Here is a 279967-nt window from a genome sequence, read left to right as displayed (position 1 = left end):
TGGCCCTTTGAGTACATCAACATTTGCCAGTGGATTCAGCACCCTGCTGCTCACAGACTTGATCAGGCTAACCAAGCTGTCAAGTAGCTTAAGAGGATCTACTTGCTCTCCCTCAAAAGCCTTGATGGCCAACTGTACCTCACCCAGCACTGACTTCACAAAAGTCAGATAAAATATGTTTTGAGGATCACTGTACATGGAGTATAAAACCTCAGCCATGTAGCAGTGTTCAATGGACATGGTGACTGCGAAATGCAGCCATAGCTCCTCCCACTGGTCCAAAATGCGTGAAACCGCGGGTTCAATGGAGAGCCAACGTGTGGCACACACCTTGGTTATCTGTAAAGGTTTCTCCCCACAGTTGATGGTCTCATATATGGCCTTGTAGGCCTCCCTGTGATTTGGAGACACTGATAACCAGTTATAAGTCTCTCGTACCAAGTACTCCACACTACGGGGGATGGTGTCATTGGAAGCATGACTTACAGCAAGCTGCAGAGAGTGGCACACACAGCAAATAAGAACCAGATATTTGAGGTCATGCTCCTCTGAACTGTTTCGGCTACAAATGAATGGGAACGGGGAAATTCTCACGAACATGATGGTGTTCTCTGTTTTGCTCATGGGACTCGTCTGAAGGTAACCAGCACTGGTTTAAAAAGTGAATGGCAGTATGAAGGTAGTTTTGTGCCTACCCCAAAAAAAGGGGTCAAATATTTGTTTAAAAAATAAATTTAAAAAACACACACGCACACATATATATGTAACCGATGTGAAATGGCTAGCTAGTTAGCAGGGTGCGCGCTATTAGTGTTTCAATCGGTGATGTCACTCGTTCTGAGACCTTGAAGTAGTTGTTCCCCTTGCTCTGCAAGGGCCGCGGCTTTTGTGGCGCGATGGGTAACGATGCTTTGAGGGTGACTGTTGTCGATGTGTACAGAGGGTCCCTGGTTTGAGTCCAGGTAGGGGTGAGGAGAGGGACGGACGGAAGCTACACTGTTACATGCATATATATATATACACACAGTTGAAGTCGGAAGTTAACATACACCTTAGCCAAATGCATTTAAACTCAGTTTTTCACAATTCCTGACATTTAATCCTAGTAAAAATACCCTGTTTTAGGTCAGTTAGGATCACCACTATATTTTAAGAATGTGAAATGTCAGAATAATATTAGAGAGAATGATTTATTTCAGCTTTTATTTCTTTCACATTCCCAGTGGGTCAGGACTTTACATACACTCAATTAGTATTTGGCAGCATTGCCTTTAAATTGTTTAACTTGGGTCAAACGTTTTGGGTAGCCTTCTACAAGCTTCCCACAAAAAGTTGGGTGAATTTTGGCCCATTCCTCCTGACAGAGCTGGTGTAACCGAGTCAGGTTTGTAGGCCTCCTTGCTCACACACACTTTTTCAGTTCTGCCCACAAATGTTCTATAGGATTGAGGTCAGGGCTCTGTGATGGCCACTCCAATACCTTGACTTTGTTGTTCTTAAGCCATTTTTCCATAACTTTGGAAGTATGCTTGGGGTCATTGTCCATTTGGAAGACCCATTTGCGACCAAGCTTCCTGACTGATGTCTTGAGAAGTTGCTTCAATATATCCACATCATTTTCTTCCTCATGATGCCATCTATTTTGTGAAGTGTACCAGTCCCTCCTGCAGCAAAGCACCCCAACAACATGATGCTGCCACCCCCGTGCTTCACGGTTGGGATGGTGTTCTTCGGCTTGCAAGCTTCCCCCTTTTTCCTCCAAGCATAACGATGGTCATTATGGCCAAACAGTTCTATTTTTGTTTCATCAGACCAGAGGACATTTCTCCAAAAAGTACGATCTTTGTCCCCATGTGCAGTTGCAAACCGTAGTCTGGCTTTTTTATGCAGGTTTTGGAACAGTGGCTTCTTCTTTGCTGAGCGGCCTTTCAGGTTATGTTTATATAGGACTCGTTTTACTGTGGTTATAGATACTTTCGTACCTGTTTCCTCCAGCATCTTCACAAGGTCCTTTGCTGTTGTTCTGGGATTGATTTGAACTTTTCGCACCAAAGTATGTTAATCTCTAGGAGACAGAACTTGTCTCCTTCCTGAGCGGTATGATGGCTGCGTGTTCCGATGGTGTTTATATTTGCGTACTATTGTTTGTACAGATGAACGTGGTACCTTCAGGCGTTTGGAAATTGCTCCCAAGGATGAACCAGACTTGTGGAGGTCTACAAAAAAATTATTGAGTTGAAAGTCTGTGTTGCCCAGCAACAGCCCCAAAACATCACTGCTCTAGAGGAGATCTGCATATTTTTAAGTGGGAGAACTTGCACAATTGGTGGCTGACTAAATACTTTTTTGCCCCACTGTATATATATATACACACGCATACAAATAATATATGTACAGTACCAGTCAAAAGCTTGGGCACACCTTCTCTTTTAAGGGTTTTTCTGTGTTTTTACTATTTTCTGCATTGTAGAATAATATTGAAGACATCAAAACTATGAAATAACACATATTGAATCATGTAGTAACCCAAAAAAGTGTTAAACAAATCAAAATATATTTTAGATTCTTCAAAGTAGCCACCCTTTGCCGTGATGACAGCTTTGCACACTCTTGGCATTCTCTACCAGCTTTACCTGGAATGCTTTTCCAACGGTCTTGAAGGACTTCCCACATATGCTGAGCACTTGTTGCCTGCTTTTCCTTCACTCTGCAGTCCAACTCATCCCAAACCATCTCAATTGGGTTGAGATGGGGTGATTGTGGAGGCCAGCTCATCTGATGTAGCACTCCATCACTCTCCATCTTGGTCAAATAGCCTTTACACAGCCTGGAAGTGTGTTGGGTCATTGTCCTGTTGAAAAACAAATTATAGTCCCACTAAGCGCAAACCACATGGTTTGCAGAATGTTGTGGTAGACACGCTGATTAAGTGTGCCTTGAATTCTAAATGAATCACAGACAGTGTCACCAGAAAGGCAACCCCACACCATCACACATCCTCCTCCATGCTTCATGGTGGGAACCACATGCAGAGATCATCCATTCACCTACTCTGCGTCTCACAAAGACACGGCAGTTGGAACCAAAAATCGAACATTGGGACTCATCATACCAAAGGACACATTTCCCCGTCTAATGTCCATTGGCCGTATTTCTTGGCCCAAGCAAGTCTCTTCTTATTATTGGTGTCCTTTAGTAGTGGTTTCGTTGCAGAAATTGGACCATGAAGGCCTGATTCACAGTCTCCTCTGAACAGTTGATGTTGAGATGTGTCTGTTACTTGAACTCTGTGAAGCATATTTTTGGGCTGCAATCTGAGGTTGGTAACTCTAATGAACTTATCCTCTGCAGCAGAGTTAACTCTGGGTCTTCCTTTCCTGTGGTGGTCCTCATGAGAGCCAGTTTCATCATAGCTCATGATGATTTTTGTTACAGCACTTGGAGAAACTTTAAAAGTTCTTGACATTTTCCGGATTCACTGACCTTCATGTCTTAACGTAACAATGGACTGTCGTTTCTCTTTGCTTATTTGACCTGTTCTTGCCATAATATGGACTTGGTCTTTCACCAAATAGGGGTATCTGTATACCACCCCCTACCTTGTCACAACACAACTGATTGGCTCAAACTCATTAAGAAATTCAACAAATTAACAAGGCACACCTGTTAATTGAAATTCATTCCAGGTACTACCTCATGAAGTTGGTTGAGAGAATGCCAAGAGTGTGCAAAGCTGTCATCAAGGAAAAGGGTGGCTACTTTGAAGATGCTCAAATATAAAATATATTTTGATTTGTTTAACACTTTTTTGGTTACTACATGATTCTATATGTGTTATTTCACAGTGTTGACGTCTTCACTATTGTTCTACAATGTAGAAAATAGTACAAATAAAGAAAAACCCTTGAATGAGTTGGTGTCCCCCCCCCAGGTCCCCACAGTCTTAGACGCTAAATATTTAAGTGGCATAGTGGCCTTCAGATGCAACAATATACAAATCACACCATACATTATTGTTTGAAGGTTTATTAAATGGTACATCTATCATCTTATGCTAATGATCCATGCACAATGTTTACAATAGTTCAATTTTTTTTATTAACTGCTATGCCGCTTTAGTTAGAAATAAGACAGACACACTACAGTAGGTTTGAACTGTTAAAATGTGTTCTCTATAAACCTGATTTTCTAAATCCCTGGTTGCTTAGTCTTCCAAGTAAAAATCTTGCCTTCTTTTGGTGCATTATTTATCAAAACACAATACAGTTCAAGTGGAACCAGTGACTGACCACTCACATCTGTGCATATACACACACCGAAATAAACTTAATTTGGACAACACAGCATCCTGCAAGTCATGATAGGTTTTGTCCTTGACTTGTAGCAATCAAAGTCACCAATCTAAGATACAAATGATACCAGCTCAGAGGTTTCAGACTTTTGAGGGATCATGCATAGCTCATTACTTTGTAGATCAAGGAAGAAAAGATACCACAAAAAACTTGCAATGCATGGGTTAATGGCAATCTGGATTATAATGAGGAACGTTATTGTACATATTCTTTATGTTGACTTTTGAGTTGCAGTACTATTTGACCTGTGTTCAAGTATTATGGCACACATGCTACAAACCCAATCACACAGCATGTTGGAAACATACACTGTGACAACAAGCTTGAGTCTCTTGGGAGTTAATCATGTCCAGGGAGATACGAGCTAGCCTATGGCATCCACAGCCAGAATTGAAAACTGTAGACTTTTCAGTGGAACAATCTAATTGAATGATCAGTACATACTAAACTACATTAGGTGGATTCAGAGCAATATGAAACTTTCAATCATTAGAGGAACAATACTGCATAGCAAAGGCAACTTACTGATATGATATTCTACATCTGTATATGTGGGGTCTTTCACTATAAAACAAATATTTAAGGAGAGGATATCACCAGTCTGTGCTTCTACCCAACTACAGAATAAAAGCTTTTGTTTTCAAATAAGATTTAACTAGCTTAGCTGACTGCTTTAGATCATAACAGGCAGTCAAGAGTCCAATTACTTCATGGGCACTTCCTTTCATTGAGACGTACACACATACACCCACGTTTCAGACACCACACTAACAACTGCTCTAAGCGATACATGGCATGACACAGATATCTATGACTATCATTACGATATTATTTGACAAGTATAGCAAATCTATTAATATTACTGTCACTTAAGTTCCATTGTCCAAGGCTATGAGGACAGATGTAGGAGGTTGAAGGTTAATGGACATTCAAGGTTGGAGGCCAACAAAGAAGGGTCAAAACTACATTCAGAGTGCCTTCTCTCTCTCATCTCGAGAGGTGCAGAGACTTCCATCCTCAATAACATCAGACAACGCAGATCATTTCCCTCTGCTCCTTCCATCATGGCTTGCCAGTCCAGGGTTCTGAAATGAAAAAAGTCATCATAAGATTCTCATGTGTTTGAGAGAAGCTACCCACTGGGCACAAACTGGTTGAATAAACGTTGTTTGAACAAAATTTGTCATCGGACTCCACGTGGAAAATACATTGGATTGGAAAAAAGTCCTTAACTGTTGTTTTGAGGGTGAAATTTCAACCACAGGATATCATCATGGTAACCAAATTTCAATGTAGACAAACCATGTATAAAATATGATGCATTTGTACCGTTAAAACAATGTCAGATCTCCAACGTTATATCCACTATCCGAATATAAACTATAGGCTGGGCAGCACCTCCTACCAGAGAATTGATCTACCTACAGCTACCCTTTGTTCTCCCACCCAGGGCCTATATAGCGTTTGCAAAGTCATCAAAAGCTATGGTCTCAATTCAACCCAGAATTCAACTAAAAATAGACAATATAATAGGCCCAGGGTTTCAAGCTCTGGTTGATTTCAAATGTAATGATATTGAATTGTTTGGTTGACAACACAACCAAATATCAACTTTTAAGGAGAGGTACATTATCTTCTGCTTGGATAGTTCCATCTGCCACTGACTTAGTCTGGCTTCAATTCAATTTTGTCTCCATCACAACCAAAACTAAAAGTTAAAGAATACGTTTTTTTCTATAATTTGTAGACAAATTGGAATTAAAGCAAGACTAAGTGAGTGGCCGATGGAAGTATCCAAGCAGAAGATAAATCGCCTTCAAATGTTGATATTTGGTTGCATTGACAACCAAACACATTATAACTTTTGAAATACAATAAATAGCCTATTAGCTTGCCTACAAGGTAGCAAATGATATGTTGGATTCACACCTCTAACGCAACCAAAAATAAAGTTATAGAATGGGATTAAGCCGATGTACCTATGGATAGTTCTATCTCCTTTAAAATGTTGATATTTGGTTGCATTGTCAAGCAAACACAATCCAACTATTACTTTTATAATACAGTAAATAGTCTAGAGTAAATGCTCTTCTACAAACTAATGTAAAATTCAACCATTAAACAAGTAACAGATCCATGGCCACATTGAGTTTACTGTAACTATAGATGTATTCGTATGTAATCATATAAAGTGTGCTAGTTCAATACAGCATGTATAGGTCATAGCAGGTCTGTGGATATGTTCATAATTGCTGTAACAATCTGCGCAGAATCTCAAACGCCATTGATCACTTGCACGATGTACTTTTAATGTAATCTCAACTGCAATCCAGGTCATTTGGTTCTGCTATTAGATGAAGCACAGTGATAACACAATCTGTTGCATAAATAAACAAAATATCTGACATTGTATTCCCAGTAGAACTTTGCTGTGCTTTTAAATGGTTGAAAGCTTAGTGGTGACACATTGGAAATTCAACTAACTTTTGGCAGTCTTTTTGAGTGGGTGAATATAGGTTGTAATCTCATTGATCAACGTCTCAACCAAATATTACCCAATTATCCACGTTGAAATGACGTGATGTGCCCAGCGTGTAGTGCGAGCACTTGAGATGCTAGCGTGAGAGAGGTATTGTGGCAACTTGAGCGGTGTGTATTTTAACATGTGAGCGTAAGATATTATTCTCATTCTCATATGCATTTTTATGTACCTGGCGACTTTTATGTACCTGGCGACTTGTTGTGCTTGTGTGAGGGTGGAGGATGAGCTTGGAATCGGCGCCGGGACTGCAGAGCCCGTCGATCAGGTTCTTGTTGCAGTCTCCTAGGCTGTCCATGTGGGAGAGTTTGGGGTAGGCCACATGGCCCGTCAGGTCCAGCAGATCTTCCAGGGCTCGGGCATTACTCATGGCGTTTTCCTGGACCTCATTGACTGGGGAGAACTCTGGGATGGAGATAAGTTCCTCCTTGGAAACTGGGCTGAGAGGGGAAGAGGGAGCAACATTTGTGAATATCATAATGGTTATTCCATCGATCGAATACTACTATGACCATGTCTGTACATCTATGGGGCATGCTGTCCTTGGGTAATCAAGGGCGGATATGAGGGGAATCATTTATTATGCAAATTGTTAAACGCGAAGCCATTTTTACTATCAATATTCCTCAGGGTATGAGGGAAAAGCTGTGGTAAAGCTAAGGGTCCAAATAGGATTCTGATGAGACAATATCACTAATACTCTAAGAATAACAAACATAGATGCGGTAAAGAGGTCATTGGAACTCGACCAAAGCAATGGAAATGCCATGGAAACGCGTGGGGGAAAGATCCCGAACGTCCTCATTGCCCCCCAGCTATTGTTTATGTGTATTTCACACTAAATTGAGGTAAAAATCTGAGTATAATTCTTGTATGGATGTCAACCCCAATACATATTCATGTCATCATCACCAATCAACTCCGTTATGCTTAAAAAACAACCTACTACCACCACTGATTTCTGTATGCTAGCACTCCTAGCAGCTTATACGAACATGTGTTTGCATTTATCAATCACTTCTTCTAAACCTGAAAAGGGACAACTTACAAATGCTTTGCAGCAAAAACAAACGTGTATCCAAATCTGACTTTAGTAACCCCATTGTGGGCCTGTTACAATACATCAATCGTGACGGATTTTACAAATATCCACTTTGTTAGATCAGTTTTGTTGACCGTGTGCCAATCCGGCATCCTTCTTCTATCACCCACGGTCTGCTTTCCATTGACCTCTTTCTCACATTTATAGCTAGGTTTCTGGCATGGTGGGCAAGTGTATGCAAATGTTCATACTAACCAGTATCTCTAGAATTTACTGGTTCCACATCATGCATTCCTGTAGATAGAAATGGCCTTGCTCTGATGGCTTACCTGACCTCCATGGACTGCACCTCATCATACGCCCCACTGCTCTTCACATCCAGAAGCTCCAGGTTGATGAGTGGAGGTGGGGGTTGGCCCACTGGTAGGAGTGCCAGGGACAGTTTGTTGGGCTGCACCCCTTGTCCGATAGTCTGTGTGGTCAACGTCACGTTTACTTGAGTACTCTCCTCGGTTTTGAGCTGAGCAGTGGCTTGGCTGCTCACCTTGGTACCCTCCTGTTTCTTCACCTGTACATTCACTTGTGCATTCTCCTGCTTGATCACGTGGGAAGTGACCTTTCCCTTCACTAAGACATTCTCCTGCTTGATCACGTGGGAAGTGACCTTTCCCTTCACTAAGACATTCTCCTGCTTGATCACGTGGGAAGTGACCTTTCCCTTCACTAAGACACTCTCTTGCTTGAGAGCCTGGGCTGCACCCTGTACATTTACTTGTTGAGCGTCCTGCCCCTTTTCCAAAACATTCTTCAGTGGGGTCACCTGATCAGTGGCTTGCCCCTTCACCAGGGCAGTGTCCTGCTTGTTGACACAGGCAGCGACCTGCCCATTAACCTGAGACTCAACCTTTGGGTTTTCGTGCACATTCACCTGAGCATTAGCTCCAATGTTCATCTTTGAGTTCATCTGCATTTCCCCTGTAGAGAACAGAAATATCACATTGCACAGGACTATTCCCTGAGAAAGAGCACCACATGACCTGGCCAGGGATGGCTTAAATTAAAGAGATGCTAATTATACACAAATCCCATGCCTCCTCTAAAATCATGTCAGCCTATTTAAGCGACCTACTGTATCTTACTGCGACAAAAGCATTGTCACATTAGTTAAGTCCATGGCCCTAACCCTAACCTATATGCACCACTTTGGGAACATTTCATGGGCTACCTTTGCGAGCCAGAGGGGCTTCCAATATCTTGTAGACAGGCAGATTTGCAAATGTCCTCTGTTCTACATCAGCTAACAAAATAAAGAAATGCATATTGGTCCTTCTCTTTAATTGCATTACATTTTCTAAATATATAAAGTTACATGCTGAGGGCTGCATTGTGGCAGGGACAGAGGAGTTATAAATAGCCAAAGACCTTGAATGGATGGCCTTGAATACAATCTAGGATGCAGAGTGAATCTGATCCTCTCCTGAGGACAGGTATTGGAAAAACACTGCTACATCACAGCCATGCAGGAGTCTCCTATATTGATGGAAAAGTACTGGGATCTCTCACCCACCAGGCTACCCACTGCTGCCACTGGGTGGGACTCCTACATTTATACATTCATAGTGTCTTTCCTGCTGGGGTGAGCAGGCAGGCAGAGTATCAGTGGATGAATGGAGTGGGTCACCTACCTGGTGGTGAGACAGGTTGAGTCTCCACCTGCCCCTCCTCCTGCGTCAATATGGAACACAGATGGAGGCAACATCTATTATTCCACAGCAAATAAGAGGACAATTATGTATAGTATTGTGTGATTAAGACCTGTGGTAATCAGGACGCATAAACCAATGTATCAACAATGATACAATTTAATCATGATAATGATCACAACATAGATATAAAAACAAAAGCTCTTGGGTGGGGGGTGGGGGGGTACAAGCCGCAAAGCGTATCCTGTATTGGTATGCAATACCTGACAAGATCACAAAACATCACGTGGGTATTATAGGAGTCAGCAGGTCTCTTTGCTTGAGGCGTGCAGAGCTATGAGAACGGCAGGCATCTCTACAGTACCTTCATCTCTTCCTGGTTCTCATCACTCTTCCTGGTTCTCTTCATTATCTCCTCAATTCTCTGTGGAGATGTAGCAACATACAGACTTTGATATGTACTGAGTGCTGCAGACTGGGTATCAGATATACTGATTAATTCAATAATAATTGAATTTGGAGTCATAAAAACCTTCTTCCTCAGCTGTCTCTCCTCCTCCTCTTGCAGCTTCAGTATCTCTCTCTCCTGATGCTGACGCTCTGCATCCTTCTGAGCCTGAAACTCACCCTCTTCCTTCTGTATTGATAAAGACGCAGGATTTATGCTTGGAATAATGTAAGACATGTACTGTGCATATACACAACGTTACACACAAACATGCACATACACCAGAGAAACATATCACCATACATAAAGTGACCCCCCCACTGTGACCCCTGACCTCTCTGTCCATCTGGACCTGTAGCTCCTTCTCCCGGACCTCCCTCTGCCGTTTCTCCTCTTCCGCTCTCCTCCTGCGGAGGTCCTCCTGTCTGCTCTTCTCCTCCTCCTGCCGTGCCCGCTCCTCTGCCTTTCTCCTCCTCAGCTGCTCCGCCTTCAGACTGAGTGACACAGACAGACATGGTGACTTACAGTATACCCTCCCAGTCACAGACACGGACAAGCAGACACCATCTATGCATCATGTACAGGCACACAGAGAGACACGGTGACACACAGTCTCCTTACCGTTCCTCCTCCTCCTGCTCACAACGTTGTTTCTCCTCCAACTCCTTCTGCACCCTGGCCAGACGCCTACGCTCCGCTAGCAGTCTGGATGCTTCCTCTGCGTTTGTCGTCCCGGCAACTCCTTTCCCTGTTGTTGTCACTGGCGATGGCTCTGTCACAAAGACAACGGCAGACATCAGTGTGCATTGAAACAGGTGCCCTTTTTGACAATGCACTGATAGGTGTACTTAAAATTTGACATACACAAAAAGATAAACAGTAGAGTTTCACCTGTGCTCTTATCTGCGTTCAGTTCACTGCTGGTGGACTTTGGCATCTTCTTATCTGGGGTGTCTATTTTGGAGGCTTTCTTATCAGAAGTGTCAGTCATAGAGTCCTTTCTTTCAGAAATCTCACCTTTTAAGTTCTTACCGGGGGTCTCAGTTTTGGGAAATCTCTTTTCTGGGGTCTCACTTTTGGGAAATCTCTTTTCTGGGGTCTCAGTTTTGGCCAGTTTTTTTTCAGGGGTGTCTGCTTGAGAAGACTTCTCAGGGCTCTGGATATCAGACATACTTTTCACAGGGGTTTCTGGCTTGGAGACATTTCTGTCATTGATGTTGTTGTGACTTTTGGCTTCTTCAACATGTCCATCCTCCTTGTTGCCGTTGGTAACCGGGGTGGTGGGTCTGTGCCTGATGGGAGAGGGGTGGTACTGGCGCACAGTGCAGGGAGACTGAGTACGGCTCTTAGGCAGCAACCTACAACCAGAAGGACATTATTATCCTCTGTCATAGTAACTAGGACATACCACACGGATACAGCAGCAGGACAGTGAGTCTTACTTGGGGGTGGCGGGGGAGGCTGCGCGTCTGGTGAACATGGCTGGGGATTCTGCTCTTCTCACGGAGGAGCCTGTCGCTGGGGAGCCAGTCCTTCTCTCTCTGCGTAACCTTTCTTTCTGAAAGCACACACAAGATAATGTGTGTGTTTCCGGATGTAATCATGCCAACATGGCCCTACCAACTGCTAGCAGGGTTCTGCACTGGTTTCTCTCTATTCTATAACCAAGTGGGTAGGTAAGACCAGTCTGACCTTGGGGGTTTGAGGGGTTGAGCGAGATCCTCCTGGTGACTCCTCTGGAGAGCCCTGGAGCCTCCGTCGATCAACCCGGCTTGGCGAGCCCCGGTAGGGTGACCTGTGGGGGCTGCAGGGAGCTGCACAACGACAGGCATCAGAGGTCAAAATAATAATAATCAAGTGAAGAAGTATTGTAGTCAAAGGAGATACAAAGTAGTAATTCTATGTTTTTGTATCAATACCCACAGTATAGGTATGGAGGACATTAACAATACTATAAATGGTTTAAATCAAATCATACAAACTATTTTGTCTTTCACATGTTTATCTGTGGCAAGTTGGAGTGATGTGCGGCATGGACACACATTTTATTTAACTAGGCAAGCCAGTGAATAACAAATTCTTATTTTACAATGACGGCCTACCCCGGCCAAAACCTCCCCTAACCCGGACCATGCTGGGCATTGTGCACCGCCCTATGGGACTCCCGTTCACAGCCGGTTGTGATACAGCCCGGGATCGAACCAGGGTCTGTAGTGACGCCTCTAGCACTGAGACGCAGTGCATTAGACCGCTGCGCCACTCGGGAGCCTAAAATAAATCACAAATATTAAATAAAATTGCATGTGGAAAAGAAAAACATCCACACACGCTGTTGATGCCCAAAACGTTTATGCTAACGCAACATTTCCTCTGCCATATTATCAGAGGTGTTGTAGCGGGTACTTGCACGTAAACTTTGTTTATTTATCTTTTTTATTTTACTCAGGCATTTACCCACCGGAAAAACGGATTGAAAGTATAGGGAGCGTTACTTTACTCCTTGCAGACGGCGATCTGTGTTTATCCACCTATTTTTTTTTACCACTACATATAAGGCATGCCCAACGAAGCATCACTTTTGCAAGTATCTTAGCAGGTAGGTATTTCTTCTCCTTGTCACACCAAAACATTGTAGACAGCAGTCCCACCAGGAAACACGCATATCTACACCCTCAGACACACGTTCACAAAAGCCAGACCTTGACATAAATAAAGTGGATAAACAAGTGTCTATCTGCAGAACTGCAAACGCTGTCATGCATTCCCTAGTCTCTGCATCACCAATGATGCAAAGTTTCTAGGGGGTATTACCTATCTGGAAATATTTACTGCCAATGTGCAAAAAAATGATCAGTCCAGATGTATTCTCTAGGTGTTACCTGTGTATCGGTGGCAGGGCAGATGGAGGTCTGCTGCACTGTGGCACCTGGCCATAGAGGAGTGAGTGTGGGTAAGGAGGCGGTGGACCATCAGGTTCTCCACAGAGTTCAGGTGACAGCGCTGGGCTGATGGAGGGGTCAGGGGTCAATGGAGGTGTTGGGAGGAGGGGACGGAGATGAGGATGACAAACAAAACAACGTATGACCATGAGGGACATGAGACAGATAAATGAAAGTGCAAGAATCACACGGGGAGGAGGAGCGGGCTAAGAATACTAGTTCTAGATTAGTGAGTACAACCGGAGAATGGAAAGGATGTAGGGTGGGTCTGCCTCAAAAATATTTTGACACTGACAATGATAGCTATTAGCAGTGGTGGTGATGAGTAGCAGATGCAGAAGTCGTAGTGTATAGGGTAGAAGTAGTAGTGCTAGTGGTGATATAACGAGGAGGAGTAGTAGTAGTAGTAGTAGTAGAAGTGGTGATACTACCGAGGAGGAGTAGTAGTAGTAGTACTAGTGGTGATACTAACGAGGAGTGGTAGTAGTAGTAGTACTAGTGGTGATACTAGTGGAAGGAGCAGTAGTAGTAGTAGTAGTAGTGGTGATATAACGAGGAGTAGTAGTAGTAGTAGTGGTGATATAACGAGGAGTAGTAGTAGTAGTGGTGATACTAGTGAGGAGGAGCAGTAGTAGTAGTGGTGATACTACCGAGGAGTAGTAGTAGTAGTAGTGGTGATATAACGAGGAGTAGTAGTAGTAGTAGTAGTGGTGATATAACGAGGAGTAGTAGTAGTAGTGGTGATACTACCGAGGAGGAGTAGTAGTAGTACTAGTGGTGATACTACCGAGGAGGAGTAGTAGTAGTACTAGTAGTGGTGATATAACGAGGAGTAGTAGTAGTAGTGGTGATACTAGTGAGGAGGAGCAGTAGTAGTAGTAGTAGTAGTGGTGATATAACGAGGAGTAGTAGTAGTAGTGGTGATACTACCGAGGAGGAGTAGTAGTAGTAGTAGTACTAGTGGTGATACTAACGAGGAGTGGTAGTAGTAGTAGTACTAGTGGTGATACTAACGAGGAGTAGTAGTAGTAGTACTAGTGGTGATACTAACGAGGAGTGGTAGTAGTAGTAGTACTAGTGGTGATACTAACGAGGAGTGGTAGTAGTAGTAGTACTAGTGGTGATACTAACGAGGAGTGGTAGTAGTAGTAGTACTAGTGGTGATACTAACGAGGAGTAGTAGTAGTAGTACTAGTGGTGATACTAACGAGGAGGAGTAGTAGTAGTAGTACTAGCGGTGATACTACGAGGAGTAGTAGTAGTTCTAGCGGTGATACTAACGAGGAGTAGTAGTAGTAGTAGTGGTGATACTACGAGGAGTAGTAGTAGTACTAGTGGTGATACTACGAGGAGTAGTAGTAGTACTAGTGGTGATACTAACGAGGAGTAGTAGTAGTAGTACTAGTGGTGATACTAACGAGGAGTAGTAGTAGTAGTACTAGTGGTGATACTACGAGGAGTAGTAGTAGTAGTACTAGTGGTGATACTACAAGGAGTAGTAGTAGTACTAGTGGTGATACTAACGAGGAGGAGTAGTAGTAGTAGTAGTACTAGTGGTGATACTAGCGAGGAGTAGTAGTAGTAGTAGTAGTACTAGTGGTGATACTACGAGGAGTAGTAGTAGTACTAGTGGTGATACTACGAGGAGTAGTAGTAGTACTAGTGGTGATACTACGAGGAGTAGTAGTACTAGTGGTGATAATACGAGGAGTAGTAGTACTAGTGGTGATAATACAAGGAGTAGTAGTAGTTGTAGCAGTACTAGTGGTGATACTACAGAGGAGTAGTAGTACTAGTGGTAATAATATGATGAGTAGTAGTAGTACTAGTGGTGATACTAACGAGGAGTAGTAGTAGTACTAGTGGTGATACTAACGAGGAGTAGTAGTAGTACTAGTGGTGATACTAACGAGGAGAAGTAGTAGTACTAGTGGTGATACTAACGAGGAGTAGTAGTAGTACTAGTGGTGATACTAACGAGGAGTAGTAGTAGTAGTACTAGTGGTGATACTAACGAGGAGTAGTAGTAGTAGTACTAGTGGTGATACTAGCGAGGAGTAGTAGTAGTAGTAGTAGTAGTACTAGTGGTGATACTAGCGAGGAGTAGTAGTAGTACTAGTGGTGATACTAGCGAGGAGTAGTAGTAGTACTAGTGGTGATACTACGAGGAGTAGTAGTAGTACTAGTGGTGATACTACGAGGAGTAGTAGTAGTACTAGTGGTGATACTAACGAGGAGTAGTAGTAGTACTAGTGGTGATACTACGAGGAGTAGTAGTAGTACTAGTGGTGATAATACGAGGAGTAGTAGTACTAGTGGTGATAATACAAGGAGTAGTAGTAGTTGTAGCAGTACTAGTGGTGATACTACAGAGGAGTAGTAGTACTAGTGGTAATAATATGATGAGTAGTAGTAGTACTAGTGGTGATACTAACGAGTAGTAGTAGTACTAGTGGTGATACTAACGAGGAGTAGTAGTAGTACTAGTGGTGATACCAACGAGGAGTAGTAGTAGTAGTACTAGTGGTGATACTAACGAGGAGGAGTAGTAGTAGTAGTAGTACTAGTGGTGATACTAGAGAGGAGTAGTAGTAGTACTAGTGGTGATACTACAGAGGAGTAGTAGCAGTAGTAGTACTAGTGGTGATACTACAGAGTAGTAGTAATAGTAGTAGCGGTGATACTAACGAGGAGTAGCAGTAGTAGTAGTACTAGTGGTGATACTACGAGGAGTAGTAGTAGTTCTAGCGGTGATACTAACGAGGAGTAGTAGTAGTAGTAGTGGTGATACTAACGAGGAGTAGTAGTAGTAGTACTAGTGGTGATACTAACAAGGAGTAGTAGTAGTAGTAGTACTAGTGGTGATACTAGCGAGGAGTATTAGTAGTACTAGTGGTGATATAACGAGGAGGAGTAGTAGTAGTAGTAGTAGTAGAAGTGGTGATACTACCGAGGAGGAGTAGTAGTAGTAGTACTAGTGGTGATACTAACGAGGAGTGGTAGTAGTAGTAGTACTAGTGGTGATACTAGTGGAAGGAGCAGTAGTAGTAGTAGTAGTAGTGGTGATATAACGAGGAGTAGTAGTAGTAGTAGTGGTGATATAACGAGGAGTAGTAGTAGTAGTGGTGATACTAGTGAGGAGGAGCAGTAGTAGTAGTGGTGATACTACCGAGGAGTAGTAGTAGTAGTAGTGGTGATATAACGAGGAGTAGTAGTAGTAGTAGTAGTGGTGATATAACGAGGAGTAGTAGTAGTAGTGGTGATACTACCGAGGAGGAGTAGTAGTAGTACTAGTGGTGATACTACCGAGGAGGAGTAGTAGTAGTACTAGTAGTGGTGATATAACGAGGAGTAGTAGTAGTAGTGGTGATACTAGTGAGGAGGAGCAGTAGTAGTAGTAGTAGTAGTGGTGATATAACGAGGAGTAGTAGTAGTAGTGGTGATACTACCGAGGAGGAGTAGTAGTAGTAGTAGTACTAGTGGTGATACTAACGAGGAGTGGTAGTAGTAGTAGTACTAGTGGTGATACTAACGAGGAGTAGTAGTAGTAGTACTAGTGGTGATACTAACGAGGAGTGGTAGTAGTAGTAGTACTAGTGGTGATACTAACGAGGAGTGGTAGTAGTAGTAGTACTAGTGGTGATACTAACGAGGAGTGGTAGTAGTAGTAGTACTAGTGGTGATACTAACGAGGAGTAGTAGTAGTAGTACTAGTGGTGATACTAACGAGGAGGAGTAGTAGTAGTAGTACTAGCGGTGATACTACGAGGAGTAGTAGTAGTTCTAGCGGTGATACTAACGAGGAGTAGTAGTAGTAGTAGTGGTGATACTACGAGGAGTAGTAGTAGTACTAGTGGTGATACTACGAGGAGTAGTAGTAGTACTAGTGGTGATACTAACGAGGAGTAGTAGTAGTAGTACTAGTGGTGATACTAACGAGGAGTAGTAGTAGTAGTACTAGTGGTGATACTACGAGGAGTAGTAGTAGTAGTACTAGTGGTGATACTACAAGGAGTAGTAGTAGTACTAGTGGTGATACTAACGAGGAGGAGTAGTAGTAGTAGTAGTACTAGTGGTGATACTAGCGAGGAGTAGTAGTAGTAGTAGTAGTACTAGTGGTGATACTACGAGGAGTAGTAGTAGTACTAGTGGTGATACTACGAGGAGTAGTAGTAGTACTAGTGGTGATACTACGAGGAGTAGTAGTACTAGTGGTGATAATACGAGGAGTAGTAGTACTAGTGGTGATAATACAAGGAGTAGTAGTAGTTGTAGCAGTACTAGTGGTGATACTACAGAGGAGTAGTAGTACTAGTGGTAATAATATGATGAGTAGTAGTAGTACTAGTGGTGATACTAACGAGGAGTAGTAGTAGTACTAGTGGTGATACTAACGAGGAGTAGTAGTAGTACTAGTGGTGATACTAACGAGGAGAAGTAGTAGTACTAGTGGTGATACTAACGAGGAGTAGTAGTAGTACTAGTGGTGATACTAACGAGGAGTAGTAGTAGTAGTACTAGTGGTGATACTAACGAGGAGGAGTAGTAGTAGTAGTAGTACTAATGGTGATACTAGCGAGGAGTAGTAGTAGTAGTAGTAGTAGTACTAGTGGTGATACTAGCGAGGAGTAGTAGTAGTACTAGTGGTGATACTACGAGGAGTAGTAGTAGTACTAGTGGTGATACTACGAGGAGTAGTAGTAGTACTAGTGGTGATACTACGAGGAGTAGTAGTAGTACTAGTGGTGATACTACGAGGAGTAGTAGTAGTACTAGTGGTGATACTACGAGGAGTAGTAGTACTAGTGGTGATAATACGAGGAGTAGTAGTACTAGTGGTGATAATACAAGGAGTAGTAGTAGTTGTAGCAGTACTAGTGGTGATACTACAGAGGAGTAGTAGTACTAGTGGTAATAATATGATGAGTAGTAGTAGTACTAGTGGTGATACTAACGAGTAGTAGTAGTACTAGTGGTGATACTAACGAGGAGTAGTAGTAGTACTAGTGGTGATACCAACGAGGAGTAGTAGTAGTAGTACTAGTGGTGATACTAACGAGGAGGAGTAGTAGTAGTAGTAGTACTAGTGGTGATACTAGAGAGGAGTAGTAGTAGTACTAGTGGTGATACTACAGAGGAGTAGTAGCAGTAGTAGTACTAGTGGTGATACTACAGAGTAGTAGTAATAGTAGTAGCGGTGATACTAACGAGTAGTAGTAGTACTAATGGTGATACTAACGAGGAGTAGTAGTAGTAGTTCTAGTGGTGATACTAACGAGGAGTAGCAGTAGTAGTAGTACTAGTGGTGATACTACGAGGAGTAGTAGTAGTTCTAGCGGTGATACTAACGAGGAGTAGTAGTAGTAGTAGTGGTGATACTAACGAGGAGTAGTAGTAGTAGTACTAGTGGTGATACTAACAAGGAGTAGTAGTAGTAGTAGTACTAGTGGTGATACTAGCGAGGAGTATTAGTAGTACTAGTGGTGATACTACGAGGAGTAGTAGTAGTTCTAGCGGTGATACTAACGAGGAGTAGTAGTAGTACTAGTGGTGATACTAACAAGGAGTAGTAGTAGTAGTAGTGGTGATACTACGAGGAGTAGTAGTAGTACTAGTGGTGATACTACGAGGAGTAGTAGTAGTTCTAGCGGTGATACTAACGAGGAGTAGTAGTAGTACTAGTGGTGATACTAACGAGGAGTAGTAGTAGTAGTAGTACTAGTGGTGATACTAGCGAGGAGTAGTAGTAGTAGTAGTAGTAGTACTAGTGGTGATACTACGAGGAGTAGTAGTAGTACTAGTGGTGATACTACGAGGAGTAGTAGTAGTACTACTGGTGATACTACGAGGAGTAGTAGTACTAGTGGTGATAATACGAGGAGTAGTAGTAGTAGTAGTAGTAGTAGTAGTACTAGTGGTGATACTACAAAGGAGTAGTAGCAGTACTAGTGGTGATACTACAGAGAAGTAGTAGTACTAGTGGTGATAATACGAGGAGTAGTAGTAGTACTAGTGGTGATACTAACGAGGAGTAGTAGTAGTAGTACTAGTGGTGATACTAGTGGAAGGAGTAGTAGTACTTTATCAAATTGGAGGGCTACCTGTTCCTGTGCATATTGAATGCAAATACTGCTCATCACTTCATTATTATTGCGTTGTTTTCACTCATGGGGATGGGATGGGCTCTCTGAAATAAAAAAAATAACACTAAGTATTTGGATGGGTGATATAGAGGTTGGTAAGATGTATGAAAGCACTGAGAATGTCCAACCTCAACCAGAGTGTTTTGACTGAGTGACATATGCCTTCAACAAGGAGGGAGAGGAGGTTTCAAACAATGAAAAGGAGGAAGTGAAGTGGTGTACATGTCCCCTGTTCCTTGGTTCTTTGTGTACTGTCAATTCCCCAGTGCCTGTCATTTCCTAATGGATATCTTCTTCCCTCTGTATCCCAAAACCCTACATCTCTATTGTCATCCCAATGCTTGCTCTTGTTCTCGAACCGGGATCAACTTGGAAGTACCAAAATAGAACTAAGACATCAAGATACCCAAGCTGAGCGCACGCACACACACACACACACACACACACACACACACACACACACACACACACACACACACACACACACACACACACACACACACACACACACACACACACACACACACACACACACACACACACACACACACACACACACACACACACACACACACACACACACACACACACAGATGTCAAAAATGTATAAAAAGCCGCAATTACACAATGTCAATGTGCACTTTGTACAATAGTACTTGTACAAGGTACATAATTGACTTTTCACACATCCTCATGCTTTCTGATTCAGCTGTTGCACATGCATTCTGGGAAATATACATAAAACCTTTGAGTTGGCATGACATTTCCCCTCAAGCCAAACTGCCATGAGAGCAGTGGTCATTGTGGGGTGGAGAGAAGGAGGGGGCAGGGGATTGGTGGACCGAACAGGAGGGGTTCATAACATTACCGGATTCGCTGGCAGCAGGAAGGGGGGCGGCGAGTTCATGGGGAAAGGTGGAGGCAAGGAGAGGGGCATTCTCACAGTCACCTATAGGCAGCAGGCGGAGCAGAGCAGAGAGAGCATAGCGTTATGATCAGAGCAGCCACTTGTGTCTTTACCTGATGACCCCCTGATACACCTCTGCACCCAGCAGGGCGCTCCTGTAGACAACTGGGGAGGTAAACCCATGCAGCAAGGCTGGAGGCAATGAGCAGGCCAGGGAGAAAGGCTCTCTCTCTCACATACACACCTTTGTCCTCCATATATCCCTCTATGACCCAATCCAAATCACACATACAGTACAGAAGTCATAAACATATTCAGAAAACTGTATGAAAATCAGCGTCTAAGTTTTGAACATGTTTTTGTATCTCAGTCCTCCATCCCCCACATCCATCATAATCCTGAAAATGCAACAAACTCCCAGTGCCCCAGGATAGAAGCCATCAATAATGCCACGAAGCAGTAACCAGTATGTTGTCAATTTTAAAACTGTCTGGTTTGCTCCCCTCAGGGTTGACTGGACTGATGACTATTTCCATGGTTTACGACAAGTCTGGGACAGGCTGACAAAGACACCACTGTCTGACCTTGAGTCTCGATTAGAAGGGTAGAGAAGCCATCAGCTAGCAGCAGCTTCCCCCCAAAATACCTATCATGTGTTAGTATATCTGATGGACTACTTGTGTGATTTGTATCTGACAGAGAGCAACACCAAATTTGTATCCCATGGGTTAATTTGTATCCCATGCCAAATTGAATTGGCCTAGAACATGTATTGCTGTCCCTTCCAAAAGTCCCTCCCTCCATGCCTCGCACCATTCCTCCTTCCAGTCACAGCTTCATCATTCACACCTCATTGCACCCTCATCTCCAGCTCCCTGTTGTGGACTCACCCTGTGCTCCTCCAGGTCCGCCCCATGTCCAGCGTTTGGGCCTCTGCTCCAGCTGCAGGCTGCGTTCCAGGGAGCGTTTCATCAGAGCCTCCAGCCGCTCCTGCTTGTGCCGTTCCAGGACCGGGAAGACAAGGGACTCTGTCACTGAGCTGCTCCCCTGGCCACACAAGGACCAGGCTAGTCGCTCCATAACCACAACCTCTCCTCTGACACAGCACAGTACAGTCTTAACAGAGCAGGCAGATACAGACCGCAGCTGCTTGGGACTCCACCCCTCCGATCATACACCCAAGCAGACACAAAGAGACACTCTGACACATTCACTCTCGCGGCAGCAACAGTATTGACAGGTTGGAGAATAGCTCCCCTTTCCTTTATCTGATATCCCCCCCCCCTTTATTTTTCTGGTTGCCTGTTCTACTCAGACTTCCCAGAGTAAAATATCTTCCTTCCAAGCTAGTTAACCCTTCCCCACCCACAGTGTTGCCATGGTACACAGCCCAACAGAGCAGGACACAAAGCCATCTGGTGGGTGATCAACCATTGCCAACATCTCTCCATTTAAATGTGCTCCATCTTTTCCTCCTATCTATATCCCTGCTCTTCCTTTTTATTTATTCCTATCAAACACATAAAGGATGTGGACATGTATCGGCAAATGGAACTACACACACAGATGGAGCCAGCACAATAACAAAATGTATTAATCCGAATGACCAAGCACGGGTGAAAAAGTTTTTTACAAATAAATCTTAAATGAGTACCACAGAAAATAAAATATGACATTAGCCACACCACACAGGCTCCTCCTGCATTTCTATTGGTCTAAAATTACATCGTCCAGAGGATATAATCCACTTAACGAGAACACACACACACGCATAGATAATCAATCTGTGTGAGATTGATGGCCAAGACAAATGCTGTGTCATCCAAAACATGTCACAAAAATCCTCATCGTGCATACATTTACGAGAGCAGACAAAAATGACAAATCATGTTATTTCACGTCACCTTTTTAGACCAAATTAAGTCTTTCTTGAAAGGGTAAACGGTGAGATCAATGTAGGCTACAAATCCTAACAATAAATGGCCTTAGAAAGTGGCAGTGTGTGACATGGTTTAAAAAGATAGATCTGTGGATAACTTTGTGCTCAGCAGATAGCTTGGGACCCATCGAGGAATTGAGGGCAATGACAAAGCAGGATTAGGATCCGATTAAGCAAATGGAATGACATAGATATTCATTAAAGAGTCTGATGAGGTTCCTAAGATTTACATATAGACCAACACCAGCATTCCCAGAAGCCAGTGTTGACTGGTGTGCAGGGTGGGAAAGACTAATCTAGAAGGGGAGGGTCAGGTTGCAAATCCTATCTAATATCTGCAACGTTAAGTACAGAGCATATTGTAATTAATGATCCACAGGATTTTAGTAAATTAAAGAGCATATGTCCCTGCTTATCTTTTAGAATAGGCTGTTGCTGTACTTGCCCACACACAATCAAAAACAGTACATCCAAACGGTACAATAAACATACAAACTTTTTACTGAAACTGAACTGGAGGTGAAAAAGCTGTCTGAGTGTGAGGACAGAGGGTGACTACATCATGCACTGGAGACAAAGGAATCTGAATATAGATCTAGTGCAGGGTTCCCCAACTGGCGGCCCGCGGGATGAATTTGGCCCATGGGTGATCTTATTTGGCCCCCCAAGTTTACTGAGGAAAAAATATAGAATAATATTTATATATATATATATATATATAGTAAATCTGTTCCCAGAGACCTGATCGTATACAAATGCATGCAAATTTTGAAATTATTCTATTTTTGGTCAAATATTATATCGGTTTGGGCATCTTGCGGTCAATTTGCAGTCTACAAATTATTTGTAATAATGTTCCAGCCCCCTGACTGTCCACTTAAGATATATTTTTTTCTGCATCTGACTCTAGTTGATGATCCCTAATGTAGTGGCTAAGTGATGAGTCTGACCTTCTCCTCCTCCAGCCTCTGCCTCCTCTTTTCCTCCACAGCAGCTCTGCGGAGCTCCTCTCTCTGTCTCTGCTCCTCCAGCTTCCTCCAGCGCTCCTCCACCGTACGCTCATACTGCAGCTGAGCCCTCCGCTCTTTCTCCCTGATCGCCTGCTCTCGCACCGCTGGAAACACCAACCAACACATTCAGATTACCACCCTCTAAAACACCATTAGAACAACCCACAACAATTCCAGAGCTTTGCTTCCTTAAACTGCACATTTACTGGCTGCCCGTTCTATAGGGAAAAATTATAGAGCATTTTTGCTAACCTGCTACAATACAAATATTGGTTTCAATAAGAAGTGATTTCCATCAGTCTCAATACTTGAAAGAAAATGTCAGGAACATCACTTACCTAGACCTTTATCTCTCTCCTCACGTCTCTCTTTGGCTAAACGCATCCTGTCATCTGTCCTCAGATACCCTTCTACGTCTGAGAGAATGGGATATAAAGATCAACACAGATAGAGAAACAGACAAGCTAGACAGAAAGAGCAAGGAGAGACATTCCAAAGAGATAGTGAGGGAGAGATGTGTTTATAGAGAGGACCCAGTGAGGGAGAGATGTGTTTATAGAGAGCCCAGGACGCAGTGAGCCCAGGACCCAGAGAGGGGGAGATATGTTTATAGAGAGGACCCAGTGAGGGAGAGATGTGTTTATAGAGAGGACCCAGTGAGGGAGAGATGTGTTTATAGAGAGGACCAAGTGAGGGAGGGATGTGTAGGGGAGCTAACAACCACAGTGGGGGTGGGACTTACACTGTTTACCTGCATGATTGTTAGTGTTGTTGCCTGGCAGAAGTAAAGTGGAGGGGAGCCCATTGAGCTGGGGCCTCTTCTCTGTGACCGAGGGTGGGCTCACCACCTCATCTGATATAGGAGAGACAACAGTCCCCACAGTTTATCAGCAGAGGAAGGCAGTGCTGTACATAGCACTGAACTGCAGTACTACTTTGAGACTGCAGAGGGAGACAGTGACATGCTTTTTGTTCAGTGAAAGTAATGTTCAGAGGGTAAAATGATCAGCCAGGGCAGTAGATAATGTAAAAGGTTGGATTGCCAAGCAATCCAAGGATGGACTGTGTATGTGCTATGTTTTACGGTGTCCCAGCAAAAAATCTATTTAAAATGCAATCAGTTGTTAATCAGTTGTATGATAATTACTAAAGCAAAAAGATCTTGCCTTTGCCAGAAATGGCACTCTAAAATATGATTTTAGGCCAGTTCATATTATAAACATCTAATTGTCTAATCTAATATGAAGTACCTTTCCAATTCAGATAAGCGCCAAAGAAAATCCTTTTAAAATGTTAAGAGTGTGGGTGAGCCAACGGCATCTTACTGTGTTTCGCAGCTAGGCTCCCTGGATAAAGTGCCACACGGGCTGGGGAGCTATGGCCATTGCTTTGGGATCTCTTCTCTGCAACTGATTGTTGAGTCAATCCTTCGGCGGGAGAAAGAAGCAAACACATGAAGAAGAAGAAAATAGAAGACAGGTAAATAAGTCTAGGATAGATGGCAGCCAGGCCATTGATTTACTCTGGACTAGATTAAACACAGCAGCCATAATCTGGCCCTGTTACTTCTGCATCACTCACCAAAATCTAATACAGCTCCCAGTCAAGGAGCGACCCATCAAATCACAACATTGGGTTGCACACTGCATATGTTAATATAATTTATTCTTGGAAACTAGGAACTAGCCTAGGAAGTGAGGGGTCCTTTCCCAGACCCAGAGTAAGCCTATTAATTAAAAAGCACTTTTGATTGGGACTCTCCATATCCTGCTTTTAGAGTAGGCTATAGACTTATACGGCCAGGACCGGCCGTACAGGTAGGCTACTAACAACTGTCACATGTCTTTAACCATTGATGAAAGGTCTGTGATGTTGTGTGCTGGTGAGAATCCATGTTTAATGCCCCTCTTTATGCAGATGCAGCTATATGCTTTTGATCATCCCTAAATTCAAGGCTACATTCTGGGCTTTTTGAGTACAAATCACACTTTTTTGCTCACATTGGTACCAACCAAGTTTATTACAGTTGTGTTCTTATTTCTATTCGTTTGTTCCATTTTTTATTTTAAATTCAGTTTAGTTTCAGACCTGATATGCTAGTTTTTTATTTAGTTTGAGTTTTTTGGGATGTCACTTCTTGCAACTGTGGAGCAGTAATACTTAAGCGATGAATAATGTGATGGGTCAGGTCATAGGTCAGGTTTAAATGATAAAGTAAATCTCAATGTGACTTGGATTTAAAGGGAATAGCGTCGAGACTGGTGCCCAAAAAAATAGGGTGGAAACTCTCACCCATGTTAAAATCGATCTACTGCTTTTTAACCTTAGTAGTACATGTAAGAAGAATCAAATAAGATCTAAACGATTTACCGAGACAATTTACTGTTAATTTTTTTTTTTTTTACTGTAATCGTAATGAATGCATAAACGAATGGATGCATAAAATTCATTGAGGGGAGATGGGATTTGTATTTCACAGTATGCAATGACATGGGATTGGTGCAAGTAGGTTGGCTACTATAGGTAATGTTACAGAATATCAATGAATATTGTGTTTTATATCACATACACTTCCAGAGGTCTTAACAAAGGCTTCCAAACTGGCAGCACCGGAAGGGCAAAATAATAACTTTATTTTATCTTCATTTAACTAGGCAAGTCAGTTAAAAACAAATTCTTATTTACAATGACGGCCTACTCCGGCCAAACCCCGATGACGCTGGGCCAATTGTGCGCCACCCTACCACATACCAGTTAAATTGGTATGGTTTAAAAAGTTTAAGGTTTTCGGCACTCCAAGAATCAGGTATTCTACTGTATTCTGTGGGATGGAATAACGGTACCATTCAAAATACAGCAATTACTTCCCCGTTCACCATTACTTCCCAAAATGTACCATCATTTACAGTATGCTGCGATAAAACTTTTCACAGTATTTTACTGTTGATAATACTCGAAAATACAATATGAATTACAGTTGTTACAGTGTAGTGATAGTGACGCACAAGCCAGATCTATTTGAAACATCGCCATCTCCTGGCCGCATTTACCCACCAGATTCAGTAGCTTGAACCCCCCTCCCCCAAAATAGATAAACAACAGCTAAAAAAATAAAACCAAAACATTTTCATTATGGTGTTTATTTTAGTTCGTTTTGGAGTTAAAGATACGTTTTAGTATAGGTTTAGTTTTTCAAACGGGTTTATTAATTATTTTATTTCAGTTTACTAAATCGTTTTTTCATGATTGGTTTTCGTTTTAGTTTCCATTTTAGTTTACTATAATAACTTTGGTACCAGCGACAGAAAAACATCCTTGGACACCGACATCTAGGTTATGCGGGTTAATATAGATCAAAACATATAAATACGCGTAATGTAGCCTGTGACAGAGCCAATCAATTTGGCAATTAAAAAGGTGCGTGTTGTCCTTTTGCATCTTGATGATTTAACAACTAGGCTATTCAGCTTTTATTTAGACAGCTGGCCATAAAAGCAAACGATACAAATTGCCTCGGCTAGGCTTGGTTATAGCCTATGCTAGAGGATGAAGTGAAATGCACAATTTGAGGATGCAGAAATGTCATAGCAAAAAATATGAAGAGAAACATTGGATATTGTTAACAATAGACCTTTCGTCTTTTACCCAGCTTACCTGTTAAGGCACCACTGGATGCTGCATTGACTGCCGTCTCCGCCATCTTCGTAGTCACCGGCGGATGCCACCAAACGTATGTATGAAATGTCGTAAACACCCCGCAGCGAAAGGCTCCAAATCAAGTCTAGGGAAACAGCATCGCCAGCTTCTACCTTCAGGCGCAGGAGGAGAACATAGGCTAATCTATCAGGGGATGTAGGCCTATCCGTTTTCCACTGCCTCAGCAATCAATATGTATGCTCGCCCGGAATGCTAACGGTGCACAGGCGGTCAGGAGAGCAGGAGGGTATTCGGATGAATGCGGTTACTGAATGAGACCATAGGCTACTATTAAGTTAGCTATTTTGAAGGTAACGTGTGATCGTAGCTGGTATCCTTGGTTAACTGTAGGCAGACGGAGAGAAAATGATGCGCTCCAGTTCAGGGCGTACTGGATGGAAATTATGAATATTCGACAGCGCAGCAGTGCTTCGCCCGCGGGTGTTGTGCCGAAAATCTCTTCCCTGCCAGAATTCCCCCCCCTTCTAATTTCCTTAATTTTGTGACAAACATCAGATTCAAGTACCTTCTATAGAACAAACTTCACGTCAGGATAGCCAACCGAAATTAACAAAGAATGTATGTGTGTTATGTTAAACAGAGGGAATAAAATGTTGGCAAGCAATAAACAATTCAGAACAACTATGGCTGAATTATTATCCTTACACTTTCAAAAATACTAATAGAATAAGACATGGGAGAGATGACGAATTTTGGCAAAGATATTTATTTATAGACTAATACAAATCAGTAGCGGATTTAGGTACGGGCGACATGGGCAGCATCTTGCGGGCGGGCGCTGAGGGGGGGTTCGCCATACAAGCTACAAACGCCACATACACTTGAAACAAATAGCTAAACCGAAAACTGCAGACAAAAATGTTTTCTGCTACTAAGATCAGTGAAATGTAGGCTAAACTGACAGAGTGCAGAGTAGAAATCTCAACTAGCAAGCAAGTCGCAGCAATGAAGAACGCGAAGGGGGGATTTTCGGCACAACACCGGATCCCCATTACATCATTGATGGAAGGACCAACTGTAGCCCAATTAAAGGCATGAAGTCAAAACTAAGTATTTAATTGCGTTCAATAGCTTTAAACGTTGCCATTAAATAACTATACTGAGCAAAAATAAACATGTAAAGTGTTGGTCCCATGTTTCATGAGCTGAAATGAAATATCCCAGAAATGTTCCATATGCACAAAAAGCTTATTTCTCTAGAATGTTGTGTGCAAATTAGTTTACAACCCTGTTAGTGAACATTTCTCCTTTGCCAAGATAATCCATCCACCTGACAGGTGTGGCATATCAAGAAACTGATTAAACATAATGATCATACTACAGGTGCACCTTGTGCTGGGGACAATAAAAGGCCACTCTAAAATGTGCAACACAATCCCACAGATGTCTCAAGTTTTGAGGGAGTGTACAGTTGGCATGCTGACTGCAGGAATGTCCACACGAGCAGTTGCCAGAGAATTGAATGTTAATTTCTCTACCATAAGCTGCCTCCAACGTTGTTTTACAGAATTTGGCAGTACGTCCAACAGGCCTCACAACTGCAGACCAAGTACATGCATGGCACGTACATGTGTGGGTGAGCAGTCTGCTGATGTCAACGTTGTGAACAGAGTGCCCCATGGTAGTGGTGGGGTTATGCTATTGGCAGGCATAAGTTTCGGACAACAAACACTATTGCATTTTATCTATGGCAATTTGAATGCACAGAGATACCATGACGAGACCTGAAGCTCATTGTTGTGCCATTCATCCGCCACCATCACCTCATGTTTCAGCATGATAATCCACGGCCCAGTGTTGCAAGGATCTGTACACAATTCCTGGAAGCTGAAAATGTCCCAGTATGCAGGCATACTCACCAGACATGTCACCCATTGAGCATGTGTATCCGATGTGAAATGGCTAGCTAGTTAGCAGTGGTGCGCACTAATAGCATTCAATTGGTGATGTCACTTGCTCTGAGACCTTGTAGTTGTTCCCCTTTCACTGCAAGGGCCGTGGCTTTTGTGGCACGATGGGTAACGATGCTTCAAGGGTGGCTGTTGATGTGTGCAGAGGGTTCCTGGTTCAAGCCCAGGTAGGGGCGAGGAGAGGGATGGAAGCAATACTGTTACACATGTTTGGGATGCTCTGGATCAATGTGTACCATAGTATGTTCCATTTGGACAATCTAACTGCACTGTTCAATTTACAGTAGCTATTACAGTGAAATAATATCATGCTATTGTTTGAGGAGAGTGCACAGTTATTAACTTAAATTTATCAATTGGGCGGCAGGTAACCTAGTGGTTAGAGCATTGGACTAGTAACCGAAAGGTTGCAAGTTCCAATCCCCGAGCTGACAAGGTAAAAAAAAAAATCTGTCGTTTTGCTCCTGAACAAGGCAGTTAACCCACTGTTCCTAGGTCGTCATTGAAAATAAGAATTTGTTCTTAACTGACTTGCCTAGTTAAAGGTAAAATAAAAAAATCAATTAGGCACATTTGATACATTTTTTACAGAAATGCAATGGTTCATTGGATCAGTCTAAAACGTTGCACATACACTGCTGCCATCTAGCGGCCAAAATCTAAATTGCACCTAACCTGGAATAATACACTGACCTTTCTCTTGCATTTCAAAGATGGGGGGGGAAGTTTCTTTGTATTGTCTTTTACCAGATCTAATGTGTTATATTCTCCTACATTCATTTCAAGAATATGCATATCCTTGATTCAGGTCCTGAGCTACAGGCAGTTAGATTTGAGTATGTCATTTTAGGCTAATATTGAAAAAAAGGGTCCAATCCTTAAGAGGTTTAACACAATTAAGACTATTAACTAGAAGGGAAGAAGAGAACACAGCATCAAACTTTAGGCTAATATTGGAAAAAAAGGGTCCAATCCTTAAGAGGTTTAACACAATTAAGACTATTAACTAGAAGGGAAGAAGAGAACACAGCATCAAACTTTATAGTAGATGCGCCTTTCAACCCCTCTGCACAGAAATGAAATGTAAGCATGGATAACGTGGTGACAGCATCCGAGCGAGACTGGGTATTCTGCGGAGGTCGCTTTGTGGTAGGTAGGCTTACCTACTGTCAGTCTGACTAAATAGCAAAGCCAGCCAAGTTCTGGGCGTTCCGCAAAGAAATCAAAAGCTTAGAGAATGGCAATGTTCGACAGGATCTAAACCGTAACGTATCATGGGTAAATTGACTGATCCACAAATAATCATGTAGTTATTTATGATGCAAGGTTCTTTGTAGATCAATCAGTTGGCAGTTGCCTTTACTGTCGGCTGAAATGTCAAAGAAGCCCAATATTTCTCCAGCGTTGCGCAAATCCTGACTAGGCTAAAAGGTTTACCAGCATGTCAGGAACATGAGTTATACCTGCTTTCACCATTTTTACAAAGTGAGACTTCTGTTGCCAGACCCAATGTTCTTGGATTAAAAAAATTAAAAAGCATAGAAATTATCACAAATAAGATACTTATTTTTTATTGATATTCAAAATCAAGAAAACAAACATTGGTAAAAATAAAATTAAGAAAGGGGGAGGGATCCTCTGTTTGACAAAAAATCTCCAGACCAAACATAAAATGATTCAAGTTTTTATTGTAAACTCTGTAGTTTGAGGGTATATTCCACATGATGGAATAAAAATGCATTACAACTAACAAAAATATGAAGTGTGTGAACTAAAGTAGGTGTGCTGATGTTCTCAGTGACAGATTCCAGGCTTAAAGCAGTCTCAAGAGAAGGGAAATGAGCTGCCTCAGACTTGAGGAAGCAGGGAGTTGTTGGCAAGGTTGCACTGCCTCTGCCAGCATAGAAATGTCCACTTTCCTCTGCATAAACGACTTGGCACACAATAGTTCTGATTCAGATCTGAGTGGAAGGGGAGAGACATATGTTACCAAGTTACCTGACCCAAAAGCAGACAAAGAATTCAAGCAAAATGGACAGAGCAAAAAGCATTTCACTCAATTGTATGTGATTTTAGTGATTGACTGCATCACACCAATTATTACCTATGGATAGCTTTCCTTGTAACTAGCAAGAGGAATCCTCTACTTACATCATCAATGTCCTCGTCGTCATCTCCAATGTCATCAAACTGAATATCCTCATCGTCGCCAGGTCCAAATGTGTCAGTCTCATTGATTTTAGCTAGGGTGTTAGAAGATAGTCACAATTAATAAACTAGCCTACTTTTTTTTTTTTTAAGTAAAAGAGTGAACATGTGCCTATAATTTGAAGCAAGATAATTCTCCATTCCTGGCTTTATTTCATTTTAGTCTTAGGTTAGAGGTTATTAACCTCCCTTATTCCCTCTCTTTTTTAGTGGCCCAAGATACTTACCATGTTCAGGAAGCTCCCCATAGGCCTTCAAACTCCTGGCCTCGTCTGCATTGTACTTAAGGATAACATCGGCTTTTTGGTCCTTCAGGGAAGAATGTAACCATTAGGACATATTCTTCGAACTTTGGGCCTCCTAGTGCCTTGGGTTGTATTATCATAAATAAAAAAATACACTGCACATGTTTTATTAATATTACCTGGTAATCTCGAAGTCCCACAAGGATGATGTCTGAAGTATTGATCCAAACCTGCCCAGGAGCGAAGAACAAGATGTCAGCAAGGACAGCTTGGAGTATGGAAACTGTAATATTTCCAGCATAGAGACAAACTAATCAGGTAGAAGAGTCTGTCAACCCTCATGTCAAACCCAAAGCATTGTGGAAGTGGAGTGTAAAGGATAATGGCATTGGATTGCATTTATACAGTACACGTAAGATCTCAATTATCTTCAGTCTACAGCTATTTGCCAAAACACGTGGTGGATATTGTGGCTAATGGCACTACTATATAGGCTACTGTGTACACCATTACCTTTTTCCGTAGCTTTCCTCGGATGTGGCATAGTCGCTTGACTCCATCAAAACACATAGCTTCCAGTCGTCCATTACCCAACATCTTAATCACCTGTGCATATTCTAGATTAGAACAGAAGTTCAGCCAGTTAGTCAATTCATATGGAGGGGGTCACGAGGTGGCTCAAATGTAAGAGCTGAACTGTTAACAGCCCTACTCCCTGGTTACGGTGACCGTATTACCGCCACACAGGCAGTTACCAGTCATGACCGAAGTCAAATTCCACATGACCGCTGAGTCACGGTAACTAGGCTACTCAAACTGCGCTCTGATGCCGCTGATAGTCATTAGTAGCCTTTATTTATTTCACCTTTATTAAGCTAGGTAGGCCAGTTGAGAACAAGTTCTCATTTACAACTGCGACCTGGCCAAGATAAAGCACAGCAGTGTGACAAAAACAACAGAGTTACACATGAGATAAACAAACACACAGTCAATAACACAATAGAACATCTGTATACGGTGTGTGCAAATTAAGTAAGGAGGTAAGGCAATAAATAGGCCGTAGTGGAAGTAATTAAAATTGAGCAATTAACACTGGAGTGATAGATGTGCAGATGAGGATGTGCAAGTAGAAATACTGGTGTGCAAAAGAGCAGAAAAACAAACTAATATGGGGATGAGGTAGGTAGTAGGTTGGCTGGGCTATTTAGATGGGCTGTGTACAGCTGCAGCGATCGGTAAGCTGCTCTGACAGCCGATGCTTGAAGTTAGTGAGGGAGATAAGTCGCCAACTTCAGTGATTTTTTTCAATTCGTTCCAGTCATTGGCAGCAGAGAACTGGAAGGAAAGGCGGCCAAAGGAGGTGTTGGCTTTGGGGATGACCAGTGAGATATACCTGCTGGAGCACGTGCTACGGGTGGGTGTTGCTATGGTGACCAGTGAGCTGAGAAGGCAGAGCTTTACCTAGCAAAGACTTCTAGATGACCTGGAGCCAGTGGGTTTGGCGGCGAATATGTAGCGAGGACCAGCCAACGAGAGCATACATGTCGCAATGGTGGGTAGACTGCATCCACTGTGATAGACTGCATCCAATTTGCTGAGTAGTGTTGGAGGCCATTTTGTAAATGACATCGCTGAAGTCAAGGGTCGGTAGGATAGTCAGTTTTACGAGGGTATGTTTAGCAGCATGAGTGAAGGAGGTTTTGTTGCGAAATAGGAAGCCGAATCTAGATTACATTTTGAATTGGAGATGCTTAATGAGTCTGGAAAGATAGCTCACAGTCTAGCCAGACATCTAGGTATTTATAGTTGTCCACATATTCTAAGTCAGAACCGTCCAGAGTAGTGATGCTAGGCGAGCGGGTGCGGGCACCTATTGGTTGAAGAGCATGCATTTAGTTTTACTAGCGTTTAAGAGTTGTTGGAGGCCACGGAAGGAGTGTTGTATAGCATTGAAGCTTGTTTGAAGTTTAGTTAACACAGTGTCCAAAGAAGGACCAGAGGTATAGAGAACGGTGTTGTCTGCGTAGTGGTGGATCAGAGAATCACCCGCAGCAAGAGCGACATCATTGATATATACTGAGAAAAGAGTCGGCCCGAGAATTGAACCCTGTGGCACACCCATAGAGACTCCCAGAGGTCCGGACAACAGGCCCTCCGATTTGACACACTGAACTCTATCTGAGAAGTAGTTGGTGAACCAGGCGAGGCAGTCATTTGAGAAACCAAGCCTGTTGAGTCTGCCGTTAAGAATACGGTGATTGACAGTCGAAAGCAGTGGCCAGGTCGATGAATAAGGCTGCACAGTAATGTCTCTTATCGATGGCGGTTATGATATCGTTTAGGACCTTGAGCGTGGCTGAGGTGCACCCGTGACCATCTCGGAAACCGGATTGCATAGCGGAGAAGGTACGGTGGATTTCGAGATGGTCGGTGATCCGTTTGTTCACTTGGGTTTCGAAGACTTTAGAAAGGCAGGGCAGGATGGATATAGGTCTGTAACAGTTTGGGTTAGAGTTTCCCCCTTTGAAGAGGGGCATGACCGCGGCCGCTTTCCAATCTTTAGGAATCTCAGACTATACGAAAGAGGTTGAACAGACTAGTAATAGGAGTTGCGACAATGGCGGCAGATGATTTTAGGAAGAGAGGGTCCAGATTGTCTAGCCCAGCTGATTGGTAGGGATCCAGATTCTGCAGTTCTTTCAGGACATCGGCTGTCTGGATTTGGGTGAAGGGGGGGGGGGGGGCTTGGGCCAGTTGCTGCGGGGGGGTGCAGAGCTGTTGGCCGGAGTTGGGGTAGCCAGGTGGAAAGTGTGGCCAGCCGTAGAGAAATGCTTATTGAAATTCTCGATTATCGTGGATTTATCGGTGGTGACCATGTTTCCTAGCCTCAGTGCAGTGGGCAGCTGAGAGGTGCTGCTCTTATTCTCCATGGACTTTAGTGTCCTAAAACTTTTTGTAATTAGTGCTGCAGGATGCAAATTTGTGTTTGAAAAAGCTAGCCTTTGCTTTCCTGACTGACTGTGTATATTGATTCCTGACTTCCCAAAAAAGTTGCATATCGCGGGGACTTTTCGAAGCTAGTGCAGTGCGCCAGAGGATGTTGTTGTGCTGGTCAGGGGCAGTCAAGTCTGGACTATATCTGTTCTTAGTTCTACATTTTTTAAGGGGCATGCTTATTTAAGATGGCGAGGAAGGCACTTTAAGAACAACCAGGCATCCTCTGACAGGTTGAGGTCAATATCCTTCCAGGATACCCGGGCAAGGTCGATTAAGAAGGCCTGCTCGCAGAAGTGTTTTAGGGAGCGTTTGACAGTGATGAGGGGTGGTTGTTTGAGATCCTGGTTGAAAACAGCAGAGGTGTATTTAGAGGGCAAGTTGGTCAGGATGATATCTATGAGGGTGCCCATGTTTACGGATTTGGGCTTGTACCTGGTAGGTTCCTTGATCATTTGTGTGAGATTGAGGGCCTACCAAACTTGCTAATGGCTCGGTACTCAGCGCTCCATTGTCCCTCCATCAGGTCCTAACTTCCTGGTACTCAGCGCACTATTGTCCCTCTAATCATTCTGACATCAATGCAATCTAACATCTAATCAAACACTTCATGAGAGCCCTGGCATTCATTCAGAGTCTGAGCGGAATAGGATCACCTGTTGTGCAGGGAGAGCCAGCTTCTCATAGCTGGTTGATGCATGGAGTTAAATAAGGGTTCTTATAATGAGCCCATGTTAAACAACATTTCTGTAGGCTATGCAATTGTGTGAGAAAACAGAGTTTTGATGGCCTCTATTAAAAACACGATCCCATCAGCTTTCTATAGACTAGGCCTACTATATTTATTTCTCAACTTTCCTAATATTAAGCACATTGCTTCTCTTTCCAACCGGAGTAGCATACCTGGCTGGCATAAAAATTAACCGCAGGAAAAGCGTCCTCCATTCGCTATTCAAGTGCATACAGATGACGTCTTTCCCCCCCCTGTTCCAATATGTGCATGACAGCCACGTATGCTAAATCAAAACTAAAATCGCACATACAATACTATTCAAAAGTTTGGACACACCTGCTCATAGAATAATAGCGACGTAAGCAGAAGTGTTCAAATCAAAATATATTTGATATGAGATTGCCTTCACAGCTTTGCACACTTGGCGTTCTCTTAACCAGCTTCACAAGGTAGTCACCTGGAATGCATTTCAATTAAAAGGTGTGCCTTGTTAAAAGTTAATTTGTGGAATTTCTTCCCTTTATGGGTTTGAGCCAATCAGTTATGACAAGATAGGGTTGTCTTCTCTATACCACCCCTATTTGTAAAAAGACCAAGTCCATATTATGGCAAGAACAGTTCAAATAAGCAAAGAGAGACGACAGTCCATCATTACTTTAAGACGAAGGTCAAACATTTCAAAAACTTTGAAAGTTTTTTCAAGTGCAGTCGCAAAAACTATCAAGTGCTATGACGAAACTGGCTCATGAGTACCGCCACAGGAAAGGAAGACCCAGAGTTACCTCTGCTGCAGAGGATAAGTTCATTAAAATTAACTACACCTCAGAATGCAGCCCAAATAAATCCTTCAGAGTTCAAGTAACAGACACATCTCAACATCAACTGTTCAGAGGAGACTGTAGGGCCCTCATGGTCGATTTGCTGCAAAGAAACCACTACTAAAGGACACCAATAATAAGAAGAGACTTGCTTGGGCCAAGAAACACGAGCATTGGACATTAGACCAGTGGAAATCTGTCCTTTAGTCTGAGTTCAAATTTGAGATGTTTGGTTCCAACCGCAGTGTCCGAGACGCAAAGTAGGTGAACGGATGATCGCCACATGCTTGGTTCCCACCGCGAAGCATGGAGGAGGTGGTGTGATGGTGCATTGCTGGTGACATCGTCTGATTTATTTAGAATTCAAGGCACACTTAATCAGCATGGCTACCAGAGCATTCTTCAGCGATACGCCATCCCATCAGGGTGGCTACTTTGCCTTTTAGGTTACTAAACTCAGCAAAAAAAGGGACGTTTTCTGGACCCCGTCTTTCAAAGAGAATTCGTAAAAATCAAAATAACTTCACAGATCTTCATTGTAAAGGGTTTAAACACTGTTTCCCATGCTTGTTCAATGAACCATAAACAATTAATGAACATGCACCTGTGGAACGGTCGTTAAGACACTAACAGCTTACAGACGGTAGGCAATTAAGGTCACAGTTATGAAAACTTAGGACACTAAAGAGGCCTTTCTACTGACTCTGAAAAACACCAAAAGAAAGATGCCCAGTGTCCCTGCTCATCTGCGTGAACGTGCCTTAGGCATGCTGCAAGGAGGCATGAGGACTGCAGATGTGGCCAGGGCAATAAATTGCAATGTCCGTATTGTGAGACACCTAAGACAGCGCTACAGTGAGACAGGACAGACAGCTGATTGTCCTCGCAGTGGCAGACCACGTGTAACAACACCTGCACAGGATCGGTACATCCGAACATCACACCTGCGGTACAGGATGGCAACAACTGCCCGAGTTACACCAGGAACGCACAATCCCTCCATCAGTGCTCAGACTGTCCGCAATAGGCTGGACTGACGGCTTGTAGGCCTGTTGTAAGGCAGGTCCTCACCAGACATCACCGGCAACAACGTCGCCTATGGGCACAAACCCACCGTCGCTGGACCAGACAGGACTGGCAAAAAGTGCTCTTCACTGACGAGTCGCGGTTTTGTCTCACCAGGGGTGATGGTTGAGCACGATTGAGCATGATCTGTTGGATCGGAGGGTAAGGGCTAGGGCCATTCCCCCCAGAAATGTCAGGGAACTTGCAGGTGCCTTGGTGGAAGAGTGGGGTAACATCTCACAGCAAGAATGGGCAAATCTGGTGCAGTCCATGAGGAGGAGATGCACTGCAGTACATAATGCAGCTGGTGGCCACACCAGATACCGACTGTTACTTTTGATTTTGAACCCCCCCTTTGTTCAGGGACACATTATTCAATTTCTGTTAGTCACATGTCTGTGGAACTTGTTCAGTTTATGTCTGTTGTTGAATCTTGTTATGTTCATACAAATATTTACACAAGTTTGCTGAAAATAAACGCAGTTGACAAGTGAGAAGACGTTTCTTTTTTTGCCGAGTTCACATGATTCCATGTGTGTTATTTCATAGTTTTGATGTCGTCACTATTATTCTACAATGTAGAAAATAGTAAAAATAAAGAAAAACCCTTGAATGAGTAGGTGTGTCTAAACTTTTGACTGGTACTGTATTATTTAGTATATGTAAAGAGAAGATTAAATTGAGAATAGTCTGATGGTTGAGAATATTATCATTTGTGAATGATGCCCACCGTGTGCGGTATAAGGCAAGAAACAGAGCATGCATTTTGTGTGTGCCTTTTTCACATCATAGTTGCATGCACCATGTAACCTAGCCTATAGGCCTATATGTTTTGATAAGGTTTATATCACAACTAAAGTAGCCAAATAACCTATAGGTGTAGGACCCCTGGAACATGGTTGGAGAGCCCATAGCCTACAGAGCCCAGTGAAACGTGTTCTTATAAAGCCCAGTCATTGAGCAATCACGTGTGAAAACAGAGATCTGACAGGCCACCATTTAAAAGAGGATCCCGGCTTTCGTGGTGCTATATTTATGGCTAAATTCGTAAAAGTAAGCACATTAATCCGCTTTACAACCAGTGTAGCCTACCTGGCATATTAAAAAAGTACAACAAAAATTTGTGGGGGGGGGGGGGGGGGCGCTTGGCAGCATAATTTCTGCTGGGCTTGACAACGACCTTGGTGGTTTCATTTATGATATCCATCGTGGCAGTGGCAGATTAGCTAGTTAGAGCTAACTCTGTATTGGTGGGGCAGAGTTGAGGGAAGCAGCTTTAACTGTAAACTTGACCCCGTCCTTATGAATAAAAATATTACAGGTGGAGGCATATCTCGTTATTCACTTAGCCTACCACAGATGAGCAGCATTTTTTCCAAACTCAAAAGGAGTCATACTTAACTTTGCATTAACTTTCCATAGCGGCCCTACACACAACCCACTCTGCGGCACGTTCTGTCCATGGTGCGGATACAGATTTCGTGCCAACATGTCACTCAATCATTTGAACTTCGGTATTTTTATTCGAGGTCCACCGATTAATCGGAATGGCCGATTTCCAGTTTTCATAACAATCTGTATTTTTTTTTTCTTCTCCAACACTTTGTTTTTGCATTATTTAAACCAAATTGAACATGTTTCATTATTTGAGGCTAAATTGATTTTGATGTATTATATTAAGTTAAAATAAGTGTTTATTGAGTATTGTTGTAATTGTCATTATTACAAAAAAATTTAAAATCTTTAAAATCTGATTAATTGGTATCGGCTTTTTTGGTCCTCCAATAATCGGTATCGGCGTTGAAAAATCATAATCAGTCGACCTCTAATTTTTATATAGGGACATAAAACTAAAACTGTGGGGGCACACGTTTCAATTGAGTGGGTTAATTAAGCCCCCTTTTGCCCCCTCGTGGAGCACGCCAGATTGACAGCGAGGTCAAAACCTGTTTGCTAAATTTACAGGTTAAATCAGGTTGAAGGGGGTCCATGCACTCACCTTGGCCATCCTCTTTAAATACCAGCTCTCTCTTTTCTGATTCATTCTCGTTCTTACCACGTCGCCGATTCTTTCCTCCCTTACCTGTAATGAGAAGATGAGAGATAGTAAACATGTGGCACTGGTAACTGTAATTCCAGTTCCACCTTTCATTGGCATAAAAAGCACAATCAACACAGATAAATAAACCAACCACATGCCTGTAACCTAGCTACAAAGATTTTAACTAACCCCTTTTATATGTGGTAGCTAACTAGTTAGCTAGTGAATGTGACAGCGATTAAGGCAGAGGCTCAAGATGATGGAAACCGCTGGACAGGGATATTGTTGGCCTACCACTAGTTGATGGTAGTCATTCTGCGGCGCAACAGAATGTGACAAAAGCAAGCAAGGCAGTTCATTTAGCTGGATAATCGCCATTTGAATCCCTTATTTTTTTAATAGTCAAATTACGCTTAAATAAACGACGATGGTTGTAACTACGGTTAACGTTTCCACGCTTTCAATACTTGTTCAATGCCATACCGTGCCTTCCTCCGGTTACGTTGCTAAGCATGGGCCGGGAAGCTAGCTAGCATAAACTTCCCCCCTGAAATGGAATAACAACCAAAGACAACATATTTGCTGCGTACCTTTATTCTTCGGCATATTCCCAAACGAACAGACTTTTTTTTAAACGAGTCCTGTTTTTTTCCGTAACAAATGAACCAGCTAGTTTTATTAAAATGGAATGGAAACCAATCCTTGACGATGTCACACACTCTTCACAAAGTTAGCTAGCTAAGCCAGAGATATTAGAGAAAGGAGATGGGAATCTCATTGAGCAATGGATAGAGAAACGTATAACCCTCCACCAGCAGACTGTCGACCAATCGTGTTCACGTTGTACTGCTACGTCACGAGGTTGCTAAAGTCATCGTCACTTAATCCCTTCTAAAAATCAGGTTAAATCAAGAAATCTATATGATATTACATATATTACAATCTATATGATATTCCAAATCTATATGATATTACAGAAAACAAGTTAATTATCTCGGAAAATATTTAATGGTCTACTTCTTTTTCACGAAATTCATGCTGTTGTTTTTTTTGGAGCAAGCGCCCAATTGACTCCCATTCTCTCCTTGAAGGAGATCTCTCCCTGTAGCCCAGAATGCATCGTTCGTCCTATTGACGACGTATGAGCAAACTACACAATGGGCGTTAATAAAACCTTTCCAATTGAGTTTCCCATCTCCTTAACTAAGTTCAGCCAGATATACTTTTTTCTTGCGAAACCTCTGCCTCTTGTGACACCGTACTGCGCTTGCGTGAAGCAGCATTCGTTTCTAAAAAAGTGGTTCTGGTCTCCTACATTGTGGCTTTTCAGTGGAGGAAAGAATAAAATACGGATACATTATTTGATTGTATATTTATTTAATCGTGATTTTTATTTTTTTAAGTTACAAAATAAGCTGCAGACACTTGCCTGGACCACACCTGAGAATGTTTTTTTCATCTGTTAAACATGGATAGACAGATGCCAAAGCAGAGGGGAAATACAGTGTCTATTCTCACCTCCATCTAGCGTGTTACATTTCACAGCAGCTTCTTGGAAAGCCCTTCCCTTTAAAACAAAGCTGTCCTGTGGCCTCAATCATGCACACCAAGTAGAAAATGTTTCATTCATCCACATACAAAAATACATTCTTAATAGGCTCTTAAAATTAGACTTTAAAAGTAATCCTAATTGCTATAAGTATATCCCTTGTTCACGTGTTTCCCTTTATAATCATGAGAAGGACAAAAAAATTTAAAGACTGAGTAAAGCAAAAAAACTTTTGACCCCTGCCCCAACACAAAGGTCTGAGAGAAAGTGCAGCAGCAGAGTTGAGCACATTTTCTCCCCCCAGGTTTGAAAGGGTCTTGGTAAACTGATTGTTGTAGAATTAAGGAGTTTGCCCAATAGATGGGTATAAGCAATAGCCCATATTGAGTACCTATCTTATCTTCTCAGATTTACACAAGTGCATAGGTAGTGGGGGGGACTGGCTTTTGCCATCTTGTGCTCCATGCAATTGGAGGAAACATCCTTGTCATCCTCTCTAAACCCCTTCATCCCGCAGTGCTTAACTCAATCTCTGTTTAAACAGACCTATAGGAAACCGTACAGTTAATTATATTTTTCTAGTAAATATATCTAATTTTCATAAAATAATATATACAGTCTTGTAACTCTTGATCTGTGGGCAGTGAAGATTGTACACGCAAATACATTGTCAAGTTCCTTTTTGGTCTTACACACTGTTCTAACACAGCGGGAGTCAAAACTCACTAATGCACTGGTGCAGTAGCATTAAACAGGTGAGATTGATACTAGTGGCAGGTGGATCACAGGGCTGTGGAAGTCAACTTCTTCACTCCTCTTCGTTGAGCTAATGAGGAGTGTCCTACAGGGTCCAGCACAGGGGGAACATGCATGTTCAGAGCAGAGTAAGTGGCTGCCATCGCACCCTGTAGGAGGAAAGAGTGAACAGTCTTGGAGTCTTAAATTTATCAATACCCAGCAGACTTTCTTTCAGAGTGGCAGAAAAGAGAGACTTTAGTGCATTGAATAAAGTTTTATTGTTACCTTGACCAAATGAGGGGTATCATGTCTATTGAGCTGGTACTTGGGCAACCGGTCCTTGTGTACTATCCAGGAGTGTCGCAGCACCTGAGCAGCAGTTAGCCTCTGGTGGGGGTCCACATGCAGCATCTTCGACACTAGGTCCTAAAGAAAGCAATTCCAAAGTTCAGTTTGTGCATTAACTGCCATTACTACAACATCAAGTACATTGTGCTAGGAACAAAGTATTTACTTTGGAAACTACTATCATAGAGTAATTGGATACTATGGAATGCACAGTGCTGTCATCCAACCGATGTTCCAGACATACCTTGGCCTCTGCTGAGACAGAGTTCCAGTAGCCGCCCGTCAGAGAAAACTTTCCACTGCCAATCCGAGCTAAGACCTCTTCAGGAGTATCTTCTGGTCCATTGGCAAAAGGAGTGAACCTGAAACATCAAGAAAAACACATACATATGAAAGTACTTTATTGGTCCTCTTAAATTGTATTGCATTTCTGTGTTAATATTATATTTGTATGCACATCATTGACTATTGCCTGCATTACAGTTGATAGAGCACACATACCCAGTAAGCATTGTGTAGAGCAGTACTCCCAGACTCCAGATATCACACGCTGCATCATAGCCCTGTTTCTTCAGCACCTAACAACAACATTAAGTATTGCACACTGCATTAGAATACAGAAAGCAAAGAACATTGTGTCACATACTAGACAAACATATTGAAAACTGAAAACACAGACTAGTTATACAGCAGACAAACATTAGCTGAGGATGCAGGTACTAGTCACAGAAACATGTAGAAGAAGAGACACCTCGGGGGCGACAAAGTTGGCCGTGTAGCACGGCGTCATCAGGAGCCCGTTTTCAGCTCTCAGCTGTTTGGCGAAGCCAAAGTCACAGATCCGGATGGACTCTGGGTTTCCAGACTCATCCACATACAGGATGTTACTGGGCTTCAGGTCTCTGTGGACAACCTGAGCAGGGGGACAGATATTTCATCAGTGACATCCTAAGTCAGTGAGTCAAATTTCATAGATGGCCAACTCATATTTCTTATATAGTGTGAGGTTGACCATGCGGTAGGATTTTAACAGCTATGAAATGAATGGATTTTTTCTTGCACAGAGTGAGGCTTTTTACTTGCAAGTGAAGATAATAATAGCCAGCAAAATGTACAAGTATTTAGAAAAATAATAAACTGGATCAAATAAAGCTACTCAAACAAAACCGAGCGGTTGGCCAAACTGTTCCCTGTCCTGTCCCTCAAACAATGAGAACAGGCTTCTTATAGCAATACCCATGGGAAACCCTTACACATACTATATCTGGTAAATTATCATTCAAAGCACATGATATACCACACAGAAATGTTCAGCTAAATATATGTACCTATACCAACACACATGTCAATAAAGGTGCTAGCCTGCTTTAAGCGTCAATAACCTGGGATATAAACATGTACGTCCCCCAGAATAAGCTACTACCACATTACTCGTACCCGAAATAACCATGCGCTCAGACGCGCCCCCATTTCCCCATTAATTCTCTGAACATAAATTAACAGAACTCAACAACGAGAAAAACAGGTACATTTGCGAACAATTCTTTACCTTCAATCTAGCCATTACATTACCAGAGCACGTGCACTTGAATGTTAATTTAGCTCAGAAAAAGCATGCCCAGCACTACAAACAAATGGTTGGCACGCCCCTAAACCAAAATGACTGTCGGCGTAAACTCTAAGATGCATTTCTCTCGTTACAGGCGAACGGTCGGCCGCACCGAAGGACATAGGTAAACACATTCAATTCAATAAATATATGTGCATTCTTATAAACCCATAAAGCGTTATTGATATAAGGTATGTCTTTAAAATTATGTGACAAGATCATAAGTGGATCGTCACATACAGGAAAAGGTCCATATGTTGCTTTGAAAGTACCGAAGTGCTCTAGGTAAAAAATATATAATACATACATGGAATGCATAGTATATTAGTGTAATGTATCATAGTGATGGTGATTGCTTACCCCCTGTACATGCAGGTACTCCACAGTTTTGGTGATGGTGTGGAGAACCGCACTGGCCTCCCTCTCAGAGAAGAACTTCTGTCGGAGGATCTTATCCAGCAGCTCCCCTCCTTTCATCAGCTCTGTCACCAGGTACACGGAGCGCCCATCGTCATACACCTACAGTCAACAGAGCACAACCTCACACTGTTACCTAGAGAGATACTCACAAATAACATGAGTCATTATAGAAGAGTATTCAGCGCAATCACAAAAACAAAACGGAGACAGGAGGCGTAATTAGTCAGAGAAAATATGCCCATAACTCACTCAGAACATAGACATACTAGCCAAACAATGAAACAACAAAACACATGTGAATCTAGAATAATAGCACCATCTTGCTGTAAATTTCAACTGTGGCTCAAAAGCAAAACAGTGGCTCTTGCTTCATGAGCATACTGCGGACGTAATGACTCACATCTTTGAGAGTGATGATGTTGGGGTGCTGTCCGTAACGCAGAATAATCTCCACCTCTTCTGTGGGGTCCCTCTTGGCCTTACTGATGATCTAAGATAATAACATCAGTAATGACCGTTAATCATACCATTCTAACATGGGCAGCCCCAGAGGGAGATATTGACAGTGTTTAAGGACAGTGTTTCAACTCACCTTTACAGCATACTCCATACTGTTGCTCTTCTGAACGCAGCGTTTGCATATGGAGTAAGAGCCCACGCCGATGTCCTCCTTCACATCGTATACATCATTGAACGGTGCTGCGTTTCTGTGGAGTTGCTGAAAAGACAAAGATTCAGATACATAGACCAGTTCTGTTATTTCCACACACAACCATATAATAACAGCAGATCATACCCCATAATGTATGTGTATGTGTTGGTACCTGTATTGAGGTCATGTTCATGCTGGTGGTCTGTGGTGGTTGTCTCTCCTCCTCCGAGATGGCCACGAAGCTGAAGCCTCTGAAAAGCTGGTGGGCGTTGGCACTCGGGGGACAGCCAGGAGAGTCTGTAGGGACAATCCTCACGTCAATCCGCTCGCTACTTTTCATTCACACAATTCATAATAATAATAATAATAATAATAATAATAATAATAATAGTGGGCGCTTATTTTTCTGGCTATTGTTAAGTTCCAATTCGCCACTTGATGCACAAGTGATATACTGTTGGGCGATGTTCCCATTTAATTAATAAAATAATACGATGACAGATTAAACTTGATGCCGATGGTTTGTGGTCAAGTAATCCGGGTTGACTAGCAGTAAAAACCATGTGAATCTCCCAATTCACCCATGCAGCCCTACTATGTTTGCCTGTGACCCTATACGCCAAACCCACCACCTGACCTATAACCCAAGTGATACAAGCTCTCTAGTGGTGAGAAGACTAAACAGCCACAACACACATCAAAATGGTTCTTACACTTATATTTGTCCTATTTCACGTGTGAATTGGAAATTAGTTTTTTGCATATCCCAATTCCCCGAGACACCCTGGGAGAGTGGGGTCACAGGCAGGGTCAGCCACCATCAACGGCATGGGCACAGACGGATTTTTCATCTTGTCGGCTCTGGGATTCAAACTAGCAACCTTTCAGTTACTGGCCCAACACTCTAACGGCTAGGCTACCTGCCGACCAATAACACTGTTCAGATTTTGAAACTGTGTATTGTAAAAGCGCCAAACAAGAACATTTTATTTACCTCGTGGAGTTTTTGCAGTGAATTCAGAGTCAAAGTAGACAGTGTCATCAGGTCTGCCACTCGCAGGTTTAAAGGGGGGATGGATTTCTCTCCTGAATAATTTCTACAGGCATACCAAGAAAAAGGGATGCTAAATGGAATAAACCTAAACATGTATGTTAAAAACACAAAAAAATACATGTATAATACATAAGGACAGAGCAGTAGGCAGATGGTACACATCTGAATAGCCAAAAACGTACATTCCAGTCAATAGTGGAAAAGAAGAAATGTCTCTTGATCTCTTCCACTCCGTCTGGACCAGCACCTGTGAACAACAAAAACCACACACATTACATCAGGATAGCTGGGGTAATAGGATTGCAGTTGTTAAAACATTCGGTGATGCTTCGGTACAGTCGGACTAGAGTTTTTCCATTTGAGTGTGATTTATTTGAGCCACCCATTAGTTACAAGACACAGCAGAAAATACAATTTTAGTGATGAGATTGATTACCTAGTCTGTTGCCTGGGTTGCGTTTGAACAGGTTACGTAGGAGAGACTGGGCCTCTTGACTCAAGGACTGTGGCATTCCCAGCTTGGCCCTGCAGTGCAAACAAAAAAAGTACTATGGTAGATGAAGAACAAATTATGGCTAACTATTTTAACAGCCTGGTAAAACTGGTACTAGAGAATGGGACATGTTGAGAGAGGATGCACTTCAGTATCATGGTCATGGTTTCCTTCCGATCCTTCCCTTGGAAAGGCAGTGTTCCAGTCAGCATCTCAAACTGGGGAAGATGAAAACAGTGGTCCTGTCAGCCATTGGACACATTGGCCCATACAGGCAGATATGAAGGCACACTTGATACCAGTCAGATATTTGAACACATCCCAGAGTAATAAAAGGTAAAAGAGCTACGCATTCACCATGAGCACGCCGTAGGACCACCAGTCGGCGCTAAGGGTGTGTCCTCGGCGGTTCACGACCTCTGGTGCCATGTACTCCACTGTTCCGCAGAAAGAGTAGGCCTTGTTCTCATGATCAATGGACTCTTTACTCAGGCCGAAGTCTGGAACAAACAAAGGGCAGCAAAATGAGCTTGTGCTGAAATTCTATTCATAATCAAGCAGAAATTTGTACATAGGCAAACTGAGGGCTCCTAAAATGACATACAAAGGTATTAATATGACTAGCAGTGCTTTCCTATTGTGCTTGGTGGCTGAGTCAGGCTAAGTGTGAATATGAAGCATGAATATTTAATAGAAGCAGAGCATTACTCACCAGTGAGTTTGATATGTCCCTGCTCATCTAACAGGATGCTGAAAGGACAGAGTGATCTCAGTCAGAGAGGAAAACAACATCCACCAGCAGAAACTCATACAGTAAATAGACAGTATATAACATTGTCCCTTCTACGCTCAAAATTGATTTGACTCAAAATAACGTTTGGCTTAAATATGAATAATACACATGTATTTTCCAGGTTGCTGATTGGAAGAGAAACAAGTACCTAATGTGCATAAGCAATGTTTATAGCATTAGTGTGATAGGTACTTCTCAGGTTTAAGGTCTCTGTAGATGATTCCCAGGCCATGCAGATGGTCCAGGGCCAGAGCCAGCTCTGCCAGGTAGAACTTCACATCCTCCTCTGTGAACATCACCTGGGAGTATGGAGACAGACTGATAACATACCTACTGATACACAAAACACACAGAAATTATTCAAAATGTGTCCTTTTTCTAAATATACTGAACAAAAATAACAATTTAAAAGATTTTACTGAGCTACATTTCATATAAGAAAATCAGGCAATTGCAATAAATTCATTAGGCCCTAATCTATGGATTTCACATGACTGAGCAAGGGCACTGTCATCAGTGGGCCTGGGAGGGCATAGGCCCACTCTCTGGGGAGCCAGGCCCAGTCAATCAGAATGAGATTTTTACCACAAAAGGGCCTTATTACAGATAGAAATACTCCTCAGCCCCCCCCCCCCCCAGACAATCCAGCAGGTGAAGAAGCCGGATGTGGAGGTCCTGGGTTGGCATGGTTACACGTGGTCTGTGGTTGTGAGGCCGGTTGGACGTACTGCCAAATTCTCTAAAATGACGTTGGAGGCGGCTTATGGTAGAGAAATTAAATTAAATTCTCTGGCAACAGCTCTGGTGGACATTCCTGCAGTCAGCATGCCAGTTGCACGCTCCCTCAAAACTTGAGACATCTCTGGCATTGTGTTTTGTGAATTTTTGTTGTTGTTGAGAAATAAGCTTTTTGTGCTTATGAACATTATCTGGGATCTTATACTTCAGCTCATGAAACATAGGACCAACACTTTACATGTTGCGTTTATATTTGTGTTTAGTGTAAAACAATTATATTTAGAAATAAATCGTAGAAAACCCCCTTCAGGATTAGAATTTGGTTTACCTCTTTGGACAGCCGTGTGAATAAATCTCCACCCCTGAGGAAGTCCAGAATCAGGTACAGCTTCCCTTCTGTCTGGAATGCTGTGAAGAATCATGTGTACATGTTCAACTCAAAACTCATCTGTAAATTTTGATAATCTCTCTTTACATCAGACGTTGAAAAAAAAAAAAAATTATGGCAGGTCAGTGAGATGTCTGATAACTCACCGTAATGTAGTCGGACGATAAAAGGATGGTTCACCTCCACCAAAATATCCCGTTCCATCTTGGTCCGGACCCTATCCCGCACTGGTGATACGTGATAAGAATAATAAGTGAAACCCGACTGTATAGAATTCAACAAGAAAGATTGATAATGTAGTTCTAAACCCAGAAAGATTGACACTGTAGTTGTAAAGTAGTTCTTTATATTCAATATAAACAAATTCACAAAAAAGTTTATTCTGTGCACTAGTGTACCTTTCAATGTGGCCTTTTTCAGCACCTTCATAGCATAGAGCTGTCCAGCATCAGGCCCTGTTATTTTCTTCACAAGGAACACCTGAACATCAATAGACAGAGACACAAATCAGTTCAGTTGTTAATCACAACATCTTCCATCAATTTGTCAGTCTCATTTACGCAAATGTTCAGAGATATGATCATACTTCCAACCATAATTCATACAGTTGAAGTCAGAAGTTTACATAAACTGAGTTTAAATGTAGTTGGATAAGGTGTTTCACAATTCCTGACATTTAATCCTAGTAAAAAGTCCCTGTCTTATGTCAGTTAGGATCACCACTTTATTTGAAGAATGTGAAATGTCAGAATAATAGCAGAGAGAATTATTTACTTCAGCTTTTATTTCTTTCATCACATTCCCAGTGGGTCAGAAGTTTACATACACTCAATTAGTATTCGGTAGTAATGCCTTTAAAAATTGTTTAACTTGGGTCAAGCGTTTCAGGTAGCCTTCCACAAGATTCCCACAATAAGTTGAGTAAATTTTGACCCATTCCTCCTGACAGAGCTGGTGTAACTCAGGTTTGTAGGCCTCCTTGCTTGCACACGCTTTTTCAGTTCTGCCCACAAATTTCCTATAGGATTGAAGTCAGGGCTTTGTGATGGCCACTCCAATACCTTGACTTTGTTGTCCTTAAGCTATTTTGCCATAATTTTGCAAGTATGCTTGGGGTCATTGTCCATTTGGAAGACCCATTTGCAACCAAGCTTCAACTTCCTGACTGATGTCTTGAGATGTTGCTTCAATATATCCACATAATTTCCTTCCCTCATGATGCCATCTATTTTGTGAAGTGCACCAGTCCCTCCTGCAGCAAAGCACCCTCACAACATGATGCTGCTCCCCTGTACTTCATGGTTGGGATGGTGTTCTTCGGCTTGCAAGCCTCCCCTTTTTCCTCCAAACATAACGATGGTCAATATGGCCAAACAGTTCTAGAAGACATTTCTCCAAAAAGTACGATCTTTGTCCCCATGTGCAGTTGCAAACCGTAGTCTGGCTTTTTTATGGTTGTTTTGGAGCAGTGGCTTCTTCCTTGCTGAGCGGCCTTTCAGGTTATGTCAATATAGGACTCGTTTTACTGTGGATATAGATACTTTTGTACCTGTTTCCTCCAGCATCTTCACAAGGTCCTTTGCTGTTGTTCTGGGATTGATTTGCACTTTTCGCACCAAAGTACATTAATCTCTAGGAGACATAACGGGTCTCCATCCAGAGCGGTATGATGGCTGCGTGGTCCCATGGTGTTTATTCTTGCGTAATATTGTTTGTACAGATGAACGTGGTACCTTCAGGCGTTTTCTGAGGTCTTGCCTGATTTCTTTTGATTTTCCCATGATGTCAAGCAAAGAGCCACTGAGTTTGAAGGAGGGCCTTGAAATACATCCACAGGTACACCTCCAATTGACTCAAATTATGTCAATTAGCCTATCAGAAGCTTCTAAAGCCATGCCATAATTTTCTGGAATTTTCCAAGCTGTTTAAAAGGCACAGTCAACTTAGTGTATGTAAACCTCTGACCCACTGGAATTGTGATACAGTGAATTATAATTGAAATAATCTGTCTGTAAACAATTGTTGGAAAAATTAATTGTATCATGCACAAAGTAGATGTCTTAACCGACTTACCAAACTATAGTTTGTTAACAAGAAATTTGTGGAGTGGTTGAAAAACAAGTTAATGTTTCCAACCTAAGTGTATGTACACTTCCGACTTCAACTGTATATGAATAATATTATCATTAAGAACAAATAAACATTACAACCACGTCTACAAATGTCAACCTCACACAATTTACCTTCCCAAAGGATCCCTGTCCCAGGACCTTGCGCAGCTCAAACTGCCGCGGATCAGCCTTTTCAGAGCCCTCTTTAACATGGTGTGTGATACTGATCTCATTCACAAAGCTCTCATCCTGTGAAAGAAAAGAGACACAGTCATACCAAAGCCAGACGCGACCCAAATGCACAGCACAGTAGTGTGGAAAAAGTCCAACAATACACAGCACAGCAGTATGGAAAAAGACAACAATACACAGCAATTCTATAAACAAACGCAGATGTGGGTACGAAAACAAACACACGAGACATGCAAAGAATAAGCAAATATACAAGGCAATAGAATGAATCAAATCAAATACATTCACAACCTTTGATTTAAAACCCCACTAAGAAAGAGACTGCATACTCAGCGCCTTTTCTCTGCACTAAAGCAGAGAGTCATACTGTGAGAGGATGGAGAAATAAACTCCCATGCTTTCCCACCAAAACACAACACCAATCCCAATCCAGACCAATCCAGACCCACGTACAGCACACCAGCTTACAGTGAAGTCCTTCTTTGGCCCGTGTTCTGCCCAAGCAGAGGCCAAATCCCCCATGCCGGTGCTGGGCCAACAGAGCCCCTCTCCCTGTGTCAGTGTTGCCGAGAGGCTGCGGTGGGGGAGACTGCGCTGCACTCGGATCAGCCGGGACTGACAGCTTGCAACTGGTTGCCATGCCACCAACACCCCCTCCCATTGCATCAGAGGTGGTGTGGAGGAGGATGACTAAAGACACAGTATGCTCCCTCTCTCTTTCACAGTCACTCTCAGGCTCTTTCGCTACCCCCTCATCTTCGCTAACCATTTTCCTCTCCTTTTACTCAGACGACCCCACCACTACGCCACTTTAATACATAGTACTCAGCATTATTGTGGAGTGCCTGAATGTAGGTGTTTGAGCAAGTGAGTAAGAGAGAGAGGGGAAGAAAACAAAACATAAACACATACACACACACCAACTGTGGAAATTAGACAGTCAGGGAGAAGACAGAAGGTGAGATTATATTTATAAAATGTTTAAACTTACACTGCATGCAGTATCATCATCATCCCCCATGGAGTCATCCATGACCTGTGCAACACATAAAACATTATATCATCTCTCTCTATCCCTTAAGGTCCTTGTGTAATGTGTTATTGTACCCCTTAGCCACGCCCCTAGCCCTACTGTCATTTGTATACTATTTATGTGTACTTGTGGTCCCCATCTACCTTTGTATTGATTTATTATTGTTAATAATTTTTTTTAATTAAAAACTCACAATTGCGGTATTTTTTGACACTGTCTAAATATGCTTCAGGGCCAATTGTTCAGTTGATTATAAAACATGTATAAATAAAACTGTATTTATTAATAAGCCTAGTTTACATGTTAAAACCTGTCCAATAACATTGCATGTTCCCTGTAGTGAGTGAATTACCCAAAGGTCAGCCAGCCCAGCAGCGAGTGAGTGAGTAGCTCATACACTGAGTGAAACAAAACATTAGGAACAAGAACACCTGCCTAATTGCGCTGCACCCCCTTTCCCCTCAGAACAGCCTCAACTCATCGGGCATGGACCACATGGTGTTGAAAGTGTTCCACAGGGATGCTGGCCCATGTTGACTCTAATGCTTCCCACAGTTGTGTCAAGCTGGCTGGATGTCCTTTGGGTGGTGGACCATTCTGAAACTGTTGAGTGTGAAAAAACCAGCAGCGTTGCAGTTCTTGACACACTCAAACCGGTGTGCCTGGCATCTACTACCATAACCCCATTCAAAGGCACTTAAGTATTTTGTCTTGCATTCACCCTCTGAATGGCACACATACACCATTCATGTATCAATTGTCTCAAGGCTTAAAAATCCTTCTTTAACCCGTTGCCTCCTGTTCTCCTACTCTGGTTGAAGTCGATTTAACAAGTGACATCAATAAGGGGTCGTAGCATTCACCTTGTCAGTCTCATAGAAAGAGCAGGTGTTCCTAATGTTTTGTGCACTGTGTATATTGCGATTAGTTTTTTCCCCACAACAGCTTCCTTCCGGCCACAAATGTCGGTTGTTACAATGTAGCAACCTGCACTTGAGAAAATTTGATAACTTAAGATCACAATGCTGTCCTTTTGTTAATCGTTTAAGTTTTAAAATCCGTTTGTGTGAAACTAAAACGAAGTTGCTGTCCCACAAACTCTAGGGAGGACGTCAATTCACAAGAGACCGCGGCAATCATTGACGACAAATGACAGCTACGGTGGCCATAGGTCATTCATTTGCATGCCTATTTACCTCGGTTTCAGAATTGCCCAAAGCCATTTTCTGCCAAGGGTCTGCTCCAAACTGTGCCAAGGGCATCTTCGACAAGAGTTCAGTCGCGAGCTTCCAGTGACTTGAAGCTTTCAAGGTTGAGATAAGTAAAAATATTTCTTGAGGTGGGGGGGTGTCTGTTCAACGAGAAAAACAAAATCGTAAGAGGGTTTCAAAGTAAACGTAACTGTAAGTATAACCTACTTTTATCACTATTCCTAAGGTTTTCTTGAAACTACATAGCTTACACTTTTTCCACAACAAAATCACTCACTTCCGTTCTCAATATGGCGCCGTGGCTCGGTGTACCTGTCTGTCAGAACAGGCTGAGGAATGCGTCACCCATATGCCATTGGTTGGCAGGAACAAGATACCGTCCTCGAGACAGGTAATGATAAGCAATAAACTAAAATGTATCAAATATGCCTTGAGATGAGATGACAAATGTCACCTAGGACTTATATTACAGTGGGGTCCTATTAGTCAAAAAGCCATGTCGTGTAACATTTTATTTTATTTAACCTTTATTTAACTAGGCAAGTCAGTTAAGAACAAATTCTTATTTACTATGACGGCCTACCAAAAGGCCTCCTGCGGGGAAGGGGGCTGGGATTAAAAATACAGGACAAAACACACATCACGACAAGAGATAACATAACACTACATACAGAGAGACCCAAGACAACAACATAGCATGGTAGCAACACAACATGGCAGCAGCACAAAACAGGGTACAAACATTATTGGGCAACATTGAGCCTCCCATCCATGCCATTTAAGAGCAAGGGATAAAAAAAAGTGTCTGTATATATATATATATATATATATAAAAGTTTGGACACACCTACTCATTCAAGGGTTTTTCTATTTTCTGTAGAATAGTAGTGAAGACATCAAAACTATGAAATAACACATATGGAATCATGTAGTAACCCAAAAAGTGTTAAACAAACAAAAACAAATTATATTTTAGATTATTCAAAGTAGCCACCCTTTGCCTTGATGACAACTTTGCACACTCTTGGCATTCTCTCAACCAGCTTCACCTGGAATGCTTTTCCAACAGTCTTGCAGGAGTTCCCACATATGCTGAGCACTTGTTGGCTGCTTTTCCTTCACGCTGCGGTCCAACTCATACCAAACCATCTCAATTGGGTTGAGGTCAGGTGATTGTGGAGGCCAGGTCATCTGATGCAGCACTCCATCACTCTCCTTCTGGGTCAAATAGCCCTTACACAGCCTGGAGGTAAGTTGGGTCATTGTCCTGTTGAAAAGCAAATGTCCCACTAAGCGCAAACCAGATGGGATGGCGTATCGCTGCCGAATGCTGTGGTAGCAATGCTGGTTAAGTGTGCCTTGAATTCTAAATAAATCACTGACAGTCTCACCAGCAAAGCAACCCCACACCATCACACCTCCTCCTCCATGCTTCACGGTGGGAACCACACATGCGGAGATCATCCGTTCACCTACTATGCGTCTCACAAGGACACAGCAGTTGGACTCATCAGACCAATTTGGACTCATCAGACCAAAGGACAGATTACCACCGCTCTAATGTCCATTGCTCGTGTTTCTTGGCCTAAGCAAGTCTCTTCTTTTTCTTGGTGTCCTTTTAATAGTGGTTTCTTTGCAACAACTTGACCATAAAGGCCTGACTCACACAGTCTCCTCTGAACAGTTGATGTTGAGATGTGTCTGTTACTTGAACTCTGTGAAGCATTAATTTGGGCTGCAATTTCTGAGGCACTCTAATGAACTTATCCTTAGAGGTAACTCTGGGTCTTCCTTTGCTGTGGCGGTCCTCATGAGAGCCAGTTTCGTCATAGTGCTTGATGGCTTAAAGTAATGCTGGACTGTCGTTTCTCTTTGCTTATTTTATCTGTTCTTGCCAAAATAATTGCTTCCTGTAGCACTAATTCCAAAAAGTTTCGGGACACTGTAAAGTCATGGAGAATAAGAGCACCTCCTCCCAGCTGCCCACTGCACAGAGGATAGGAAACACTGTCACCATCGATAAATCTATGATAATCGATCATTTCAATAAGCATTTTTCTACGGCTAGCCATGCTTTCCACCTGGCTACCCCTACCCCGGCCAACATCTCAGCACCCCCTGCAGCAACTTGCCCAAGCCCCCCCCTTCTCCGTCACCCAAATCCAGACAGCTGATGTTCTGAAAGAGCTGCAAAATCTGGATCCCTACACATCAGCTGGGCTAGACAATCTGGACCCTCTCTTTCTAAAATTATCTGCTGCCATTGTTGCAACCCCTATTACTAGCCTATTCAACCTCTCTTTCGTATCGTCTGAGATCCCCAAAGATTGGAAAGCTGCCACGGTCATCCCCCTCTTCAAAGGGGAGACACTCTAGACCCAAACTGTTATAGACCTATATCCATCCTGCACTGCCTTTCTAAAATCTTCGAAAGCCAAGTTAACAGATCACCGACCATTTGGAATCCCACCGTACCTTCTCCGCTATGCAATCTGGTTTCCGAGCTGGTCATGGGTGCACCTCAGCCACGCTTAAGGTCCTAAAAGATATCATAACCGCCATCGATAAAAGATAGTACTGTGCAGCCATCTTCATCGACCTGGCCAAGGCTTTCGACTCAGTCAATCACCATATTCTTATCGGCAGACTCAATAGCCTTGGCTTCTCAAATGACTGCCTCGCCTGGTTCACCAACTACTTCTCAGATAGAGTTCAGTGTGTCAAATCGGAGGGCCTGTCGTCTGGACCTCTGGCAGTCTATGGGGGTGCCACAGGGTTAAATTCTCGGGCCGACTCTCTTCTCTGTATATATCAATGATGTCGCTCTTGCTGCTGGTGATTCTCTGATCCACCATTCTGTATACATCTGGCCCTTCTTTGGACACTGTGCTAACAAACCTCCAAACGAGCTTCAACGCCATACAACACTCCTTCCGTGGCCTCCAACTGCTTTTAAATGCTAGTAAAACTAAGTGCATGCTCTTCAACCGATTGCTGCCCGCACCCTCCCGCCCGACTAGCATCACTACTCTGGACGGTTCTGACCTAGAATATGTGGACAACTACAAATACCTAGGTGTCTGGTTAGACTGTAAACTCTCCATCCAGACTCACATTCAGCATCTCCAATCCAAAATTATATCTAGAATCACCAAACATACCCTCGTAAAACTGACTATCCTATCGATCCTTGACTTCGGCGATGTCATTTACAAAATAGCCTCCAACACTCTACTCAGCAAACTGGATGCAGTCTATCACAGCGCCATCTGTTTTGACACCAAAGCCCCATATTCTACCCACCACTGTGACCTGTATGCTCTCGTTGGCTGGCCCTCACTACATATTCGTCGCCAAACCCACTGGCTCCAGGTCATCTAGAAGTCTTTGCTAGGTAAAGCCATGCCTTATCTCAGCTCACTGGTCCCCATAGCAACACCCACCCGTAGCATGCGCTCCAGCAGGTATATTTCACTGGTCATCCCCAAAGCCAACACTTCCTTTGGACGCCTTTCCTTCCAGTTCTCTGCTGCCAATGACTGGAACGGATTGCAAAAATCACTAAAGCTGGAGTCTTATTTCTTCCTCTCTAACTTTAAGCATCAGCTGTCAGAGCAGCTTACCGATCACTGTACACAGCCAATCTGTAAATAGCACACCCAACTACCTCATCCCCATATTATTACTTACCCTCTTGCTCTTTTGCACCCCAGTATCTCTACTTGCACATCTATCACTCCAGTATTAATGCTAAATTTGAATTATTTCACCTCTATGGCCTATTTATTGCCCACCTCCCTACTCTTCTACATTTGCACACACATTTGTTTGTGTGTAATTGTGTTTTTGTCGCACTGCTTTGCTTTATATTGGCCAGGTTGTATTTGTAAATGACAACTTGTTCTCATCTGGCCTACCTGGTTAAATAAAGGTGAAATGAAATTTAAAAAAATATGGACTTTGTATTTTACCAAATAGGGCTCTTCTGTATACCACCCATACCTTGTCACAAACCCATTAAGGAAAGATATTCCACAAATGATATTAAGGCACACCTGTTAATTGAAATGCATTCCAGTTGGCTACCTCATGAAGCTGACTGGGGCAGCAGGTAGCCTAGTGGTTAGAGCGTTGGACTAGTAACCGAAATGTTGCAAGATCGAATCGCCGAGCTGACATGGTACAAATCTGTCGTTCTGCCCCTGAACAAGGCAGTTAACCCACTGTTCCTAGGCCATCATTGAAAATAAGAATTTGTTCTTAACTGACTTGACTTTAGTTAAATAAAGGTAAAATAAAAAAAATTGAGAATACCAAGAGTGTGTAAAGCTGTCAAGGCAAAGGGTGGCTACTTTGAGTAATCTCAAATATATTTTGGATTTGTTTAACACTTTTGATTAGTACATGATTCCATGTGTGTCATTTCAGTTGACTTCTTCACTATTATTCTACAATGTAAAAAATAAAGAAACCCTTGAATGAGTAGGTGTCAACTTTTGACTGGTACTATATATATATATACACATTTATTACATTTAACCTTTAACTATATACACATACATACTTTATCCCTTGCTCTTAAAGGCATATGCCATTTAGCAGACTTATCAAAAGCAACATTTATGCATGCATTTTTGTATGGGTGGTCCCAGTGGGAATCAAACACACAATCACGCCGTTGTAAGCGCTGTGCTCTACCAACTGAGCCAGGGGACCACACATTCACACAAAGCCCAAAACAAGTTAATTAGTTTCTTTCATAGTTTATTTGTTTTGATAGACTATACAAAGACAATAACAGAGCACATACACTTCCTGATCTCGTCACCTCTGGGGGGAAAACCAGGACAGATCCCTGTGTAGTGCCCCACTGTTTTGTAGTCTGACCATTGTTGATCACCAAGACTCCCAAGAGAGGCATTTCCTATTCCTGCTTGAAGCAGTTCTAGTTTGAGTACTGGTACGTTAGATACAAAACACATTTGGCAATAAATATGAGGCTGATTAGAACAAAACATTTTAGGGAACTAGAGAGCATTATGATTTAGAAGGAGAGCGTCTACAAAAATGGTGTATGACTGACAACACAGTGAAGGCATGAAGTCAGCAGTATTCAATAATCTATCTGAAGCATCACACCACAATGTACAGACTCAGCCTCTGTTCATGTGGATCTGCAGTGTTTGTGCTCGGCTACGAGTGACACGCAGCCTAAAGACATCTTCCAAACACAGACAAGATCCCACAAGCACAGGTTTGATTTGGCAAAATAAATAAAAATGTTAACATCCCAACATAAATCTCTTTATTTAATCTTATATTTGGATAGGGAAGAAGAAAACACTAATCAAATAGGGATAATTATGCCAGTAATGTTAAGGACAATTGGTCCATGTCACCAGACTCAGAACAACATTTGGAGTAGGATAATGAAAGGCTCTTCTTACTTCTCTGCTGTGTTTTAAGTGGCCTTTCAACAGAAAAGACAAGAGCCAATAGTGTGGCATGAGCACTGCAAGTAGGAATGAATCAGAGTTAGTCAATGAGGTATGACACCAGTCGGCACTCTTTTTGGGTGTGGAGTGTTTGGATTAGGGCTCTGGCAGAGGGTCAATGGAAAATAAATGTGTGGCATAAGTTGTTCTTGACACGGGATGAGGATGTGTGTGTGGGGAGGTAGGCAAAGAAGATTAGAATCCATGAAGGCCGTTGGCTGAGATGAGGAATGTGATGTGTGAAAAGATAAGTGCATTGATGGAGCACAGGGGAAGGGCCTAGGAGACAAAGGGGTGGGGCACAAGAGCCTTTAGCTGGTCGACGTCAGCTTGGTCCATGGGGTGGCCCCACGCACTTCAAAGGGCTGATCATTGGCGAAGATGTGGCTACACAGGTCATCCAGAGGGGGCTCGGGGTCTGTGGTGGCAAATTGTGCAGCATCTTCAATCTCTTTCCTCACCGCAATATCAATCTCCTGCACACATACGGGACAAGTGAAGTTTGGTCATTACATCCTCCAAGACATGCTTTTGTCAGCTGTAACTATTTACAATGCGTCAATCATGCATTTTTCAAACTTAGTCAAAGATCTGAATCTTTGACTATGTATATACTGCGTCGAATGGCCAGTATATTAGTGAATATTTGAGAATCACCTTGAGCTCCTCTATGCTAGCCATGTTGTTGCTGAGCATACGGTCCTTCAGCATGGAGATGGGGTCGCTCTTACTACGGACCTCCTGGATCTCCTCACGTGTGCGGTAGCTAAGGAAAGAGCGGGGTAGGGGTATGCAGTGTCACTATGGCAGCTATGATAATGCAGGGAGGAGGCTACTGGGGGACAGAGTGCAGGGGTAGCAATATATTAGAGCACTGAAAGACTAGCTGTTGAATCCCTGGTAGGTCAGCACTAGGTTTCCATCCAATTGGTTTCAGATTTCTATGCAAATATTTGGAGATTATTATTATTTTTTTAATTCTGCATAAAATCAATATGCACATTTTCCCACCAGAGGTGTTTCCATCAAACTGATTTGTTGTGAAGAAAAGGCTGTGTGTGATGACGTGCACATAAAGCATTTTTGCGGTTATGTTCCCAAAAAAGGCCATGGCTGCAGATCTGTATGTAACCCCCCAGTTCTACCCCCCTCCCCCCTTACAGTAACATATCACTGAAGCCTCATCTCCCTCACTAACTTTAAGCATCAGCTGTCAAGAGCAGCTTACCGATCATTGCACCTGTACACAGCCCACCCAACTACCTCATCCCATGTTATTTATTTTTTTGCTCCTTAGCACCCCAGTATCTTTACTTGCACATTCATCTTCTGCACATCACTCTAGTGTTTAATTACTCAATTGTAATTATTTCGCCACTATGGCCTATTTGCCTTACCTCCCTAATCTTATTACATTTGCACACACCGTATACAGATTTTATTTATGTGTAACTCTGTTGTTGTTTTTGTCACACTGCTTTGTTTTCTTGGCCAGGTCGCAGTTGTGAATGAGAACTTGTTCTCAACTGGCCTACTTGGTTACATAAAGGTTAAATAAAAGCATACTATGCCAGACACTCAAATGTCCAGATGATCAAATACTTTCCCATGTTCGCTAGATAGCTGGTTAGTCTAACTTATCTAAATCTTATCATGGCCGGATTACGTGGCCAGTGGGCTTGACCCCCCCCCCCATTGAGTTTGTTGAGTCACTCCGGTATCATATGAACACACAAGACATGGCAAAATGTGTAGAATTGCAATAAGTTATCTTTAAAATGGCAAATCTCTCCCCACCACAAGAGGGGTCTGAACAGTTGAGGTCGCGAGGTGGGGGTTGGTTACTATGCCGATAAATGACAATATCCACCCAGACCTTTGTGGTTCAGTTCCCATGTGCCAAATATTAGTCATCTTTTTTTTTTATGGCCATGGCTGCGGAACTGTAGGTAATCGCCCAGTTCTGACGGATCCCATGGAAAGATCAGTATCACGTTCTGCGTTTCTTTACCTCTAATTTAACCACATTTTTTGTAGTAACCCTCCCTTCACATTTCTCACTGTCAATTGTGAATGATAATTCGTCAGGTTTTACCAGTGAAGCGTCCATGCAGCATATGCATGCCGACCATTTGATCTCAGTCAGCTACATGGGAATAGGCGTGTAGATCTTCTTAGTTATGTACAGTGTTGTTTCAAATTATGTACAGTGCATTAAAAAAGCAGATGGTGTTACCACGTTAACAAACTGTAGCATGCCTGTATTTTGTTTCAATCAAAGCACATATTTTGCCCTGCTGGTGCACACTGGAGGTTGGCCGCATGAGAAATGCGACCGTTCGCACAATCATCCTAATCTCAGAAATGAGGTGGTTTTTGTCTTACAGTAACGTTATACTATGCCAGCCATACTAAACTGACGGACCACAGACCCAAAACGGGGTAATTAAAATAAATAAATGTAGGAACTCAATAGGGCTTTCAATTTATTGATGTTGAGAGTTATACTAGTAGAATGAACACGGTGCAATTTCTACATTTATATGGGCAGTTTCCCCACTGTCATTCACCGACAGACCAGAGAGAGTAATTAATAAACTGTCAGAAATCTTCAGTTGATCAACTACTAGCCCATGTTAGCTAGATAGACTAACCTATCTTGTTATCATGGCCAGATTACGTTCCCAAGGGCCTTAACCCCCAAAACTGTTAAACAGAAAACTTGCCCAATCTTGTTTTGGCGCATGCTTCCTAGACAAGTTTGCTGATAAAGTGGACAGGTTATATGATGAGATATGGATAAGAACAAGACCAATTTATTTGATAAATTGGCAGCAAGCAGCAATAATCATGTCACCAGCAATCAAATAGTCTACCCTTGATATTTAGCCATTTGGATTTGCTTGATCATTGCACTTAACCACCATGTGAAGTTCATATTAATTTATTTCATCTACCTATAAACTGTCATGCTTTTCCGCGTGGTGGTGGTAGGCCTATAACGTAACATATCATTGTGTGACTTGTGGCCATTATCAATATTTGTGCATAAAGGCGCTTCCACCTCCATTTCTCACGTAACTAATTTTACCGACAAAAAGATCCCACCATGTCGAACAAACAAATTGTCGACATTTATGAATTTTAACCGACATTTCCTGTTTCCATTAGTCCTGTCGTGGCTGTTTTTATGCGCCAGGTAAATCATCCGCATTAAATGGTTGGATGGAAACCTGTTTACTGATGGGAGTTCAAATAACTTCTCCAGAGAAAATAACAGATAGGTAGGTAATAATCTACAATAGTAATCTACTAATCCAATAAGAACAATAGAGTATACAAAACATTAAGAACACCTGCTGTTCCCATTACATAGACTGACCAGGTGAAAGAAATGATCCCTTATTGATGTCACTTGTTAAATCCACTTCAGTCAGTGGAAATCCACTTCATGTCAAACCTGAAGGGGAGGAGACCGGTTAAAGAAGGATTTTCAAGCCTCAAGACAACTGAGACATGGATTGTGTATGTGTGCCATTCAGAGGGTGAACGGGCAAGTCTAAATATAAGTGCCTTTGAACGGGGTATGGTAGTAGGTGCCCGGCGCACCAGTTTGTGTCAAGAACTGCAATGCTGCTGGGTTTTTCACACTCAACAGTTTCCCGTGTGTATACAGAATGGTCCTCCACCCAAAGGACATCCAGCCAACTTGGCACTGTGGGAAGCACTTGAGTCATTGGTATACTCAGTGGAGCTGTGGACTTTTACCTGACGCCAGGATCGCTCATGCTGTGTCCATGGTAACGGTAGGTCTGGAGCTCCATGAGGATAGGGCCCTGAACACAGGTGGAGCAGAGAAACAGACTTAACACACAAACCTGTACACAGTACACACAGACACAAAATTAACAACCCTACATACTGTAAGGTTGATGCTCACCTTTCCAGATCGGCAGTGATCAGCTGCAAACTTGGTGGCCTCTCTAACACACAGGACATCCATCCCATCCACCTGGATACAGATACAAAATGTCATTCTTAAACTCAAGAAATGTAAGTTGTACAGAAGCGTGAATGTATTAGTTAGCTGTCTACCCTGAGGCCAGGAATGTAGTCTCCTCTCTTGTAGTATTCGGTGCTGGCAGAAGAGCGCTCTACTGATGTGCCCATGCCATATTGGTTGTTCTCACAGATGAAGATGATGGGCAACTTCCAAAGAGACGACATGTTATAGGTCTCAAATATCTGACCCTGTGGATTAATACAAATTCAGTCAACAGTTGGGCTCAGATCTAAACTTGAAGTGATTGTCCTTCATATGTTCAATGCATGCAGGTTTCAAGAAGCATGTCAAACCTGGTTGGCTGCTCCATCACCATAGAGACTGACACACAGCTGGTCATTGCCCAGATACTTACAGGCCAGGGCTACACCGGCTCCCAGCGGTACCTGAGGGGGGATTAGGCAGGTGTTATATTTGAGAAGGAGAATCCACCATCTTTGAATGGGATATACAGCTTAGACAAATTATGAGGTTTAAAAAGGAAATAAAATGGGATTCTTTCAAATCTAAGATAAATGAATAATGCTAGGCCTTTGTGAATTACCTGAGCTCCCACAATGCCATTGCCTCCATAGAAGTTTTTAGTGTACATGTGCATAGAGCCTCCTTTACCCTTAGCAATGCCTCCTCTACGACCTTAGTGAGACAGCAAGGGAAGAAATGAGGGAAGAAAACAATGAGTGAAAAAGGTGTTTGAATGGTTTGGAAGACAAAATCAGAGGTGCAAAGTACAATGATTAGCTCTTGGTGCTAAGCGATTATTTATTTAACTAGGCAAGTCAGTTAAGAACAAATTCTTATTTACAATGACGGCCTACCCCGGATGACGCTGGGCCAATTGTGAGCCGCCCTATGGGACTCCCAAGCATGGGCGGATGTGATACAGCATGGAATCGAACCAGGGACTATAGTGACACCTCTTGCACCGAGAAGTAGTGCATTAGACCGCTGCGCCACTCGGGAGCCCAAATGTTTGTTTTTTGGGGGGGTTATTAATCAAATAATTGACTGACAGTTTCAATTACTTTAATTCCATTTAGTTATTGGGGTTGAGCCCAATGCTCTGTTTCTATACAGATAATTCAAATAAGTGACGAGAAAAATGAAGTAAAGATCTAAAATGGGATGCTGGGCTGAAGGGAGTTGTTTTTATGACCCAAATATTCAACCTAGTTCAGCACAGAACCGTGGTAATTAACTACAATGACCATAATCCATTGAGCCTGTTCTTTTCCGGCTCGGACACAGATGGATACACTTTTACGCCTCCTATGTTAGATTAGATACACACAGATAGCATACGCCGCTGCATGAGAGAGTAATGTACGCAACGAGAGAGGGATAGAAAGTTTGAAAGTATGCCTCATCTACTTTGAAGAACTAGTAAAATTATTTAATCAGACAACTATGCAGCATACTTAGGCAGGCTAGCCTAGCTAAATAGGATGACTAAAGACAGCACAGTATGAGCAGAACACAGAATGTTAAATGGTTGTCTGGCTGGCTGCTACTGTCTGAGCAGATGAGATGATTTAGGAATGAGAAATTATGAAGTCATAAAACTAAGTCATACACAGAACTGATATTTTATTATTTAATAGTAATTTCCTCCTCCCCCTATATGGACCTGACTAAGACAATGGAATTTGTGGCAATTTAATGTTCACCATTTCTAGCTTTGGCATTTCCCTAAAAAATCTCTAATCATTGTTTAATAATGCATTTAATGTAAATGTAAAAAAATGTATATTTGGTTTTAAATCGAAACCCGTTATTCCCTAATAATCAAACAGACCTCAAAAAGCAGTAATCGTTCAGCACTATTAGAGTTATCGATTGGATTGAGTCAAGTCCACTCACCAGTGAGCTCAGCCATGATCTCCCTGACGGTCCCGCCCCTGGTGAGGGTGTAGCCATGGGCGCGGTATGCAGTAATCAGGTGATCTGACAGGGTGATACCCCCCTCAATGCCAACCGCACAGGCTTCCTATCATAGAATGACAAACAGAATCTCAGAGCGTTTATATTTGAATGAAGTGCGTCTGCGTGTTCATGCGAGACGGTACGTTTGCTTATACAATACATGAGTGATTGTGTGCAATCTAACCTGGCCATCATACAGGTGACAAAAGCCTCTGATGATCTTCTGCTTGTACAGCTGATCTGCCTTCAGCTCCATGCGTCTTATTGTCTGCATGGTGCGGTAGTACTTCAGCCCCTCCTCCCGGGTCAGAGTGGCCGTCAGGGGTGGGCCCTCCTCCAGACGATGAAGGTCAACTTTCTATAGGAGGGAGCACACAATGAGATCAAGGCGAAAAGTGACTATCAGCTAAAAAAATTAAAATAATTTAAAGACTTTTTATTTGTCTTACCTTTATGTCGAAGGTGGCCTCAGGAGTGAAATCAGCATATGAACGTGACGACGCCACCATGCTGGCGGCCTAAAATAAAAACAGAGGACATTGAGAGGTTGCACTCCACGCGTACCTTTTACCAGACATCACAAATATACTTTGCAAGATCTGCAGTTGGGCAAGCCAGGAGGACAGACCCAAACAGTGAGAAACGGTGGAGTGAACAACCTTGAGACAAAACATAGCTACACTTCCCGAGGTTGATCCACACACCACAACTAGCGTGAATAAACACTCCCTTGTCACCGAGATCGCCAGTGAAAAGTCACTGTCTCAAACACTGAACCAATCAACTAACAAGAATGCCTCGCCGGCTGAAAACGGACATATCCAGAACACTGTATTCACCTTGGGAAAATCTAATGTGTGTTCAAATGTGAATGTTTAATGGAGAAAGAGAACATAGTGTTGTAGACCAAATATGAATAGAGATCATTTTGGGGTGAGCAGGTTCGCACAGTCAGTCAATTCAAGCACTCTAGGGAAACAGTGATCACCACACCATGTGCTTAGCCTTCGTGTGAGAAAACAGGTGGATCGCTGCACCTGTGCATAAGGGCATGCAGTGTACTGTAAAAGCATGAGTAGTGGTGAGGGGAGGAGTGTAAGAGACAGGGGGGCTGCCAGTACTCACAGCAAGCTGTGGCTCTGGTAAAGGAGCGTCTTCAGTCAGGCTGAGGGCGATCTCAGGGCGTGAAAGCAACATTATGTCTGTATTCTGGCTCCTCTCTGCCAGCTGAGGCTCAGATATGGAAGTGTGGCTGTTTGTACTGTTGTCAGGTTCGGGTGGGTTTAATTCCTGAGTCGTTTGGTCTGTGTTTAGAGGTCGTTCTGGTGATGATATTTCTAGCGTTAGTTGGTCAAAGTCCATTTCTGCTTGTGTTGAAGAGTGGGCTATGATAGGTGCATCAGAGGTTAATGGAGGCTCTGGTAAAGTCAATTCTGATACTTGAGAGGCCATAGCAGCTGACCGTTCAGATGAGTTTGATTCTGGAATAAATGGGTTTGTACTCACAAATGGTTCGGATAAAGGTAATTCTGAAACAGTCAAGGCGGTATCTGCCAAGGGTTCTGCTTCTGAAACAGTCAGGCCAGTTGCGAAGAGTTCTGGTGAGATTAGATTTGGTTGCTCTGATACGGATAACTCAGAGACTGGCGGTTCCGTATTTATCACGTGGTGAAGTGATAGATCTGCAAATGGTTTGTCAGTGTCAAATAACTCCTCTTCAGGTTTACTGTTAAAGACAGGGGACGGATCGACTAGAGTGACTTCTAGGGGTTCTTCTTCAGGTATTAGTCTGCTGTCAAATGTACGTTCTGTGGTCAGTACAGCACTGGGGTCTATTTCAGTAAATGTTAGATCAGTCTTTGGTCTTTTGAAATTGTCTGCTGGAGGACTGTGTGAGATGGAGTATAAATCTGTGTCTGGCTTGTAGGGTCGTAGTGCTGGATCTGGTGGAGAGGTTATGTCAGCATACTGCCCCTGGACTGCCAGCAGCTGCAAAACAGCCCTGCGCATGGAGGACTGGGGAGAGAAGAGCCAGGCAGATAAGTCACTGCAGAGTCAACACCCACTGAGAGGTCTGAAAGCAGCAGCAGTTAACTATTCCAGCTCAAACAGCTAAAGGTATTTTGGTTGTTCTGAAGGTGTTGATCCAGTTCAACACTAAAAAAAGCTATTCAACACTTAAAAAGTGCATCATCTGAGTTCTTTGTTTCATCAGGAATACGATTAAAAAAATATATATGTTATTCCACATAACTACTGCACCAATTAAAGCCCTTTAAAAAAGACTCAGACCTAAAGAAAAATTGGCTAGTTCTACACCACATTCTCTGCACTAAACTTACTAACCAAACAACTTTCCACTCACAACATAAAATAAGCAGTACCTACCAATCAGACCACATTTGGCTTAGCCAAAGCATCTGCGCTAGCCTGTTAGCTCTGACACCACTATCCAATGTGAAATAAGTAGGTCTAGCTAGAAGCTATATGAGATAGGTCTGTGTGCATGTGAGAATTAATAGCTTTTAATTTTCAAAAAGCAACAAGATGAGGGATTAGAAGATGGTAAAGCATGATTGCTTAAAAAGAAAATTAAATAAACTGTTTTTCTAGTGGTGGGTTGGGTAAATACAATGTTGAAGGATGCTGGAAATGGACAAAAAAAAAAAAGTATTCACCAGTGGTCACAAACTAAAATCATTGAGTGAAAGTATGGCACATACCATGTGAAAGGGAAATAAATCATTTGAAATAAAGCTGGAGTGCAAAACAGAGTCATGCGTCACAGGGTTTTGTATCACCCTTACAGGGATTGTATCACCCTTACAGGGATTGTATCACCCTTACGTCAGTAAAACCACATCTTACCTCTGACACAACCTGGGCTCCCTATAAGGCAGCCAATAGGAGAGAGAACCAGAGGGGAAAAGTGAGAGAACACAAGGAGAAAAACATCAATGGATAAAAAGATCAATTAGAGAATCACATGGTTATATTGTCAGACATGAAAAGAGAAAATTCAGACAATCATGTGCCACATCAAATGTTTGAGTTGTGTTATCCATGGTAGCCAGGCCAGCCAAGCACACATTTTTAGTTCCCTGTGATTACCTTCATAACACTGATCCTCTCTCATCATACTGACACTTCCGTCAGAAGCTTTTTCACGTCATTAAGACCTTACCATTGGGTATCTTGATTAATAGCGGACATTGTGGCACAGAAACAAAAACAACCAATGATGTGATATGAGGAGACGCTCTCGCATCTAACGTTATTAGACTGCCTTTGATGATGATGCTGCTGGAGGTAAGGAGCTCCAGCTAGGTAAACGATTGGCTAGTTAGCTAACTAGATAAAGTACCGGTAACGTAGGCCTTTAATGTGATTCCCTAGGATCTTAGTTAGCAGGTTAACTTAACTACAGCTAGACCACAGTCCTATGTGTATCTAAAGCCAGGCAAGCTAACGTTACCCCGGTACGCGTACGAATTGGGGCCTTGCTGTCTAGCAAGGTCAGGACAGCAGCCGGTCTTGTTTAAGAAAAGGGCATGCAGTCCTTTGTATCCTATACTAAAGTACTATACAGAAACAATACTTACATTTCTGCTTGCACTACCCCTCAGCACGTTGGAGATTATTGTCAGCATCTTTTGCATACTATCGTGCTGCCACCGACCTGCAGTTCCAGAACGTTTCTCCCCTCCGCTGCCTGTCTTCTTCGATGAGGTTAAACGGCGATGGCATCCAATAAATGTTGCATTACTGCCACCTAGTAGACTGGAGTATAACTCCCTTATACTTTGCTGGAAAAAAAATATTCAAACTTTGATCATTTGAATCTGCTGTGTGGTGTTAGGGCGAAACCCAAAACGTGCACCAATTGGGTTCCCGGGGACACGCTAGGTTTGCGGCAGGGACGTTCCACGGATTCAGGATAACACCGACCCTTCTAAATGCACAGTTTAGAGATAGGGCAAGAGCATAGGGGTAGCTATAGCTAGGTAAAATAAAGCAGATTTCCTCTTCAAGCATTAGATTGCAAAATGAATTACTGCATACGAAGCAAGTACTTATAGTCAAAAGGACGATACATAAACTGGTTTAGACTGTTTAAACAAGGACCTTCAGAGGATTCAATTGGATAAGTAAGTGTATTTCAAATACTTACAATACATCCTTCACATCCCTCTTAAGCATTAGTAACACAATATACATTTTATTGTAGGGACCCTTTAGAATTATAATAATATATGCCATTTAACAGACACCTTTTTCCAAATGCAACTTTATACATATGTTTTTTATTTTTTTTATTTACATATGGGTGGCCCCAGCGGGAATTGAACCCACATCCCTTGGCTTTGTAAGCACCATGCTCTGCCGACTGAGCCACAACAAAATAGGAAATAGCTTAATGCTTTCATCACATTGTTTTTATATAGTTTTATATAGCCAAATCAATCCTTATCACACACTAGAGAAAGGGCAAGTACCCCTGGAAAGGGTTCAATCGAGGTCAAAACCACGTGTGCTCATGGAATAAGAGCACCCCCAGCATGCATTTGTAGTTCTTGGAGAGAAAGAGGGTGGAAACGGATGTTCTGTTTGAAACCAATGGCGCATCGGGTAAAGATGAGAGCACAGAGAGTCTGAATGAGTGGGTTACAGTGATAAAAAATAAAGGAAACAATATAAGTAAAGTTGTGGGGAAATCCAAGCCTACTCTAGACTCGTTTTTTGTCAAAGTTAGGGTTTTGGATCAATGCTACCTGTGGTATCCGTTTGACGTCTCAAGGAAAATCTGGGATGCGTTGGAGGATAATGTGTTATGGATGAGAGTCACAAGAAGTGGTCTTATGCTTTTTGTGTGTCTGCGGAGCAGAAAAAGCATGCTTTGCACCTCAAAAACACATCAGGGGTGGAATATTTCATGTATGGATTTTTGAATCAGGGCGCCTATCCAGGAGGTTATCTCTGGGGTGGCGCATGAAGTGAATGCAGATTATATACCAATCATCACAGGAGCCTGCTGAGAGGAGAATGACTCATAATAAATGGACGGAGCGGAGCAAATGGAATGGCATCAAACACCTGGAAACCCGCGTGTTTGATGTATTTGATACCATTCCACCTATTCTGCTGCAGTCATTACCACAAGCCTGTTGTCCCCAATTAAGGTGCGACCAACCTCCTGTTCCAATCATACTCATCTGTCGGAGCAGACAGGTCGAGTGGCGAATGAGGGAGTCCCTCCCCTCATACTAAAGAGACACCCACCCACCTGCCCTCTGATCATTCTCGCCTCTGTTCCTTACAGAAGAGTTCTACTTAGCTCTTCTCAGCACGACTTGATCTGTTTTCCTGTTCACAGGTGTGCCGTGAAGGTTATGCTGGGTTATCATCGCTCGTCTTTTGTGTTGGGTGACATGAGTGAAAGGAAAGTTTTCGCTTCGGGTAAGAATTTGCTTCACCACTTTTTTTCTTTGTAGCTAGCGTCACACGGCTAGCTGCGTAGACTTGGCTAGCTTAGCTAGGCAGACCCATGCCTATGCAAGGCAACCATTTCGGGCAAGGACACGAACTCCCTCTGTGTCGTCTTCCTGGGTGTCGAACACGTGGAAGCAGCATTCGACCGACCCCTGGTCATGCATCCATTGAAGGGTTTTTGCTACTGAACAAGTCTACTAAATTAACATTCTTTCTACCGTTTATCAGCATACACCCAATATGTTCCCTTTGATGATGATGCTTATTATGCATTATGATTGAACCAAAAGATTACATTTAAGGCACAGATCTGGGGAAGGGTACCGAAACATTTCTGCAGCATTGAAGGTCCCAAAGAACACAGTGGCCTCCATTTATTCTTAAATGGAAGAAGTTTGGAGCCACCAAGACTCTTCCTAGAGCTGGCCACCCATCCAAACTGAGCAATCTGGGGATAAGAGCCTTGGTCAGGGAGGTGACCAAGAACCCGATGGTCTCTCTGACAGGACAACCATCTCTACAGCACTCCACCAATCAGGCTTTATGGTAGAATGGCCAGACAGAAGCCACTCCTCACTAAAATGCACATGACAGCCCGCTCGGAGTTTGCCAAAAGGCACGTAAAGACTCTCAGACTATGAGAAACAAGATTGTCTGGTGTGATGAAACCAAGATTTGGCCTGAATGCCAAGCATCACGTCTTGAGGAAACTTGGCACCATCCCTACGGTGAAGCATGTTGGTGACAGCATTATGCTGCAGGGATGTTTTTCAGCGGCAGGCCACACAGCCAAGACAACGCAGGAGTGGCTTCGGAACAAGTCTCTGGATGTCCTTGAGTGGCCTGGTCAGAGCCCGGACTTGAACCTGATCGAACATCTCTGGAGAGACCTGAAAATAGCTGTGCAGTGACACTCCCCATCCAACCTGACAGATCTTGAGAGGATCTGCAGAGAAGAATGATGTAGCGTCATACCCAAGAAGACTCGAGGCTGTAATTGCTGTCAAGGTGCTTCAACAAAGTACTGAGTAAAGGGTCTGAATACTTATGTAAATGTAGTTTTTTCCCCATTTTTTTTCTTCTCATTTTTATGAATCGGCAAACATTTCTAAACTGTTTTTGCTTTGTCATAATGGGGTATTGTGTGTAGATTGACGAGGGGGGAAAACGATTTAATACATTTTAGACGTAACGTAACAAAATGTTCTGAATACTTCCTGAATGCACTGTAATATGACTAATAGTGGTGGTGAGGGTTTTGCTTTATGCAGGTTTGTATCTTGTAGGCCTATGCAACTTTAATTAAAAATGTAACTCAGTCTGTCATCACTGTTGTGTTTGATTACATCCAGGTAGGCTAATAATTTGTGATTGAAAAGGCCAAAGTAGCCTAGCCAGGCAAGTTTAAATATAAACAAAATGTGATCACATTCACATTTACAGAAAATATTGGGTGTATTTATAGCCTATTTAGACAAATAAATGGGCTATAAATACATAACATTACCACTTCGTTTACGCTGCCCTGGGTGACGGGGAGCATTGGCTGTAATGCAGCTGCTGTTGTAATCCGTAGCCTACACTTGATCACACTGAAAAATCGTCTAGTTTTCATCCCAAACATCATGGCAAATCAATAATGTTTAGGTGTAGGCTGTTGCAACATTTCTTTTAAGAGTTTTTGCTTGTGTCTGTTTTTTTTTTGTTTTTTTTCTTGTTTTCAATTTAAAGTTTTCTTGTTTTTCAAGAAATGTTCTCACTCACCTACTATAGGTGAGTGAGAACATATTTGGGAGGAAATGCCCAGGTATTTCTTACAGTCCCTCCACGCTAGTAGGGTGCTGTAAATCAAAGATTTTGGCTATGTTGCCCACTTCACTAAAGTTATTAATTAATATAATTGAGCTTAGATCCCAATCCTGTTGTTCATTGCCACTATCTGAATCCACGTTGACTCTTGTCTGTTCGTGATCCATGTTAGCATGTTGCGGATTTGGGCAGACCAGTAGTACAATTGAAGGGAGGGAAGGGCAAGACCACCCTTAGATTCAGGTTTCGATAGAGTGGAGAACTTGATCGTAGTTTTTTTTTTAATGCCCCTTATAAATTTGGTGATGCTTTGGTTAGTTGTTTTGAAAAAGGAAGGTGGGAGATGGCATGGGAGCATCTGAAATAAATAGTTCAGTCTAGGGAGGATGTTCATACGGATTACATTAATTCTTCCTACTAAGCTAATTGGGAGGGAGATCCAGGTTTGGAGATCGTTCTTGATTCGATCCAGGAGTGGAAGATAATTCTCCTTGAAAAGGCTATTCAGATCTGGTGTTATGAAGATCCCAAGGTATTGAAATCCCCAGGCCGCCTGCAGAAACACCCATAATACTTGAATTGCTCCTTATCAACTCTGCCAGAGGCTCCGCCCCCAACAAGTAGAGCAGGGGGGACAGCGAGCACCCTTGTCTTGTGCCCCGTCCCAAAGGGAATCTGTCAGAGTTCAGTCTGTTAGAAGTCACCATGGCATTTGGATGAGAGTATAGTGATTTGATCCATTTAATAAAGTTTGGGCCCATATTGAACTTTTCTAAGACTGAGAACAGAAAGCTCCACTCGAACGCCTTGTCAGCATCCAGTGAAGCCAGCAGGACAGGGGTCTTCTGTGCGTTTACTTGATCAATAATATCAAAAAGACGGCGAATGTTATCAGAAGAGTATCTGTCTCTAATAAATCCAGTTTGGTCCGCTTTTATTATTTTGGGAAGAAGAGTGTTTAGTCTTTTGGCGAGTAATTTGGTAATTATTTTGTAGTCGAAATCCAACAAGCTTATGGGCTGGAAGGACGAGCAGGATAAAGGGTCCTTGTCTTTTTTGAGCAACACTGTAATGCGAGCTGTGTGCATTGAGTCTGGGAGAACTCCGTTTTTGCAAAATCCCTCCAGCATTGGCATGAAAATAGGGCTAAGCTGGGGCCAAAAAGCTTTGTAGAACTCTCTGGGGAATCCATCTGGGACTGGGGACTTATTAGGTGGCATGGAGGTAATTGCCTCCAGGGCCTCTTCAGGAGTGAAGAGGGAGTTGAGATCTTCTTGGTCGGTCTCTGATAGTTTAGGTAGCGAGATTCCCTCTAGGAAGGAGTGTTCTGCCTCCGTGTGTTTTCTCTCTGAGGTATATAGTTTGCAGTAAAAATCATGAAAAGTTAAATTGATCTTTTTTGGGTCATATGTGACCTCGTCCTCTGCTGTTCGGATAGCCATGATTGTACGCTCTGACTGCTCTTTTTTTAAATTGGTAAGCAAGCAATCTACTCTGCCTATTGCTATACTCATGGTATTTCTGTTTAGTAAAAATAACTTTTTTTTTAACCTCCCGAGTATCGTCCAAATTCAGTTTGGCTTTGGCTGCTTTAAGTTGACTCCAGGAGGTGCTGTCTGGGGATTGTTTATGTACTTTTTCACAGCATTCCAGCTCCCTCAAGATCTAGCCTGTGTGCTTCCATTTTTACATTTACTATTGATATTTAAGTATATTTAAAATCAAAAACTTTAAGACTTTTACTCAAGTAGACCTTTACTGGGTGACTCAACTTTTACTTGAGACATTTTCTATTAAGTTATCAACAAGGACAAAAATGCATACGTCCTGGAGATCGTCGTCCCCCCCCCGAGATGGTTTATGACGTGTTCCTATCCTAAGGCAAAACGTTTTTGAATTACAGGAAATTAGCTGTAAAACTGCAAAATGTTATCTCAGTCTCATGGCAAAAATGTGTAGAATAGCATGAGATTAGCTATCAAACTGTACATTTTTCTCTCTGCTCCATGGCAATAGAACCCCACAGTGGAGGTGTCTTTCAGGTAGGTTTATTTTGATAACCATGTATATCTCTCTCGGACAAGGTTTTATCAATATATTCGGCTCTATTTACTATCAGATTCGGAAATGCTAATTAGCATCAAAGTAGACATCGTGACAAACTACAAATCACTGCACGCTCCTATATGTCATCTCTAGCTGACTGTCACACCCTGATCCATTTCACCTGTCCTCGTTATTGTCTCCACCCCCTCCAGGTGTCGCTTGTTTTCCCCAGTGTATTTATCCCTGTGTTTCCTGTCTCTCTGTTCCTTGTTCATCTTGTATGCCCAAGCCTACCTGCGGTTTTCCTGTTCCTCCTGGTTCTGACCCTTGCCTGTTTTGGGCTCTGTACCTGCCTGCCTGACCACTCTGTACCTCCTGGACTCTGATCTGGTTATGACCTTTAGCCTGTCCACTACCATTCTCTTGCCTATTCCCTTTGGATGTATTAAACATCTTAAACTCCAACCATCTGCCTCCTGTGTCTGCATTTGGGTCTTGCATAGTGTCATGATAGCTGACACCTTTGCTAACAGGTATTGTGTCAATTTAAAACATGCACAAGGAAGTTAACAGAATTGTCCATTTAAAGAAATGAAGTCAATTTTATTAATTCCTACATTTAGTTAACATTAGCTAGTTAATCCAGAGATGCTTACCTTTGCCTTGATTAGGCAGTCTCGTCCAGATCATGGCATTTGTAGTTATAAAGTAATAGTCACAATAGCAGCTAATTAGCATTTCATTTGTTGGGGGTAAATACAGGCGATTATATTGCTTAGTCACCTTGTCCTAGAGAGATTTACAGTTATTAAAACGTAACGCCATGGCACAGCCCTTTTAAGTTTTTCTATAATCCCCTATGGAACATTTTCTGTTAAACGCTCTACAACAAAGCTTTCTTAGTGTCCAACAATCTTTCTCTGCCCTTGACCTTTGTTTTGGAGGTGTTCAGAACAAGGTTATGTGGTTTGTTAAGAATGCCACTCTCCCCACAGGTGTGACTACTATCAAATCAAATGTATTTATATAGGCCTTCGTACATCAGCTGATATCTCAAAGTGCTGTACAGAAACCCAGCCTAAAACCGCAAGCAATGCAGGTATAGAAGCACAGGGCTAGGAGAAAGGCCGAAACCCAGAGAGGAACCAGGCTATGAGGGGTGGCCAGTCCTCTTCTGGCTGTGCCGGGTGGAGATTATAACAGAACATGACCATAGCTCTAAACCCTACCTCTGAGGATTTAGAGCTTGAGGTAGTCACCTCATACATGTACTTGGGAGTATGGCTAGATGGTGCACTGTCCTTTTCTCAGCACATCAAAGCTGCAGGCTAAAGTTGAATCTAAATCTAGACTTGGTTTTCTATATTGTAATCGCTCCTCTTTCACCCCAGCTGCCAAACTAACCCTGATTCAGATGACCATCCTACCCATGCTAGATTACGGAGATGTAATTTATAGATAAGGGTGCTCTCGAGCAGCTAGATGTTCACCATTCGGCCATCAGATTTGCCACCAATGCTCCTTATAGGACACATCACTGCACTCTATACTCCTCTGTAAACTGGTCATCTCTGTATACCCGTCGCAAGACCCACTGGTTGATGCTTATTTCTAAAACCCTCTTAGGCCTCACTCCCCCCTATCTGAGATCTACCGCAGCCCTCATCCATACAACACTCGCTCTGCCAGTAACATTCTGTTAAAGGTCCCCAAAGCACACACATCCCTGGGTTGCTTGTCTTTTCAGTTCGCTGCAGCTAGCGACTGGAACGAGCTGCAACAAACACTCAAACTGGACAGTTTTATCTCAATCTCTTCATTCAGACTCAATCACGGACACTCGTACTGACAGTTGTGGCTGCTTTGCATAATGTATTGTTGTCTCTACCTTCTTGCCCTTTGTGCTGTTGTCTGTGCCCAATGTTTGTAACCTGTGCTGCTGCCATCTTGTGTTGTTACCATGTCATGTGTTGCTACCCTGCTGTGTTGTCTTAGGTCCCTCTTTATGTAGTGTTCTCTCTTGTCGTGATGTCGGTGTTTGTTATATATTTTTAATCCCCCGTCCCCGCAGGAGACCTTTTGGTAGGCAGTTATTGTAAATAAGAATATGTTCATAACTGACTTGCCTGGTTAAATAAAAATTTAAAATGTATTAAAAAAAAAAAAAATGTATGGTGGAAAAAGGATTGGAACCATTTCCCTGTTTGACCGCTAGGTTTTATGGGTATTATACTGTTGTACTCTGTGTAGAATTTATTGGAGGCTCGATCTAATTCTCAAGTCTTAAATATGCCCCATAACTACTTCTAGTCTTTTCCTGCCCTTGAACGGTCTAAGTATTTAGAAAAGTTTATTGTTGGCTTGCCTGTATACTTTCAACTTGCCGGAAACCAGTTGTGTAGACAATCCTGCCAAAGTAGCCTATGGTGATATCAACACCTACTTCGTGTAATCTCCAGGTTTACACAGGCAATACATATAGCTAGTTAGATACAAACAAGTGTTAGCTAGTGATTTACTGTGAATGAAGTGCTCCGAACACACAAATGTATCGAGTAACAGATTTCCATTATCTTTGCAGGGTATAGCCTGAAACCATGAGGTTCGTCTAACCTGGTCCTTGGGAAGTTGATAACTTGATTTAGTGGTCTTTTCTTTGACTATTATTCAAACAAAACGGTACACAACAGCTTTTTAGCATCTTAGCTTTAAAAGAGTTAGTTATCTAACGTTAGCTAGCTGAAGAAAGTCCATTGGAACCGTTAATTTGGCTGATGGTGACATGGAAGTATGTTAAACAACCAACCAAGCATATTCAAAATGTTTTATAGAATGATACAAAAAAGAATACAACCATTGTCGGGTTATGAGTAGGCAAAAAAAGTTGGCAATTTAACATGTGAGTCCAGGGAATACCCTACTCAGGAGCATGGTCATGTTTAGCCACACCTCGCCATGTGTATCTATGGCATCAAACCATGTGACATTTCAGTTACTGGACCAATGCTCTTAACCACTAGGATACGCGCCGCCCTTCTACACGCTCACTGTATGGAAACAAGTGGTGTAATTTTGAGAAGTGTTGCTACTGAAAACAGATGCTCTGAATCTGAGGTGTTATGCTTCTTGCAGGACCTTTTGGACAGAGGGAAGGTTTTCTCCGATGGTAAGGTCTATCTCGATATGTTATATAGGCTTCCACAAGAACAAGGTGGGAAAACACCCCCTGTTATGTTGTTTCATGAAGGGGGCATGTCCAATGATGTGTATGAACCCAGGATGACTGACAGGGGGCGCTGTATTGAAGTCACCACGCAGCCATCTTGGTAGATTTTGGAAGATATAGAAATGCGTTTATTCATGTCTATTCGCTTTTGACACGTTTATTCTATTACAGACACCTTAATGCACACTTTTAAATTATATTAAATATACAAATAATAAATGTGAAAAAATATAAAAACATTTTCCTTTAAAGTATTTTTTTAGAGTGCTAATGTTACTGTCCCCACTACAACAAAAAAATACTTAAATACATGGAAATAATTCCATTAATTCCTATGGAGTACTGCTCCTACTGGGGAGTGCCAATATGGCCGACTAGTGGCTTCAAAGCCTCTCAATGGCCAATACATAGCGCCAGCAATCCAGGGTTTATATACATCATTCGCCGCGTACGTCCAGTTCCCAAGCCCTTAGCCCCATCATGGGATTAGTCTAATGTGCCTGAGGTTATTTCACAGCAGCCTTTTGAGCCGCTGGAACTATGGAGATGAAATATCCCTCCTTTAAGACAACTTTACTGCAAAAGGAGTGAATGAGCTGCATGTACTGTCAGTCACCATTCGTGCCTGCAGTTTGCCCATGGCTTTTCCAAGTTCACCTTGTTGCCCATGTAACAGGTTTGCTTCATTCCCTCTCTTCGCCCCTACCTGGGCTCGAACCAGGGACCCTCTGCACACATTGACAACAGTCACCCTCGAAGCATCGCTCCACAAAAGCCACGGCCATTGCAGAGCAACAACTACTTCAAGGTCTCAGAGCGAGTGACATCACCGATTGAAATGCTATTAGCGCGCACCCTGCTAACTAGCTATCCATTTCACACCGGTTACACACAATTTAGCTCATGAGTCGGTCATGGTCACATGATGAGGAAGCCTTGCGAACTTCAAACCCAGTGTCTGCCCGCAGCCTAAGGGGTGAATTTCCTCTTGGTTTAAGACGTTGGATGCTCTGGGTTCATGCCCCATGTCATACAATGCTGCCCAACGTGGGGTGGTCTCATGAGTGAGGAGGTCAAAGGGGGGTGAATGTAGTGGTTATGGTCACGTGATGAGGTAGCCCTGCCTGTGAACTTCAAAACAGGTGTCTACCCAAGGGGGGAATTTCCTCTTGGTCTAAGACATTGGCTGCTCCTGTGGAAGCTCTGGGTCCCGTATGTTACGCCCAATCCCGCCTTTATGCCTGAGGTAAGCGCAATTACAATTGTCTGGTCTTGGAGCTTGTGGCTTTCCACCCTCCGCCTTTCTTTTCAATTGAAGAGGAGCGGCTACACCGTTTTGTCCAGTACGTGTGTTGCGCATATACTTGGATAGGAAGAGTTTTGTACAAGAGTGACCAACTCTTTGTGTCCTTGGTGCCTCCCTGCAAGGGGAGCCCCCTCTCTTGTTAACGGTTGTCTCATTGGATTGTGGAAGCAATTGTATTGGCCTATAATAACGAGGGGTTACAGCCTCCGGAGGGCCTAAGGGCTCACTCCACCAGAGGTATAGCTACCTCTTGGGCTCTGTTCAAGGGAATCTCCTTGCAGGAAATTTGCAGTGCAGCTTGTTTGGCATCCCTCATACTTTTATGAGGTTCTTCCGACTAAACGCCACTGCTCCGTTATTGGCACATAATGTCCTCCGTATCAGGGCCTCTGTGGGTTGACATTGAAACTGCCTGGCTTCGGAGAGCATGTGGGATACTTGAGGTGGTCATATCCCACTAGTGAGATGTCGAAACAACAAATAATTGAAAGATAATTTAAGGTTACTTGTGTAACCCCTCTTCTCTGAGATTATGAGTGCGACATCTCACCACGTTCCCCTACTCACAAGAGTGTGAGGAAGTTTGGCACGCTCAAAAATGATCGGAGGGCAGGCGGGTGGCTCTTTATTATGAGGGGAGGGGCTCCCTCATTCGCCACTCAACCTGTCTGTCTCTGAGACGTGTATGATTGGTTCTTTGAGCTACTTAGAAGATTCTGGTGAATTCCACTAGTATAGTGAAATGTGTCACCCATAATATCAGAAAACCGGGGTTATGCAAGTAACCTGAAGTTTCTCGGCAACCGAGGTATCCTGATATATTGTATGTGAAAAAGGTGTGTCATTTATTACAATGGTCATAAACTGCACAGCACAAACAGATAAGAAATCAGAGAAAAGTGGCATCATTGTGAGGGCAGGATGAAGACCTACCTGTGGCAGCAGGTGTGGGGGTAGAGATTTCCAACATTTGCCCTGAAGAGACGTTTTTGAAAAAAGGGGATCCCTGCTTTTTGGCTGACCCATATATTGTTTCAAGCTTAGTAAAGGACGAACGGGTAACTGTTACATCTGTCAATGTTTTGAGAAGAGGAATTGTTTAGATTTCTGTGTATCTTCCACCCCAGAGGCAGCAGGCGCTGTGCATCACACTTCTCAGGGTTTGGCCTGTGTTGGTCTTTGCTCTCCAGAGCAGGGTGCTGCTGAAAGGAGTGATCAGTGATGAGAAAGATGAGCGAGAATATTCCTGGCGTTTGTGATGCCTGCCGTTTGGTAAGATGCAGACCCGGTGGAAATGGTTAGATGGAGGATACCCTGTCTTGTTGAGCTTCGACATGGAGTTTCTACCTGATAAGGTCAGGCTAGGGTACATTAACTATTCGTTGAGGGCAATTGTTCCGAACCTGCTACAGTGCATCAGACGCCAAGGATTCAGACATGTGATAGCAATATGTAGAAGGGATATCCTCCAGTGTGCAGGAGGGCATAGTCAGAGGGAGTGTGAAGTGGAGGTTGAGAAACCACTGTGTATAGTTTGCCAAAGTTTGAGTCAGGAAGACGGTTTGAGGGATGAGGGTTTCGACTGAGTTTAGTAAGGTTGGATTTCTTGAATTTATAGCCATCGTGATCAACTGCACTGCACTGATGGAGCGGTTATCACAGAAGATAGATGTGGTAGTTGCAGCAGTTGAGAAATATTTGGGTTTGAGAGATTTCAGTGCAGAAGATCTAAGGGAGTTTTGAGATAAGGGGTTCCCCCCGGCCAACAGCCTGGTGTAGGATTGTTTAGGGCCAAAGTGGTGGGATGGGGTGCCAAGGGTAGCCAGGCTTCCCCAAAAAATTTACCAAGAGAAAAACATAAAATAACTAATATTTCATCTCTTTCATAATTTAGGCCATCTACCTGATGCTGTCAGGTCAAAAAGAGTGACATTGTTGCCGCCCATAGCATTGAATGCAAGGGAAGGAAGCTAGCGAGCATTTGGCCTCCCTTGATTAAAAAAGTATAAAATAATAGCAAATCAGCGTTGAGCTAAATTGAGTGAGTGCAACTGTGAATAGTCCTGGCACACCCCAAATTTTTTTTCAAGGGAAGTCAGTTTTGATTTGGCTTCTCTCCGATCACATCACATGGAGAGCAATACGTCATTGACAGAAACAACTTGAACTGTTGCATCTAGTTGTGTTGTTGTCCAGTGGCTGGCTAGCTAGCTAAAATTGACCCTTTCCTTAAATTAGCCATGGATGGAGAAAGGGATTTGGACTTGTGGTTTTACTTAATTCTCCGTAATGGACAATAATTATAACGGTGATTCTAATCCAACCATAAATTCATACATTGTGCCCCTGGCCTGAGAGGATGGAAGTTCGGTATGTAGCTAGATGTAGGCTAACGTTGGCCATAAAAAGGAAGTTAGGCTAGTGAGAACATTTTATCCAGGTAGCCTAGGACAACAACAAATTAAAGTGTTTACTGTATGACAGAGTCGTGGACCGTTTCATCAATATGAAAGAGAGAAGGATGGCATTGGTGTCTCTCTACAAGTAGGATGAGTCAACATGTTTTTTCTACTTGCACGAACGCGCGCACATACACAAATCAGAACCCTGGACAGCCACATCATATTTAGCTTACATTGATTGGACTAAATAGTTTTTGGTATCTATTAGTTGTCACTGTATTAGACTAAGCATATGTGATTTGATGATTTTGAAATGGTGCTAGGGTAGTGGAGGCATTTTCTGTTTTCTTTGCAACTTACGGTAACTCTCCAAGTGATTCTTAATAAATAGTTGTTTAGTAGTCTGAAAAAGTCAAACATTAACTTGCTTGACAATGCTGTTTGTTACATGCAATATGCTTTGTGGACTTCATCGGACAGAGGTTGCTCTCCGGTTTTGTGATGAAACGAAGGTGTAGTTGAATTTATTCTGCCTTATTGTCTCTGCCTTAGGCCTATATATCACGGTCTCAAGGCATATTAACTAACAGGCTAGAGCAAACAATTCAATTATCACAACTCATAGGTTGTAATATGGCTTTTTTTCTGGCTTGGCTTCCCCAGTGATTTTACCGACGCACCGCTACTATGTATAGATAAGTTGCAAGGTTAGAAGGTGGTGCAATTTTAAAATGTCCACATGCCCCTTTTTTTGTGACAAATGTGCAATCCGCATTCCGACCTGCGAAAGGCAGCAATACGCAACACAGCGTCTAGTCTGCCGAAAATTCACACGAAGAAGTGGATTTGTAGTTCTTCCTGTACAGTACTTTCTTAGCAGCTAGCTACGTGGTTTTAGCAAGACAGTGGAATGGACGTTATGCTTCATATGAAAATGATAAAGGACATTTTAAGTGTGTTTTGCACAATTTGTGTTGTCACCAAGTTTACCACTGCAGCCCAAGACGGCTCTGATGGGAAAAAGGACCAAGAGTGTTACAACTACGCTGGAGGACACGTCTACCCTGGAGAGGCTTTCCGTGTGCCCGTCTCTGATCATTCCTTGCACCTCAGCAAGGCAAAAAGTGGGTATTGTCCCCCTGCACGGTACTGTAGTTGTACTTGGCAATCATATTGACTTAAATTATTTTAATAACGGGAGGATGTTTTACTCCACAATACAATGGTAACTACATAGCTAGCTAACTAGTTTGCCTGCAGCCAATTAGATAGCTAGCCACCGTTCCAGTTATGCTGCACATTTTCACAACTGAAGTTTGCATCAAATCGGTATTCGCGTTATTGTAATATGCCAGATTTTACTTGTCGACCCAAATTCATAAGTTGTAGCTAGTAGTACATTTGGACACGTCATGCCAAAACTTGGCTCCAACTGTAGCCTGCAGTGTTCCCGACCCTACGATTACGCTTGTTTACACTAAGCTGCACTGGGGTCAGAACGCCTTCATGGTTAGATTAAAGGCCCTGCTACACTATAGCCATTGGTGTGGCATTGTCATCAGTGGTTGAAGAAATGCTTCCTTTGAAATCAATGAAAGTTGCTTCTGCCAATGTTGAGCTTGTGTTGTCACGTCCAAGCTCAAGAATCAAGGTTCAATTCTCGATTGCTGACAAGTTCATTCTATCTTGTGAATTTAAATTATGATAAATAAATTTGATTTTGTTTGCATATGGCCTTGACTATACACCACTGGTTATTTTACTAAGATCAGGGTGTCTGCTATGTCTTTAAAGTCTTACATTCATTTATCTGATTTAAAGGCCTTGAGTATTAAAATGTCTTTAAATTAGGTTTTCAATGTCTTAAAAAATGTGACGGAGATGACTATAGTGTTAACGTTATATTGTGCCGCTGCTTAATTGTTTCCACCACGGAAAAAGATTGAACATCAAATAATTCTTCAGGTACACTTTTTTTAAGATGTTAGAGAGCTATCCACATGTGTGCCTCTGTGTGTGCACATCAAGTGAGTTTGAGAGTCGGCCATTGCCAGAGGAGAGAGCAAGGAAGCCTATACAACTTGATTAACAACACTTAACTAGAGCTGGGACGATACACCAAAAGTTACCGACATTGCCCTCCTCTGACTAATTTTGTTTATGTCGGTAAATTCAGTGATTAGGCTACACAACGTTGCTGCTGATTTTTCTTTTTGGTTCTAAAACCATTATTTGGTCAACACTAATATGCATTAACCTGCTTCCTGCAATAAAAACATCTGCACTGTCCCCGTTTTGCTGGCTCTAATTACTCCCAGTCCCCCCTTTGCACACGGAGTGAAGCGCAAACATACTGACAGTTGAGTAACATTTCAGAGTATAATTGCGGGTCTCAGCTTTATGAGTATAACAATTTATTTCTGAACTTTCAATATAGAGGAAATAAAATCACTTTACAAACGCAGTATGTAGTTGAGATGATGCGTCAACGGAGCAGAATGCGCCATTTGCAGTGGTAACCTACGGTGCCTTCAGAAAGTATTCATGCTCTGCTCTGTCAAGTTGATTATTGCTAGATCAAGTCTTGCCATTGATTTTCAAGCAGATTTAAGTCAAAACTGTAACTCGGCCACTCCGGAACATTCTCTGTCTTCTTGGTAAGCAACTCCAGAGTAGATTTGGTCTTGTGTTTTCGGTTATTGCCCTGCCGAAAGGTGAATTCATCTCCCAGTGGTGGAAAGCAGACTGAACCAAGTTTTCCTCTAGGATTTTGCCTGTGCTTGGCTCCATTCTGGGGTTTTTTTATCCTGAAAAACTCCCCAGTCCATAACGAGTACAAGCATACCAATAACGTGATGCAGCCACCACTATGCTTGAAAATATGATGATTGGTACTCAGTAATGTATTGGATTTGCCTCAAATATAAAACTTTGTATTCGGGACAAAAAGTTAATTGTTTTGACATATTTTCTTGCAGTATTACTTTCGTGCCTTGTTGCAAACAGCATGCATGTTTTGGAATATTTTGTACAGACTTCCTCCTTTTCACTCTGTCAATTAGGTTAGTATTGTGGAGTAACTACAATGTTGTTGATCCATCCTTAGTTTTCTCCTATCACAGCCATTAAACTCTGTAACTGTTCTAAAGTCACCATTGGCCTCATGGTGAAATCCCTGAGCAGTTTCCTTCTTCTCCGGCAACTGATTTAGGAAGGATGCCTGTGTCTTTGTAGTGACTGGTGTATTGATACAACATCCAAAGTGTAATGAATAACTTCACCATGCTCAAAGGGATATTCAATGTCTGCTTTATTTTATCTACCAATAGGTGCCCTTTGAGTTAATTACCTGTATATGTGGGATACAGAGATGAGGTAGTCATTCAAAAATAATTTTAAACACTATTGCACACTGTGTCCATGCAACTTATTATGTGACTGGTTAAGCATATTTTTACTCCTGAACTTATTTAGGCTTTCCATTACTTCTTTCATGTCTTATTTGTAAGTCTAGAGCCCTACTCAACCGCTTAGCTACCTTGCTTCGAAGTATAGCCATTTGATACCTTTTTTGGTTTTAGGCTAATGTTCAAATGGTACAGCATAATAGGTCCAGGAGAGCTGCAGGGTGGGTTCACTTTTTTTGTTCGAGCCCCAATCTTAACACACCAGATTTGACAAATCAACTACTTAACAGGACCTTGTTAAGCTGAGTCCGGTGTGTTTGAGCAGTGCTGGATCAAAAGCCTGCACACCCATTGGCCTAGCAGTCCAGATGGCGAGTTGACGATGTGTTTCATACAATAACAGTGCTGTATATTTGACTAAGTTATTTTTTCACAGTGGTATCGCTATGGTGTTGATTATCATTATACTAAGCTGGTATTGATATCGAAGCCTAAATTCTGAAAACGTAGTTTGATCTGGCGCTGCAGTGTCTTAATCTAACCATGATTGTGTTTCGACCCCAGTGCAGCTCAGTATAAACAAGCGTAACGGTAGGGTCAGAATATGCTGGCTACTCCAACTACTGTCTCAAGGACCCAGACAGGAGGACCCTAGCAATAACAGCTGCTGCACCATACAATCCCAATGGATGCATCTCAGTCAGTGTTATGTTAAGTGGCTTCCTCTCATCGAGTCTGCGCTTTCTTTATCTGCATTCATTTAAAAAGGCAGGTGAAATTAAATTCCCGGCTGGTACCTTCCCTATCGCTTTCACATTTGTTCTCTGTTTTCCAACCAGCAGTGGAGAGAGTATAAGGAGGCCACTTCCAGGATGCACCCCATGAGGTAGCCAGTTGTGCCCTATCCCAAGAAGTACTGTTAAGATGTGTAGGTGTAACAGTATTGCTTCTGTCCCTCTCCTTTGCCGGAACCTCGAACCAGACCCTCTGAACACATCAACAAGTCACCCACAAAGCATCGTTACCTATCGCTCCACAAAAGCCGCAGTCCTTGCAGAGCAAGGGAAACAACTACTTCAAGGTTTCAGAGTGTATGACGTCACGAAATAAACACTACTACTAGCGCGTACCGCTAACTAGCTAGCCATTTCACATTGGTTACATGGGTAACCTACTCCTTTAACGTCCAAGGACCATATATGTTCAGAGGTAAACTGACTCTGGCAGCCAAAACCGCCAAATACGGTTATAGAAACATTAAAAGCCCTCTACTTTCATATCACATTAAAATAATTTTACTAATGCAAAATATACACTCACTGTTTTAACCTTTCAGTAATACCCATCCCGGATCCGGGAGCATCCTCATCAAAAAAGCTGACTAGCATAGCCTAGCCTAACGGGACAGGGATATCATATAATATAATTTTCATGAAATCACAAGTCCAATACAGCAAATGAAAGAAACATCTTGTGAATCCAGCCATTTCCGATTTTTAAAATGTTTTACAGCGAAAACACTATGCATTTCTATTAGCTAACCACAATAGCCAAAGACTCAACCGCATATTTTCAATATGTTTCTACCGCATAGGTAGCTATCACAAAACCGACCAAATAGAGATATAATTAGTCACTAACCAAGAAACAACTTCATCAGATGACAGTCTTATAACATGTTATACAATAAATGTATGTTTTGTTCGAAAATGTGCATATTTGAGGTATAAATCATAGTTTTACATTGCAGCTACCATCAAAAAATCACCAAAGCAGCCAGAATAATTACAGAGAGCAACGTGAAATACCTAAATACTCATCATAAAACATTTATGGAAAATACATGGTGTACAGCAAATGAAAGATAGACATCTTGTGAATCCAGCCAATATTTCCGATTTTTAAGTGTTTTACAGCAAACACAATATAGCATTATATTAGCTTACCACAATAGCCAAACACACAACCGCATTTATTCACCGCATAGATGGCATTCGCAAAAACCAGCAAAAGATATACAATTAATCACTAACCTTGAACAACTTCATCAGATGACAGTCTTATAACATCAGGTTATACAATACACTTATGTTTTGTTCGAAAATGTGCATATTTAGAGCTGCAAACCGTGGTTATACATTGTGAAAATGTAGCAACATTTCCCCAGAATGTCAGGAGCTATTTTGGACACTCACCTAATCTGACCAAAGAACTCATCATAAACTTTACTAAAAAATACTTGTTGTATGGCAAATGAAAGATACACTGGTTCTTAATGCAACCGCCATGTTAGATTTAAAAAAATAACTTTACCATAACAAACAGCTTGCGAGACAGCGCCCGCCAAAACGGCGGAGAATAGAAATAACATTTTCCACAGAAATACGAAAGAACATATTGTTCTTTCTTTTGCTGAGCTTCCATCAGAATCTTGTACAAGGAGTCCTATTTCCAGAATAAATCGTTGTTTGGTTTTAGAATGTCCTTTTCTCCTGTCGAATTCGCGCCACAATGCTAGCCAATGTTGATGACGTTCCCAGTTTCTCTCGACGCAAAGAACGGAAAACTCCAAGTCCCAATAAACGTTGAATAATCTGATAAACTCGGTTGAAAAAACATACTTTACGAAGTTATTATCACGTCTCAAATAAAATCAGAGCCGGAGATATTAGCCGTGTATACCGAACGCTTATCAGAAGACAATATGGAGGTGCTTCGCGCACCTAGGTAGAGAAAGGAAATTCCTGACCTGCCTCTCCAAAAGCTCTTGTTCGACCTCAGATCAAGCTAGACACCCCATTCCACCTTCCACTGCCTGTTGACATCTAGTGGAAGGCGTATGAAGTGCATGTATATCGATAAATATAAGCCAGTTGAATAGGCAGGCCCTGGAACAGAGCCTCGTTTTCAGATTTTTCACTTCCTGGATGGAAGTTTGCTGCAAAATGAGTTCTGTTTTACTCACAGATATAATTCAAACAGTTTTAGAAACTTGAGTGTTTTCTATCCAATAGTAATAATAATATGCATATTGTATGATCTAGAATAGAGTACGAGGCAGTTTAATTTGGGCACGATTTTTTCCAAAGTGAAAATAGCGCCCCCCTATTGACAAGAAGTTTTAACAGTTGCAGCCGACAGTACTTCTCAGTTACAACACTTTTCTGGCGTTCGGGTAGCTAGGCTAATTAGAACAAGTGGTCGCCTCTCTTCCGTCTACAGTCCGTAACATGGAAATATGGCCGTGTGGGGGTTGTAGTAATTTTACCTTTTTGTTTTATGTCTCAATTAGCCGATATGGAAGTAAACTTCCAAAGGTTTCCAAAACCGTATTGCAAGCAAGGATCATTGACGTAGAGGGAGCCCTCTTTGTTGAACGAAAGCTATGTGTGCTCCAAGCCTGCCCTGAGCCATAGGCCTACCTGCACACTGCTCACCAACTATGAACAAATACTATTCATTGTTGACCAAGCACACTAAATAATGGTGTGTTGGTAACAACATTGGGGATACACCGCAGGAAGTCTATTCTGATGGGTTTTTCCCTAAAATGTGATCAGCAAATAACTTGCTTGCTCGTGCTTTGAACTGTCATCAAATGTGTTTTTGTTATTTGTTCTTTTTGCAGTTTCAAAGCCTGCACCTTACTTTGAGGGATCAGCTGTCATCGATGGCGAGTTTAAAGAGCTCAAACTGTCGGACTACAAAGGGAAATACCTAGTCTTCTTCTTCTACCCCCTGGACTTGTGAGTACTATCTCTTACTGACCTTCATCCTAAAACAATCCTCTTTATAGTGTTCTTTGCTACTGTCATAAAATGTGTTTGTTTGTTTATTTTACTTTGTTACACGTATTTCAGACATCATTAAAAAAAAAAAATGTTTTATATGACCCCCCCCTTTCAAACAGTCCCATTTTTACCACTTGTCGGTATACGCATTTTACAGGCTACATCCCGTTGCGCAGCCGGCGGATGTGTCTATTTGAATAAATCCATTGACTATATACCATCACAAAGAAATCCATTATTAATAAGTTTAGGCAGATCTTAAGAAACATTATAATACTAAGAAAATGTATTTCAATAGAATAGCATATTTTGAGTTTTATGTTACTCGTCTATGCAGCCTAGGCTATAGGCTGTGGCTGCACCATGCAAATGAAATCAATAGTTCATTAAACAAACAAGACACAATTACATTCCCCTGCCCAGATCAGTCAACACAACATTTTATAGTAAGAATAAAATATAAATATTTTTTCCCAAACAACTTGAGTGTTGCGGGAACGTGTGGACCCGCTGTTAATCTATAAAAAAAGTGATATTTTGAAACCGAGCCCATGCCCTCGTCGCTTTTAGGTGCTTTAGAAACCTTCGAATTTGCTCTTTCCGATCGTGTATTGAAATCAAATGTCTGACCTGGATGAATGTGATTTGAAAAAAAAAAAATGAATGGCTTTTTTGCTTAAAAAAGATTGCAGATCCACATTTAATCTTTTTTTCGTACCCTCTCCATATTATGCACATTGATAGCTTGCTAGCAAATGTACTCTCTAACTGCCTAGTGCTACTATTTAAAAAATAAGTTATCTAAATAATTGGAGCTAAACGTGCAAGGAGAAATGACTGGTGAAATTAATCAAGCAACAAAAATGTAAATTATTTATTAGAATCCCCATTAGCTGTTGCTCACGCAGCAGCTACTCTTCCTTGGGTTCACACACATGACAGACAGAACATTAATGTACAAGAACAGCTTAAGGACCGAACTACATGCATTTAAATGAAAAGAATACAAGAATTAAAAGCATTGTCCCAATGCCTGAAATTTTTTACTGCTGGGTTTTCCAAGCCATTGGCAGAGCTTAATAGTGCAATCGTGCTTAGGTCTGTCTTCTGAATTTATTGTACTGGGTTTGTTATTGGCTTCCCCTTTCAGATATAAAGAATAGGCAGTATAAAGACGGTATGGTAAAGATTGCATGATTTTGTCTGGGTATTAAAGTGATTTTAGTAACGTGCCAGGATGAAGAAATATAAAATAGCAATCCAAATCATCAGATTTTTATATGGAGATTCAGGGAGAGAGAAAAAAATCTTAGTAGTGTAAAATCTAAACTGTAGTAACTGTTATACAGATTTTTGCTGTATTTTAGAACCAGTGACTTAATTAAAATCCAGTATGCTTTGGTAAAGTAATAATGTTGTTGGCTATGTGTTATTCTGATGACACCAACTCTGTGTACCTGCAGCACGTTTGTCTGCCCGACTGAGATTATTGCGTTCAGTGATCGTGTGCACGAGTTCCGTGCCATCAATGCTGAGGTTGTTGCCTGCTCTGTCGACTCACAATTCACGCATCTGGCATGGTAAGATTACAAGCATCACACCCCTCTTCAGAGGTGCTTGGACTTTAATTTCAGAGTTTTTTTTCTCCCCCCGGCTTTGTTAACAGGATCAACACACCCAGGAAGCAGGGTGGACTTGGACCAATGAAAATCCCTCTGCTGTCTGACCTCACACACCAGATTTCCAAAGACTATGGAGTCTTCCTGGAGGACGCAGGACACGCACTCAGGTACAGTATACACTTGCTCACGGGGGTAGAAGCTACTTCAAAAGAAGATTACTAGTACTACTATCATAAAAAAAGTTCATGAAGTTTAAAGTCATGCTGTTTGAAACTGAACCGAACTTCTCATTGTTTTCATTGTCTGCCTCAGGGGCCTGTTCATCATCGATGACAAGGGCGTCCTGAGGCAGATCACCATGAATGACCTCCCCGTGGGGCGCTCTGTAGACGAGACTCTGCGGCTTGTCCAAGCCTTCCAGTATACTGACAAACACGGCGAAGGTACGGTTCACTCCTCAGCCTCCAAATTCAGTCTCACCACATAACAGTCTCAGATAATACCGATAAACACGTCATTATCTGTGGTTGCGATGTCATTATCTGTGGTTGTCTTTTTACATTTTTTACAGCTTGTGTGAATTAAAAAATATTTCTTTTTTTTGCAGTGTGCCCAGCAGGATGGAAGCCCGGCAGTGACACAGTGAGTTTCATACTGTGTGTGGTTAAAGGGGCAATCAGCAGTTGCTGTATCAATTTGTACCCATTGATTCTTGAGGAATAACTAAATGCCTCATGAGCTTAGTTAAACTGCCATACCCCATCAGAACCTGAAAATATAAGCTTCTTTTATTCCAATGTTTGGTAACAAACACTATATAGCCTCAACATGGTTAAAACTATAAACATGGATGGTCAATCCTTGCATCCCCATAGGTCTGTCTATGAATTTGAGTGGTTACATTTCTCCACCCTCATCTTTTTCCCGAAACGGGGTCGGGGAATACGCTTTATTGTTTCAACTGCTGACTGCCGCTTTAAGTGAGTGCATGCATGAGATTATATTTATAATCTCCGCCCGGCACAGCCAGAAGAGGACTGGCCACCCCTCAGAGCCTGGTTCCTCTCTAGGTTTCTTCCTAGGTCCCTGCCTCTCTAGGGAGTTTTTCCTAGCCACCGTGATTCTGCATTACTTGCTGTTTGGGGTTTTAGGCCGGGTTTCTGTATAAGCACTTTGTGACACCTGCTGACGTAAAAAGGGCTTTTAAAATACATTTGATTTGATAGGATATTCTTAGACAATTGCTTGTGCACTAATTCAATGTATTACTCTTCACAGATAATCCCAGACCCAGCGGGCAAACTCAAGTACTTTGACAAGCTGAACTGAACCTCTAACACTTTGGTTAAAGCTCAGAATAAAAACAGTTTTGATAATCTGGTGTCTGTTTATGTTTTTAGCAATGTCGAGCCATATTTGGCTAATCTAATTCAATCTCATCTAGCGATCTGAGTAAAACTGGTGACCTTTGAGATGAGAAACAGGCCAGGAACTACGACGAAGTCTCTTAGAAATGGCAGTCACACTCTCCTAAATGGGAGGCACTAGATGGTGCTTGTATTGAAATACCTTTTAAGTGCTTTGAGCATCCCAAATTTGCCCCACTCCAGTGGACTGACACACCAGAACAGAGAAGTCTATAAACTTGTCGCTTGGCTCATTGAAAGTTTACGCACATTCCTATGGAAGGGTCTAGAATATTTAATTTTTATTTTACCTTTACCTTTATTTAACTAGCCAAGTCAGTTAAGAACAAATTCTTATTTTCAATGACGGCCTAGGAACAGTGGGTTAACTGCCTTGTTCAGGGGGCAGAACGACAGATTTTGTACCTTGTCAACTCACAGGGATTCGAACTTGCAACCTTTCGGTTACTCACCCAACGCTCTAACCACTAGACTACCCTGCTACCCTCCTCAATATGATGGACGTGCACTGAAGGAAAGGACTAGGGTGGACCGTAAGCTAGGTTCAGGACTGTTGCTGCCACCATGGCGCATCAGTCAGAATGCAATGATGAGATGGGGAATACAGGTTTAGGGGTAGGTTTGGATGGAGGTTAGGATTTGGGCTTGTAAGGCCTCTAGGTTGGATAGGAAGGATGTGGCTTATAAGGCCTTGGAGATAGGATTGGCTGTGGATAACAAGGATGAGGCGGTCTGGAAGGGAGATACAAAAGGGGAAACATTAGGAACACATAACATAAAAGGTGCAGGCATGACAAAGTACAGTGCCTTCAGAAAGTGTTCACACCCCTTGACCTTTTCCACATTGTTGTTACAGCCTGAATTTAAAATGGATTAAATAGCTTTTTTTTTTGGCACTTGCCTACACACAATACCCCATAATGTAGAAGTGGAACGTTTTTGTAAATTTGCATAACAAGTCACATAAGTTGCATGGACTTACTGTGTAATAAGTGTTTAACATGACTTAATGACAACCTCTTCCCTGTACCCCGCACATACAATTATCTGTAAGGTCCCTCAGTCGAGCAGTGAATTTCAAACACAGATTCAACCACAAAGACCAGGGAGATTTTCCAATGCCTCACCAATGGCACCTATTGGAAGACGGGGAACAATAAAAGCAGACATTGAATATCCCTTTGAGCATGGTGAAGTTATTACAAAGATACAGGTGTTCTTCCTAACTGTTGCCGGAGAGGAAGAAAACCGCTCGGGTATACACCATGAGGCCACTATGAGGCCAATGGTGACTTTAAAACAGATATGGAGTTGAAAGGCTGTGATAGAAAACTGAGGCTGGATCAACAACATTGGAGTTACAATAATAACCTAATTGACAGAGTGGAAAGAAGGAAGCCTGTACGAACACAAAATATTCCAAAACGAGCATGCTGTTTGCAAAAAGGTAATACTGCAAAAATGTGGCAAAGCAATTCACTTTTAGTCCTGAATGCAACGTGTTATGTTTAAGGCAAATCCAATACAACACATTACTGAGTACCACTGTCCATATTGTCAAGAATAGTGGTGTCTGAATCATGTTATGGGTATGCTTGTAATTGTTAAGAACTGGGGAGTTTTCAGGATAAAAAAAGAAACGGAATGGAGCTAAGCACAGGCAAAATCCTAGAGGAAAACCTGGTTCAGTCTGCTTTCCACCAGACACTGGGGGATGAATTCACCTTTCAGCAGGACAAAAACCTAAAACACAAGGCCAACTATACACTGGAGTTGCTTACCAAGAAGACAGTGAATGGCCGGATTACAGTTTTGACTTATCTACTTGAAAATCTATGGCAAGATCTGAAAATGATTCTAGCAATGATCAACAACCAATTTGACAGAGCTTGAAGCATTTTTTAAAGAATAATGGGCAAATGTTGGACAATCCAGGTGTGTAAAGCTCTTAGAGACTTACCCAGAAAGCCTCTGTAGTCGCTGCCAAAGGTGCTTCAACAAAGTATTGACTCGGGTGTGAATACTTATGTACACTGAACAAAAATATAAATGCAACATGTAAAGTGCTGGTCCCATATTTCATGAGCGTCTGCTAAATGACTTAAATGTAAATGTAAATGTAATGAGTTGAAATAAAATATTTCTCTCAAATGCATTTGTGCACAAATTTGTTTACGTCCCTGTTAGTGAGCATTTTATCCTTTGTCAAGATAATCCATCCACCTGACAAGTGTGGCATATCAAGAAGCTGATTAAACAGCATGATCATTACACAGGTGCACCTTGCGCTGGAGACAATAAAAGGCCACTAAAATGTGCCGTTTTGTCACACAACACAATGCCACAGATGTCTCAAGTATTGAGGGAGCGTGCAATTGGCATGCTGACTGCAGGAATGTCCACCAGAGCTGTTGCCAGAGAATTGAATGTTCATAAGCCGCCTCCAACGTCATTTTAGATAATTTGGCAGTACGTCCAACCGGCCGCACAACCGCAGACCACGTGTAACCACGCCAGCCCATGACATCCATGGCTTCTTCACCTGTGGGATTGTCCTGCGGAGGGGTATTTCTGTCTGTAATAAAACCCTTTTGTGGGGAAAAACTCATTCTGATTGCCTGGGCCTGGCTCCCCAGTTGGTGGGCCTATGCCCTCGCAGGCCCACCCATGGCTGCGCCCCTGCCCAGTCATGTGAAATCCATAGATTAGGTCCTAGTGAATTTATTTCAATTGACTGATTTCCTTTTATGAACTGTATATCTTTGAAATTGTTGCATGTTGCGTTTGTTTTTGTTCAGTATAAATTTGATATTTCTTTATTTAATTTTCAATACATTTGCTAAAATGTTTTCACTTTGTCATGATGGGGTATTTTCTTCTTGATAGGTGAGAGAATTTCTTGTCTGCTAAATGACTTAAATGTAAATGTAATCCATTATGAATTCAGGCTGTAACAACAATATGTGGAATGAGTCAAGGGTATGAATACTTTCTGAAAGCGCTCTAGTCCCAGGTGACTATTGGGAATATGGGTTTAACACTAATAAACTGAGGAGACTGCCAACACAAAACTAGAACAAAGGAGCCATAGCATTGGGAATTATCATTAGCAAACTGAGGGCACGGTCATGGATATACAAAGTGATATAACGTAGGGCAACAAGGATATAATATTTAGGACATTCTCTATACAGCAAAATAACTGTTTGTACTTATTTCATAACACACCCACAGTGGTAGGAGGAAGGCTAGGGCCACATGTGGAATCACCAAGCATGAATACCGATAAATCCACAATAATTGAGAATTTCAATAAGCATTGTTCTCCGGCTGGCCATGCTTTCCACTTGGCTACCCCTACCCCGGTCAACAGCCCTGCGCTCCCCACAGCAACTCGCCCAAACCTCCCCCACTTCTCCTTCACCCAAATCCAGATAGCTGATGTTCTGAAAGAGCCTCAAAATCTGGACCCCTACAAATCAGCCGGGCTAGACAATTTGGACCCTCTCTTTCTAAAATTATCTGCCGAAATTATTGCAACCCCTGTTACTAGCCTGTTCAACCTCTCTTTCGTATCGTCTGAGATTCCCATAGATTGGAAAGCTGCCGCGGTCATCCCCCTCTTCAAAGGGGGAGACACTCTAGACCTAAACTGCTACAGACCTATATCTATTCTACCCTGCCTTTCTAAGGTCTTTGAAAGCCAAGTTAACAAACAGATTACCGACCATTTCGAATCTCACCGTACCTTCTCCGCTACGCAATCTGGTTTCAGAGCTGGTCATGGGTGCACCTCAGCCACGCTCAAGGTCCTAAATGATATCATAACCGCCATCGATAAGAGACATTACTGTGCAGCCATATTCATCGACCTGGCTAAGGCTTTCGACTCTGTCAATCACAACATTCTTATTGGCAGACAACAACCTTAGTTTCTCAAATGATTGCCTCGCCTGGGTCACCAACTACTTCTCAGATAGAGTTCAGTGTGTCAAATCGGAGGGCCTATTGTCCGGACCTCTGGCAGTCTCTATGGGGGTGCCACAGGTTTAAATTCTCGGGCCGACTCTCTTCTCTGTATACATCAATGATGTCGCTCTCGCTGCTGGTGATTCTTTGATCCACCTCTACGCAGACGACACCATTCTGTATACTTCTGGCCCTTCGTTGGACACTGTGTTAACTAACCTCCAGACGAGCTTCAATGCCATACAACTCTCCTTCTGTGGCCTCCAACTGCTTTTAAATGCAAGTAAAACTAAATGCATGCTCTTCAACCGATCACTGCCCGCACCTGCCCGCCCGTCCAGCATCACTACTCTGGACGGTTCTGACTTAGAATATGTGGACAACTACAAATACCTAGGTGTCTGGTTAGACTGTAAACTCTCCTTCCAGACTCACATTAAACATCTCCAATCCAAAATTAAATCTAGAATCGGCTCCCTATTTCGCAACAAAGCATCCTTCACTCATGCTGCCAAACATACCCTTGTAAAACTGACCATCCTACCGATCCTCGACTTCGGTGATGTCATTTACAAAATAGCCTCCAACACTCTACTCAAGAAATTGGATGCAGTCTATCACAGTGCCATCCGTTTTGTTACCAAAGCCACATATACTACCCACCACTGCGACCTGTATGATCTCGTTGGCTGGCCCTCGCTTCATACTCGCCGCCAAACCCACTGGCTCCAGGTCATCTACAAGTCTCTGCTAGGTAAAGCCCCGCCTTATCTCAGCTCACTGGTCACCATAGCAGCACCCACCCGTAGCACGCGCTCCAGCAGGTATATCTCACTGGTCACCCCCAAAGCCAATTCTTCCTTTGGCCGCCTCTCCTTCCAGTTCTCTGCTGCCAATGACTGGAACAAACTGCAAAAATCTCTGAAGCTGGAGACTCTTACCTCCCTTATTAGCTTTAAGCACCAGCTGTCAGAGCAGCTCACAGATCACTGCACCTGTACATACAGTGAGGGAAAAAAGTATTTGATCCCCTGCTGATTTTGTACGTTTGCCCACTGACAAAGATATTATCAGTCTATAATTTTAATGGTAGATTTATTTGAACAGTGAGAGACAGAATAACAACAAAAATATCCAGAAAAATGCATGTCAAAAATGTTATAAATTGATTTGCATTTTAATGAGGGAAATAAGTATTTGACCCCTTCTCAATCAAAAAGATTTCTGGCTCCCAGGTGTCTTTCATACAGGTAACGAACGGAGATTAGGAGCACACTCTTAAAGGGAGTGCTCCTAATCTCAGTTTCTTACCTGTATAAAAGATACCTGTCCACAGAAGCAATCAATCAATCAGATTCCAAACTCTCCACCATGGCCAAGACCAAAGAGCTCTCCAAGGATGTCAGGGACAAGATTGTAGACCTACACAAGGCTGGAATGGGCTACAAGACCATCGCCAAGCAGCTTGGTGAGAAGGTGACAACAGTTTCTGTGATTATTCGCAAATGGAAGAAACACAAAAGACCTGTCAATCTCCCTCAGCCTGGGGCTCCATGCAAGATCTCACCTCGTGAAGTTGCAATGATCATGAGAACGGTGAGGAATCAGCCCAGAACTACACAGGAGGATCTTGTCAATGATCTCAAGGCAGCTGGGACCATAGTCATCAAGAAAACAATTGGTAACACACTATGCCGTGAAGGACTGAAATCCTGCAGCGCCCGCAAGGTCCCCCTGCTCAAGAAAGCACATATACATGCCCGTCTGAAGTTTGCCAATGAACATCTGAATGATTCAGAGGACAACTGGGTGAACGTGTTGTGGTCAGATGAGACCAAAATGGAGTTCTTTGGCATCAACCCAACTTGCCGTGTTTGGAGGAGGAGGAATAATGCCTATGACCCCAAGAAACCATCCCCACCGTCAAACATGGAGGTGGAAACATTATGCTTTGGGGGTGTTTTTCTGCTAAAGGGACAGGACAACTTCACCGCATCAAAGGGACAATGGACGGGGCCATGTACCGTCAAATCTTGGGTGAAAACCTCCTTCCCTCAGCCAGGGTATTGAAAATGGGTCGTGGATGGGTATTCCAGCATGACAATGACCGAAAACACACGGCCAAGGCAACAAAGGAGTGGCTCAAGAAGAAGCACATTAAGGTCCTGGAGTGGCCTAGCCAGTATCCAGACCTTAATCCCATAGAAAATCTGTGGAGGGAGCTGAAGGTTCGAGTTGCCAAACGTCAGCCTCAAAACCTTAATGACTTGAAGAAGATCTGCAAAGAGGAGTGGGACAAAATCCCTCCTGAGATGTGTGCAAACCTGGTGGCCAACTACAAGAAACGTCTGACCTCTGTGATTGCCAACAAGGGTTTTGCCACCAAGTACTAAGTCATGTTTTGCAGAGGGGTCAAATACTTATTTCCCTCATTAAAATGCAAATCAATTCATAACATTTTTGACATGCGTTTTTCTGGATTTTTTTGTTGATATTCTGTCTCTCACTGTTCAAATAAACCTACCATTAAAATTATAGACTGATCATTTCTTTTTCAGTGGGCAAACGTACAAAATCAGCAGGGGATCAAATACTTTTTTCCCTCACTGTAGCTCATCTGTAAATAGCCCATCCAATCTACCTCATCCCCATACTATATTTATTTATCTTGCTCCTTTGCACCCCAGTATCTCAACTTGCACATTCATCTTCTGCACATTTTTCTGCTGTATTATTGATTGTATGTTTGTTTATTCCATGTCATGTATGTGTCGAACTGCTTTGCTTTATCTTGGCCAGGTCGCAGATGAGAACTTGTTCTCAACTGGCCTACCTGGTTAATTAAAGGTGATTCTTTTTTTTTGAACTGGTAGGTAGGAAGGAGCAAGCAGCTTATATGGGGAAACAGGTGTGAGAAAGTCAGCAGAGAGGTGATTAAGGGAGTGGGAACAGGTGTGGAGGGAAGGGGCATGGCTTAGGTCCTAGGGTAATTGAAAACATTTGGAGCTCTTTGGGGGTGCCATGACACTTCACAACATGCACACTTAAAATAATTTGTACAACTTTTTCAATGTAAATGTATCTACAGTGCATCTTGGCACACACAATACAACCTACCCATTTACAAAACATGTAAGTCTGCATGGTCACATGTATTCTGTTGATATTTCATTATAGCACTAACCGAAAGAGAAACCAAACAGGAAGAAAGTTCAGTGGCAGTTTGTGGGGTCACAGGTTCATGGATCATCCCTGTTTAAGTGGAGTTAGTGTCTGCCTCCCTGAAGATTGGATAGTATATCTGGGTCACTACTGTGAAGCTTTGCAGAGCAATGCTACGGGCTGAGTCGTCGTAAGATAAATACTGTCTCTTTGATCAAGTTGAAATCACTTAAGGGCTTTTATAACTTGACACTTAAATCCTGGGATTTAAAATAACTCATAGACCGGCAGTAGAATACTGCTGTCAAGGGCCAATGGGTTTGGACAAGACTGCAGGCCTAATCGACAATAACAGTTGATGTTTTTAATGAATATGCATATTGGAGATGTTTTTGTTGACATGGAGGAAAATTAAAGATGAAGGGCCCACAACCCCAGTGATTTACATCTAAGTGGCCTAAAGCCTATGTATTTACAATGTAGTTACATAGGCAGCAGGTACTGTGTAATTACATTGTAGGTATAGTTATGGTACTTACAACTGTGATGTATTTGTGGTTTGTGCAATTTGGTGAAATTTACATTGCCATTACATGCATAAGATTTTGTAACAAACACAAATTATTGTGGCTAAACCTCTCCTCACCCTGTTTTAGATCACCTGGTTGTATCGTTAGTTTATTATCTTTACATTTAAATTATGCTATGCAAAAACAGGTGTAGGCTAGTAGTTATACGACGTAATGTGTATGTAGCGTGGTTCATTCTGCGTTGTGTATTTTTAATTAGGACGCTGCCACAACTGATGGTCTGCTCGTTGAAATCTTTTTATTTGCCCTGCACACGAAGAGACAACACACACGTTACCCTTGGTGCAGTCACAGCTCTCCGGCACCTTGCTAGCCGAGGGTCAGGCAAAAGAGAACGATAAAGTGGTATGGGAATACAGATAACCCGCGATGGGCCAAACCAAAATATACAAAACTTTTACAATCACTTGTATGTACAATATTGGTATGAAAAAGTGTTTGTACACCAAATAAAAACATTAGCTATGCAGCTGTAATTAAATAAAAAAATACACTGAATTATTATTATTATTATCAAATTATTAACATCCCCTCTTGACCTGGCCTATTTGAATTGGTCCTTGTGTGCAATTTGGTGCGTAATCTAGGGGAACAACATCACACTGCTACATTCACCCCCACTGTTTTACACTAGATTATAGGCCCAAAACAAAACACATTACCTCAAAGGCAACAAAGCAAAGAAAGAAAAAAAAATTCACACCCACAGGGCGACAGAGTAACCCAGTGTAGTCCCTTAATTCTAGACCCACAAATGGTCGATCAGCTGAAAAGCTATCCCGCGAAGGATTAGGAAAAATAAGGGGTAGCTAATCCCTTATTCAACCGTATACGAAAAATGCCATATACATTTTATGCCGATGGACTACACACAAAGTTACATGAATTGTCAAATATATTAGACAAACCCACAAATCATTCTAAGACATGCTTAGATTCCTACATTCCTACAAAAGAAAAGGTAGGCAATATCCTACCGTCACTGAGAAACCAAGAACTGTTTCATTTCCTGTGTAGACATAGTTTGGATTAGCCTATCCACTGGCTTAATAAGTCTACCTAGTCTAGTCCGAACACCCTCACCCACAAACCTAGCAGGAATGTCACAGACAGCACTAACCCTGCTCAGAGGTCTAACCTCAGGATGGGGAGTACTACAGATCCGCATCTCCGGAGCCAGCACACTTTCAGTTACCGACTCAACACTAGTAGTGTCAGACGACTGATCAGAATCCTGGTAGATTGTCACAGACCACACTGACGAAGCATCTTCAACCAAGGTAACATCATCCACACTGAATGGAGTTTCGCAATCAGAACTCTTGTAGGCTTCGGGGATATCTCTCTGGTCCACTTCTGCTGAGCACACTTCACTTAAGGGGACTTCATACGGTTGTTCCACCTCACTTCCATCAGCCGGGACTTCACCATCCTCTTAGAGTATCCTCCCAGAAGACTCAGGAAGGCCTGCTACCCAGTGGACAGTCCTGGCGTCACTCCCATCCATTTGGCTGGACTTTGCAGACATCTCAGAGATCACGTCACCACTCGATAGAGATTCGTGACCCTCAGGTTCCTCCCACGAAGGTAAAGGCAGAAAGTTGACTGGCATAATCAGGTTCCTATGCACAGTTTTGATGCGTCCAGTGGTAGGGTGTTGGATACGATATGTGTTCAGTGAGCTGTTCTTTGCAACCACTATGTACACCACACTCTCCCAGCGATCAGCCAGTTTCTTCTTGCCCCTCTCACCCTTGTTAGCAAGTAGAACTCTATCTCCCTTCTGCACCGAGTGACCCTTAGACCGTCTGTTGTAGACCTCGGCTTGTCTCTTTTGTTGCTTACTGGCATGCTGCTGGGCCAATGTCATGGCCTCTCTCAGATCCTCACCCAGAGACTGGACATACTTATCCACATCTACTGTGTCCCCATCCAACAGCACACTTTCAAACATAACATCTACCGGCAACCTAGGGGTGCGTCCGAACATCAAGAAGAAGGGTGGAAACCCAGTAGTCTCATGAACAGTGCAGTTATAGGAGAATGTCAATGTGTTCAACATCTGAGGCCATTTAGCCTTAGACCTAGCTGGCAGAGCTCTAATCATCCCACCCAGTGTGCGATTCAGACGTTCTGTTTGACCGTTACCCATGGGATGATAAGGTGTGGTGTGGGACTTTTCAACACCAGATAACTGAAGTAATTCTGCAATAAGTAAACTCTCAAAGTTAGCACCCCTGTCAGAATGGATGCAATCAGCGAACCCATAAATGCAGAAGAAATTATTCCAGAGAACACGAGCAACAGTCTTAGCAGACTGGTTTGGACATGGATACGCACAGGCCAGCTTAGTAAAGTGATCAGTCACTACTAACACATCAATAGACTTGTTGTTTGAATCTTCAGCAGTCCAGAAATCAATACACACAAGTTCTAAAGGTGCCGTTGTCACAATGGAGACAAGTGGAGCTCTTGCTTCAGGCTCAGGTGCTTTACTCAACACACATCTCTTACAGTGGGCCACGTATTCCTTGACATCCTTCTCCATAGATTCCCAGTAAAACCGCTGTCTCGTGAGCCACAATGTGCGCTGCTGACCCTGATGACCAGCATCATCATGAACTCCCTTCAACACAAGGCCTCTCAAAGACACAGGTACGACATACTGAAATATTTTCTTCTTACTCACTGGGTGTTTTGAGACACGATACAGAATCCCTAACCGCGTGGTGAGTTTCCCCCACTGTCTTAGAGTATAAACTGTTTCTTTAGCTTCAAAGACTCGCTCTCTCCTAGATGGGCGCCGGCCTCTATCTACAAAGAACATGACTCTGCTGATGATAGGATCCAGTGACTGGTTGTCATACAGCTCCTTGTGTGTAAGGACAGGTAAAGGGCTCTGACCCATGGACATCAACTTCTCAAGGTGCTGCACATGTGAAACGGCCCTCACTGTGGCACCATCATCCCATCGGCGATGGGCCTGGAGGACAGCAGACACCTCTTCACAGGAAACCAACCCACTGACATTGTCTCCAGCTCTACTCAACTCACTCCCAGGAGCCATAGACGTTCCACAGCCAGCCTCGGGCTGCTCACAGGAGAGACGGAACATGTCTTGTACATCATCCAGTCGAAGACCTCTGGCTTCCTCCAGCAGGACATCATATGGAATTCTTGTCAGTCGGTGCAGAACTTTGGAGCGGACAAATGGCTCTGCTCAAAGCATCAGCAACGACATTCTTGGGCCCTGGTATGTACTGGATATCAAAATCAAAAGGTGCCAGCTTTGCAACCCATCTCTGCTCACATGCATCAAGTCTCGGCTTTGTAAGAATATATTTGAGTGGATTGTTGTCGGTCCACACCGTAAACTTATGCCCTCGCAGCCAATGGCTGAACTTATCATGAATGGCCCATTTCATGGCTAGAAATTCCAGCCTGTGAGCAGGATACTTGGATTGTGCATGATTAAGAGATTTACTAGCAAAAGCTATTGGCCTGGCTATGGCCTTCCCATCTTGCACTTGGGATAGTACAGCTCCCAAACCACTAGTAGATGCATCAACAGAAAGCAAAAATGGCTGAGAAAAATCTGGATGAGCCAGCAGTGCCTGGTCAACTAGTGCTGCTTTCAAAGCTTCAAAAGCGAGTTGACATTCAGCAGTCCAGTCTGCAGCAGTGAGCCTGCGAGAGGGACCAGGCCTCTTTCTGCCCTTGCCTCTCCTAGGCTTCTTCTGACCTGTAGTCAGCTGAAACAATGGCCTAGCAACCATGGAACAATTCTCAATGTAGTGTTGATAGTATACTACCATACCAAGGAAAGAACGGATTTTGCTAGGAGACGGAGTGACACCATCAGCTTCCATCATCTCACTCTCAGTCACATTCAAAATGGTTTGAACCTTAGCAGGGTCAGTGGCTACACCCTCCTGAGAAATGATGTGGCCCAAAAACTTAACAGACCTCCTCAAAAACTTGCACTTAGACGGAGACAGTTTAAGATTGTGCTCCTGCAACCGCTGGAAAACCATCTCAAGTCTCTGCAGACTCTCTTCCTCCGTCTTAGCAAAAACCATCAGATCATCCAAATAGCAAAGGAGACTTAGAAAGTTTTGGTCCCCAAAGATGGTCAGCATCATTCTCATAAAAGTAGCTGGGCTGTTGCAAAGGCCCTGAGGCAAACGATTGTACTCGTGCAGACCTAAAGGAGAGGAAAAGGCTGTGTATTTCTTATCCTCTTCATGCAGTGGCACATTGTAGTACCCAGATGTCAAGTCCATTGTGCTGAAGAAGGCATTACCTCCCAGCGCCGCCAATACATCAGCCTGATGAGGCAGGGGATGAGCATCCTTCACTGTGCGGGCGTTTAACCACCTAAAGTCAGTACATAGACGCAAGTCCCCATTCTTTTTCCATACCAGCACCAATGGTGAGGCATACTCGCTGCTGGATTTTCTGACAATTTCCTTTTCCTCCATATCATCCAGTGTTTCCCTGAGTTTTTGGTAATCAGCTGGAGAAAGCCTACGATAAGGTAATCGAAATGGGCGGTCATCAGTCAGCCGTATGCGATGGCAGAACTCTTTTGCCTCTCCACAATCCAGGCTATGTCTAGAGAACACCGTGTCATACTTCTCAATTAAACCGACAAGTTTGTCTTTCCAGAACTGTGAAACTGGACACTCCTCAACAGACAGGCCTTGAAGTCCAAGATTGCTCAGTGTACTGTTGTCATTAACTACACTGCCACCAACTGAACTCTTAGCTGTAAGACTGCCATGTGAGCTGTCACATTGTACTTTTGCCACGTTCTGGTAAGCAGCTTGCTGCTTGACATCATCAAAATCCTCCAATGCAATACAAGGGTACACATCTGCCACTTTAGCATTTCGTCTCAGGGTAACTGGCGAAGTTGTTGGATTCATAATCTTCACAGGGAGCCATCCATCACCCCACAGAGGCGTAACTACTCTCCCTACTAGTATGTGTCGATTCACACAACGAGACGTGCTGGGCTCGACAACAACAGTACTGCCCACAGAGAGTTTTGTCTTTGGGGGTAAGCGGCCCCACACCAGATGCTCACTCATGGGTTGGAGCGTTACTGCCCTCTTCAACTTAATGGTGCCCACTTTATCTGGGATGGAGTCTCCTCTCCATCTCTCCAGATTTGATAGGAGACGCAGGAACTGGCTGTCCTCACACTGGCCAGAGGGACCTGGCGTACCCACCACCCGCCAGTAGCTGTCATTTGATTTGAACTGTCTAATCAGAGACTTCAACACGTTAGTGCCAACAATGAGTTCATCAACCTGCCCATCTACAATAAGCACTGGGACTACATAACTGAAGCCATAAAGCTGTAGTTTCAAGTCACACATGCCCACTGGGCTAGTTTGCGTCCCACCACAACCCACCAGTATGATGTCTGAAGGAGCTAGAAAGTTCCCCTCTACCACTTCTGCCTCCCTCAACCGAGGTACAATATCTGCGCGCAGAGTAGTAGCCATGGACCCACTATCTAACATCCCCTTCAGCTCAACTTTATCCTGTACTAGCACGGTGGTGTAAAACAAACTGTCATTCTGAGAAATTCTCATTGTGTTCTGAAAAATTACTGTGTTGTTCTTGGGTACTGACTCACAAAAATAAGAATAAACAGATTGGATATCATCATCATCAGTGGAGGAAAAATTAGCCTGCCCCACATTGCCCTCCTCAGAATGGAGGCTTTCTAGTTTTCCAGACCTGCCAGTCTGTCCACATCCAGGGCTCTTTCGCTTCCCAGTCTCACCACAGTCAAAGCTCATGTGGCCAGGAGAGAAGCACTTGAAACACAGCTGGTGCATCTGACAGTGAGCTTTGGTCCAGTGATTAGTGCTTCCACAGACAGCGCACTCACGCTCACGTTTGGGGAACTGTTTACGGGGCCCTCTGTTCACAGACTGAGTATTGCTGACAAGAGCCTTCTCTAGCATACTCAAAACTTTCTCTAATGTCCCACCCTCAGATACAGATTGGGCCTGTTCTGGTTCACGGCCACATCGAGAAAAAGATGACACATTAGGTCTGCTCTCAGGATCCACTTCCTCCTGGGGGGAGTCGAAGACAGTAGCCACCTGCTGTGAAAGTTGTATTCTACATGCTTTACGCTCCCTTAACAGTTCATCCAAACGGTCCTGTACCTCACTGGCTGTCCAGTCACGAAGGGGTTTGCATTTGAACACTTGGGCCAACTCTTTATCAGGACAGTTGCGTACAAACATGACTGCCAACTCTGAGCGCTGATTGGGCAAAGTTCTACCCTCACCTACAAGATACTGTTCAGCTGCGTCTGCAGCTTTGTTAAGCCTAATCCAGAAATCTAGTGGACCCTCATTAGCATATGGTTTCATTGAATAGAAATCAGCTAATGGCATACCTGAGTAGACAGTATCCCCAAAGTGTTGCTTGAGAACACTGAACACTGCCTTAACATCTGTGACAACAGGGTTGTTACGCATCCAGACTTTGGTCACATCCATGAGCCTAGACATCACCTCCCCAACATTCTCAGACCCAGTGTAACCCCTCTTCTCTAGGTAGACTCCCATTAGCTCCTCCCACTCCAGGACAGAGTACTCATCTGAGCCATCACCCCTGAAGAAAGGTGGAGCACTAACCTCTGACTTCACAACCAGATTCAGCTTGGACGCATCAATAAAAGTTGACCCACATTGTTCAGGCAGGGGAAACTGCTGGGATTGGTCAGGGGAATGGGCAGGAAAAAGACTTGAAGCCCCAGGCTGCAGTAAACTCGCCCTGATAGATTCTCCTATCTCTGAACCAATCTGCTTTATAAGGTCACTAAGCTGACTCGGTGTCCCATTATTACTGAGGACTGGGGACGATGGTACATCAAGAGACAGAGGTGGGATACCCTGGTCAGGTGGAGTAAACAGCCTACCCCTCCCAGTGCTTGTAAACTCAGGACTAGCAAACACTCTACTCCCAGGAGCTGACTGTACAAATGGTGTAAATGCATGGACACCCCTCCCTCTACCCACACCAAAATCCCCAGCATAACTCATCTTATGGACTTGAGAGTCTTCCATGGCTCAATAGAGAACTAAACTACAATGTAATTTACTGCATACAAATACAAAAAAAATGCAATAAACAAATTCTGTCAAAACATGCAAATAAACACCAATACAATTATCTAGTGAATATGCTACATTCACCTTCACTATTTACAGTATACATTCACTTATAGCAAACCATCAACACGTGCGCATGCGCGGATCGCGCATCTCCTCCACATGCACAGCTCCGGTGGTCAGCTTGAGCTAACCAGCGGCAGGTCGCGGCACCAGTTTGTAGCGTGGTTCATTCTGCGTTGTGTATTTTTAATTAGGACGCTGCCACAACTGATGGTCTGCTCGTTGAAATCTTTTTATTTGCCCTGCACACGAAGAGACAACACACACGTTACCCTTGGTGCAGTCACAGCTCTCCGGCACCTTGCTAGCCGAGAGTCAGGCAAAAGAGAACGATAAAGTGGTATGGGAATACAGATAACCCGCGATGGGCCAAAGCAAAATATACAAAACTTTTACAATCACTTGTATGTACAATATTGGTATGAAAAAGTGTTTGTACACCAAATAAAAACATTAGCTATGGAGCTGTAATTAAATAAAAAAATACACTGAATTATTATTATTATTATCAAATTATTAACATCCCCTCTTGACCTGGCCTATTTGAATTGGTCCTTGTGTGCAATTTGGTGCGTAATCTAGGGGAACAACATCACACTGCTACATGTACACTGTAATTACTCTGTAGGCTACATATGTTATATACGGTGCATTCGTTAAGTATTCAGACCCCTTGACTTTTTCCACATTTTGTGACGTTACAGCCGTATTCTAAAATTGATTAAATAGTTTTTCCTCTCATAAATCTACATAAATCCCCATAATGACAAAGCAAAAGTTTTTTTATTTTCAATTTTAGCAAAAAAAAAAAGTTACACAGAAATATCACATTTACATAAGTAGTCAGACCTTTTACTCAGTACTTTGTTGAAGCATCTTTGGCAGTGATTACAGCCTTGAGTCTTCTTGGGTATGACGCTACAAGCTTGGTACACCTGTATTGGGGGACTTTCTCCCATTCTTCTCTGCAGTTCCTCTCAAGCTCTGTCAGGTTGGATGGGGAGCGTCGCTGCACAGCTATTTTCAGGTCTCTCCAGAGATGTTCAAGTCCGGGCTCTGGCTGGGCCTCTCAAGGACATTCAGAGACTTGTCCTGAAGCCACTCCTGCGTTGTCTTGGCTGTGTGCTTTGGGTCGTTGTCTTGTTGGAAGGTGAACCTTTGCCCCAGTCTGAGGTCTTGAGCACTCTGGAGCAGGTTTTCATCAAGGATCTCTCTGTACTTTCCTCCCTTCATCTTTCTCTCGATCCTGACTAGTCTCCCAGTGCCTGCCGCTGAAAAATAACCCCACAGCATGATGCTCCCACCACCATGCTTCACCATAAGTATGGTGCCAGGTTTCCTCCAGACGTGACGCTTGGCATTCAGGCCAAAGACTTCAATCTTGGTTTAATCAGAACAGAGAATATTGTTTCTCATGGTTTGAGTCTTTAGGTACCTTTTGGCAAACTCCAAGCGGACTGTCATGTGCCTTTTCCTGAGGAGTGGCTTCCGTCTGGCCACTACCACAAAGGCCTGATTGGTGGAGTGCTGCAGAGATGGTTTTCCTTCTGGAAGGTTCTCCCATCTCCACAGAGGAACTCTGGATCTCTGTCAGAGTGACCATTGGGTTCTTGGTCACCTCGCTGACCAAGGCTCTTCTCCCCCGATTGCTCAGTTTGGCCGGGCGGCCAGCTCTAGGAAGAGTCTTGGTGGTTCCAAACTTCTTCCATTTAAGAATGATGGAGGCCACTGTGTTCTTGGGGATCTACAATGCTGCAGAAATGTTTTGGTACCCTTCCCCAGATCTGTGCCTCAACACAATCCTGTCTCGGGGGTCTACGGACAATTCCTTCGACCTCAATGCTTGGTTTTTGCTCTGATATGCACTGTCAACTGATTGACCTTATATAGACAGGTGTGTGCCTTTCAAAAGCATGTCCAATCAATTGAATTTACCACAGGAGGACTCCAATCAAGTTGTAGAAACATCCCAAGGATGATCAATGGAAACAGGATGCACCTTAGCTCAATTTCGAGTCTCATAGCAAAGAGTCTGAATACTTATGTAAATAAGATATGTTTTTTATTTTGAATAAATAAAAAACATACAAAAAAATGTTAATCCTGCTTTTCCTTTGTTATTATGGGGTATTGTGTTTAGATCGATGAGAGGAAAAAGATATTTGATCAATTTTAGAATCAGGCTGTAAGTAACAAAATGTGGAAAAAGTCAAGGGGTCTGAATACTTTCTGAAGGCACTGTACATAAGTTTTAGGTCATTTGATTGACCCTTCTCAGCATTCTCTTGTGACACATCCTAAACACGTCATATGTGTTTCTGATGGTACAGTGAAACAGATGTGTATGCATATAGGATAACATTGTAAGACCTTGGGTTGTAAGACCTTGGGTGTATTCACTAGGAACCAAACACCTCACTTGTACAGGTTACCCACTTGACATGCACTGAAAAAGGACAAATATAAGCACCCCCCCATTTGACATTTTTAATTTGTCCAATATAAACTTGTTTTCTTGCTTAATGTTTTCTGTTTGGAGTAAACGTTTCTGTTGCAAAACGAATGAATACACCCCGTTTTACAATGGAGGTGTCACGCAAATACTGTAGCCTACACCATGTGACAAGGACATGTTACATAAATGCATGACATGGCCATCACCTACTTTGTGTGTGTGTGAGTGACAGAGGTAATTTAATCATTGTGTACTGATTTAATAACATTTTTTTTTTTATTGGAACCATCATATAAAATCAAGTACGTTATCTAGGGCTAGGCGAACAGGACTTCATTAAAGTTACACTATAGTTCAGTGTTTCCCAACCAGGGGTACTTGGCCTATCTACAGGGGGTACTTGAGGAGACTCATGAGACCATAGGCTTACTGGACAAATTTACATGAGGGGGTACTTCAGGCAGAGCAAAATATACTTGGTGGTACAATAACCGAAAAAGGTTGGGAACCACTGCCCTATTTAAACCTATTTTAGAGACTCTTTAGAATGCATGTACGCCTACATTCATTGTCATCAAGAGCAGCCTTGTCAAAGTCCGACATACAGGAAACGATGCTGCATTCAAAACAACTGGGAACTGCGAAATCTCTGACTTCCAACCTCAGTGTGTTCAAGACAACTGGGAACTCAGGAAAAAAAACTAACTTCTATTGGGTAAAATCGTTTTGAATCGTCATCAAACTCGGAATTATTAGTTGGAAACTCTGGCATATTTTTAGAGCGCTTACTTTTCCGATCTTTCAGCGTTCCCAGTTGTCCTGAAAGTACCATAAACCCTAACCTTAACCCTTACCCTAATCATTTGAAATGTCAACGTCAATAGGGTAGGGATGTCCTAAGGATGCCGGACAGCAGGGATCATTTATATATATATATATATATATATATATATATATATATATATATATATATATATATATATATATATATATATTTTGTTGTTGTTGGTCTTTGTATTTTTTGTTTTTCAAGTCTATACAGAAAGTACATGGGGGAACACAAGTATATATAAATAATATACAAAGGACAATTGGGCTAGGGGGTACAATATCACATTACACAAGGACCTTAAGGGACAGACATACACTTATTATTCTAACAGCTTTTTTGTTAGTAGAGTATTTCATTGTCTTAAAATACAGTTCAATTTCTTTTTGTAAGGTAAGAAAATGTGATGTTTTGTTTGTAAATTTACATTTGTGAATATGAAATTTGGCCAAAAGTATAATAAAATTAATTCCATTAAATTGTTTCAACTTATTTCTATCGTAGGTAAAGAATCCAAGCAGTACATCTCTCCACAATAGTGTAAGATCTTCATAAATGTGTACAATTATAAATCTACTGATGTCTTGCCACAGTTGCCTTACATGAATACAATGCCAAAGATGCATCACCGTTTCTGGGTGGTCATTACAAAAGGTACAATTTGAGTTGATGTTTTTCTTAAACTTCTTCGTATAGTGGTTGGCAGGATAATATTTATGAATAATTTTAAAGGAAACTTCCTTAATTTTGTTAACAAGTAGGTATGTGGCAACATCCAAACTTTTTTCCAACAGATATTATCAATTAAACCGTTTCAATAAGGCAGGACATAAGGTATAATAGATACAACATCCTGCTGAAACAAGGTTCGTATCGCTCTGTTGTTGAATGGACCAAAAGAGAAACAAATCTTTCCTAATGATGAGTCAACAGGGTTAATAGAAGGTAGGTCCTGAATGTCAGGTCTTGACACGTTCCTGAATAATAAAGCAACACCTGAGGGAATGGCGTCTAAAACAATCGCAAAATCTTTTAGCGTTACAGGAATCTTATAAAGTGATAAGAATCTCTTATAACTAAGTAAAAAGTTGGCTCACCAATAGGATATTATTTCGGCACCAATATTCTAAAAACAAATGAGTATTTTTATACAATATATCCCGATTATTCTGTATATAATATCTGTGTGGATAACATTTTTGCTTATAAATTAAGGTCCATGACAAGAAAAACTGCCGATGAAAAGCAGAGTTTCACTGGAACTTTGTCAATATTATAATTGCAAACCAACATGAAGTTAAGGCCACCAGAAGTAGAGAAGACCGACATGATGAGGAATAAAATTCCATATAGAAGTTGGTCTTCTTAGGAATTGTTTTATCCAATTGATCCTAAAGGTATTATTTAAGGTAGTAAAGTCCAGAAAATTCATCCCACCATACTCATGTGTTCATTACAACAGTCTTCCTAATGTAATGGGTACGGTTTCTCCACAGAAAGTTGAAAAGCATCAGGTCTTACTCCTTGCTTATTTAACCGTCAAAAAATAAATTGAGCGCCATATGTTAGCCTAGAGATACCCTCAGCCATGGTTATTAGGACTCTTCCTTTAAAAGATAAGTTCCGCTGTAGCTATTGATTTAGCTTCTTTGTTTTAAAAAAAATAAGAGGGTTAAAATTTAGTAAGCCTCTAGACTTCTGATCCTTAGTAATGGTTATGCCTAAATAAGTAAGTTCTTCTTTCACTGGAATATCATAATATGAAGGTGTCGCACAATCTTTGACAGCCATGAGTTCACATTTATTAATGTTAAGATATAGACCAGATGCTTTGGAAAAGGATTGTATCACATTGATCGATATGTGAATTTGGTTAGCGTCTTTCAGAAAGTATAGTATCGTCAGCCAGCTGGCATATAATTAGCACGGCTCATGAGTCATGGGAAGTAGAGACCCGATGACGTCAACCGTTATTTGTTAAGCTATTTTCCCGTTTAGTCTTCCGGGATGTGATTGTGACGCGTTTACAGAATATGTTTAAAAGAGAGTGAAGCGCTCAATAAAGTCACTAGCTGCCAGCGACCAAAGCGAATGTAATTCCGCTCGTATTGGAATCCTAAACGTATTGCAGGGGGGTCAACTCCTAAGAAGCGGATGAAGAAACAGGTTTTGCTTATTTTCACATTCAGAGGACTTGTTAGAAAAGGAAAGAAGAGTAAAAAAAGAAAATGTCAAATTTCATATTACGGAAAGCCGAGCCCAAGGACGTGCCAGACATATTGCGACTCATAAAGGTAAAAGGATGCGTGTATTCAACGATGTATGTATGTATGTATATGTTTAAATCTCTGTAGTTTAAGTTATAATCACAGACAGCCTAAGCATATTTGTCAATATTATGACATTTGACTAACAACAATACATTTTTTTCTCTCCCCTATTATTTCAGGAACTTGCGAAATTTGAAAAAATGGAAGAGCAGGTCATCTTGACCGAGAAAGGTAACGTTAAGTCTACTTGTATGTGTGTGATGGATGATTATTGTAAACATATCAAATGTTTCCCCAACAAATCAGAAGTCCCTGACTTTACAATTTACTTTCAGAATTACTAGAGGACGGCTTTGGGGATCATCCGTTCTACCATTGCGTCGTTGCAGAAGTTCCTGAGGATAAGCAGAGCTCAGACGGTAAGCCATGTTGTAATTCTGTTTCACAGAATGTCAGTTCGTAAGGAAATAGTGCAAAGGTTTGACAATCAAGATTTCAAACATTTATGGCTAGTAAAAAAAATTACGGAAGCGCTGCTAAGGTACACAATAGTACGTGTTGGTAGACACAACACAAGGTATGGTTAGTGTTGGTGGGCGTAACTCAAAGTGAATCATGATCTGGAGTTTGGAATTTAATGTTCTCAATTCTCGGAGAAACCCCTTTTAAATCCTCAGTGATATCATAACTAGGGCTCAAGTTTTTTCTGACCATGAAAATCCCCTTCATCATCATAACATAAAAATATCATACTCAATAAGCCAAGTTGGATTTTGTCAGATCCTAGTAGTTTTACACAAACACTTACCTGCCGGTTTTGATGTGGATGTTTTCACTGTGTTTTAGGATACACTGTCGTTGGGTTTGCCATGTACTACTTCACCTATGACCCCTGGATTGGGAAGCTTCTCTACTTAGAGGACTTCTATGTGATGAAGGAGTTCAGAGGTAAGTCTATGATGGTGTGTTACATTAAAGAAATAGGATTGGTTATATTTGTCCTGTTTCACACATGTTTTTTTGCCCTAGCTGAATCAGCTGTGTAGTTAGGTCAAAATCCAAAACGTGCACCCCTTGGGGTCCCGAGGACCGAGTTTGGGAAACACTGGGTTAAGATTAAGTGTCTTGCTCAAGGGCAGATCGTTTGGTGTTTCACCTAGTCGGCTTGGGGAGTCGAACTAGCAATTACTGGCCCAACGCTGGCAACTGAATCAGGGTCCTTGGATCCAGGGCTTAACTGCCAATCTTTGATCCTGTTTTCTCAGGTTATGGTATTGGGTCCGATATCCTGAAGGTTCTGAGTGAGGTAAGTCTATAGGACTTTTTTGCAATCAATTTACTGAACGCATAGATCAGCCCAGCCTATGGAAAACTCCCATCCTATAGTCAAGGATATATGATGACCCTGTCTAACTTTGTTTAATGTCCTCCCTTCCTCAGACGGCAGTTAAGACTCGCTGCAGTAGCATGCATTTCATCGTAGCAGAATGGAACAAGTCGTCCATAGAGTTCTACAAGCGTCGTGGAGCCTCAGACCTGTCCGATGAGGAGGGCTGGCGACTCTATGCGATTGATAAGGATGACCTGCTGAAGATTTCTGCAAAGAAACGATAAATTCAGCAAATGACCACTGATTACTAACGGCAATGCCTTCCCCTTCGTTTGTTGATGTCAATGTATTTTAAAAGAAATATGTATTTCAATGAATAAATACAAAAACAGTTTGTTCAACTTCTTCCTGCAAGACCTGTTATACATCTGGGTGGTTTTGAAACTCGAAGTCAGTACGTTTCATTTACTCATGTCTGATAATGGTTGTGATTGACCTTCCATAAGCAAAAAGGAGAACTATCTTAGTCATGTGACCTTGTACTGGAACATAGATTTCAACATGAATCAGCATGTATAGATAGTTTATAACGGGCCTGATGATAACGTCTGGCTCAGAAGGAGAAGTGGGTGCTTGTTTGTGGAAGGACAGACTTCTTAACTGTTGTCAAACAATGTTTTTCTTCACGTAGTTGTTCTCACACGTAGTTGTTCTTAGGGTGCCTTTGTACAATACCTCTACAGTTTTCGGTGGCCTTTTATTTTAAAATCCACGCTGTCAATATAGATCGTACAATATAGATTTTATTCCGGTCTACATAAATACATTCAAATCACAAAGCTGAACCTTCAATACATAAAGTTTAAACCTTCGTGATAGGTCCTACCCCCTCCTGGGTAAATGCCAGAGAGGAAGGCTAGTGCAAAAGCTGGTCATTAGAGTCGCAAATGGGAGCGAGCCTAACCATGACTTATGGTAGCATACATTGGGAGGACCTGGGAAGACTGCTAATCTTGTTTTGTTGTCACGATCCTAGTGTCACAACGTATCTGAAAAGAGAGAACTCATCGTTAGCCTTTATCTACAAGACTTTACTAGCATTAGCACCTGATATGTAAAGTACACTGGTTTGTTCTCTGACTTCTCCCCCAAATATCTTAAAGTTGGCATAAATGTTACTATAAAGGATTTATAATGAATTGGCCACATTTTGTGCCAAGTTATTGGGGTGTTACATAAGCCTGCAGGTTGACCACTAGGGCAATGATTAAAGTGTTGGGTGCTGGCAGGCTGTTATTGTGCGAAAATGTTCAGGTTTGTTGTACCTGCTGCGATCAGGGTTTGGCCTCTGCAGCTCTTCTCATCTCGTTTCTTCTGGCTTATTTTCCTGTGGTTTCTCTTTTTTCACTGGCTGTGGAAAGATTCATGGTAGGATGTGAAAATTCAGACTTGTCAACCCATTACAAATAATCTGTAATGATCTGCACAGTAATTCTGTACCATCTCTATCCTCAGGATCAAACTAGTTTTTGACCTGACAGGATGAGCTCACCTTCCCCTCCACTGACTTGAAAACCTTCTCTACGTTAACGTAGCCCTGCAGGGCAAAATCGTACAACGAGTCTCCTGTGTTCTGTGGGAAGGAGGGGGACCGAAAAATCGGTTTAAGCAAAATAGTATACATTAAGAGTCAAACATCACAGGTTTTAGAATGACCCTACAACAGTCTTATGTCTTGGTATTGAACAATATGCATTATCTCCCACACAAGTAGGTTAAAAAAAAACACAACATCTGACATACAATATTGACACGCTAACTCACCTTGGCGATTGATGCGGCTTGCTGGGGGTAGTACATAGTGTAGCCCACAGCCATCAGTCCTGTAGGATAGATCAGCTTCTTCACCCTGGAGCCTAGAAGACAGAGGACAGAGGGCCACATAGACTATTTTTTATTCAAGGAGATTAGAAACAAGAAAAGGAAGCCGGAGAGGGCAACAGGAAGCAGCAGTAGGTTTGAGATTTGTACCCCGGCCTTGTATGGTCTGGAGGCTACAGCTCTACCTCTAGATCAGCCTCTGGCACAGAGACTCACAGAGTGCTTTCTTAGCACAAGGACAAGTGGATAAAACCCCAAAACAATAGAGATCAAAAACAGGGTACTCTTCATCCAAACCCAAAACTTACACCCACTATTTACCTCTTGCAAGAAAGAGTCCAAGGATACCAGCAAATCCAATGACCCCAGCCCGGGGGTAGAATTCAGCAGGAGGGTTTTGCAGGAAAGTGAAAGTCTCTGAAACAACAGAAAGTAACTCTGTTACCAACCTGAAACTGACATTCTATTTGTACAAATGGGTGTACATTACAGTGTATGAGTAATGCGTTCACTTTATGTGTATCATGGGGTGTGTGTTCTCTTACCATTTCCTAATTGGATGGCACTTTCAACCTTGGGCATCACTTTTCCAACGGCACCCTGAATCCCACAGGAGAAGAGGACAGTACAGTGAACACGTAACGTACATCAGCTCATGTCACCCAATCTCTGCACCTTCAGAGCCATTCAATAATGGATAAGTGCTTATTTTTCATTGTTACAGAACAAGTTGACATTTAATAACATGATAATACGTTATTTCACAGTAAATATGCTCTTGCGCAGTAATCTTCAATTCAAGTTAACTGTGTACTTGTGATGCTTTATATTGTTTGTACTGTGATTGTTATAGTGGTAGAATAACTAGTGGTAGTGTAACAGGTGTAAAATATACTTGATGTATTTGACTGAAAATCTCTCATATTTATTTTCATTTATTATTTGAAGGTTCTTTTGAGATGTATTACACTACTTTCAAGGATTAATTATTTTATTTATTTTCTAAATTGTGTTGATGTTGATGTCATCAACGGGAGCCTTGCTTTTACTCCTCAGTTTGCTCAAAGCGTGATGAGAGGCAAATATACTTGTGCATGTTAGTCCAGACGGCAGCATTAAAGTTTGCCTTGCATTTGTATCCATTCCATGCAGCCATTAAAAGAGAGACAACCGGCAGAATTGTGTCCAGAGCCTTCCCTTCCACGTACACCTCACCAGAACACAACACAGAAAGGTACCGGTACAGAACCGGTTACAGTAGGACTACCACGCCCTTAGAACCCTCATACAGTTCTGTTTGCCTACGAAGAGACCTGTCTTTATTTACCCTGCAATAGAGTCAGAATTACCTACAATACAAAGGTTTATTTGACTGTTTACAATCACTATTTGTAAATTGGGTTTTACAGCCTAAAGCACAGGTCAATCTGTCACCCAGTAGGGAGCTCTAGTTGAAACATCAACCAACAGCACTTTGTGTACCCTTGAAACATTGTAAAGACATTCTGCACTGTAAAAGAGCAACTACCAATAAAGTTCCAACCACTGCACTTTACTGACAAACATGTGCCGTATGTTAGTGAGCTGCTTATCTCCTAACTGAAGGAGCCAATAGGGCAGAGGTCAGATGGGTGACTTAGAAGCAGTGATCACAGCCTCAAACAGAAGCTTCTAGAGCAGAAATGGAACAGCCTGGCCGAGCAGAAATGGAGAGGCTGAATGGGTTTAAAATAATTATTTACAGAGTACTTTACCAGTCTTTTAGACATAACAACTAATCAGCTGAATCTCAATCCCTCTCTGTGAGTTTATGATGATCATGTGTGTCATCAAAGCGCACAACAGAACGGTATACTCGATTTGTTATTTTTATGAAAGTTTTAAATCAGAGGTAAAGTTTGTATTGCTACAGATTCCGCGACCCGGTCAGACGCAAGTTTGTGTCCCGGATTCCTGTTAAGTAGCAGTTAGATGCAAGCCATCATGAAAACGGAGCAGGCTAACGGCTAATGCTAACAGAGCTAGCCCACCAGTGTTTTTATCCAACCCTGGGCACAAATCAAAGAGCAGCAGTAAAATAACAATAGCGTGGCCATATACCTGGGGCACCGGTACAGAGTCAATGTGCGGAGGCACCGGTTAGTCGACGTAATTGAGGTAATATGTACATGTAGGTAGAGTCATCAAAGTGACTATGCATATATAATAACAGAGAGTAGCAACAGCGTAAAAGGGGGGCAATGCAAATAGTCTGGGTAGCCATTTGATTAGATGTTCAGGAGTCTTATGGCTTGGGGGTAGAAGCTGTTTAGAAGCCTCTTGGACCTAGACTTGGCACTCCGGTACCGCTTGCCATGCGGTAGCAGAGATAATAGTATGACTAAGGTGGCTGGAGTCTTTGACAATTTTTAGGGCCTTCCTTCCCCCAACAGACAGATGTTAAGCTCAACTCTGCGGCCCATGGGAGACGACACTCGCAAGGCGTAGGAGATCGGGGAAGCAGTCTGGCCACCCTTCATCTATTCGAGAAGATGTGATCCAGCTATCAAACAGCTTTGCCTCTCTTGAGACGGACCTACCAGCCTCGGGAATCTGCACGGATCCTGGGTGTATAGCAACAGCCGGCGCCCGCCCAGTGACCCCCCCCCCCCCTCCCCCACAGCCACCGCAGTTCAGCAGGTCGCTTCCTTATCGGATTCCATCACGACCACCATTATTGTGGGCAGCTCAATGGTGAGAGATTTTGGCCTGCCCTAGATCTGTGGACCGACCTAGGTCCACTTTCACCCAGGAGTTCGTGTCCATGACATCAACTCCCTCCTGCCCATTGTTCTGGCCAACTACTCCAATATTGACACCATCATCACATGTAGGTTTTAATGACCTTCGTTTTAGGCGATTTGAGGATCTGAGGGAGAACTACAAACATTTTTTAAACACCCTCGCTAGCACAGGGAAGATAATAATTATCTCTGGCCACCTCCCTGCTACCGAAGGGGTTTACTAATGCTTTCAGCTGTAAGGACATTTCGTTTGGCGACTTTGGGTCTTTTGAGCATCGTGCTATACTGTTTAAATGGCAGCCACCAGTGCTGGCCATAACGCTCTATTGGCCACCAAAGCACTGCCCCACTTTCTTTACTGATTTATCTTAACTATTGTCTATTGTCCTTGAGAACTGTGACAAAATCATTGTATTGGGCGATTTTAATATTCATGTTGACAAAGAGACTATGGACTTTATCCAACATGTTACTGGGCCCACCGATAACCGTGTCCATACTCTGGCCCTGGTTATTACCTACTCTGGCCCTGGTTATTACCAAGGGGCTTTCTATTGACATATCCTCTATTGTTGATGTTGCTTTATCTGATCACCACAGTGGATTTTTTACTACCTTGTTGCCCATAGCACAGGGTAATACTGAACGGACTATTAAGAAATGCTATCTTACCACTGAAGTTGCTCCAGATTTTATTGAGTGTATGAACAATACTCCACCACCTATTCTGTCTTCCTATTGTGATGATTAAGTTGAAAACTTTAATAGCAAATTAAGGACAACCATTGATGCCATAGCTCCAGTAAAGTTGAAAAAGGCCACATTCAAACGGAGATTCCCTTGGATGAGTGAGGAAACTAATCAATTAAGGAGTACAGGCAGACAGGCAGAGCGGAAGTGGAGAAAGTCAAAGTTGCACGTCCATTATGATATTCTGAGAGAGCAACTTGGCATTTATAACAAGGCAATTAGAAATGACAGACAGGCTCATTTTTATAACTTGATCACTATTAAATCACAATAATTTGAGAGTGCTCTTCTTGACCATTAATGGCCTGATAAATCCTACCCCCGCAAACCTATGTGAACTTTCCTCATCTAAATGTGATGAGTTTGCGGCATATTTCAAAGATAAGATAATCAATATTAGGCTGGGTATCAGTCAAGCAAGACCTAAGGCTGTCTGAGAAGTTTGATATGTGCCCTAGCCTACCACACAAAGGCACTATGGATTTATTTTCCCTGGTTGACACAGACATGCTCAGGAAAGTGATATCACAACTTAAGCCTTCTACCTGCCTTCTCAACGTATCCCCACCACCTTCTTCAAAACAGTTTTTAAATGCATATCTGAAGTGCCAACTGAAAGATTCCAATCTGGTTTTCGTGCCCACCACGGCACAGAGACAGCCTTATTTAAAGTGGTAAATGAGCTTAGAGCCAGCACAGATACCAAACAGCTCTGTTCTTGTACTCTTATATTTAAATTTAAGTGCTGCATTCAACACTGTTGACCATGATAGCCTTCTGGACAGAATGGAGATGGGTCAATAGTTTTTTGTCACCCTTGGTGAACATAACTCAGAGAAAATGCATTTCACATGTGGCGTTCGACAATGTTTGATTATGGGTCCGGTACTGTTCAGTTAATATATGTTACCCCATGGCAACGTTAGCTGGGCTTTGTGATAAAGCTGGGGGGGGGGGGTGCAAAACTGTGGACATATATTTATTGAACCCTTATTTAACTAGGCAAGTCAGTTAAGAACAAATTCTTATTTACAATGACTGCCTACCCCAGTCAAACCCGGATGACGCTGGGACAATTGTGCGCCGCCCTATGGGACTCCCAATCATGGTCGGTTGTGATACAGCCTTGAATCAAACCAGGGTCTGTAGTGACGCCTCTAGCACTGAGATGCAGCGCCTTTGAACAAAGCGCCACTCAGGAGCCCAAAAGAGATATTAAAACATATTTTTAGCGTTGCTTTTCCTTAGGGTCTTTTTTAATTGTTCAGTTTGTCATTCATTTGTTTTTTTAATCTTATATTTGTAGTGTAGTAAATAATTCAGCTTTTATTTTCATTGTATTTTAGTAGTTTTTTCCTGCAAAGCACATTATGTTGCATTCCATGTCTGAAATGCACTGTATAAATAAAGCTTGATTTGATTTGAATTATGTGTGAGTGGCTATGGGGGAGTACCTGAACATTTTCCACTGCTGAATGGCTTGTTTGCTGAAAGGGGAGCAGATCATTGGTGTGATCACAGGGGTAGAAGCAGAGCAGCACAATCATGACTAACACTTCATTGGAGATGGACAAAATCATTTCAACAAGTGCAATGATTATTGATTGCAGCATCGAATCAACAATAAATGTTTACTGGCCATGATGAAACACAGTATAGATTTACTGGCCATGGTGAAACACAGTACAGATTTACTGGCCATGGTGAAACAGGATGTATAATAGCTCTAGACACATAGGAATACCAGTAAATATTAACTGGTCTCTGGGAAAATAAGTACAGTTCATACTCAAAGAGAAATCAAAGATGAATTGATATTAGTGAGACCTACTGTAGTTAATATTTACCAGTCACAGCTAATCACAGTACATCTTTGCAGGGGCGCATTGTAAAATACGCAAAAGCAACTGGGATGATAATGTAAAGCAGGGCAAAAACATTTCACATTTCAGTGCCCATGTGAAGTTATTTTGGAGTGAGGATGGGGGTATCAGACATTGTGAATCTTGCCTGGGGTTGCATATCTACACAAACACCCAACAACTGTCCTTATTTTTAGATAGTAATTCTTTCCTCTGTTAGGAACAGTCTTTTCTATCACCCAGTAGCTCACAGGTGAGTAGGGTTATCAATGTACCTGACACCAGGTAGTGTAGGGCTCTGCCAGTTTCCTTAGAGTGGTAACACCTTGCTCCAAGTGCCCTATCTCCGGCTCCACATAGCGGAACTTCTGCTGTGGTATAGTGTAGAGGGAGAGCTGTAACAAACAATATGGGTCAGTTACCGCATCCAAATGTGGGCTTGCCTCAGATTGGATGTATGCTGAAAGACTTCAGAAAGTGTGATTGTGCGCACAATGCGGTACCTCATCTGTATTTAAGGTGACATTTGGATTGTCCTTGGTGGCAGCAAACACAGTCCCTGAAAGCAGCCATAGAGTTCCAGGCACAGCAGCCACACCTGCTACCTTGGAAGACACAGAATGACTGGGACATCAATGGGGCATTTCCATCTGAGACTTACCCCACACCAGTGTGTTGCCAGCGTTTATGTTAACGTAAGCTCAAGTGTTATTTTTCAGGAACTGCGTTTGACACAAGACTTGGGGCGAGTGGAATCAACAACCTCTGCATCATCAAGACAGTTGCTTTGTGAGAAGGTGTTAACAGTGGAATGTGTTAACCCATGTTCACAGTTAGCCATTGTTATTTAAATGCAAGCTGAAAAGTACCAGCAGTCAAAGCAGTTCCACTGAGGCCATGGCCCAGTGAGAAACGAGCCGGGCCGTGGAGGTGGATACAAAAGTTTGAGCCTTTTTGGTAAAAAAACGGGGTAAGTCTCAGGTGTAAATTCGCAGTTCGTGAATTGAGTCAGCCAGGCTATTACCTAGTGAGGCCATCACAATGTTGCAAATTTCACCTGTCAAGCAGAACATTCAGACCTGGAAACACCAAAGGAGTAGAAGCTAGAAGTTGTAATGGAATTGAGAATTGTGGCCCTCAAAGTGTTACAGAAGATCAATGTCGCCATCTAGTGTAAAAAAAGAAGTATATTGTTCATCCCATTAAGTAGGCATGTGACAATACCGGTATATCGAGTGTCTGTCTAGTTCATGAACTTCTAGCCTAAAGCAGTGGTTCCCAAACGTTTACGGTTACTGTACCACCAACTGAATTTTGTTCTGCCCAGAGTACCCATAAAGTACCCCTTCATATGCTCTCATGAGTCTCCTCAAGTACCCCGTGGATAGACCAAGTAAAGACTGAATTTTGTTCTGCCCAGAGTACCCATGAAGTACACCTTCATATGCTCCCATGAGTCTCAAGTACCCCGTGGATAGACCAAGTAAGGACCTACAGAGTGTGGTAAACTCAGCCCGAACGCGTGTGAAAAACTAGCTGCGTTTTTTTACTTTCGACTTTAGTTGGCTATGCATGAGTGACAAGAGACAGCTACCTCAGAGCGCCAGAAACTCTAAGTATCAGTATGAATGACTCCGACATAATGAAGAAAATATATACTGTGTTATGCATTTAATGCAATGCCCTTGATAATCATGGTGTCTTGCTCGCTGTCCTTACGCCCTCTGTGCTTCACCGGGGGATCGAGTCCCCTTAATGTTATTGAAACAGATCGCTATTCAACTAAAACAGTAAATTAACAAAACACATAATAAACCAGTGTGGACTGAATCGGAAATAAATTAATTTCCAAATATTAAGTTATTACGTAGTACATAAAGTTTATATTCTCACCTTGTACATGATCCTTTTTTACCGTGCCAAGCTTCGAGTACTTACGGTGTCCGAAAGAGAACATGCTGCTCCTCAGGTCGCATTCCAATCCGAAACTCGCTAACTTCCCTCGGCTCTTGTTCATCTCATAGGCCGGTGTTCTCATAATAAGGCCAATGACTAACCAGATAATTACTTGATAATAAACGCTTTGTTAATAAACACGTTATTAACACATAAGAATGCAAAGGTCGACAATCCGTTTGTACATGTTTTTGCGGGATTTTTCCAATGCTATCTGGGATCCTTGGGACGGCCCTATCCTCATTGAAGTTGACATTGAACATGATGAAGGTAGGGAAGGGTCCCTAACCGATTTAAAATGGTTAGGGTTAGGAAAGGATTAAGGTTAAAATTAGGCTAAGGGTAGGAGTTAGGGTATGGGCGTCGCAACGATTCCGTATAGCACCAACGCTCTGATTAGCTCAGGAAATGTGTCTTTACTTTGGCTCGTGAAGTTAGTATTCTAATCGTCCCTTAGCAACTCGTCTCTAACAAGATACAACACAGGCAGAGGCAACAGCATTGCAGGAGTGGAAAATGGAATATGGGTAAGGGTCCGGTCCGTAGATTAATTGTACAAGACGAGGCCTCGCACATGATAAAGTCTGCTTCTGTTGTTAAATGTCTGAACTTGATATATTCTGAGTCTCTGATTATGAATTTACATCATGCAGATTCAATCAAGAGGAGCGTGTATTTGCCGCGATGAAGATCCAGACATACTGGAGGTCTCACCAAGACAAAATACTTTTCCAGCTGATGTCGCTCACTGTTCGTGCTGCTGTGAGTGCTAGAGTTGCAGCCTGGCAGCCTTACTGATCAACACAACATTGCAATTCAGATTTAAATTGATCATAGGCTAAATAGCCTTAATATGAACTCAATTATATAGGCCTATTGGTGGGGAGCTGTGTGAAAATCTGATATAATCATTATATCAGATGTTAACTTATGTACAGTGGCTTGCGAAAGTATTCACCCCCTTGGAATTTTTCCTGTTTTGTTGCCTTACAACCTAGAAGTAAAATATATTTTTTTGGGGGGGTTGTATAATTTTATTTACACAACATGCCTACCACTTAGAAGATCCAAATATTTTTTGTGTGTGAAACAAACAAGAAATAAGACAAAAAAACTCAAAACTTGAGTAGGGGTGAGGAAAGGGAAGGAAGCTATACTGTTACACATAACTATTCACCCCCCCAAAGTCAATACTTTGTAGAGCCACCTTTTGCAGTAATTACAGCTGCAAGTCTCTTGGGGTATGTCTCTGTAAGCTTGGCACATCTAGCCACTGGGATTTTTGCCCATTCTTCATGGCAAAACTGCTCCAGCTCCTCAAGTTGGATGGGTTCCACTGGTGTACAGCAATCTTTACGTTATACCACACATTCTCAATTGGATTGAGGTCTGGGCTTTGACTAGGCCATTCCAAGACATTTAAATGTTTCCTCTTTAACCACTTGAGTGTTGCTTTAGTAGTATGCTTAGGGTCATTGTCCTGCTGGAAGGTGAACCTCAAATCTCTGGATGACTGAAACAGGTTTCCAACAAGAATTTCCCTGTATTTAGCGCCATCCATCATTCCTTCAATTCTGACCAGTTTCCCAGTCTCTGCCAATTAAAAACATCCCCACAGTATGATGCTGCCACCACCATGCTTCACTGTGGGGATGGTATTCTCGGGGTGATGAGAGGTGTTGGGTTTGTGCCAGACATAGTGTTTTCCTTGATGGCCAAAAGCTCAATTTTAATCTCATCTGACCAGAGTACCTTCTCCCATATGTTTGGGGAGTCTCTCACATGACTTTTGGCGAACACCAAACATGTTTGCTTATTTTTTAATTAAAATTAAGCAATGGCTTTTTTTCTGGCCACTCTTCCGTAAAGCCCAGCTCTATGGAGTGTACGGCTTAAAGTGGTCCTATGGACAGATACTCCAATCTCCGCAGTGGAGCTTTGCAGCTCCTTCAGGGATATCTTTGGTCTCTCTGTTGCCTCTCTGATTAATGCCCTCCTTACCTGGTCCGTGAGTTTTGGTGGGTGGCCCTCTCTTGGCAGGTTTGTTGTGGTGCCATATTCTTTCCATTTTTTATAATGGATTTAACAGTGCTCCGTGGAATGTTCAAAGTTTCGGATATTTTTTTATAACCCAACCCAGATCTGTACTTCTCCACAACTTCGTCCCTGACCTGTTTGGAGAGCTCCTTGGTCTTCATGGTGCCGCTTGCTTGGTGGTGCCCCTTGCTTACACGGAACCCAAACCGGCTGCGCTCGTTCGACATCGTGCGCTATCGTGCATAAATTAATTTTGTCCCCCTACACCAAACGCGATCACGACACGCAGGTTAAAATATCAAAACAAACTCTGAACCAATTACATTAATTTGGGGACAGGTCGAAAAGTATTAAACATACATGGCAATTTAGCTAGTTAGCTTGCACTTCCTAGCTAATTTGTCCTATTTAGCTAGCTTGCTGTTGCTAGCTAATTTGTCCTGGGATATAAACATTGAGTTGTTATTTTACCTGAAATGCACAAGGTCCTCTACTCCGACAATTAATCCACTGTAACGTTCGGATCGGACCAATATGCAGCGAGGTATGAAGACATAATGATTTATTTAAAGAAAGACGAACACGAAGCACACTTGATGAATTACAAAACAACAAACGACGTAAACAGACCTGAACATGAGAACTTACAGACAACAAAGAACGCACGAACCGGAACAAACTAACAAACGAAACAGTCCCGTGTGGTACAAACACTGACACAGAAACAATCACCCACAAACAAACGGTGTGAACAGCCTACCTTAATATGGTTCTCAATCAGAGGAAACGTAAAACACCTGCCCCTGATTGAGAACCATATCAGGCTAATTAACAATGAACCTAAACATAGAAACACATAACATAGAATGCCCACCCAGCTCACGTCCTGTCCATACTAAACAAAGACAAAATAAAGGAAATACGGTCAGGAACGTGACAGTACCTCCGCCCCCCCAAGGTGCGGACTCCGGCCGCAAAACCTGAACCTATAGGGGAGGGTCTGGGTGGGCATCTGTCCACGGTGGCGGCTCTGGCTCTGGACGTTGTCCCCACCCCACCATAGTCAATCCCCGCTTCCGTGGCCTCCTCCTAACAACCACCCTCCATATTAACCCCACTGGATTAAGGGGCAGCACCGGACTAAGGGGCAACACCGGACTGAGGGGCAGCACCGGACTGAGGGGCAGCACCGGACTGAGGGGCAGCACCGGACTGAGGGGCAGCACCGGACTGAGGGGCAGCACCGGACTGAGGGGCAGCACCGGACTGAGGGGCAGCACCGGACTGAGGGGCAGCTCTGTACTGAGGGGCAGCTCCGGACTGAGGGGCAGCTCCGGACTGGCTGACGGCTCTGGCTGGTCATGGCTGGCTGACGGCTCTGGCTGGTCATGGCTGGCTGACGGCTCTGGCTGGTCATGGCTGGCTGACGGCTCTGGCTGGTCATGGCTGGCTGACGGCTCTGGCTGGTCATGGCTGGCGGGCGGCTCTGGCTGCTCCTGTCTGGCGGGCGGCTCTGGCTGCTCCTGTCTGGCGGGCGGCTCTGGCTGCTCCTGTCTGGCGGGCGGCTCTGGCTGCTCCTGTCTGGCGGGCGGCTCTGGCTGCTCCTGTCTGGCGGGCGGCTCTGGCTGCTCCTGTCTGGCGGGCGGCTCTGGCTGCTCCTGTCTGGCGGGCGGCTCTGGCTGCTCCTGTCTGGGGGACGGCTCTAGCGGCTCCTGTCTGGCGGACGGCTCTAGCGGCTCCTGACTGACGGACGGCTCTAGCGGCTCAGGTCAGACGGGCGGCTTTGAAGGCTCAGGACAGACGGGCGGCTTTGAAGGCTCAGGACAGACGGGCAGTGCAGGCGGCTCTGGGCAGACGGGCAGTGCAGGCGGCTCTGGGCAGACGGGCAGTGCAGGCGGCTCTGGGCAGACGGGCAGTGCAGGCGGCTCTGGGCAGACGGGCACACCTGTAGGGAGGAGACGGAGAGACAGCCTGGTGCGTGGGGCTGCCACAGAACCCACCAGGCTGGAGAGACCTACAGGAGGCTTGATGTTAAGAGGAGGCACCTGAAGGACCGGGCTGTGGGGGAGCACTGGAGCTCTGGTGCGCAGCCTTGGCACCACTCCCCCAGGCTGGAATACTACTCCAGCCCGGACCCTCCAGAGTGCAGGCACAGGTTGAACCGGGCTGTGGATGAGCACTGGAGATCTAGTGCCTACTACGCGCACCTCTCCCTTAGGCTCCACTCCCACATTTGCCCGGTACGAGCGGAGCGTAGGCATAGGACGCACTGCACCCTCCCAGCGCCCCGGAGACACAGCACACAGAGCCGGCGCAGGATACCCTGGACCGAAACTGCGTACCGGAGACCAGACGCGCTGAGCAGGCATACGCCCCGGCTGGATGCCCACACTCACATGACACTTTCGGGGGGCTGCCCTATAGCGCACCGGGCTATGGGCACGCACTGGCGACAACGTGCGCTTAACCGCATAACACGGTGCCTGACCAGTAACGCGTTGCTTATGATAAGCACGAGGAGTGCGCTCAGGTCTGCTACCTGGCTTAGCCACACTCCTCTCTAGCCCCCCCCCAAAAAAATCTGGGGCTGCCTCTCGTACCTGTCGCGCTGCCGTGCTGCCTCCTCATATCGCCGCCGCTCAGCTTTCGCTTCCTCCAGCTCAGCTTTGGGGCGGCGATATTCCCCAGCCTGTACCCAGGGTCCTTCTCCGTTCAAAATCTCCTCCCATGTCCAGGAGTCCTGAGATTTCTGCCGCTGCTTTCTCCCACGCTGCTTGGTCCTTGGTTGGTGGGTTATTCTGTAATGTTCGTTATCCTCCTCGTCTGAGGAGGAGCATGGATCGGACCAATATGCAGCGAGGTATGAAGACATAATGATTTATTTAAAGAAAGACGAACACGAAGCACACTTGATGAATTACAAAACAACAAACGACGTAAACAGACCTGAACATGAGAACTTACAGACAACAAAGAACGCACGATCCGGAACAAACTAACAAACGAAACAGTCCCGTGTGGTACAAACACTGACACAGGAACAATCACCCACAAACAAACGGTGTGAACAGCCTACCTTAATATGGTTCTCAATCAGAGGAAACGTAAAACACCTGCCCCTGATTGAGAACCATATCAGGCTAATTAACAATGAACCTAAACATAGAAACACATAACATAGAATGCCCACCCAGCTCACGTCCTGACCATACTAAACAAAGACAAAATAAAGGAAATAAGGTCAGGAACGTGACATCCACACATAAAACGGCCAACCGAATCGTTTCTAGTCATCTCTCCTCCTTCCAGGCTTTTTCATCTTTGAATTTATATGGTGATCGCATCTAAACCTCTATAGTATTAACACGACGACCGGCAAAACAGTTCGTCTTTCAATCACCCACATGGGTATAACCAATAAGTTGATGGCACGTGGGTACCTGCTTCTATAAACCAATGAGGAGATGGGAGAGGCAGGACTTTCAGCGCGATCTGCGTCAGAAATAGAAACGAGTTCTATTTTAGACCTTGGCATCGCAGACACTCGTTGGCGCGCGCGAGCAGTGTGGGTGCAATAATTGAATAACATGGATTTCTACATTTATTTTGCGACCCTCGCGCACGCGACGTGTCCGGTCTGGTCAGCATGTTAGTGGTGTTGCAGACTCTGGGGCTTTTCAGAACAGGTGTATATATACTGCGATCATGTGACAGATCATGTGACACTTAGATTGCACACAGGTGGACTTTATGTGACTTCTGAAGGTAATTAGTTGCACCAGATCTTATTTAGGGGCTTCATAGCAAATTGGGTGAGTACATATGCACGCACCACTTTTCCGTTTTACATTTTTTTAAACAAGTTATTTTTTTCATTTCACTTCACCAATTTGTGAAACACTAAGGGGGATGAATACTTTTGCAAGGCACTGTAAGTGGGCCAAAAAGTGAGTTGTTTGTTTTTGTCATGGCACTGTTCAGGAGCACTGTCTTGCACCTGCTATTCTTCGCCAACTCAGCCCTAGAGAAGCTGATCTGGTCAGAGATCCAAGCATGCACTGCAAGGTCAGATTCAGGTACCCCATCTGTAAACCTAATACCCATTTTGCTGCTATGGTCTCAACAAGTGTAAAGATTGTCTGGTAAATCCAAATTAAAATGCTGACAGTAAAAATCATGTGGATGTAATTATTTTCAAAGAGACCAAACTGCATGCTAAACTTCACTAGCACAGTAATGGGCCTGTTTTTGTTCTTTGGCTGATAGATTTTCAGGTTCCCAGTTCCCTCCAGTGATTGTCTTCAAGATCTTCCACCTTGGAGGAGGAAGACAATATATTTCTGGAAAAAGAGTGTTCCTACCATCTAATCAGGTAAGCCTGAGAGAGACATCTCACCTTTCATAATATACTGTATGGGTTATTCTACAGAAGTGGTTTAAATTGGGGGTTGAAAAAAAAATTCACATTTGTAACCTATTCCTCCCAAACAAGTCTTCCAACAAATGCCATATAATACACACACATTTGTATTGCATATTTGACATTTTACCTGAATTCCTTACCACCCCACTAAATGTGTCACTACTGAAACTGTGACAAAGTTGCAGTAAAGAGAGAATCATGCACAGTAGTGATCATTCTGTAGTGCCTTGCGGTCGGTGGCCGAGCAGTTGCCATACCAGGCAGTGATGCAACCCGTCAGGATGCTCTCGATGGTGCAGCTGTAAAACCTTTTTAGGATCTGAGGACCCATGCCAAATCGTTTCAGTCTCCTGGCGGGGAATAGGTTTTGTCGTGCCCTCTTCACGACTGTCTTGGTGTGCTTGGACCATATTAGTTTGTTGGTGATGTGGACGCCAAGGAACTTGAAGCTCTCAACCTGCTCCACTACAGCCCCGTCGATGAGAATGGGGGCGTGCTCGGTCCTCCTTTTCCTGTCGTCCACAATGTACAGCAAAGTACATTAGCGTACACTACAGTATAGCACATTATAGACGTCTATGGTGTTGTCTAATAGATGTCAGTGTTTGTGCTCTTGGGGGGGTTGAAGCTCCCCTGCTGTCAATGAATCTCAATACTTTATACTTTTTCCTGAAGTATGCACTTGTCCACTACCCACATAGTGGTCCTCTGTAGCTCAGTTGGTAGAACATGGCGCATGACACTTTAGATTAAAGATGGCCTCAATGGCGCTGCCCGTGCTGTCACAAACTATATACAGTTGAAGTCTGAACTTTACATACACTTAGGTTGGAGTCATTAAAACTAGTTTTTCAACCACTCCACACATTTTTTGTTAACAAACTCTAGTTTTGGCAAGTCGGTTAGCACATCTACTTTGTGCATGACACAAGTATTTTTTCCAACAATTGTTTACAGACAGATTATTTCACTTATAATTCACTGTATCACAATTCCAGTGGGTCAGAAGTTTACATACACTAAGTTGCCTGTGCCTTTAAACAGCTTGAAAAATTCCAGAAAATGATGTCATATCTTTAGAAGCTTCTGATAGGCTAATTGACATAATTTGAGTCAATTGGAGGTGTACCTGTGGATGTATTTGAAGGCCTACCTTCAAACTCAGTGCCTCTTTGCTTGACATCATGGGAAAATCTAAAGAAATCAGCTAAGACCTCAGAAAAAAACATTGTAGACCTTCACAAGTCTGGTTCATCCTTGGGAGCAATTTCCAAATGGCTGAAGGTACCACGTTCATCTGTACAAACAATAGTACGCAAGTATAAACACCATGGGACCACGCAGCCGTCATACCTCTCAGGAAGAAGATGCGTTCTGTCTCCAAGAGATGAACGTACTTTGGTGTGCGAAAAGTGCAAATCAATCCCAGAACAACAGTGAAGGACCTTGTGAAGATGCTGGAGGAAACAGGTACAAAGTATATATCCACAGTAAAACAAGTCCTATATCGACATAACCTGAAAGGCCGCTCAGCAAGGAAGAAGCCACTGCTCCAAAACCGCCATAAAAAAGCCAGACTAAGGTTTGCAACTGCACATGGGGACAAAGATCGTACTTTTTGGAGAAATGTCCTCTGGTCTGATGAAACAAAAAGAGAACTGTTTGGCCATAATGACCATCGTTATGTTTGGAGGAAAAAGGGTGAGGCTTGCAAGCCGAAGAACACCATCCAAACCGTGAAGCACGGGGGAGGCAGCATCATGTTGTGGTGGTGCTTTGCTGCAGGAGGGACTGGTGCACTTCACAAAATAGATTACATCATGAGGGAGGAAAATTATGTAGATATATTGAAGCAACATCTCAAGACATCAGTCAGGAAGTTAAAGCTTGGTCGCAAATGGGTCTTCCAAATGGACAATGACCCCAAGCATACTTCCAAAGTTGTGGCAAAATGGCTTAAGGACAACAAAGTCAAGGTATTGGATTTGTCATCACAAAGCCCTGACCTCAATCCTATAGAATATTTGTGGGCAGAACTGAAAAAGCGTGTGCGAGCAAGGAGGCCTACAAACCTGACTCAGTTACACCAGTTCTGTCAGGAGGAATGGGCCAAATTTCACACAATTTATTGAGGGGAGCTTGTGGAAGGCTACCCGAAACGTTTGACCCAAGTAAAAAAAATTAAAGGCAATCCTACGAAATACTAATTGAGTGTATGTAAACTTCTGACCCATTGGGAATGTGATGATAGAAATAAAACCTGAAATAAATCATTCTCTCTACTACTATTCTAACATTTCACATTCTTAAAATAAAGTGGTGATCCTAACTGACATAAAACAGTGAATTTTTACTAGGATTAAATTTCAGGAATTGTGAGAAACTGAGTTTAAATGTATTTGGCTAAGGTGTATGTAAACTTCCGACTTCAACTGTATATAGTATATAGTATAATTTTATTTATTAGTATCCCCAATTAGCGTCTGCCGAGGCAGCGGCTACTCTTCTTGGGGTCCAAACAAGGAAACAACACAACAAATAAAATACATAATATACTTAAATATACAAACATACATATCACTACATTTACATTACAATTTAGCCATTCAGCAGACGCTCCCATCCAGAGCAACCCACAGCTTGTGTATTCATCTTAAGATAGCCAGGCGAGACAACCACATATCACAGTCATATCCCAACCACGTATCACTTACATACAGTGCACTCAGAAATTATTCAGACCCCTTGACTTTTTCCACATTTTGTTACATTACAGCCTTATTATAAAATGTATAAAATAGTTTTTTTCACCCTCATCAATCTACACACAATACCCCATAATGACAACGCAAAATAGGTTTTTTAAAATTTTGCTAATAAAAAACTGAAATATCACATTTACATAAGTATTCAGACCCTGTACTCAGTACTTTGTTGAAGCACCTTTGGCAGTGATTACAGCATCGAGTCTTCTTGGGTATGACGCTACAAGCTTGGCACACCTGTATTTGGGGAGTTTCTCCCATTCTTCTCTGCAGATCCTCTCAACCTCTGTCAGGTGGATGGGGAGCGTCGCTGCACAGCTATTTTCAGGTCTCTCCAGAGATGTCTCATTGGGTTCAAGTCTGGGCTCTGGCTGGGCCACTCAAGGACATTCAGAGACTTGTCCCGAAACCACTCCTGCATTGTCTTCGCTGTGTGCTTAGGGTCATTGTCCTGTTGGAAGGTGAACCTCTCTGGAGCAGGTTTTCATCAAGGATCTTTCTGTACTTTGTTATTTTCATCTTTCCCTCGATCCTGACCGGTCTCCCAGTCCGTGCCGCTGAAAAATATCCCCATAGCATGATGCTGCCACCATCATGCTTCACCGTAGGGATTGTGCCAGGTTTCCTCCAGACGTGATGGTTGGAATTCAGTCCAAATAGTTCAATCTTGGTTTCATCAGACCAGAAAATCTTGTTTCTCATGGTCTGAGTGTCCTTTAGGTGCCTTTTGGCAACTCCAAGCGGGCTGTCATGTGACCACTCTACCAAAAGGCCTGATTGGTGGTGTGCTGCAGAGATGGTTGTCCTTCTGGAAGGTTTACCCATCTCCACAGAGGAACTCTGGAGCTCTGTCACAGTAACCATCGTGTTCTTGGTCACCTCCCTAACCAAGGTCCTTCTCCCCCAATTGCTCAGTTTGGCCGAGCGGCCAGCTCTAGGGAGAGTCTTGGTAGTTCCAAACTTCTTCCATTTAAGAATGATGGAGGCCACTGTGTTCTTGGGGACCTTCAATGCTGCAGAAATTTGTTGGTACCTTTCCCCAGATCTGTGCCTTGACACAATCCTGTCTAGGAGCTCTATGGACAATTTCTTCAACCTCATTGCTTGGTTTTTGCTCTGACTTGCACTGTCAAATGTGGGACCTTATATAGACAGGTGTGTGCCTTTCCAAATCATGTCCAATAAATTAAATTAACCACAGGTGGACTCCAATCAAGTTTTAGAAACATCAAGGATGATCAATGGAAACAGGATGCATCTGAGCTCAATTTTGATTCTCAGAGCAAAGGGTCTGAATACTTACAGTACGTAAATGTTTTTATTTTTTATATTTTAGACAATAAAAAAAAAAACTTTGTCATTATGGAGTATTTTGTGTAGATTGATGAGGATTTTCTTTTTATTTAATACATTTTAGAATAACGCTGTAACGTAACAAAATGTGGAAAAAGTCAAGGGGTCTGAATCTTTCCCGAATGCACTGTAATACAATACATAATACAATGCAAAATACAATACAAATATATATATTTTTTTGTGTGTCTCTTCACAGTCCCCGTCGTGCCGTAAGGTGTCCTTTTATCTCTTTTTTTATTCTGGTTTTATTGCTAGTTTGAGTTACCTGCAGTGACAAAGTGTTCCATTTAGTCATGGCTCTATTTAATACCATGTGTTTTCCAGCCTCTGTTCTGGACCCGGGGACTGTGAAGAGACCTCTGGTTGCATGTCTTGTGTGATACCGATGAGTGTCCGAACTGTGTGCCAACAGCTTGAACAGAGAGTTCGGTACCTTCAACACATCACCGCCTCAAACAAAGACCAATAGTGATGCAGTCAATCTCTCCTCAACTTTGAGTCAGGAGAGATCCATGTCATTGACATTCTCCCTTCGTGTACATCTAAGTACAATACGTGATGCTCTGTTTTGGACCAACTGCAATTTGCCTTCTTTGCCGCAACTGACCACAGAACTGGACAGTGGTCCAGGTGCGACAAAACTAGGGCATGTAGGACCTGTCTGGTTGTCTGACATATCAAGAAAGCAGAGCAACGCCTTATCATGGACAGACCTCTTTCCATTTTAGTAACCATTGAGTCTATATGTTTTGACCATGATAGATTCCTAGCTACGGTGCCACCCAGCAGTCAGGTCTCTTCAACTTACTCAATAGCCACATTATTCAATAATAGATCCAGATGAGGTTCGTTTTGAGATATTTAGCTCCAGCCTATTGCTTGTTACCCATTCTAAAACTGACTGGATCTCTATGTTAAGTTATTTATTTCACTGTTGCAGCCGACGTGTATACTATTGAGTTGTCAGCGTACATGTACACACAGGCTTTATTCAAGGTCAGTGGAAGGTCATTAGTAAACACAAAAACCAATAATGGTCCAAGCCGGCTGCCCTGCGGTACACCACAGTCAACCAAATTTGCATTAGAGAGTCTTCCATTAAATAAAACCCTCTGTGTTCTATTCGATAGGTAACTGTCCATCCATGATAAAGGCAGAGGAAGTTAATCCATAACACCAACGTTTGATCAGAAATATGTTATGATCAATGATATCAAAGGCTGCACTGAAGTCTAACAAAACAGCTTCCACAATCTTATTATTGTCAATTTCTTTGAGTGCCCTTCCCTATAAGCATGCTGAAAGTCTGTTGTTAATTTGTTTTCTGTAAAATAACATTGTATTTTTTTCCAAAAGTTTGCTAAGCATCGTTAACGGGCTGATTGGTCTGCTGATTGAACCATTAAAGGGTGCTTTGCTATTTTTGGGCAGCGGAATGACCTTTGCCTCCCTCCAGGCATGAGGGCACACTCCGCCTTCTAGGCTTAGATTGAAGATGTGGCAAATAGGAGTTGTAATGTATTCCGCTACCAACCTCAGTAATTTACCATCCTGGTTGTTGGTTCCATGTGGTTTGTCCTTATTTATAGATAGCAATTATTTTTTCACCTCTTCCACACTAACTAACTTTGCGGAATTCAAAGCTACAGGGCTCGTCTTTCATTATTTGGTCCGTTATGCATGAATATTAAGGCTCAGCATTTGTTGTTTGCATGTCATGCCTAAGCTTACTAATCTTGTCAACAAAAAAGTTATTAAAGTGATTGACAATATCAAAGGGAATGATCCATCAGCCTGGAGCTGAGTTAGCTTTTCTGCCTAGAATTTAATGTACTCCAAAGCTTTTTAGAATTGAATTTACTTAAGAGCTTTTTGCTATCATTCTTTATATAATTTATCTTTGTTCTATAGTATGCTGTAAAACTTCAATTAAACACTGAGTCTCAAATAGCCGCCTGTCCCTTTTGATAGCCGGGCAATGGCACACAATTCAGCAAATAAACGCCTGTTTCAAATAAGCGATGGGTCTAAATGAATTGTTTACGAGGTTACCATGAATTACCATGAATTGTTTGCAAGGTTAAATGTTTGATTTGTTATATTAAATAATTCAGTAATAACAAACAAAATTATGTCAATCATCCATTTTTATCGGCAATAAGAAACTGCTAGCCGTTGGCTGCTAACAGCTGAGAACTACTAGCTAACTGTGAAGCACAAAAAGTCAACTTCAGGAGTAGACCCCCAGAAATCAGCCTAGTGGCGAAAGTAAGAACTGACGAAAATGCACAGTCAAAGCAAGAATCATTATTCTTATTTTTTTGTCATAGTAAGACAAAAGAAACGTGACACAGTGTGTAAATGATAACACGTTAGTGCAACAAATTAAGAAATGCATTACATTGCTGGAAGTGAATGCTGGAATTAAACAATGAACTATGCAAATGAGCAAAAGCTGTGTGCATTAAGGAAATAGACACCTGGCTCAAATAGAAGCCAGCCTCTAATAAGCACCTGTTGTGTTCTGTGATTTAAGAAAATAAACATCTGGGCTATTAATTGAAGTTTTACGGTAGTTTCTTCTTCTTTTTATTTAGTTTAGTTACGTGATTACTCAATTTATTGTATTTTTGCCAATCTGCTGTATTGCTAGACTTATTTGCCATTCTCTTAGCCTCATCCCTCTCAGCCATACAGTTTTTCAAACATCATCTATCCATGGGGATTTGGCAGTTTTATCAGTCAGTTTCTTTATGGGCGCATGCCTGTCAGTAACCAGAAGAAGCAATTTCATAAATGTTTCAAGTGCAGCGTCAGGATGTTCCTCATTACACACATCAGACCAACAAATATTTTTCATATCTTCAACATAGGAATCATTGCAAATCCTGATCGCTTATGCACTATTTTAGGTCCAGTCTTTGGAACTGGTTTTCCTAGATATGATCACTACATCTGATGGGTATGGATACTGCTTTTGAGTAGATTTCTGCAGCATTAGCAGAGATGTGGTCAATACAAGTGGATGATTTAGTTGGTTCGACATGTCTCATATCTTCTAAACCTATTTGTACTTCCATGTAGGCCACAACAGACACCTGCAGGATGATGGGAAATAGGATATTCATCAATCACATTATTGCTGATGAGATCCAGAGGCAAGGGAGGATGATTTCTGACACGTCTTATATTACCTGTATGAGGGACTTTATGCAGGTGAGATTAAGAACATTTTTGATAAGAGTAGTTTTCACATTCAGAGCATTTTGGAGCAATACTTTTACATCATACATGAAACAATTGTACCATATGCAATGGACATGATTTCCAGACAAATCTGACAGCACTAGTATGTACCATAATTTTAGTTCTCAAGTCACCTTGACGAGCTGCCTGCATACCTTGGAGGGCGAGAGAACACTTGGAGGTCTCTCTCTCTTCAAGGACTGTCACGAAACATCCTACAGTGGGATAGCTTGGAGGTGGGCGGGAAGGACACTGTGGCAGACAGGCTAAGGCAAGAGATGCTGCTGTTAGCGCCTCAAATTCCTTGCCCTCTGATTGGAGGAGCAATCCCACCTCGGATGCTCAGGTAAGCATAAAGACAAGCTCAGGGGGGCACTATGAGTGAGATTCCCTGCTGTATTAAGTCATTAATGTGTTTTCTTGCATTTACAATAGGCCAATATACTATATACACTGTATAAAAAACATTAAGAACACCTTCTTAATATTGAGTTACATCCCGTTTTGCCCTCAGAACAACCTCAATTTGTCGGGGCATGGACTCTACAAGGTGTCAAAAGCGCTCCACATGGATGCTGGCCCATGTCGACTCCAATGCTTCCCACAGTGTCAAGTTGGCTGGTTGTCCTTTGGTGGACCATTCTTGATACACACGGGAAACTGTTGAGTGTGAAAAACCTAGTTCTTGACACAAATCGGTGCGCCTGGCAACTACTATCATACCCCATTCAAAAACACTTAAATCTTTTGACTTGCCGATTCACTCTCTGAATGACACACATACACAATCAATGTCTCAACTGGTCTCAAGGCTTAAAAATATTTGTTTTACCTGTCTCCTCCCCTTCATCTACACTGATTGAAGTGGATTTAACAAGTGACATTTTTTTATTTAACTAGGCAAGTCAGTTAAGAACAAATTCTTATTTACAATGACGGCCTCAATATGGGATCATAGCTTTCACCTGGTCAGTCTGTCATGGAAAGAGCAGGTGTTCATAATGTTTTCTACACTCAGTGTATATACACATTACTTGAGTAACTGTGGGTTTACTATTCATGACAGATGGCATCATGATGGCAATAGTCTTCACTTGATCCTAGGTCTCCTGCTGCTCCCCCCTCTTCTGTGGTTTCTACAGCACGCCATGCCTCACAACCTGCCACTAGCTCCACCTCCCTCCCCTCAACTCGCCGCTCTGCCCGTGCACGCACCACAGCTGCCCGCATGAGACATCTGTATATCCTTGGGGGTACACTGAAGGTGAGTTTATATGAAACATATACTGAACAAAAATATTAATGCACATTAAACAATTTCAAAGATTTCACTGAGTTACAGTTCATATGAGAAAATCTGTCAATTGAAATAAATTCATTAGGCCCTAATCTATAGATTTCACATGACTGGGAATACAGATATGCATCTGTTGGTCACAGATAGCTTTAAAGAAAATGGGCCTCACAAGGGCCTCAGGATCAAGTCACAGTATTCAAATTGCCAATCGATAAAATGCAATTGTGTTCGTTGTCCGTACCTTATGCCTGCCCATACCATAACCTTATTGCCGCCATTGGGCACTCTGTTCACAATGTTGACATCAGCAAACCATTCACCCACACGACTCTATACACGTGGTCTGCGGTTGTGGGGCCTGTTGGACGTACTGCCAAATTCTCTAAAATGACATTGGAGGCGGTTTATGGTAGAGAACTGAACATCCAGTTCTCTGGCAACAGCTCTGTTGGACATTCCTTCAGTCAGCATGCCAATTGCACGCCACCCCTAAAAACTTGAGACATCTGTGGCACTGTGTTGTGTGACAAAGCTGCACATTTTAGAGTGGCCTTTTATTGTTCCCAGCACAAGGAGTACCTGTGTAATGATCATGCTGTTTAATCAGCTTCTTGATATGCCACACCTGTCAGGTGGATGAACTTTCTTGGCAAAGGACAAGTGCTCACTAACAGCGCTGTAAACAAATTTGTGCACAAAATGAGAGAAATAAGTTTTTTTTCTTTCTCGTATTGAACATTTCTGGGATCTTTTATTTAAGCTCTTGAAACATGGGACCAACACTTTACATGTTGCGTTAATATTTTTGCTCAGTTTATATACACACCATAAATTCTACTTGCTCAGATGTTTTTTTGGGGGGGGATCAATCAGCGCTGTGCAGTAGATAACAGGACATAGCAGAGGTAGCCTCAATTTCTGATCAGTTTATTTCTACATCGTTCTACAGGATGAGAATAATGAAATAACAGAGAAAAACCACAACCCAGAGAGAGGAGAGCAAGAGAAAGACATGGAAGGAAGTGTTGTAAAGCCTGAAGCACCCCAGATAGTTTTGCCATTGGGATTGGAGGAAGACTCCAGTGAGGATTCCCTCTCAGATTCTGAGTGGGAAGAGGAAGCAGAGAAACTCTGCTTGTGGACAAGGCAGCTTGCTCTGGATGATATGGACAATGTGCAATCCACCTGAACTAGAACTTCAACTTGAGCAAGACTAATGAATAGCAAAAACCCTTTTCCACTCCTATGGCTGTTCATTTTCTCTTCTCTTGCTTTGCACACAAATCTAATAAAAATGCTTGTGTAAATTACAGTGTATTAGCCTACAGCTGTGACTGGGTATTCTACTGCCTCAATCTAAGGCCTGGGCTTTCGTGTTACAGGTGGTAGAGCAGTAGTCTCCATAAGACTGGAAGACTGCGCCATAAAACTAAGATCAAGCCTGTCAGCTGTTCTCTCTCCCGCTACATTTGTGGCAGTGGTGGGATTATTATGGTGGCGTCACAGGTGCTGGAGAAGTACGTGTGACCTGCTAGCAGGTGGGGCTTTGTGCATGTGTAACCGGTTCTGTACCGGTACCTTTCTGCATTGTGTTCTGGTGAGGTGTAGGGGGAAGGGAAGAGAAAGCTCTGGACATAATTCTGCCGGTTGTCTCTCTTTTAATGACTGCATGGAATGGATACAAATACAAGGCAAACGTTTATGCTGCCGTCTGGACTTAGGCTGGACAATAGAACGAGTCAAAATTCACCCAAGGCTGAAAAATTGAAAAATAATATTGGCTAAACTGGAACACTAGCGCAAGCCCATAGCAAATGAATGGAATCGAATGTTCGCAGAGCCTCTGACTGGAGTGACGCTTAGAATTCCATTTCGCCTAAATGGCACCAAAAAATGTATCCCTTTTTATTTTACCACTACAATCTGTTCTTAGGACGAAACTGAAAAATAACAACTCATGTAGAAAGTAAATATCCGCACCTCGATGGTACCAAGTCAGGGATGCAAACTGGTGAGGGCCCAAAAAGGTGACACATGCTAAAAAAAATCCCTGCTAGGGGGAAATGCAGATTTTAACTAATTAAACAACAAAGAATATGATCTACATGATCAGTCTCTTGTGTAATATAAAAAGTGGTTAATGTGAACCTAACTCACAGCTAAAAAATGTAAAGAAAGCAACCCGATGTTATTTGTTTCCTAGTAGAAATAGAATGAAACAAACAGGCATTCTATTTTTGCTCTATTATAGCGGCCACTATAGTAGACATCGAGCAAGTGCACAAGGCTACATGTGCGTGTCAAAGTATTTTTTAAATTTAGATTTTACATCAACTTCGCGCGCAATGTAGATATCAAAGAACGCCGCAGTTTGCGGGTAGAGTATTGTGTCACACCATTCACTTCAGGAAAATGTGTGATATAAATAAAGTTTCCTTTCATTGTGTGTTGTTGAATTCATAATAATATTTGCTGCCATAGTAGTGAGGTTGGCAAACGAGAGATCTTCGGACTTATTTTCTTTGAAAGAACAACTAGTGGGTTTTGAGTGCTTCTCCCCTATTTGGGAAGTTGGTCTGCCTGCTCCTCAGTCAAGATATTCTGAGAGCACGTTCGTGTCTTTTTCCTCTGTAATATAAAAAAACTGTTTAAAACTGTATAACACAATAGTGTCTTTGGAAAACGGGGTCATATATCCCAAAGTAAATAGCGAATGTGACTATGTATATATTTATCTTGCCGTTAATGTATTTAAGACCTATTTCGGCAAGTTAACCAAGTTGTTGCTGGCTTAGCTAGCCATGTTAATAACGAGCTAAGTTAACTAGCACCGTGGGTCACGGCACTGCAATGTCACGCTAGCTATTGCTAGCAGGTGATTTGCTAGCAGGCGATTTATTGAAATATTAATTTAATGTTTATTTACTTACTACCTTAAAAAGGTTTATTTAAAAAGGGTTGTACTTGTGCTCTGTATTTTCACATTGAGGGCATGTATCATTACAGTTGCTCCTATCTAAAATATATATAGTGTCCTACCTAACCAGTGAACGTGTGGCTGTGACCATCCTGTCAATGCCTGTCATTTCCGTTTGACATCTTTTACTGCAGATAAAAACTGAGTCAACCTGAAGTGTGGGTGTCCGTGTACCTTTCTTCTGGGGGGTTATGTGAAGTTGGTTACATGTGCAAAAATAACATTCATGGAGTAAAACATTGAATTATCCCCCCTCACTCACACACAAGTGTTACTGTCAAATTCAACACAACAAAAGCAATATCTTTGGGCTACACGGCACATTATTACATTGTACACTTTCTGCCTGTGGACATCTGTTCTACAATGTGCCAACAGAGCATGATACCCATTGTTGGCATAATTGATCTCCTTCAGGCATACCCCTTTTTATCCACTGTATTGAAAAAGTGAGAGGGAAAGTGTGTGGTGTTCCATAAGCCATGCCCAGCTTCAGCTACACTTGATCCCTGAATCGACTTGTTTCACCTAATTCTCTCATTCTGAAAATTTACCAGAATGTAGTTAGTTCGTTAGCTAGTTAACATTTCACACAGATTGCCAGGGTCCAGTAAGCAACTAACGTGTTATAACTTGAGGAACGGCAAGGAGTCATACCAGTAAATACTATAGCGAATTGGTTAGGTTACTAACGTTAACTCATCTAAGTTAGCTGTCTGACTTTATTAGCCAGCTAATTTTCACACCATAAACTCAATTATTTTATCAGTTGAATTGGCTAATGTTGCTCAACATTTCTCTGGCTAGCTAACTGTTAGGCGGAGCAGCACAGTGGAACCCAAGAGCAGACTCAGACCAAGAAACAGGGATGAATGAATCATGGTATTTATTGTAACACAGGGAGATATGGAGTGCAGATCCAGGGAAGCTTGGATGAGTGGTAGGATATTAGATGTGTCATCTTTATCCTGACCCTCGGTGCAAGCCTCAGGCTCAGAGAACTTCACCACACCTACCACACTTTGCCCTCATTCACTTCCATTTATCCTCCTGTCTTCAACTCACTCTGCTTACACTTTCTACCATTCTTCTTTAACAAACCATCTCCCTTTTTTCCACCATTTTAACCTACTCAAGCTCACCATCTTCCTCCCTCTCTCTCTCTTTTCCCCTCCATTCCTCCTCCGTATTCCAAGTGTCTCCTTATGATAATACTGCCCTTCTCCTGACATACATCTTGTTCTTGCCTTGTCAAGGGACACCATTTAACCAGCTGTCACAATCTCCATACAATCAGCTCAAACCCCTCGTGCTTTCTGGTGTTGGTAACTGGTTCGCCATGTTTTGAACATGTGGGCACAGAGCTCTCATCACGCTTTGAGCAAACAGAAGTAAAAGCATGGCTCCCGCTGATGACATCACAACATCAACACAATTTAGAAAATACAATAAAATAGTTCACTCTTGAAAGTAGTGTAATACATATTAAAATAACCTTAAAATAATACATGAAAATAAATATGAGAGATTTTCAGTCAAATACATAAAGTATATTTTACTTTCTAAAGCAATAGGCTACCGTTTGTGTAAGTGTTCTACTGCTTCCAGCTGAGGCCTGGGCAATAACGGTGGTGGAGCATTTACTTCTGCTGCTGAAGACACTAAGATCGAGCACCCTGACAGCTGGTCTCTCTCCTGCTACATTCAAACAATGTGCTGATATTGATCATCTTTGAAGGTATACTCAAATTGCAGGCATGAGAGAAGATCATCAATGGATAACAACTTTAAGAATAAAGAATGCCATGTGTCAAATGATTTTGATCAAGAAGTAGAAGTGGTCAATCACTGGCAAATCTGTAGCTGTCAAATTAACCTGTAAAGCGGGTAGTAACATGATTAACCAATAGGATTAGATAATTGCATCTGGCTAATGGTAGTAGGAGTAAATGTCGAACATCATCGCAGTTTGTTCATGATTTTTAGCGACATACATGAATAAACAAAGCTCACTATACCAGGCTTTCAAAGGGTATGCAAAGAAAACAGCCGCGATGTAAAATCTTCATAGTGGAGCACAATTGCTGTGCCCCTGATCGTGGCCTGTCTATAACTACCAGCAGTTGGGTGTCCAGACTTCTTCCGCATTTTCCTACGACTTTCGGGCTGTGACGTGAGTGCTGACGGCGGCCTTGGTGCTGGCGGAGCTGGGGGCTGTAGCGATTATCAGTGGAGCTTCGAAAATCTCGGCCCCTCCCTCCCTGCGCCTCAGCGGCCCGCCCAGCTAGCACAAACTCCCGATTGAATCCTGCCCGAGTCTGGGGAAACCGGACGGCCTGGAAATCGAGAGAGGCCAACCTGTACTACACAATCTGGTAAGCAGGTTATCTTGCGCTTTTTTTTTTATGTGCACGGAGCATAGGCAATGCTTTACATTTGTGATTGCATGTGCATTATTCTATGTTTCTATCTGAAAAGTGGAGAAGCGTACGAGGGGTTGGGCCTTTGCTTATTTGGGCCCCGGCCACAATAGGCCATAATTACGGCCTAGAAAATCCGCGAGTGGATTTTCCATAACATCGGTAACATTATAGTCTGCTATTAGCCAGATACCCCCCACAAAGTTTAACAGTATAGTTACCATGTTCAAATATGATATTGTAGAGATTATTTTTGTTCTGCATTAATAACGCCAGTGGGTAAAATGTTTGTCCAGGGATCTCCAACAAAATGGCGCACATCTGTTTTTGAAAACACTGAAGGAAATATGCTTTAGCTAGGCAGGCTAGCCGCCATACTTAGCAATAAACCTTTCAAGTGGCTCGCGAACTTGCTAACCTAGCTATGCACTTATGTTTACTATCGCACGGATGTGTGGGTTGGGTCAGCTGTCATGTTTCCATTGACGTTAGCTAGCTCAAAGCTGCCTTTCACTTTTTTTTTTAAAGAACTTAAACGACCACATTTAGCTAGAGTCTAATCTTTGATGTTATGTAACCATTTTACTACGACCGCCAGATACTTTTGTGAAATTCTAATTTTGTTTGCTTGTAGATCTTTTGTCTTTAAATGTTGTCTTTTTGCGTAAATACCTAGGTAATTTACAGCAAGCGCCATTTTTGTAGTGAATTTGTTCCCATTTAGGCTATAGTTAAAGGTTTGAGTCTGTTGATCTAATTGTGCGTGTCCTCCGGTAAGTATCATGAAGCATCACTGCTTGTCTCGCGCTCCCACACTGTTGTGTGCCAGACCACTGCTGTCAGATTTGACCGCGGGGGAATTGGATGACAACTGTGCTGCGTCGCTCAAACCTTTTGTTTATGTCTCGGTGCATTTCGGCGAGTAACCGCATATATTTTTTCACTTTGCATGACTAGGAGGATGAAGATCGATAGATAGTATTTGCATGGCTGAAAACATCTCTCGTGACGTCAAAGCACATTACAACAAAATAATGATTTTATCATTACTATCATAGCTTAAATAAACCTAATCACATAGCTGCCTATACCCTTCCTATTTTTGGTTTAGGCAGTTGGCCAAGTAATATAGCTAAAATAGTTTTGAAGATTACCACCAAATAAAATGCAGACCAATATAATTGATATCCAGAAAGATTAGGACATGACTACATTTCACAGGAGGGGAAACACATGGGCATAATGATAACTGTTACATTGTAATGAGATGTATTTCTTGTTTGAGTGAGATTTAGGATTTGAATATGGTAGACTAATATTTTGGGTTGGCCATTAGGCCTATGTGACTGTGATTTGACTGGTCAATTCTTGCCTCCAGTGCTGCAGTGACAAATGAGGTGTAAGGACAATGGATGAGGATGAGACAAGGCTTGCACTCCATTCCCAGGATCCTAAAATCATTCTCCATGGATCAGGTAATAGCTACGTTTCACTGAGCATTCAAGTATTTCCCTGTACTGTTCTTTGTTCTGCACAAAAGTAAAGCTTTTCTTAAAAGCTTTTTAAAGCTATTTTCTTTGTAAGAGTGCATGCATACAGTGCCTTATGAAAGTATTCATACCTCTTGACTCATTCCACATTTTGTTGTTACAACCTGAATTCAAAATGGATGAAATATATATATTTTTTCTCCCATCTACACACAATACCCCATAATGACACAGTGAAACATGTTTTTATAAATTTCTGCACATTTCTTGAAAAGGAAATACAGAAATAATCTAATTTACATAAGTATTCACACCCCTGAGTCAAAACATGATAGAACCACCTTTGGCGGTGATTACAGCTGTGGGTCTATCTGGTTAAGTCTCAAAGAGCTTTGCACAACTGGATTGTACAATATTTGCCCATTATTCTCTTCAATTTTTTTCCAGCTCTGTCAAATTGGTGGATGATCATTGCTAGACAACCATTTTCAAGTCTTGCCATAGATTTTCAAGCAGATTTAAGTCAAAACTGTAGTTCGGCCACTCCGGAACATTCACTGTCTTCTTAGTAAGCAACTCCAGTGTAGATTTGGCCTTGTGTTTTAGGTTATTGTCTTGCTGAAAGGTGAATTAATCTCCCAGTGTCTGGTGGAAAGCAGACTGAACCAAGTTTTCCTCTAGGATTTTGCCTGTGCTTAGCTCCATTCAGTTTATTTTTTTATCCTGGAAAAACTCCCCAGTCCTTAACGACTACAAGCATACCCATAACATAATGCAGCCACCACTATATGAAGAGTGGTACTCAGTACTGTGTTGTATTGTTTTTTCCCCAAACACAACACTTTGTATTCAGGACAGAAAGTAAATTGCTTTGCCACTTTTTTGCAGTATTAATATTTTCCTTCTTTTCACTGTGTCAGTTAGGGTAGTATTGTGGAGTAACTGCAATGTTGTTGATCCAGCCTCAGTTTTCTCCTATCACAGCCATTAAACTCTGTAACTATTTTAAAGTCACCGTTGCCTCATAGTGAAATCCCTGAGTGGTTTCCTTCCTCTCCAGCAACTGATTTAGGAAGGATGCCTGTGTTTTTGTGGTGACTGGGTGTTGATACACCATCCAAAGTGTAATTAATAACTTCACCATGCTCAAAGGGATATTCAATGTCTGCTTTTATTTTTACCCATCTACCAATAGGTGCCCTTTGTGAGGCATTGGAAAATCTCCCTGGTCTTTGTGGTTGAATCTGTGTTTGAAATTCACTGCTCGACCAAAGACTGTAAAAATGCGACCTGATGCGTCTCTGCTTGGCACTCAGCATTAAGGAGATAGATTGGGGTAAGGTCCTGCAATAGACTCACGTCCAGTCCAGGGGGTACATCAAGCTACATCAACCTGCCCTATGAGCTGTTCCGGCTTGCACAAACCATGGCATAATTCCACTTTGACATTATGGGGTGGGTAGGCCAGTGACAAAAAAATCTAAATTGAATCCATTTTAAATTTGAGCTGTAACACAACAAAATGTTGGAACAAGTCAATGGGTGTGAATACTTTCTGAAAGCACTGTATGTCTTCTGCAATATGTTTATGTAGGCCAACACTGAAGATATCCACCTGTTCCTGTGTTGATGTGTTCCAGATGAGGGTGGTGCTGAAGGGGAGGAGTTTGTGGTGGAGCTGCAGGAGACGGTCCTGGTGTCGGAGGGGGAGGGGGAGGGAATGGCGGTGCATGGATTCTCTTCAGAGGAGCTGGTGATCCAGGATGCTGTTGAGGATGTGGTGTCTGAGTATGTGCACTGTGATGAGGACGAGGAGGTTGCTGTGGAGACATGTGTGATGTCGCTGGAGGGGGAGGACGAAGGCGTTGCCATGGGGGACATGCCTGAGGATGAGATGGTGGCAGACGGGCATGCCCAGGATGAACTGGACCCAGAGCAAGACACAGACGGCTGTGGGGACTACCTCATGATCTCCTGTGAGTACCATCCTGCTTCACTTCTCCAGTTCTACATCAATAGCACTCACTCAGTCACCTGGCCTCTTATAAAGAAAACATTACAGTTAGACTAATGATCAGTAGTGAATGGCTCTCTTAACTCGCTCTCTTTTCATCTCCCTCCAGTGGATGAGGCAGGCAAGATGGTGTCAGACGACGGTACAGAGGTGACTGTGGAGGGAGCCGTGGAGGACCAGGTGGAGAAGGACGAGGATGGCCAGGAGGTGATCAAGGTGTATATCTTCAAGGCAGACTCTGGGGAGGATGACCTGGGTAAGGAGACATTTGAATCATGTTCAATGCACTTAGAAAGAGGTATTCTATAACCCACGTTAGTTGATCACTAAGGAGTATTAAGTCATTGTGTGGTTGTCTGCGTAGGAGAAACAGAGGACGTGGCACTGACGGACTCTACAGGCCGAGCGCTCCGAGAGAAGATGGTGTACATGTCCCAAGGGGACCATGGTAAGAAATAAATTCTGTGTGTGTGTGTGAGAGTGTGTGTGTTTTACGATTGTGTTAAAACTAGTGTGTTTTCCTGCAGGTGCATCAAAGATATCTGATGAGGTTTACATGGAGGTGGTGGTGGGGGGTGAGGAGCCAGTGACCCATGAGCGGTCTTACGACGGCACGGCTCTCAGTAAGGACTTCATGCCTGTGGCTTGGGCAGCCGCTTATGGTCAGTGACACACACTATTATATAAGAATGTATCGTTTAACAGGGCAGAGAATGTCTTGTTGCTCTTCTGTACTCTGTAGTAATAAGTACAGTGCATTTGGAAAGTATTCAGACCACTTCCCGTTTTGTTACGTTACAGCCTTATTGTAAAATGGATTAAATATTTTTTGTAAATTCTCAATCTACACACAATACCCGATAATGACAAAGCGAAAACAGGTTTTTAGAACATTTTACAAATGTGTGTAAAAAATAAAATAAATGAAATACCTTATTTACATAAGTATTCAGGCCCTTTGCTATGAGACTCGAAATTGAGCTCATGTATCCTGTTTCCATTGATCATCCTTGAGATGTTTCTACAACTTCATTGGAGTACACCTGTGGTAAATTCATTTGATTGGACATGATTTGGAAATGCACACTCCTGTCTATGTAAGGTCCCACAGTTGACAGTGTATGTCAGAGCAAAAACAAAGCCATGATATCAAAGGAATTGTCCGTAGAGCTCCAAGACAGGATTGTGTTGAGGCACAGATCTGGGGAAAGGTACCAAAAAATATCTGCAGCATTGAAGGTCCCCAAGAACACAGTGGCCTCCATCATTCTTAAATGGAAGAAGTTTGGAACCACCAAGACTATTTCTAGAGCTGGTTGCCCAGCCAAACTGAGCAATCAGGGGAGAAGGGCCACTCCACCAATCAGGCCTTTATGGTAGAGTAGCCAGATAGAAACCACTCCTCAGTAAAATGCACATGACAGCCAGCTTGGAATTTGCAAAAAGACACCTAAAGGACTATGTCCATGAGACACATGATTCTCTGGTCTGATGAAGCCAAGATTGAACTATTTAACCTGAATGCCAAGCGTCAAATCTGGAGGAAACCTGGCACCATCCCTACGGTGAAGCATGGTGGTGGCAGCATCATGCTAGGGGGATGTTTTTCAGAGGCAGGGACTGGGAGACTAGTTAGGATCGAGGGAAAGATGAACGGAGCGAAGTACAGAGATATTTGATAAAACCTGTTCCAGAGTGCTCAGGACCTCAGACTGGGGTGAAGTTTCACCTTCCAACAGGACAACAACCCTAAGTACACAGCTAAGACAATGCAGGAGTGGCATCAGGACAAGTCTCTGAATGTCCTTGAGTGGCCCAGCCAGAGCCCAGACTTGAACCCAATGAAACATCTCTGGAGAGACCTGAAAATAGCTGTGCAGCGACGCTCCCCATCCAACCTGACAGAGCTTGAGGATCTGCAGAGAAGAATGGGAGAAACTCCCCACATACAGATGTGCCAAGCTTGTAGCGTCATACCCAAGAAGACTCGAGGCTGTAATTGCTACCAAAGGTGTTTCAACAAAGTACTGAGTAAAGTGTCTGAATATGTACAGTACTGTGAAAGTATTTGCCCCCTTCCTGATTTCTTATTTTTTTGCACATTTGTCACACTTAAATGTTTCAGATCAAACAAATTTAAATATTACACAAAGATAACCCAAGTAAACACAAAATGCAGTTTTTAAGTGATGATTTTATTTATTAAGGGAAAAAAGCTATCCGAACCTTCATGGCCATATGTGAAAAAGTAATTGCCCCCTAAACCTAATAACTGGTTGTACCACCCTTAGCAGCAACAACTGCAATCAAGCGTTTGCGATAACTGGCAATGAGTCTTTCACATCGCTGTGGAGGAATTTTGGCCCACTCTTCTTTGCAGAATTGTTTTAATTCAGCAACATGGGAGGGTTTGAGCATGAACCGCCACAGCATCTCAATCGGATTCAAGTCTGGACTTTGACTAGGCCACTCCAAAACCTTAATTTTGTTTTTTTAAGCCGTTCAGAGGTGGACTGGTGTGTTTTGGATCATTGTCCTGCTGCAGAACCCAAGTGCGCTTCAGCTTGAGGTTACGAACTGATGGCCGGACATTCTCCTTCAGGATTTTTTGGTAGATAGCAGAATTCATGGTTCTATCAATCACAGCAAGTCGTCCAGGTCCTAAAGCAGCCCCAGACCATTACACTACCACCACCATATTTGACTGTTGGTATAATGATCTTTTTCTGAAATGCTGTGTTACTTTTACGCCAGATGTAACGGGACGCACACCTTCCAAAAAGTTCAACTTTTCTCTCGTCAGTCCACAGAATATTTCCCAAAAAGTCTTGGGGATCATCAAGATGTTTTTGCCAAATGTGAGACGAGCCTTTGTTGTTTTTGGTCAGCAGTGGTTTTCGCCTTGGAACTCTGCCATGGATGCCATTTTTGGCCAGTCTCTTTCTTATGGTTGAGTCATGAACACTGACCTTAACTGAGGCAAGTGAGGCCTGCAGTTCTTTAGATGTTGTTGTAGGTTCTTTTGTGACCTCTTGGATGAGTCGTCGCTGCGTTCTTGGGGTAATTTTGGTAGGCCGGCCACTCCTGGGAAGGTTCACCACTGTTCCAAATTTTCTCAATTTGTGGATAATGGCTCTCACCGTGGTTCGCTGGAGTCACAAAGCTTTAGAAATGGCTTTGTAACCCTTTCTAGACTGATAGATGTCAATTACTTTGTTTCTCATCTGTTCCTGAATTTCTTTGGATCGCGGCATGATGTCTTGCTTTTTGAGATATTTTGGCCTACTTCACTTTGTCAGACAGGTTCTATTTTCTTGATTCAACAGGTCTGGCAGTAATCAAGCCTGGGTGTGGCTAGTGAAATTGAACTCAGCTTTCAAAAAATGTGATTAACCACAGTAAATTCATGATTTAACAAGGGGGGGGGGGGCAAATACTTTGTCACATAGGGCCATGAAGGTTCGGTTAGCTTTTTTCCCTTAATAAATAAAATGATCATTTAAACTGCATTTGGCGTTTACTTGGGTTATCTTTGTAATATTACAATTTGTTTGATCTGAAACATTTAAGTGTGACAAATGTGCAAAAAAATAAGAAATCAGGAAGGGGGCAAATACTTTTTCACAGCGCTGTATGTAAATGTGATATTTCAGTGTTTTATTTTTAAAACATTTGCAAAAAATTCTAACCATGTTTTTGCTTTGGTATTGTGTGTAGATTGATGGGGTGGGGGGGAATTTAATACATTTTAGAATAAGGTTGTAATGTAACAAAATGTTAAAAAAGTCTGCGCCGTATCGCTGCTCTAGCAGTGTTGAGAGGTGTGCATTTGCATTCAACGTTTACGATGTGATTCCAGGTTCTGAGGACAGTGAAAGCTGTGAGAACAGGAACGGTGCCGCCAGTGCTCTGCTGCACATTGACGAGTCAGACGGAGTGGACAAGGTCAACAGGCAACGGAACAAGAATAAGAGAACAAGGGCTGAGCCTCGCCAGGTCCAGACAGGTATTTAGCTGTCAGATGGGACTGAACTACAGTCAGGTCCCAAATTGATTGGCACCCATGATAAAAATGAGCAAATAACACTGTCAAATAATTAATACAAATAGTGAGCTACACTACATGGCCAAAAGTATGTGGACATCCCTTCAAATTAGTGGATTCGGCTATTTCAGCCATACCCGTTGCTGATGGGTATATAAAATCGAGCACACAGCCATGCAATCTCCATAGTTTTAACATTTGCAGTAGAATGGCCTTACTGAAGACCATGGTGACTTTCAACATGGCACCGTCATAGGATGCAACCGTTCCAACAAGTCAGTGTGTCAAATTACTGCCCTGCTAGAGCTGCCTCAGTCAACTGTAAGTTCTGTTATTGTGAAGTGGGAACGTCTAGGAACAACAACGGCTCAGCCGCGAAGTGATAGGCCACACAACTTCACAGAACGGGACCGCCGAGTGCTGAAGTGTGTAAAAATCTTCTGTCCTCGGTTGCAACACTTACTACCGAGTTCCAAACTGCCTCTGGAAGGAATGTCAGCACAATACCTGTTCATCGGGAGCTTCATGAAATGGGTTTCCATGGCCGAGCAGCCACACACAAGCCCAAGATCACCGTGCGCAATGCCAAGCGTCAGCTGGAGTGGTGTAAAGCTCGCCGACCATTGGACTCTCTGGAGGAGTGGAAACGCGTTGTCTGGAGTGATGAATCACGCTTCACCATGCCCGAATCGCATAGTGCCAACTGTAAAGGTTGGTGGAGAAGGAATAATGGTCTGAGGCTGTTTTTTATGGTTCGGGCTAGGCCCCTTAGTTCTAGTGAGGGGAAATCTTAAAGCTACAGCATACAATGACATTCTAGACGATTCTGTGCTTCCAACTTTGTGGCAACAGTTTGGGGAAGGCCCTTTCCTGTGTCAGCGTGACAATGCCCCCGTGCACAAAGCGGAAATGGTTTGTGTGGAAGAACTTGACTGGCTTGCATAGAGCCCTGACCTCAACTCCATCGAACACCTTTGGGATGAATTGGAAAGCTGTCTGCGAGCCGGGCCTAATCGCCCAAGATCCGTGCCCGACCTCACTAATGCTCAATGGAATCAAGTCTCCGCAGCAATGTTCCAACATCTAGTGGAAAGCCTTCCCAGAAGAGTGGAGGCTGTTATAGCAGCATAGGGGGGACCAACTCCATATTAATGCCTATGATTTTGGAATGAGATGTTCGACGAGCAGGTGTCCACATACTTCTGGTCGTGTAGTGTATGTGCCGATACAAAAGTATGTGGACAGAATGTAATGAATATTGTGTGCTACCGGTAATTATTTTTGTTGAAATTGCTCAGAGAAAGAGATTTTGCTTAATAAACAAAATGCATCTAAAAGATAGGGGTCAAAAATATTGCCACCCCTGTATTCAATATACCAGCACCCTTCCCTTGTGAGGATAATGACACTGAGCCTTTTTCTAAAATGTTTTATGAGATAGGTGAACACATTGGGATGGGTCTTAGACAATTCCTCCATACAGAATCTCTCCAGATTCTCCAATGGGAGGGTGCTGGAGTATTGCATTGTAGTTTTGAGATTAATTTGTTAAACAAATTCTTTCTCTAAGCAATTGTATTAGTATAAAATAACATAATTTTTAAGCATACAATATAGCTCAGTATTTGTATTGTTATTTTATACAGTCGTCTTTGCTCTTCTTTATCAAGGGTGCCAATCATTTTGCATTTTGATTCTATGGGCTGGGCAACTGCGGGTCATTTATAAAGTCAGCTGATTGCCAAACTCACTCTGCACAGGTTTTCACACGTTTCATTTCTGAATATAGATCATGTGATATCTGGGAGTCATGAGTTTGTATCTGTTTCCCATTCCAGCCATCATTATTGGTCCATATGGCCAGCCTCTGACCGTATACCCCTGCATGCTCTGTGGCAAGAAGTTCAAGTCGCGAGGCTTCCTGAAGCGCCACACCAAAAACCACCACCAAGATGTCCTGACCAGGAAAAAGTACCAGTGCACGGACTGTGACTTTACCACCAACAAGAAGGCAAGCCTTCATAACCACATGGAGGGGCACACACTGAGCAGCAAGGGTCTGTTTGAGTGTGAGGTGTGTGGCAAGGAGTTCCACCAGCAGGCGGCGCTCTTCTCACATCGACTGCAGCACCACCACCGTGAGCCCAAGAGTCCGGTGCCTTCACAGGCCAACAAGATGCACAAGTGTAAGTTCTGTGACTACGAGACGGCTGAACAAGGTCTGCTCAACCGCCACTTGCTGGCTGTCCATAGTAAGAGCTTCCCTCACATCTGTGTGGAATGTGGCAAGGGCTTCCGGCACCCCTCCGAGCTGAAGAAACACATGCGCACACACACCGGCGAGAAGCCTTACTCTTGCCTCTACTGCGACTACAAGTCGGCTGATTCCTCCAACCTGAAGACTCATGTCAAGACCAAACACAGCAAAGAGATGCCCTTCAAGTGTGAGCGCTGCTTCCAGACATTTGCTGAGGAGGAGGAGTTGCTGCAGCACGGGCTGACGCACGAGGAGGCCAAAACCCACCTGTGTGCCCATTGTGAACACAAGAGCTCCAACTCCAGTGACCTGAAGCGCCACATCATATCGGTGCACACCAAGGACTACCCCCACAAATGTGCCGTCTGCGATAAAGGCTTCCACCGGCCGTCTGAACTGAAGAAGCACTCGGCGTCGCACCGTGCCAAGAAACTGCACCAGTGCCGGCACTGCAACTTCAAGATCGCGGACCCCTTTGTGCTCAGTCGCCATATCCTGTCAGTTCACACCAAGGAGCAACAGGCCTCTCCTGAAAAGAACGGGGCCAAAAGGACCTTATTGGGGCCTTCCCCTGCCAGTGCACCGATGGCAAGGAAGCAGGTTTTGGTACCTGGTGCTAGTTCTAGTGCTGCGGGCATGGCCAAGGGGCCCAGGGAGAGGAGGGTGTACCAGTGTCAGTACTGTGACTACAGCTCTGGGGATGCCTCGGGCTTCAAGCGCCATGTGATCTCCATCCACACAAAAGACTACCCCCACCGCTGTGAGATCTGCTCTAAAGGCTTCCGCAGGCCCTCGGAGAAGAGCCAGCATATCGCACGCCACCACAAGGACTTAGTGCAGGCAGAGTGACCCTGGCACAACCTACCCCTCATACCACAACAAAAACACAAATGGAACCACTACCACACCGTAATAAATTGTATGTATGTATACTGAACAAAAAATATAAATGCAACAATTTCAAACATTTTACTGAGTAAAGTTTATATAAGGAAATCAGTCAATTGAAATAAATTCTTTAGGCCCTAATCTATGTATTTCACATGACTGGGAATACAAATATGCATCTGTTGGTGACAGATACCTTAAGGGTAGGGGCATGGATCAAGTAACCAGTCAGTATCTGGTGTGAGACCACCATTTTGTCTCATGCAGCGCGACACATCACCTTCGGATCTCGTCATGGTATCTCTGTGCATTCAAATTGCAATCGATAAAGTGCAATTTGGTGTTCGTTGTCTGTAGCTTATGTCTGCCCATACCATTACCATGGGGCACTGTTCAATGTTGACATCTGCAAACCACCCGCCCACACGACGCCATTCACATGGTCTACGGTTGTGAGGCCAGTTGGACATACTGCCAAATTCTTTAAAACAACGTTGGAGACAGCTAATGGTAGAGAATTGAACATTCTTTTCTGGCAACAGCTCTGGTGGACATTCCTGCAGTCAGCATGCCAATTGCACGCTCCCTCGAAACTTGAGACATCTGTTGTGTGACAAAACTTCACATTTTAGAGTGGCCTTTTATTGTCCCCAGCACAAGGGGCACCTGTGTAATGATCATGCTGTTTAATCAGCTTCTTGATATGCCACAACTGGCAGGTGGATGGATTATCTTTGCAAATGAGAAATGCTCACGAACAAGGATGTTGACAAATTTGTGCACAAAATTTGAGAGAAATAAGCTTTTTGTGCGTATGGAACATTTCTTTTGATCTTTTATTTCAGCTCATGAAACATGGGACCAACACTTTTCATGTTGTTTATATTTTTGTTCAGGGTGTGTATGTGTGTCTGTCTGTTAGCTGCATTAACATGGGACATCTTCTGTTATTATTACCCCAGAGACTCTCAAGCTAACTTTTCTGCAACTGAAAATTAATATAAGTGTACATATACCTGGGTAAGGCCTATGGAATCATGTGACAAAGCCCTGTACAGACTTGCACTTTGTCTGCATATCCCCCTGCTGGTGAAAGTGTGCATTGTAGGATGTGCAAGAGTCTGAGGTCTTTGTAGATTCATACGTTAGTTTTTACTCCACAGCCAACAGTCCAGTTACTAAAGTAGCAACTTTTAATCCTACTTTTACTTGTTGACACACAACTAAGACAAAATGTTATCTACAAGCTGTTTGTATTCACACAATGAAATGGACATTCACCTGCTGCGAAAAAGCAGGTCCACTGAGCAGAGTGGTCGAGATGAACTCTTATTCGAATAGCACTTGCCAATATATTTAATGAACTATGAATGCAGTAATCATGAACTCATGAATTATACCTGATGCTTTGAATGCTGAGACACTGAGAGAATGTGTTTTGTATGGGGTTGAGTGCCAGTTGTGAGGGATGTGTCAGTTAAGACATTACAGAAATGTATCTATACCCTATGAAAGTCCTGCCTACTTCCTGGTTCAAGTCCCATACTGTTTTTGAATGGGCGTCAAGCTTATATCATCAAATTCATGAAAATGTGGTTATTTAAATAAAAAAATGATGTCACATATTTGTATCCGTGGATTAATTCACCTTTATCCAATGGGTTTTATGAACGTTTTTGATTATGGAATATTAAAATGCAATTGGAAACCCTATTAAAGGCATCAGGTATAAGTAAATTAATCCATGAGTACAAATATAATTTGACATATCTTAAATACATTTTCATTTATTTGATTATGTAAGCTTGATGCCCATTCAAAAAACAGGACTTGAACTAGGAAGTAGGCGGGACTTTCATAGCGTGTTGTGCTTCCTGGTGCTCTGACCCCACATCTCCATGTCATCATATCTTTGTTGTTTTGAGGAGAACTGTCTGTCTGGTCATGGACAATGCCTGGAGAAGGAGTTGACTGCATCATAGCAAATAGCCATGTCCATTGTAAAAGCTGTGGTTTCTTTTAGTTAATTCACTTCTTTACACAAAATGAGATACTAGATGTGGTTGTTTATCCCATGGGGGTGGGGGGATCTAACAGGTATGCAGTATCATTTAGAACCAACCCATAAACCCATCTTCATACAGATTATTTAACCCCTAATAAACTTGATTATCAGACACCTGAAATATGATGCAGTGCCAGCAAGGCCTTCAGAGTTAGATTGCACTAGATCTGGTACCACAGACTCATGACCACAACATACTTCCTTTACCCAAACACACATCTACTTATGCCAGTGGCCAGGGAGAGGCATTAGTCCCCTGAGGAGAAATACAACTTGTAAAGACTGGTGGTATATTTGTACTCTGGCTTTGACAGTTCCTTCCCCTGTGATCATTTTTGTTTTTGTATTTATTTAATCATGAACTTTGTTGTAATATTCAGTGTAACTAGAATTCTATAGGAGGTAAATTATTGTTTTGTACACATTTTTAAATAAAGTGTGTAGATGTAAACATATAACAGGAGGAATCAGAGCTGTGTTATGGATGTACTTGACGTATTTGTTGAAAAAGCTACAAAGATATAAAAGCATAATATTTTACCTGCATGTTTGTCTTTTTAATAATTGACAAATGTGTGTAATTGTCAGCTACCTAATTACTGCAAGGAGTAGGATAACATTTTCAATAGAATGATGGTACACCAAGGTTACTTTTAGAGCTGGGTTTACATGACATTTGATCAACACAAACTTCTAAAGCAGCTAACATCACATCTTAGGTTCAGAGGTATTAAATACCCAACATATTCTAGTTATCTGAAGAGTAGAATGACTGACAAACGGAAAAAGCACTAGACAGTATTTTATTGGAACCAATCAGGGAAGTGAAAAACTAAGGTTACAAGATTGCCTAACCAGCTACGCTGGGCTTCAGTATGTATTGCAGATGCAAGTTAAGATGTAGTCTGATGGATCACTGCAGCTAAAGATGATTCATGGTTGCCACAGTGGCCATGGGTCTACCCATCAAGTAGCAAAGCCATGCAGAAGGATCAAGGGAGCACGCCTTGGAAGTAAAGAAGATGGATGAAATTACGCAGCGGGACACTCATCTGCAGAAAAAAAGACGGTTGATAAGTCTGAGACGTTCCACACTTCTATCCAGAAATATTGTCCAACTTAACCACACTTCACAAACAGAGATGGGATGTACCGTTTTTGGGGAAGATGGCGATGTTTTCAGGCTGAATGCCCTTGTCCAGGGAGAACTGCCTAAACTTCTGCAGCAGGTCAGGGCTCAGGTCTGTTCCACGGGCTGTAGACACAACACATGTAGTGCATGGCAGACTAAATATACTGTGAAGGATGCAATATTTTGTAATATAAGATTTCTAACAAATGATGGGGAAAGGAATAGTGAAACAATGAGACTGAGTCATAGGATTTTGCAGAGTAGTGGAAAGGATCGTACCATACAGGTTGGTGAGCACAGCTGAAACACCCTTGGTCTTGGTGTGAATAAGAGCAAACTCGTCATACTTAACGTCAACGACACGCATGTCATTTTCATTACTCCAGCCTAGAGGGGACGAGAGGGAGTTGAATTGACAATATCACACACAGGCCCATTAGTGCACTGTGTGTGTATGTGTTTATAGGTTGTAGACTTACGCTCGCTATTGTAGATGAATTTCCCCGCAAGGTTTGTCTTCTTGGCCAGGTGGTTCATTCTCCAGCAGGAGCCATCAGCGCTACAGAGACAATACAGTTCATACAGAATCAGCACAATGTCTCTCTCTTTCTCTCACTCTCTCTCTCTTACTTACTTCCGGCTAGTGTATGCAATATCCAGGTCTCCATCAGCAGTTGGTGTCAGCATGGTGGTGCCCATCTTCATGTCGGCCCTGTGTTTGACGAACCACTGGGCATTAGTGGCAAATCCAATCACGTACCACTTTCCTGCCACCTGCAAAAACCAGCCCTGATTAGATTACATCACCTCCTCATTCCTGTCTGCAGGGGTCACAGAAAGTATCAACCTTAAAGAACGGCTGCCTTTGAAAAGCAACAGATCCCTATGAAAACGGCCTCTGTGGCATCAATATGAGTCCGAAAGTTATTCTAGTATCAACATTGACTTCAAAGTGTAAATAGGATAATTATGGAGATAAAGTCAGTCTCGTCTAAAACGGAGTTTGGAACATCCGTGTGTCACAACGGGTAAATGAAGGTTGGGTTTTGATTTGAGGATTTTTCCACTAACATGGGGTGAACAGCTGCGGTGATTGCTCTCTATCTAATAGCATAGACAGTGAGACAGACCTGCTCAGCAGCTCCGACTGTTCACATTAGACAACAACTCATGCATTTCTTTGCTTGAGAAATACTGCACTAAACACCTTAGATGTAAAGCCGCACAACTAAAACATCCTTGGCAAAAACGTCAAAATAAATGAATTACAGATTTCTATTTCTATTTAGTTCACTCTGGGGATTTTGAGAAAGTGAAATAGGCTACAGTGTCTCATGGGGGACAAACATCAATAACCAAATGTGGAATCGGCCAGGAAACACACCTCCAAGACTGAAACTTCATTTTTCTAATGAGCAACAGAAAAACCCACGTGCCAATCAGTGTGTTCAGTGGTTCTTTAAATCTGCGAGGGCTCTATACTGAAATAGCCCAGAATCATTCATGAATGAACATCTCAATAACTCTTGTCTCAATATGAACACCTGACAATGTGTCACTAGAATTCCCACATTTCGTTCATCCCTTCCATTTGAATCTTGTTTTCATCACAGGTTTCTTTCTGTATTCTTTCTCCTAATGTTTCTTTTTTCTCCATAACAATCCCTAGTTTGTTCCTCGTCATTTGATTTTCAATGTAATGCTGATTTCTGATCCCTCTCTTCATTTTCTCTCTTACCCCCTGTAGATTGAAGTCTCCTTGGGGCATGACCTCAGCGGTGACAACCAAGGAGCAGAGCAGTGCTCCTAGTGCGCTCAGCAGCATGGTCGTCATGGCTACAGCAGAGCAGGGTCAGTATCAAGAATTATAAAGGACAAAACAGGAGATCTGCTTTTCTTTGCTACCTCTCACTCCTATATATACTGTAGAGCATGGGCTTACTGTAGAGCATCCCCCCCCCCCTCCCCCCCGTACACACACAAGCTGCTACCTGCTACCATCTCTATCCCCCGCCTCTTAGACACACACACACACACAATACCCATGGGTGGAGATGGGGCTTGTTGGGGGTGTGGCTGTGACCTCCCACTCCTACCCTCTATAGAACCCCGGAGGTGGTGAGATCACCGGGTTCAAACAGGGGCAGCATCATGTAATATGTGTAGGCGTGTGTGCATGTGAGTGCATGTGAAATGGGCTGAAAGCTGTTTTATGCAACAGCCCATCAATTTAGAAAATAAAATACCAGCAGCCAAAATAGACGGACAGTGATAAACAAAGCAGTATCTGCCCCTCCAGTGCTTTCTGTGGGCAGGAACTAGTGAATCAAATCTAACTGTCAGCACTTTAGATGGTAAACAGAGCTCCCCCTAACACACAATCCCTGTATCTCTCTTTGTGTGTGTGGTTTAATGTGACATTTAACTATCAGTGTAAAACCTTGCTTGAGGGTGAAGAGCAAGACAACATGTAATGTTAGTTTCATATAATCTCAGGTCAACACAATTTTAAAGGTATAGTCAATTCAAAATACAACTTAACATGATTTTCCACATATATTTTGAGTGGTCTATCTCTTTAAATAATATACTGCTTCGGGCAAGTAATCCTTACATAAGTTCTAAAAATCTATTTGCCAGTTGTTAATTTTCTGCTCTTGTTGGAGGCGGTAGACATACTGTGATGGAACAGACACACCTACAGCTCACATATTGTACCTTGCCAGTTGGTACAGGGGTCTTGAAACATATCATTATTCAATCCAATATTGAAAAATCTAACTCAGCATCTAATGACAATATTTGTGTGCTTATTTCAGGTGCATAAATACAATCAAACCATGATTGAGGGGCTTAAATAGTTTATCAGAACATTATTTTATGAACAAAAAAGTTTTCATTTTACAAATTCAAGCTGCAACTTGAATTTGAATTAACATGTATTTACAAAAAATAAAACCACAAGGGATTTTAGTCTACTGACTGAACAACCATGCATGCAAGTTTTGTTATTACTGTGCTATGTTCTATGGTATAGATCAGGGGTCTCCAACATTTTCTAGCATGAGAGCTACATTTGGGGTGGCAGTTGGCCTAGTGGTTAGAGCGTTGGACTAGTAACCGAAAGGTTGCAAGATCAAATCCCTGAGCTGACATGGTAAAAATCTGTTGTTCTGCTTCTGAACAAGGCAGTTAACCCACTGTTCCTAGACCAGTTAACCACACTGTTCCTAGACCAGTTAACCACACTGTTCCTAGACCAGTTAACCCACTGTTCCTAGACCAGTTAACCACACTGTTCCTAGACCAGTTAACCCACTGTTCCTAGACCAGTTAACCCACTGTTCCTAGACCAGTTAACCACACTGTTCCTAGACCAGTTAACCACACTGTTCCTGGGCTGTCATTGAAAATAAGAATTTGTTTTTAACTGACTAGTTAAATAAAGGTAAAAAGGAAGCAAGCTACTCATTTTTTTCTAGCTTTCAAATAGGCACATTCTCCTCTCCCCTGCAACTTCCCCGGGTCCTTAGTGTACAAGAGAAAGTCGTGCACAATGTTTTCTGTCAATATACCTGGTAAAATAATGGTTAATAAAAAAACTCCAAGGGGGCCCTATAAAATCTGTGATTATGTTTTCTATTTTCCCAAATTGTGTTTTATCGGTTGTATTTTTCCTGGTTTTAGATTTTGGGGGGTTTTCACTCTCAAAATGACCATTGTTCATAGAGAAACAACAAAATCATATATTCTCAGTCGATATCAGTGCTTTAATCACATTAGAAAACAATTATTTTTAGGTCTGGAAGAAAACTAACATTTTGATTTAATTGAGCATCTGGCCCTTTAATTGCGCAGTGTTCTGCCTAGTGTGCTGGTCTAGGGAAGGTTCTGTACTGCTGCTGCTCATTCCATGGCAAAGTTTGCAAATAACAAATAATCGATAGGAATGTACTTACTCGTGATATACTTTTGCCAGGTAGGCTATGCCTACTTTGCAGTTAACATTTAATTGTGAAGGTTTGGGGGAAAGTATATACAGTGGGGAGAACAAGTATTTGATACACTGCCGATTTTGCAGGTTTTCCTACTTACAAAGCATGTAGAGGTCTGTAATTTTTATCATAGGTACACTTCAACTGTGAGAGACGGAATCTAAAACAAAAATCCAGAAACTCACATTGTATGATTTTTAAATAATTAATTTGCATTTTATTGCATGACATAAGTATTTGATCACCTACCAACCAGTAAGAATTCCGGCTCTCACAGACCTGTTAGTTTTTCTTTAAGAAACCCTCCTGTTCTCCACTCATTACCTGTATTAACTGCACCTGTTTGAACTCGTTACCTGTATAAAAGACACCTGTCCACACACTCAATCAAACAGATTCCAACCTCTCCACAATGGCCAAGACCAGAGAGCTGTGTAAGGACATCAGGGATAAAATTGTAGACCTGCACAAGGCTGGGATGGGCTACAGGACAATAGGCAAGCAGCTTGGTGAGAAGGAAACAACTGTTGGCGCAATTATTAGAAAATGGAAGAAGTTCAAGATGACGGTCAATCACCCTCGGTCTGGGGCTCCATGCAAGATTTCACCTCGTGGGGCATCAATGATCATGAGGAAGGTGAGGGATCAGCCCAGAACTACACGGCAGGACCTGGTCAATGACCTGAAGAGAGCTGGGACCACAGTCTCAAAGAAAACCATTAGTAACACACTACGCCGTCATGGATTAAAATCCTGCAGCGCACGCAAGGTCCCCCTGCTTAAGCCAGTGCATGTCCAGGCCTGTCTGAAGTTTGCCAATGACCATCTGGATGATCCAGAGGAGGAATGGGAGAAGGTCATGTGGTCTGATGAGACAAAAATAGAGCTTTTTGGTCTAACTCCACTCGCCGTGTTTGGAGGAAGAAGAAGTATGAGTACAACCCCAAGAACACCATCCCAACCGTGAAGCATGGAGGTGGAAACATCATTCTTTGGGGATGCTTTTCTGCAAAGGGGACAGGACGACTGCACCGTATTGAGGGGAGGATGGATGGGGCCATGTATCGCGAGATCTTGGCCAACAACCTCCTTCCCTCAGTAAGAGCATTGAAGATGGGTCGTGGCTGGGTCTTCCAGCATGACAACGACACGAAGCACACAGCCATGGCAACTAAGGAGTGGCTCCGTAAGAAGCATCTCAAGGTCCTGGAGTGGCCTAGCCAGTCTCCAGACCTGAACCCAATAGGAAATCTTTGGAGGGAGCTGAAACTCCGTATTGCCCAGCGACAGCCCCGAAACCTGAAGGATCTGGAGAAGATCTGTAGGGAGGAGTGGGCCAAAATCCCTGCTGCAGTGTGTGCAAACCTAGTCAAGAACTACAGGAAACGTATGATCTCTGTAATTGCAAACAAAGGTTTCTGTACCAAATATTAAGTTCTGCTTTTCTGATGTATCAAATACTTATGTCATGCAATAAAATGCTAATTAATTACTTAAAAATCATACAATGTGATTTTCTGGATTTTTGTTTTAGATTCCGTCTCTCATAGTGGAAGTGTACCTATGATAAAAAATTACAGACCTCTACATGCTTTGTAAGTAGGAAAACCTGCAAAATCGGCAGTGTATCAAATACTTGTTCTCCCCACTGTATGTCAACTCACAAGATTGTTATCACATCAACTGGCTATTATCAAATCTGATTGGTCACATACACATATCTAGCAGATGTTATTGCGGGTGTAGCGAAATGCTTGTGTTCCTAGCTCCAACAGTGCAGTAGTATCTAACAATTCACAATACACAAATCTAAAAGTAAAAGAATGGAATTAAGAAATATATAAATATTAGGACGAGAAATGTCGGAGTGGCATTGACTAAAATACAGTTCAATAGAATACAGTATATACAGTCGGAAGTTTACATACACTTAGGTTGGAGTCATTAAAACTTGTTTTTCAACCACTCCACAAATTTCTTGTTAACAAACTCTAGTTTTGGCAAGTCGGTTAGGGCATCTACTTTGTGCATGACACAAGTACTTTTTCCAACAATTGTTTACAGACAGATTATATCACTTATAATTCACTGTATCACAATTCCAGTGGGTCAGAAGTTTACACACACTAAGTTGACTGTGCCTTTAAACAACTTGGAAAATTCCAGAAAATGATGTCATAGCTTTAGAAGCTTCTGATTGACTCAAACGATGTCAATTAGCCTATTGGAGGTGTACCTGTGGATGTATTTCAAGGCCTACCTTCAAACTCAGTACCTCTTTGCTTGACTTCATGGGAAAATCAAAAGAAATCAGCCAAGACCTCCTTGGGAGCAATTTCCAAACACCTGACGGTACCACGTTCATCTGTACAAACAATAGTACGCAAGTATAAACACCATGGGACCACGCAGCCGTCATACCGCTCAGGAAGGAGATGCATTCTGTCTCCTAGAGATGAACGTACTTGGTGCGAAAAGTGCAAATTAATCCCAGAACAATAGCAAAGGACCTTGTGAAGATGCTGGAGGAAACGGGCACAAAAGTATCTATATCCACAGTAAAACGAGTCCTATATCGATATAACCTGAAAGGCCGCTCAGCAAGGAAGAAGACACTGCTCCAAAACCGCCATAAAAAAGACAAAGATTGTACTTTTTGGAGAAATGGTCTGGTCTGATGAATCAAAAACAGAACTGTTTGGCCATAATGACCGTTGTTAAGTTTGAAGGAAAAAGGGGGAGGCTTGCAAGCCGAAGAACACCATCCTAATCGTGAAGCACGGGCGAGGCAGCATCATGTTGTGGGGGTGCTTTGCTGCAGGAGGGACTGGTGCACTTCACAAAATAGATGGCATCATGAGGGAGGAAAATTATGTGGATATATTGAAGCAACATCTCAAGACATCAGCCAGGAAATTAAAGCTTGGTCACAAATGGGTCTTCCAAATGGACAATGACCCCAAGCATACTTCCAAAGTTGTGGCAAAATGGCTTAAGGACAACAAAGTCAAGGTATTGGATTTGTCATCACAAAGCCCTGACCTCAATCCTATAGAATATTTGTGGGCAGAACTGAAAAAGCGTGTGCGAGCAAGGAGGCCTACAAACCTGACTCAGTTACACCAGCTCTGTCAGGAGGAATGTGCTACAATTCACCCAACTTATTGTGGGAAGCTTGTGGAAGGCTACCCGAAATGTTTGACCCAAGTTAATCAATTTAAAGGCAATGCTACCAAATACTAATTGAGTGTATGTAAACTTCTGACCCACTGGGAATGTGATGAAAGAAATAAAAGCTGAAATAAATCACTCTCTCTACTATTATTGACATTTCACATTCTTAAAATAAAGTGGTGATCCTAACAGACCTAAGAGAGGGAATTTTTACAAGGATTAAATGTCAGGAATTGTGAAAAACAGTTTAAATGTATTTGGCTAAGGTGTATGTAAACTTCCGAATTCAACTGTCCATATGAGATGAGTAAAGCACTATGTAAACGTTATTAAAGTGACTAGCGTTCCATTATTAAAGTGGCTAGTGAGTCGATGTCTATGTAAATACGGCGGAAGCCTCTAAGGTGCAGGGTTGAGTAACCGGGTGGTAGCCGGCTAGTGATGGCTATTTAACAGTCGGATGGCCTTGAGATAGAAGCTGTATTTCAGTCTCTCGGTCCCAGCTTTGATGCACCTGTACTGACCTCGCCTTCTGGATGATAGCGGGGTGAACAGGCCGAGGCTCGGGTGGTTGATGGCCTTCCTGTGACATCGGGTGCTGTAGGTGTCCTGGAGGGCAGGCAGTGTGCCCCGGTGATGCGTTTGGCAGACTGCACAACCCTCTGTAGAGCCCTGCAGTACCCGGCGGTGATACAGTTGGATGGGGATCGTCGCTGCACAGCTATTTTCAGGTCTCTCCAGAGATGTTCTATCGGATTCAAGTCCGGGCTCTGGCAGTGCCACTCAAGGTCATTCAGAGACTTGTCCCAAAGCCACTCCTGCGTTGTCTTGGCTGTTTGCTTAGGGTCGTTGTTGTGTTGGAAGGCGAACTTCGCTCCCAGTTTGAGGTCCTGAGCGCTCTGGAGCAGATTTTCATCAAGGATCTCTGTACTTTGCTCCGTTCATCTTTCCTTCAATCCTGTTAGTCTCCCAGTCCCTACCGCTGAAAAACATCCCCACAGCATGATGCTGCCACCACCATGTTTCACTGTAGGGATGGTGCCAGGTTTCCTCCAGACGTGACTCTTAGCATTAAGGCCAAAGTGTTCAATCTTGGTTTCATCAGACCAGAGAATCTTGTTTCTCAAGGTCTGTGTCCTTTAGGTGCCTTTTGGCAAACTCCAAGCAGGCTGTCATGTGCCTTTTACTGAGGAGTGGCTTCCGTCTGGCCACCCTACCATATAGGCCTGATTGGTGGAGTGCTGCAGAGATGATTTTCCTTCTGGAAGGTTCTCCCATCTTCACAGAGGAACACTGAAACTACGTCAGAGTTTCAGAGCATCGGGTTCTTGGTCACCTCCCTGACCAAGGACCTTCTCCCCCGATTTCTCAGTTTGGCCAGCTCTAAATCAAATCAAAATGTATTTGTCACATACACGTGTTTACCAGATGTTATTACGGGTATAGCGAAGTGCTTGTGTTTCTAGCTCCAACAGTGTAGTAATATCTAACAAGTAATATCTAACAATACACACAATCTAAAGAAAAGGAATGGAATTAAGAATATATAAATAAATATTTGGATGGTGTTTCCAAACTTCTTCCATTTAAGAATGATGGAGGCCACTGTGTTCTAGTGGACCTTCAATGGTGCAGACATTTTTGGTACCCTTTCCCAGATCTGTGCCTTGACACAATCCTGTCTTGGAGCTCTAAGGACAATTCCTTCAACAGCATGGCTTGGTTTTTGCTCTGAAAGGCACTGGTAACTGTGGGCCCTTATATATACAAATCATGTCTAATCAATTGAATTTACCACAGGTGGACTCCAATCAAGTTGTAGAAACATCTCAAGGATAATCAATGGAAACAGGATGCACCTGAACTCAATTTCGAGTCTCATAGAAAAGCGTCTGAATACTTGCAGTACCAGTCAAATGTTTAGATACACCTACTAATTCCAGGGTTTTTCTTTATTTTTACAATTTTCTACATTGTAGAATAATAGTGAAGACATCCAAATTGTGAAATAACACATATGGAATCATGTGGTAACCAAAAAAGTGTTCAAAATTGAAATATATTTTATATTTGACATTCTTCAAAGGAGAATTTGCCTTGATGAAATCCTTGCACACACTCTGTTGTTTTCATACAATTATTCTTAACTGTACCATGCTCGCCTGTCTTGCAGACACCGTATATTTTCCTACATTTACAAATCAGAAATGATTGTGTTAATCACTGCTAGAAGCTAGTCAGACAGACAGAAAGGACAGACAGACAAACAGGTAGACAGATATTTCTCACCAACATCAACCACTTTATGAAGCCAGTTCATCACTGAGGGGAAGGAAATGACAACACAGTAACTTCACAGTTAACCATGTGAACACCTGAGCAATGCCATCACCACTTCCATGATCACAACTCACCTTGGGTCGTCACTAGAACAAACACAAAATAAATACCATCAGTTTTTCCCAAAATATCTGAATAAATATTGTGTTCCGAATGCAGATTAATCCTTATATGCTTGCAATAATATTTTTTACTTACATCTCAAATGTTCATTTACAATGGCATCCTCTATTACTTTAGCTAAATAAGAAATAGTAAAAAATGTTTGTTTAATCCTAGAATTGAAGTGCACTAGAAGCTGGAATACTACAGACTAGATATGAATGAGTGTGTAATAGATGTGTGGAGTCTTTAATGAGTCTTTAATGATTGGTTAGGGCAATATGAACTCATCCTGTTGATCACTGTTTTGGGTACAGGAACAAATATTATGGGTCTTTGGATCTAGTTTTTACAATCACCACACAGTGTCACATGCAACTACACATGCAAGGAATCACCCAGAAAAGACAGTGGCGGGGGGGAGAGAAACAGAGAGGAAGAGGACAAAGGCAAGCAAGTAAAGTTATAACATATGACTCACCCAGGGCCTCTTGAATCTTCTTCACTCCTCTGGGTAATGAGATCCTATTTTTCTTGGTTTTATGTTTTCCATCTAAAAATATAAAACAGGGAGGTCCGGTCAACTGAGTCAGTCACTCAAGGTTCTCCTGTAGCCTACCCTGTAACACTGTTATCATAATCACATGACTATGTCCTGTGTGTTGTGCTGCATGTCGTGAGTTATGTCATACTCACCAGATTCAGTCAGCAACAGACACACCACCACAAGCATCACGATCAGCAATGACTTCATCCTAGTGCTGTGATTCTTTGCATACCTCCCGTCTTATTCTGGTGACTTATATTCCAGTTCTGTTCCTTTTCTCCTCCCAACAACCTCTACTTTAAAAAAATATATATATTTTTGTATAAAAATATATATATTTTTGTATAAAAATATATATATTTTTGTATTTCACTAGGCAAGTCAGTTAAGAACAAATTCTTATTTACAATGACAGCCTACCCCGGCCAAACCCAGATGATGCTGGGGAAATTGTGCGCCGTCCTATAGGACTCCCAACCACGGCCAGATGTGATACAGCCTGGATTCGAACCAGGGACTGTAGTGACACCTCTCACACTAAGATGCAGAGCCTTAGACTGCTGCGCCACTCAGGGGCCCCTCATCAATTCCCCTCATCAAACCCCCAAAGACAGAGGGATAACTATCAGTTTTCAGCTTTGTGTGTTTTGGTGAAATATGGTAATCACAGGTTAAAGCAGCCATCAGCCAATCATATGCTGTCATTACAGGTTGTAATCACCTCTTACAATGGGCGTGGCCCTATTTTGGGTTGCATACAGCAGACAACCAATTGAGGGAAAATGTTTTCTGCAAAAAGAAAAGGAAGACTGCACACCGCAATTGACTCTCCCCTTTCCTGTTGCCAGAATTATATTTTAATGTCCAGAACCAACTCAAAGTCTGTTTCGATCTTAAATGCAGAAAATGTTTCAAACAATAGGAGGTATAACCTGAGGCTTCTTCGATGAAGGAAAACTGTACCACTATAGTGTCAGAAATCAAGCCTCTTCCTCCAGACGTGCCGGTTTTAAAAGGAGAACATCCCGATTTGAGGCCTCGATTGGAAGACTGCACTGTATTCAACTGACAGAATCTCTACCTGATATGTGGTACCATAAAATCATAAGAAATGTCAGTCACTACTAGGGATTACGCAATAGGTGTACAGTAATTGCTGTGATAGAGTTGGGGGAAATGTCATCACCTACAAATATGCAAATTGAAATTGTACAACAAGCCACCCACATACGCACTTCACAGATTTTTTATAGATTAAAAAAAAAAGTTTTACAAAAACTAAAGTCAGCTGTCAAATGTTTATTTACATTGTATTGTACCAAAAGACATTTAGTCAAAGGTGAAAACGTATTTTAGTACAAAGACAGACATTTACCAATGTAAGTATACAATAAAGTATAGTACAATACAGGTGAGCATAAAAACAAGGGTACACATGATCTAGAGCAGGCATGGAGGCTGGATTATGGGGGTGGCATCCTCTGCAGGGAGTTACAGGTATTCAGAAGAAACCAATAGGGTCATGGTGAGCTTTGGGAGTCTAGATTCCATGCAGCTCCAGGTTCCCGCCAGCGTGGGGTAGTGTTTTATGGACGAGCAGGTGCATAAATTCATCTCCACCAACATGGACCTATGAGAAAGGGAAGGATTAGGGCCTGATGAGTGATGCATAGGTGATAGAGAGACATGACTCTCAAGACTCTTATGTACTGAGTAAAGATCCATTTGTTTAGTGTTTACAAAGCTCTTCCAGTACATGTTTACACCCTATACATTTTTAACACAGCCCAATGCTTTGAAACCCATACAGGGGTTGTGAGGGTGTGGCAGGAGGTCACAGCTCTCACAGAGCTTGAAGATAAAATAATGACTCAATGTATTGCAGGGGTCTCCAACATGTTGATCGCGAGCTACCAGTAGCTCGCAGACCACTTATGAGTAGCTGGCCAAACAATTCTGAAAGTACTTGCAATTTTCAAGTGTTCCACCCAGGGGCTGGCGCCAGAACTTATCAATTGGACAGGCCTTTGATTTTCATAGGCGGCACGTTTTTTCACGGATCTCCAATGTGTGCACGCACAATTTTTGGAACTGGTGTAATAATAAAGGCAGCCTGTCAAGCTTACAATTTATTCTACCAGTTATGATTATGTTATTTGCGCATTTTCGTAGAACAGTATAATTTCAATAATAAAGTTTTAGTTTCTCAAAATCATTGTCACGTGGGGGGAACCGGCTGCAGAAGGCTATATCGGTCCGCTAATACAGGAATATTAAAGCCCCAGTGCACTACTTTTGTGAAAAATTATAAATTTTTCTAAATATATTTGTATTATTTTATATGGGATCATCAGATCATGATATTTTGCTCTATCATACCGAGTCTTGGTGAAGATCAAGGCCGGGAGTGTTGGAAAGATTTAAAAAAAAGACTTTGTTGACTTGTTTGAAATTAAGAACAATTGACTGAGAAGCTCAGCTTATTAGTGGTGTACGTGATGAGTTAAGACAATCAGACACTGCCAAATGGGAAAGTCATGCTCCCGGTTCAAGTATTTTGAATTATTTTATTTAGACTGGAGTTATTATATAATAATAAATAAATAACTTTAGGGCAATCCAGCACTGTGCACCCTCCAACCCTTTCCAGTTCGCAAGAGGCTGGAACCAGATATCTGTATATAATGTCGAGATGCTCATGTTCGCCCTAACAATGGGACTCTTTGTCCCAAAGGCGTGAAGGCAGGCGACAAGCTTAAGCCTGCATATTATTCCCATAGAAAGGCATTGGGATTACTCTGTACAGATTTGGTAAGAGTGAGTCCTCTCGCTTCGCCTCTTCCTCTCTGCTGAAATTTGGCTATATCACTGGAGAAAGGGACATAAATGTGTATATATATATATTTTTTTTTATCCGGTCGGATAAACACTCCAAACAGCCGACCCGACTGCTCGGAGGCGTCCGCATGGTCCTAAAGAACACCATTGCCTTGTTTTGTATCACATTCCAATGATACAATTGGGGGGGACAAAAATGCTATTTCAATATGTCCCCGTCCCCGTCCCCAGTGAACGTTACACCCCTGCATGCCATAATCTTTAGTCTTTCTGTCACGGTCAAATAAATGATCAATATTTAAATAATTTATTTGGACAGGCAAGGAGGTATGGTAGGGTGGGCCAGGACCCCTAAGGCCAGCCCTATGGTTCCACTGTAAACTGTCATGAACATATCTCTCAAGTATCAGACACTGCAAGCTTCCAGCTCTAACCAACTTAAGAAATATTTATATTATCCCAGCCCTGGTTAGCCACTATTGGCTTAAAAATCAAAACCTAACACAATATGTGCCAATTAATTTCCAACAATATTGCCCATTTCTGTCTGTGTGTTGTGGCCATTTGTCTATTACTCAGTGCATAGCCATAGCCAGTACTCATATGTGAAAGAGCCGTTAATTTGTCTCCCTGATGTGCATACTTTTCCTATTACATTTTGAGCTCCAGACATCGATTATCTGCAGATAAATTATAAAAACATCCTCTGACGATGGCAATTCCTCAGTGCAGGAACAATATAGTGAGACAAGAGCCTCATTCAGTATTAATATTTTTTGCAGGACGTCTAACAATTTGGTCAGGTAAAGATGTATTTGAACTCACATTTCACGATCTGACATCGTGGTAGACAACGGTTTAGGCTTTAAATTCAAGATTTTTTTTTATAGTTTTGGTACATTTCTAAGCGATGAGCAGTTTGGGAGACAAATTAACGGTTCTTTTAAGTGAACGGAGGCAAATGATCCCACTCACAATGACCATGAATGATGTCGCTCTTAATGCTGGTGATTCTCTGATCCACCTCTACGCAGACGACACCATTCTGTATACTTCTGGTCCTTCTTTGGACACTGTGTTAACAAACCTCCAGATGAGCTTCAATGCCATACAACACTCCTTCCGTGGCCTCCAACTGCTCTTAAATGCTAGTAAAACTAAATGCATGCACTTCAACCGATCGCTGCCCGCACCCGCCCGCTCGACTAGCATCACTACTCTGGACGGTTCTGACCTAGAATATGTGGTCAACTACAAATACCTAGGTGTCTGGTTAGACTGTAAACTCTCCTTCTAGACTCACATTAAGCATCTCCAATCCAAAATGAAATCTATAATCGGCTTCCTATTTCGCAACAAAGCCTCCTTCACTCATGCTGCTGAACATACCCTCGTAAAACTGACTATCCTACCGACCCTTGACTTCAGCGATGTAATTTACAAAATAGCCTCCAACACTCTACTCAGCAAATTGGATGCAGTCTATTACAGTGCCATCCGTTTTGTCACCAAAGCCCCATATACTACCCACCACTGCGACCTGTATGCTCTCGTTGGCTGGCCCTCGCTTCATATTCATCGCCAAACCCACTGGCTCTAGGTCATCTATAAGTCTTTGCTAGGTAAAGCCCTACCTTATCTCAGCTCACTGGTCACCATAGCAACACCCACCCGTAGCACAAGCTCCAGCAGGTATATTTCACTGGTCATCCTCAAAGACAACTCCTACTTTGGCCGCCTTTCCTTCCAGTTCTCTGCTGCCAATGACTGGAACGAATTGCAAAAATCACTGAAGCTGGAGACATATATCTCCCTCACTAACTTTAAGCATCAGCTGTCAGAGCAGCTTACCGATCACTGCACCTGTACATAGCCCATCTGTAAATAGCCCGCCCAACTACCTCATCCCCATATTGTTATTTATGTTTGCTCTTTTGCACCCCAGTATCTCTACTTGCACATCATCATCACATCTATCACTCCAGTGTTAATGCTAAATTGTAATTATTTTGCCACTATGGCCTATTTATTGCCTTACCTCCCTAATCTTACTACATTTTCACACACTGTATATAGATTTTTCTATTGTGTTATTGACTGTACATTTGTTTATTCCATGTGTAACTCTGTGTTGTTGTTTTTGTCGCACTGCTTTGCTTTATCTTGGCCAGGTCGCAGTTGTAAATGAGAACTTGTTCTCAACTGGCCTACCTGGTTAAATAAAGGTTAAATAAAATTAAAATCTTTCCCCAAACCCTTCTCAATTAAATGTTAACTACAAAGTAGGCTTACCTGGCAGACGTATATAATTTGTTTTGATTATTTGTTAATTGGAAACTTTGCCATGAAATTAGCATCAGCAGTACAGAACCATTGCTAGACCTGCATATGAGACAGTGCACTAGATAAGCAATTAAAGGGCCAGATGCGTAATTGAAAGGTAACTACATTCAAAAAATAAGATCTGTTTGTTTTCTTCCAGACCTAAAAAAAATTGTCTTCTGATGTGATTTAATCATTGACATCAACTCAGAACATTCAATTTAGTTGTTTCTCTGTGAACAAATATAATTTTGAGAATGAAAACCCTCAACTAATCTAAAACCAGGAAGAATAAAACTGAATAAAAAAAATCGCAGATTTTAATAGGGCCCACCTTCGTTTTTTATTAACCATTATTTTACCAGGTTTATTGACAGTAAACATAGTGTACTACTTTCTCTTGTACACTTAAGGACCCAGGGAAGAGTTTCAGGGGAGAGGAGAAGAGAAGAATGTGCATATTTGAAAGCTAAAAAAGATAAGTAGCTCACCTCATGCTAGAAAAGGTTGGAGATCCATGATGTAGTGGAACCCCGAGACATTTATTTTTGCAAAACATAGGCTAGAAATAATACAATAATTTTTTTATTCAAGAAGAGTGAAGAAGTTGGTCTCCACCACAACTTGTGTTGTGAATGTTTTGACAACGAAAACATCAAACTTCTTTCCAGCATGTGGCTTCATCTGGAAACATTTAAAAGACAATCAGGCAATGACTTAGTTGTTCCAGCAGCATTCCAAATGTACTCCATATAGCCTATGCACACCTATAGGTTTGACATTTGTTATTTACCCACAAATGGAATAACATGGTCGAGGTAATTATTGTGTGTCATCTTTGTTGAAAGATGACCATATTCAGTTGGACAGCTAGACTAAGCAGGCTAAATTAAGGAATTATGCTCACTTTATAGCAGATTTGCTGCACTTCAGGAGTGGCATCCTTCACGTTCATGGCTAAAAGGGATCCAGTTTATGTCAAATTAACGTTAAAAGTAGATTTTTGTTGCATTTTAGCTAACCCTTTTCCTAACATTAACCTAATTATTCTAACCTGCTACGTTAATTATCCTAACCTGCTGTGTAAATGTTCCTTACCGGCAACAAAACGTCAAACCTGAATTTAAATTGACAAAATCTGGATCCTTTCTAGTCATGATCTTCACCTCGAAGGCACCGCTACACATCATCATGATTAGTTACAGCTGAAAAAACCTACGAAAGATTTCACAAATTAATTTTTACTTTCTTGTTTATATTGTCACGATCACATGACTCGAGTCATGCTTTTTGAAATGTACCATTATATTTATGAAGTGGATAAACTGCCTCTGTTTAAATCTACAAGCTGTTAGTATTCACACAATGAAATTGACATTCAACTGATGAGAAAAAGCAGATCCACTGAGCAGTGATCGTCCATTCTAATTAAGCAATAAGGCCGGAGGAGGTATGGTATATAACCGATAGGGCTGTTCTTACGCAAGACGCAACGCAGAGTGCCTGGACACAGCCCTTATCCTTGGTATATTGGCCAAATATTACAAACCCCCAAGGAACCCTATTGCTATTTTAAACTGGTTACCAACGTAATTAGAGCAGTAAAACTAAAATGTTTTGTCAAACCCGTGGTATACATTCTGATATGCCAGAATTCAGGGCTCAAACCACCCAGTTTATCGTAGCACTTAGAAGATATATCTTATATTCGTGGATTCGTTTACCCAATATATTTTTGAAGGTTTTTGATTACGGAAAATTCAAATTCATCGTAAATATTCATGAAAGACACCAGGTAGAAGTAAACTAATCCATAAATACAAATAAAATTCGACATACATCGTAAATGACCACGTTTTCATGAATTTTATAAACTTGACGCCAGTTCAAAAACAGTAGAGGATTTGAACAAGGAAATAGGCGGGACTTTCATAGCGTATTGCGCTTACTGGTGCTGACCCCACATCTTCATATCTTTGTTGTTTTGAGTAGAAATGTCTGTCTGGTCATGGACAATGCCTGGAGAAAGAGTTGACTGCATCATAGCAAATAGCCATGTCCATTGTAAAAGCTGCGGCTTCAGAGCGGTTTCTTTTAGTTGATTCACTTCTTTACACAAAATGAGATACTAGATGTGGTTGTTTATCCCATGGGGGTGGGGGGGATCTAACAGGTAAGCAGTATCATTTAGAACCAACCCATAAACCCATCTTCATACAGATTATTTAACCCCTAATAAACTTGATTATCAGACACCTGAAATATGATGCAGTGCCAGCAAGGCCTTCAGAGTTAGATTGCACTAGATCTGGTACCACAGACTCATGACCACAACATACTTCCTTTACCCAAACACACATCTACTTATGCCAGTGGCCAGGGAGAGGCATTAGTCCCCTGAGGAGAAATACAACTTGTAAAGACTGGTGGTATATTTGTACTCTGGCTTTGACAGTTCCTTCCTCTGTGATCATTTTTGTTTTTATATTTATTTCATCATCATGAACTTTGTTGTATAATTCAGTGTAACTAGAATTCTATAGGAGGTCAATTATTGTTTTGTACACATTTGTAAATAAAGTGTGTAAACACTTAACAAACAAAAGGAGGAATCAGAACTGTGTTATGGATGTACTTGCAAGGAGTAGGATAACGTTTACAATAGAATGATGGTACACCAAGGTTACTTTTAGAGCTGGGTTTACATGACATTTGATCAACACAGACTTCTAAAGCAGCTAACATCACATCTTAGGATCAGAGGTATTAAATACCCAACATATTCTAGTCATCTGAAGAGTAGAATGACTGACAAACGGAAAAAGCACTAGACAGTATTTCATTGGAGCAAGTCAGTGAAGTTAAAAACTAACAGAGCTTACAGCTACGCTGGGCTTCACTAGGCAATTCAGATGCAAGTTAAGGCGGAGCCTGAAGCTAATGGGCCAATGGAGCTAAAGGTGGTTCATGGTTGCCACAGTTGCCATGGGTCTACCGATCGAGTAGCAATGCCATGCAGACTGATCAAGGGAGCATGTTTAGAAAGTAAAAAACATGGATGAAATTACACAGCAGGACACTCATCTGCAGAAAGAGAGAAATAAGGTTGATAATTATGTCTGAAACATTCCACACTTCTATCAAGAAATATTGTGCAACTTAAACACACTTCACAAATGGGCTGTACCGTTTTTGGGGAGGATAGCCTGGTGTCCAGGGAGAACTGCCTAAACTTCTGCAGCATGTCAGGGCTCAGGTCTGTCCCACGGTACAATACATGGCAGACTAAATATACTGTGAAGGATGCAATATTTGGTAATATAAGATTTCTAACAAAGGATGGGGAAAGGAATAGTGAAACAATGAGACTCAGTCATAGGATTTTGCAGAGGAGTGGAAAGGATCGTACCATACAGGTTGGTGAGCACAGCTGAAACACCCTTGGTCTTGGTGTGAATAAGAGCAAACTCGTCATACTTAACGTCAACGACACGCATGTAATTTTCATTACTTCAGCCTAGAGGGGACGAGAGGGAGTTGAATTGACAATATCACACATAGGCCCATTAGTGCACTGTGTGTGTATGTGTTTATAGGTTCTAGACTTACGCTCGCTCTTGAAGATTAATTTCCCCACAAGGTTTGTCTTCTTGGCCAGGTGGTTCATTCTCCAGCAGGAGCCATCAGCGCTACAGAGACAATACAGTTCATACAGAATCAGCACAATGTCTCTCTCTTTCTCTCTCTCTCTTACTTCCGGCTAGAATATGCCATTTCCTGGTCTCCGTCAGCAGTTGGTGTCAGCATGGCGTTGCCCATCTTCATGCTGGCCTTGTGGTTGATGGGCATTAGTGGCAAATCCAATCACATAACACTTTCCTCCCACCTGCAAAAAACATCCCTGATTAGATTACATCACCTCCTTATTCCTGTCTGCAGGAGTCACAGAAAGTTTAAACCTTAAATCTGTGAGAGCTGATACTGAAATATTCCTGAATCATTCATGAAGGAACATCTGAATAACTCTTGTCTCAATATGAACACCCGACAATGTGTCACTAGAATTCCCACATTTCGTTCATCCCTTCCATTTGAATCTTGTTTTCATCACAGGTTTCTTTCTGTATTCTTTCTCCTAATGTTTCTTTTTCTCCATAACAATCCCTAGTTTGTTCCTCGTCATTTGATTTTCAATGTAACGCTGATTTCTGATCCCTCTCTTCATTTTCTCTCTTACCCCCTGTAGATTGAAGTCTCCTTGGGGCATGACCTCAGCGGTGACAACCAAGGAGCAGAGCAGTGCTCCTAGTGCGCTCAGCAGCATGATCGTCATGGCTACAGCAGAGCAGGGTCGGTATCAAGAATTATAAAGGACAAAACAGGAGATCTGCTTTTCTTTGCCACATCTCACTCCTATATATACTGTAGAGTATGGGTTTACATAAACACCCCATCCCATACACACAAGCTGCTACCTGCTACCATATCTATCCCCCGCCCCTTAGACACACACACACACACACACACTAGTTATACAATACCCATGGAGATGGGGCTTATGGGGTCACTCCTCCCTCTGTAGAACACTGGAAGTGAACTTATCCACAAAAAGGTAAACCATGAACTGAATTTTGAGATGATGAGAGCATTCATCAAAGTGCAAGTACATAATACACATTTAATCTCAAATAAATTGAAATAACTTTAGAAAACATATAATGAATTGTCTTGGTGATTGTCTGCATGCTATGAGTGTGTACAGTACCAGTCAAAAGTTTGGACACATCTACTCATTCAAGGGTTTTTCTTTATTTTTACTATTTTCTACATTGTAGAACAATAGTGAAGACATCAAAACTATGAAATAACACATATAGAATCATGTAGTAGCCAAAAAAGTATTAAACAAATCAAAATATATGTTATATTTTAGATTCTCCAAAGTAGCCACTGTTTGCCTTGATGAAAGCTTTGCACACTCTTGGCATTCTCTCAACCAGCTTTACCTGGAATGCTTTTCCAACAGTTTTGAAGGAGTTCCCACATATGCTGAGCATTTATTGGCTGCTTTTCCTTCAATCTTTTTTTTTTTTTTTTCACCTTTATTTAACCAGGTAGGCTAGTTGAGAACAAGTTCTCATTTGCAACTGCGACCTGGGCAAGATAAAGCATAGCAGTGTGAACAGACAACACAGAGTTACACATGGAGTAAACAATAAACAAGTCAATAACATGGTAGAAAAAAAGAGAATCTATATACAATGTGTGCAAAAGGCATGAGGTAGGCAATAAATCGAATAATTACAATTTAGCAGATTAACACTGGAGTGATAAATCATCAGATGATCATGTGCAAGAAGAGATACTGGTGTGCAAAAGAGCAGAAAAGTAAATAAATAAAAGCAGTATGGGGGGTGAGGTAGGTAAATTGGGTGGGTAGTTTACAGATGGACTATGTACAGCTGCAGCGATCGGTTAGCTGCTCGGATAGCAGATTTTTAAAGTTGTTGAGGGAGATAAAAGTCTCCAACTTCAGAGATTTTTGCAATTCGTTCCAGTCGCAGGCAGCAGAGAACTGGAAGGAAAGGCGTCCAAATGAGGTTTTAGCTTTAGGGATGATCAGTGAGATACACCTGCTGGAGCGCGTGCTGCGGGTGGGTGTAGCCATCGTGACCAGTGAACTGAGATAAGGCGGCACTTTACCTAGCATAGCCTTGTAGATGACCTGGAGCCAGTGGGTCTGACGACGAACATGTAGCGAGGGCCAGCCGACTAGGGCATACAGGTCGCAGTGGTGGGTCGTATAAGGTGCTTTAGTAACAAAACGAATGGCACTGTGATAAACTGCATCCAGTTTGCTGAGTAGAGTGTTGGAAGCTATTTTGTAGATGACATCGCCGAAGTCGAGGATCGGTAGGATAGTCAGTTTTACTAGGGTAAGTTTGGCGGCGTGAGTGAAGGAGGCTTTGTTGCGGAATAGAAAGCCGATTCTTGATTTGATTTTGGATTGGAGATGTTTGATATGAGTCTGGAAGGAGAGTTTGCAGTCTAGCCAGACACCTAGGTACTTATAGATGTCCACATATTCTAGGTCGGAACCGTCCAGGGTGGTGATGCTAGTCGGGCGTGCGGGTGCAGGCAGCGAACGGTTGAAAAGCATGCATTTGGTTTTACTAGCGTTTAAGAGCAGTTGGAGGCCACGGAAGGAGTGTTGTATGGCATTGAAGCTCGTTTGGAGGTTAGATAGCACAGTGTCCAAGGAAGGGCCGGAAGTATATAGAATGGTGTCGTCTGCGTAGAGGTGGATCAGGGAATCGCCCGCAGCAAGAGCAACATCATTGATGTATACAGAGAAAAGAGTCGGCCCGAGAATTGAACCCTGTGGTACCCCCATAGAGACTGCCAGAGGACCGGACAACATGCCCTCCGATTTGACACACTGAACTCTGTCTGCAAAGTAGTTGGTGAACCAGGCAAGGCAGTCATTAGAAAAACCGAGGCTACTGAGTCTGCCGATAAGAATATGGTGATTGACAGAGTCGAAAGCCTTGGCCAGGTCGATGAAGACGGCTGCACAGTAATGTCTTTTATCGATGGCGGTTATGATGTCGTTTAGTACCTTGAGCGTGGCTGAGGTGCACCCGTGACCGGCTCGGAAACCGGATTGCACAGCGGAGAAGGTACGGTGGGATTCGAGATGGTCAGTGATCTGTTTGTTGACTTGGCTTTCGAAGACCTTAGATAGGCAGGGCAGGATGGATATAGGTCTGTAACAGTTTGGGTCCAGGGTGTCTCCCCCTTTGAAGAGGGGGATGACCGCGGCAGCTTTCCAATCCTTGGGGATCTCAGATGATACGAAGGAGAGGTTGAACAGGCTGGTAATAGGGGGTGCGACAATGGCGGCGGACAGTTTCAGAAATAGGGGGTCCAGATTGTCAAGCCCAGCTGATTTGTATGGGTCCAGGTTTTCCAGCTCTTTCAGAACATCTGCTATCTGGATTTGGGTAAAGGAGAAGCTGGGGAGGCTTGGGCGAGTAGCAGCGGGGGGGGCGGGGCTGTTGGCCAAGGTTGGAGTCGCCAGGAGGAAGGCATGGCCAGCCATTGAGAAATGCTTGTTGAAGTCTTCGATTATCACGGATTTATCGGTGGTGACCGTGTTACCTAGCCTCAGTGCAGTGGGCAGCTGGGAGGAGGTGCTCTTGTTCTCCATGGACTTTACAGTATCCCAGAACTTTTTGGAGTTAGAGCTACAGGATGCGAATTTCTGCTTGAAAAAGCTGGCCTTTGCTTTCCTGACTGACTGCGTGTATTGGTTCCTGACTTCCCTGAACAGTTGCATATCGCGGGGGCTCTTCGATGCTATTGCAGTTCGCCACAGGATGTTTTTGTGCTGGTCGAGGGCAGTCAGGTCTGGAGTGAACCAAGGGCTATATCTGTTCTTGGTTCTGCATTTTTTGAACGGAGCATGCTTGTCTAATATGGTGAGGAAGTAACATTTAAAGAATGACCAGGCATCCTCAACTGACGGGATGAGGTCAATATCCTTCCAGGGTACCCGGGCCAGGTCGATTAGAAAGGCCTGCTCGCAGAAGTGTTTTAGGGAGCGTTTGACAGTGATGAGGGGTGGTCGTTTGACCGCGGACCCGTGGCGGATACAGGCAATGAGGCAGTGATCGCTGAGATCTTGATTGAAGACAGCAGAGGTGTATTTGGAGGGCAGGTTGGTCAGGATAATGTCTATTAGGGTGCCCATGTTTACGGATTTAGGGTTGTACCTGGTGGGTTCCTTGATGATTTGTGTGAGATTGAGGGCATCAAGCTTGGATTGTAGGACTGCCGGGGTGTTAAGCATATCCCAGTTTAGGTCACCTAACAGAACAAACTCTGAAGCTAGATGGGGAGCGATCAATTCACAGATGGTGTCCAGGGCACAGCTGGGAGCTGAGGGGGGTCGGTAGCAGGCGGCAACAGTGAGAGACTTATTTCTGGAGAGATTAATTTTTAAAATTAGAAGTTCGAACTGTTTGGGCATAGACCTGGAAAGTATGACAGAACTTTGCAGGCTATCTCTGCAGTAGATTGCAACTCCTCCCCCTTTGGCAGTTCTATCTTGACGGAAAGTGTTATAGTTGGGTATGGAAATCTCAGAATTTTTGGTGGCCTTCCTAAGCCAGGATTCGGACACGGCAAGGACATCAGGATTGGCAGAGTGTGCTAAAGCGGTGAGTAAGGCAAACTTAGGGAGGAGGCTTCTGATGTTGACATGCATGAGGCCAAGGCTTTTTCGATCGCAGAAGTCAACAAATGAGGGTGACTGGGGACATGCAGGGCCTGGGTTTACCTCCACATCACCCGAGGAACAGAGGAGTAGTAGGATGAGGGTGCGGCTAAAGGCTATCAAAACTGGTCGCCTAGAGCGTTGGGGACAAAGAATAAAAGGAGCAGATTTATGGGCGTGGTAGAATAGATTCTGGGCATAATGTGTAGACAGGGGTATGGAGGGGCGCGGGTACAGCGGAGGCAAGCCCAGGCACTGGGTGATGATAAGAGAGGTTGTATCTCTGGACATGCTGGTCTCAATGGGTGAGGTCACCGCATGTGTGGGGGGTGGGACAAAGGGGGTATCAGAGGTACGGAGAGTGGAATCTGCGGTCCAACTCATCCCAAACCATCTCAATTGGGTTGAGGTTGGGTGGTTGTGGAGGCCAGGTTATCTGATGCAGCACTCCATCACTCTCCTTCTTGGTCAAATTGCCCTTACACAGCCTGGAGGTGTGTTTTGGTCATTGACCTTTGAAGACTCTCAAACAAAAAATATATATTTTGACACTTTTTTGGTTACTACATAATTATATATGTGTTATTCAATAGTTTTGATGTCTTCACTATTATTCTACAATGTAGAAAATAGTACAAATAATGAAAAACCCTTGAATGAGCAGTTGTGTCCAAACATTTGACTGGTACTGTATGTAATATGTTTGTGCATGTGAAGTGGGCTGAAAGCTCTTGTAAGGATCAGCCCATCAATTTAGAAAAGAAAATAACAGGAGCAAAAAAAGACGGACAGTGATAAACAAAAGCAGAATCTGTTCCTCGAATTTGCTTTCTGTGGGCAGGAACTAGTGAATCAAATCTAACTGTCAGCACTTTAGATAGTAAACAGAGCTCCACCTAAGCACCAAAGCATCTCGCTTTGTGTGTGTGTGTGTGTGTGGGGTTTAATGTGAAATTTAACTATCAGTGTAAAACCTTGCTTGAAAAGGAAGACCAATCCTTCATGTAATCATATCATCTCAGTTCAACACAATTTTAAAGGTATAGTCAACTAAAAATACAACCTACCAGGATTTTCCACATACCTTTTGAGTCATATATCCCTTTAAATATTATACTGTTTCATGCAAGTAATCCTTACATAAGTTCTAAGAAACTGTTTGCCAGTTGGTTATTTTCCACTCTTTTGGCAGTTGGAGGCGAAAGACATACTGTGATGAAACACCTGAAACAAGTGTGGGCAAGTCTTTGTGTCACAGACACACCTACAGCTCACAAAAACTTTCCCACCATCTTACCAGTTGAAACAGTGGTCTCGAAACATATCATTATTCAATCCAATACTAAGAAATCAAACCAAGAAATGTTCTCAGCATGTAATGACAATATTTGTGTGCTTACTTCAGGTGTGTAAATACAATCAAACCATGATTGAGAGGCTAAAATAGTTTATGGGAACATTATTTAATTGAACAAAAAATGTAATTCACATCATTCCAAATAATAAAACCACAAACGATTGTAGTCTATTGACTGAACAACCATGCATGCAAGTTTAGGTATTACTGTGTTATGTTCTATGGTATAGATGAACTGGTATGTACTATGAGCAAGAAATCTGACAGTTATCAATTGTGCTGGATCACTATAAGATGCCTCTATGTTCATTCTGACAGATGGCAGATTCAGCTTGTGGATTGAACTGGGGAAGTTTCAAGATGTGTAAGTCTTTTCACACCAGCTTTGCTCCCAGCTGTCCCGTAGAAAATGTTCATGAGAAAGGTGACCTCTGCTGTCCATCTACAGTATTGACACTGTGTTCTTGAAGTGGAGAGAGGACAGACGAGAGTACAAGTCTTTGTATGATTGGATTAGATGATAGAAGGTAGAACATCGATGACCCAAGTTGCACTAAATAGGAGGCTACTCACTCATATAGTCTTTGGTACTCACCATTACTGTCAAGTCTAGCTTCAAGTCCCTCATACATAGCTGACTGTGAGGGTAAAGGACAAAAAAAATGAGGGAAACAATGCAGACAATCCTCCACTCTAAGGTGTTCATATAGAATGAACAAGATGTGTAGTTGACAGTAGGTTTATGTTGTTTTCATACAGTTCTTCTTAACTGTACCACGCTCACCTGTCTTGCAGACACCGTTAGCAATGCCTTTTCCTAAATTGAGAAATCAAATCAGAAATCATTGTGTTAATCACTGATAGATGCCAACCGGACAGACAGACAGAAAGGACAGACAGACAGCTATTGCTCACCAACGTCAACCACTTTATGAAGCCAGTTCATCACTGAGGGGAAGGAAATGACAACACAGTAACTACACATTCAACCATGTGAACACCTGAGCAATGGCATCATCACTTCCATGATCACAACTCACCTTGGGTCGTCACTAGAACAAACACAAAATAAATACCATCAGTTTTGTCAAAAATATCAAAATAAATATTGTATTAATAATGCAGAATAATCACTATATGCGTGAAACAATATTATTTTTTACTTACATCTCAAATGTTCATATACAATGGCATCCTCTGTTACTTTAGCTAAATAAGAAATAGTAAATTGTTTTTGTTTAATCCTAGAATTGAAATGCACTAGAAGCTGGAATACTTCAGACTAGATATGAATGAGTGTGTAATAGATGTGTGGAGTCTTTAATGAGTCTTTAATGATTGGTTAGGGCAATATGAACTCATCCTGTTGATCACTGTTTTGGGTACAGAAACAAATATGTGTTGTACTTACCCAGATCTTTGGATCCAGTTTTCCATTTCAAAGTATTTACAATTCGATTAGGGTCTGCAACAGACACAGCCAACCACCTCATGAATGAATGAATGGCCACAACACTTACAGTATTAAACACGTGGACATGAAACATTTTTAAATCAAAGCTCTCAATTCTCAATAAAGTTACAATCACCACACAGTGTTACATGCAATTACACGTGCAAGGAATCACCCAGAAAAGACAGTGGCGGAGGGGAGAGAAACAGAGAGGAAGAGGACAAAGGCAAGCAAGTAAAGTTATAACATATGACTCACCCAGGGCCTCTTGAATCTTCCTAACTCCTCTGGGTAATGAGATCCTATTTTTCTTGGATTTACGTTTTCCATCTAAAAGTATAAAACAGGGAGGTCCTGTCAACTGAGTCAGTCACTCAAGGTTCTCCTGTAGCCTACCCTGTAACACTGTTATCATAATCACATGACTATGTCCTGTGTGTCGTGCTGCATGTCGTGAGTTATGTCATACTCACCAGATTCAGTCAGCAACAGACACACCACGATCACGATCAGCAATGACTTCATCCTAGTGCTGTGATTCTTTGCATACATCCAGTCTTATTCTGGTGACTTATATTCCAGTTCTGTTCCTTTTCTCCTCCACCTCCACTTTTTATTCCCCTCATCAAACCCCCAAAGACAGAGGGATAACTATCAGTTTTCAGCTTTGTGTGTTTTGGTGAAATATGGTAATCACAGGTTAAAGCAGCCATCAGCCAATCATATGCTGTCATTACAGGTTGTAATCACCTCTTACAATGGGTGGGGCCCTCTTTTGGATTGCATACAGCAGACACCCAATTGAGGGAAAATGTTTTCTGCAAAAAGAAAAGGAAGACTGCACACCACAATTGACTCTCCCCTTTCCTGTTGCCAGAATTATATTTTGATGTCCAGAACCAACTCAGTCATTGCATGTGTGTCTGTTTTGATCTGTTTAACTGACATAATCCCTACCTGATGTGGTACCACGCAATCATGAGAAACATGTCAGTCACTACTAGGGATTATGGAATAGGTGTATAGTAATTGCTGTGATAGAGACATTTTATAACTTCCAAAACACAGAAATGATAGAACAAGCACTTCACTGAGTGTTTTTTAGTTTTACAAAAAGAAAAGTCAGCTGTCAAATGTTTTTTTTACATTGTAGTCCAAATACATTTAGTCAAAAGGCGTCGATGGCTTTTAGTAAAGAAAGACATTTACCCATGTAAGTATACAATACAGTATAGTACAATACAGGTGAGCATAAAAACAAGGGTACACATTATCTAGAGCAGGCATGGAGGCTGGAGTATGGGAGTGACATCCTCTGCAGGGAGTTACAGGTATTCAGAAGAAACCAATAGAGTCATTGTGAGCTTTTGGAGTCTGTACTCTATGAAGCTCAAGTTTCCCGCCAGCGTGGGGTAGTGTTTTATGGACACGCAGGTGCATAAATTCATCTCCACCAACATGGACCTATGAGAAAGGGAAGGATTAAGGCCTGATGAGTGACGCATAGGTGATAGAGAGACGGGATTCTCAAGGCTGATATGTACTGAGTAATGACCAATTTAGTGTTTACAAAGCTTGTACAGTACATGTTCACGCCCTATACATTTGTGACGCAGTTCAATGCTTCGAAACCCATACAGGGGGTGTGGCAGGGAGTCACAGCTCTCACAGCGCTTGAAAACAAAATGACTCCCCCCTGGAGTTCAGGCTTTCCCAAACTCGGTACACATTTTGGTTTATGATTTAAACTATGATTAGTTCATTATTTGAACCAGCTGTATAGTGTTTGGGCAAAAACCAAAACGTGCACCGAGTTTGGGAAACAATGCTGTAATGGAACAGAGACATTTATTTTTTTCTAAACATAGGCTAGAAAGTAGAAAGAAAACGATTTTAAAATTGGAGAAGTTGGTCCCAGCTACAACTTGGGTTGTGAATGTTTTGGCGGTGATAACATCAAACTTCTTTCCAGGTTTCTCTCTGCATGTGGCTTCATCTAGAAACATGTAAAAGACAAATCGGGCAGCATTCCAAATGTATTCTATGTAGCCTGTGCACACGCACACCTTGAGTCCTATAGGTTTGGAATGGAATAACACTGTCAAGGTAATTATTCAATAACCGTTAAGGTTGATGATTAAACCTTCATCAAGCTTGCATGAGTGTTCTATGTTGAAAGAAGAGTATATTCAGTTGGGACAGTTAGACTACACAGGCTAAATGAAGTAATTATGCTCACCTTATCGCATATTTGCTGCACTTCGGGTGTGGCATCGCTCACCTGGGAAACAGCGCCACACATCATGAATAGTTGAAGTTGGAACGTTAGTTACAGCTTAAAATACCTACTAAAGATTACGCGAATTAATTTTCACGTCCTTGTTTATATTGTCACATCACATGACTCGAGTCATGTTTTTTTTTTTTTAAAGGTACCATTATAAGTGGAGAAATGGCTGCTCTATAAAGCCTATAATCAACACAAAAAAAACATAGGGTACTTAAGCAATCTAACATTTGCAGCCAATACATGTTTAAATCATATATTTTGTCATTGAGGGTATATAACCAGAAAGGTGCTCTTTTGTTGATGAAAAAAATCAGCATCTCTGCTTTGGAAAAAAGGTACTTGTCACGGTTCTCTAAAGTAGAACCCAGAAGCAGACCAGGACAAGGAGAGTAAGACGAAGGTGAGTATTTATTTACAAGTTTAAATGTAGTGATAGAAAAATCCAAGTAGCGGAGCGGGCAGCGGAGGTGAGTTGATGGAATTGAGTAAGCAGATCCAAGGAAGTAACTGAAGTCACCGACGACCAGGTAGGGATGGGATGAGTGTTCCGGGTGAATGACTGTAGACAGAAAAAACGAAGGTAAGTTCAAGGCAAGCAAGACGTACAAAACAACAAAACAAACTCTATCAAACTGGAGGCTGATAAGCTGGCACAACATACTGTTCATTGCTAACGATCCGGCAGGGAATGGATGTCAGGTCAGCGCTTATGAAGTGGAGGGGTGATGATCAGGACCAGGTGTGCAGATAGCTGATGGGATACAGGTGCGGGTACTCAGAGATCCTCCAACTAGCTACGTCGCCCGGCAACCAGACAGGGTGCGTTCCAGGACACCGGAAAAAACACTCCAGGACAGAACACAGGCAAAAACAGACTCAGGAAGCGGGATTCGTGACAGTACTTGTATAATTAAGAACAGTATCTTGCAGAATTCAATAGCTGGAATTGTAAGAGCTGTTGCCCTGTCCCTTTCTTGCGATTGTCATTCTAATGGTATCCAGAAATAACAAAATCCTGTCCTCAAACACTTACATCAAAATGTACAAAGTTATGGGAAAAGACACAAAACATCCACATCAAATTAAATATTTTTCTTGATCAAATAACATGGAAAACAACCACTTTTTGTGCAGTATTAATTTACTATCCTTACAAACCACTTAATGTAAATGTACATTACTGTAGGTTTGTACCTGCAGACTTTCTATCACCATGAAGAAAAACAATGACCAATACAGTAACTGAGTACATTGAGGCATCAAGTGGTTTGTGATGATGTGATGTGATGATGTGGCTCAGTTAGTAGAGCATGGCGCTTGCAATGCTAGAGTTGGGGGATTGATTCCCATGGGGGGGACCAGTATGAAAAAGTATGCACTCACTACTGTAAATTGCTCTGGATAAGAGTGTCTACTAAAAAGGAATGAAAAGACCATTTCCGTTTTCATATAGAAATAAGTTGCATTTGAAAAGTATTTCAAGAAACTGGAAAACATATCAAACAAGTCATTTTATATTCCACAAGTATTATCAAATTAACTGTTTGAAGAGATAATTATCAGACTCAAGTTACAAATACTGGTAAACACTCAAATACATTTAGTTTTAAAAAATCACAAAAGTAGTGCACTGGGCCTTTACGAGTCCTGTACTAGTCCTGTGCTAGTCAATGCCCCCCGCACAAATTGAGGTCCATACAGAAATGGTTTGTCGAGATCGGTGTGGAAGAACTTGACTGGCCGGCACAGAGCCCTGACCTCAACCCCATCGAACACCTTTGGGATGAATTAGAACGACGACTGTGAGGCAAGCCTAAGGACCAACTCCATATTAATGCCCATGATTTTGGGATGAGTTGTTCGAAGAGCAGGTGTCCACATTATTTTTGTCATGTAGTGTATGTGCATCACGTCATTGCTCTCTCTCGTCCTCTCGCTCTCTCTGCTGTGTCTGCTGAGCCTGCCCTGCAACGTCATTGGATAACGCTCGGCAGGCGTCACTCTAATTGCAAGGGATCTGGCCCATGTGCCGAAAAAGTCATGGCACAGCTTCAAGAAAACTTTGCTTTCAAACTAGGGATTTCGTGGCTAATTGATGTAAAACAATAATTCTGCTCATATATTATGCTTTTATGAACAACACATAGACACATCCAGCCCAAAGCGGGAGGTTTAAAATTACTTTCTTAGTCGCCAAAGTACTAGAGCATGTCTTTAACTTTTGGTTGAATGTGACTTCACTTCCGTTTTATTTAATAGGCTATATTGTTTGCGTAGATTTGACTTTTTTTTGTACATACAGTCATTGGGCTGGACAAGGGCGAGACATAGCCAGTGATAAAATTATTTGAAATGATGTCGCTCATTAATACCTTTAAATGTTAAACTGTTTGAGTCACCAATGACACACTTGCAGGGCGGGGAGATAGCCTACATAGAGGGAAAGCATGCACTTAGACACGTAGACTAATAACTCTGGACATTGTTTCAAGCGACGTTCAAAGATGCTTCTCGTGGTATGCGCGCTGTCGGTGGTGGTCGTGGCACAGGAGACGCACTGTGGTGGCACGCCCGACCGATTGTGTGACGTGAAACCTGAGGCAGTCTACTACAAGGAGCCACCGATCACAGGTAGGCTATTTCTTGACTCGTGACAGGTGCAGCGTCTAAGGTATTCTAACTAGTACTGTGCGTATTGTTGATTTTCAAATATGCCATGCACATTTCTAGCCAGGGTATCTGGGACACTATACCGAGACAAATTAGCCAACAATTCACTAAATGGATTCAATTGAAAAGTGTGCATAGTTGTAGACAAGTCTATTTGTATCAGTTCCAAAGAGTCAGTAATGGAGTGGGTAATGGAGGTCAATAAGTGCTCAGTCATTTTTGATAAAGTGAAGGCCAACAGAGTGACACAAACTCAAGATTTCACCACTGCCTAAATGTTATTGGATTTTTGGGGGGGGTACAATTTCACATGTACACTATATATACAAAAGTGTGACACTACTTCAAATGAGTGGATGTGGCTATTTCAACCACACCCGTTGCTGACAGGTGTATTAAAAATGAGCACACAGCCATGCAATCTCCATAGTCAAACATTGGCAGTAGAATGGCCTTACTGAAGACCTCAGTGACTTTCAACGTGGCACTGTTATAGGATGCCACCTTTCCAACAAGTCAGTTAGTCAAATTTCTGCCCTGCTAGAGCTGCCCGGGTCAACTGTAAGTGCTGTTATTGTGAAGTGGAAATGTCTAGGAGCAATAATGTCTCAGCCGCCATGGGTTTCCATGGCTGAGCAGCTGCACACAAGCCTAAGATCACCATGCGCAATGCCAAGTGTCGGCTGGAGTGGTGTAAAGCTCGTCGCCATTGGACTCTGGAGCAGTGGACACGGATTCTCTGGCGTGATGAATCAGGTTTTACCATTTTGCAGTCTGGCGGATGAATCTGGGTTTGGAGGATGCCAGGAGAACGCTACCTGCCCCAATGCATAGTGCCAACTGTACAGTTTGGTGGAGGAGGAATAATGGTCTGGGGCAGTTTTTAATGGTTTGAGCTAGGCCCCTTAGTTCCAGTGAAGGGGAAATCTTAACACTACAGCATACAGTGACATTCTAGATGATTGTGCTTCCAACTTTCTGGCAACAGTTTTGGGGAAGGCCCTTTCCCGTTTCAATATGAACATGCCCCTGTGCACAAAAAGCAAAGTCCATAAAGAAATGGTTTGTTGAGATCATTGTGGAAGAACTTGACTGGCCTGCGCAGAGCCCTGACCTCAACCCCATCGAACACCTTTGGGCTTGAATTGGAACGCCGACTGCAAGCCAGGCCTAATCACCCAACATCAGTGCCTGACCTCACTAATGCTCTTGTGGCTGAATGGAAGCAAGTTCCCGGAGCAATGTTCCAACATCTAGTGGAAAGCATTCCCAGAAGAGTTGAGGCTGTAGCAGCAAAGGGGGGACCAACTCCATATTAATACCTATGATATTGGAATGAGATGTTTGACGAGCAGGTGTCCACATACTTTTGGTCATGTAGTGCACCACACACTATCTCGTTTGTTAATATGGTTGATGTACTGTCAATCAACTACACCCACTATCATTCAACATCCATTCAACACCAATGATTCATCCACCTGAATTGGGTGGACGCATGAAGGGCTAGTTCCAGGCATGAGTGGTCGATTGCTTAGGGCCACCGGCCGCTAGGGGCCCCCCAATCGGGGTCTCCACTTACTGTTGAGGGAGAATAGTAGAATACACCAGGTGCAATTTCAAAAAAATGTATTGTGCATCTGCAGTTTTTATTTTAGGTCAGTCAGTAGCTATGTTTCCATTTACCTGTCCATTGAATAGTGTGTTTGAATTCATTTTTTTACATTTAGAAAGTTTGCATGGAAAATGGATACAATTGCCTGCAATGGTGCGTTTCCATGCAACTATTTTGTGTCGATGAAAAACAGCTGGACGTAATGACGTCCCACCCCAAAAAATAAAAACTGTATTTAAAAAATAAAAAAATAAAAAAAGTAGTTGAAGGGTTTCCATTACACATTTAGGTTAATTGTGCATTAATACATTTGGTGACAGCCTGTATGCTCTCACACCGATCTGTTTCATGTCTCAGGTAGCCCGTGAAAGCCAGCATGGATAGAAGGCAATAATTGAATAATATTTCACATATTCTAATAATTCTTATGTGCCAACGTATCACACCAATGATTAACCACCTGAAATAATTGGATGGTGAAACTTGCATCCAGCCAACCAAAAAAGCAAGGCGACGCCATTCTTGAAAGTCAGGATAATCGAAAAAAAAACACTGTTTCCATCATGATTTGTCGTAATAAAGAAAGTTAGACAAATGAAAAATCCACCCCTATTGAACAGATCAGAATATTGTCAATCTTTCGTTTCCATTACACATGTTGCAAAATGTTTTTTTGGCGACACTATTTTTGTTTAATAAACCTGGGTCAACTGAAACCTGCCTTCTGACAGTCACTCAATTAGCCATGGTAGCTAACAATTTTTTGATCGTTAGTTTGTCTAGCCGTCTATCTAAACTTGTAGTAATCATGGCCAAATACTGACTGACTGCAAGGCAGTTGATTTATTTTATAGATCATGCCTCTCCCTAAACAGCAGGTTGTACAGGCAACATTCCTGCCAGCTGTTGATTATGGTGACACCATTTATCAGATTGTTCCAGATTACTCTCAAAACCCTTGGATGCTGTGTACCATAGCACGCTTCACTTTATCACAGGTGACAGGTTTAATACTCCTCACTACATCTGTTGTCAGAAAGTCGGCTGGACCTCTCCAAATTCCCATATCACTTTGTTTCTCCCATTTTAATTTTTTTTTTTTTGTCTAAGCTCAGCTGCACACGTTTCCAAGATATCTAATTTCTCTGTTCAAGTATAAAGAGACAAGAGCACCAAACCTGCTCACAGGGTTGGTTAAATCTTGAGGTCCCTTGTGTCTCTGCCCACCTAGGTAAATCATCCTTTAGTTTTAACGCCCCCCCATGTTTGGAATAATTTACAAACCTCATTACATCTTGAATCTCTGGTGCCAATAGGGCAGTTTAGAACACTGAGGAATGAATTCATTGACGTTTGCGAGTGTTTTGGTTTATTGTAATGTATTTGTGTTGTTGAAATGTATCTGTAACTGCTGTATCTTGTAGTTTTTTTTTTTCTTCATTTAAATAGCATGTTGATTTGTGAATTGTTTGTTCTCAAGGCACTATTGAGAATAAGACCCTGAATGAATGTTACTTTTATTTATTCAATCTACCTCCTCAGTCAGATGAACTTGTGGATACCATTTTTATGTCTGAGTGCATTTTTAATAAAGTTGCACAAAGAAAGGGCTGTTTTTCAGGACCCTGTCTTTCAATGATAATTTGTAAAAATCCAAATAACTTCACAGATCTTCATTGTAAAGGGTTTTAACACTGTTATCCATGCTTGTTCAATGAACCATAAATAATTAATGAACATATTCCATTTCTGTTAGTCACATGTCTGTGGAACTTGTTCAGTTTGTCTGTTGTTGAATCGTATGTTCATACAACTATTTGCACATGTTAAGTTTGCTGTATATAAACACAGTTGACAGTGAGGACATTTCTTTTTTTGCTGAGTTTAGCACTAACACAATGACTAGAAGTTGTATTATTTTTTTGGGGGGGTTTAGGTACGTTATACATTTATGAAATATGTTCCTTAGGCTGCCACTCAAAATAAAAAATACATACAGGAGGAAAACAAGTGTTTGTATTGGTCCCAAGTCCAGTAGCTTGTGTAATGGAGGTCAATGACTGCTTCGTTCTCTCTGTGTGTATGTGTACACAAATACACCCCCTTGGAGAGGACACATGGGTTTCTACTTATGACTCCCTCTGATAAAGTATTAGGTGGACAGGCTAAGTTCAGGACTGTTTCTACCGCCATGGTGCATTAGTCAGGATGTAGGAATGAGGAGAGGGAGCAGAAATCCAAGTACTGGGTTTTTCTTGCAGACACAGGAGCACATGGAGAGCTTGCAGGATAATGTTGTGGTTTTACTAGGGAAATACAATAGTGTGATACAAACACAGGTTAATATGCAAGCATGACTGACAATTGCAAAAGGGATAAATAACTGAAATGCATCAAACTGAGAATAGATCTGACAGGAAATTGTACTAAGGAACATGGCAGCAGCACAAACTTTAACTAACTAAAAGGATCTTACTTATTCTTCAATAATGAAAGTTACTCACTTTGTCAGGGTTGTCACTTAACACGGCTACATAAACCCTGACTATTTCTACAATTTCTCTTATCTGTTTTTAAACCTAACTTTAATCACACTGCTAGATATGGTTTATACACGGAGTATACCAAACGTTAAGAACATCTGCTCGTTCCATGACAAACTGACCAGGTGAATTCAGGTGACAGCTATGATCCCTTACTGATGTAAGGGATCCACTTCAACCAGGCTTTCCCGAACTCTGACCAAGTGGGTGCACGTTTAGATTTTTTCCCTAGCACTACACAGCCGATTCAACTAATCAAGCTTTGATAATTTGAATTAGCTGTGTAGTGTTAAGGCAAAATCCAAAACGTGCATCCCTTGGTGTGCCGAGGACCAAGTTTGGGAAGTGTAGGTGAAGGGGAGAAGACCGGTTAAAAACCCCTAGAGTCGATGTCCATTGGAAATCTTATTTGAATAATATAAAAAATCTGTCAGTTTAAGCTAGAGATCTATTTATTTGCATTGGATGTGTCTCAATCCACCAATGTCGCACTTCTGCATATGTGGTGAAAGGTGGCAGAGCTAGAGCGGCGTTTTGTCAGACCATGAGACCCCGAAAATCGGCCATCTACCATCGTCTGTAGCGTCCGAACGGTTTGGCATACACACTATGACCCCTCTGTGGGAAGGTGAGACTCTCATGAACACATTTAGCTCTAGAACACCCGCATTACTTACAAGACTTGTCTGAAGGTCCCCCTGTAAGAGTTGAAAAAATTTAGGTAAACTACCGTTCAAAAGTTTGGGCAGCATCCCGGGGTCGCCTCTTCACTGTTGAGACTGGTGTTTTGTGTGTACTATTTAATGAAGCTGCCAGTTGAGGACTTGTGAGGCGTCTGTTTATCAAACTAGACACTAATGTACTTGTCCTCTTGCTCAGTTGTGCACCGGAGCCCCCCCACTCTTTCTATTCTGGTTAGAGCCAGTTTGCACTGTTCTGTGAAGGGAGTAGAAAACAGCGTTGTAAGAGATCTTCAGTTTCTTGGCAATTTCTCAGAACAAGAATAGACTGAGTTTCAGAAGAAAGGTCTTTGTTTCTGGCCATTTTGAGCCTTAAATCAAACCCACAAATACTGATGCTCCAGATACTCAACTAGCTCCAGATACTCAACTAGTCTAAAGAAGGCCAGTTTTATTGCTTCTTTAATCAGCACAACAGTTGTCAGCTGTGCTAACATAATTGCAAAATGGTTTTCTAATGATCAATTAGGCTTTTCAAATGATTAACTTGGATTCGCTAACACAATGTGCCATTGGAACACAGAAGTTATGGTTGCTGATAATGGGCCTCTGTACACCCATGTAGATATTCCATTAAATATCAGCCATTTCCAGCTACAATAGTCATTTATAAATGTCTACACTGTATTTCTGATCAATTTGATATTTTAATGGACAAAAAATGTGCTTTACTTTCAAAAACGGTTGTGTGTGAGAAAATTAGACACCGCTTAGACCTGATTTTTAAATAATGATTTTAAAAGCCTTAAATTCAGACATTTAAGGCTTTTTTGTGCCATTCAGAGGGTGAATGGGCAAGACAAAATATTTAAGTGCCTTTGGGGGTATGTTAGTAGGTGCCAGGCGGATCGGTTTGGGTCAAGAACTGCAACGCTTCTGGGTTTTTCACGCTCGTGTGTATCAAGACTGGTCCACCACCCAAAGGACATCCAGCCAACTTGACACAACTGTGGGAAGCATTGGAGTCACCATGGGCTAGCATCCCTGTGGAATGCTTTCGACTCCTTGTTGAGTCCATGTCCCGATGAATTGAGGCTGCACTGAGGGCAAAAGTGTATATGGCTGACTGTCTGATTTGAATGTGTTTTGTGTAGATTCAGAGGTGTCGTACAAGCAGTTGAAGACTATGTTTCCCAGCAGCAGTATTCAACTGTTTGACGTCCGCAATCCAGATGAGTTTGAGGCTGGACATATTCCTGGCTCCACCAATGTCCCACGTGAGTAACACACAACGACCCACTTATTTTGACATGTTTGAAACATTCCCAGAGCAGCACTGTGCACACTTTCTCTGTCATGTTTTGTTTGTTTCGTGTTTTTTTTCTGTTATGATTCATGTTGTCATGTACTTTATTTTTAATTTAACTGCTCTAAACCAATTTCCCATTGTGTGGCAATAAAGTCAAATACTTGTACTATTACTAACAGTTGGGGAACTCCAGGAGGCTCTGAGACTGAGTTCAGACCAGTTCAAACAGAGGTTTGGAGTACGTGCCCCTCATAAGGAGGATAGCAGCATTGTGGTCTACTGCCAGAGAGGTAGACGGAGTGCTACTGCACTTGACATAATGTGGGCTCTGGGATTCAGCAGGTGACGACCGTTTGCAATCACCTTTTTGTCTGCTAGCATCATAACCTGAGCGACGTACCCATACATATGAGTTGTAACTACACCGATGTGCTCATCTCTTATTTCTTTCCTAGAGCTCGTCACTATGCTGGAGGATACAGTGACTGGGTCCAGCGTGAAGAGCAGGGAGGTGTTTAAATTGCTTCAGGGCCATTCTGTGTTTTTGAATTCTGCTTATTGGAACAAAAGATATTTAGAAAGCATAGCCATTAAATCGTTACTTCAGAGTAGGGGAAATGCTACACTGGAAATGACAACACAATGCTAGTCTTATTTCATAGTAATTGATTGATTTTTGAAATGGTTGTCCCAAACCAAATAAAGGTCAGGTGTGTGAATGTTACTGCTTTTGTGTGTGTGTGTGTATATTGTCTCTTTCTGAATGCATGTCTGTTTGTATGAGAGTGCAGTATTTTCTCTCTCTGCAGAGGAGGCACTAGGTGGAATTTGGGGGAGGGGAAGTGCTGTGACCATGAAGTAATCCCTGTCCTCCTCCTCACTGTTACTCCTCTGTGGTGGGGGAGCATGAGCCTGGCTCTTCTGGAGGGTGGAGGGGTTGTTTTGTGGAAGCTATAGCTATGAAGTGAGTGAGCTGTTAGGGTAAGATTTGTGAGTCTTGTCTTACAGAGCACCGGTGCCGTTATGGTCCCTCCCAGCACTCCCAGAATCCCACTCGCAATGGACACAGTCATTATGAGCGGTTCACTGGCTGACAAAACCGAGAGAGTTCGTTAGAAATCTGTATTACAATAGCTGACGTGTACACTCTTAGAAAAAAGGGTTCTTCGGCTGTCCCCATAGGAGAAACCCTTTTTGGTTCCAGGTAGAACTCTTGGGTTCCATGTAGAACCCTATGTGGAAAGGGTTCTACCTGGAACCAAAACGGGTTCTGCTATGGGGACAGACGAAGAACACTTTTAGAAAAAAAGGTGCCATCTAGAACCTAAGAGTATAGGTTAGCGTGAGACTTCCTATGTCAGAACAACTTGGCGTAGCAGAAAAGGGTGTGTAGGGCATGCTAGCCTGGTTTGGAGCTTGGCGGAAGTGGGCAGTATCTGTTTGTGTGTCCAAATAAAGGTGCCCCTCCAGAGTCCCAAGCGGGAAGGTTGTGAAAGAACCGCAGTACGGCCCAGCATCATCCTTCTGTATCTATATTAACGTGTATCCATGCATCGTCACAGCAGAGACATGGTCGATATAATCCTTCTCTACGAAAACAGTAGTTTGTGTTAGAAACTAGAGTCCTACGGCCATCGCACCCGCCAATTTCCCCCCCCCCCCCCCTTCTCCAGACAGCTCGCAGGACAGTGTTACAGCATAACCAGTCTGCTGTGATGTTACCAGAAGTTCTCACCCGGTCTGCAAAAGAACCTTGAGGGGATGGATGTGTGGAGTTTAAATGACTGCTGTCTGTTTTGACAATCTTTTTGGATGATCTTATCGTGTTGAAGGATCTTACACCAACATTTAGACATCGACATACTCTTCTAACTTTTAGTTCTCTATCCTCATGAAAAATGTTATTAGAATTTTTTTGTTCAAGTGGAATATTGAAAATGTTCCTGTTATTTCAGCTCTGTTTGAGTTTGTTCCTAATTGCTGTACATACGGCTGTTTGTGACAGTGACCCTGTTGATAGTGACCCGGCCTTCTCTAGTCAGTCACTGGTATACTTTTATTTACAAAGCCATTTGGGGTTTACTACCTTTTTATTTGGGCATTTTTATTGTTCAGAAATGTGGTGGGTACTCTCTTCGTTCGCTGGACTTTATCCTGCTAACTGTTCCAAATGTCCGAACTGAATTTGGTAAAAGGGCTTTTATGTACTCTGCGCCATCGTCTTGGAACACCTTACAAAATACTTTTAAACTGGAAGAACTTGTCCCGATTGGTGTTTTTAAATCACTGATGAATGATTTTGAGGCTGATTCCCTGACCTGTCAATGTTTTTAATTTGCTGTTTTTGATTTTGTTATACTCTTGTGAATTCAATGGTTTTTACTAGATTACTTGTAGTTTTTCATGTTGTCTGTAATTTTTGTAATGACTTGGTGCTGCCTATCTTGGCCAGGACGCTCTTGAAAAAGAGATTTTAAATCTCAATGAGCCCTTCCTGGTTAAATAAAAAAAAATACAAATTTAATCTACTGGATTTCCAGTCTTTAGTTTGTTTACATTGTTATGTGGTACAGTATTTGTTATTCATTTCTATGTCCTCTCCCATTCTTTATGGAATTATAGCCAATATACTAATTAGCTCACAAATTTAAGCATATTCATACACTCTAGAAACAGAATATATAGTGTTACTTCTCACAAGTGAAAGGAATTGTATAATATCTGTACATTATAGGAACACGTGTGATTACAAAAGTACAATGATGTTTTGCTAGAGATTAAGAATCAGTGGTAGACACATTGCAAGTGCATGAAGAGGTAAACTGTACAAAGTCATATACCTGTGTTGAAACTATACTTTTCGGTATCGGCTGGATAAAGGGAACTAAGAGTTCCTGTTAGCAATAAGAGGAAGAAGGATTTGGAAACTAACTGCCAATAACACAATAAGCTGAACTCTGCCTAGCAGAGACAACTTTGTATTAGCAACTGATAATTATGAGTGTATATGGTATTAAAGTTAAGGGACATCACCCTGGGATGGGTGAACCTCAGTAGGGGATAAAAAGGGAAAACGCCATCTTGAGAACGGAGTGTCTCGCTTGCAAATTACTGTAAGTGTGTACTCCGGGTTGCAATCCTTATTAAACAAACTAACGTCTGATCAAAGACGTTTTCCTATGGTCTCTTGTGCACATAGGAAGAATCCCTTTTCACAGCATAATGTCTAATAACACATTTATCAACACTGAGTCTCAAGTTGGAATTTCGGTCTCTTACCAGAGCAGAGGAGCAGGACGACCACTGGTGCGGTGGGCCATAAGTGGACGAGCAGAGACTTGTTAGTAATGACACTCATGATCTGAAATACATCAATGTTGAGGGTGATTGAGAACATCTCTGAAGAATATGCACTGACAGGAAATGACAGAGTCAACGCCGAAGATTAAGGGGAGGATTTAAAACCAAGAAACAGAAAGAACACCAGCAAAAAGGATTTTGAGTTATGAGAGGGACAGAGCATGTGCATATCTTCAACAGTAACCAAGTTTGCTCTCATTCTGTAGATTTGTTGCGGTGATGCCACAGATGAGGCCTGAGCTCTCTAGCCACTTTCTTAGTAAACCCAGAAGCCCTGGCCTACTTGCATGAAGGTTTTTTATGGCCCCCTAACCAGCATTGTCTCTCACTCTCATCAGTTGGATTTGATATGCTTTATTGGCATGAAAAACAAGATACAAAGGAACATGAGTCTTAGTCTTCTACAGCGAACAGGATAGTTGAAATATAAGACATTTACTGCACATGCAAACTTAATATCAAATTTAACTACAAAGAGTATGTGGGTGAGAGGATGTGTGTTGCTCATGTCTGTCAGAACATGCACAGCTTTCTTCCCTTTAAAGTAATCTTCGCCTGTGTCACCTTATGGCAATGTGTAGTTTACAGCGTCATAAACATGTTCTCTAAGTCGTGCATGTCCATTCATCCATTGCTATTTAGTCTGTCATGGTTAAGAATCTTTACATCCTTTTGGAAAAAGGTAGCCAGCAAAATCAAACAGATATTTGTCAGAGGTTAGAACTTTATTAAATCAAACATATGTTTGTCAGAGGTTAAAACTTTATTAAATATGCAGAGCAGCCCTTTATATTTACACCATGTTATAACTAATACTAATAGTCGTATCCATGACAACCTGGAGGAACATGGTTATTTTCTCTACCTAAGTGTTTGGAATATAGAGGTCTACTTAACAATTCAAAACGAACATCTCTGAGTTGCAATAAGTTTGCGTGACCCAAGGGCAGTTGAGAGTTCAGAGATGCTCACAGTCCCACACAGCCCACCATCATGGTTGAGGAAAGGCGTTTCTAGTTGAAACCCAGCAGTGTTGAACTAGTTGGTCAGAGTGGCATGGTGTTAAGCCAAGGCTAAACCAAGTCAGTGAGGGCAGAGGGGTGTCTATCTGCAGGTTCTCCCATGGTCAGGAATTCAGCCCAGTTCTGCCAGAAGCCACGTGAGTAGACCCCTGTGTCGACAACGAGGCCACGCACACGACTCTGGCCATTTTTCTTCCGCAGAGCAAGTTGTGCCTCCCGCTCCGTCAAATTGTAGCTGATATTGATCATTTGCAGCAGCAGCAGGTGCAGCAGACCTCCTGTGACAATACTGCTGTACCAAGCACAGGTGAAGCACAGGGCTGAGCTGTAAAGACATCCGCATAGTTACACTACGAAAACAACATAACACTTTCAGTTCTATTTCAGTTGGTTTAAGTTAGCAGATTTTTAAACAAAATCTTTTAGTACTTATTTCAAGTAACTCAAAACAGTTGGTAACTAGCCACTGGGCACAGATCATTTTGGTTGAAATGATGTGGAAACAGCGTTGATTCAACCGGTTTTTGCCCAATGGGTACCTGGTGCCTAACAGTAGGCAATGAAGTGGTGCTTGTTTCAATGAATCCCAAATAAACCCAAATAAATTCTGAATTGTCATTTTGTTTGTGTGTACAATTTTTAAGCAAATACCAGGTACCGTAGTGTACCTGTACTGATTGTAGACACCAGGGCAGTAGAGCAGGGCGGTGAGCAGGTTCTGTCGGGGACACACGCTCCGCAGTACCAGACTGATCCCATAAAGAGAGGTCAACAGAAAGAGGAGCAGGGTCAGCAGGAAGTTGCGATGATTGGCCTTGCCGACACAGCTGTTTATCCTGCCTCCGCAGTGACAGACACAACACACACACAACACAGACAATACACCCTCAGTTCAAATGACCAAGTTCTGCTGTGGTAGCATGTGAAAGCACAATTAGTATGAATGTGAGGTAATGAGCACATACTCTGTGTCTGGTTGTGTATCTATCTAAATGCCACAAGTAACAGATTGTCCTGGTTTGAGGTCGCCTCACCCTGCTGAAGGGTGAACCCCTGTGGGCCCTGCACATGTCTCTACAGCCTGGTCTGCTTTAGTGACGTCTTCTTGGCCTGACAGTGTGACACTTAGTGAGATCATGATTATGTGTAGAAGAGTATTGTTGAGCGGATATAAGTGTGAGGGTCTGAGAGATTCAAATATTGTGTGTTTGTATAGTAGGGAAATGTAGGCAGATATGATAAGGCTTTAGTCACTTTTGTGTTGCAGAAGGTATTTTTTATAAGTCATCCTGTTGTTGCACAAATAATAGCATAATAATACTCACGTCCTCCACAACAGACAAAGACGTTTAATGAAACCCACCAGATACAGTGGTGGTCCAGGCGCTGGACACAGCCTCCACAGATCCGGCAATGTCCCGCCCGCGGGGGACGCACCACTTTGCACAGAGGACAAGTGCCCCTCTTCGCTGTCAGGGACTGTGTCTGCTGTTCCACTGGTTTGGCTGGGGATGCTGGCATCATCGACTGGTCCACTCCATTCTGAGAGGCAGAGTGTTTGTCAGGCAGTTGGCTTTGATTGGTGCTGTGTATGTCAGCCAGGGAAGGCTGCACGAAGCCTGGCCCCCTCTTAGTGCGCACAAGGGAGATGAGAGTGAGAACCACACCCGTTGTCACGGTCACAAGCTGCAGGTGACTTACATCCCCACGAGGTAAGATCTCTGTGACAAAGAGGAAGTACATGTAGGCTAGGGAGAAGAGCGCCAGGCTGAGGAAGAAGAGGGTGCGGCCCTTCTTCCGGTGTGTGGCGTAGTAGTACCACAGCACCAGGCCAGGTAGGGCTGTCAGAATGACCAAGCCCAACAGGAAGTGCAGGGCTGCCAGACGCAATAGCAGAGGAAGCAACACTAGAGCTGGGACCATGGAGAGCTCCACCCGCCTGTCCCCTGGTAACAGTCTCACCCTCAGCCGGTCCATCACTGCGCCAAACACAGGCAACACACAGTCAGGTTTCTGAGGCTCACCCTTTAGCCACCTGGAAAAGACATGAGGTTAGGGATGACAGAGAGGGGAACACAGAGAGGGCAGTGGGTTAGACCTGAACGTGGACTGCTGAGTCCTGCCATGATCCTCCTCCTCATTCCACCCCCCTCACCTGCTGCAAGCTTCGTCCAGATCGTCACAGTCACAGCAGCATCCATGTGGGTCTACATCACACTCACAACAGCACATGGGATCATCTGGCTCTGGAGGCTTAAACTTCTCCCATTTCATTCTGACTGTTCACGGATCCACTTGAAGGTCCTGTGCAAAAAAAACTGTGACAGTAAAGAGACACAGTCAAACTATTAATAGCTGCTCTCTGGGTGTGGTAAGGGTGTGTGGAGAGTGGTCTTCATTCTTCATTCAGTGAAGTGCTTCAGTAATATGGACTGTGTTGGAAATCTTATTCCACCACTGAGGTTGAGGTTACACAAAATCTTACATTTGCATGGTGACATCACCTTTGTCAAGGACGGATGTCAACAGTTGCCTCCTATATGTAAAGCTAGCTTGTTGCTTTAGTGGTTTGTATGGTTGGGGGGGGGGGGGGTCCCCTTTCTCAAATTTGGACCTCAAGGTGCGCAGGACTGATTCAGGGACTGACTGGCACACCAGATGAGGGGTATGTCTGGGTGCCAATAATCAATCACATTTGACTTGAGTACTCTCTTCGACAGTCTAATTAATGGAGTTAAAGGAAACCTTTGTATTGATGTCCCACAGACAATTGTTCATCATAATGAAGACATTAAGGTTAAGCTATCTGAAAAGGTACTCAATACTTGCATTAACACACTCACATTGACAGCACGTGCGCATGTACACACACACACACACACACACACACACACACACACACACACACACACACACACACACTACCAACTAGGGATATGCCTACTAGACCAACATCTGCCTCATGAAAGTGACAAGAAGTTTAATAAACAACTTTTTTAGGTCGTTAATGGAATCGATTAAAATAGCTTTTGATTTTAACAAGTTTTACAATACAATTACTTTCCTCTAATATAAAATTGGCTTTTAGAAATAAGGCCACCATGTCCCTAGGGAAGACCTATCTGGGCCAACTAAACCCGGTTCTCCAAATACGCCTATCATACGGGGAGATGGAACGTGCATTGTTGGAATGACTGCCAGTGTTGGCTTTGTCATCTGACATACTACTTCAAATATAGCCCAGCTCTTCGACAGTCTAAATATTGACTACCTACAATATTTTATTTCTTAATAAGTGAACTTAAAATAACTGTAGACTATAGTCACATTCTAAAGGGAAAGCTGAACAAAAATGTATATATTTTTTATTAACTAAATATGACAAATCAATGTTTCAATTCAATATTCTAAAGGAATGGGGTACCGCATACCAATAAACACATTACCTTAAACCCTTTAACCTGACTCCTAAACTTAACCCTGATCCCTAACCCCTAGCCTAGCTAACGTTAACCACCTAACCACCTAGCTAAAATTCGTAACATATCATACGTTTTGTAACTACTTACTACTTTTAGCTACTTTTCAACTACTTAGCATGGTAGCTAACCCTAACTCTGTAAGATAACTCCTAACCCTAACCTTAACCCCTAGCCTAATGTAGCATATCATACTAAAGCAATCAAATGTAATATATCGTACTAAAGCAGTCAAATGTTATATATCCTACCAAAGCAGTTGAACGTAGCATAGCATACTAAAGCAGTAGAACATAATATATCATACTAAACAATCAAGATGTAGGATACTATACGTCCTACAATTCATATGATATTGTATGACCACTATTACATTGGTAGGCCAATGTAATGTAACCTAATGTAATGTAACATATTGTAATGAAACAGGCTGAAGCCCAGCGCGCTATCGACTGTGCCATAAAAGCATGCTCAATTGGCAGAGTAGATATCTGCAATTATAAACCTGGGTCGCTACAATATCATACTACATGGAGTCGCACAGATTTTAGTCAAATATAATATGTTTTGCTTTGAGACGAGGTTGAAAATGGTGTGCATCTAATTTACCTTTTTGAGAAAATAATAATTGCATAGCCTACATTTACCTGGACTGTAGGTTTTTTGGGAGAATGCACCTTTCCCTCGAAGACTAGACTACAGATCCTTGTTAAACGAACATCTATTATTTCTTATTTCATTTATGTTTTTCCTGTAATATATTTCAGACTTTCCCTGTCAAATAGGAGATCCGTATCATCACACTACAATAAACTTCCGTCCGAACTAATTATGTGGCGGCGAATTCCAGGTACCAGGGTATCCGGTAAGCGTTGGCAGGTGTGATATCCCTTTCAGTTAAAAAAAACTTTTTATCGTTTAATATCCTGTAATCCAGCAGTTTTAGGGGAAGAGCTTGATTATCTTCTATTCCTCATCATTTCGTTGGGAAAGCAACATCGGTCATTGAAGAGGAGCACACGGTTTATTATGAGAGGAGTAGCCTCATTGGGTTGGGTGACAGTGTTGAAAAAGGAAATTGGCATGCCTTGCAGTGGCAGCCAGCGACAGCGTGTGGCAGCGTTAGGAGGTGGTATGCATTTCGCGGATTCTCAGGAGGACAGTGTCACCACTGCGCCGGGATAATTTGAATAGATCAAATGGTCTATTGGAATTGCAATACAGCATGGGGGATGATATTCTTTTAAATGTGCTGATGTAAACAGGAGGCTAAACGCTTTGTTGGTCATTAACAAAATGTACTTGTTTCTCACCACATATCCCTTACCTCCGCTTAGTGCTGCATATGGCTGAGGCTGTTCGTCCTGTCAAAGTCAATGTTCTGCACCTGAGACATTGAATAGCTTGCTTATCTATAATTTATCACAACCTGGTCTCAGAGCATGTTGTATTATTCTGTTCGAAAGCCGAGATGTTCCTTTGAGTATGATATGTTTCGTATGGTATGTATTAATTTGTGGATGTCCATCACCCATTTCGTATGATATGCTACAAATTACAATTGTATTATATGGTACGAATTTACAAAAAGTACAATATGTTACGAATTTTCTAAATGTACAATATGTTACAAATTTGCAAAAAGGAATTCTAGCTAGGTGGTTAAGCTAGCTGGCTAGCCTAACAGTTTTCAACTGTTCTGCCTGCGGCTATGGAACCCTGACCTGTCCACCGGACATGCTACCTGTCCCAGACCTGCTGTTTTCAACTCTCTAGAGACCGCAGGAGCGGTAGAGATACTCTTAATGATCGGCTATGAAAAGCCAACTGACATTTACTCCTGATTATTATTTGACCATGCTGGTCATTTATGAACATTTGAACATCTTGGCCATGTTCTGTTATAATCTCCACCCGGCACAGCCAGAAGAGGACTGGCCACCCCTCATAGCCTGGTTCCTCTCTAGGTTTCTTCCTAGGTTTTGGCCTTTCTAGGGAGTTTTTCCTAGCCGCCGTGCTTCTACACCTGCATTGCTTGCTGTTTGGGGTTTTAGGCTGGGTTTCTGTACAGCACTTCGAGATATTAGCTGATGTACGAAGGGCCATATAAAATAAACTTGATTGGAACTTGATTGATAAAGTTAGCTAGGCTAGGGGTTAGGGTTAAGTTGAGGAGTTAAGTTAAATTGTTAAGGTTAGGGGAAGGGTTATCTTAAAGTGTTAAGGTTAGGGGAAGGGTTAAGGTTAGGTTTAGGGGAGGGGTTAGCTAACATGCTAAGTAGTTGCAAAGTTCTAATTAGCTAAAATGATAAAGTTGTCTGTGATGAGATTCAAACTCATAACTTTTGGGTTGCTAAACGTTTGCGTTATACGCCCACCCATCCACCCCGATCAGCCACCGTCTGGCTTATGTAACCATACCAAATGTAACATATACTAATTTGAGTGTCCCGGGTTTACATTTACTATGTTACATCTACTCTATGAGACCAGGATGTTTATCAAAGTCTGTAGAAAGACCTGATATTAGACTATAGTGAAATTGCCTTCATTGAGCATAGAACTCATTTAATTGAGCATAGACCTCACCCCTGACATTACGCTACCGTCACCCTGTGCTGCCATGTGTTATAGGTCAACCACCCTTCTCTAGCCCTTGCTTTAATGGCCTTTAGTTACTCTGATACCATTTTGGTTTTACTGCTGCCAAATTGTTGGCTTGGTAAACTGGTGTGCTGTTTTGTTTTGCTGCCACCTTTGCCTAATGCTGCTGTAGCTACATGAAGAGTGTGGGTATTGTTGACCATTTCCATGGATGATAATACTGAGGTGTTAAAAAGACAAACAACAGCCCTGATAATCTACACTGTTGAGTGGGGGTTAGTGGGGGAGCCAGACAGATGATATGCAGTCATGCAAGAGGAGGGAGTGGGAAGATCTGTGGTACAGCCCCACCCTTCGGCATCATATTTCCTCCAGCCAGCAATATGACCCGTCCACCCCCCTCCCCCGTCCCCTCCACTCGCAGAGAAGACTCTAGAAGAGTCAAGCGTGCGCCTGATGGGAAGCAGGAGTCCAACTCTATGTTTATCTATGCCTTGTACATGTTTGTATAGGTAGAGTAATAAAGCAGCGCTTTCTAATGTAAATGGTCTGATACAGAGATAGTGTGTGAGCTGAACGTTATACTCAATCTAAATAAAAGGATAATTGACTTTTGACAAATAAAAATTTGCATATTCAGAGGTGACTAATTATAACTCAAACCTAAATGGGGTGTCTGAGTGAACCAAGCCCCAGGCGTGTGTATTGCAACAATGAGCAGCCAACAACCAAAACAGGCATTGTATACCGACAGACAATTGTGAGTGCAACTTTTGTACCAGTTACAGTGGGGAGAACAAGTATTTGATACACTGCCGATTTTGCAGGTTTTCCTACTTACAAAGCATGTAGAGGTCTGTAATTTTTATCATAGGTACACTTCAACTGTGAGAGACGGAATTTAAAACAAAAATCCAGAAAATCACATTGTATGATTTTTAAGTAATTAATTCGCATTTTATTGCATGACATAAGTATTTGATCACCTACCAACCAGTAAGAATTCCGGCTCTCACAGACCTGTTAGTTTTTCTTTAAGAAGCCCTCCTGTTCTCCACTCATTACATGTATTAACTGCACCTGTTTGAACTCGTTACCTGTATAAAAGACACCTGTCCACCCACTCAATCAAACAGACTCCAACCTCTCCACAATGGCCAAGACCAGAGAGCTGTGTAAGGACATCAGGGATAAAATTGTAGACCTGCACAAGGCTGGGATGGGCTACAGGACAATAGGTAAGCAGCTTGGTGAGAAGGCAACAACTGTTGGCGCAATTATTAGAAAATGGAAGAAGTTCAAGATGACGGTCAATCACCCTCGGTCTGGGGCTCCATGCAAGATCTCACCTCGTGGGGCATCAATGATCATGAGGAAGGTGAGGGATCAGCCCAGAACTACACGGCAGGACCTGGTTAATGACCTGAAGAGAGCTGGGACCATAGTCTCAAAGAAAACCATTAGTAACACACTACGCCGTCATGGATTAAAATCCTGCAGCGCACGCAAGGTCCCCCTGCTCAAGCCAGCGCATGTCCAGGCCCGTCTGAAGTTTGCCAATGACCATCTGGATGATCCAGAGGAGGAATTGGAGAAGGTCATGTGGTCTGATGAGACAAAAATAGAGCTTTTTGGTCTAAACTCCACTCGCCGTGTTTGGAGGAAGAAGAAGGATTAGTACAACCCCAAGAACACCATCCTAACCGTGAAGCTTGGAGGTGGAAAAATCATTCTTTGGGGATGCTTTTCTGCAAAGGGGACAGGATGACTGCACCGTATTGAGGGGAGGATGGATGGGGCCATGCATCGCGAGATCTTGGCCAACAACCTCCTTCCCTCAGTAAGAGCATTGAAGATAGGTCGTGGCTGGGTCTTCCAGCATGACAACGACCCGAAACACACAGCCAGGGCAACTAAGGAGTGGCTCCGTAAGAAGCATCTCAAGGTCCTGGAGTGGCCTAGCCAGTCTCCAGACCTGAACCCAATAGAAAATCTTTGGAGGGAGCTGAAAGTCCGTATTGCCCAGCGACAGCCCCGAAACCTGAAGGATCTGGAGAAGGTCTGTATGGAGGAGTGGGCCAAAATCCCTGCTGCAGTGTGTGCAAACCTGGTCAAGAACTACAGGAAACGTATGATCTCTGTAATTGCAAACAAAGGTTTCTGTACCAAATATTAAGTTCTGCTTTTCTGATGTATCAAATACTTATGTCATGCAATAAAATGCGAATTAATTACTTAAAAATCATACAATGTGATTTTCTGGATTTTTGTTTTAAATTCCGTCTCTCACAGTTGAAGTGTACCTATGATAAAAATTACAGACCTCTACATGCTTTGTAAGTAGGAAAACCTGCAAAATCGGCAGTGTATCAAATACTTGTTCTCCCCACTGTACATGGATTTTGATTATAGGGTTATGAAAAAACATTATAATCATTGACGTGAAGTAAAATGTTGGAAGTGTGCTTATTTAGATTGCACTATTATAGGCTGCTATAGATTTCATTTGTGAAAGAAATTCCCAATTATCACACAATATCCATGCACGCACGCACGCATGCACACACACACACACACACACACACACACACACACACACACACACACACACACACACACACACACACACACACATTACAGGTTAATTCGGATATTGGGAGACAGCTGAATCTTCTCTTTACAGTAATGTCCACTCTGGTGATGCTGTGTAGACGGACTGATGAAGCTCCCTCTGCCCCTATAGGGTATGCTTCCATTAGTCAAGCTGTAGTCCAGAACCAAGCAACAGTTAAAAAGCCTGGACCATAAGCTCAATCAGATACAGACTCTCTAATCTATTTTGGTAGGGTTAATGCAGTCAGTAGCAGACAATAACAAAGGCAACGTCTGACTAGCGTTTACAACTGTTGTCAGCAAAAGTAGAATGAACTAGTGTCGGCCTATGTGTAGAGTCATAATAGAGTTAAGGAGGGTATTGTATGGCTTCTGCCTGTGTGTGATGACTTAAAGCTACCACCGGGGGGCCCCAGATCCATGTGACATTTTTAATTTCATCGTAACATCGTCTTCTTCGTACACACACGGGATAATACACGTTTTTAAAATCTGTATATGTGTGTGCGTGTGTCTTTCGGTGGGTTGGGTTAAACGCGGAAGACACCTTTCAGTTGGACCTTGTGTGCAATTGACCAATAAAGTCATCGTAATGCAGTTCTACCATGAGTGGCGTTTCAGTAAAGCAGCTTGATGTTAACCTTTCCTTTGATATCCCATCAAAATGTGAAGATAAAAAAGGTATTGCTTATGCAAATAATTTCGGTATGCAGCACATACTGTGGATCTGTTGTAAGTCCTTGTGAACAGGTTTTATTTTTTATTTTGACACTGTTAGAATGGCTGTGATGTCTCTAGGCTGTCTATTCTCAGATTATTTCTGTGTAAATCCTTAGTGTCCGTGTTGTCTTTACTAGCAGAGTTGCGTGCCAAGTGAAAGCGAACTGTTGGAAGAGCAATATCTCTGTAGAGGGTGTGTGTGTATGAGGGTATGTTAGTGGGTGAGGGTGTTAGGTTCTATGTGCTTGTGTTGGGTTGTCAGAGGGGGGGAGAGGGGCACCAGAGGGCGGGGGGCTGATTTAGAGGCACTCCTCTTCAACATATGTGTCAGTGCTGCTGAGATCTGAGAGGATTACTGGCCTCTTGTCTTTCTCCCCACCCCCGCTCATCCTCGCTCACCTACTGGTCGCACACTCGCAGGTAAGAACTTCTGCTCACCCCCCATCTCACTCACACACATCATCACACGTATGTCCACACACTCAGACATGACTATAAGACACATGCACAAACATGTACACATAAGTATACATACTAACCAGTGGAGGTTGGTGAGGGGAGGACGGCTCATGATAATGGCTGGAACCGAGCAAATGGAATGGCATCAAACACATAGAAACCATGTGTTTGATGTATTTGATACTATTCCACCTTTTCCGCTCCAGCCATTACCACGAGCCCGTCCTCCCCAATTCAGGTGCCATCAACCTCCTGTGATACACATACACATACATACACATGCACACAGGTAGACATACTAGTACCAACACAAACCACAATCTCAACACATACTGTAGCAATGCAGGCCCACAGATGAGAGACAGACACTACCATAAAACCCACACCACACCATACACACATGCTTTTGTCTTACTCTGATGGCATTGTTAATAATCAGTTATATCACTGTTATAGGGTACTTTATTAAATGTTCACTGTATGTTCACTGTATAATATACTGCAGGCCTAAGCAGCCTTAACAAACACTAGAAACCTTACATCAATACAATGGAGTATGTTTGATGATTCAGGTGTTTTGTGTTTATCTGATGTGTTTGTCTAATGCCCCATAAACTTCTCTGAATTGATTTCGAATTTGCTTGGTTTCTGCCTGAATCACTCGTGTTGTGATGGAAAGTTTGTGCTGGGCCCTGTACCTCAGCACAGCAGCACAGTGATACTTTAATCCATGGGATTTTTGTATCTCTAATTTTAGAGGAGATTTGGTGTCACTACTCTACCCAGAATATTTTCAGCTGCCAGACTGGAGCTGTGTGTGTGTGTGTGTGTGTGTGTGTGTGTGTGTGTGTGTGTGTGTGTGTGTGTGTGTGTGTGTGTGTGTGTGTGTGTGTGTGTGTGTGTGTGTGTGTGTGTGTGTGTGTGTGTGTGTGTGTGTGTCTAAATTGTGCCTCTGTTTGACAGGGGGGATTCTCTCTCTCTGTTTAGTCTGCGATGGTGCTACTCTGCCTAACCCCACTCAAGATGCTGCCCATACCGAAGACCCTGTAACAGACACCATGGCAGTGTCGGCACTATCAGCGCCTGGCTCTGAGACAGAAAACACCTCACTGTCTACTGATGTCCCTACTGATGTCCCTGTGGAGGAAGAGGGCCTTGTGGTGGAGGAGGGAGATGTGGAGGAAGGGGGCCATGTGGTGCAACAGCAGCCCGATAAAGAGAAGGCAATGTCGGGAGACGATGTGGTCTTCTCCTGCTTGCTGTATGGAAGTGACCCAGAGGGGATGGGGGTGCAGTGGGTGGTCCATGGGCACAAGGAGAGGCACACCATACTGGAGGGCAACCAGACTGGACAGGCACACCATACTGGAGGGCAACCAGACTGGACAGGCACACCGTACTAGAGGGCAACCAGACGTCTGACGATGCGTTTGCAGGCCGGGCATTCCTCTCCGGGAACCTCACTGCTGGGGACTCATCCATGATGCTGACGAACGTCTCGAGAGTGGACTGCGGCGTTTACCACTGTCTCCTCATTCCCCATAAATGGCACCACTGTGGATGGGAGTGGGACCAAGCTCAGCATCCACGAGGACCTGGGACAGTACTGAATGCTAGTGTGCTGCTTGAGGATACAAATTCAGCAGTGTAAAAACACATGTAGCCAGACGAAACAGAGTAACTGGGTCAGTTCTGTAAAGTATCTGGATATGTATAAATAGATCTGTCTTGACACAAACCGGTTCAAAGCACATTGATATGAGTACCATATATGGCATTTGGCACAATTCTAAAGTAGTCTTTGTTCAGTTTTGATTCTCACCAGGTCTCCCTCCATAGGTTAGGATGGTGGGCATCATCACGGCAGTAGTTGGTGTGGTGGGGGGGCTAAACGCTGTGACATTGACGCAGTTCAAAGAGAAGCTGCCATGCCTGAAGAAGTGAGAAGGTGCTCTTGTCAGGTGAGAGAGTGAACTGTGGGTATGTATCCATGTGAGGGGAGGAAACCCCCCAAAATAACACGTCAGGTAGAATGAGATAATATACTGTATGCCATTTAGCAGACACTTTTATCCAAAGCAACAAACAGTCATATATGTTTTACTTATGGGTGGCCCCAGCAGGAATTGGACCCCTGGCCCTTGGCATTGCTAGCACCGTGCGCTACTGACTAAGCCTCACAGATAGCGCTGCCACTGGGACAGTTTGTTCATTTGGCAGCTTAGATGGAGAGGAACTGTAATTTAAACACACAGTGTCAGACTAATATCAGCACACAGAACCAAATCTCTATGCTACTCAGTCTGTCAAAAGAGAGACTATTGCCAGATAGACTCCAGGACCATGGACAGGAACAGGCAACAGAAATAAAGAGAGAGTGATTGGGAATTATGTTTGATTCATTGGTTTAATCTGTCCTGTGCACTTCTCTTCACATGTGGAGACAAAGATAATATCGCGCCTCATCAGCTCATTGTTATGTCTCCAAATAAATGTCACTAGAAAACAGCTTATGCAAATGCAGCTACTTTGCTGTTATTCTGGCTGCACTTTTTGACGTGACTAAGTTAGCCATAGTTGGCTAGCTAGCAAGTAAGGGATAAGAACGTTACCAGCAAGTATGGCAATGAAACATTTAGAATGAACGACTGGGTCGCGTCTATAGATACAGAACAAAAAGACTGAACGACTGGGTCAAGTCTCTGGCAACCAAACCGATAGAACCCTAGATTTGTGTCGGGACTATATATTGTGGAAGGATGAAATAGTATGAATAAATTCATCAAAATAATGCTTTTATTTAAAATATGTCAATCATTATTTGAACATGTTGGTAACCCGTTGTATAAAAGTGATAATGCCATCGAAGCTGGTGTTTGGAGAATATACTGGTACAGTTTGCTGGACCTTGACTTCGTCTCGGACCTAACAACACCCGTGCCAATATATCCTCCAAACAACGGTTCCTCAGGCATTATCACTTAAATTGGACCAACATCTAAAACCAAGTCAGTGGATGGATGGTCTCTAGGTATGAGCATCAACCACAATATAACTAATAGGCCCCCATTGTCGTGAGTTTGGTGAAACAGTTCCCCTTTATTTCCTGGTTTGTTCAAGTATCAAAATAATTAACCTTCTCAGTGGTACAAGACAGATTTACTAACTTGCTACGGTTTCTGCCTGACTGCTTCTGGGCATACGTCTTCCAATCAAAAGTCAACCTCATCCTTCTGAGTGACCAACTCCATATCAGGACAATTACTTATGTTGTCCTGTGTGTTCCTTTTCAAAACATTTGAAACCGTGGGAAACTGATGCCTAATAGGATTACATTGCACGTTTGTTTAGGATTTATATAAACTGATTTTGATACAATTTCAAAAATAGTGTAACGACCCTGGGTTTATAAGCGCGGAAATCGACTCTGCCGCTTGAGCATGCTTTTACGGCACAGTCGATAGCGCGCCGGACTTCGGGCTAGAAGGTCGAGGGTTCGAGACCTGCTCCCTGCCTGTTTCATTACAATACTTATTCTTGTTTTCCAACTATTTATGTATTTTGGCTTCGCTGTAAAGAAACAATGCATTCTTTCAATATAGGATATTTTTTATTTTTTGGGTGGAAACAGCTGCTATGATGACTGACTGGCCTCTAGTGTTTCAAATGGTTGCACTAGAAACAGTAACAGTATGAATAAGGAGCTTCTATGCCCATAACTTTTTTCCATTTTGGATTCATGCAAGAAGTGTTTATGAAAGAATAAAAACATAAGTAAAAGTATATGAGAAAGATAAATATGGTTTGGGAAATGATTGTCCTTGGTGACATCAAGGTTGCTAGCTGTAATTACATCTTAGAAGCATGTCACCAATACATTTAAGTCAATATTACTTCACTATCTCCATCCAGAATAAATCACCAGGCAAATTGTTCCTCATTCATTTATTTTCTTTAGACTCCATACAATACATGTGACATAAATATACCTTTGTGGAGACAACCGATTCTAACATACACACCGTCTCCGTCGCACACATCCACACAACACAAAAACAGCATTAACGTCAACAACATCAATATATCCACAGAGAGATGGAAGAGCAAAAATCACATCTGTGAGGCGGGGAGAGGAAGAGGGCCTCAACCTCCTGAAATAAACAAGGTGCCTCTGTCCCTTTAACCATGTGTACGTTCCCATTTTTGTTAACAATCTATTGTTGGTGGTCACACCTGGGAGATGAAAGTGACACTCTACTTGAGAGGCCCTGTGTTGCAGCTAGTAGTTAAGTGCAAGTGTAGCACCTGATCGGGGCCCAATGATTATTGGCCTGCAATAACGGCTGTAGTAGTGTGCTCATCATGGATGACGAGGGGGCTGAAGGGAGAGGAGCAGCACATCCATGCGATGTGGTCAGGGATGATGGTATTGTAATGTTAATAAACTAATGGTGAGATTTGGTATCAATGAATTCAAGTTAAAAAAAATAATAATATGAACTCTTATTTAACTAGGCAAGTCAGTTAACAAATTCTTATTTATAATGACGGCCTACCCCAGACGACGCTGGGCCAATTGTGCGCCGCCCTATGGGACTCCCAAGCATGGGCGGATGTGATACAGCATGGAACCGAACCAGGGACTGTAGTGACACCCCTTGCACTGAGATGTAGTGCATTAGACTGTAGCACCACTCAGGATAAAATATTCCAGTAGCCTCGTACAAGACAATATGGTGAAATAAAAAAGCAAGGGTTGTAAACGAGGGGCTTGAACAAAGTGTTGGAATGTAGAGGAATGAACACTTAGGAATGACTGAGGTGTGACGGTCACTGCAGCAAGGTTTCACAAAACAGGGGCCACTGAGATACTGCACGGCACAGCACAGGGACTGGGGGGGGGGGGCTCAGAGGGGAGGTGAGAGCTCAGTCCTCCAGGGTACGGAAGGCGTTCTGCATGTCCTCCAGTAGCTGGGCGTAGTCTGCTTTGATTTTGACCTCGCCCTCCTTCACTGGGTCCTGAAACAACAGAGGTATACAGAGACACTGGGCTTAGGAGACACAGCGAAGTGCAATGACACTCAAAGACAAAGTACAACATTGGATGTACAAAGAAAACCAGAGGTGGTAGAGGGACTGGGGAAGTTGGTTAAAGCAAGGGGCTGAACAAGCATGTACCTTGAACTTCATGGAGCTGAGCCTGTAGAGGATCTCTCCCATGTGCTCCCGGATCATGGCCCAGGTGATCCTGTTGTCACTCTGAGCCGTGGTCTCCACTGCATGTCGCGCCAAGTCGTAGAACGCAATCGTATTGGAGAGGATGCCCACCGTTTTGTAGAAAGGGCAGAACCTTCAGGAAGGGGCGAAAAAGTCAATCAATTCACGCTTAATAACCGACGATTAAGTCAATTTAGTATGTCTATGTGTATTTACCTGTCGTATGGAGTATAGCCATTCTGCTGCAGGAAGTCATCCTTGAGTAGTTTAGCAACCTCCAATGTGATCTTGTCGGTCTCAGCGAGAGATGCCTGTTGAGGTGGCAGGGGGCACAGAAGTGAGTGCACAGTGCGTGCATACACATGCTCACCGTCAACCTAGGCCGTATATATAAAATCGACCCATAACCTTTACTCACATTGGCCCCTGCCTCACCTTTCCCACAAGCTGCACAATCTCAGCCAGATCCTCCTCCTCCTGCAGGATCTCCTTGGTCTTGGTGCGAAGCGGCACAAACTCAGGGAAGTGCTTGTCGTAGTACTCGTCCAGCGCCCGCGTGTACTTGCTGTAGCTGATCAGCCAGTTCACTGAGGGGAAATGCTTTCTCTGCGCCAGCTTCTTATCCAGACCCCAGAACACCTGTCAGACAGAGATAAAAAAAAAACAGGAATGAGGAGGAGGAAGGGTACAAGTTTAAATTGTCCAAACTTTAATATATACAACTGAGGCATTACCTGTACAATACCCAGCGTAGCTGAAGTAACAGGATCCGAGAAGTCTCCACCAGGGGGAGACACACTAGGGGAAAATAACAAGGCCAAGTTATTCAGACACTACAGTCTGCCATCACTGTATCATACTGTAAGTTGCAATGAGGATTACACTACATGGTCCAGGTATCTGGTGTTGCAGGACTGGTACAGGTCAGAACCCGTCTGACCCTTAGAGTCAGGAGGGAGGGTGATAGAGGTTCCCCCTGCTGGTAGAATGATGTAGTACTCACGCTCCAACAATGCTGACGCTGCCCTCTCTCTCTGGGTTGCCCAGGCACTTCACCCTGCCAGCACGCTCATAGAAGGAGGCCAGTCTGGCTCCCAGGTAGGCAGGGTACCCGCTGTCTGTGGACAAACAGCACGCAGAGCTCTGACTGGCTCAAAATGGCAGACATGTTTCTGTGATTGGTTTACAGACAACCATCCTCCATTGCTATTGGCTGTGTACTCACCAGCAGGCATCTCAGCTAATCGTCCTGAGATCTCCCTGAGAGCCTCTGCCCATCGGGAGGTGGAGTCGGCCATCATACTAACGTTGTAGCCCATGTCTCTGAAGTACTCGGACAGAGTGATTCCTGCAGTGGCACACACAAGTAAGACTCAAAAGCACAGAATCAGAGTCAATACAAGGTTATGAGTAAGTGGTGACTCATCCCCCAACCGTCTAGAACAAAGGATTCACAACTACCAGCAAAAATGATTTACAACTGTAAACTCCAGCTATACTGAACAAAAATATAAACGCAACAAGTGTTGGTCCCATATTTCATGAGCAGAAACAAAATCACAAAAAGCTAATTTCTCAAATTTTGTGCACACATTTTTTACATCCCTGTTAGTGAGCATTTCTCCTTTGCCAATATAATCCATTCACCTGACAGGTGTGGCAAATCAAGAAGCTGATTAAACCGCATGATTATTACACAAGTGCACCTCGTGCTGGGGACAATAAAAGGCCACTAAAATGTGCAGTTTCGTTATCAAACACAATGCCACAGATGTCTCAAGTAATGAATTTATTTCAATTGACTGATTTCCTTACATGAAGTGTAACTCAGTAAAATCTTAGAAATTCTTGCATGTTGCGTGTATATTTTCATTCAGTGTTGTAATGTGGTTGCCTGGTACCTGTGTAAATGGAGGCCTCTCTAGCAGCGACAGGCATGTTGGAAGTGTTGGCCACTAGCGCTGTTCTCTTCATGATACTTTCCACCTTTCCATCCACTTCCATTGTAAGCTATGGAGCAGGGAGGAACACCATTAATCAGACTGAGGACACATCACAAACTGGTGATCAGCTATACCAGACACCCTAGTAGTGAAATTCCCTGTAATCTCATGAACCACGTTGTCAATTATTACAATTTGACACGCGTACGGCCACTAACCTCAGGGAAATCTCTCAGCACTTCAGACATCTCATTTCCACGCTCTCCGCAGCCCACATAGATGATGACATCACTGTTGGAATACTTGGACAGGGACTGTGAGATCACAGTCTTGCCACAACCAAAGGCTCCTGGGATAGCGGTGGTGCCTCCCTGGACACACCTGTGAGAACAAACACAGAGCCAAAACGCAGATGAATTTGTTAGAGGGTTCACGCCAAGGAAGTGTCAGGAGGAAAGGATATAAAATGGAGTGAGTAGAAAAAAAGGTAAATAAAGTAAAGTAGAGATAGGTATAACTCACGGGAAGAGGGCATCCAACACTCTCTGGCCAGTAAGCAGGGGATGATTGGCAGGCAGCTTCTCTGTGACCGGGCGAATCTGTCGCACTGGCCAGACCTGGATCATGGTAAACTTCTCCTTCAAACCCTCAAACTCCAGTTCCAGCACCACATCCTGCCGATACACAAACACAATTGACCAAAACAGAGACAAGAGAATGGGATTATGCCATTCACATCAATTTTGTATTATTCAGCTGTAAAGACGTTTGTAGGCGGAGGGTGACTCACATTGACATCATAGTTTCCAGGTGGGGCCACGTAGGTGACAGTGCCTCTGCTCCGGGGTGGGAGCATCAACTTGTGCTTGATCAGGGAGTTCTCAAACACCGTGCCATAGATATCCCCACCTGTTATGTGACTGCCGGTCTGAGGTAGAGATGGACAGGGGGAGGAAGAGGACATAATATGTAGATTTAGGAGATGGATCATATTTCAGTGGGGACACACCTTACACACACTCAATGAAAATACATTGTTTTCTTACTCGAAGACTCTGGCCAGGTGTAAACTCCCACTTGAGGTCACGATTGAGGGCCCCAATGTTGACTCCTCTAGGGATATAAATGCTTTGAGTGAGGTCATTGATGTCTTTGAGGGGACGCTGGATACCATCAAAGATGGACCCCATGATTCCCGGCCCCAACTCTACAGACAGGGGCTTTCCTGTCCGAAGGACAGGGTCTCCGACAGACACACCAGCTGCAGCATACATTCAGGAAACCTAACCATATTGCCTATATGCCTTATAAGAGGAAAGGCTAGAACACATCTGAATAGAAGTACACAAGAGTAAGTGAACCATCAACGTTAAGTGAAGGTGGGTGTAACTGTATGTTCAGCAGTAGAGCAGGTATGACTGAAAAGGATACAGGTCTCCTCGTAGACCTGAATGGTTGCCATGTCTCCCTCCAGCCTGATGATCTCTCCCACCAGCTCACTGTGGCCCACACGCACAAGCTCGTACATGGCCGCTCCTGCCATGGCGGTGGCTGTCACCACTGTTGGTTAAACAGGTTAGACAAAGAACAGATGACAGAAAACATGTTATTTGCAAGTGAGTTTGGCTACATGATCAAGTCTAAATAGATCATATTTTTGCCATATTGGAACAGAGCAGACCACTCCCGGGCCAGAGCCTGGGATCTTTGATTGGAAATTCAGACACTGACCTGGACCTAGCCTCTACTAACCAGAGAGTGGAAGACTCCTCTCTCATCTCTAACATGTAGGCTCACTTTTTGTGAACAGTCCCATCACAAGTCAGACTGTTGAATAAACTTAATTTGAACGTACTTTACCTGTTGTCAGCTGATTTTGTCCTTATGTAGGAGATAATCTGATACAAAATATCCAGAACGCGTTTCAGTAGACAACAGTCAGTTACATTCGGTTAAAGTTTACATATTGTGCATCGCGTGAAATGCGTCAGGAGATGTAAAATACAAGCAACAGAACATTCCGGTGCCGCAAAATGTCAGGGTAACCACGGGAAAGTGTTGTTTACCCATCTCCACTTCTTACCACCAAAAGGACCAACAGCATGGACAAGCGGTAAAGTAAGTTTACATATCATTGTATTCAACATTCTGGCTTGTAGAGACTATCACGTCTTTTTTACGGCCACTTATTTCAGACTGATATCCATGGAGTAACCATAGTAAAAGTCTAATGTTTAGACAAACCTGGACCAGAAACTCCATGTACATATCCAAACTCGCTTTCCCTCTCCTCATCACGGATTTTAGGAAGCTTGGAAGTGTTCATCTGCAAAGTGTACAGAGGAAAATGAGAGATCAATCATGTGACACTTCACTATAATGATGGTGCATGACACTTAGCTATAGTTACTTAACGGTTTCAATAAATCAAATTACTTAATGGATTTAAAATAATTCACCATGAACACACAGAATCAAGACACATTTCATTCATTGGTAGATACATGTATGTAGCTAAGTAAACTAGCTTGCTCAGGTCCTAAAACCTAAAACCCGAGCGAAGCTTTTGCTTCGCTAAAGCAGGAAACAAACAAGCTTGGATTCAGGAAGCTATCTAATTAACTAGCCTCTACATACCATATTACAAAGCCAAAAAAGTACTTAACACAGTTTTAGTTGTTTATCACAAACATAATATAACGTTAGTTACTGGTTAGCTAACCTAGTCGTAGAGGCAGTCAGGTGACACTGACAGAACAGAAAGGTAACAGCTAACGTTAGCTAGCTAAGGTTAGCTAATCTGCGTGGTATATCATCATTTACTAGCCAGTTGCAATAAATTGACATTCATGTTAGCAAACTAAATTCGAATAATACGATTCGGTTTGATTACCTTCTCTTACTGTGAAATGTTCCAGGGCCCTTAAGAAAATGTATTTCCGAAGGGGATGAGCCGTGATCAGCTGACCAACGCAAGACTATCTTGGGAAACAATAACCATTTTGGCTCAAAGCCCTGTTTTACATTAGGAAAGACGGGCTGTGGGAGTCAAAATGGCGTAACAGCGCCACAGTTTCATTCCTTTAGCTCGAACGCGGCTGTGGATGCGTTCTAGTATCCTTGAGGTTATTTCCTCAATGACATAGTTTACAAGGATACAGTCAGAGTCAAACTATTTCTTTGCATAGCAGCTTAGTCAAATTATATACTCTATTTTTATACCCGGTAAATTGACTGAGAACACATTCTCATTTACAGCAACAACCTGGGGAATAGTTACAGGGGAGTGGAGGGGGATGAATGAGCCAATTGTAAATTATTAGGTAGCCATGATGGTATGAAGGCCAGGACACCGGGGTTAACACCCCTACTCTTACGATAAATGCTCCTAATCACTGCCCTGGGCAGTGTTGCCAACTCCTCAGTAAGGAAAATAGCTATTGGCTGTCCTAAAAGTCGCCAAATGACTGCATCGCCTAATTTGCATAATTGGCCATGTGCATGTAATTGTGATGGATGCTGTAGGACAGAGGAATAACATCGTGGGAGAGACAGAAAGTGAGTTAAAAAAAAAACTAAATATGTTTAGAACTACAAATGAACTTTCGTCTGTCGATTCTTGTTTCTTTTATGTCACAATTCCAACCCTTCTCCTTTATCCAGGCTTGGGACTGGCAAAAGTGACCCAAAAGAGACACTCTGGCGGAGTTACTTCGTTTTTTATTTTTTTACATTTACATCCTGCCCTGAATGTAAGCCAGGGCGGGATCAGCCAGCGGTGGCATCCCGCATGCGCGGTTCATTTGCAGTCTGGACAAGGAGGGGTGAACATCTCCTGCTCTGACTGCAGCTGGGAGGGACTGCTGCGTGACGACTGGGCCGCCTGTGAGTGCTTTGGGACGGGGTGGGGCCCGCGGCAGCCCCCGCGGCAGCCCCCGCTGCTCGTTGAGAAGAGTAAGATCGATACGTGCTTTCACATCAGAGTCTCAAAGTCTCCAATAACAACAGAAAAAGTTGCTAGATTTGTCCGAGGAGCTTTTTTGAAAATGTGTCGCTAGAGGTGTCTGAATACTCGCTAAATATAGCGACAAAGTCACTAACACTGGCCCTGGGGTATTTAATATTTTTAGATCAGAGGAAAGGGTGCCTCCTACTGACCCTCAAACACCACTTCCAACAGCACCTGGTTTCCCATCCAGGGACAACCAGGACCAACCCTGCTTAGCTTCAGAAGCAAGCCAGCAGTGGAATTGCAGGGGGGATATGCTGCTGATATACAATCACTAAGCCTATTTTTACTGTGATAGGCCAACATTGGAAAAATACACTTCGGAGACCTATTAGCCTAATAAAGTGCCCTGCAAAAATTATAGGATTCAATTGGCCTAGCTATGATAGGCTATTTGATCAGCAAAATGCATATATATATAGTCGTGTGTGCTCGTGTAGTACGCTAGCCTCTATAAGGATTTATATTAGTGGTCTAAAATGACTGTGTCCCATGACACAAATTATGGAGAGAACAAATCCACAGAGCAGAACGCACTCGTGTTATGATGCATCACACGGCGTGAATCCAACGGTAAGCCTATGAGTTCATTTTACATATCTTCCCGGTATGATTATTTTTATTAGCCTATTCTGGATATGTCTACTTGCCCTTTTGACATGGGAGCAAGCACTGCGCTCATAGATTTTGCTCATTTTAAATAGCCTTGTCACAGGCTAAGCCTAGCAGTGATCCTATCGCAGAAAGGGTGATCGATTGAGACTTATAGTCATTTATCTTCTTTTAGAATGTATTTTGTAATAACAACAAATACGGACACAGGATTCCTATCTCCAGTTGGAATGAGGACCGAGCGTTTTGCTGTTGGGACTTTCATCAGTCTGATTCTCCAAGTGGGCATGACGCACCAGAGGACGAATGGTGAATATTGCCATGGTTGGAAGGACGCGCAATCTACCTGGCGAGAGGGTTTCCACTGTCCCGAGCGCAACGATCAAAGAGAAGCGGTGATCTGCTGCGGAGCTTGTGGGCTGCGCTACTGTTGCGCACTCATGGGAGCAAGACTGGATCAGGGAAACTGCAACAACCACGAGCAAGTTCAACAGCCTGGCACTTCTGATGACAAGAAAGTTGCCAAGAGCGCAGGTAAGTTGTAGGCTAGGCTACTGAAATAGGACCAAATACTTCGATGTTGATCCTTGCATGGTTATTATCATAAAGGCCTAATATGCTGGCTATATAAGGCCTAGGCTTTTTAGGCATGTCCTCGCTGGTCACACACGGGTTGAATCAACGTTGTGTCCAACGTTGTGAACCAACGTGGAATAGACGTTGAATTGACGTCTGTGCCCGGTGGTTATTCCTTGATAACACACACCGTGAGATTCCTTGTAGCCTAAATTGTATTGGTGAAGGAGAAAGCCTAATGCAGTGTGTGCTTGAATCCATCCAACCCACCAAATTGCCTTGAAGTGTGGCCTCATGTCCAAGCATTTATTAAACTCTTCAAAGTGCAGTTAGCCTACTCCTGCACATTCGGAGAATCATGTTAAGACTTGATCTGCTGCCAAGGAGCTTTTCAATGAACTGTTTGTTTTTAGTGTTGCATGTTTTGCACAGTTTACTGACTTACCCTGTTAGAATGTTCTACTCTTGAGCAAATTGGAATATGGACACATCCCTGACCTTGTGAGAACTGAAGAGCAGGGGAGTCACATGAATGTGCATAGTCTATACAACTATGTACACAGGAAGGTAATCCTTAAAATGTCTTTCCTTTTCACTCTATCTTCCCTTCCACTTCTCTCCTGCCCCCTGCCCTCTTAATTTTTGTGTTTTCTTTTCACTCTGTAGTACCTGTCTATGTTCCCTTTGTGATTGTGGGCTCTTTGTTTCTGGCCTTTATCTTTCTGGGCTCCATGGTGGCCATGGGTGTCTGTCTGAGTCGTAAACAGGAGATCTCCCAAAGCCCAGAAGGTGCTGCTGGGCCCCAAGGTGGGAGTGGAAAGCAGCAGCAGGAGGCTGTACCCATGACTGTGACTACAGGGATGTCCTGTGGTTCCTCTGCATCTCTCTACCCTCCCAATGCCAGCCAAGCCTGTCCAACTGGACCCTCATGTTTCCACCAAACCTTACAGAGGCAGGAAACTCCCACCAGTCTACAACCCTCCATGGCTCAACCTTCTACCATGCACCCCTCCATGGTGTTTTCCACCCTGGTTCACCCCTCCATGCTTCACCATTCCATAATGCATCCTTATATGGCTCAAATGCCTACTCTGTATACCTCACAAGAGGGAAGCCGTCTTCTACCATCTCCCTGCCCCCCATCTGGCTATACCAGTACTAAACCCAGACACACTGAAGTGATCATATAATTCGTGGCTTTGACATTTACAGACTCCAGTGCGGAGTATTTGGGTATTCAAATATGAAAATATTAATAAGCCTAGAAAATGGAAAGTAATAAATTGCTGACCTATTTCGGGTGTTTTGTCCATAATAGAGTTATATTATTGTTAAGTATTTCTGATGCAGCTGCTAAACTCTGTACATAACCCCATCACGTGATATCATGACTCCCTCATTCACCACTCTTTATCTGAAACATTCTTCCCCGTGATCTTTATACATGAGTAGAATTCACTCTGGGGGTTGAATGTCCATGGTACTGAATGTTTGCGCGTCTAGCTAGACGTCTTTTACCAACTGCAGCTTTTACAATTGAAGTTACAACATTGTTTTTACCTCCCATTTTCAGACTTAATTCCATACTTCCATGTGTCCATCGGAAGCATGCATCTTTAGCTTTTTAGGCTAGGTTATCTTATTAGGGAGACCGTTATAGGCATAGTCAATCAGAATCACGTTTAGTGTCCTACAAGAGGAAAATCTTTGCACAGCTCACAAATGACATGCACAAAACATAGAAAACGCAGTGGGAAACAAGCTACAAGTCACACACAAATAGTAGCCCCATCCCCCACATGCCCATATGAAACCACATGGAATTGGTAATGAATCAGGGAACCCTAGGATAATTGTGGGGTAATGTGATGGTATAGCAGACCTAGCTATAATCATCCCAGAGGAAAAACAAAGAGATAAATGTGATAGTGTCTGGGGGCTCAGTGTCATGGATAATAGAGGTATTAGTGGCTGGGGGTGTAAATGGGTGCAGTGATAGTGATGTGTGAAAACATTGAGGTCAACAGTGGCATTGTCATTGAGGGTAAATACTGTATTAGGGTTGAGCTGGCCAAAGATTAGGGCTCTGTTTGAATCACAGAAGCCCCAATATGTTACTCTGCCTTCGAAAAGCGAACCCATTATGCCATTGAGTTCATATTGAGGCCCCTCCCTGCCATCAGAACATGCATTAGCGAACCGATGATGTCTTTCGTACAGTGATCTACAGACCTCCATTAAAGCCACAGCAGCAAGAATCACTGTGCCTTTAAGCCCCCAGACCTCCATCCCACTTCCATGGTTCATGTGCCATCTGTCAGGATGGGCTAATCTGAAAGGGTGGGGCTTGTGCCCAAACAAACCATAAGGTGGTACCTGGCTGGAACCCACTCCTGTGGTTCTCCTGAGAGACAGTATCCAGCTGGACTGAAGAGAAGGAGAGAAACCAAATGGAGAAAGGCATCCGTAGGTAATTACTCACCTGTGTGCAATATGGAATTGCACTGGTTATATCAATTTGGTAGAAGAATAAGAGTTTAAGAGGAGTTTCCATAACTAGAAGGCTGATCATGTGGTCTGAAACATTGAAAAATCTATCTTATAAGAATTTGTCATTCAACTGTAAAATTCCATAATCAATCATTATTACAATTAAATCACAAAGCTCACTAATCGTGACAATTTGAGATGAACTATTTGGAGAGCTGCTAGACAAAAAAAGCTTGAATGTACCAAAAAACGAATTCATAGGCCTACAAGTGAGAAAATAGGTCGTCTGACAATGGGGTGTGACCGTCGTGGGGTTGCGATGCCCGCAGTGGGCTGGGGGGGTCATGAGCGGTCACCCGCTGGCTGCATCCATTCTTTTCTGAAACTATTAATTGACCGCCCGAAAGTGGTAATATATTCAGACACATTCTTCAGCGTTTAAATCAAATTAAATCAAAATGTATTTCTCACATACACATGGTTAGCAGATGTTAATGCGAGTGTAGCGAAATGCTTGTTTATAATACATTTCAGAATAACTGGGCTAAATCAAAGACGCATACGCCTAATAATGCATCCCAATAACTCACTCGTCGTGCTGTCAATGGTTGTCATGATGGATGTTTTTGGGCGAACCTGATTGGACGGCACAAATAAATCTACTAATTAAATCTCCGAGCCTGGATGCTGATTTGTGCAGGAGATTGCTCCTCACAGAAAGAATCCGGCTCTGGTGAGATGAGGGGACAGGATGGCAACTCGACCGGTGGACCGCAGCTGAAAGGACCACTTTTGGTGAGCTTTCCGTCTTTATCATGCTGTTAATCATATCCCCATGTCTTCCCTCTCTTGTTATGTCTGTTTAAGTCTATTTTATATATACTGTATACTACAATTAGGATGATGCTATTTAAAAACCCTCAGTCACGGGTCACAGACCACCGCTCTTTGATAATAAACCGGTCCACCTGGAGTTGCAGGCACTTAATTATTACTATGTATCAAGATATGGCATCGCTCTAAAGTGGTTTGAAACAAAGTAGGCCTATCAATAATGCACTCACTGTTCGCACAGTTGAGACTTATTGTCTCTCCTAATCACCACAGAGCTTTTGGTTGGGACAACCTTGCTATGCGTGCGAAATCTATTGCTCAGGGCTGTTAGATGCTTTGCCTTTTAAGGGTTGTTGTTAATAAATGTGTGATCAAGCTTGCCATGATAATCGATGTCATTCTGTTTGTTCTATTGTTTAGGGATTTTAACATAGCTAAACTTCATCCCAGTCTTGTGTGGCATGTGCCACCATTCAGAATATTTGCAGAAAGGCCCCTAACTTTCAAATTTAGCATAGTCCTTATGTCAAATATGACTTAACTCATATATCCTTCCCTTAGATAAGCCAAATCATCATTTATAATAGCATAACTATTAAACAGTTGCATGAGTATGCTTGCCTTGACTGAATGCTAAGACCTGCGTCTCCCAGAGGTAACGTGGGGCTTTAGCTCAGTTGAACAACACAATCTTGAAAATCCCAGAAATGGAGTTTGATTCCCGGTTGTTTACAATAAGCATAGTTTGAGCCTATAGTCACTCAGTGGGACTCTCTTGTGATGGAATGCTATCTGTAACTCTTTTCGTGCAGTTATAGGTCTGGAAACAAGTCTTGATTGAAGGGGTGTTGAGTAATACAATGAATTGCCTCTAATGAATTTTCCATGAATGAAATGAAAGGCTGTGGGGTGAAGTAAAGAGTTGTTTGTGGCCTGATGAAACCTGTACGTGTCCTGATGGCATTACGTAAGACGAGTGGGATTTGGTTAGTAATGTAATCCGGAGAGGTTTGGGTCGATTGTCTCTGCCTCATGATTTAATCTGGTCTGAATTGATTGTTTGTGTCTGGCTGTGCGGAACGTGACTGTCATTGTCAGCGGCTGTGTGTCCCAGCAGGTGGTGTGTGGCGCTGTGTGAGGGGAGGTCATGCCCCTGGTCAAGAGGAACATAGAGCCCCGGCACCTCTGTCGAGGGGGGCTGCCCGAGGGGATTGGCAGTGAGCTGGAGTGTGTCACCAACAACACCCTCTCTGCCATCATACGCCAGCTCAGCAGTCTAAGTAAGACATACCTTCCACACAGTCACAACCCCTCATCGTATGCATTAAGCAGTCACCTATCACTTAACCAGCCTTATGCCAGCATACTCTAGAATAGTGACCTATACAGCCTCATCCATCAGTGTTACACTGGAAAACTGATCAGCTTAGCCAGATACATTAAGTCAGTACATTTAAGTGTTTTTATTGATTCAATTCTATTTGGTAAAATACATTTGATATTGACAGATGTGGTGTGTGTGTGTGTGTGTGTGTGTGTGTGTGTGCGTGTTTGAGTGTGGGGAGGGAGAGAGAGAATTAGAGTAGGAGAATTTACCAGACATCTGTCCTATATATACCCACATTACAGTGTGTGTGTCTGCATGCTGTTTGTGTGTGTTTGTTTGTGTGGGGTAGGGTTTTATGAAGTCACTGGAGATTAGAGCTTAACGTAGAGCTTAGTGTCACAGAAACAGATAAAGGAGAGAGTGAGGGAGGTAGAGAAAGAGATAGAGTATGGAGACAGATTTCACAGTCACATGCTCTTCACTCAGTGTTGTTTGAAATGTGCAAATCTCAATCATTTGGTTGGTTTCCCGGCCCATCAGACATGTGCAAATCTCCATCACTAAGTTACTCCTGTCTGTTCAACTTGACCTCAACAAATCTCTTTGCTCTTTTCTGTGTACTACGACATGTACTTCTCCCATGACTTTGTCTGACCAGTTGGACACAGGTGAATGTCTGTATTAAAGGACATGTTCAAATGTTTTTACCAAATCTACATTTTTTAAAATGTAAATTTCATCTTATCAAAGTGTTCAGACACTTAAGGACATTTCACTTGGTTTTGAGAAACCACCCTTAGTGGTGGAAAAAGTACCCAATTGTCATACTCGAGTAAAAGTAAAGATACCTTTAACAGAAAATGTTAAAAGTCCCCCAGGAAAATACTAAAAGTATTTGGTTTTAAATATACTGCAGTATCAAAAGTAAAAGTATAAATCATTTCAAATTCCTCAAATTTAGCAAACCAGACTGCACAATTCTTGTTTTTTATTTATTTATGGAAAGCCATGAGCACACTCCAACACTCAGACCTCATTTACAAATAAAACATTTGTGTTTAGTGAGTCCTACAGATCAGAAGCAGTAAGGGGGATGACCAGGGACGTTTTATTGATAAGTGCGTGAATTTGACAGTTTCTGTCCTGCCAAGCATTCAAAATGTAATGAGTACTTTTGGGTGTCAGGGAAAATGTATGGAGTAAAAAGTACATTATTTCTATAGGAATGTAGTGAAATAAAAGTTGTCAATAATATAAATACTAAAGTACAGATACCCCAAAAAACGACTTAAGTGTAAAGGCAGTCATTGTTGTTCTCCTCCTCAGACGAGGAGGAGCATGGATCGGACCAAGATGCGGATTGGTGATTAATCATACTTTTAATGAAAACAGCAAACAAGACACTACAAAACTACAAAACAACAAACGTGACTAACCTTCAACCGTCCTGTGTGGCCCAAACACTGACACAGGAACAAACACCCACAAAACCCCAGTGAAACCCTGGCTGCCTTAGTATGACTCTCAATCAGAGACAAACGATACACACCTGTCTCTAATTGAGAATCATACCAGGCCGAACACAAAACCCAACATAGAAATACAAAACATAGACTACCCACCCAACACTCACGCCCTGACCAATAAAGACATACAAAACAAGAGAAAACAGGTCAGGAACGTGACATTAAGTAGTACTTACACCACTGCCCAACCTAAAAACCCGGAGGTTGGGCCCCCCAGATAGCATATGAACATGTCATAAGACATTATTTTTTATGATTATTACTACTACAGGAAATTAGCTTTAAAACTGCACTATTTTGATGGCAAACTGTGTAAAATAGCATGAGATTAGCTATAAAACAGCAATTTTTGCTCTCTGCCACATGACCAAATGTTAATAAATAATCCTACAAAAATATATAGAAAGACCTGGCGGGCCCCGCGAAACTGCGCTACGCACTGTTGCACATGGAAAAGTATCGCTCGTGTCCAACAAAATGGAATACAATGTTGCGGATAAAGTTCCAAATTGCACATTTTCATGTGTACAACATCTAAAGACTTGCATCACTATACTGAGAGCTTTTCATTTTGTAAAAGGATGTAATTTGAGTGTTTTTGGAGCCTTTGTTAATGTTTATCCGTAGCCTCCATACTGCAGAAATAGCAATAAGGAAGTCTACTGGTGGTGGGGCAAGTTTCTCAAAACCAATTGAAATTGTAAAAAATTGTGTCTTTACATAAAAATTTGAGATTTGGTTAAAAAAAAGTTAATTTGTCCTTGGCTCCTCTCTTTCTTCATAACTCAGGTAAACATGCGGAGGACGTCTTTGGAGAGCTTTTTAGTGAGGCTAACACATTTTATGTGCGTGCCAACGGTCTCCAAGACCGCATCGACCGCTTGGCTGTCAAGGTCACCCAGCTGGATTCCACTGTGGAGGAGGGTCAGTTGGGGTCAGGGAATAAGAACAAATAAAATAATAATTCTCTCTAATGTTGAAAGACAACTAAGTCATTAGTTCTCCTGCTCCTCTTTGGTTCTGCATGGCCCATCATCTACCTATTGTTTTCTATCTCAGCATCTTCTTATTCCTCATTCCTGTTCATCTTCCTATCAATCTCACATTCACTGTAATGCTTTCCAGTCTCTCTGCAGGACATCAACATGCGCAAGGCCTTTAAAAGCTCTACAGTCCAGGACCAGCAGGTGGTGTCCAAGAGCAGCACGTCCAACCCTGTGGAGGACATGTACAACACCAGTGACAAGCCTCCTTCTCTCAGCATCCTCTCTGCTTACAGGTACACTGCACAGATACACCCATCAGACGAGCATTAACCTGCAGTTGTGACATATAGCTAACTAGTCTCTCTTTTGACACAGAGATGACCATACCGATGGGATGAAGTTCTACACGGACCCGTCCTACTTCTTTGACCTGTGGAAGGAGAAGATGCTGCAGGACACGGAGGACAAAAGGAAGGAGAGAAGAAGACAACGCGTGAGAGCCTTTTAATGTCACCCTTTCAGAAAGCCTCATGCATTTTGCTTCTTAATAACAACTAATTTCTTTGGTGCAACTTGTGTATACAATATCCTGTATAACTCCACATCTACAGTATCAGCAAAATGCCCCCTCTCTCTTTTCCTCTCTCTCTCTTTCTTTCTCTCTCTCCCCCTCTCTCTCTCTCTTTTTCTCTCTCTTTTTCTCTTTCTTTCTCTCTCTCTCTCCCCCTCTCTCTCTCTCTTTTTCTCTCTCTTTCTCTTCCTCTCTCAGGAGCAGAAGCGATGTGTTGACGGCACACTTCAGCGCGAGGTAAAGAAGGTTCGTAAAGCCAGAAACCGCCGTCAGGAGTGGAACATGATGGCGTTCGACAAAGAGCTCCGCCCAGACCACCGCCACCCTCACTCTCTCCACCGGGGGGCGTCTGAGGGCTCCCTCTCCCCAGAGAGCAGGTCAGTGATTAGGACCATTGTCGTCTGAATCAGCTTCCTTCACCATTTGTTTTGCAGATGGCATACTAACATGTCGTGTTAGTGTAAAGAGTTAATCACAATGACTTTTTGTTATGGTTTAGATATGGTCATGACCTGCCAGACTACCCAACTGCTCCAGGCCTTCCACATTCTGCATCCAACCATGCCCTGGCTCACCCCTACCCGCCTGCAGACATTCAAGAGTCTGTAGAGAATGAGTACCACAGCATCGGAGTCAGTTACAGAGAAGGGACTCTCAACCGCACACACCACTCCCCACCTCTGCATCGCTCCACTGAGAGAATAAATGGCACTATGACGCTTCCACCTGCGGACTACAGGTACTGTTATTGTAACAACTCTCAGTACAAGAAATCTGGAATGTAGATTGGTAACTCTCTGATTTGTAAATACTAATGTGTTGTTAGCTTAAATTCTGCGTTCAGAAACTGAAAACCTTCTCCCTGACTTTCTCTCTCTCAGTATAATGGAGTACTATGCCAGTTCCGGACCACCACCCCCTCCTCCCCCAGCCCCTCTTATCCCATCCGCACAGACAGCCTTTGGCTCTCCCGTGGTATCCCCCACCCCCCTTACTGGACCTAGGCCAGGGGCCACAGGCTATGGTCTCCCACCTCTACCTCCCCCAGGACCTCGCATGATTCCACCTCCCCCAGGTCCCCCTCCACCACCAGTACCCCCTGCCCCCCCCCAACTGGCAAGACTCGGTGACGGGAAGAGACAGGACATCCAGCCTCGAAGTGACCTTCTGTCAGCTATTCGCATGGGTGAGTTTTGCTGCAGTCAGACGTTTACTCTTCTTCTGGAGATGGCAGAGTTGTTTTATACAGTATAAATGAGTTTAGACTGTGTGTGAATGTGTGTGTTTGTGTTCCTCAGGTATCCAGTTGAAGAAGGTGCAGGAGCAGCAGGAGCAGCAGGCCAAGCGGGAGCCTGTGGGGAATGACGTGGCCACCATCCTGTCCCGTCGCATTGCAGTGGAGTACAGCGACTCGGAGGACGACTCCGAACTGGAAGAGAACGACTGGTCCGACTGACCCTGACCCCATCCTTCACAGTGACCTCACATCATGGACACATCACTCCTCCAGCCCAACTATACCACAATGGTGATGATGCAGTACAATTGAATTATGGGAGTCATATTTTCAGTATGCATTAAACAGGTATAGGCTGAGAACCCACTTGCATTTTAGTGTAAGTCCTGTAGGTGAGTGGACTGGACTTAAAATGAAGGCAAATTAGTGTTCCTGATGAACTGAGATTCAGCTGAAATCACTCAAAGGTACACGGACCAAATATCCAAGTAGTGCATTTCCCTTTTCCCTACAGAGCTGTCTAATCTCTCTTTATCAGACAACAACATTACCATTTCATCTGACACAGATCACCAACACTGTCTTCTCAATGTCACTAACCTCATGTATGATTTGATCTGGATTTAGAAACCATTAGAAAGGCTCGAGGTTCTCTCTGTAGCATAGACTGGCTCTGAACAGACATAGCGGGTACGTTCCAGCCCGACTGTGTTTAAGATGGGGTGCAGTGCAACCAGTGACAATAATTATGAATTGCTTGTAAATGTAAACATGTCTCTTCACATGTATTCTAGAAATACATTTGATATGATATGCAGATCAGCAAGCTGACCACTGAGTGGCACTGTGCTCACGTTTAATGCTCACTATTTGAATGATTTCTTTTTGAGATTCGACAATTAAAATTTTTAAAATAATTCTAGATGTCTAGCTATCAACAAACTGCAAATGTTTGCATCATGCTGAAATGTTGAGTGAAGAGTGACAGGGTGACAATGTGAGTAGATGACCTTAAATAGACCTCAAACTGATGAGGTCTCTAATATACTGTATGGACAGGCTCCTATTTGACTAGATGTACTGCTGTGACACCTGTGCATGAATTCCATACGTACAAATGGAATAGTGGGAATAAATGTTTGTTTGCAGTGAAAAACAATAGTTAACAAGGGCAAATTTTGATGTTTGCATAATAGCCCCATTTCTGTGCTATTGCAACCCACAAAACCGATAACTCTGAATTGATTCAAATTCAGTAAGAATGTCAGAAACAATTTTATATTTAGTAAATTCTTATATTGAATAACTGAATTTGTTAAAAAAATTGTACGATGGCAAAAGACAACCATTGGATAACCAATGTTTATTATTATACAAAAACATTCATACCTGTAATTAAATGTTAGCTCTCTGTGCTTTTACACAAAAAAGTAAGAGCCTTATAAACCTGGTGCATAATTCATTATTTACCAAGTAATTTTTTTCCCAGACCAGTTCAGAGCAAACCAGACCATAGATGGAATAAAATCCCCCAGAGCTTCAACTGTATCAAAAGTCTCACACAGTTCCCCAAGCGCTGTCTTCAGAGAGGGTGACTCCCAGAATGCCTCAGCTTTTTTGTCTCATGGTTTAAGTGGTGCACACAGCCATGGAAAGATCATCAAATCACTGTTTTACCACTCAGCTTAATCTCCACAACAAAGAGAAAGATACAAAATGGAGAGAAGTGGAGTGTGAGATTAAGTAGAAACTTGATGGATGCAAATTGACGGCTCAGTTTCCCAGTGTTGCTAAGGGGAGTGAGGAATCTTGATTTCAAACCTCCCAGGCCGGAGAGTGGCTGGTGATCGGACGTTCCCTGTTACCTCTGCAGTAGCCAGCCGCTCTATTAGTGTCCGCTGTTGTGGCCATCTGCCGGATTACCCAGCAGGCTATATTTTCATAGAGAGCATCCCATTCTTATCCCGCCTGCAAAGGTTTACATTAAGGTTGAACTCGGGTGCACTTACAATAGCAGATGAAGTAAGCTCTATCCTTCTAACAGCAGCCCTTCCCATCTTCTCACTGTTAGAGAGGCTGGTTATGCTGGGTTTAAAAGGGCTGCTTTACTATGGCATGAAAGAGGATCTCATGCAATGCCACTGTCGCCGATTTCTTTTCATGCATCATCAATAAGTGATGCCCAGGATAAAAAAACATTTGTATGTGCCAAGTGTAATTGTCTCATTCTAGTAGGCATCAAAAGGCCAACTTTTCTGTGTTACCATACAGGTGAACTCATTCCTGGGAAAAACGTTTTTTTCTCAGCCTAGTAGGAGTGATGGCGTCCCCCTTTTTCCCTGGTCTAACGGGATTAGTCGTGCCAGTGCTCCCCCGGCTGTCACGGTACTGTCTACTTCCCATCTCTCCCCCGGGCCTCTAATGTGATTAACCCAGCCCCTGTGGTCCGCACAGTTCTGGAGGGTAATTAAGGGGGGGGGGGGCACCTCCATGGCATGTCCCTCCCCAGGCCTTACTCGCTGTCTTTGGCACCTTTGTAAGATTGGATGGGCTGGTGTGTATGAAAGTGAGAAGTACCAGTGACTGAAAGAAAACTTTCTGAAAGTGTGTAGAATTCATGAATGATTACAATTAATTTTGGTATCCATTTAATCTGATACACGTCCACATATAGATGTATCATGTAATCCTCACCCAGCTCGGAGCTTGTGATAACATACATTGTTGGAAATGCGTCATTTAAAATTTGCATGCATTTGGTCCATGCTTAGTCTACTAGGAATAGTCTAAGTGATCTTTCCTCTCAGATATCTATCAAGCCGATTATAGCGATTATCAAATCTCAGTAAAAGCTTATAAATACTTGACAATGGAATGCAGATTATTATACCATTGATGTGTCGACTACTGACAATCTGTTCAAACCATTTGCATCCTGACATTTATAGATGTCTTTTAAAAAGAGCAGTACTGAATATTCATCACAGGCTTAAGTGAAAGTAGTAATGATTGATTCTGCCCATCATCTTGTCAGACCTCAGCGTTATGTGGATGCGCCTGTTTAACACATGTCACGCTCATGTTCGACTTGTCTGTCACAAGTTTTCCATCATGGCATCTGTTCCTTAAAAATAGGTGGGGCAGTAGGTCTCCCAAACCACATGGCCTTTACCACCCCACTGAATAAAAAGCTTATCTGATGAATAAACGCCTTCCCAAGGACAAAAGTAAATACTCAGAGCATCAAACACCTTTCTGTTTAGAGAAAATAGCCTTTGGTGTTGAAAGCCATTGTTTCAGTATTTGCTCCATATTATCATGACACAAGGCGAGACCCAGACACAGGAGGCAGATGGTTGGATTCTTAATGTTTAGTAGTCCTAAAGGGGTAGGCAAGAGAATGGTCGTGGACAGGCAAAAGAGTCCAGAACAGGCAAGCGTCAAAACCGGGAGGACTAGAAAAGAGAACAGCATAGGCAGGAATACGGGGAGGGAAAAAATCTAAAATAAAAAAAGCTGGTTGACTTGGAACATACAAGACGAACTGGCACAGAGACAGAAAACAGGAATAAATACACTGGGGAAAACAAGCAACACTTGGAGGGGGTGGAGACAGTAACGAGGACAGGTGAAACTGATCAGGGTGTGACAGTACCCCCCCCCCCCCCCCCCCTCCCTAGGGACGCCACCTGGCATCCTACCTAGGTGCATACCTGGTTGACCAGGGTGTCGTCGGTGATGAGAGCTGGATCCAGGATGTCACTAGTGGGAACCCAGCACCTCTCCTCCGGGCCGTAACCCGCCCAGTCAACCAGGTACTGGAAACCCCAGCCCCGTGGTCAAACACCCAGGAGACATTTTACCGTGTAGGCCAGATGGCCATCAGTGACACGGGGAGAGGGGGCAGAAGACAAAGAACAGTGAGACACGGGCTTAAATCCTAGACACATGGAAAGTAGGGTGAATACGGAGGGTACTGGGTAGTGGAACTCAGGACTCCGGAGATGGGAAAAGGACCAATGAAACGAGGGGACAGTTTGCAGGACACTACCCGAAGGGGCCACTGTCAGACTGACAGTGTTGCCACCAGACAGAGGGAGCCCAGTGATCTATGAGACCAGGGACCTGTAGAGGCTGAAGGAGGCCAGAAGGAGCTTGCCGTGGAGTCTTGTTCTGAGCACATACTGTGCACGCGGCGAAGAAGGCAGAGACGTCAGGAGCCATGGTGAGCCACCAGAAATGTTGTCGGAGGAAGGCTAGTGTACGACGGGACCCTGGATGACAGAGCCCATTCCAGGACCCAGGACCGGACTGGGTTAGGGACAAACAGCCGGTTAGCCGGGCCACCTTCAGGTCCAGGCTGGGAGTGTTGTGCCTCGCGAACCAGGTTCTCAATTCACAGTGGCAGCAAAGCATGAGGTAGGGAGAATGGTTTTGGAGGTCGAGGGTGTGGCAGAGGAACTGTATAGGCGGGAGAGAGCGTCAAGCTTCACATTTTTTTACCCTGGGTGGTAGGAAATGGTGTAGTTGAATCTGGTAAACAGGAGGGCCCACCGGGCCTGCCTGGAGTTGAGGCGCTTGTCTGTACAGAGATATTCCAAGTTATGGTCGGTCCTGACCAAGAATGGCTGTTCTGCTCCTTCCAGCCAGTTCCTCCACTCTTCCAACGCCATCTTAACCGCCAGGAGTTCTCGGTTGCCGACATCATACTTCCTCTCTACAGGATTGAGACGATGGGACAGGAAGGCACAGGGATGAAGCTTTTGGTCCTGGGCAGATCGCTGGGACAGGATGGCCCCCACTCCAACAGCCGAAGCATCAACTTCCACCACAAATTGACGCGAGGGGTCCGGATGGATAAGGATAGGTGCGGTTGTGAACCGATGCTTCAGGTCAAATACTTTGTCGACAGCTGGAGATCATTTGAACGTACCTTGGGAGAGGTGAGTTTTTATTTTTATTTTATTTAACCTTTATTTAACCAGGTAGGCAAATTGAGAACACGTTCTCATTTACAATTGCGACCTGGCCAAGATAAAGCAAAGCAGTTCGACACATACAACAACACATAGTTACACATGGAGTAAAACAAACATATAGTCAATAATACAGATGAAAAAAAAAATAAGTCTATATACAATGTGAGCAAGTGAGGTGAGATAAGGGAGGTGAAGGCAAACAAATATATGTATAAATAAATAAAAATATAAAAAGGCCATGGAGGCGAAGTGAGTACAACACAGCAAGTAAAATAAAAACTAAAAAACACTGGAATGGTTGGTTTGCAGTGGAAGAAAGTGCAAAGTAGAGACAGAAATAATGGGGTGCAAAGGAGCAAAATAAATTAATAAATAAATACAGTAGGTAAAGAGGTAGTTGTTTGGGCTAAATTGTAGATGGGTTATGTACAGGTGCAGTAATCTATGAGCTGCTCTGACAGCTGGTGCTTAAAGCTAGTGAGGGAGATAGGTGTTTCCAGTTTCAGAGATTTTTGTAGTTCGTTCCAGTCATTGGCAGCAGAGAACTGGAAGGAGAGGCGTCCAAAGGAAGAATTGGTTTTGGGGGTGACTAGAGAGATATACCTGCTGGAGCGCGTGCTACAGGTAGGTGCTGCTATGGTGACCAGCGAGCTGAGATAAGGGGGGACTTTACCTAGCAGGGTCTTGTAGATGACCTGGAACCAGTGGGTTTGGCGACGAGTATGAAGCGAGGGCCAGCCAACGAGAGTGTACAGGTCGCAGTGGTGGGTAGTATATGGGGCTTTGGTGACAAAACGGATGGCACTGTGATAGACTGCATCCAATTTATTGAGTAGGGTTTTGGAGGCTATTTTGTAAATGACATCACCGAAGTCGAGGATTGGTAGGATGGTCAGTTTTACAAGGTTATGTTTGGCAGCATGAGTAAAGGATGCTTTGTTGCGGAATAGGAAGCCAATTCTAGATTTGACTTTGGATTGGAGATGTTTGATGTGGGTCTGGAAGGAGAGTTTACAGTCTAACCAGACACCTAGGTATTTGTAGTTGTCCACATATTCTAAGTCAGAGCCGTCCAAAGTAGTGATGTTGGACAGGCGGGCAGGAGCAGGCAGCGATCGGTTGAAGAGCATGCATTTGGTTTTACTTGTATTTAAGAGCAGTTGGAGGCCACGGAAGGAGAGTTGTATGGCATTGAAGCTCGCCTGGAGGGTTGTTAACACAGTGTCAAGAGAAGGGCCAGAAGTATACAGAATAGTGTCGTCTGCGTAGAGGTGGATCAGAGAATCACCAGCAGCAAGAGCGACATCATTGATGTAAACAGAGAAGAGAGTCGGTCCAAGAATTGAACCCTGTGGCACCCCCATAGAGACTGCCAGAGGCCCGGACAACAGACCCTCCGATTTGACACACTGAACTCGATCAGAGAAGTAGTTGGTGAACCAGGCGAGGCAATCATTAGAGAAACCAAGGCTGTCGAGTCTGCCAATGAGGATGTGGTGATTGACAGAGTCAAAAGCCTTGGCCAGGTCAATGAATACGGCTGCACAGTATTGTTTCCTATCGATGGCGGTTACGATATCGTTTATGACCTTGAGCGTGGCTGAGGTGCACCCATGACCAGCTCTGAAACCAGATTGCATAGCGGAGAAGGTGTGGTGTGATTCGAAATGGTCGGTAATCTGTTTGTTGACTTGGCTTTCGAAGACCTTAGAAAGGCAGGGTAGGATAGATATAGGTCTGTAGCAGTTAGGGTCAAGGGTGTCCCCCCCTTTGAAGAGGGGGATAACCGCAGCTGCTTTCCAATGCCGAGAGGGGGTGCTGTAGTCCCAAATGAAACAGCGGTAGAAGTTAACAAAACCAAGAAACCATTGCAACTGCACCCTGGATGTTGGTTGAGGCCAATCCACCACTGCTTTCACCGTTCCAGGATCCATCTGAACATCGTCCTCAGCAATGGCATATCCCAGAAAGGTGATAGTAGAGCGGTGGAACTCACTTCTCAGCTTTCACAAACAGTTTGTTCTCCAGGAGGAGCTGAAGGACCTGTCTGACATGAAGAACATTTTCTTGTGCAGATTGGGTGGGGGGGGGTGGGGAAACAGGATGTCGTCAAGGTACACGAACACAAACCTGTTTAGCATGTCCCGAAGCACATCATTGACCAAAGCCTGGAAAACAGCAGGGGCGTTGGTGAGTCCAAATGGCATGACCTGGTACTCATAATGACCACTTGCTGTGTTGAAGGCTGTCTTCCACTCATCCCCCTCGTGTATCTGAGCCAGGTGGTAGGCATTCAGAAGGTCCAACTTGAAAATATGGTGGCCCCCTGGAGAGGTTCAAACGCTGAAGAAAGGAGAGGTAGGGGGGTAACGATTCTTGAAAGTAATGTCGTTAAGTCCCCGGTAGTCAATGCATGGACACAGGGTCTTGACCGTCTCCACCAAGAAAAACCTTGTTCCGGCAGGAGATGCAGACGGATGGACGGCCCCAGTGGCCAGAGACTCCTCCATAGCTTTGGTCTCTGGTCCGGACAGAGAATACAACGGACCCTGAGGTGGTGTAGTGCCTGGGAGAAGATCAATGGCAGTCATAAGGACGGTGTGGGGGAAGGGAAGTAGCACGTGCCTTACTGAAGACCTCCAGGAGGTTATGATACTCCGTGGGAATGGCAGAGAGATCCACAGTCTTGCTAACGTCCTGAGGAAGACGACTTGGGGAAGGCTGTGCTGCTTGAAGGCAGTGGGAATGGCAAAAATGGGCTCCAACCCAGGATGGAGCTTGTGATCCAGTCAATCACAGGATTGTGTTTTTGTAGCCAGGAAAATCCCAAAACGACTGGAACATGGGGAGATGCAATGAGGAGGAACTGTATGGTCTCACTGTGGTTACCAGAAACCCGTAATTGAATGGGCACAGTACTATGGGTGACTTCCCATATAGAGCGGCCGTCCAGTACCCTAGCATCCATGGGAACAGAGGCTGAGTGGGAATACCAAGTTATCGTGGACATTCATCAGCCCCAGAGTCAATGAGCAGTCGGAGAGACTTGGATTGGTCTCCACACAGCACAAGTACAAACAAGGGTGTGCAGGTTTTGGGAATTAGGGAACTCCCAGTTTGACTCACCATGGTGCTGGTACCCACTAGAGACAAGTGTTTCCTAATAGGACAGGTAGCTATAAAATGTCCTTCCCCTCCAAAGTACAGACAACAGTTACTGTTCATCCTCTGTGAGCGTTCCCCAACTGACAACCTAGCTCTTCCCAACTGCATAGGCTCAGGAATATCCAACTCACCCATCGTAGATTCACGAGAGGGCTCAGGTGGCTTCGAATCCTCTCAGAAAAGCTGCCTTTGGAAACTTATGGATTCCCTCGAAGGTGAACGAGCCATAGCGCATCCACAAGTGTGCACAAGACCAGACCTCCTCACTCCTACGTTCCCTTAAGCGTCCATTGATTTTGATCATTAGGGCAATTAGGGAGTCAAGGTCCACCGGTAATTCCCGAGCAGCTAGCTCATCCTTTACATCCTCAGATAATCCGTACAGAAAAGTATCGAAAAGAGACTCCGGATTCCAGGCACTCTCGGCAGCCAAAGTGCGAAAATCAACCGCGTAGTCAGCCACACTACAGGAGTTGACGTAAGTCAAGCAGTTTACTGGCCCCCTTTCTCTCAGATACTCAAATACCTTTCTCACCTCTGCCATAAATTCCTCCAAATTGCAGATTGTTGTTCCCAAACGGCCGTAGCCCAGGAGAGCACCCTTCCCGACATTAGCGTAATGATATACACCATCTTTGATCGGTCTGAAGGAAACGAAGATGGCTGTTGCTCAAAAATAAGCGAGCACTGAGAAAGAAAACCCCGGCAGGCACCAGGATTCCCTGAATATCGCTCCAGAGGTGGTAAGCGGGGTTCTTGGGGAGTCGGGATAGGCTGTACCAACTCACCACAGAGAGGTGGCACAGAGAGGTTTTTTCCAGAGGTGGCAGGCAGGCTCTGAGCTAACTCCCTGATTTGCTCCATAATAGCCTTCAACCCATGTTCGTGGCGTTCCGTCAAGGAACTGAGCCCTTCCAGAAGGCCCTGTAACAACTCCTCATGTCTCCCAATGGTGGCTCCCTGCAGGAAGACAGCGTGGCGGAGCTGGTCCAAGTCTGCTGGGTCGGTCATGGCCAGTTCGTACTATCATGACACAAGGAGAGACCCAGATGCAGAAACAGGAGGCAGATGGTTGGAGTCTTAATGTTTAATAATCCAAAAGGAGTAGGCAAGAGAATGGTCGTGGACAGGCAAAAGGTCAAAACCAGATCAGAGTCCAGGAGGTACAGAGTGGCAGAAAGGCTCGTGGTCAAGGCAGGCAGGTACAGAGTCCAGAACAGGAAAGGGTCAAAACCGGGAGGACTAGAAAAAAGAGAATAGTGAAGGCAGGCATACAGGAAAAACCACTGGTAGACTTGGAACATACAAGACGAACTGGCACAGAGAGACAGAAAACACAAGGATAAATACACTGGGGAAAACAAGCGACACCTGGAGGGGGTGGAGACAATAGCGAGGATAGGTGAAACTGATCAGGGTGTTACACATATCTTGGTTTGAAAGTTACCTCACTGGTGGACAGAAGTCTGTTGTGTCAGTGGTCAGTTCTCAGAACCCATAGCAGTAGCAGTTGATTGTGGAGTACCACAAGGTTGTCCCCTAAACCCATATCACACTTGAAATCAAATGTTTGCTGATATCTCTAAGATGTCTGCCCAATTTGTAAAGTCTCCTTATGCAGTCCTACAAAAGTACAGTGGGGAGAACAAGTATTTGATACACTGCCGATTTTGCAGGTTTTCCTACTTACAAAGCATGTAGAGGTCTGTCATTTTTATCATAGGTACACTTCAACTGTGAGAGACGGAATCTAAAACAAAAATCCAGAAAATCACATTGTATGATTTTTAAATAATTAATTTGCATTTTATTGCATGACATAAGTATTTGATCACCTACCAACCAGTAAGAATTCCGGCTCTCACAGACCTGTTAGTTTTTCTTTAAGAAGCCCTCCTGTTCTCCACTCATTACCTGTATTAACTGCACCTGTTTGAACTCGTTACCTGTATAAAAGACACCTGTCCACACACTCAATCAAACAGATTCCAACCTCTCCACAATAGCCAAGACCAGAGAGCTGTGTAAGGACATCAGGGATAAAATTGTAGACCTGCACAAGGCTGGGATGGGCTACAGGACAATAGGCAAGCAGCTTGGTGAGAAGGAAACAACTGTTGGCGCAATTATTAGAAAATGGAAGAAGTTCAAGATGACGGTCAATCACCCTCGGTCTGGGGCTCCATGCAAGATTTCACCTCGTGGGGCATCAATGATCATGAGGAAGGTGAGGGATCAGCCCAGAACTACACGGCAGGACCTGGTCAATGACCTGAAGAGAGCTGGGACCACAGTCTCAAAGAAAACCATTAGTAACACACTACGCCGTCATGGATTAAAATCCTGCAGCGCACGCAAGGTCCCCCTGCTTAAGCCAGTGCATGTCCAGGCCCGTCTGAAGTTTGCCAATGACCATCTGGATGATCCAGAGGAGGAATGGGAGAAGGTCATGTGGTCTGATGAGACAAAAATAGAGCTTTTTGGTCTAACTCCACTCGCCGTGTTTGGAGGAAGAAGAAGTATGAGTACAACCCCAAGAACACCATCCCAACCGTGAAGCATGGAGGTGGAAACATCATTCTTTGGGGATGCTTTTCTGCAAAGGGGACAGGACGACTGCACCGTATTGAGGGGAGGATGGATGGGGCCATGTATCGCGAGATCTTGGCCAACAACCTCCTTCCCTCAGTAAGAGCATTGAAGATGGGTCGTGGCTGGGTCTTCCAGCATGACAACGACACGAAGCACACAGCCATGGCAACTAAGGAGTGGCTCCGTAAGAAGCATCTCAAGGTCCTGGAGTGGCCTAGCCAGTCTCCAGACCTGAACCCAATAGAAAATCTTTGGAGGGAGCTGAAAGTCCGTATTGCCCAGCGACAGCCCCGAAACCTGAAGGATCTGGAGAAGATCTGTAGGGAGGAGTGGGCCAAAATCCCTGCTGCAGTGTGTGCAAACCTAGTCAAGAACTACAGGAAACGTATGATCTCTGTAATTGCAAACAAAGGTTTCTGTACCAAATATTAAGTTCTGCTTTTCTGATGTATCAAATACTTATGTCATGCAATAAAATGCAAATTAATTACTTAAAAATCATACAATGTGATTTTCTGGATTTTTGTTTTAGATTCCATCTCTCACAGTTGGAGTGTACCCATGATAAAAATGACAGACCTCTACATGCTTTGTAAGTAGGAAAACCTGCAAAATCGGCAGTGTATCAAATACTTGTTCTCCCCACTGTATATCACAACCTATCTCTATATGAATGCATTTCAAACCAAATGTGTATGCTTGTCTGTACCAGCCAAAAATAATGCTTCATGGACAGTGACTAACTTTGATAACTAAAAAAAGTTGCGCAATTGACTGAGGATGTCACTGGGTGGGCATTTTCAGTCAAGACCCTTGTTTCGCCTACAACATACAAACATATGTGTGTGGCAAGCTGTCAAGAAGCCTGACACAAGGAGATATTCACGGTTGTACTGTCAGATATTTTACAGAATGTGGCACAGTCTGGGAGTGTTGCAGAACCTGTGTCTACATTTTCATCCCTGCATTATAAAATGTTGTTCTGGAACTAAACTAAACCAACAGTAAATGTTTTGGACTGCTCTAGAATGTGGCAATGCTGTAACAGTAACACATTTCTACTAGACCTAGCCTGTTGAATTTTATTTGTGTTTTTGAAGACTAGTCTGGACAAAAGACACCCTCTACCCCTACCCAACTGAATGCCAATGCAGAGTAGGACAGCCATGTTCGACCCCCCCCCCCCCCCCCCCATGCTGGGTTTTGCAGTATTTCACGTGAGTGCACAGCATTGGCCAGGCGATGGCACGGAGGATTAAGAGCCTTAATTAAGATTTTGTAACAACGGAACGAGGACAGAGTGGGGTAGGGAGGTTCCTTAAACAGCTGCCTGTCCCGAACCAACCTCTGATGATCCTCTGCATGTCTATGTCTCTGCATGTCCATGTCATGATGGAACCTTGGGGGGTTGTGTTCAAATGCAGTCTGTGAATGTATGCAGTCTGGGATTCTTGTTTGTGGACTTGAGAGAGAGCAAAACAGAGAGAGAGAGTGTGTGTATATATGAGTTTAAATGTCAGTGTGTGTACGTCAGTGTGAGACAAAGGCAACAGTGAGAGAAAATAATCCATATATTGTGTCTGTGTGAGAAGCAGTGCTGTGTGGGAAGAGGGTAACACCCCATGTATAGAGTTAGGGAGTGTCCCAATCCCAAAATCCAACACAACACCGTGTAATGGGAGCTGACACTTATTGTAATAATATGGGCTAATGAGTGTCTAAAAGCCTGTGACCGTGTGCTTTGAGGAATCTCATCGTGTGCGTAAGTGTGGGGGTTGGAGAAGACAAATAGCTATATTAACACAGCATACACCGAGTGTACAAAACATTAAGGACACCTTCCTAATACTGTGTTGCCCCCCCCCCCCCCCCTCACAATTTTCGCCCTCAGAAAAGCATACATTTGTCGGGGCATGGACTCTACAAGGTCTCGAAAGTGTTCCACTTGGGTTGCTGGCCCATGTTGATTCCAGTGCTTCCCACAGTTGTGTCAAGTTGGCTGAATGTCCTTTGGGTGGTGGACCATTCTTGATACATACTGAAAACTGTTGAGCGTGAAAGACCCAGCATCGTTGCAGTTCTTGACACAAAACGGTGCACCTAACACCTACTACCATACCCTGTTCAAAGGCAATTAAATCTTTTGTCCTGCCCATTCACTCACTGAATGTCACACATACACAATCTATGTCTCAATTGTCTCAAGGCTTAAAAATCATTCTTTAACCTGTCTCCTCCCCTTTATCTACACTGATTGAAGTGGATTTAACAAGTGACATCAATAAGGGATCATAACTTTCACCTGGATTTACCTGGTCAGTCTATGTCATGGAAAGAGCAGGTGTTCATAATGGTTTGTACACTCAGTGTACACTATATTGGTGTATATAATGGGATCCAGGCATAATGAAAAAAATATTACTCAAAAAGTGTTCTGTTACTCATTTCAAAGAGAAATGAGCTTCATAGCCATGGAATTTGGCAAAGCAAAATTCCAGTAATACACATTTGCATATGGGAAACTGACTAGTGGCTGCTATGCAAAACAACTAATTCATTCTGTATTTTTTTATGCGAACATCATTTATCAAAATGATGTTACAGTTTTTATTTAACTACACAAGGCAGTTAAGAACAAATCCTTATTTACAATGACGGCCTACGCCAGACAACACTGAGCGCTGCCATATGGCAGTGCCTTAGACCGCTGCGCCACTCGGGAGCCCATTACACAACAGAGTTACAATATGGAGATCATCAATCTGATATACCCACACACTTTCAATAGAATGAACAAGTGTGAGAGATTGAAAAATACATAGGCCTGCAGTTCTGGTTTTGCCTCGAGAATATGTCCTTGCCATTATAACTTGCCCAAATTAGCCACTTGATGGCAGTGTTGAGTAGGCCTGATTCCATAGCCTTATATCAGCAGGCAGCGGCACATAGCTACTTGATTTTTGTGTTTTGTGTGACAAAACTATTAACCTATTCATATTTGATATAATAGTAACACTAATTTATGAATTTCACATGACTGGGCTCTGGGGAGCCAGGCCCAGCCAATCAGAATGAGTTTTTCCCCACAAAAGGGCTTTATTACAGACAGAAATACTTCACAGTTTCATCAGCTGTCTGGGTGGCTGGTGTCAGACAGCCGGTGAAGAAGCTGGATGTGGAGGCGTGGTTATAGGTGATCTACGGTTGTGAGGTCGGTTGGACGTAATGCCAAATTCTCTACAAATACGTTGGAGGCGGCTTATGGTAGAGAAATTAACATCTGTGGCATTGTGTTTTGTGACAGAACTGCACATTTTAGAGTGGCCTTTTATTGTCCCCAGCACAAGGTGCACCTGTGTAATGATCATACTGTTTAATCAGCTTCTTGACATGCCACACCTGTCAGGTGGATGGATTACTTTGGAAAAGTTTAAATGCTCACTAACAGGGATGTAAACACATTTGTGCACAACATTTGAGAGAAATAAGCTTTTTGTGGGATCTTTCATTTCAACTCATGAAACATGGGACCAACACTTTACATGTTGCGTTTATATTTTTGTTCAGTATAGCTATCTAGCGTGCTCCGAACACCTGTGCGTAAGGGTAACTGGGGAGGAAGTGTAGTTGGTCAACTGGAGGCACACACACACTGTGTATGGATCTGTGTAAAACTGCTACACTAAGTGTATCTTTTTTATTTGAAAGATTATTTCTTGCTGACATGAAAGAATAGGGGCATATCAGCATATGTTCGAAAGCCATTTCAAAGCGAGGATTATTGACGTTTTTAAACGTTAAAACACAGCGTCGGGAATTGTAGTTCACAGGGAACCAAGCGTTGGCAAATGTAACCACTGAAAACACTACATATACGGAGAAGAAAGGTTTTCGAGTGCTGCAGTAGATGTCTGTATGAGTAGGCTGTCTCTAGTCTACTAATAAATAATTTACACAAAAAGCATAACATGTTTACATCATTGGTCTAGCCTGCATTATGAATGATCAGCAACAATATTACTTTTTTGAGCAACAATATATGTTTGTCTCAACAATGCGTTCTGCTTTTTTAGTTGGGTTAAAATAAATACTGAGCAAGTCACTCCATGTAGCCACAGGCGCCGAGAATGCCGGGTCAAAAACAGGGCACACCGTCTGGCTAAACAAGCGCACTGGCGTGGGCTGCACAGGCTGTGTTTTTGCTGGATCAATAGACTTTAAACATTGAAAAAAATACCTAAGTGGCAATAAAACACAGCAACAACGTGTCAATTTCAACATAGTAAAACAATTTCTTAACAAAAACATACATTTTAGAGACGGGATTGGTGAATGGAATGGTATTTGGTTTTCTTATTTTTCACACACAGTGTGTCCGGTTCTTTTGATTGACAAACATTCACTAATGGCTGTGGTGCATCCATGACCATATCTTCAACACTAGCATAATTTTATTGATTGCCTCTGCAAAGGAGATCCAATGGACTGCCCTGATTTTTGCCACTTCAATCTCCTTCACCCCCTGCTGGAGAAAGAAAAACACAGCATAGACCAGCCTTCGTTGTGTTTTTGCTGTTGACCAGCCTTCGTTGTAGCAGAGTGTGTTTTTGCTGTTGACCAGCCTTCGTTGTAGCAGAGTATTCTCAGTCTCGAGTCCGGTCTCGAGACCATATATTGAGTGTCTCGGTTGTCGGACACATTTTTACTTGGTCATGACTCGGGCTCGGACAATGAGGAATTTCTTCCCGAGACCAGCGGAGTAAAAACCTAATAATTATCAGCTCCCATTCATTCAGTGCATAAAACTGCCTTGCCAGGACAAATATCCACACTCCATTCATGACACATGAATAAGTTATCGCCTATCGAAACCTGTGCTTCCTACTTTACTCGTAACATTAATGTCCTTTACTTTAATTTTAAAATATCCTCAAACTTTGTCGCCCTCGTCAGAACTTCCTTAATTCGCTGGTAGTGAAGAGTGGGGGAAATTGCTTGAAAGTTGAGTGTTCACTATTAGTAAGGGGAGACCGGGGAAAGTTGTAACATATTTTGTCTTTTTATCTATTATAGACCTGTTTTGGGTTAGTGATCAGTTGTAGAGTGGCTCTCTAATAGCCCTCAGCATGCATTTTATCACCATTCAGAATGTCTAAAGCAGCCTTTCTTATAGTATGGGTCGCAGATATGTTTTTTTTTTAAACAGTTGGGGTCTCAAATTACTGTTGAGAGTTAGAATATATACAATTTCTACAAAGCAACTTACAGTCATGCGTACATACATATGGGTGGTCCCGGGAATCAAACCCACTACCAGGATACTACAAGCACCATGCTCTACCAACTGAGCTACAAAGGACCACACACTTCACCTAGAACCGTAGGTAGAATATGGTTGTGCAGCAGTAGTTTTTCTCTTATGTCAGTCACTGACAGCCACTCAATTAACCATGTTAGCTAACCATTTTTAGATTGGTAAGTTGGTCTTGCCAGCTATCTAAACTTGTAGTTATCATGGACGAACACCGACTGGGTAAGCACCGCACGTGCACAGGGGCTGTGACCTCCAGGGGTCCCACATTGATTTTGTTAGTCACTCTAACTCAGATATCATATTAACATAGCATAAGGCATGGTAAAATGTGTAGAATTGCAGGAAATGTACTTAAAACATTCTTTCTCCACTGTCAATAGGGGAGCCACTAAAATGTTTTGCCCGCAAGGTGGGGGGGGGGGGCCCCAACCAAATCTCACTTAGGAACCCCAAAAGGGGGTTCATGAATGTGTTCATGAGCTTGGGTCCCAGGAAAACACTGAATTTCTCATTTGGGTCCCAGACTGAAAATGAAATATGAACACAGAAATACTGGACATCTTTACCTCTTATTAGAGTGGCCATTTGACACAATTACAATCATGGTCTTGAATTGGACTTGCATTTTTTCCCAAAGTGCATTCATGTTTCAGCAGTGCCACCAGGTACATATTTATTACCAATCTCCCGTAAGTGTTCAATTGGGTTGAGATCTGATGACTGAAACACACACACAACCCTTTTAAACCCACTCTGCTCCTTTGACATCCCTCTTTCAAAGTCACTGAGACATCCTCTTCTAGCCATGGTAGCCAAAATAATGGGCAACTTGGCATTTTTATACATGACCGTAAGAAAGATGGGATGTTAATTGCTTAAATAACTCAGGAACCACGTGTGTGGAAGCATCTGCTTTCAATACACTTTGTATCCCTCATTTACTCAACATCTGTATTGTTACTGCAAATGAGTAGCTTGTAACATACAGCAAAACACAATAGCTGGTTGTGAATTCACGTGGAAATGTATACATTCTCGTATAGTTTTAACAGAAAACCAACTTAAAAAATGGACGTTTAAACGTTAAGAAATATTTTCCATTTGTCACATCCCTATTTCAGACCATTATTCAACACACTCTCAAAATGTGAATTCACGTGGAAATGTTGTGAAGATGCTAGAGGAAACAGGTACAAAAGTATCTATATCCACAGTAAAACGAGTCCTATATCAAGATAAGCTGAAAGGCCGCTCAGCAAGGAAGTAGCCACTGCTCCAAAACCACCATAAAAAAAAGCCAGACTATGGTTTGCAACTGCACATTGGGACAAAGATCGTGCTTTTTGGAGAAATGTCCTCTGGTCTGATGAAACAAAAATAGAACTGTTTGTCCATAATGACCATTGGTATGTTGGGAGGAAAAAGGGAGATGCTTGCAAGCCGAAGAACACCATCCCAACCGTGAAGCACGGGGGTGGCAGCATCATGTTGTGTGGGTGCTTTGCTGCAGGAGGGACTGTTGCACTTCACAAAATAGATGGCATCAAGAGGAAGTAAAATTATGTGGATATATTGAAGCAACATCTCAAGACATCAATCAGGAAGTTAAAGCTTGGTGGCAAATGGGTCTTCTAAATAGACAATGACCCCAAGCATACTTTCAAAGTTGTAGCAAAATGACTTAAGGACAAAGGCAAGGTATTGGAGTGGCCATCACAAAGCCCCGACCTCAATCCTATAGAGAATGTGTGAGCAGAACTGAAAAAGTGTGTGCGAGCAAGGAGGCCTACAAACCTGACTCAGTTACACCAGCTCTGTCAGGGGAAATGGGCCAACATTCACCCAACCTATTGTGGGAAGATTGTGGAAGGCTACCTGAAACGTTTGACCCAAGTTAAACAATTTAAAGGCAATGCTACCAAATACTAATTGAGTGTATGTAAACTTCTGACCCACTGGGAATGTGATGAAAGAAATAAAAGCTGAAAGAAATTATTCTTTCTACTATTATTCTGACATTTCACATTCTTAAAATATAGTGGTGATCCTAACTGACCTAAGACAGTGAAGTTTTACTAGGATTAAATGTCAGGAATTGTGAAAAACTGATTTGAAATGTATTTGGCTAAGGTATATGTAAACCCCCGACTTCAACTGTAGGTAAATGAGGAAGAGGAACCTGATGACACATTTTTGAAAAACGGTCTACTATGACAAGGATGGTGGTGTTACCAGAGGATTCAGAAATGTCTGTGATGAAGTCAACAGCTGTGTGGGACAAGGGTCTGTGAGGGATTGGCAAAGGTTGAAGCTTATCGGAAGGGAGATGACGAGGGCTTTTGGTTCAGGCGCAGACTGGACAGGAGAGTATGTAATCCCTTACGTTGGATGCCAGTGAGGACCACCAGAACGTACGGGCTAGAGCTTCGGTGGTTCGTGTCATGCGCAGATGTTCTGACCCCAAGGGCGTGTGACACAATTGCATCAGTTGGGGTCTAACAGCTGCTGGTACGTAACTCTTCCCAGCTGGTGTCTCAGGAGGAGCTGTGTCTGAGGTTAGGGCTTCTTGTACGGCAGAGTGAACCTCCCACTGTACCGGTCCCATAATACAAGAGGAAGGAAGAATGGGTGTAGGGTCTGAGTTACTGGTCGGAAGGTCAAACTGGCGGGAGAGAGCATCAGCTTTTACGGTTTTCTTTCCAGGTATGTAAGTACGATCAAAATGGAAACATGTGAAGAAGAGAGCCCAGCAGGCTTGTCTGGAGTTTAACCTCTTGGCCCCTCTGATATATTCCAGATTACGATGATCTGTTAGGACGAGAAAGGGATGTTGTGCACCCTCCAACCAGTGGTGCCACACCTCAAGGGTCAGCTAGATGGCGAAGAGTTCTGTTCCCCACATCGTAATTCCTCTCAGCGGAGGATAACTTCCTGGAGAAGAAGGCACAGGGATGTGATTTTGGAGGTGTTCCCACCCGCTGAAAGAGTATGGCTCCTACTTCGGAGGCATTCACCTCCAGGGTGAAAGGAATGGTCGGATCAGGTTGGCGAAGGACAGGAGCTGAGGTGAAGAGGCGTTTCAAGTTGTTGAAAGCAGTCAGGGCGGTATCAGTCCATTGAAGGGCCGGGTCTTTTGGCTGGTAAGGGCAGTGAGGGGAGCGGCATTAGAACTGAAGTTCTGAAAGAACCGGCGATAGTAGTTGGAGAACCCAATGAAACGTTCCTTAACGGTGGTGGGTTTGGGCCAGTTACGACGGCGGTGACTTTGTTCTCATCCATGCTGACCCCTCCAGGTGTCAGTATGAAACCGAGGAAGTTAACGAGGTTACATGGAAGGTGCTCTTTTCAGTCTCAACATAAAGGTTATGGTCAAGGAGCCGTTGAAGAACCTTTTGCACATGCTGTATGTGTTCCTTCAGGGAGTGGGAGAAAATCAGGATGTCATCAATGTAGACGATGAGAAAGCGGTTGATCATATCCTGGAAAACCTTGTTCATAACGGATTGGAAGACGGCGGGGGCTTTAGTAAGGCCGTAGGGCATGACCAGGTATTTGCAGTGCCCTCGTGCGATGATAAAGGCTGTCTTCCATTCGTCGCCTTCACGTATACGGACAAGGTTATATTCACTTCACAGGTCGAGTTTAATATAGACGTTGGCGTGGCCCACTTGTTCAAGGGTCGCTGGGATCAGAGGAAAACAGTTCTTGACTGTGACGTCATTCAGGGAATGGTAATCAATACATGGACGGAGACCACCGTCCTTTTTTCCAACGAAGAAGAAGCTGGACGCAGCCGGGGAAGAAGAAGGACGAATTAAACTGTTTGAGTGTTTCATCAATGTAGTTCTCCATTCCCTCATTTTCCGGGATAGATAGGGGGTAAGAACACAAAGAAACAGAATGCAAGGTTGACTAAGAAAATAAACACAGAACCTTACAACTACCTTACAATATCTGCAATTTGGCAGTACACCCAGAACCTTGTTTAGAGAAAGGGATATCTCAGTTTCAAGGTCTCAGCTTAGAGAGGAAAGCATTGTGAGGTATTAGTCTGTCACATGTATGACCCAATATTGGTCAACACATTAATGAAGCAAACATTCATTAAGAATGATGAAAAAGTTAAATCATGCAAATATAACTTGTCAGTATATAAGGGAACTAACGGGACTGCCCCGTTCACTATGGTGCATCAAGTTTGTCGGAACCTCTCCGGCGCGCTGATTCATTTAAGATTGACTACGAGTGTCCCTGTGTAAGAATTTCCACAACAATTTGGCGTTACGAACTGGATGATTGATTTTGCCTGCGGAGCTTTCCAGTGGGGGTCTGCGAGGTAAACCGGTGGCGCATTTTATGAAGCGTGAGGGAAATTATCGTCTGACCAAAAGACGACGAGACCCGCCCAGACCAGACCCTTACTGTGAGCTGCCCAGGAGGAGACAAATCATCTGCGAACAATTGAGGGACGGCAACTGATATCAGTAAGTCAATTTAAATGAATCTGTATAAAAATGATAAAAAATGTAATCAAGGCGAGAGAAACGCATAAAACGTTACCCGTAGTCTTATAGAGAAAAGGCTATTCACTAGTTTTATGAGAAGACTAGAGCGAGGGCATAACCGTACCATGGAAAGCCCCGCTGACAGCTGTCTGTAGGCATTTATAAGAAATGTCTACGTGGTCTGCAGCCACTACAAATAACACAAGGTGTTTTTGAATACGTGGTGTTATTAAATATGTACAGGAGATTGCAAGTAACAACAACAGAATCGTTGAAGATGCACATGGGTAATAAGGGAGATTACCAAGTGTGTTTGGGAATAGTACTAAGTGAATGTGGATGTGAAAGTTGTGTGATTGTGAGATATGACATATTAAGCTGATTGAAATTTAGCTGATTGAAATTTGGATAATAAATGGATTGAAATTAGTACTATTAAGATTGAAATTTTGATTGAAATGTTGATATTAAAGTGATTGAAATTTTGCTATAACGATTGAAATATGGATAATAAGAGATAGCTATAATTTTGCTATAAATTATTGAGTGAATGAGAGCTGTTAGGGGACTAGCTCACGTGTGATTGCTGATTGAAATTTAGCTATAAATTGCTGAGCGAATAAGAGCTGTCAGGGTACTAGCTCACGTGTGAAATAGGTGAATGAATTCCCCAAACAGTTCTGTGACCTAAGTTTTTCGATCTGTAACGATATCTAGGGTCTGTCCAACACCGCCGTTGGATCTACAGGTAGAGGATAACATGTCTCAGAAATCTCATACGTAACTTGTCTCAGAGGATAACATGTCTCGTTAGTAATGAGGATAACATGATCACGTCTCATTAGAGATAACATGATAACATGTGTCTTATTAGTAACGAGGATAAAATATCTCTGAGGGTAACATGACTTTAGATTACATGAGGATAACATCAGTGGAGTTTGATGGTATAACGTTATTATGTATGTGGAGAAATTAAAGGAGAAAGTACTATTCCCGAATATGCTGTTAAATAGAACACTAGAGTGAATATTCAAACCCCTGTATGAATAGAACACTGGTGTAGATGAGGAATTTGTGATGTAACACAAGTGTATAATTGGTTACTTGAGATAAAGTAACATAATATTTGTATAATGGGTTACTAGAGATCTGATGAAGTAACAATAGAAAATATATATAAATACAACTTGCACACTCACACATACATGTACATAAGTGGTGTAAAAAGTATTCTGAGAAATGTTCAGAGTGGTCTCTTTATGGATCATTTGAGGTTTGATAAGGTTAAAGCATTGTACGGGACTTGACTTACCCCTAACCAATAAAACTATAAATACTATATATACAATGAATGTTGAACATGATTTTCTGTTAAGTAAACTTAAGGGTACCATTTATTGTACTCCTGATGGAGTTTTCGTTGATATCCCAAATGATGAGATATTAATGAAATATTATTGCCAGCAGCACACAACCCTGCATACCACTGCTGGCTTGCTTCTGAAGCTGAGCAGGGTTGGTCCTGGTCAGTCCCTGGATGGGAGGCCAGGTGCTGCTGGAAGTGGTGTTGGAGGGCCAGTAGGAGGCACTCTTTCCTCTGGTCTAAAAAAATATCCAGGGTAGTTCCCCTGCCCTGTGTAGGGTGCTGTCTTTAGGATGGGATGTTAAATGGGTGTCCTGACTCTCTGATGTCATTAAAGATCTCATGGCACTTATTGTAAGAGTAGGAGTGTTAACCCTGGTGTCCTGGCTAAATTCCATCACAGTCACCTGTGAATAATCCCCAGTTTACTATTGGCTCATTCATCCCCCTATCCACTGTAACTATTCCCCAGGTTGTTGCTGTAAATGAGAATGTGTTCTCAGTCAACTTACCTGGATAAATAAAATATTAAACCAATGAGTAAGCAGGAAAATTGAACTACTCCCCCAGGAGGAGTGGGGGTCTGACACTGCCTCCCAGTTTATTTTGTCTCAGGCGCCAGGAACCTTATGGATAGAACATTCCAATGACAGTGGACTGATAGGCAGTGCTAGCCCAGTTATAATAACTGTTTATCTCTCCCCTTCTGAATTGACCAATGTATTTAATAATTTTGGCACATTACATATGAATCTTAAAATAGACATTTAATAAGTGTGAAGCAGAAAGTGAATATCCAACAGAAATTTGAAATAAATATTAAGAGTAACATTGTTAGGGTAGACTAAAATGAAAACAGTGCCTTCCAATATGGAGAAAGTTATCATGTTTGTTAGTTTAGTTTTAAAACTTGCAATAGGGGGAAACGCAGAATGTTGTTTGAGAGTGATCCATGTGTATTAGTAGTAGAAGATTGAGAAGGTCTTCCTATTGGGAAGAAAGGGATATCTCAGTTTCAAGGGCTCAGCTGAGAGAGAAGAAGCCTTGTGAGGTGTTGGTCTGTCACATGCATGACCCAGTCTTGGTCGTCACATGAATGAAGCAAACATTCATTATGAATGATGAATAAGCTAAATCATGCAAATATAACTTGTCTGTATATAAGGGAACTAACGGGACTGCCCCATTAGAGCTCCTGACAGACGTTCACTATGGTGCATCAAGTTTGTTGGAACCTCTCCAGTGTGCTGATAATAAACAATTATTCAATTAAGATTGACTTTGAGTGTCCCTGTGTAAGAATTTTCACAACAGTAGTAAATGCCAGGCGCACCTATTTGTGTCAAGAACTGCAATGCTGCTGGGTTTTTCCACGTTCAACAGTTTCCGTGTCTATCAAAAATGGCCCACCACCCAAAGGACATCTAGCCAACTTGACACAACTGTGGGAAGCATTCAGTCAACATGGGCCAGCATTGCTGTGGAACACTTTCAACACCTTGCAGAGTCCACATGGGGGGAGGTGTCCTAAATGTTTTGTACAGTCAATGTATGCTGTTTTTTTTCAGTAGGGCCCTTACAGGGCACACCAGGGACTCTGGGTCATGATCCCCATCACAAGTACAACACTGACCTTCTTCACTCCGATCTACATCATACTCCATCCGTCTGCAAACATTTGAAACATGGCCAAATCATTTATAGTTTAAATTGTAGTGGTTTGGGGACCAATTCTCTTACATAATGCCTTACATAGCCTATCTTTACACATGTAGGGAGGTTCTCTTCATCTAAAAACAGACCCGACAAACTTTCCTCCCTTTCTCCATTCACCATGCGGGTAAGGCGACAGGCACCAACCACATCTGGGACATGATTCTTGATGTATTTAGCCTTAACTTCTACGACAACCCGGAGATTACTCCTTTAACAGGCGCCCTACTCCGAAGTTCAAAGCACGTTACTTCGGATGTCAAGATTTTTGTGATGCCCAATGCACTCTTCTTCTGTTCTTCAGAAACAAAATTAATCAGAACAAGCCCACTCCTGGTCACTCTGACTCCACTTTTCCCAACACCTGCTTCACCTTCCTCGAAACCTCAAATGGATCTCCCAGATAAACATTCTTATCCAAAAATCGCATCCCAACAACAAACAAATCCTTTTCCGACATACACTTATCATCCACTTCAATTTTAGACAATTTCCTTTTTGTTCAATATTTGACACTACTGTGTTCTATTCATCATCCCCAACTTCACTCAACGGTCTTCTCGCTTCAAATTCGAACTCCACTTCCGCAATTGTTCCCTCAAGTCTCCGACTCCGGAGCCCCTCTCTCTGCAGTCAGAATAATATATATTTTTTAAACTGACTTTTTTTTTCTGTTTTGATGTTGTCGGCACGATGCGTCGATAATGAAGGGGCTGTGCTTTTACTCGTTGGTTCTTCTCCGTGTCTCTCGCTCAAACAGCCACACAGAACCAATCAATGCGTCGGCTCAACTTCTGAGTGAATACTGCATTTACAACAGCCTCCTGTCCAGACCAGTGCGTCACAGCTCTCCCTGCACTGTCAGTTGTGTCAGCCAGGCGGAGGCTGGGGGAATGAAACCAGTTTCAAATTCATAGTGGATGCAAGGACCGACACTACATGAGATCACCATTTTTGTGTATACCCAGAACATGAACACCAGAGTAAGACGTTTTTTCCTCGTTCTACTAAGCTTGTTGTAGGCTAAAAAAGTAATAGCTAGCTAGCTATGTTATTGTTCTTCAAGAATCAATGCAATTGGTATTAATTGGAATGACAATTGAATGGAGGAAATATCCCACATTGACATTGTGCATTTAATGCCACCACATCAACAATTATTTCCTATACCATTTGTGCTTCAAGTTTGCAGAAACCATTTGTGTATGAACATGACAGCTGTGACAAGTCATTCTGCACCAAGGATCACCTAGCTTGGCACCAGCTGAGCCACAGTGGTGAGACACTTCAGCTGAGTATTTGTGTTTTTTAGCCCCCCCCGAGTGCAGATATTTGAGACATATTGAGTACGAGGAGTTCTGGCTACAATTGTGTGCTTCTGTTTCTTGACATACGTACAGTAGATGGATGCAGAGAGACCTTCACCACAAATTACAATTTGAAGAAACATCTTAATTGTAAACACAACAATAAGGAAGAAACGCATGAATATGTGGTGAGTTCATCTTATCACACTACATTTTCAGTAGGTCTTTGTCATTTTTCTGGTTGAACACAGCACAGGTATTATGAAAGGCAGTACTTTGCTTGCGGGTGTGTCATTTGCTTTGAAGGATGTGGAAAAGCATTCAGGAAAAGCATTCAGCTCAAGTCACGAGTGCCAGCAACAGACCAAACTACCTTCTTTTCAGTGAGTAAATGAAGGAGATTGGTTTACTGATGGTATTATCCCATGTTGTTGGTTAAACTGGGATGTCCTGGAGTGAATAAATATTCATTTTAAATATGACAGATTTGAGCCCTGTGAACTGAATATCGATGCATATTTTAACCAAGTACAGAACATGCCTGGTACTCCTAGCTTTGTGGTCTAGAGAAGAACACTTTCAGAGGGATCAGTGCAAGATTTTGACTACTAATATCTGCCTTTTCGTCTTTCTCACTCATTGGCTTTATAAATGCACCTTTGAGGGATGCGAGAAACAATTCACTTCCCCAATAAACTCTGGCTTCATGAGAAAGTGCACAGAGGTAAGATGTATCTCCTGATCCTGCAGCTGGCTTGTCTGGGAGTGACACTGAGCCCTGTAGGAGACAACCTGCTAAGTTGTTGTTTTATCTCACACAGGCTACCCCTGTGAAGAAGATGGCTGTTCTTTCATTGGAATGCCCTGGACGGAGTATACTAAGCATAGGAGAGAACTACAGAAATGTATGCCGTCTCATACCTCACGATTGGCAGATTGCTTTTAGAATAGTATGTGTATAAGTATATGGATAACCATAATGGCGCCAGAGGAATGGCTGCCGTTTTTCTAACCAACTGTGCTATTTTGTGTTTTTTCGCATTGTTTAACTTATTTGTACATAATGTTGCTGCTACCGTCTCTTATGACCGAGAAGAGCTTCTGAATATCAGAACAGTGATTACTCACCTAAAACTGAACAAAGTTTATTTCTTTAAGGTTATACTGTTTCTCCGAGACCAGGCCCAAATCCCTTTCATTCGCGTGAAGAAAATACAGAGATACAGAGGGCGGAGATTGGGGAGCCTTGTGAGAATTTGTCGGCGAGTGGGTAACCCGCCTCTACCATCCGTTCTATTGGCCAATGTGCAATCACTGGAGAATAAACTGGATGAGCTCTGTTCAAGACTATCCGACCAATGGGACATTAAAAACGGTAAAATCTTATGTTTCACCGAGTCGTGGCTGAACAACGACACAGACAATATACAGTTGGCTGGGTTTTCCGTGCATCGTCAGGACAGAACTGCTACGTCCAGTAAGACGAGGGGTGGTGTGTGTCTATTTGTCAATAACAGCTGGTGCGCCATGTCTAATATTAAGGAAGTCTTATTGCTCGCCTGAGGTAGAGTACTTCATGATAAGTTGTAGACTACACTATCTACCAAGAGAGTTCTCATCTATATTTTTCGTAGCTGTCTATTTATCACCACAAACCGATGCTGGCACTAAGACCGCACTCAACCAACTCTATAAGGCCATAAGCAAACAGAAGCGGCGCTCCTAGTGTCCGGGGACTTTAATGCAGGGCAACAAATCCACATTACCTCATTTCTACCAGCATGTCACATGTGCAACCAGAGGGAAAAAACCTCTAGACCACCTTTACTCCACACACAGAGAAGCATACAAAGCTCTCCCTCGCCCTCCATTTGGCAAATCTGATCTTAATTCTATCCTCCTGATTCCTGCTTACAAGTAAAAACTAAAGCAGGAAGTACCAGTGACTCGCTCAATACAGAAGTGGTCAGATGACACGGATGCTACGCTACAGGACTGTTTTGCTAAAACAGACTGGAATATGTTCCCGGGATTCATCCAATGGCATTGAGGAGTATACCACCTCAGTCACCAGCTTCATCAATAAGTGCATCGACGACGTCGTCCCCACAGTGACCGTAAGTACATATCCAAACCAGAAGCCATGGATTACAGGCAACATCCGCACCGAGCTAAAGGCTAGAGCTGCCGCTTTCAAGGAGCGGGACAATAATCCGGACTCTTAAAAGTCTGAATGCCCTTAGACAAACCATCAAACAGGAAAGGCATCAATACAGGACTAAGATTGAATCCTACTACACCGTCTCTGACGCTCGTCGGATGTGACAAGGCTTGCAAACTATTACGGGCTACAAAGGGAAACTCAGCCGCGAGCTGCCCAGTGACGCGAGCCTACCAGACGGGCTAAATGCCTTTTATGCTTGCTTCGAGGCAAGAGACACTGAAGCATGCATGAGAGCACCAGCTGTTCTGTGGAAAGCTGATGTGAGCAAGACCTTAAAACAGGTCAACATTCACAAGGCCGCAGGGCCAGACGGATTACCAGGATGCGTACTCAGAGCATGGGCAGACCAACTGGCAAGTGTCTTGACTGACATTTTCAACCTCTGCCTGACCCAGTCTCTAATACCTGCATGTTTCAAACAGACCACCATAGTCCCTGTGCCCAAGAAAGCAAAGGTGACCTGCCTAAATGACTACCGCCCCGTAGCACTCACGTCGGTAGCAATAAAGTGCTTTAAAAGACTGGTCATGGCTCACATCAACACCATCATCCTGGAAACCCGAGACCCACTCCAATTCGCATACCACCCCAACAAATCCACAGATGACGCAATCTCAATCGCACTCCACACTGCCCTTTCCCACCTGGACAAAAGGAACACCTATGTGAGAATGCTGTTCATTGACTACAGCTCAGCGTTCAACACCATAGTGCCCACAAAGCTCATCACTAAGCTAAGGACCCTGGGACTAAACACCTCCCTCTGCAACTGGATACTGTACTTCCTGACGGGCTGCCCCCAGGTGGTAAGGGTAGGTAACAACACATCTGCCACGCTGATCCTCAACACGGGCCCCCTCAGCGGTGTGTGCTTAGTTCCCTCTTGTACTCCCTGTTCACCCACGACTGCGTGGCCAAGCACGACTCCAACACCCTTATTAAGTTTGCTGACAACACAATGGTGGTAGGACTAATCACAGACAACGATGAGACAGCCTATAGGGAGGAGGTCAAAGACCTGACAGTGTGGTGCCAGGACAAAAACCTCAACGTGAGCAAGACAAAGGAGATGATCGTGGACTACAGGAAAAGGAGGGCCGAACACGCCCCCATTCACATCGACGGGGCTGTAGTGGAGTGGGTTGAGAGTTAAGTTCCTTGGAGTCCACATCACCAACAAACGATCATGGTCCAAACACACCAAGAAAGTTGTGAAGAGAACATGACAACACCTTTTCGCCCTCAGGAGACTGAAAAGATTTGGCATGGGTCCCCAGATCCTCAAAAAGTTCTACAACTGCACCATCAAGAGCATTCTGACCGGTTGCATCACCGCCTGGTATCGGCACCCGACCATAAGGTGCTACAGAGGGGAGTGAGTACAGCCCAATACATCATTGGGGCCAAGCTTCCTGCTATCCAGGATCTATATACTAGGCGGTGTCAGAGGAAGGCCCAAAATATTGTCAAAGACTCCTGTCACCCAAGTCATAGACTGTTCTCTCTGCTGAACAATAAATCAAATGGCCACCCGGACTATTTACATTGACACTCCCCCCCTTTGTTTTTACACTGCTGCTACTCGCTGTTTATTATCTGTGCATAGTCACTTTACTCCTACCTACATGTACAAATTACCTTGACTACCTGTACCCCTGCACATTGACTCGGTACCGGTACCTCCTGTATATAGCCTTGTCATTGTTATTTTATTGTGTTACTTTATTTAGTAAATATTTAATTCACTCTATTTCTTGAACTGCATTATTGGATAAGGGCTTGTAAGTAAGCATTTCACGGTATTGTCTACACCGGTTGTATTCGGCGCACGTGACAAATACAATTTGATTTAATTTAAGTTTGTTTACCTGCACAATTACAACAAAGTTCCTCAGTGAAGGTTGCTTTAAAGTGATTGTGTCTCCAGCCCTTTTCCAGTGTAATGAGCACAGCAAGGTGTTTCCCACCTGGTTCCTGAAGCAGCACTAGTGTGTCCACGCAGAGGAGCGCCAGGTGTTTCTCTGTCCCAGGGAGGGGTGCGCCTTTCAACCTGCAGAGCAACATCAGCTCTTTCCATGAAGAGCAGCGCCCTTACACCTGCCCCCATGAAGGCTGTGGAAAGACATTTGCCATCAAGGTATGGATACCTGACCATAGTCCTGTTGTGTTGCTACCAGATTTCCCTCTCTATTTAGTCAAAATCAGCTCCTGTATCTCTGGAGGTGCATTTGAATGAGAGAGTGGTCCCCACACATTTTAACAGTGGTGGGCCGTCAGGGCCTGCAAGGCCTTCTCTGCTGGCCTAAACATCATCAGAATATAATTTTTTTTAAAATATATTTTCCCACAAATATGTATTAAATTATTCCCCAGAGTAAGAGTTATACTCTTCATTTCATAGCTTTCCTCTTGGTTGCACTGCTTCCAGCCCCAGGTTGAGATTTGGAGGGCTGGTCTTTATGTTAGATCTTTTATCCAATCATATTCAGCCATCATGTGTTGCCAGGGGTCTAAAATCTGCCCTCGGGCCTTCAGAATCAACAGTGCGGGCGCTTGTAGCTTAAAGTGAATGGAAATTAAAATTTTGTGTCAACCAATCAGCTTTAGAGTTGGCTATTGTACGCCTGCTGGCTGGCTCCAGTGTTACACAGGAGCCAGCTAGCAGGCGTAGTGCGTCCACGTCTATTGATTGGATTACCAATATTGAGAGGCAGGTCCTATGGGCAGGTCTATGCAGATCTAGGAAACTGAATTTGATAAACGAATTAATTCGCGTTCTACTAAGCTGTTTTTTCAACCCACAATGGCGGAAGGAGGAGAAGATATCGATTTGGTCGAGGATATAATTATAACGCCATTCTCAAGACGAACTTTTCAAGAAAAGTTAGACATTGTAAGGAGAGGTCGCCCGACGCCACAAAGCCTATCACAGGCGGGAAAGGGGTTCGTTCGCTCGCCACTTTCAAAGTTTCAACTACGAGCGCTATGGCTCCGAGAAGCACTGCAAACTGTACTGCTGGGAATGCCTATTATTTGCAAGTGATCGATTTGGTGTTTGGAGCCACACTGGCTTTGCAAACTTGAGTTGTCTGTTAAACACTGTTTACCCAAAAATGTCAATTTGTCAATTTCAAGGTGACGCAACGCCTGGTTATACTGTGTTTCTGTCTAAATGTATAGTGTCTAGAGCCATGGCATAATGATGGTAATAAGAGGTGGATTAATTCGGGTGGGACTGTGTAGTACCTCACTGAAGGCCTAGGCCCCAGGCCCACGGCACGCCACTGCATTTTAATGACAGTAGTGATAACATGGATATATGGACCTATGTTCCCTTTAATAGAAAACGTTGTAGTTGACAGCAAGGCTTGCAATGCCAGAGTGTTTCCCACCATCCAGAATGGAAAAAAACAGGTAAGAATAGACATAGGCATTCCATGTATGCTAGAATATGTTCATTTATTTGAACATAACCTTCGAGTAGCCAGTACATAAAGCTTACATGTCGTGCTGTTCCTCATCCTACGTAAATGTTTATTGCGTATATTGCTGTTTGTTTATGTGTACACCCGCCCTCCTCATTAAAAAAAAAAAACTGGATATGACATAGCCTTCACTAGTTAAGTTTTCCATTCGTTTTTGAGCTCATTAGTTTCCACACACAACTGTTAATTTAGATTCTATTTAAGTTCAGTGCTGTGAGTCTGGTGTGAGGTCTGTAGGGGGAACAGTAGGTGAAGTGGTGGGCTCTGAGCTGGTATCAGTGGCCGGCGCTGCTGCACCTCTGTTCATTTCTTTGAGTTCCTTCACTGAGGGTGGACGCAGGATGCACATGGCAGCTCTACCGTCTCGGATCACTTTGGGATTGGAAACAAATCCTACCAGCCCCTCTATCTGTTGCACCATCTGCTCCAGAGTTTTGTCCTGTCGTCAAAACCATAAAAGCACAACATTAACATTTGAGCTGCCCATACTTTCACATCTCAGGAAAGTTAACATGGAGTCCTTGTACAGACAAAAGGGCACACTCCTTTTTCCATCCACAATAAGAGAAAAATATACAGTGTCCTCCGTAATTATTGGGACAGTGACGCATTTTTTATTGTTTTGGCTCTACTCCAGCACTTTATATCGGGTGAATCGTTTATAAATTACAGCACTTTTTGTACATGGTCCCCTGAAATGGGGGGACTAAAAGTATTGGGACAAATTCACTTACAGTGCCAGTCAAAAGTTTGGACACACCTACACATTCAAGGGTTTTTCTTAATTGTTACTATTTTCTACATTGTAGAATAATAGTGAAGACATCAAAACTATGAAATAACACATATTTAATCACGTAGTAACCAAAACAGTGTTAACCAAATCAAAATATATTTTTAATCTTCAAAGTAGCCACCCTTTGCCAGCTTTGCACACACTTGGCATTCTCTCAACCAGCTTCATGAGGTAGTCACCTGGAATGCATTTCAATTAACAGGTGTACCTTGTTAAAAGTGGATTTGTGGAATTTATTTCCTTCTTAATGTGTTTGAGCCAATCAGTTGTGTTGTGACAAGGTAGGGGTTGGTATACAGAAGATAGCCCTATTTGGTAAAAGACCAAGTCCATATTATGGCAAGAAATGCTCAAATAAGCAAAGAGAAACGACAGTCCATCATTACTTTAAGACATGAAAGTCAGTCAATCCGGAACAAATCAAGAACTTTGAAAGTTTATTCAAGTGCAGTCGCAAAAACCATCAAGCGCTATGATGAGTCTGACTTTCATGAGGACCACCACAAGAATGGAAGACCCAGAGTTACCTCTGCTGCAGAGGATAAGTTCATTAGATTTAACTGCACCTCAGATGCACCCCAAATGCTTCAGAGTTCAAGTAACAGACACATCTCAACATCAACCGTTCAGAGGAGACTGCTTGAATCAGGCCTTCATGGTCGAATCGAATTTCTGCAAAGAAACCACTACTAAAGGACACCAATAAGAAGAAGAGACTTGCTAGGGCCAAGAAACACGAGCAATGGACATTAGACCAGTGGAAATCTGTAATTTGGTCTGATGAGTCCAAATTTGAGATTTTTGGTTCCAACCGCCGTGTCTTTGTGAGACGCAGAGTAGGTGAACGGATGATCTCTGCATGTGTGGTTCCCACCGTGAAGCATGGTGGAGGAGGTGTGATGATGTGGGGCTGATTTGCTGATAACACTATCTGTGATATATTTAGAATTCAAGGCACACTTAACCAGCATGGCTACCACAGCATTCTGCAGTGATACACCATCCCACCTGGTTTGCGCTTAGTGGGACTATCATTTTTTTTTCAACAGGACAATGACCCAACACACCTCCAGGCTGTTTAAGGGATATTTGACCAAGAAGAAGAGTGATGGAGTGCTGCATCAGATGACCTGGCCTCCACAATCACCCGACCTCAACCCAATTGAGATGGTTTGGGATGAGTTGGACCACAGCGTGAAGGAAAAGCAGCCAACAAGTGCTCAGCATATGTGGGAACTCCTTCAAGACTGTTGGAAAAGCATTCCAGGTGAAGCTGGTTGAGAGAATGCCAAGAGTGTGCAAAGCTGTCATCAAGGCAAATGGTGGCTATTTGAAGAATCTCAACTATAAAATGTATTTTGATTTTGAACACTTTTTTGGTTACTACATGATTCCATATGTGTTAATTCATAGCTTTGATGTATTCACTATTATTCTACAATGTAGAAAATAGTAAAAATAAAGAAAACCCCTTGAATGACTAGATGTGTCCAAACTTTTGACTGGTACTGTAGATGTGTATTCAAGTAATCAAAAGTTTTGTATTTGGTCCCATATTCCTAGCACGCAATGACTACATCAACCTTGTGAGTCTACAAACTTGTTTGATGCACTTGCGGTTTGTTTCGGTTGCAATTCAGATTATTTTGTGCCCAATATAAATGACATGGTAAATAATGTACTTTAGCATTTTGGAGTCAGAGTAGAATGTTTTAAACACTTCTACCATGTGGATACTCCCATGATTATGGATAGTCCTGAATGAATCGTGAATAATTATGAGTGAGAAAGTTACAGACCCCCAAATATGATTCCCCCTCAAAAACGCTAAACTCCCCTGTTATTCTAATGGTGAGAGGTTAGCATCTCTTGGGGGTATAGTACTTGTGCGTCTGTAACTTTCTCACTCATCATTATTCACTATTCATTCAGGACTAGCTGTAATGCATCCAACAAGTTTGTAGAGTCACAAGCTTGATGTAGTCATTGCGTGCTAGGAATGTGGGACCAAATACTAAACTTTTGCATACTTTAATACACATAAGTGAATTAGTCCGAATATTTTAGGGGACTATGTAAAAAGTGCTGTAATTTCCGATTCGGATGAAAATAGCCTAAAATATAAGCTGACAGTCTACCACTTAACCTCAGTCATTGTATCATTTCAAATCCAAAGTGCTGGAGAACAGAGCCAAAACAACAACAAAAAATGTCACTATCACAATAATTATGGAGGGCACTGTATAATTCATGCATGTCTAAGCCTGGTTTATATTTGTTGCTAATGAATCTCTGCTCTGCCAAAGGAAAGTTTTTGTGTACATATACAGAATTAAATGTATATTTTTGCATAAAAAAATGGAGTTCTTAATTCAAAACCAACTGTCTTACTATTTTGCTGGTTCAACTACAGAATAGTGACGAGGTATCTGGTGTGTTCAGGCTGACATTTAGGTTTAAATAGGTTTACTGGTTGCAATACTAATGGATATACAGTTGAAGTCGGAAATTTACATACACCTTAGCCAAATACATTTAAACTCAGTTTCACACAATTCCTGACATTTAATCCTAGTAAAAATTCCCTGTCTTAGGTCAGTTAGGATCACCACTATATTTTAAGAATGTGAAATGTCAGAATAATAGTAGAGAGAATGATTTCTTTCAGCTTTTATTTATTTCATCACATTCCCAGTGGGTCAGAAGCTTACATACACTCAATTAGTATTTGGTAGCATTGCCTTTAAATTGCTTAACTTGGGTCAAATGTTTTGGGTAGCCTTCCACAATCTTCCCACAATAAGTTGGGTGAATGTTGGCCCATTCCTTCTGACAGAGCTGGTGTAACTGAGTCAGGTTTGTAGGCCCCCTCGCTCGCACATGCTTTTTCAGTTCTGCCCACAAATGTTCTATTGGATTGAGGTCAGGGCTTTGTGATGGCCACTCCAATACCTTGACTTTGTTGTCCTTAAGCCATTTTGCCACAACTTTGGAAGTATGCTTGGGGTCATTGTCCATTTGGAAGACCCATTTGCGACCAAGCTTTTACTTCCTGACTGATGTCTTGAGATGTTGCTTCAATATATCCACATAATTTTCCTCCCTCATGATGCCATCTATTTTGTGAAGTGCACCAGTCCCTCCTGCAGCAAAGCATCCCCACAACATGATGCTGCCACCCTCGTGCGTCACAGTTGGGATGGTGTTCTTCGGCTTGCAAGCATCCCCCTTTTTCCTCCAAACATAACGATGGTCATTATGACCAAACAGTTCTATTTTTGTTTCATCAGACCAGAGGACATTTCTCAAAAAAGCACGATCTTTGTCCCCATGTGCAGTTGCAAACCGTAGTCTGGCTTTTTTATGGCGGTTTTGGAGCAGTGGCTTCTTCCTTGCTGAGCGGCCTTTCAGGTTATGTCAATATAGGACTCGTTTTACTGTGGATATAGATACTTTTGTACCCGTTTCATCCAGCATCTTCACAAGGTCCTTTGCTGTTGTTCTGTGATTGATTTGTACTTTTCGCACCAAAGTACGTTCATCTCTAGGAGACAGAACGTGTCTCCTTCCTGAGAGGTATGACGGCTGCGTGGTCCCATGGTGTTTATATTTGCATACTATTGTTTGTACAGATGAACGTGGTACCTTCAGGCGTTTGGAAATTGCTCCCAAGGATGAACCAGACTTGTGGAGGTCTACAATTCTTTTTCCTGAGGTCTTAGCTGATTTCTTTTGATTTTCCCATGATGTCAAAAAAAGAGGCATTAAGTTTGAAGGTCGACCTTGAAATACATCCACAGGTACACCCTCAATTGACTCAAATGATGTCAATTCACCTATAAGAAGCTTCTAAAGCCGTGACATTATTTTCTGAAATTTTCCAAGATGTTTAAAAGCACATTCAACTTAGTGTATCTTCTGACCCACTAGAATTGTGATACAGTGAATTATAAGTGATATATTAGGTCTGTAAACAATTGTTGGAAAAATTATTTGTGTCATGCAAACAGTAGATGTCCTAACCGACTTGCCGAAACTATTTTGTTAACAGGAAATTTGTGTAGTGGTTGAAAAACGAGTTTTAATGACTCCAACCTAAGTGTATGTAAACGTCCAACTTCAACTGTACAGTATCTGTTCTGTCTAGTTCCATGAGCTTGTTAGGGAGATGAAATACATGAATATGGTAGTAGTCATTATACATACCCAAGAAAATCATCTCTAACGCATCTTTGAAACTATAGAAGGATGAATAGAACCTGTATAGGTCAAAATAAAGCAATCCTATGTAGATATTTCTCACCAGTGGCTGTGTATGTTCCACACGCCCTGTTCTCAGAGTGATTCTGACATGGTGCTTCTTGTCCAGCCATGTCTGGACCTGCCTCAGCTTGGTTAGAAGATCATGGCTACCAATGTCAGAGGAAACAGTAAGCTCCTTTACCTGCACAGGGCCTATGGAGAGACCGAAGGTATGGTTTGGCTTTCAGAGATCAGACAGGAGAGGATGCCTTTTAGATAATTCAGATATAACCACTGTATGCAATGCAGAGATGTGAATGTGTGTGATGTAAAGGCAGTAGTTGTGTATGTGCTAAATATTACACACCTGTCTTGGCTTTCTGTTTCTCACGCAGTTTGAGCTGCTCCTCGTGGATCTGTTTGCCAGTCATTAGACGGTAGACAGGTGGATCTTTGTTTTCGTTGAGAGGGACCAGTTTAAGCCCATTCTCATCCATCAGTCTGAGGACATCAGCTCGATGCATGGTGCCCATGTTCTCGCCATTCTCATTGATCACCTGCAGGTGGCGCTGGTGGATCTTCCGGCCAATACTGCCAATGGTGGCACGGGCTCGGGGATCCTGCTTCTTCTTAGGCACCTGCCCCTCTTCAGTTTCATCCACTGTGGTGGACAGTGGAGACCATCCCCAAGACAACAATGCACTCACACATCTCCCATTGTATGATAGGAGCCCAGCCCCAGAGGCTGTTCTCCAGGAGTTGAGAGTTCCACCACAGACAGCTCTAGATGCATGGCTCAGAGCCCACCTCATACAAGCACTTGACATTCTGAGCAGAACACAGAGAGAGCAGGTGAGAGTGAGAGGGGTAAACAAACGTGAAACTAGGCATTATTATTCCCAAAAGTAAGTCACTTTTGCCTAGCAATTACGTCTAAAAGTCAGAAAATGCAAGTGAAAGACCATCAAAAACACACTGTTGACAAGCATGGGAACCTGGTTAGCTAAGCAAACAATAATTGACAAGGAGAAGTAGCAGCCTCTACAGAACGTGCTGTACAGGGCTAGGAATACATACAGATCCGGCACGCGACAGTCAGCTTGTAGGCCGAAACACAGGAACAACGAATAAGTAAGGACGCACGAAGAATTATAAACTTAGCTTTATATTGTACAATAATTCAATGCATACGTATCGCCCCAAAACGGGAGGCGTTTGTTTCCATACTACATGAAAATGGGGTCCTGTCTCCTTAACAGTTCTTGGCGCAGTATGATGACGCAGTCGCAGAACAATGATCTGAATTTGTAGTTTTAGATGTCGTTCGAACTAGTACCTTTCTTATTATATAACTTAGGCTATAATTAATCATGTGTAGGCCACTGCGCTACTAATACTAAGCTAGGCTACAGGCTGCTGTTTATTATAATAGCCTGATCATGGGCTAGACTAATTGTTATCAAACTATGTTCTAAGCAAACCTTGTGATTCCACATCTAAGTTAGATTTTGAAAAGTAGTCAAGAGGAAAATGGTCTTTCAAACGAAAAAACAAATCTCATAGACATGGCATACATTTAAAATAATTTCAATTAATTTGGCTGACAATCGGAGATAATGACATAAGGGACGGGGTCTTAGACCAGTGCAGGCGTATTGCGCGCACGGGTCAGCTTCTGAGAGCTCATCTGAACGTAACTAGGGTTGACACAGTTTGACTCGTCAGTACTCTACTCTGCTCGTCTTTGTTTTGCACTTTCTTTCATGGGCACTGCATTTTGCTTATATATCAAGCCAATTCGATGTGTTTGTTCATGTTATAAATACCCTATGTTCCATCTATATTAGGTCACATCCTGCATGTGTTCTTGATTTTTTTTTAAAACAACTATAGGAGCTTGCTATATGTTCAAAGGCAGTGCGGCCTTTATTTAAAGCGTCCCTTTATGTGATTAGTGTACTTTGAGAGATCTTAGTCAGGGAAGAAATCTGATTGATAGACAAATGTGCTTTTCTATATCTCTCAGAGGAGAGCCCTTTCAAAGGAGTAGGCAGGAATGTTTTTTGTTGTTGCGTTGGATGTTTGCAAACATTGTAGGCCTATATGCTAAATGATATTATCTTCATTATTAAAATCCCACTAGGTAGCCCTAATGATCTGGATTGTAATTTCTGACACATAGGCTACTTGAAGAAGTCTGCAGTGATAGCCTAATTGTCAACAAAGTTGTAGAGAGGTTCAGTGGGCTCTGCGGTGTGGGGTTATTCCCTGCCCAGGCCTTAGTCTATAGAAACAGTAAATAGAGAGATTTTATAATCAGATGAGCAGCAGTTCATTTAATTAACAGCAAGATAATTCCCTTGTGTGCCCAGTGGGATGTGTGTGTGTGTGTGTGTGTGTGTGTGTGTGTGTGTGTGTGTGTGTGTGTGTGTGTGTGTGTGTGTGTGTGTGTGTGTGTGTGTGTGTGTGTGTGTGTGTGTGTGTGTGTGTGTGTGTGTGTGTGTGTGTGTGTGTGTGATGTGTGTGTCAACTCTGGACCTCGAAGCTAGTTTCACGTTTTTTTTCATTGTTCCCCTCTAATCAAGGACTGATTTAGACATGTGGTGCTATTAGTTATCAGGTAGAACAGAACACCAGCTCAGTACCTCGTAGGGTAAGAGTTGAATACCCCTGGCTAGGGCACGGGGTGTTGAAAATAAGCTGCATTGCACTTTTTGTATAGTTAGGTGTTTTAGTCTTGAAGGCATGTATGTGCATCTGGAGAAAAAGTGAACTTGAACACAGGATGTAGTGAGGATTCTCAGTTTTGAATTATCTGTTTTACAATGACAAATTGAGGCCTCAATTAATCTGAAGTTTTATATCCGTTCAGTTTCTACAAACCAAACCATTCGTTTTTATAGGTTTCATAGGCTGCGTTTACACAGGCATCCCAATTCTGATCATTTGCCCAATTACAGTCAAAAGACCAGGGCCCGGTTTCCCTAAAGCATCTTAAGGCTAAATTAATTTTAGAACCATGGGTTTTAAAATGAATTTGGCTTTAATCTGGTTGGTCAAAAGACCAACAACTGCCTGTGTTAATGCAGCCTAAGTCTAGTAACAGTGGGAAACTTATTAGTAGCCTATAAGCATTTTATGATGAGGAACATAGTAGGAAGCAAATTGCATAGGCTGTTTGCAGTGATGTGTTGTCCGGACACCTAAACGACATAATGATTAAACTCAACCATTCAGCAAGCCGGGCAATTGTCAAAATGTAGAGACGTGACGGTAGGCCCACTAACTGCCAATGTTAAATAGAAGTCTATTTAAATAATCTGAACAAAAAAAGTGCATCGTTTGCGAGTAGCAGATGGATAATTGTACACGGTCGACTGATTGGAAAGAAAGATGCGCTCCCCGAAAGAGCATTCATGGTGGAGAATGCGAGCGAGCTTATTTATTAATTAGCTCAGAAATTCTGCTTCCTCGTGCTGGCAGCCCGCTTTGAAGCGAAACCCCAACAAAAAGGTAAGTTACCACACGAAAACGTTCCTGTATCCTCTCAAAACTGTACATAGTTTAAATCTGTCGTTTGGTCTTCATCCCAATGGTGGGACCTCCATGTGTGAGGCTGGTTTTCCCAAGGATAACAACCATGTTTCGGCAAATACACATATGCAGGTTATGTGGCGCTGACTAGCACCTTGAATGAGCTGATGATTAACTGAAACGTAGCATAACGCCCCCCTCTCTCTCTCTCTTGCAATTCATGTCTCAATTAATTAATTAATTAATACATTGCCAAAACATTTTAGGCCTATAGCTTAGAGCCAATGGTAATAATTGTTATGTCCTTCTTGATTGAAAACGTGAATAAAAAAATGCCAATTTGTTCATTTTCTGTCGCCGTATTAATCCCCCATTCAACTGATTCGTTTAGTAGTCTTAGCATTAGACTATTCTCACTTGCATCTGTCAATCATTTCCATTGTTTTGTAACTTTGGTGATCTGACGTTGAGAAAGTTTGAAGCCACATGAAACATGTTAACAACGACTTTTAACAATACATTTCAGTATAGAACATATAATAGCCTATTCTTATTACTGTGAAATTATAATTCTTAATAATATAATTATTGAATGATGATAATATATATTGATGTTTGATATTATTCTACATAGTCACTCTTTTGTCCGACAGTGCTGCTCTGCTGTAAGCTATGGTATCTGCAGGTACATAACACTGAAAGGAAACTCCAAATAACAGTTACAGTTTACAATGTTGTTATTAGGCTCCTCCTCCTGTAAGTACATTGTAACAATTATTGTTATTATATGCGTTGTTACATTGTACTTAACCAACATTACATTGTACTTAACCATCATTAGACAACCCACTTGTAGGCTACTTGGTTGGGTTAAATGCGGAAGACACATTTCAGTTGAATACATTCAGTTGGACAACTGACTAGGTATCCCCCTTTCCCTTTCCCTTTCAAAAATAATAATTACAGTAACACTTTAAGTGTGTTCTAAATGTTGTCCAAATTCTGTATCTGCGGTGTATTTATACAGGTAGTTTAGTAACAGAAGAAACGTACATTCCAACTATGATGCATCCTATGTTCAGAAATTATTTGCATTATTTTCATGATGTTCACAGATGGTACAAATGTTTTAACCCGCTAGCCTGTCCTATGTATTAATGTAAAACAGTAAACTCTGACAAACTGTCATAGAAAATGTCTTCATATACCACTTGATTTAACGTGTATGATGAGTTACGGCATATCTCAACATATTCAGATGATTGCGTATTGTGACCTACTTGAGCAATCAATTACAAATTAAAGTGACAGTCACTTCTTAACCAAATATATATAAGCTAGAAACAATTTTTTGTTGAGACAAATGGTCATGAAAAACGTTTAAAATCATCAAATACCCCTCTCTCTTGAAATAGTACAAATTAATTGAGCACCTCAATGTTTTGTAGAGAACTGGCAAAACAATTGTCCAGATGAGATTTTAAGAACCATAAAATGAACCAATTTTAGAATCTATAATTTTTTATAATCAAATGATCAATTATGTTTTTGCCTTTAAAGTTACTGAAATAGTCATTTTAAAATAGCACGACGGCAAAATAGCAAGATATCTGAATTTGTATTTACAGTTTATCACAAAAAATATTGTATAAAATAAATAGTACAAATACTGAGCTATATTGTATGCCAAAAATAATCTGACCATAGCACCGCCTGGAGTTTGATAAACGGCATTGGCACTTGGCTTGGAACTGGTGCTTTAGTCAGAAGACATGAAAATAGAGCTGTTTGGCCACACACTGAAAAACAGAAACATATGCAGAAAAGTACCTCATACCTACAGTAAAATATAGTGGTGGATCTTTGATGTTATAGGGCTATTTTGCTTCCACTGGTCCTGGAGCCCTTGTTAAGGTCAACGGCAGGATATCAAGCATGTTCTCCAATCTCATAAAACATTTTAGAAAAAGGCTCAGTGTCGTTATCCTCACAAGGGGAGGGTGCTAGAGAATTGAAAACAGGAGTGTTAATAATTTAGACCCTTATCTTCGTTTCTATTACTTTTGAAACAAATCCAAAAATTGAGCAATTGTATTAGGATAAAAAATATATACATTTTTTGTTGTTATTGCATGCATTATAGCTCAGCATTTTTAGTATTTATTTTATAGTATTTTTTGCTCATCTTTATCAAGGGTGCCAATAATTATGGATCTCGCTGTATATATCGGTACCACTAGTTTAAGAGGATGACATTCGTCTCAGCAAAACTCCTGGACTGTTTAAAACCCCTAGTTGATTTTTTTTTTTTTCAAAACTTTATTCTCCTGACATTGTCTCTGCGCACTCTCACTTCTCTGTGTTTCTAGCGATTTTTAATCCAGATAAAATCAAGGCTAATGCTTCATTAGCAGGTATTTTTACATAATGATCCTCATGATGCGCTGTTAATTTTTTTTGTTAACGCAATTACCAGGCTCTCAGTGGACGGGGTCTGAAAGGTCTAATTACCCTGTGGCATGCTGGGAAATAGTTGGTGGTGTCTTTGGGCAGGTGGCCCGGGAGGTGGGAGTCAGGAACAGGGCATGCCGAGGCGGGCAATTACTGGATGAATTTCACTTTAATAAATGTTGAGCTACATTTGGAAATGCAGATAACAGAGCTTTCTGCCTAATGGGTGCCGCACTGAAGCCACTTGAGCAAGGGAATGATCTGAAAGAGGGTTTAATTAACACAAGCTACATGATCCAGAGAGAGACAGACTGAATGTTAGAGTGAGGGGGAGAACGCTACAGGGATAATGTGGAAATTAGAGGAGGAGAGGAAGGGAGCGAGCGATATGGAGGGGGTGCCACCTGTGTTTTCACTCGTTTATAATCTCAGACACTCATATGTTGACATAGACTGACACATCAATGACACACACATACAATGACACACACATGCATATACACACACACATTTCTATGTACTAGCTAATATGTGTGTGTCTGTGTCTGTGTGTGTTTGCACGCACATTTTATTGTGTATATATAATTTCTAGAGGGATGTATGTATGACCTCTGAATATACAATCTTATTATATAGTATTTTCATACAAAGTAGTGTGTAGACAAGTTGTATTTATTTTCCGTAGTGTGCCATGTGTCTTTCTGTGTATACCATGTGTTCTTGCATGTGGGTACTGTAGAGCCTACAATGTATGGTGTGTGTGAATGGTGCGTGTGTTTTGTGTCAGTAGTGTAAATGTGTGGTTTTGTGTGTGTAGGGTGCTCCTGGCTGTGAGCGGCCTGGTCTCCCTCCACTCTGCTGGAGCTAAAAGCCCTGAAACGGGACGGTAATTGCCCAATTAGGCCCCTCGCTCTGTGGGCCGCAGAGCACTACGCGCCTCCACACGCTCACAGAGTCACATAATTGAGCTGAAAGCAAACGAACGGACGGCAGACAAACAAGCTACTAGAAAATAATTACTTGGAGTGTTTCTTTTCAGTACCTGTACAGCGGATTTCATTATCGTCAATAGCCTCTAAAGCTGCTCGAAACGCTGGTAGTTGTCATTTTCATAGAGACTTGATAATGACATTAATTTGTCTTAATGGGTAGTTCTATTGTTATAAATAGTGAAATGAGCTGAAATTGTCTTGCCATGGCAGGCAGAGAGGACTTCACCGCGCTCCCGGCAGACATGAGGAGATAATTTGGTGTGCTTGTCAAATTTCCAATAATTTGTTATATGGAACATGAGTAATGCTAGTGCCATTAATGTTCATTTTCCTGTAAATTCATTACTACCCTTTTCCCTTTTATGTTTTTAATGCCTCTGCCCATTTTTCTCTGCCTCAAGTGGTTACACAAGGACTTACTAAAAACACACACCCAGACCCCTACCACACACACACACACACACACACACACACACACACACACACACACACACACACACACACACACACACACACACACACACACACACGCACACTGAAGACTTGTATACACAAACACGTAAATACTTCTGAACAGTGAACTCAAACACATATAAGTAAACACAGAATACTCACACTTGGCTACATGCAAACTTTATAGATGAATTTAAATGACAAGATACACGTTTGTTAGATGTTTTCAGACCTTAAAGGACGACTGGACTTCCTGATTTGTCCTTGTTTTTCATTTTGGCTCATCAAGAAATGCTTGCTGCCATGACTGAAGGAAAACGACAGTTGTCTTGGGGGTGTGGTTTGATGTGGGTGTTTCTTTGCCATTCAATCACAACAAACAAGGGCAGTAGTGAGTACAGTTAGGTGAGCTAGCTAGCTTTGCTATGGAGAGAACAAAGTTTTCTTCTCCCCTTCTGACAGACTCGCCATCTCAAGATGGTGATAGCTGTAGCTGGCTATCCTACCTAGCTGATATTTCTCTGTCAAATCCGCTTTGGGCCAGACTGAATTTATGACCAAAAGTATTATATTTACACTTTGTAGTCAATTTGTACTCTAGATGTAATGTTTTTGACTCATATCGATGCGACATAGGCCATTTAAAACCAGAGAAGTTGGTTCTAAGGGGAAGTTGACCTTTAAAAGTTGTCTATTGGGAGAGAGCAGTTTATTTCCCATCTACCATCATCAGTTTTAACCATGCAGCTGTGTAAGCACCATAGTGGGAACAAACCTTGAAGAATAGAAAGCCAGGAAGATAAGATACCATTAATGTCCTTCTGACTAAGTTTGCATACTCATTGACATTTAAAAAGAGAAATGGATAGAGCAACTTTCAATTTCATGTTCACATTTTCATTGTGTCACAAATGTGTACTGATATATAGTGTAGTGTCCTTCTGGACTGACAGGTACAGGGTCGTAAGTTCAGGTCAACATCGGGCTAACCCCTGAATTCCCTACATTGGTGTCAGAAATGAGACGGGACTACTAAGGCACCAGCAGTCTTGTATAGAGATGCAGGTTTGTGTCCCGGTCAGATTACCCCCCAAATTTGCTACAATCACACTGCTACTTATAGTAACATAATATCAATGCATCTGCCTTTAAGGTAGTATTTTATTTTTTTACTTTATTTTAACTAGGCAAGTCAGTTAAGAACAAATGCTTATTTTCAATGATGGCCTAGGAACAGTGGGTTATCTGCTTTGTTCAGGGGCAGAACAACTGATTTTTACCTTGTCAGCTCGAGGATTCGATCTTGCAACCTTTCGGTTACTAGTCCAACGCTCTAACCACTAGGCTACCTTCCGCCCCACTGGCTATATAATATACAGTATATCTAATATCTAAGCGTTAAAACATTAACAACCTTCCATTTTATTACATTGTGTTGTTGACCCTGTCTTGTGTCTTTTTGAATCCTTGTAGAATTGATGATAGGTCTCATTCCACCGTGACGAACAGTATCTAACAGTCATCTTCAAGTTCCCAATGAGCAATGAGCTTTGGGATGCTTTTTCTCCATTGTTGCTGTTGATAAACCCTAATATCAAGTTCATTTTTGAAATACCAAAATGATTTATCATTAAAGATTGTCATTCATTTGCTTTAATTTTGTGCTTCATTACATTGATTGAGAGATGCATTTTCTATTATCTCAGTGTGCGTGTGTGGGCGTGTGGCTACATGTATTTACCTGTGTCTCACTGCAAATGTCCGTATGTGTGGGTGTGTCTGAGTCCTTTGAGAGTGCGTATAATATAATTTCGAAGTGAGATGAGAGGGTCCATAGAAGAAGGGCGCAGTGACTCAGGAGCCAATTGGTGACTCGGGAGCTGATTGGTGACTCGGGGATGAAGCCGTCCTCCTGATGGTGACTTCTTGTGTAATGCTATCTAATAATAGTTTTTAAACAGCCCTGTTTTAACTTTTCATCAAGCCAGTGGGAAATACAGTATCAAAGAGCAATTCTTTATATCTCATTAGTTGCTCATAGGCCTGTGCCTCACTCCCTCGCCACAGAAATAGCACAACGCCACACAATGGAGCTGGTAACAGAGCAAAACTGGAGGTGCAACGTGGGGATAGAGCAAGACAGGAACTTCTACTATCGATACATTTAGTGTTTTATGTGTGTTGTTGTTGTGTTTTGTCTTTGTTAATTTGAGCGAATGTGGTGCTTCTATACATCACTGTGCTTGCGTTTGATATGCAGGTGTGTGTATTTGTTTGCAAGTGGGTTACTTTGTGTGATGATGTGTGACACACTCCAGATTAAAAGTCTCAGAGCCTCTCAGATCCACACAATAGCCAATGAAGAATTGGTGACTTTTATTGGGGTAGAATAAAAGGATGTGATGAAAGAGTCAAAGCCTAAAAGAGAGAAAAAGCGATTCAGAGGGAGGGGCCGAAAGAGTGCAGAACAAGGGCCCATCCATCACGGGTGTGGAGGAGAGGAGACGCATTCCACCGCTCAGAGCAGGAGGATACACTCACTCAACGCCACAATGGAGGGGGAGGCAGGGAGGGGAGTCGATCAATACACAACGTCTCCCATGGACTTTCTGTCCACACAGTCTTTATTTGGCTCCCAGTCCAATTCACTGCCCTCTGTGGACATGACAAATGTACATTTCGGATGCCAAAAGCATTCATACCCACCACAATGTACCAAAAACAAAATCCCACACATCTCTACTGCACAGATAGCTGATGGTTTAGACCTTAGGTTGTTGGTTTCAGTGTCACTTATGTCTTCTCCGGGTTTTGCATTTTGTTGTCTCTGCTACTCAGTCTGTTCCTGTGTTGGTTTCATTATTTTGGAGGACTCTCTCTCTCGCCCTGTCTCTTTCTCTCTCATACACACTCTCTCTTTCTCCCCACCCCAGTCTGTCAAAGTAGGCAGTGAGGAGCAGGGGGTGGTAGGAGGGTGCGGGGTGGGGGGTTAGTGGGGGGGATTGGAGGGCGGAGGGAGCAGGTGATGGCTTTCTGGAGTGCACCCTTTCACACCCCTCTCTTTCTCTGTCTGAGCAGCGTGAAGAGGTGGGAGAGATGAGGGGCCTCCTCCTCACACCCCCAGGGGCTGCACCTGCCATGGGTGAGGGCGGCGGGTGTGAACTCTGACCTTGTACCCTCCGGGCCTGCTCACTTGACGGCCATTTACGGCTAATGTACGTATACAAATGCACAGTTACACACACATGTTGAGACCCTATCATTCAAACATATTTTGTATTCACAAGCACACACACTTCACACACAGCTCAGCATGCTTATTGACTGACTCCCATTTGAAATGTTTGAAAATTGAAATATTTTCAGCATTGTATTTGGTGTTTAGGAATTAGGACTTGTTCGGCTTTTGTTTGTTTTTCGAGCACTGTCGATTACTTTTAGTTCTGTGTTGTGACGTTTGGATATTCTCTGTAGAAAGGACCTGTCTCGTGGCTATGTATAGTTCTGAATGTAGTGCTGAGAAGTCCTACACCAGAGGGTTCTGCTCCATGATGTGGGGTTTGGGTCTGTACTGGTCTGTGTCATCTTGGAGTGGTTCTGTTTGGGTCTTTTCCAATTTATCTTATTCGCCTGTGGTCCATCATGGGAGTGGCAGCCCAAAGAGTAGGTCTCGTTTATAAAAGTAATCTGTGCAGACAGGCTGTCATAGCGATGCTGGCAGCTCTTGTTATGTTGGACAAACTGTCTACAAATGGGTATTATTCAGTTTGCGGAGGTCCATTTGGGTTCTGTCAGGACTCAGAGCAGTGCGAGGGCCGGTGTCAGTGGACCCCTGGCCCGGGCCAGCTGAAAGTCAGTGTATTGGTTTCTATGGTAATGGGGAGTAGTAACCCCCACCCAGGAGCGTCCTGCCGCGTGTCGCCTCCTCAATAGAGCGCATCTGCAGAAAACTGGGGACCCTCTGAAATGGGCAGTGACCCGTCCCTAGCAGCCACAAAAAACCCACAAATGTTATACCCCAGAACTGGCTTTTTCTCAGCGCTTACGTCATAACTCAGAGACAAAAAGCTGGGACAGAGCCCTGCACTGTCAAATGCAGAGAGAGGGAGAGAGAGGAGTGGTCGCCCCGGTCATTAGGGTGGGGGGAAAAGTCAGAGGCAGGAATGAATGAGAGAGAAAAAAATCGAACAAAATCTTAAACAAAAGCCGACTCCAAAACACAATGCCTGCCATAGAGATTTGGGAAGAAAGGGGGATATTGGGTTATGAAAATGATTCAGGGGGCTATTCTTACTCATGCAAATGTCCCCAAATTTCTCATTCATTACCCTGAAAGTGTCGCTCTCGCCTTGGCAACGGCTCACTCATTTCAGGACTGGGTACAGTTTTACATTTCCATCAGAATTTATACACTGAATTGAGCGAGTCGACCTTCACAACAGCATTTCCACACCATATATTTCCTTCTGTAGCATCACTTCAGAAATTAAATTGCCTACAAAAAATAGGCTACTGCCTTAATATAATACTGTTTTACCAATTATACTGCAAAGTAACATTGCCGGAATTCACGAAACACAGCTTCTCTTCTATTCTAAAGAATTGCTTCAAAATACTTCAAATACTGAATAGAAAACAATGCTTACATTAATATTAAATTTTCTACACCACAATAAACAAATAGAAAATGATACTGACTCTTAGAAGGAGACTGATGGGAGAGCGATGGGAAGGAAATAGTGAAAACAACAGGAGGTCGGAAATGAAAAGGATATAAGCAATGCCTACTGAAGCCTGATCCTGAGAGCTTAATTATACCATCCCATTATTGTAATTAAAATACTGTAGTTGGAGTCAGAAATGGAAATAAACAAGTAATTACAAACACAATAGTTGATAGTAATGTTGACACAAACTGTTTGTAGGCAGCCCCCCCCCCCCTCCTCTATTCTCCCCCTCTCTCCCATGGCTCAGCTGTCATTCCCAGGGGGGGGGATCCAATTAATTCAATTAACTGAATACACAAGTACTGTGGGACTCTATCAAATAGCCTTTGGTTTACTCATTCAAGTAAATCTGAAACGAGTTAGTTTGTTCACTAAGAACACGTATCTTTTTCTAAAATGATTTAGTGAATTTCAACATGTATTCCTCAACTTCCAACTTTCATCACAGGACAATACTCTACATTTGGTCAAAATAAAAAGATATATTAGTATAATTGGAAGTTGATTTCGGATAGCATGGCAATTTTAGAAAAGTCCTTAAAAATGTGCACTTTCTCTCCATGAGCCAATGTAGCCAGCTCATAGAGAGACATAAGATAAACGAAGGGAGGGAATGATGGAGGAACAGAAAAGTAAAACGATGAAGAGGAGGGAGGAGTAGAAAGAGACAGGCAGCACTCGTTTGGGACATAACTCTGTGCACATGACTAGTTTCTGTGGGTTTCTTCTGACTTTTTCTAAGGAGCGGGAAGGAAAGTGGTGGAGAAAGTGGTTTTCATTCTTTCATGTATTGTTGTTAGGGAGTGATTGGGTGTGAAAGAAGGGCAGAAACAGAGAGAAAAAGGGGGGGGGGGGGGGCACCTTGGCTGAGGGCACTATCACTGATGTCCCCAACACTTTGAACAACTTGTCAATGGAGATGCTGAAGTGGCCACATTCTAAGCATTCTGTCACATTTGTGTACAAACCCCTTGAAAAAGCTTGCTGACCTGCCCGTCGCCCTTTATTGCTGTTCAAATGGCAAGACGCATGCATTGTGTCTGGGAGAGTTCATTAAATTCATTGCTTTGACCTGTTATTTTTAAAGCCAAAAAGTCGACTGAATTGGACAAATCTGAGTCAGCCATAGAAAATGGCCCTTTGACCTCCATAGGGAAACAGACCCCTTTGAGCAGCATGTCAAGGCTTTCATATGAGAATGAAAGCCAACGGGGACATTTTAAACATATCTATACCATAACAAATGGATTCACATCAAAAGGGATTTTAAAATCAACCCATAATATTATGTATGCAGAGTGTCGTCATCAAACGTCCATTAGCTCTATACTTCAGTATAGTTTGATGGGCATTTCGTCAAAATGCCTTAGGTGAACATGAGTTTTCAGTGTAGGCTACACAGATGGTAGGCCTAGTTGTTGTAGCAAAGCATCGTGACTGCACATATAATCTCACTGACTGTAGAAAAAAGGGTCTGACTTCAGCAGCAAGGGTGAGACGCTGAATCAACACGAGTTCAATCGAACACGCCTCAGCAATTTTTACACAGCGTCTTTCAACTACTGCCCCCAAATACTGCTTAAGCATCTACTTGTGAGGGGATTCTGTACTGTTCGGCCATGGGAAAAACAGCAACTCCGTAAATACCGCAATGCGGGTTCGATTGAATTCAGCATGGTTGACTATTGCTACATACTGTTATTCTGCTAATGTATTCATTCATTGGGCATCATGAACTGGTATAATGCTGTAATGATTGGTCATAATAATATCACATGATTTTATAAGTATTCAGGTGACTCATTAGGACAGTAGAGCTGCATCCCCTCAACACTTCCCAGAGATAGATAACTTGTAAATCGCTCTGGATGAGAGCGGCCGCTAAATGCAAGCAAATTTGTTCTGGTGTTCAAGTTCATCTTGATAACATTGATTGCTACCAAATGAATCGGGATACACACACACACACACACACACACACACACACACACACACACACACACACACACACACACACACACACACACACACACACACACACACACACACACACACACACACACACACACACACACACACACACACACACACACACTTAAGGATTCATTAGTCCCCATGGTGTGCTGCACATATTGCACTACTCAGCTGGTAGTTGGGTTGGCAGTGTCATCTGTTGGACTGGTGGCTCTGTTGAGCATATGAATGATAATCAGACCTTTGTGTGCCTACCCATAGTGGTGCAGCAGGACCTGCAGTCTGTGCAGTCGCCTCAGGGGAAGATTAGGAGGGGGCAGGCGGCCCTCTGTGTCACATCGACAGTCACAGCGCCCGTCCGGCTCGGCCAAACCCCACTGGGACCCTAAATCCTGTTACACTGTCAGCTAAGACCATCCCTCCTATTAGAGATGTGTGGGTGTAAAATGTGTGTACATATTAAGTACGGGGGTGTCTCAAAACGATGAATAATTCATACTAGAAGAAAAGGAGATATTGACTACATCCCCATGAACAGAGTGCCCTCTTTATTTGATCAAATGGGAGATCTTAAGTCTCAAACACAAACCCATGAAAATACCCTTTTATGGTGGCACAGCGGGTGCTGGCCAATATCATCATCATCATTATCATGCATAAAAGATATTTGACTGGAAACATGACTATTATTTATTGGAATATTTTATTAATGGTTTGCTGTATTACAGTTGTGTTTTTCCCCCAGTTGTATAGTTTGTGTCATAACACTATTGGATACTTATTAGCGGGTTAGAGGAAATGTTTATCATATTGTTATTGTGTTTGTGGTTGGACTTGACTGAGGAATATATTGGTTCTTGTTCTTGTTGCACCAGTTCACGTTTGTTTATAGCGTCACAATAGGTGTAATTGCTTTGTCATATATGATTGTTAGGCTGTCACCTGCTTTATGAAATGAAGACTTCATAACAGTGATGGGTTCATCTATAAGTATGCTGTTTAACATAGCTGTTTGATTTGTTTCAGTGACGAAGTCATTATGTTGAAGGGGATTCCTTGCACTTCTAGCCTGCGCCTCCAGAGGGCTATGTTTTCGGAGGTCAAAGCTATTTGTCGGCCTCCAGTTGGGGATACAAATGAGGATGAGCCTCCCTAAATAGCCCTTATATTCCTACCCACGGGGTGACAGCTATGATCGTAATTGTTAAAACGATTATCTTTGATAATATCTTGAAGCAATGGAGTATAGCCTACTCTAAACACCAACCAGCCAAGCATATGTCACTGTTATAATATTGACCAAACAATTCAATTCAACCCTCCTCCGCATGTTGAAACAGCACCAATTCCAGACCAATTGTAGCCTATTGTGCCACTGCCTTGTGAGATCATACCCCAACAAACTCTGAGCCTCTAATTATTAAAAATGTTGTTGTGAAAATAAGGAAATGCATTCAATGAATTATGTGTTGCATTAACACAACATTATTAGGCCATTTTGTAATTA

The 279967-nt window shown here is 42.7% G+C and overlaps 15 protein-coding genes, 5 long non-coding RNA genes and 1 pseudogene across 40 annotated transcripts; 9 read left to right on the top strand and 12 right to left on the bottom strand.

The window, feature by feature from the left end:
* Positions 1-4010: 4010 nt before the first annotated feature.
* Positions 4011-26852, bottom strand: LOC139537000 (MAP7 domain-containing protein 2-like). 6 transcript variants are annotated; one of them, XM_071337777.1, is made up of 19 exons: positions 26677-26851; positions 24348-24449; positions 23765-23875; positions 23361-23438; positions 22963-23126; positions 20964-21063; positions 20035-20115; positions 12964-13089; positions 11777-11898; positions 11527-11642; positions 10976-11442; positions 10706-10856; positions 10419-10578; positions 10169-10273; positions 10001-10060; positions 9619-9658; positions 8263-8908; positions 7082-7331; positions 4011-5437 (listed from the first exon to the last, which is right to left on the bottom strand). In XM_071337777.1, the coding sequence occupies exons 1-19, from the start codon at positions 26720-26722 to the stop codon at positions 5393-5395; spliced, it is 2970 nt and encodes a 989-aa protein (XP_071193878.1). In that variant the 5' UTR covers positions 26723-26851; the 3' UTR covers positions 4011-5392. The 6 variants fall into 6 exon arrangements, with proteins under 6 accessions (XP_071193878.1, XP_071193876.1, XP_071193877.1 ...); XM_071337775.1 differs by having other exon boundaries at positions 5269-5437; positions 7064-7331; positions 26677-26852; XM_071337776.1 differs by having other exon boundaries at positions 5269-5437; positions 7064-7331; positions 23774-23875; positions 26677-26852.
* Positions 26314-43124, top strand: LOC139537005 (uncharacterized). Its single transcript, XR_011667446.1, has 3 exons — positions 26314-26439; positions 26672-26752; positions 43092-43124. It is a non-coding gene; the product is annotated as an uncharacterized lncRNA (long non-coding RNA).
* Positions 30318-39892, bottom strand: LOC139537004 (eukaryotic translation initiation factor 1A, X-chromosomal-like). Its single transcript, XM_071337790.1, has 7 exons — positions 39344-39892; positions 38712-38795; positions 31616-31719; positions 31282-31332; positions 31085-31166; positions 30801-30892; positions 30318-30610 (listed from the first exon to the last, which is right to left on the bottom strand). The coding sequence occupies exons 1-7, from the start codon at positions 39357-39359 to the stop codon at positions 30605-30607; spliced, it is 435 nt and encodes a 144-aa protein (XP_071193891.1). The 5' UTR covers positions 39360-39892; the 3' UTR covers positions 30318-30604.
* LOC139537002 (ribosomal protein S6 kinase alpha-3-like) lies at positions 40114-52415 on the bottom strand. 4 transcript variants are annotated; one of them, XM_071337783.1, is made up of 23 exons: positions 52360-52415; positions 52068-52222; positions 50830-50874; positions 49779-49895; positions 47934-48015; positions 47682-47762; positions 47476-47555; positions 46602-46708; positions 46329-46366; positions 45974-46116; positions 45764-45834; positions 45560-45648; positions 45306-45370; positions 45064-45166; positions 44242-44366; positions 44010-44135; positions 43818-43907; positions 43358-43516; positions 42140-42301; positions 41890-41966; positions 41633-41750; positions 41326-41466; positions 40114-41207 (listed from the first exon to the last, which is right to left on the bottom strand). In XM_071337783.1, exons 2-23 carry the CDS (start codon positions 52131-52133, stop codon positions 41085-41087), a joined length of 2208 nt encoding a protein of 735 aa, XP_071193884.1. In that variant the 5' UTR covers positions 52134-52222; positions 52360-52415; the 3' UTR covers positions 40114-41084. The 4 variants fall into 4 exon arrangements, with proteins under 4 accessions (XP_071193884.1, XP_071193885.1, XP_071193882.1 ...); XM_071337784.1 differs by lacking the exon at positions 52360-52415 and adding an exon at positions 52334-52349; XM_071337781.1 differs by lacking the exons at positions 50830-50874; positions 52068-52222; positions 52360-52415 and adding an exon at positions 50292-50538.
* A 4414-nt stretch (positions 52416-56829) lies between these two features.
* Positions 56830-67321, bottom strand: LOC139537003 (pyruvate dehydrogenase E1 component subunit alpha, mitochondrial-like). Of its 4 annotated transcripts, XM_071337786.1 has the most exons (13): positions 67166-67321; positions 66432-66452; positions 64689-65579; positions 64013-64081; positions 63748-63921; positions 63501-63627; positions 62185-62276; positions 61934-62026; positions 61673-61828; positions 61518-61589; positions 61346-61413; positions 58235-58343; positions 56830-58053 (listed from the first exon to the last, which is right to left on the bottom strand). In XM_071337786.1, the coding sequence occupies exons 1-13, from the start codon at positions 67220-67222 to the stop codon at positions 57889-57891; spliced, it is 2094 nt and encodes a 697-aa protein (XP_071193887.1). In that variant the 5' UTR covers positions 67223-67321; the 3' UTR covers positions 56830-57888. The 4 variants fall into 4 exon arrangements, with proteins under 4 accessions (XP_071193887.1, XP_071193889.1, XP_071193890.1 ...); XM_071337788.1 differs by lacking the exon at positions 64689-65579 and having other exon boundaries at positions 67166-67293; XM_071337787.1 differs by lacking the exons at positions 56830-58053; positions 58235-58343 and adding an exon at positions 60922-61037.
* Positions 67322-68859: 1538 nt separating this feature from the next.
* On the top strand, positions 68860-90038 carry prdx4 (peroxiredoxin 4). 2 transcript variants are annotated; one of them, XM_071337774.1, is made up of 7 exons: positions 68860-69020; positions 86878-86995; positions 88504-88620; positions 88707-88829; positions 88975-89105; positions 89270-89304; positions 89941-90038. In XM_071337774.1, exons 1-7 carry the CDS (start codon positions 68954-68956, stop codon positions 89989-89991), a joined length of 642 nt encoding a protein of 213 aa, XP_071193875.1. In that variant the 5' UTR covers positions 68860-68953; the 3' UTR covers positions 89992-90038. The 2 variants fall into 2 exon arrangements, with proteins under 2 accessions (XP_071193875.1, XP_071193874.1); XM_071337773.1 differs by lacking the exon at positions 68860-69020 and adding an exon at positions 80503-80966.
* A 20089-nt stretch (positions 90039-110127) lies between these two features.
* Positions 110128-112300, top strand: sat1a.2 (spermidine/spermine N1-acetyltransferase 1a, duplicate 2). The gene is made up of 6 exons (XM_071337761.1): positions 110128-110593; positions 110749-110800; positions 110905-110988; positions 111416-111517; positions 111835-111875; positions 112010-112300. Exons 1-6 carry the CDS (start codon positions 110528-110530, stop codon positions 112181-112183), a joined length of 519 nt encoding a protein of 172 aa, XP_071193862.1. The 5' UTR covers positions 110128-110527; the 3' UTR covers positions 112184-112300.
* A 384-nt stretch (positions 112301-112684) lies between these two features.
* apooa (apolipoprotein O, a) lies at positions 112685-121168 on the bottom strand. 2 transcript variants are annotated; one of them, XM_071337759.1, is made up of 10 exons: positions 121069-121168; positions 119679-119780; positions 119451-119570; positions 118768-118800; positions 114326-114380; positions 114102-114197; positions 113724-113815; positions 113452-113532; positions 113225-113310; positions 112685-112948 (listed from the first exon to the last, which is right to left on the bottom strand). In XM_071337759.1, exons 1-9 carry the CDS (start codon positions 121075-121077, stop codon positions 113260-113262), a joined length of 639 nt encoding a protein of 212 aa, XP_071193860.1. In that variant the 5' UTR covers positions 121078-121168; the 3' UTR covers positions 112685-112948; positions 113225-113259. The 2 variants fall into 2 exon arrangements, with proteins under 2 accessions (XP_071193860.1, XP_071193861.1); XM_071337760.1 differs by lacking the exon at positions 118768-118800.
* Positions 121169-121521: 353 nt separating this feature from the next.
* Positions 121522-137567, top strand: c13hxorf58 (chromosome 13 CXorf58 homolog). Its single transcript, XM_071337758.1, has 8 exons — positions 121522-121658; positions 121785-121893; positions 127150-127244; positions 127435-127540; positions 134797-134928; positions 135081-135304; positions 136063-136222; positions 137205-137567. Exons 1-8 carry the CDS (start codon positions 121648-121650, stop codon positions 137442-137444), a joined length of 1077 nt encoding a protein of 358 aa, XP_071193859.1. The 5' UTR covers positions 121522-121647; the 3' UTR covers positions 137445-137567.
* Positions 137568-141469: 3902 nt separating this feature from the next.
* Positions 141470-153969, top strand: LOC139536991 (zinc finger Y-chromosomal protein 1-like). Of its 2 annotated transcripts, XM_071337764.1 has the most exons (9): positions 141553-141607; positions 143031-143127; positions 144338-144478; positions 144783-145118; positions 145266-145412; positions 145521-145604; positions 145684-145818; positions 149016-149162; positions 151040-153969. In XM_071337764.1, exons 3-9 carry the CDS (start codon positions 144436-144438, stop codon positions 152305-152307), a joined length of 2160 nt encoding a protein of 719 aa, XP_071193865.1. In that variant the 5' UTR covers positions 141553-141607; positions 143031-143127; positions 144338-144435; the 3' UTR covers positions 152308-153969. The 2 variants fall into 2 exon arrangements, with proteins under 2 accessions (XP_071193864.1, XP_071193865.1); XM_071337763.1 differs by lacking the exon at positions 144338-144478 and having other exon boundaries at positions 141470-141607.
* Positions 153970-155200: 1231 nt separating this feature from the next.
* LOC139536993 (lipocalin-like) lies at positions 155201-157448 on the bottom strand. Its single transcript, XM_071337770.1, has 6 exons — positions 157282-157448; positions 156178-156317; positions 156023-156102; positions 155823-155930; positions 155565-155666; positions 155201-155463 (listed from the first exon to the last, which is right to left on the bottom strand). Exons 1-6 carry the CDS (start codon positions 157375-157377, stop codon positions 155444-155446), a joined length of 546 nt encoding a protein of 181 aa, XP_071193871.1. The 5' UTR covers positions 157378-157448; the 3' UTR covers positions 155201-155443.
* A 9537-nt stretch (positions 157449-166985) lies between these two features.
* LOC139536998 (uncharacterized) lies at positions 166986-172264 on the bottom strand. Its single transcript, XR_011667444.1, has 3 exons — positions 171769-172264; positions 171353-171545; positions 166986-167331 (listed from the first exon to the last, which is right to left on the bottom strand). It is a non-coding gene; the product is annotated as an uncharacterized lncRNA (long non-coding RNA).
* Positions 172265-173479: 1215 nt separating this feature from the next.
* On the bottom strand, positions 173480-174641 carry LOC139536996 (uncharacterized). The gene is made up of 4 exons (XR_011667443.1): positions 174471-174641; positions 174271-174378; positions 174049-174155; positions 173480-173945 (listed from the first exon to the last, which is right to left on the bottom strand). It is a non-coding gene; the product is annotated as an uncharacterized lncRNA (long non-coding RNA).
* An 8521-nt stretch (positions 174642-183162) lies between these two features.
* On the bottom strand, positions 183163-184400 carry LOC139536995 (cystatin-B-like; annotated as a pseudogene).
* Positions 184401-186490: 2090 nt separating this feature from the next.
* Positions 186491-195580, top strand: LOC139536994 (thiosulfate:glutathione sulfurtransferase). Its single transcript, XM_071337771.1, has 4 exons — positions 186491-186870; positions 192902-193024; positions 193236-193398; positions 193512-195580. Exons 1-4 carry the CDS (start codon positions 186744-186746, stop codon positions 193573-193575), a joined length of 477 nt encoding a protein of 158 aa, XP_071193872.1. The 5' UTR covers positions 186491-186743; the 3' UTR covers positions 193576-195580.
* Positions 195581-196754: 1174 nt separating this feature from the next.
* LOC139536992 (palmitoyltransferase ZDHHC23-A-like) lies at positions 196755-201701 on the bottom strand. Of its 4 annotated transcripts, none has more exons than XM_071337768.1 (5): positions 201565-201701; positions 199594-199756; positions 198802-199473; positions 198107-198278; positions 196755-197763 (listed from the first exon to the last, which is right to left on the bottom strand). In XM_071337768.1, exons 2-5 carry the CDS (start codon positions 199710-199712, stop codon positions 197551-197553), a joined length of 1176 nt encoding a protein of 391 aa, XP_071193869.1. In that variant the 5' UTR covers positions 199713-199756; positions 201565-201701; the 3' UTR covers positions 196755-197550. The 4 variants fall into 4 exon arrangements, with proteins under 4 accessions (XP_071193869.1, XP_071193866.1, XP_071193870.1 ...); XM_071337765.1 differs by having other exon boundaries at positions 198107-198274; XM_071337769.1 differs by having other exon boundaries at positions 198107-198187.
* Positions 201702-206661: 4960 nt separating this feature from the next.
* Positions 206662-209821, top strand: LOC139536989 (uncharacterized). Its single transcript, XR_011667442.1, has 2 exons — positions 206662-207274; positions 208277-209821. It is a non-coding gene; the product is annotated as an uncharacterized lncRNA (long non-coding RNA).
* A 1422-nt stretch (positions 209822-211243) lies between these two features.
* LOC139536988 (V-type proton ATPase catalytic subunit A-like) lies at positions 211244-217662 on the bottom strand. Its single transcript, XM_071337762.1, has 15 exons — positions 217367-217662; positions 216718-216799; positions 215905-216033; positions 215520-215734; positions 215264-215401; positions 214996-215147; positions 214692-214854; positions 214432-214540; positions 213756-213878; positions 213534-213648; positions 213265-213328; positions 212966-213169; positions 212747-212841; positions 212492-212663; positions 211244-212332 (listed from the first exon to the last, which is right to left on the bottom strand). The coding sequence occupies exons 2-15, from the start codon at positions 216797-216799 to the stop codon at positions 212240-212242; spliced, it is 1854 nt and encodes a 617-aa protein (XP_071193863.1). The 5' UTR covers positions 217367-217662; the 3' UTR covers positions 211244-212239.
* A 591-nt stretch (positions 217663-218253) lies between these two features.
* Positions 218254-220965, top strand: LOC139536984 (uncharacterized). The gene is made up of 3 exons (XR_011667441.1): positions 218254-219055; positions 219270-219628; positions 220337-220965. It is a non-coding gene; the product is annotated as an uncharacterized lncRNA (long non-coding RNA).
* Positions 220966-222847: 1882 nt separating this feature from the next.
* Positions 222848-229900, top strand: LOC139536983 (actin-binding protein WASF3-like). 4 transcript variants are annotated; one of them, XM_071337754.1, is made up of 9 exons: positions 222848-222955; positions 224112-224274; positions 226637-226771; positions 226973-227126; positions 227209-227326; positions 227603-227781; positions 227904-228143; positions 228286-228590; positions 228703-229007. In XM_071337754.1, the coding sequence occupies exons 2-9, from the start codon at positions 224142-224144 to the stop codon at positions 228858-228860; spliced, it is 1422 nt and encodes a 473-aa protein (XP_071193855.1). In that variant the 5' UTR covers positions 222848-222955; positions 224112-224141; the 3' UTR covers positions 228861-229007. The 4 variants fall into 4 exon arrangements, with proteins under 4 accessions (XP_071193855.1, XP_071193854.1, XP_071193856.1 ...); XM_071337753.1 differs by having other exon boundaries at positions 222861-222955; positions 224109-224274; positions 228703-229900; XM_071337755.1 differs by having other exon boundaries at positions 222887-222955; positions 224093-224274.
* A 29346-nt stretch (positions 229901-259246) lies between these two features.
* On the bottom strand, positions 259247-265609 carry LOC139536982 (translation initiation factor IF-3, mitochondrial-like). The gene is made up of 4 exons (XM_071337752.1): positions 265407-265609; positions 264697-265157; positions 264391-264542; positions 259247-259730 (listed from the first exon to the last, which is right to left on the bottom strand). The coding sequence occupies exons 2-4, from the start codon at positions 265154-265156 to the stop codon at positions 259497-259499; spliced, it is 846 nt and encodes a 281-aa protein (XP_071193853.1). The 5' UTR covers position 265157; positions 265407-265609; the 3' UTR covers positions 259247-259496.
* Between the last annotated feature and the right edge of the window lie 14358 nt (positions 265610-279967).

Source organism: Salvelinus alpinus, chromosome 13 (genome assembly GCF_045679555.1).
Source record: "Salvelinus alpinus chromosome 13, SLU_Salpinus.1, whole genome shotgun sequence".
NCBI classification, from domain to species: domain Eukaryota; kingdom Metazoa; phylum Chordata; class Actinopteri; order Salmoniformes; family Salmonidae; genus Salvelinus; species Salvelinus alpinus.
The sequence above is the reverse complement of the archived record's forward strand: the minus strand, read 5'-3'. Positions and strand labels throughout refer to the sequence as shown.

Coding starts and splice junctions, on each gene's coding strand:
- LOC139537002 (XM_071337781.1), bottom strand. CDS start 50,504: ATGCAATGGGAGGGGGTGTTGGTGGCATGGCAACCAGTTGCAAGCTGT. Junction 45,167..45,305: donor TTTCCACTATTGACTGGAAT/GTACGTTTTTGG, acceptor GTATGCCTGTAG/AAATTATTCAGGAGAGAAAT. Junction 43,517..43,817: donor ACATCATCACTCTCAAAGAT/GTGAGTCATTAC, acceptor TGTTGACTGTAG/GTGTATGACGATGGGCGCTC.
- prdx4 (XM_071337773.1), top strand. CDS start 80,753: ATGGACGTTATGCTTCATATGAAAATGATAAAGGACATTTTAAGTGTG. Junction 88,830..88,974: donor GACGCAGGACACGCACTCAG/GTACAGTATACA, acceptor TGTCTGCCTCAG/GGGCCTGTTCATCATCGATG. Junction 89,305..89,940: donor GGAAGCCCGGCAGTGACACA/GTGAGTTTCATA, acceptor TACTCTTCACAG/ATAATCCCAGACCCAGCGGG.
- LOC139537000 (XM_071337775.1), bottom strand. CDS start 26,722: ATGGCGGAGACGGCAGTCAATGCAGCATCCAGTGGTGCCTTAACAG. Junction 11,643..11,776: donor CAACCCCTCAAACCCCCAAG/GTCAGACTGGTC, acceptor GTGTGCTTTCAG/AAAGAAAGGTTACGCAGAGA. Junction 5,438..7,063: donor AGGTACATAAAAGTCGCCAG/GTACATAAAAAT, acceptor TTTTCATTTCAG/AACCCTGGACTGGCAAGCCA.
- LOC139536991 (XM_071337763.1), top strand. CDS start 143,061: ATGGATGAGGATGAGACAAGGCTTGCACTCCATTCCCAGGATCCTAAA. Junction 143,128..144,782: donor AATCATTCTCCATGGATCAG/GTAATAGCTACG, acceptor GATGTGTTCCAG/ATGAGGGTGGTGCTGAAGGG. Junction 149,163..151,039: donor GCCTCGCCAGGTCCAGACAG/GTATTTAGCTGT, acceptor TTCCCATTCCAG/CCATCATTATTGGTCCATAT.
- LOC139536994 (XM_071337771.1), top strand. CDS start 186,744: ATGCTTCTCGTGGTATGCGCGCTGTCGGTGGTGGTCGTGGCACAGGAG. Junction 186,871..192,901: donor CAAGGAGCCACCGATCACAG/GTAGGCTATTTC, acceptor TGTTTTGTGTAG/ATTCAGAGGTGTCGTACAAG. Junction 193,025..193,235: donor TGGCTCCACCAATGTCCCAC/GTGAGTAACACA, acceptor TATTACTAACAG/TTGGGGAACTCCAGGAGGCT.
- LOC139536983 (XM_071337753.1), top strand. CDS start 224,142: ATGCCCCTGGTCAAGAGGAACATAGAGCCCCGGCACCTCTGTCGAGGG. Junction 224,275..226,636: donor ACGCCAGCTCAGCAGTCTAA/GTAAGACATACC, acceptor TTCATAACTCAG/GTAAACATGCGGAGGACGTC. Junction 227,127..227,208: donor AGCATCCTCTCTGCTTACAG/GTACACTGCACA, acceptor CTTTTGACACAG/AGATGACCATACCGATGGGA.
- LOC139536988 (XM_071337762.1), bottom strand. CDS start 216,799: ATGAACACTTCCAAGCTTCCTAAAATCCGTGATGAGGAGAGGGAAAGC. Junction 213,170..213,264: donor CTACGCTGGGTATTGTACAG/GTAATGCCTCAG, acceptor TCTGTCTGACAG/GTGTTCTGGGGTCTGGATAA. Junction 212,842..212,965: donor TTGTGCAGCTTGTGGGAAAG/GTGAGGCAGGGG, acceptor CCACCTCAACAG/GCATCTCTCGCTGAGACCGA.
- sat1a.2 (XM_071337761.1), top strand. CDS start 110,528: ATGTCAAATTTCATATTACGGAAAGCCGAGCCCAAGGACGTGCCAGAC. Junction 111,518..111,834: donor TGTGATGAAGGAGTTCAGAG/GTAAGTCTATGA, acceptor CTGTTTTCTCAG/GTTATGGTATTGGGTCCGAT. Junction 111,876..112,009: donor TCCTGAAGGTTCTGAGTGAG/GTAAGTCTATAG, acceptor TCCCTTCCTCAG/ACGGCAGTTAAGACTCGCTG.
- LOC139536982 (XM_071337752.1), bottom strand. CDS start 265,156: ATGTCAAGTGCTTGTATGAGGTGGGCTCTGAGCCATGCATCTAGAGCT. Junction 264,543..264,696: donor GAAACAGAAAGCCAAGACAG/GTGTGTAATATT, acceptor GTCTCTCCATAG/GCCCTGTGCAGGTAAAGGAG. Junction 259,731..264,390: donor TGGAACATACACAGCCACTG/GTGAGAAATATC, acceptor TTTTGACGACAG/GACAAAACTCTGGAGCAGAT.
- c13hxorf58 (XM_071337758.1), top strand. Junction 127,245..127,434: donor CACTGCAAGGTCAGATTCAG/GTACCCCATCTG, acceptor TTTGGCTGATAG/ATTTTCAGGTTCCCAGTTCC. Junction 135,305..136,062: donor ATCCCACCTCGGATGCTCAG/GTAAGCATAAAG, acceptor ACTTGATCCTAG/GTCTCCTGCTGCTCCCCCCT.
- LOC139537004 (XM_071337790.1), bottom strand. Junction 31,720..38,711: donor ATTTAAAGAGGATGGCCAAG/GTGAGTGCATGG, acceptor GTTCTAATCTAG/AATATGCACAGGTGATTAAG. Junction 30,893..31,084: donor TGGGGAGCTTCCTGAACATG/GTAAGTATCTTG, acceptor CTAACACCCTAG/CTAAAATCAATGAGACTGAC.
- LOC139537003 (XM_071337786.1), bottom strand. CDS start 67,222: ATGCAAAAGATGCTGACAATAATCTCCAACGTGCTGAGGGGTAGTGCA. Junction 65,580..66,431: donor GAGCCCAGGTTGTGTCAGAG/GTAAGATGTGGT, acceptor TTCTCTCCCCAG/TCCTCCATGCGCAGGGCTGT. Junction 64,082..64,688: donor TACCAGAGCCACAGCTTGCT/GTGAGTACTGGC, acceptor TTTTTATTTTAG/GCCGCCAGCATGGTGGCGTC.
- LOC139536993 (XM_071337770.1), bottom strand. CDS start 157,377: ATGACGACCATGCTGCTGAGCGCACTAGGAGCACTGCTCTGCTCCTTG. Junction 156,103..156,177: donor ATTGCATACACTAGCCGGAA/GTAAGTAAGAGA, acceptor TTGTCTCTGTAG/CGCTGATGGCTCCTGCTGGA. Junction 155,667..155,822: donor TGTGCTCACCAACCTGTATG/GTACGATCCTTT, acceptor TTGTGTCTACAG/CCCGTGGAACAGACCTGAGC.
- apooa (XM_071337759.1), bottom strand. Junction 113,816..114,101: donor TGGACTCTTTCTTGCAAGAG/GTAAATAGTGGG, acceptor TCTGTCTTCTAG/GCTCCAGGGTGAAGAAGCTG. Junction 113,311..113,451: donor TCAAGTCAGTGGAGGGGAAG/GTGAGCTCATCC, acceptor ATCTTTCCACAG/CCAGTGAAAAAAGAGAAACC.
- LOC139536992 (XM_071337765.1), bottom strand. CDS start 199,712: ATGAAATGGGAGAAGTTTAAGCCTCCAGAGCCAGATGATCCCATGTGC. Junction 199,474..199,593: donor CTGGACGAAGCTTGCAGCAG/GTGAGGGGGGTG, acceptor TGTCTTTTCCAG/GTGGCTAAAGGGTGAGCCTC. Junction 197,764..198,106: donor GGTGTCTACAATCAGTACAG/GTACACTACGGT, acceptor ATGTCTTTACAG/CTCAGCCCTGTGCTTCACCT.